The 245,751-nt window shown below is 42.1% G+C and overlaps 1 protein-coding gene and 1 pseudogene across 6 annotated transcripts; both read right to left on the reverse strand.

Moving 5' to 3' along the window:
- Window positions 1–50,421: 50,421 nt before the first annotated feature.
- LOC142385914 (WD repeat-containing protein on Y chromosome-like) lies at window positions 50,422–53,618 on the reverse strand (annotated as a pseudogene).
- Window positions 53,619–102,906: 49,288 nt separating this feature from the next.
- On the reverse strand, window positions 102,907–205,359 carry dock4b (dedicator of cytokinesis 4b). 6 transcript variants are annotated; one of them, XM_075471393.1, is made up of 53 exons: window positions 204,958–205,359; window positions 173,722–173,805; window positions 170,375–170,415; window positions 169,654–169,709; window positions 169,465–169,561; window positions 168,894–169,042; window positions 167,140–167,224; window positions 162,109–162,260; window positions 156,541–156,622; window positions 156,361–156,421; window positions 156,122–156,254; window positions 155,308–155,396; window positions 149,202–149,327; window positions 146,530–146,654; window positions 145,970–146,132; window positions 144,841–144,947; window positions 143,598–143,751; window positions 142,114–142,211; window positions 141,851–141,934; window positions 141,186–141,286; window positions 140,362–140,443; window positions 139,695–139,865; window positions 138,475–138,667; window positions 137,946–138,082; window positions 135,797–135,931; window positions 135,185–135,283; window positions 134,757–134,851; window positions 134,408–134,483; window positions 134,073–134,173; window positions 133,930–133,988; window positions 133,161–133,309; window positions 130,446–130,531; window positions 129,302–129,328; window positions 128,850–128,945; window positions 128,703–128,763; window positions 127,379–127,472; window positions 127,090–127,238; window positions 125,784–125,870; window positions 125,560–125,664; window positions 125,143–125,284; window positions 122,510–122,676; window positions 120,307–120,397; window positions 118,031–118,203; window positions 115,491–115,574; window positions 115,255–115,374; window positions 114,895–115,016; window positions 113,913–114,024; window positions 113,147–113,228; window positions 112,062–112,171; window positions 110,170–110,242; window positions 107,811–107,927; window positions 107,120–107,181; window positions 102,907–104,631 (listed from the first exon to the last, which is right to left on the reverse strand). In XM_075471393.1, exons 1-53 carry the CDS (start codon window positions 204,992–204,994, stop codon window positions 104,176–104,178), a joined length of 5,937 nt encoding a protein of 1,978 aa, XP_075327508.1. In that variant the 5' UTR covers window positions 204,995–205,359; the 3' UTR covers window positions 102,907–104,175. The 6 variants fall into 6 exon arrangements, with proteins under 6 accessions (XP_075327508.1, XP_075327507.1, XP_075327513.1 ...); XM_075471392.1 differs by having other exon boundaries at window positions 107,120–107,184; XM_075471398.1 differs by lacking the exon at window positions 129,302–129,328.
- Window positions 205,360–245,751: the final 40,392 nt, after the last annotated feature.

Raw genomic sequence — 245,751 nt, forward strand, 5'->3', positions numbered from 1 at the left:
TGGGACACTATTCGTTCCAGTCAGCATATGACCTCATTAAAATGAGCGGGCACTGAAAGCTGCAGTAGATTGTGAGGTGGCAGTATTTTTGTTTCATCTATGCCAGTTGCTCTTCTATTTTTACCTCAGTGGCGCACGCATATATGCAAAGACATGCACAGACTCGTGTACGGATGAATGCACGGACATGTAAGGAAAGAAAGTTCGGGATAAGCAGATCGATAGAAGAAATTTGCACTGTGTGTCCAGAAATGGATAAAAAGAATAGAGAGGAAGCGCAACGGATAACACTCTATATCATGTCGGATCCAGTTTGCTGTCAGTGCTTTGTTCCTGTGGGGAGCAATTTGCTTGTTTTCCTCCAGGCCCCAGCAGCGGTGGCATAGCCGACACCTCTGCTACCCCCCAAACTGAAGAGGCCTCTGCTGGGGAAATCACCTCTTGGTTTGCCCTCTCTACTCTTAGATCCTTCATCTCCTGCGTGGTAACCTCTGAAAGCACCTGCCGTGCAGCCATTACCGAGGCGCTAGGGTTTTAAGCAGGGGAAGATGGATCTGGAGCCTGTCCCCAGCCAAAGCTCCACACATCCCTCCTCTGTATTCCACACCATTAGTTGTCTAGCTGCCCGCCTCGCCATCCTGCCTTCTCTTTCTCCCTCACTGCTTTCTTCCTGCTTTTGTTTTTGTTAGCCACTACAGTACATGGCTGTAAAAAGATATAAATATCTGGAGGCTGGAGCCACATCCAATAAAGCAAACTGATGTGAAAGGCTGTGACAGCCGATCACACTATTTGAGGTGTGTGAAGGCAATTTATTCGCTCAGTTATGGTTGGTAAGGCCTCAGAGCGGTCTAGTGGAAACAGAAGATAAATTGACAAAAGGCATCGCGTTAGAGGAAATGGTTATCATTTCGTAGATTTGAATGGTCGTCCCTTGACCGAACCCATATTTTCAACAAGTTACGATGTATGACCGCAGTACTCTGAGCGGGTGTTATTGTTGTTCACCTGCTCGGTGGTAGTCGGTGCCAAATGAGTGCGAAACTCTCTCAAACTGACTTCTGACATTGGCTAAAGCTATGTAGTTGCTAATATTATCAGACGGACTGCTAACGCATAAACAAACTGCTAATTGTGTGAAACCTGAATGAAATGAGCATTTTGCCACGTGCTTTGATGTGCCATGTGGAGCTTTGTTTGTTGCACTCAGCGGGTGGTCCGAAACGAGCCTGAAAGGGAGCCGTTGCTCCACATCCACATCATAACTTGAAACCTCTCCGTCTTTTATCTCCTGGCCCCCACAAAACAGACGCTCTCTGTGTGTGCTCAAAGTGCAAAACATCAAAACACGTGTCTAAAGGCCGACTTCGGCGGAGTTCTTCTCAGGAATCTTTAAAAAACTCAAATGACTGAGAATTGCATGCTGCGGTTGTGCTTTTCACATATTTCTCAGTCACCACACAGAGAAGCTGCAGGTTGTGGATAACAATAGCGAATGTCAACACATTCATCATCGAGGCTTGAAGACACCTGGGTTTATTAATTTGTTTGGGGGTGGATACATGGTTTCTCAGACTGTGAAATGGCTAGCACTGAGCCTATAAATGAGTGACTGGCATCAGTGTTTCAATTGCTCATATCTCAATCCACACTGGCTTCTTTCCAACCTCACACGACAGGTTATGTCTCTGCTGGACACTGTTAGAATTTAAATTATTCATAAGCAGACCTTTGGGGATTATAATTGCCAAGATCATTCGGGTGCTCACACAGAGAGCAAATCAATAAAACTAGATAACCAATCATGCAAAAAAGATCTGCGGTTTGTCTTGCAGACTTCTGCTGATTGAGCTTTGCTCGTATGCTGCTGTTAATCGCAAATTAAAGATCTATTTCCTTCTTTGTGCAGGTCTTTCCTGGTAAATCGGCAGGCAAAACTTTGACTCCCTGGTGGCATCAATCACTGAATTCCAAAAAAAAATATTTTACAGAGTTTGCACCATATGAAAGATGCCCTTGACTCTCAGAAATAGGGCTACAGTACGAGTCCTTTTTTGTCCCCTGAGGTACAATCTATACTAATGTACCCCCTAGGGTTAATTATTGGACCTAAAGGTACATATATGTACCTTTTTGAGGGTCCAAAAGGTACATATAAGTACTCAAGTGTTTTTTTCTACATGCTGGGGTCTGTGTTAGGCCACCAGAGGTACAAGATTGGTCTCTGTAAGGTACAAACCATGAGGGTACAAAACTATGCCGTCTGAGGGTACTGCCCCAGTGACAAGCCATCATACCCCTAAAGGTGCAATCTGTACTTTATTTTCTGAGAGTGTTCACACCGACCCAACAAAGTTGTAAGCTAAATGTCATAAAAGCGTGTGCTTTCAGATTGAATGTCGGCGTCTTGGAATCATTTTAATGATCACTAGTGTCTGAAGCAGTGTCCACACAGGTCAATGTGGCTCTGGGGCTTCTTCCACTGCAACAATTTCAACCCATTCCGCTTAGAAACACAACAGCGAGCCTTGAAAAGGAAAGATTTTGAACCCCACAAGTAAGCCAAAAATCTTTAAAAAGTTGTATCCTCCTTTAGCTGAGTGGAAAAAGGTTTAAATGTGACTTTACGTACAGACCCGCTGATCGGCCTCAAAGCTGCAGACAAAAACACTAATGAAGAAAGTCAGGGGGACGCTGTAAGCACAGCAGTGTTAATTAACCTGACAGACACCTTCCAGTGTGTCTCACAGGCGGATTCAAGGCAAGGCCCTCTGATCTGAGGTGTGTTGCTCTCCTCTTTCTCATTTTGTGGTCCGACGGTCCAAAGCACCCCCACCCTTCCCTTTGTCATCCCCTCACGTTCTCTAAATATTGCTTCTGCCTCTGTGTCCTGTACTATTCCATTCATCTGTCACTCAGCAAAGCCCCACTTTCTTTCTGTGTCACCCACACACACCGTTCCATTTGAGAGGACACCGCTCAGTCCCAATCCCAGCAGCGCTGCCCCCAAAAAGAAGCCGTCCTCCGTCGGAGTCACGGAAGATGCGAGAGATGCGCGGGCGACGCTCAAAACACTGGGAAAAAAATCAAAGTCTTACCGAGTATATTTGTCTCATTTCTAGTCAAAATATCTCATTACACTTAATAGAAGACACAACTGCCTAACAAGCACAATTTCAGCCAAATGCAAGTTTAAGACGAGACTGAGAGAAATCAATTAGATTCATAAAGTTATATTTACACTGGAAAAACAAGATGTTTTCAAGCCTTTGTCATTTAAGATATTCCAGATGTATTGTATTAAAACAAGTCCCTATATCTGGCTGAAATAGTACTTGTTAGGCAGTTGTGTCTTATATTAAGTGTAATGAGATACTCAATGAGACAAATATACTTGGTAAGATTTAGATTTTTTCCAGTGTAGAGACTTGTTTAAAGACAATACATCTGGAATAAAAATATGAAAAAGTCTTGAAAACAAATTGTTTTGAGTCACATATCATATGAAACAAGCTTTTTCTGACATTTGAAGAGGTTTTTAAGCTAATTTCAAGATCACTTTATCTCAAAAGTCCCAAATATCACATTTTATTTCAAGAAATCTTAACAAGCCGATTTTCACTAGTTCCATTGGCAGATTTTTTTTGCTTATTTCAAGCAAAAACGTCTCACATTTGTTGTTTTTTTTTACTTATTTTTGGAGGGGCATTTTTTCCAGTGAAGTGACAAAAAGCAGCAGATGAAACATCAGCACTTTGGGCCACGCCGGAGCCATTTCTGAGCACACCAGAGGAAAACCTACAGCTAAACAACATGGAAGGACTGTAAAGAGAAGCTGTCGACACCTTAATTCAACATGATTTATGCACACGTTTCCCAGAACATGCAAGGGACACTGAATATTCAGTTTGAAATCAACATCTGTTCCCTAAATTTTTTACTGTGCATATTGTGAGAATCTCCCCCTAACACAGTATCACTGAGGAAAAGCTCACTTCAGCTTTGGTATCAAATTCCTCTTGGGGCATGGGGGCAATGAGCGAGTAGTAATTGGGTTTGATTTAATGCAATAATGTATCCAACACAGCTGTCGTGTTAAACAAGCTTGAGCATACAAGTGCTATCTAGTTACCTCTGGCGAGAATGTGTGAATCTAAAATTGACTGTTTTATTTTTTCCACCCCAATTAGAAGCTCGGGAATTAATCGTTACTTTAAATTCTAATTTATGAGCCTCCAATGCATCCAGATGCGTAGAAGACGAGCCACGTTTGCAAAAGGTCACCACGAAAGCGAGCTTCCCTCCGAATACGATGAAGAGTGCTTGATGTATCTAACAAGACACTAAAAGAGTCTGAACACTATACAGATCGCTGGGGAGGATAGGGTAAATAAAACACGTCTTGTGTTTTATTTAAGATTTCAAACTGTACTCTGATTGTTCAAGTCTTTAAGAAGTTTGGTGAGCTCATTTGGGAATTCTGGCAACAATTCCCTCTCCTTTATGTAGGGCATCCCCTTGATTAATTGTTTAATCGTTTACAAGAAAATTCAACATTTTATATCTAAAAGAAAAAAAAAAAACACAGCACACAGGAGATTTATGATTAGAGCAAATATGGAGCAGATTGTCAGCCGGAATCACATCATCCTTGGTCATCCAGAACCATTAAGAAGTCAAAACCCATCTGTGTGTCTCCCCTGTGAGCTGCCATGTTAAAGAATACATGTCTTCTACGCTGAGCGCTGCCGTGTTGACACAGATGCTGGCATCAGATGGAGGAAAAAAAGGAGAAAAGTGAAAGCACCCAGCTAAGCAAACCTCTTTCATCTTACTTGACTTTATATTTTCTCTTAGATACATAGAAAGCAAAAAATAGACACAAACACAAAAGTCTGTTGCGCAGTTTCATACCTGCTCAACCTTGTAAATCAATTCACGAAACGGAATTTAATTTTCATATTTCTCGCTTCGGTCAGGTGCCCCAAAGCACAAACAGTTCCAATCTCACTCACAAAACAGGTGCATAAATCATGAAGTGACCTTTTTGTGTTGGACCATGAGGGAGACATGCAGTACAGCAGCCATGTCCCGTGGCGTAACTTTGCAGCGTGTCTGTACAAACGCTTGTTTGTGTGAACCGGAGCGCGGGGTGCATTTGTAAAGTCTCTGCATGAAAGATCTGAGAAGCAACGAAGCAAGAAGGTTTTTAATGATGGATAAAATATGGAATTCTTTCAGGCTACCACATCTTTTAAAATGCTGCTTCGCTCAAAGTCAACCTGATTCTAAAATTCTCCAAAAGCCCAATAGCTCAGGGTTTAATTTAGGCTGTAAAAACACATAGAAAGTCTTCTTATTCAGTGTTTTATGGCCTCCATTAAGTACTGCAGCAGTGGCTGCTGTTGGCTAGCCTCACGAACTCCTCTCACTTGTGGCTCATTTTTCACTTGAACTCCTGCCCGACGAGTATTTGCCACCAAAACATAACAGTGACTTTTAGCCGCAGAGGCAACTGCCATCAAAATTACAAATGATAGCTACATTTAGTATGTGTATCAAATGCATTCATTCATATTCTGCATGTTTTCTTATCATCTGATGTAGGAATTAGACCCACTTTACTCCTTTAATCATTGTTGCCTTTTGTTTTTATTTTAACTTGCAATAACATCTAAAGTCCAATCATGACAGTATCCTGAACAGTACTGTAGTCTTCAGTAAAGTAGTACTGTAGTCTTCAGTAAAGTTTAACTTCATATATATATATATATATATATATATAGAAGCCCAGAGCGGCCGTAGTACGTATAAACCTTTTTTGGATGGTTTTCTTGAGATAACGAGTTAATTTACCGATGGTTTTCAAGGCCACTTTTTCTCCCCAGTCCCCAGAAAAAGTGGCCTCGAAAACCATCGGTAAATTCACTCGTTATCTTGAGAAAACCATCAAAAAAAGTTTATACGTACCATGGCCGCTCTGGGCTTCCGTATAAATATATATATATATATATATGTAAGCGCAGCTTATCTTGTTCATATTTTGTGTTGGATATTGTGAGCCGTGTCTTAATAATAATAATCAAGAAATAAACAGACTCTTGGGAGACGCAAGGAAGAAATCCAGGATGTATTTAAGTGGCGTGTGTGGCCCGTGTGAGCCTTTTGAAACCAGGCGGCCATTTTAGGTGAGTTGGCCTGTATGGCTTTTTTTTTGCTGGCATTTTTAGTGACTGTAGGACTGTTTAGGTGAGTTTATCTGCTGAATCTGCTGGTGTGTCTTGTCCTGCCTCCACCTCTGGCACCCTCTATACTTTCATCACCCCCTACCCGAACCAGGGTTTGTATCCCTGCCCCGTTATGACTGGTGTAAAGTTGGTGAGAGGCTGGGGTAGCTTGTGGTTGTGGAAAACAAAATTGGTTGTTGTGGTGTGAGGAGCAGTGTTGGCTGGCTTTAGGGGGGTGACTTTGGGACGCCAGTGATCACCGTCTAGCCTCCTGGAGGTGTCGTGGGCCCAACTAGACGGAACACTGATGAAAGGAGGTTCCCACCTGATGACCCCAATGACATGTTGGTCAGCACTGCTCACTGATCTATATTATAGGGACAATGGGGATCAGGAGGTTATTTATTAGGTACTGAGCCAGTATTTGAAGGTTAATTGGAATTATTCACAGAGTCTGGTGTTTTCTTGTGTTTACGTTGAATGCTGCGGCCCTTGGTTGGTTGGTTGGTTGGTTGTTCATGAACTGTGCCTCTAGCCTTTGTGTTGTTTGTATTTTATTTTGAAAATAAAATCCAAATTCAAGTAGAATAATAGGGTCAACAGAGTCTAATCTGTTCAAAGAATGAAAACAAATCTTTATATTCAAATGATGCACATTCACTCATTGACATGTATAGTTCTGTCTCTCCAATTCATGATGATGACTCACAATGTCAACAGTTAAACTAACTTCTAGATAGCATATTTACACTTAAACTTCTGCACTTTTCCCTCAGGAAGCGCTGTGTTTACCCCCTCCCCCACACCCCAAGTCCTTTTCACACTGACGCAGATTCACAACTCTCTTCATCATCTGTCCAATCACTTCATTAAAAGCCTTTGAAAAATCAAGAGTTGAAGACAATGCAGCACAATCAAAGTGACAGGTTGAAGTAAGAAGAGAGCCACGGAGCACAGACAACACAACGATGGAAGTAACTCATTCCCGCCTGCTGATTATGTAAATACCACTAGATCCAATCTCAAAACACCATTAATCATGTCCGTATGGTTCGACTGTGTGTTGTTTCAATTTCCTTGTGAGGAGCCTCATTTGAGAAGCAAAGCTAATCAATTGTGTCTCATTATCATGGCACAGATCTATGTCTGTGGCACTGTACACTGAACACATATTGACAAAAGATTGGTGCTTTAACAATTAAGGGCTTAGGGAGCACATCAGGAGTCTGGAATACCACTGTGCTTATCGACTGCATGTGTCACTGCCATAAATACTTCAGGTTTTATCAAGCAAGAGCTAATTATCGATGGGATTCAGGTTTGTTTGCGTGCTAACACGCTCAAACTGTTCAACTTTCTGCTTCAGTGAGTAAACATGGTAGCATTAGCACCAAACGGATTTGTGAGGCTGGATATCAGTAGCTCAGATCAATAGATTTTGTAATAACCCAAAGCAAGTAAAAAGGTACCGGAGCGTTAACAAGCTACAGACCAGTGTTTGATGTGTTGGGAGACAGGTAGTCGCTGATTTCTACCACACAGGGGATGTTAGATACCTCATATGCACTTTCTTACATTGTTTAGGGCTCCAGCTTGAAAGTTAGCTGCCAAATACGCTTATAGTTGTACACAGGATTGGAATCTGTTGACCCAATAACTGAGCTTGATGTTGCTTGTCATTTTGAAATTAAAGAAACATAATTTCCCCCGAACACAATCCTCCAAAAGCTCACTTTTGTATACTTGTATGTTCGAGACATAAATCACCAAAGCAATGACTTAAACTGGCTGCTTAAATTAGTCAAGGAACAGCATGTTGCACCAATACTAATGAGACTTTCACCTCTTGCTTTTGCTTGATTTTAATTATAAATTGCTGTGCAGCATGCTTTTAATCACGGTTTCAATGGAAAGCACAAATGAATTGTGTACATCTTGCAGCTTTTGCCCCTTTGAAACAATCCTGGGAACTGGAATAATAAAGAATCAATGGAGCAACATATTGGATGTAGATGTTCATCAATATTGTAACCAAGGAACAGGCTGACTGCTTATGAATTCATGTCACAGCAAAAGAAAGCCATTTTCTTTTTGCATTTGTGTGTGTACAAGTATGCGGGTGTGCAAAAATCTATCACAGCTCCAATCAAAAGGCTTATTTTATGGGATGAATTACAATCTTTTTAGTGCATTTGGGAGACTTTTGATTATAAGGAAAAAAATGTTGGAAGCTTTGGAAAAATATACTGGCTTTAAAAAGAGTCCAAAAGACTGCAGTGCACAGGAAAAAAATCAAAGTCTTACCAAGTATATTTGTCTAATTTCTAGTCCAAATATCTCATTACACTTAATATAAGACACAACTGCCTAACAAGTACTATTTCAGCCAGATATAGGGACTTGTTTTAATACAATACATCTTGAATATCTTGTCTTGAAAACAAATTGTTTTGAGTCACATATCACATGAAACAAGCTTTTTTTTTACATTTGAAGAGGTTTTTAAGCTAATATCAAGATCACTTTTATCTCAAAAGTCCTAAATATCACATCTTATTTCAAGAAATCTTGACAAGCTGATTTTCTCTAGTTCCATTGGCAGATTTTGTTTTGCTTATTTCAAGCAAAAACGTCTTTTATTTGCTGTTTTTTTTTACTTATTTTTGGAGGGGCATTTTTTCCAGTGTGGTGGCTAAGTGAGTTTAGCTCCAGTCGCTTTCTGCCCAGCATCTCCTGTAAGGACAGGCAGTCCCATGTTTGAATTAACATGATATCCCCTTTGGATTGCCTTCTATGAAAATTACATGAGAGGCAAAGATGAGGAGACACACTAATTTAAAAGCCAAGTGGAAAAAAGCAATTGGTGACACTGATGGAAGAAGCTGGAGCGGAGGGCAGAGAACAGACTACAGGAGAAGGCTTCCTTTGAAAAACATGCAGCTTGTGGGAGGAGATACATCTTTGTAGTGTGTATTCATATTTAAACTTGTGTATAAACAGGAAAGGCCTGTGCTTATCAAGGTGAGCTGCCCCCTGCTCCACGTTTCTCCGCTCATACAGACCGTGACAGATCACATTAGTGGATGTCTGCTGCCTTTCATTTCACACTAGAAACTGTGCAGCGATTGGATTTTGTGCAATTTAGAGTCAGGATGTGGTCAGACGGCGAGACAGTAGGAAAGTGTGAAACAGCGCAGTTCGTACTGCATGAATATGTGATCTGACAGGCGGAAAGGAAGAAATGTTCTTGTGTTTCTATGTGTGAGACGGGGTGCACGCTTTTAGGATGCAACTGTGCATGCACTTAACTCATAGGCATATTATCATAGTCCTGCTGGTGACAAGGTGTTTGTTGCCCACAGCTGCAGGAGCGTGCGGCATGATGGGAGCTGGATGACAAACGGTGGGCAACCAAGTGTCAGCAGTCAGTCATATCAGCGTGCAGGCAAAAGCTACGGTCCAATCCGATTCCTCCGAGCAGGGGGGGAACATTTACTTTCACAGCATCCCAACCAGCCCTACAGGAACCTGTCGGCAAAGGTTTTGGGAGCGCGGTGATACAAATGGTTGAGCCGCCAGCAGGAAAACTGTCAGTCATGCTTAAGAGCCGCTTTCACACATGTGACGAGCTCCGTTTGAATTGCTGTGGACATTCCGCTGCAGTGATATGATGACATATGACATCCTCGAGATAAAATGATGGGCTTCATTGGTACCACCAGAAAATAAGCGACACCACACAAATTACACGGTGGGAAAATACTACACCCGAGGTGCAAGTGGGACACACATGTGGGAGAGACTCAAACCGAACATGGATCCTGGGTACGATGCAAACTTCATTTATGTGTTTATCCATTTATTTCATTATCTTTTAGATACATGCATGCATGCATGTTGGAATAAATCTAATTGTGGCGACTCCTGTGGTTGCTGGGAGAATATACGACTTGATTTTTGACCTCCGCAAGGATTTTCGTTATTTACTTTTAATTTTTTGGGCTTAAAGGGATATACCACCCCCAGGCCAAATTAAGTGTATCCCCGCATTCCCGAGACATAAATAAGTGTGTGGGAGCGTTTTCCTGGCGACCCAGGCATTGTCCAAATCTCACAGCACTGACCACTGCTTGGTTGCGCGTAATACATACATGCTAGCGTCGCCAATCGAAATATTTCGCCCAACGTGAATTAATTTACTTGATTTACCTTCTAATTACTGTGTGAGTGGTGTACTTTCACATCGAGTGCAAATGACTGTGTAAATAAACACAGAAGGTTTGGTTTTGCTCATGTCGGTTTGGGAACTAGTTTCCAGTGCGGAAAACACAGCCGAAGCACACTCCCCTGGCTGCTTCACGCTGGTCTGTTTGAGGGGGGGGGGGGGGGGGGATTCCCAAAGACGTAGCGGGGAGTGTGCTTCGGCTGTGTTTTCCGCACTGGAAACTAGTTCCCAAACCGACATGAGCAAACCAAACCTTCCGTGTAGATTTACACAGTCATTGCACTTGATGTGAAAGTACACCACTCACACAGTAATTAGAAGGTAAATCAAGTAAATTAATTCACATTGGGCGAAATATTTCGAGTGGCGACGCTGGCGACGCTAGCATGTATGTATTACGCGCAACCAAGCAGTGGTCAGTGCTGTGAGACTCGGACAATGCCTGGGTCGCCAGGAAAACGCTCCCACACACTTATTTATGTCTCGGGAATGTGGGGATACACTTAATTTGGCCTGGGGGTGGCATATCCCTTTAATTGCGAGTTTTATGTCTCATTTAACATGGTGTAATTGCCTAATTATGGTCCCATTTAGAGAAAAACGTTGATAAAGGTGGTTTTCATGTTACTTTGTGATTGAAGAGCAGCTCCATCGTGTAACTTCCTGTTTCCAACTTGGCAAAACGCTGAACTCGACCCTGAGAACGCAGTGAGTGATGTCATGCAGTCTGCTCTGCAGCGGTTAGTGTCCACTAAATGTCCTGGACATTTTGAATGGGCCGTACTGATTGGATAATGAAGTACAGGTGATCGTGATCTTCCTGCCATCTGTGGTCGCAGCTGTCGAGCGGTTAAATTCTGCACTTTATTATGCTGTTACTACCTATGAGCAGGGGCCAAGTTACTGTACTATTGACATGAAATGTCTCACGAGTCCCATTTTCCTCCGAGTACGGATTAAGATTATTCCTGGAACTGTTCTGAAATGCTTATCCGGATCGGAGATTTTGTTCCTCTCTCTTTTTTTAAAAGGGCTTTTTAAAATCAAAATGTAATACCGACATATTTTTAGTGCGTGCTTTATTAAGTCACGTAAACCAGACAAAAAGATGAAAGCCAGCAACCATATCAGCTGTCCAACACGCTGTAAAGGTTGTGGTCTGCATGTTTGCTGATGTGCTTGTAATCCCGTTTCATGCTTTCCTGAAAAAGAGTCACTCCGCCATCCTGAGGCACGACAATCCCACCTACAGGAGTATAACACAACCCCCACAACAGCAGCATGACTGATGCATTCATGCATTCTCTCATCATATTTACCCCTCAGTATCCTCGGTGCAGAGTACTCCACATTTTACAGAGAGTGCTTCAAAAACCATCAACAACACTGGTGCAATATTTGAAGTGTGTGGGCAGCTCAACTGCTGCACTAACATTTTTCTTCATATGGCAGCGTGATGACAAACCTCCATCCAGGATGTGAGGAAATGACAATAATCTAGTTTCGGGAGTGTGTGGCACGGTTTTGGACAATCAACTTACTTCTTCCTCTGTGGGCTTAAATACTCGAGAGGAGCGAGCAGGGAGGAGTTCACTGACACCCACACCTTCCCATCGGGCTGAAATCACGAGATAAATGGCCACCTGGTAGTCATCCCTTAGCTCATGATGAGTGGGGCTTTCAGCACCACTTGATAGCCCCAAAATGTACAGCGGAGAGGTTAGCCTTCAGAAAGAGGCGCAGTGATTGAGGAGATATCAACGCCAGTTTGAGGTGACGTTCTTTCTTACTGTGCATGATGCACGCTGTTACTCAGGAAGAGAGAAAGATGGAAAATAAATAAATAAATAAATAAATCAGGAGATGGATGTCGGGTGAGATAAAGAAGGAGAGAGAAAAAGAAAGCCGTACTGCTGCAAATTGTCCTCTGGCCAGCCCTGACAAAAATAGATGATTTTTATTAAGAGCCTTGGCTTTGTATCTTCCATCTCATATATCTCTCCTAACAGAGGAAGGCCATCTTTGTACCGGTCATAAAAAAAGAGTGTCTCACTCCTCTTATTTTGAGAGTAGAGAGTGGAGAGTGGGGGGGGGGGAGGTTGTTCTGTCTGTGGTTCTAAATGGCGAGGGAAAAAAATAGAAAACATCAAGCCTTTTTGTTGCCTTAGAAAGATAAAAGGTCGACGATTACTCGCCGAGGTATACAGATAAAGAACTAGAACACAAATAATTACAGAAATGCTGCAGCTTATCTCTGCTATTTTCCTCAAATTATCGAGCGCATGTGTGGTGAATGTTTTTCCTGTGGCAGCCGCTGACTGACATGTGGGAGCGAGCATCACGAGGAGGAAAAACTGTCGACTCGGTGCCCTATGGACACAAAGACCGTTTCTCTTTTCCTTTCCATCCAAACAAAAATTGATCGGGTACATCTGTCCCCTTCAGGAGGAACCCATTATTTTTATGATAGTTATCAGATCTCAGTCTTTCAGCTCCTGCCAACTCTGGATTGTATTTGTCCCACCTTGTACAAAAGAGGATGGTCTGGTTATCATCAGCCAACTCTGTCAGGAGTCTAGATTATGATGATGATGCTGATGACAGGAGACTAAACTGGCATGGACACAAACTTCTGTAACCTCAGGCCTCCGTGCGTTCCATCGTGGTTCAGCAACTAAAGAAATATATATGGTGTGCTAAGAACTGAAAGGCAGGGGTTAAAAACTGTCTCCTCGTGATGGTTAAATGCATTTGGAATTGACGTAATATAAAAAAAAAAAACTATATTTAGTGGCAGCCCACACAAATGTCACACTGATCAAATCAAATCACTGACACTGTCAGTACCACAGCTCAAGAGTTACAGTAATGTAATGCATTAGATATTTACTGTCATGATGGAAAAATACGTCTTTTTTCGTGTGCGTTGACAGGTTTTCATTGAATGTGTGCAGTTTAAAAAGGAAACCAAACAACGTCAGTGACGGGAAAAGAGGAACATGCATCCTCTACACCAGAGATACTCATTGCGCGGCTCCTCAAGCTCTAATTGGCGGCTCGCACTCGCATAGTAGCTTATAACAATATGGTAACAATAACAATACATTTTTTCAAATAACACACATACTGCACAGTATTAAGTATTTTAATTAAGTTTGCGTTTTTGTAGTATTAAGTATTTTTATTAAGTATTAATTAAGGCTTAATGGTGTTTCCTAAAGGGGGAACTGTTAAACCTGGCAACACAGCCCGCTTAAACCACCTCACACCTGACCGCAGTGCACGCTAGCTCCTTTAGCCAGCGCGAGATGCAGGCACAATGGATCGGTTTTTAATTAAAGGGCAAAAACCAGCACAAAAACCATGCTCATCCTGAATGTCTCACTATGATTACAACAACAAACTACAAATACAACATGAAGAAAGTCAAGGACATGCATGCCAGCTTCCACTCATCCCAGTATTAAGGTAAATGTGGTCTGAAATGAAAATGTATTGGCTGTGTTGTTTCTTTTTTTGTGGGATGTTTTATATGTAGAAATGCATATTTGCAAAAAGGGACTTTAGTATGTTGTCGTAAAAGTGGCTCTTCCCTTGATTTTGCTGCCAATGTGGCTCTTGTGAAGAAAATAGTGAGTATCACTGTTCTAAACAATCATAAACTACCTCGTTCAGTCTTGCCGAGAGACAAAACTTGTGCAGAGTTCACCATTTTCTTATCTTCCAGTGGAGAATCTAAGCTCTGGGTGGCTGTGATCCCTTACCCCCACCCGCTACATCTCCCCACTATCAGGGGAGTCTTCGGGCTCAGCTTCCCTTTGTGCTGCATGCTCTTCCGTGTCCCTGTGTCGGTCCACATAAACCGCCATCGAACAAGATAGCCTACTGCTGCGCTCAGTGGAAGTCCTGTGGGACTGCCATCAGAGAAGGAACAAGGGACAGGTTGGGTCTTGCTTTTGATCAATACTGTGCTCTCTCCCCTGCTGCTCTGTCACTCACCTTCATTTCGGAGAAAACAACAGAACAGATAGCAGAGCCTGGATTTGTTGCGTCCAATGATGGATGATGGGCGATAGCGTCGCCTTGGTAACTGTTCTGTCGTGTGCAAAGACCATAAGGGTTTCCGGTATGAGCCATTCTGACTGTAAGCCTGAATGTCTAGTCTTTTATTGGCAGACAGAAAACCACAGAAAATATTCTCCAGCTGCTCAAAAGGGAAATCAGTTACATTCTGAAGCCATGTACAATGTATACTGTCAACACATGACCTCATCTTTGGTCATTTGTTGAGGTCATGAAGGTCCTTTGTTCCCACAGCCATAAGGCTTTTTAACAGTGACTGCTGAGTTCTTCTCATATTGATTGATTGATTTTTTTCTTTTATTTATTTATTTTCTTTTATTTGTTTGTTTTTATTTATTTATTATTATTTTTTAATTTAATCATTTATTATTATTATTATTATTATTATTATTATTATTATTTAGTAGTAGTATTTTTTATCAGAATTGGTATTATTATTGTTGTTGTTAATATACAATCATTGTAAATATTAATAATTTTTTGAGCTACTTGACTAATTTGAATTTCCCCCATTGGGGGATGAATAAAGTATTTTTCTATTCTATTTCTATTCTATCTGCAAATAAAAAAGCTAAATCAATGAGAAGGTGATGCTTTAGTGCACAGTGATACACATTTTATGCTGTTTCCAACCTTGACTTACAAAAAAAAAGATTGAATAAATAAATAATCTCATATACTGTAGGTATATATATATATATTTCAAAAGGGCTGCCAAAAAGGTAAATATTTAGGTAACAAGAGTCTATTCTGGCCATGTGAGCAACAGAGGAAACACACACTGTGGATATTAAAGCAGAGATATAAAATGACCTCCTGTATGCCGCTCTGGCTTTCTTTGTTCTAGAGTCTGCTGGGCGAATATAAAGACTGCACATGCACAAGACAAAACGTCAAACAACCATACATCTACAGCAAATCAAAACGGACGAGCCAAAGCAGAACATTTAGGCTCCCGTGGCTCTCCCTGCCTCTGAGAAATCAGTCACCGCCAACTACGGTAACACTTGAGGGACTGCCTGCTGTCAGTTTGAGATGAGCACTCAAGAGTTTCTACCGCAGGTTCTGTGTGTTCTGGCCCGCTGTAAGCAAAACGAGCTTTTAGCTGCCAGCCAATCAGGCAGAAACATGAAGAGCAGAATAGCCTGTTAGGAACTGACAAAAAAAAGAAAAGAAAAGAAAGGAAAACTCAGCCCCCTGAGCAGGAGGGCTCCAAGATGGAAAATCTGGAAAGAACGCTGAACGTGTCCTCAAAGATGTGTGAATCATGGTCTTCTTGTAGTCTTTGTGTTGAACCAGGAAATTAAGATGAATGGCATCGTTGTATGGTGAGCAGCTTCTTTAATAACTCACGTGGCCATAAATGATTCATGGTGTCCACATCTAAAGGAGCAGCATTTCCAGCCAGCTTTGAGGTGAATGATGTAAACCAAGCTAACGAGTTACAATAAAACTAAACCCAAATTCATCTGGTGATGGCGAGTGAGAATAGCATAAGTGATCCAAATATGTGAGTTGTTGCCAGATGGCATAGAGCTATCTGGAGTCTTTACTGCATCTTTTATGGAAAATGTTGAGTTATGAAGTTACGAGTAAAACCAGGTTAAAAAAAAAACAAATAGACTGCTTTTCTCTACAAGAGTCACGAATGCTGACGTCATACCTAAAATCCCCTCAGAGTTGCCAGCTTCAGGCACTGCCAATGCATGGCAACTTGCCTTTGCGACAAACTCAAAGTCAGTTCTGCTTAGAGATTGGAGCAATTTCATCGTGATTAGGAAATCAGTCATGCAAGAATCGAGCTACTTTGCATGTTAAAGAGGAGTACGTGACTGTGCGCCGAATTTCATGCAAATATTTTGATAAATTTCAAAGATTCACTTCAGAAACAAATCTGAAGATATGTGTCAATGCATCTGACTAAAAAGCTAAAAGAGGAAAATGTTCCATGTTAGAAGCTTTAGCTTTTAGCTTTCACCAGAAGTTGTAAATAACTGGATCTGGAGATTTTGATGTGTTCGGATGGTTTTGTTTTTCACCACATCTGGCTTGTCAGCATAGATGCAATGTGATATTATCATGGTAAAGATAAGCTTGCGTAGCACACCAGCCTGGGAAAACTCTGCCTCTTATATCTTCCGACTCCCTATTTGCTTATACTGTAAATTATATATACATATATTTAGTTGAGGATGAAACAAAGTAGAGAACATGCATTTAACATTCTTTTAGTTGATCTTTTGCATACTCTCGAACTCACATCCACTTCTAATCAGCAATCGGATGTTTATGAAATCTTAAAGCAGTGAAAAACGACTCAAACCCTGAAGGAATAAGTGAAGCATCTTAAATAACCATTGAAGAACATTCACATTCACAATCATTTCATATTTCCCAGAACTGTACTGAATGCGAGCTCAAGACAAAGTCCTCTCCGGCAATTTCATGTCTTCAATCAGGACCTTTCAAATTAATTAACTAAGATGAAAAAAAGAAACCCAAACAATGGCGACAGAGGCAGAGGCTGGAACCCCTGTTGTTTTTAATAAGAGCCAAGTTGTACAGAACTTATCCGTAATGAAGGCAAAGGAACGAGCGTCTGTTCCCTTTGTGATGTGCATGAAAACAGATTGCATACTTCCACGAACAAAAGTCTGGCTCATAATTAATGCCCCAAATGTACAACCTTCTTTTCTCCCCTTCCTCTTTCATGACGGTTGAAACGCTCAACAGAAATATTGGTAATGAGCTATAAATGGCGGATAAGACCAAAAAAAAACAAAAAAACAGTAAGTGACATGGTCAGTCAACGGCGCCAGGTAAAAGCCTCCAGGACCAATTATTGTGCCACTACCCTCACAGCGAGACACACATACAAAGGAAGCGAGGAGCACATCCTCAGAGTAGATTTGGGGGGGTTTTAGTTTCTTTGTGCCGCTGTGTGGCCAAAGTGCCAGAAGCACAGTTTCTGCAGGCACTGTGCTGTGCTCAGATCTGGTTTGAACAGGCATTACGGAGCCAAATGGCCACCCAAAATATCTTCAAACCTCCAACCGACAGTGGGCTCCATGATAAGGGTTTCAGTGCAGAGAGAATATTTATATTCCCTAATTAGGCTCCAACTGATGAATTCACATTGTGTGGATTGCTGGTAATTTCCCGCTGCGTTACAGTTCATACAGTGTTCTTCTAAAAACTCCTAATGGTGTGTTCCCTCTGAGGATTATATGACCCCCCCCCCCCCCCCCACCCCCTCCCTGTCTTCAAGGACAGCAGGGAATAAGACAAAGTGTGGCACAAAAATAAGACAGAAACAATGATGGCATGAAAAACCAAAGGGTAAAAAAAAATGGGCTCAGAGGGAGAAAAAATTAAAAACGTGGAGTTGACAGAAGTTGAAAGGAGGGATTAGAAGAGAACAGAGGAGAACAAATGAATTCCACACTGCCCATTATACCAGCTGCAATGTGGTGTAGTGCCACTAGCCAAATGCCCTATTTATTCCAGGCATAATTACACAGCTACGAGGTCCTGCTAATGCCAAGTGTGAGGTTAAGTCGATAGGTGACCCAGATTTAAAGCAGCTGTGTCCCCTAATGGCAGCTGCAGTCAAAGAGCTCTGCCTGGATTCCAATAACCCATCGCATCTGTCATAATAAAAATTTAGCTGGCAATGTGTGCTGCCCACGCTCCACCCCTCTCTCCACCTGTTATGCTCCCTTTCTTCACCCACTCTCCGACTCTCACTTTGTCCCCTACGCTCTTATGTGGACGCTGTGGTCTGGCAGTAATACTTCATGCCACTGGGCTTATATTGATTCAAGAGCAGTGTCAATTGATTGAATTACACGTTGCATATAAAATACCCCGCCAACAAATTATTATGCTGTGAGCAACATCAGCCAGTGAGACTTGGGTTATCTTGCTTAACAATCCTTTTAAGCACGAAGCTTTTAGTGCTTTTGACCACATTCCAGAAAGACTGCATCCTCGACTCTGGTCTGTTGTTCTTTCTCTCACCAACTGTTCGGTCTTTTCCCCGTCTGCCGTCCCACCAAAGGTTTTCTGTTGCTGATTATTGGTCACTGCTGCATGCAGATAAAAGACACCTAGATTCCCTAGATCTTTGGGACATACATAGATAAAAACAGAGAAAAAGATGTGCAAACCATCCAAACACGATATCTTATTTAATTTAGCTGAAATCGTTTGGACTTTGTGCACTTCTTTTGACTTTCATGCCACCGAGATGTTTTCTAAATTGGTTGGAAACTGACAGCTGAACACCTGTTAAGTCGTGTAGCGCCAACAAATCCCTTCAATGACAGAACTTCCTCACATTAATTATAACAACAGTAAAAATCAGTAACACCATTGGGTATAAAAAGAGCAACACTGGAAAAAATGCCCTTCCAAAAATAAGTAAGAAAAACAACAAATACAAGAGGTTTTTGCTTGAAATAAGCAAAAAAATCTGCCAATGGAACTAGTGAAAATCGGCTTGTCAAGATTTCTTGAAATAAAATGTGATATTTAGGACTTTTTAGTTAAAAGTGATCTTGAAATTAGCTTAAAAACCTCTTCAAATGTAAAAAAAAAAAAAGCTTGTTTCACATGATATGTGACTCAAAACAATTTGTTTTCAAGACTTTTTCATTTAACAAGATATTCCAGATGTATTGTATTAAAACAAGTCCCTATATCTGGCTGAAATGGTACTTGTTAGGCAGTTGTGTCTTATATTAAGTGTAATGAGATATTTTGACTAGAAACTGATTAACTCTAAAATGTTGAGAACCACAAATGTTTTATCATAGGATTGGAAAAGGGCTAAAGTAGATACAGCAGTAGTGTTTAATGGAGTATTATTGCATATTAGAAGGTCACAGCTAGGGGCAATTATGCAAGAAAAAGCAGGCCGAGTCTGACGCAATTGCCTTATCAACTGCAGTTGGGGCAGAGATAGTTAAGGAACTTTTGATGGCAAATATCACAAACGTTACCTGAATAGCCAAAGATGGCCCACAGTGATCTTTCTCATGCATATTTCCCAACACCGACTTCAGCCCCGAGGTGATCGCTGTGCAATCTATCAGCATGTTTCAGACAGAAGACAAAGAAATGTGACATTTGTGCTGGTGATTTTCATTTCTGCATAATGAGTTGGCCTCTCTCTTTTCATTTGAATATTCTGTGAAGGCTGTCTCTTCAGGGCTACAGAAAGGGGAGGATGAGAAATGTGCAAGAAAATAATTTGTCACTCAGCATCCCTTTGAAGCTGTCTTTTGTTCTATTATACGAATCCATTGGATTGCATCTGGATCTTTTGACTGATATTTCAACACCTCAAATTACTGACAGTTGTAATAAAACAATGATCGATAAATGAATCTCGATCTAGTTGAAATAAATTAAACTGAATTTCTACCTGACTTGCTTTGAATCAATTATATTCCCAGAGAAGCCTTTACACTGAATTAATCAAGTGTTGCGTATTTAACTGAGAATAAATGCTCAGTTTTGCTTTAAAGCTTTTTTATTTCCAGAAAATGACTATCCAGCTTTACAAATAAATAGGCTGAAATCATTTCTAATACTTAGAGATGTATTATCAAGTGAGTTAATTAAACTTTGCACATTATGAGCTATCATTGTTCCTTGTTATTTTCATATCAGCACTGGCGCTGATGCCGCACTTGGGTGCATTTGTGGTGAAAATGATGAAAACATCATTTAATAAGATGCTATATGATCTGCACAATTATTTTCTTTTTGCAGGCAAAATGTCACAAAGGTCTGTTGTGACTAATTTATGATTTTGCAGTTTTTGTACACTCCTGATAATAAAGGTCAAGCTTGTTTTCTGCACCATCCAACTCCTATAAACGGGCAGAAGTGTGCAACTGGTTGGTAGCAGGTTCAGAGGGATGGAGGATCACTCTTCATGCAGGTAACAGTGACCTAAAATTACATTCAACCTCTTGTCGTGAGTATAACCGCACATGGAGTCTAAAAATGTTAATGATTAAGCTACACTTTTAACCCTAACCAAGTGATGGCCAAGTTTTGTTGTAGTGTTTTTACCTGTAACCAAGGCAACCAGCACAAATGACTGCCATTAAGGTAAAGTACATTGTAAAAAGAGTTCATTCTCAGGTTAGAAATCTCGGGGTAATATTGGACTCAGAGCTGAACTTTAACAGCCACATTAAATCAATAACATCAGCAGCTTTTTACCATCTAAAAAACATGGCCAGAATCAAAGGAATAGTGTCTAAACCAGACTTGGAAAGACTGATCCATGTGTTTGTCTCCAGCAGGTTAGACTGCTGTAACGGCCTGCTCACTGGGCTCTAAACGGGCTGTAAGACATCTGCAGTACATCCAGAACGCTGCTGCTCGAGTCCTGACCAGAACCAGGAAATACGATCATATTAGTCCAGTGCTCAGGTCTCTGCACTGGCTTCCTGTCACTCAGAGAATAAACTTTAAAACAGCTCTGCTCGCGTACAAGTCTCTTCATGGTCCAGCACCAATGTACATCTCTGACATGCACTGGAAAAAATGCCCCTCCAAAAATAAGTAAAAAAACAACAAATACGAGACGTTTTTGCTTGAAATAAGCAAAAAAATCTGCCAATGGAACTTGTGAAAATCAGCTTGTCAACATTTCTTGAAATAAAATGTGACATTTAGGACTTTTGAGAATAAAGTGATCTTGAAATTAGCTTAAAAACTTTTTCAAATGTCAAAAAAAGCTTGTTTCATATGAAATGTGACTCAAAAAAATTTGTTTTTCAAAGATAATCAAGATGTTGTCTTCAAACAACTCCCTATATCTGGCTGAAATAGTACTTTTTAGGCAGTTGTGTCTTATATGAAGTGTAATGAGATATTTTGACAGCGTGTGTGGTTGTTTGTCTCGTTTGTCTCTGTGTGGCCCTGTGATGGACTGGCGGCCTGTCCAGGGTGTACCCTGCCTCTCGCCCATTGACCGCTGGGATAGGCTCCAGCCCCCCCGCGACCCGACCGACGGATTCAGCGGTGTAGAAAATGGATGGATGGATGAGATATTTTGACTAGAAATGAGACAAATATACTTGGTAAGACTTTGATATAATATTTAATATTTTGTCGCGCATTAACGCAGGTATTGTTTTTGTTTGTTTGTTTGGTTTTTTTTGGGGGGGGCTTTTGTGCCTTTAATGGATAGGGAAGTTGAGAGAGACAGGAAGCAGGGGGCAGAGAGAGGGGGAACGACATGCAGCACAGGGCCGTCCGATGCAGGACTTGAACCGGGGCCAGCTGCAGCGAGGACTATAGCCTCTGTACATGTGACGCCTGCTCAACCCACTATGCCACAGACCACCCCTGTTTTATTATTTATGTTATTATTGTAAAAGTCTGTTGCTCACAGGCTTTTATTTTGTAAAAGTCTGTTGCTCACAGGCTTTTATTTTGTAAAAGTCTGCTGCTGTCTGCTGTGGAACCGGAAAAGAAAGTAATCGGCGGATCCACCAAACATGGAGAAGGGTACGGAACTTTTACTCGGCCATTTTCATGTTAAAGTTCTTCCAGACGGCGGAGTCGACAGAACCAAAGTCATCTGTAAACACTGCCAAGTTGAATTGTCTTCTCAGCGTAGTAGTTCCAGTCTAAAATATCACTTAAAGGCAAAACACACAACTGATAGCAGCAAGTCATTCAAGGAAACAGACAGTGGAGCGAGGCTTCTACATAAAAACTACAGAAAGATGCTGATGTTAAAAGTGTGTTTGCACAACAAATGTTATGGCACTTTCATTCATATGGCAGCACATTTAAAATAAAACTAAATGCTAAAAGCTGTACACTACTTTTGAATTCATTTGTGGATTTTGCGTACAAATACGATTAATTAGATTAAACATTTTTATCGTTGCCCAGCCCTAGTCGTATTTAATGACTTCTTTGGTTGTGATTGGGGGACATTTAATTAGAATATCAGTGTTGTTATTACAGAATGTTCCAAAAGCTTGAAATGCAAAAATTAAAGAGTTAACTCATGTTTAATTCTTGCTTTTAAGTGATTACCATAGGAGCGTATTATTTTTACTGGCGACCAACTCAGCAGTGCCTGGCAGAGGAAACTGCCCCAGAGTGCTTTGTGAGCGTCACCGGGAGAGCTGATTTGTTAATGCTCCATCCTGCCCAGCAGCACTTAGCCCAGGTTGCCCATTAATTGTCATGGCAACTGACGCCTTTGTTCATCTCTGTCAGGCTGCGATGCAAAGTCATCTCTGGCTAATGGTGCAAATGCTGCAATGGTAAGAAAGCCCGCTGTGACTGAGGAGGGCTGACAGTAAATCTTTGGCCAAACTCTTTGCATCCTTCTGTAACTGCAATCACCGCACAGGCAGCATTTAACCTGGAAAATGAGCAACTGACGGCGGAGACCGAAGGAGCAACGTGAAGTGGATGACCCTTATTCATGAGATATTTTCTGTCTCTCACAAAATGGTGCAAGTGGAAAGCCTTTGATGCCAGCACAGCTGTTTAGTATTTAAATGTGAATCTCTGAGTCACGTGTGTATGTGAGCACATTTATTTTTCCTCAATTTGTTGTTTTTATCGACCTACAAGCAGTGCACGACTTCATGCTGAATGTGTTGCCAGATGTAGAGAAGTTGATTTAGGAATGAATATAAAAAAAAAACAAAAAAAAACGCACAAAACAACAATCTGTCTGTGAAAAGTGAGGATAATTTCTCAAGTCACTGTCAGTTCTCTTGCAGGGAAGAAATTGTTGTTTGTGCCCATTATAAAAAACTTTGGGCCCTCACTAAAGGAGTCAGGGAATCAGGGCTTGTCAAGCTTGACAGCAAATCTTTACTAAAAGCATACAGCAGGAATCCTTTTGTCCCTGGAAAAATGCTAACATTATACTGTTCGCATGAGTAATGGCGGCTGGTTTCAGGGCTCGTGCCACTCTTTGGCAACTGTTTTTAATATTAATTTAATCAAAGTTACAGCACACCTAATTGCAGCACATTGAATGATAAATAGGGCTGTGTAGTCTCTTAGAAACACAGGTTAATTGCACTGCCAGATTCAAGTGTTGACTTTGCTTTAAAGCGGGGCTTCTGCTGACTAATGCCAGCCTAAATACCTCAGGAAACATTTAGTTTACTCCCAATTAAAGCTAACCGCAACAATTCATACACTGTTGTAGTGTCAGGTTAGGATTCCTTCATATCAAAAGTTAAAAAGAAAAACACTTGCACTCAGAAGCAAGACACTTCACCCTTCTCATCTCTCTCTGTCTATTCAGCAAGTGAGGAGGGGGGGCGACAATAAATCAAATTCCCCTTTCCTGCCGTAGTGCAGCACAGGTCCAGGAGGACAGTGTTCACTTCCTTACATTAATCTTTTAATGGACTCTCTTCGCTTCTCTCTGGCAGCTGCACTTCCCCCGACAGGTCAGCAACGATTGCCGGGGTCATTAGTCCTCCGATTGGCCGAAAGATAAGATCAGCAACAATGGGGACGATGTGTGGGAGAGACAAGCGCTGAGCTGGCTACACCACCCCGGGTTAAAGGGGAGAGTCGACTTCACAAGGTCACTCCAACAGAGATGGAGAGACAACCACAGACACCAAAGCAGCGACTGGCACTTTCTGGGGTGATGTTCTGGTGTTGAAATGTAAATAAGTGGGCAATCAACACTGTATTCGTGCAGTTACATTCATCTCTGGTGTAGGAAAAGCATCAAATTAGCCAGATCGCTTCATCTCGGGTGATTTGATACTGACCACTGCTCTCATGAAATATTTAAAGCTATGAAAATAACTGGTGGGATTTCAAGCCTTTCGTTTTTTGTTTTTTTTGGTCAGACTGCTTAAGATTTTGGTCGTTTTAAAACCCGAGACAGCTGTAGCAGATCAAGGTTGACTTTGAAAAATAGGAACGAGTTCTGTGATCACAGTGCATAAGATTGGAAAGAGTCAGATATTCTCCTAATGAGCCCAGAGGAGGAGATTTCTTTAGACAAAAGGACGAGACCAGAGGAAGGAGCTTTCTGTCCGTCTTCTGATGCAGTTTTCATTTACAAGATCAAATTAAGGACACGCAGAAAAGTCCTTTTAGTACAGCTGAGCTGGGATTGATAGGTTGATAGTGGGCAAATGCATTTCTTAATCTACACCGGGTTGTAAGGGTAAATGGGTAAATGTGGCCCAATACTCACAACAAGTCCCGTGAGAGATTATAACAATTGCCATTTCAGAAATGAATTCAGTGACCTACAGTAATGTGAAATTCATTTGCACAGCATTTGCCTGGAGGCGCTGGTGCGCGCGCGCCTGTGTGTGTTGTCACCACTAAAGCAGTTGGAATAAATGCATTAAGAGCTCGACAAAGGGACACATGACAGCCAAAGAGAATGTCAGGATGATATTTGGCTCTGATGTCAAAGACTGTCAGCAAATGAAACGGCTGAGATAACGATCCTGCTCTCATTTTCACAACGCTGCTTTTTTTTTTTTTTTTTCATTCTTTGGATAAAAGTATCATTTTGAGATACTTTTCTGTTGCCTTATACTTCCACTTTGCACGTTTTTAAGTGAACAGTTAAATCCGGTTCATGTGGTTTATTTTTAGATAGAATCAACAACACCAACAATTGGAACTGTGCAGCTCTAATTTCTTCCAAATGCTGACTGTGTCTAATCAAGGCCGGAAGGATTTTAAGCCATTTCTTGCCTCCAGGCTGGGGGAGAGGCAACATGCAACGTAACCAAACAAAGTGTTTTTACACCAGATAACGTTTATGAAGATAGATCAGAGGAAACCTATGATGTTCCTTCTTTTATTAAGTAAATATAATCAAATTAGCCTATGTTTTGCTAAACAGCCACCCCACAAAGATGCACAAATATACAAAATAAGATCTTGCAAGTCAAATTAAGTAAGGAGTGTGGGCTGTTAGCGCCAACAGCCGTCTCTCACGTTATTATTTTAGAAGAGATAGAAACACTTGGACTGATTGGTTCTAGGAATAAATGATTTCTAATTAGTCTGAGTGCTTCAGAGGGAATGTTTTCGAAGAAGAAGACTCACCAAATGGCTGCACACAAAAATAAAACAAAGCCAGAAAACAGAGATGTGTTCCGTTTCTTCGGATAGTGAGAAGCATAAAGATTAGGAAAGACGAGAGGGAAGATGGGTGGGTGATATGGTACGTGTGGCCTCCTTAAACTGCAGTATCGGTTCTTCTTGTGGTCGAATGAATAAACCATGAACTGTTGCACTTAAAAATCAAAAGCGTGGGATCCGAATGTTTGAAAATGTTAAGGTTAGAAGTTGCATCATCTGGTGATCATTCAGCTTACATGTACCAAGTGATTATCATTAGGAACAACACTGCATTGCAGTCTTCGCTGGGTTGCCGACGAACCCTAAAGTGACGTAGAGTTGTTGTAGCGTTGGAAGAAGACGGTGACTCAGCTGGAACTGCTGGAAATAAGGGGATAAACGGTTACGCTCGCCATTCCAGACCTTGCAAATGGCAGTAAGTTAACATTCACGATTGCTGGCAATCCAGGCGTTTTGGTGTCATTTCAGCTGGCCGTGCACGTTCACGTTTTGATATTCTGGTATGCAACTTCATCTGCCCCTCCAAAATAAGTAAAAAAACTACAAATAAAAGACGTTTTTGCTTGAAATAAGCAAAATAATCTGCCAATGGAACTAGTGAAAATCGGCTTGTCAAGATTTCTTGAAATAAGATGTGATATTTAGGACTTTTGAGATAAAAGTGATCTTGAAATTAGCTTAAAAACCTTTTCAAATGTAAAAAAAAAGCTTGTTTCATATGATATGTGACTCAAAACGATTAGTTTCCAAGACTTTTTCATTTAACAAGATATTCCAGATGTATTGTATTAAAACAAGTCTCTATATCTGGCTGAAATGGTACTTGTTAGGCAGTTGTGTCTTATATTAAGTATAATGAGATATTTTGACTAGAAATGAGACAAATATACTTGGTAAGACTTTGATTTTTTACAGTGCACTGCAGTCTTTTGGACTCTTTTTAAAGCCAGTATATTTTTCCAAAGCTTCCAACATTTTTTCTCCAGTGTAATATGCTTGTGGGCTAAGCACACCGCTGGCATTAGGCTTGTAGTCCTGGTCAACACAGATAAACTACAGCTTAAGGATCCTCGTGCAGTAGAACATTAACTTTCTCATGTAACTATGATGACCCAGGAATATAAAAAAAAAAAAAAAAAAGGGGAAAAGCTCCGGTGGGGCAAAAGGTTAACTGAGAAAAACTGTGACTGTGACCGTATGTAGTTCGCTGCAGTGTACGTCAAACTCACTCACTCATTCCAGACAGCATTATGTGACTGTAAATGTCACTGCTTCGAGAAATAAAATAAATAAATGTGTTCAAACTTAGCTTCATTTGGCATTTAAGCGGCCTTCAGGGAACACTTCAGCCTGGGACAAAACAACACACCACTGCAGGGTCAGACTTAAGCCCTGCAGTTGTTGTTTGGACCGGCATCAATATGCAAGGCAACTCGGGACATAAACAAGGCCAAACTGCGGCTCTGATCATGAGGGATTTCTCCCAGTTGTGCCCACTCTGATGACAAACGTTTATATGCTGGATGCAAAGTTTGCAGCTTGTGAAATAAGCTATCACTTCATACATTAAGTTAAACTCTGGTGATTAAAAGCCACTCGGACGGTGGAAAAAGCCCCGAATCAGAAAATGAAGAAATGTCTTCCCAACACAAAAACAATGATAATCTGGTCAAGAGATGTATCCATCACATAACCTTGTTTCATCATCAATCTAAATGATTTCCCTGGCTAATCTTGCAGAGCAGCTACAACATGTGTTCTTATATAAGCGTTTCATCAACCTCTGCCTGTAATGTGTACAAACTACACCCAGTGTGCCCATTGTGCATGCAGCATTTTACATAAGGATGATGAGCAACATCTGTATTATGTTCATACTTTTCATTCATGATTGACTTGTTTTATTAGCTAAGCTTCATTATTGTGGAGGTTGCATACAATTATGACTGTATGATGAACAGAATTCTATCCATTACAGAGCACAATGTCTCACAGAACAGCTTTTACTTTGAGTGTGATGACTTCGATGAAGGACAGCTAGTGCAAAATGGCACACTGGAATATAAAAGACCTCAGTAAATGATTTAAGCATTCAGTTAGTTTACTGAATGGAAAATAAAATATTTAGTCCTCATGAAAAGGAAAGGGATTGATTTGAATCATACTGACTTTGCACTTTCAGGGGAAGTTTTTTTTCTTTTTTTTTTTAAGCCTGGACCTTATTTCTGGCATAAAATACGTTCATCTACTTCACAGTTTGGTGAAAGTCGAACCATATTTAGATCACTGGAGATCGGCGTATATCCATATAACGGGAGAGAACAGGGCAGAGACAATACAGCCTCTAAATAAGGCATTATCTGTCTTTATTTCAGCAATACTTTAAGACCAATGAATGAATGAGCGCGTACTATTGCACTGTTAGCTCAGAGCTGCCGTGTTGTTGTTATCGAGGGCTTATAGGAAGCTTTCTACACATGCATCTAGTGGGATGACATCATCGACACGCTGCAGCACAGCTCATTCACTCCGGTAAGGACGTCCATCGTACTCAAAGTCGTCGTCCACGTCGTCAAAATCTGATCCTGCCATGTTGCACAAAATTAGCAGCAGCAAACTCCGTGTGAAGTTAGCCGACCGTCACAGAGTGCGGTGTGAATGAGCTGCAGCGGTGCGCGTTGATGACATCATCCCAGTAGACACGAGTGTAGAAAGCCCCCATAAGCCCCCAATGACAACAACACGGCAGCTCTGAACTAACAATCTTAAATGTCTTAAAGTATTGGTGAAATAAAGACAGATAATGCCTTATTTATGTCGTGACGGGGTGGGTTGGTAGGACACGGATGCGGACTCAAGAGGTGTAAGGCAAAAAAGACTGGGTTTTTATTCACAAAAACAAAGTTAAACAAAAGGCACGGCTGAGCCGGATGACAAAAAAACTTAACTGTGGGACAAAAGACATAAACATGGCTATGACTAACGAAAACAAAAGACTTGGCATGATACATGAAAAACCCTTAACTTGGGTATGAGGCGTCGTGGCATGAGGGGTGAAAATCAGGGAAAAAGGATTTCACAAAATGACAGGGGAGCCTGGAAACTAAATGGGGAACTGGGAGTGATTGGTGACTGAGTGCAGCTGGGGACAATAACAAACAGGTGACGTGAGTGAAACTAATGAGCAAACAGAAACTGTGGGGAAGGAAATGGCAAACTACATGAACCTAAAACCTAAAATTAAAAACATGGGTGTGACAATTTAGAGGCTGTACTGTCTCTGCCCTGTTCTCTCCCATTATATGGAAATACGCAGATCTTCAGTGATCTAAATATCATCCGAAGGATGCCGACTTTCACCAAACTGTCTGTAGATTAGTGAGTAGGTTAACGTATTTAATGCCAGAATTGCGAACTTTCCCTTTAATTGTCTGGAGTAGGACAGGACCTGCATATCCAAGGACTTTAGTTTCTTGCTCAGCTGGCTTCCTGTAACAAGCTTAAAATCCAGCCCTGTGCATGAAAGAAAGCTCGACCACTCCAAACTTAAAGTGCCATACGCCAACAGTTTGGTTTAAGAAACATTCAAATGTCCCAACTGTGTTCACCTGCAGGATGTTCAGCACGACTCCTTCAGAACTGCATGAATTAAAGGGGCCGAGGCAGAAAAGCTTTCTCTGCTCTGGTCCTGTGGGACAAAGTGTACAAAGCTGCCTCAGGAAGCCCAGCCTGTGTTTCCCAAGAAAGGTTTCATGACACATCAAAGCGAGTGAGGGAGGTTTATTTATCTTGTAAACACATGCGCATTACTAATTACACAGCATATCACCTTAAAAGTATTCCGCCTCCATCAAAGTCACGACTGTTCGATAGACAACGATTTTTGCTCTTTTCTTCTTTTCTCTCGCCAGGATGGGATTAAAAGCTGGTTATCGTTCAATTCCCTTAATGTCGCTTCTCTCTCCCCGTTGCCGTTTCATGCTAATTAAATTTCTTCCTGTATTGGCTGGCTGACAGGTAACATTATAAAGCGTGACCTTCTTTACATTATTATGCTTGTGACAGCTCAGAATCTTTGCCTGTGGGGGAAACTGTGGGGTGGGCAGGACAGTCCCAGACTTCCAACTCACTAGATGCACTTGTCAAGTTGTGTCTAATCAAACTTTGTCAAGCAGATTCAGATGTACTCACTGTGCTCTAAATTAAGTTGACCAAAAACTCAACTTCTCCTATCATTGTATGCATTGATATTATATATATATAAACAGCATTATGGGATACGGAATCATGACATTACAAAAGGAATAAAAACTTCTGCACCCTTGGCTCTGGATTTGTACAGCAGCCTCTCTTTCCTCTGCTTAGTCAGTGAGGATTCTCTCTCTAGCTTCTGTGTGTTTGTGTACAAGAACAATGTCTGAGGATAAGCAAGTGCTGTGTTCAATTGCCCGTTCACTGAGCTCAGCAGGGTGTGAGGGGCCCTTCTGGCCAGCAGGCACAACACTGCCTAGTTGTCTGGCTTCATGGCTTCAAATCCTCAAAAGAACACTTCATTATTCATAGGTGCAACGTTCAACATTAGGTTGTTATGCAACATTATACGTGACATTTTTGTTGAATTGTCACATGCATCACAGGAAATATGATTACTGTATAAAACTATGTAGAACTTGGAAAGACAGCTCAATAGGATTCATGAAGAGAACAAACAAAAGCACAAAATGGGTAGAACAATAGGACAAAGTGACATTTTTGAAGCAATGAAAACCCATCTTTGTACTGATTGCAGCACCAGTGGGGGTGTTTTCCAAACCCTGACACAAATTATGTGTGTTTTAGGTCAGGCTCCATCTCTCTAGATTTATACAGACTCCTGTTAATGAGGGTATTCAAGCTGTGAGAACTGTTCAGAAAACACACAATAATGGATCGTCCTGAGACACACAAGCGAGCATAGCTTCCTGAGGATGTCCTGCGGGTTACCTGATACTTTTACTGGCTTCAACATGGAAAAAAATACTCTTTTTCTAGGTCTAACATTGGGCCTTTACTGCTAAAATGCTGCAGTTTCATTACAGTTTAGGTTCCGGGCTTTTATATTCAACATTTTCCATAATGTTCTGCTTCTTTCATAGAATATTGGACAATTTTAAACACTGTTTAATCTGATTCCTAATGGTGGCAAAAAAGGATGCGAGGAGAAAAACAATACAAGAAATGAAAAGGCATGCTCAACCACAATAGCTTTTAAAAATATTACCATCACTGTGCAAAGACTCTACACTTTAAAACAGAAAAACAAACTAAACTGTTTGTCTGAGAACAGCATCCTAAAAGCTGGGATAAAAGCTGATTTTTCAGCCTCTGATGAAACCATAAATATTAAATAATCACTTGAATCTTTCTAAAAGCAGGTCAAATAATGCCGGTGGTTGCTGGCAACGTTCTCTTGGTCTGGATTCTCCCAATCTTGATGATGTTATGCATCTTAGATGATCAAACTCATTGTAGTTGCATAACTCACTCAACTCTGTCATAGCATGGTCATCCTCCCACGTTTTACTACTTCTGACATGTTCCCTTTGTCATATATTCAAACCATATTTCAATGCAAACCTTTGTTATACATCTTTGCGTTTCTTTCAGTGATATTTAGGCCATGAGTGATGTGAATACAAATATTTTCTCTCAGCTTTTATCTATATTTTGAACAGTGACGCATCTGTTTGGGAGGCAGGAGGTTAACCGAGTTATTCATCTTTTTTGCTTTTTGTAATAATGCCCGGGATGTGCATCAGATGTTCATGAAGTGGAACGACTGGCCTTAAGGAATAGGCCTGCAAAAAACCTCAGAGAGGCTTCTGCTGCCTCTGAAGGTCTGAACTCAAGCAAACTAACAGGCTCCACCAGAGCATTCTTCATTGTACCTGCTTAGTCTGTGTGGCTGCACAATCGATAGATGGAATATAAAAAGAGAAGAATTAGAGAAAAGCTGAAAGGGATGACAGAAGAAGCAGAAGTAGGGAGGCTGGCAAACATTCTGACTCGCAACTTGGCCAGAATTGTTTTTCTATAAACCATTTGTGCCTCTGAACACATTAGCAACACAATGTGCCAAATGCCTCCGTCAGCCTCTCTGTGCTGGCAGATAAATGCGGCTGAAACTATGACATTTTCTTTGTGATTAAATGCAAATGATTTCTCAAACTCCGCTCCGTTTTTGAAAATGATGATGTTCTTAAACAATTAGTCAGGCATTTTTTTATCATCACAATGACACACGGAAAAGATTCTACTTGTTCTTTTCTGAAAGATCACTCGACCGAAATGTAAATGAATCATCTCCAAACTAAAATCTTCGGGTTCGACTCAGAACAATAACTTTTGGTGACACTGACCGTATTTCTGCGCTTCATTAAATTGGGAAATGCTCCAAATGCTTCGTGCAGTTCGGTTTATGAGTGATTTTGAAGGAGCTCCTGTCCTACAGCAGCCAATAAAGCACTCAACCCATTTATGGGATAATTCCCAATGACAAAAAAATTTAAAAGAAGAAAAGAGAGGCAAAGTAAGTTCACCTTGGCAACCAACAAAGTAACTCAGGTTTCTCAGGATGTAAGAAATAAACAAGCCAAAAAGCCACTTTAGTACTTCTTGAAAGTCTCCCGATTCTGCTCAGATTCAAATGAAACTCAAAGTGTGTCGTAGCAACAAACCGCAAGAGACACTTTCTGCAGCCTCCTGCAGTCATCCAACATTAGAGTTCTATTCTAATTATCATCTGATGTCCCACTGGTTCTGTCTTTGGCTAAAAGAAACAGCCACAGAAGAGAAATCCACGTATGTCTGTTGACGATGGCAAAATATGTTTGCTTGTTCTTCACTTCCTCATGCCGTCCGGCACGACTTTCAAAGTAATGTTTTCAGTGGAACAATGGTTCGTGTGTCCGGCGCATTTAGCTCAGAGGGTCTTTTAAAGGGTTATTTTTAATATTCTAACCATAACCATCTTTGTCCTGAATAACTTAACCAGGTTAGATGGGGACTGCACGGTGGTGTGGTGTTTAGCACTGCACCTCAGAGAAAGACGGTTTCTGGTTCTAATCCCGACTATGTGGAGTTTGCATGTTCTTTCTGGGTACTCCAGCCTCCTCACACCGACCAAAAACATGCATGTTAGGTCAACTGGTGACTATCGACATTTTTTTTTTTATTATTTTAAATTTTTTTAATTCTTATTTTTATTTATTTGTTTATTTAGTCATTTATTATTATAATCAGTTAGTAGTAGTATTTTTACTAGAATTGGTATTATTGTTAATTTTTGAATTTCCCCCATTGGGGGATAAATAAAGTATTTTTCTATTCTATTCTATTCTGAATTGTCCCTAGGAGTGAGTGAGCATCCATGATGGCCTGGCGACCTGTTCAGGGTGAACCCCGCCTCTCGCCCAATGACGGCTGGGATAGGCTCCAGCACCCCCTCAGCAACCCTAAATTGGATTAAGCGGGTATAGAAAATGGATGGGTGACGTGTCACAGAGCACCAGTGCATACTGAGGAAGGTTATGAAGATATATAGAAAATATTGGTGTGTTCTGGCGTCCAGACATGCAGATTCACTTAGGAACCAATAGAGCAACTGAATTGTTAAATCTCCTTGCCTAAAGGCTCATCCTGCACGTGGATGTTTATAATTTATGCAATGAAATGTGACTTTAGGCATCTGGCCATCATAAAACCACATCCAACACCATCCTAGTGGGTCATATAGCTACCTTATGTCTTGTAATAGCTAATCAATGAATTGTGGCAGCTTGCTTACGGGCTGCATTATCTTGCCAGAACTGCATTACTTTGCAGAGCGCCTGTTCAGATGCATTTTCACATTTAGAAAATGGAACAAAAGATTCACATCAGATCTATTTATATGATCTAGGTTGCTGTGTTATGTTCACTTACAGATTCAGAGTCATTATAGGAGCTTCAGTTGCTTTTACTCAGTCATTTCACCGTTAGTTATATATAAATTGGTACTAGGATAAGACAACTAATATCAGCCATCTACTGTTAAATTAATTGCCTTCACCGTGTTAAAACCAGCTTTACAGGTGAATACCATCATCACTGGAGAGAGAGAAAGTCATTTTATATTCCTGGACACCATAGGTACACTGGAAAAAAATGCCACTCCAAAAATAAGTAAACAAATACGAGACGTTTTTGCTTGAAATAAGCAAAATAAATCTGCCAATGGAACTAGTGAAAATCGGTTTGTCAAGATTTCTTGAAATAAGATGTGATATTTAGGATTTGTGAGTTAAAATAAATCTTGAAATTAGCTTAAAAACCTCTTCAAATGTCAAAAAAAGCTTGTTTCATATGATATGTGACTCAAAACTATTTGTTTTCAAAACTTTTTCATTTAACAAGATATTCCAGATGTATTGTCTTCAAACAAGTCCCTATATCTGGCTGAAATAAGTACTTGTTAGGCAGTTGTGTCTTATATTAAGTGTAATGAGATATTTTGACAAGAAATGAGACAAATATACTTGGTAAGACTTTGATTTTTTCCAGTGTAAGAATAACTCAGCTAAAAGAACCTGATGTCTCCGCCTCCTAATTGTATTCTATGGACTCTTGGTGAGGAAAAATTTAAACATGCTTTATTTTAGATGAAATCAAGATGGAAAAAAACCAGAAAAACACTCTGATGAAGATTAAGTTGACTTTTCAGTGCTACAAACTTACAAATGTGGACATTTTTGCCGACTGATGATGCTTTCTCTGATGCAGAGGAAGGCGTGAACATGAAGAAACGCAAGCATGGAAACATAGGACTTGTTTGTTTCCAGAAACGTTGATTAAAATGTGAAAGGAGTGTGACGACTGAACTGAAACCACAGTTCAGTTTTCTTGTCTAAATATCAGCAGAGGTGGGAAGAGCACATTGTGAGGCTGTCTGCTCACGGCTCAGCCCCTCTGGAGAGTTGTGCATTTAAAGGACGAGCAGGCTGGGACTCTGTTTTTGTTGTTGATTTGATCTTTCCCACTGCGATGCCTGGTAACCCCAACAGATTTGGCATTCCCTCGTACCCCTCTGTAAACTTCCAAGCTTGGCATGGTGTTTGTTAATTAAACAAGATGGGCAACACGAGCTTGAAAATTGAGTGCTGAGCATAGGAATGCTGCAGGATTCTCATTGCACCCTTTCCTCTGGGAGCCACTGCAGTTAAGTAAACAACATTTAGTTTGCAAGTGGGTGTGTATGTGTCAGGAAGATAAGGTGTACAGCCCCTAAACTTCAAGAAACAGCTCTTGTAAGTGTCCCGGTTCTTTGAAATCAAACCCTGGGTGAGATTTTCAGGTCCATTCACACAGCCTGGTAAACACACTGAGCGTTACATGGTTCGCTGTAGATAAACATAATACTTCCAGACATACCATGCAGGTCTTTCCCCTTTTATTCGACAGTCAATTGTCATTTATGAGCACTTCAGCTGACCTCGTAAACATATAGACCAAACTCACGCCCTCCCTCTCATGAACATTCTGCTATGCACTAAAACCCATGAAAAATTTCAACCTTCGGGGAATTACTATTAATAGTTGACTCCAACCTCACACTAACCTCCCCGTGCAAATCATGCAACACATTGCTTCGTGTTTGCTGTTTTTCTCTCCTCTTGCCTCCAAGTATCTTCAGGATATTGGCAGTAAACTGCTGAAACACAACCCCCCTCCTCCTCCTCCTCTGTTGATATCCTGCTGCCTCCCTTACACCTCCGTCCATCTGTCTTTCTCCCCCCGCGTCTCTTACCCATTTCCCCGCGCTCCCTCTTGTGTCCTGTCCAACACCCGTCCTTCTGCCTGACTGTTCTCTGGCCAAGACATTGTGCAGAATGTGGCACCCGCCTCACCACTTTCCCCTTAATGCCACAGGCAACACCTTACCCTTCTGGTCCATCTTCAGTCTGGGCAGTTTCCTGGACTCTCTGCTGGGAGTGTCTCTAACTCTGATTGCAGTGTGAAATGTTCTCACCCTGCATCGTCTCCCACCTTGTTCAGGTTCTGCATCTCCCTGTACGTTCCTTCTGTGGGCCTTTTCTCTCTGGCTTTCACACCATATCATTCTGCCAAGTGTGGACAGAGCCTTCAAATATCCTACAAGGATGTTGTATTAGGTTATTCCATGAAAGTTCAGATCAGGGATGTCCAAAGTCAGTCCTCGATGGCCGCTGTCCTGCAGGTTTTAGGCGTTTCCCTGCTTCAACACACCCGATTCAGATCAATGCATCATTAGCAGGCTTGTGCAGAACTTAAAAATATTATTAAGAGATCCATTTCATCTGAATCAGGTGTGTTGAAGCAGGGACATACCTAAAACCTGCAGGACAGCGGCCCTCGAGGACCGACTTTGGACATCCCTAGTCTAGATTAACTCAATGCAAACATCCACTCGTGGGTGACGCCACACAACATGCACCCAAAAGCGACTGCTGACAATGGCAATAATCACCTACACTAATCCATTTAGAGTCTTTGTCTTTCATGCCAGCATGAAAGAGGGATTGAGTGGGATTGCGTTGGCTTTCCTCAATGTGATAAATTCGCTGCGGAGCAGGAAAGATGCGTCAAAGTCAGCTTCAGAAACCATGTTAAACAAAGCTAATCTGGCTCGGGATTGTTCCGTCACAAGGGAACATAAACCAAGAAGTAAACACAATAATGCTGCAAAACTTTTGGCCTGACATGATCCTTTAGTGCTGAACCAGTGTGACTCCAAATATGATGAAAAGACGGACATCTATAATTATACAAAAGATGGCAGCGACATCTCAAAAGTGGGATTGGTGCAAGAAAAGGCTGAAAAATTAAGTTGTGCTTGAAAGAAACAGCTGGAAGAACAAATTCCAATCAATTTGCTGTAATTGGTAACATGATTAGGTTGAAAAAGATAGCATCTTAAAGAGATGGAGCCTCTCAGAGGTTCAGCAATATCACCCGGCACATTCACACCTGGTAAATGTTTCTAGTTAAATTCTCTGAATTTAAATAATGTTTAAAAGAGGCAGGGCCAATGTTCTGAGCTTCAGAAAGAACAACACTAATCACTGCTTTGCACTTCTAGTCTTAAAGTCTGTGTAAAGCAGGTATTAAATATGTGTTCTGAAAAGGTTTTGTCAACCACAAATATAAGTTTTCTTCACATGAACCTCGATGTAAAGAAGGCTCAACTGGCTGAATCTGAGCTCTAGCTTCATATAAAAGTCGTTGGAGGAAATTTATAAGTGTGTCTTGGACTAAATGTCGGTTCCTTTTCAAGAAGCCAATTCTCTTTGCATCTGGATGTTGACATTTTCAGAATTTGTGAATTCACATTGAGTTCCACAAACTGAAGAGAAAATGTGCTGTTTTTCCCCTTTAATATTCAATGTGGTCAAACTAAACTACTAATTTTAAAGCATCGGATATGCAGTTAGCCACTGTGTGCATGTGTGTGTACTTCTGAAATGAGTTCTATAAAGACAAGATAGTTCTTTTACTGTCCTATTTTCTGAATCTTTTAAAAAAGGAGGATAGGAGCAAAGTTAATCCACTATTATGAGCATCATTACTAAGATGGCCCAAGCAAAAAAACAAACAAACATTCATATCAGATGGCATAGAAAAGAGAAAAGTATAGAAATTTGAGTAACTTTTCCCCCTTTTTCCTTATCCTTAAGAACTCATGCATCACACGAATGCTACACTAAATCTGTACATTCATAAACAACTTGATGACACTAGGCTTAAGCAACAGCTATGCACTACATTTACTTATAAATAAATATTGATCATCTACCATGCGTTTCTTCTCATGGTCTTGAACAACAGAATGCTACACCTGCATTGTCCTCTGATAAAGGGAGAGTTAGGTTAAGCCTTGGACTTGTGGTCATTCCATCACAAGACCAACACAGAAACAACCACATTCCCAGTTAACCCGACATGCATGTTGTTGGACTGTGGAAGGAAGCCAGAATACACACACACACATAAAACATATAGACATAAAGCATGCAAATCGTGCACAGAAATGCCCCGGCAACATCTCAACAACCAGTGACAACCATTTTGCCCACTGCGCCATCCCAACAAAATGGTCGAACAACAGAAGTACTCTGCGTCGCCACTTCAGTATAGGTAAGATTGGCGGCAGTAAAAAGTGTCTTATTTCTTAATTGATATTTTATACCTGTTGCTTTTATTTGGTCTTATTGTCCAACATTTTTAATCCCGGGGGTTCTTCCTACTCGGTCTGCAAGGTCGTTGGCATGGTATCTTTGTCTTTGGGACTAGGGGTCTTGCACTGCAACCCTACGGCTATGTTGTGGACCCTGGAGTGTCCTGATCTGGGGTTTCCAGTGGCGGCGGCCTCTGTAGTCAGGGGTGGAGGCTCCTGGCGTGGACGGATCCCCAAGATATCGTTTCCTCACAGCAGTGTCAGGCTAGATGTTCACTTTCATATTATTATTCAGTTGAAGAGACAGAAACTAGAGGTTAAATGGGATGGGGGCGTGTTCATGAGTGCATGTGAGCGAGAGATTAGAATGATCGGGCCTGCTTTTTCACATTTGTTAGGTTAATCATTTGAGTGTGTAAAAACCTGTGTTTTTAATGTGTTAAAATTGTTTTTATGTAAAGAACTTTGTGTTACTTTTTGTATGAAAAGGTGCTTTAAACTGAAAATCAGCCCCAACTGTAAGCACTTTTAAATCCAGGTTAAAAACATTTCTCTTTCGGTGTGCTTATGGTTGAGTTTATATTTTTCTTTTTCCCCTTTTCTTTTTCCGCTTTTAACCGTTTTAATTTTTATTCCATTTTTTTTCTCTTTGAATTGCTTGTTTTTATGCTGCTTTATGCTGTTCTTTTAAATGCCTTGTCTTTATGTAAAGCACATTGAGTTGCCTGTGGTATGAAATGCGCTGTATAAATAAAGATGCCTTGCCTCGCCTTTATAAATAAATAAATAGAATTGAGTTGAAATTGAATTAGATCTCATTGTCAAGCTTGTGTGTCAATGCCCCAATAAAATCAGGGTTTCAGCATAATGCATGTCACCATTTTATGTTTGAAGTAATCGGAGCTCGATTGTTCTCTGAAGGTAAATGCAATTCAGGCGGGCGGTGGCGTTATGCTGATCTGTCAGCATGATCATTACCCTTCGAACCCAAACACACTCAGCCGTTGACCCTCTTATTCAAACGGTTTGTTGTTTGAACAGATTATATGACTCACACCCTTTCAAGAGGTTTGGGGCCACTGGGAAACCCTCTAATAATCATGTGGTTACAGTTGTGCTGGTAAGCAGTGCCCCGCACACATGCAAATACAACGGCATGAGCATCTCTTTGATCCGACCTGTTACCATAGCAACCACATGAAAATGACCAATAAGTCCAGTCGTTAATGAAGCCCTCTTAAGGGTATTATGACTGCAAATATCAGCGAGCGTTGGTCACCGCTGCTTTTTCAGATTCAGAGGAGACAAAACTCTGAACATTATACACCCGTGTTGTAAAAATCCTAAAAAGGGAGCACTGAATAATGAATTCTTGAATACGAGTACATTTTACACACAGCAAAATAGTCATAAATCTTATGATACTGTCATCGCTGCAATACAGAAGGAAAAAAAAGAGAGAAAGTGATGAAAAGAACACCACAATAGCAGTTCTTCCTGTCAAGATGAGCCCAACAGCAGGCTGGAGAGGTCTCAGAGATGGGCTAGCAGCAGGGTCTCCACCTCCCTCCTGCATTAATCACTGTAAAGATAATTTTAGATAGGACACCACAGGTCGAGGCTTTATACTGGCAGAGCTGAAGGTGAGGGCTACAGGGCCATGATGATGGAAGTTGGAGGGAAAGGAGGAGAGGGAGATAGGATTTTCCCCCCAAAGTACCTGCAAGGTGAGTGATGAGAATTGGGGCCAACACAGTTTAAAGGGTCGGGGGTCGTATTGCTCGCAGCAGGTCGGGCGTGTGGACACAAACGGGGGAAGAATCATACATTTTTTTTGTTCACTTTCCTCTGAAAGAAGCACTCTTGCTGTGCTCCGTAATTTCAAATATCTCAAGAGCTCGGCACTTTGTGGAAGAAGTGAGCCATTAAATGCTTTTAATCACAGAAAGCAGAAGGCAAATTCATCTGCCTCTTGGAAAAGACAGAAAAACAAAAAGGGAACTTGGCTTTAGATGCAGGCTATGAGTACTTGTCAGAGCGCTCTGATTGTTCATTGTGTGACAAGCCAAAAAAAAAAAAAAAAATGCTATTAGCTATATTTTACGATAACAAATCAAATGAACACTTGAAAGTAAATGGAGTTGTGGCATCATGTGAAAATCCCAAAGGCTGTTATGTGCCAGATTTGCGGTTCAACTCAACTCTCCAGAGCATAAAACAGGCTGTTAGTAGATCTTTTTTTGGTCTTCTGACCTACAGTTTTACACTTCTGGTTCACTAAAGTAAATACTAGCTTTGCATTTGACTGGTGGACACAAACAACCGCAAATGAAAGGTAGCGTTTGCTGTCTGTTGAAAAGCACGAATGCTGCATCCGATCTTTGAGGGTTTAAAACATCAAAAAATTAAAGACGTATCAACTGAATTAGAAAAAGCGCTAAAAGGCCTGTGCACTATGAAGATGAAACAACTCAGATCTTTTGGGGATGGACCGCATTTGACTGTGTACCAGGGGAAGCAGCAGCCTACACAGTAATTCTGACAATTGTGGAAAGAATTGTACAAAGACACTAAATTAAAAGAGAGAGGAGCTGAAGCATTGGTGTTGCTTTCCTTCACTGGAGGCAGCTTTTGGGCAGTAAGGAACTGAATGCAGAATTTGCAACCTTTCCTCTGGACCGGCGAGTCAAAAAAAGGCCTGCATTGTTAACAGTGTGTCACTGATGGCAGGAGAACACGGGCCTGTAGAAACGTTGTGCCACTGAACAGATCAGTGTGTGGATGTAAAACCATTTTCTCCAGCTACATTCAGACCAAACCGAAATCATCGTCTGTGGTCCACAGAAACAAAGAGAAAGTGTTATCAGTCACCTTGAGACTCTCTCTCTAAAACCTAATAATCAGGTTAGAAATCTCGGGGTCATATTGGACTCAGAGCTGAACTTTAACAGCCACATTAAATCAGTAACATCGGCAGCTTTTTACCATCTAAAAAACATGGCCAGAATCAAAGGAATAGTGTCTAAACCAGACTTGGAAAGACTGATCCATGCGTTTGTCTCCAGCAGGTTAGACTACTGTAACGGCCTGCTCACTGGGCTCTAAACGGGCTGTAAGACAGCTGCAGTACATCCAGAACGCTGCTGCTCGAGTCCTGACTACACTGGGAAAAAAATGCCCCTCCAAAAATAAGTAAAAAAAACAACAAATACAAGACGTTTTTGCTTGAAATAAGCAAAAAAAATCTGCCAATGGAACTAGTGAAAATCGGCCTGTCAAGATTTCTTGAAAAATAAAATGTGATATTTAGGACTTTTGAGTTAAAAGTGATCTTGAAATTAGCTTAAAAATCTCTTCAAATGAAAAAAAAAGCTTGTTTCATGTGAAATATGACTCAAAAGAAGATGTTTTCAAGACTTTTTCACTTAACAAGATATTCCAGATGTATTGTATTAAAACAAGTCCCTATATCTGGCTGAAATGGTACTTGTTAGGCAATTGTGTCTTATATTAAGTGTAATGAGATACTCAATTAAACAAATATACTTGGTATGATTTAGATTTTTTCCAGTGTAGAACCAGGAAATAAGACCATATTCGTCCAGTGCTCAGGTCTCTGCACTGGCTTCCTGTTGCTCAGAAAATAGACTTTAAAACAGCTCTGCTTGTGTACAAGTCTCTTCATGGTCTAGCGTCAAAGTACATCTCTGACATGTTAGAGCCACATGAACCCACTGAGGCTCTGAGAACCTCAGGGAGGGGTCTCCTGCTGGGGCCCAGAGTCAGGACGACACAAGCTGAGGCTGCGTTTCAGTTTTATGCTCCTAACATCTGGAACAGTCTTCCAGAATGGCAATAGAATGACCATAGAAACACTTTTACAATATATGTGGGTATGAGAGATTCAGAAGGCGAGACTCAGCTAATCTTTTGTTTTGACACAATGTATTTTATGTACTTGTGGCTCTGTTTTGACAGATGGTCAATTAACACTGATTGGTTACCAAGTCCCACTGAAAAAAATAACATCAAAATTAAAGACTGGACAGTCTGTAGTACACACAGAGAAATGGGGTGATCATTTCTGTACTCAAAAGGTACATTAAACCGAAAAGTCCCCTGTAAGGTACAGAAATGGTCCTTGAGGTAATAACTGTGGACCTTTGTTTCATTTTAAAGGTACAAATTCATGGCTGATAGCTAAAGGTACAGATGTGTACTTCTCGCAAACTTAAGGTACAATCAAATGGTGCAGCAACTCAGTGCTCACAAAATCTCAATTTAAATATAGTTGTATTGTTAGTAATTGGATTATTTTGTAAATAATTATGATTACAATGAATTGAATTACAATTGGCTTAAATTGGACTTTATTATTTAAGCGCCTTGAGATGACATTTGTTGTATTTGGCGCTTTATAAATAAAAATGAATTGAAATTGAATAAGGAAACAGTAACTTGTTACTAATCGATACTGAAAAAAGTAGCACCGTTAGTAACGCCGTTTATTTATAACGCCGTTATTCCATCACTGTTCAAATGCCAAGAGGCTGTCACCCTCCTGCCGTTACTTCAACGAACCAACAGAGGTCGGTGTTCTAGAATCCAATGCATTAGAAGTTCAGACGGCGGATATGTCCACCACTTCTCCTTTATCGAGCTTGTCCACAGATGAGCTAATTAAAAAAAGAAAACTGAAGCTGGAATACAAATTAATGAAGAGGAGGCAAGGAAATTTAAAGGGGTGTAACATTCCTGCTCACACTACTGTAGGTAATTAACTTTAACTAGCCTGATTCAGGCAATGTACGTTAATGTGAGCTAACTGCTAACATTAACTGCCATTTCTCGTTATTCCAGAGTGATTTTAGTCAAGTGACTGTCAATGTTTGGCACTTTTATCCTTCGAAGTCTTTGCTAAGTAATGTTGCAGGGTTGCTGGCTGCCATTTACGTAAATGTTCTACATTAATCAGGCTTTTTTTAAGCAAGGTGGACGACGCAACGTCCACGAGTTGTTAGCTAGCTAACTACTCGGTTTGGTGTGTGTTCGCTTCGTTTCAGGATTCTAGACTCCATGCAAAATTTGACATTTTGTACTGGATGTTCGTTGATATTACTCCGCCACCGCTAAGAAAATAGTGCGAGCATGAACGAGCTGCCAAATAAAACACGACAGAAGCAACTTTTCGCAACGAAATTTGATATGGATTACCAGTGCACACCAGCAACCACTCCGGTGAGTTGATTATTTTGAAAATGGACCTTTATTGTGCTTTTACAGACCTTTTTGTACATACGCATGACTTGCCGTTCTGAAGCAGGTTGAGAAGAATCAAAATTAGGCAAATACCGGAGACAGCGGTAAACATCAAAAAAGTGGTGAGGGGGGTTCTAAAACATTGCAGACGACTCAGAAAAGAGGCTTAATGTTGAAAATACCGGAGTTCCCCTTTAAAAGATCTTTCGGAGTGGCACGAAATGTCAATAGGGTTAAGGGTTAAAGCTTACTTGAATGATATACAGAAAGCTAATAATGTCTTCTTATATGTATCCTACAGTTTTTTGACAAAGTTGACCGAATCCATCCTTCAACACAACTTCTGTCAGGGAGGATTTCGCCACCGTTTTGCCAAATCTACTGAAACTTGCTGAGGGAAAAATCTCCCCTAGCAAAACAGTACACTGATGCAAGGCAGGATGCCCTAGTTGAAGATTTACCAAGTAGCAAAAGTCACATTATTAAGTAGGTGAATTTGAAAAATGTATGTGATTGTGAAAGCAGAATTTTTCTGCATTGCAGGAATTGACTTTAGGGCTGGGCTGATCCTCTTACCATCCATCTTCAGAGAAAAGATCGAACACTGCATCACTGTGAGACAGGTAGGCATCTGAGTCGCCTTTAAATACTGACTGGTAGACCTCAAACATGCATGAGTATTTAAAGATTTATTGGATTCAGGAATTAACTGACTCTTCCGATAACTGATCGGCTCGATTTAATCCATAGCTTTTATTTAAATTTTTTAGATGTCTTCAGCTGGTATTAGTATTTTGTTTGTTTGCTTTTTAAATTGGTGAGATGGAAAGAATACAGGGTAAGTGTACCCATAAAATCCTCCTGCTTACAGGGAATGTCCAATGTAAATTTGATGGATTTAGCCAGATAACAATATGGCCAACTGTGATTGGACACTCATTTGAGGCCTTTACAGAATAACTGATTCATGAAATTTTTAATATGTATATTAAACCGTTACAAATAATGAAAGTGGCACAGACTTAAATGGACTTTTCACCTTTCACTTTTTACACACTATCTTACAATGTATTGGTTTTTTTGTCCGTCATATGCAAAAATCAAGAAATTATTCTCCTAATTTTACAGAAGGGATATGTACTCGCCAAAGAAATTACTTCAAATACATTAAATAAAACAACCTTAATCTGAAGCACTGCAAATCATCAAATTTCAAACTTGAGGAGTAGTTGCATCTTGTAATTGCTTTTCTTACATGGTTTTCTATGTAGGGGGACCCTGCTACAGCTCATCCAACCATCCAACTGACTGACAAGGACTGGAAAATGGCAATCACAGCAAGAGAGCTCAGTGTGGTTAAGGTAGATGGAGTAGATGTGTGCCAGTGTGCAGGCCTTTATCGAGCCTTCATAACAGCCTTCAGTACATATCGTTTTCAACATTGCATACCCACCGCACCAGAGAAACACACTCACCTTCCTCCAGAGGGGTGTTGTTGGTATTGTGGAAGTGGGAGACGAGCCCCTGCCAGTGACAGTACTTCGAGTGATTAATTGTCTGAGCTCGATCATTAGGGGTGGGCGATATGGAAAAAATGTTGTATCACGATTTTTTTGCATAAAATCACGATTTCGATTTTTTATCACAATCTTCCATCCAAAAAAAAAACAAAACAAAAAAAAAAACAATTACAGTAGAGTTAAGTCGACATGCTGAACCACAGAAGAGCTAAGGAGTAAAAGAAAGAATTTGGCAATCAACACATTGTAATTCAACTGTAACCCAATTCAAGATGAAAAATAATGATCTAATTGATGACATCTGACACAGTGAGAGTGAAGCAACCGGAAATAGAAAAACGAACCACTGATGACGACTTGACTCCACCTCATGATGCCATTTAGCAACAGATGAGCAACGCTGCATGTTCATTTACTGCAGCCACAGTCACGCACTGCCATCACCAGAGCGCCCTAAAGGAATACTTTTCAACTGTGTAATGTTTGTCACGGTCGCGGTGCATCCCTTTTCTCTTGCACCGTAGTTGGCTTACGAGCTAGCCGCTAGTTTTACAGCTAGCTGCTAGCGGTTTCCTCATCCGACCCGAGAGTGCTGCTGCTGGCCGTGAGTTTCTGCCGTGCGCCGCTATGGATGTGCTGTGGATTCTGCCACTGCTGCTGTTCCCATTCCTGATGTGGACCAGCAGCAGTGGGTTAGGGTAGAAGAAAACCCGAACCAATTCCAAATTACAGAGGTGGATTTCCTCTTCTTCCCCAGCTCGTCGGCTTGGCTTTCAGCCATGGCTGTCCATGCGTTTTCTAAGTTTTTACAAACACAACATGGAAGCGTGTAAAAAAGTGTCACGACGCACAGTTCGCAATGATTGGTCGGTTAGGTTAAGGACGCCCTACGTCTGCCGCATCGGCGGGAACCAGCATTAAAAAAAAATAAAATCATTGCGCTGATTGGCAAAGGCGATCTATACGGTTTCTCTAATTTGGTAGATCGCCTGCGATTCTCCACTCTTCCTCGCCAGTCACGATTTTATATCGCCAGATCGCGCACCCCTATCGATCATCATGCCTCAACTGTACCAGTGTCCAAAGTGCACTCGAAGGACAGGTACTCTCATGAAGTTCATTCAACATGTTGGACTTGTTCATGCACACGAGCCAAATTTTAGTATCACCTGTGGTGTGGGTGATTGTCAGTCAACTTTTTCAAGATTCCATTCTTTTAGAAAACATGTGTATAGGAAGCACAGATGCTTTGTATTTAGGCCTTATGGGAAGAATGACGGTACTGGTGAAGAATCCACAGTACACCAACAGCATGAACCTGGATCAGCAAAATTCAGAGACTGGTCTAAGTGCTTCTGATCTGCAAACTGTTAATCCAAATATAGATAAACTATTACAGGATTTCAGAGATAACCTGTATGCCATTGTTCTTAAACGCAGAGAGAAAAACCTTCTACATTTGTCAGTCCAACAAGACATTACTGATGATGTCAAATTTCTCTTTTGCTTTTTCAAAGAAAACTATGATTCGTTTTTTTCTTGAAAAAAGTGTTTTTTGACATTTCAAAGTGCCCTGAACTGCAGCAAGTTTTGCACTCGTCTGATTCCTTGATAAAGCTTATGAGGTGGTTCACTCGCCACACATGATTAAAGAGCACTGCAAGGCCAAGATGGACTATACAGAACCTGTACCCGAAAATAACAGGGTCAAAGATGAAGAGCTTCTTACTGACTATGAAGATGGGCTTCACTTTAAGGAACATTTGTTTTTCAGAGACCATCCAGATGCTTTAAGGCTTAATTTCTATGAAGATGAATTTGAGATAGTTCTCTTGGAGCCTAAAGGGTTAACTAAGTATAAGTTGTGTGCATTTTACTACACTGTTGGAAATTTGAGTGGAAAGTACCGATCTCAGATTAAAAAAGCAGGTACAAAAATGTACTAATTTTAACGGTACAGAGCTCGTACCATGATAGGATACCACTGGAGCGACAAAGCATTTCAAATCAAATTTATTTATATAGCACATTTCGTGTACAAAACAATACAAAGTGCTTTACATAAAATAAAAGCGTTACAGCAGGGAGTGGAAGAAGCATTAAAAACACATAAAATAATATAAAGAGAAATAAATAGAATAATTTAAATTAATTTACAGACAAGCAACCATCTAGATAAGTTCAAAGATAGCGTGCAGATTTCATGCATAGACACATGAGAAAAGAAATGTCTTTAACCTGGATTTAAAAATGTCTCCATTTGATGAAAGTTTAATCTCCACTGGCAGTTTGTTCCACTTGTTTGCAGCATAACAGCTAAATGCTGCTTCTCCATGTTTAGTCTGGACTCTGGACTGGACCAGCTGACCTGAGTCCTTGGATCTAAGAGCTCTGCTAGGTTTATATTCTCTGAACATATCACAGATGTATTTTAGGCCTAAACCGATTTGTAAACCATCAGCAGGCTTTTAAAATCTATTCTGTGACTGACTGGAAGCCAGAGTAAAGATTTTAAAACTGGTGTGATGTGTTCAGTTCTCTTAGTCCGGGTTAAAACTCCAGCAGCAGCGTTCAGGATGAGCTGCAGATGTTTAATGCTCTTTTTGGGAAGTCCAGTTAAAAGACCATTACAGTAATGGAGTCTACTGGAGATGAATGCATGGATGAGTTTCTCCTGGTCTTTTTGAGAGAGGAAACCTTTAATTTTGTTGATGTTCCTGAGATGGTAAAAAGCTGCCTTGGTGACAGCTTTGATGTGGCTGCTGAAAGTCAGATCTGAGTCTATCAACACTCCGAGGTTACCAACTTGGTCAGTGATTGTAAGGTCCCGAGTCTCAAGATATTTACCAACGCTGACCCTCTTCTCTTTGCTCCCAGACAGAATGATCTCAGTTTTGTCTTCATTTAATTGTAGAAAATTCTCTCTCATCCAGGTGTTTACTTCCTCCAAACACTGACACAGTACGTCTGCTGGGCTGCAGTCGTCTGGTGACAGACGCATAAAGTTGCGTATCGTCTGCATAACTGTGATAATTGATGTTAAAGTTCTGTAATATCTGACCCAAGGGGAGCATATACAAGTTAAACAGAAGAGGTCCAAGAATTGACCCCTGGGGGACTCCACAAGTCATGGCCACTCGCTCAGATTCATAGCTGCCAATAGTAACAAAATAACTCCGGCCTTCTAAGTAGGACCTGAACCAGTTAAGGACCGCTCCAGAAAGTCCAAACCAGTCATCGAGCTACCGATGACGTGCAAACTATCGGACACAGGTCATGTGGTGGGTGGGTCCAATCCGTCCCCCATGTATATGCTTAACTAGATCCAATTTGGCCTAGTTGCGTTCTAAAGACTCCATTTTTCATCTTTCTGGAAAAAGTCGTAATCATGTGACACCTAAAGTTCCGTAGGCCTTGTTGAAATGCAACTGCTGGCTACCCATATGCCCTTTTTAGGACAACACACTGCGAACATGATGTCGAGGGTGAGTACACAGGTAGACTGCCTGAACACAGCCATAATAAAAAGAAAATTGTTTACTGTGCACTGTACTTAAAAAGTATTTATTTCATGTGACATTTAAAAGAAATAGTACATAGTCAGGCTCAAACCACAAGTAAAATAGATTAAAAAAAAATTAATTTACTGATACAATGAAGCAATTCTGGGGCACATAATTGAAGCCTGGCAGCTATACCTTGTTTTATGCAGCAGTTGGGTAACTGCTGGAGGACATGCAGCACTCAACACCACCAACGTTATTTTTGTGAACTTCAGCTCAACACAAGCGAGACTGTTTTTACATTCATAGAAAACCGTAATACTTGTGAGCGAGGAAGCAGATGTGGAGAGCCTCAGTAATTTAAAAAATAAAACTAATTTCTCCTTCTTCTCCTCTTGCATTGGGATGATTTAAATGTCTCATTTCAATAAGAAAAGTCTCTTCCTCCCAATATAAACTGGTGCAACAAAGAAAAAGACAATCTTGTTTTTGTACATTTGAAAGTGCAAGTGGACCATCTTAGTCAACGCCTTGTGCCAGAAGAAAATACTTGAAACTAATGTCTATGTTTAGTTTGAACACAGAGATGAGGTTTGATTATGCCAAAAAAGATTAAGAAGAATCCATTTATTAAGTTTTAGGTGGCATGCGCAGCCTTCTTATACATTGACTTTCTCAAAGGGTGCAGCTTCTTCAGTTGTTACCTTGTACTATTAACTATAGAACACAATTAACTCTTTCAGATTTCGATCTTGAATTTAGTTATGAATTTAGCAGGTTTGAGACCAAGTAATACAGATTTGTAAATCAGTGCATTTATGTTCATAGGATTTTATATGAAAATACATGCATGGTTTAATTGTGCTATCTGTGGGTCGTATTACAATTGAAGAAAAAATTAAAAATAAGAGCAATGTTTTACTGACAAAAATGAATATATGCTTTAGTTTTAAATGATTCGTTCTTACTTTACATTACGGTCATTTTGCAGACGCTTTTATCCAAAGCGAGTTACACTAAGTCTTTTGCCAAAGCGACTTTTGCCTACCGATGTGTGTTTAACATTGGTAGGCAAAAGAACATCAGGTCACAAGAAATCATAAGTGCATTTCCTTCCAAAACCAAACAGCTAAGAGTATAACTAGTGCCAGAGTAAGTGCAATAAGTTAGGTGCCTAGACAAATGGGGAAAAAAGACCATTTAGAAAACAAATAAGTGCGTAGGAAGTTGGGATTCTTGTAAGTAAATTAAGTGCTTCAGATAATACCTAGTTGAATTAAGACAAAAACATGAAAAAACATTTAAAGTTAAACAAGCAATTTATTGAGTTCACAACTATGTGTGAATTGTCTTATGCAGAATACAACACTTTCTAAAAATCGGCGCATAAATGTGTAAAACCTGCTTCACACGTACAAGTGAAAATCAAAAGATTTCCACGTTTATGTGTGTAAAAGCTTTACGTGTTTTTTGCACATATGACTTTAACATAAATAGAAAATACCTCACCCCTCCCAAGAAGCAAATGTTTTTCTTTCAGATCAAATATGAGATCCAAGAGAAATACCTTCACATGTCTGTACACACTTGTAAAAAAAGTACATCACAATTTATATATTTCTACGGATTTATTGAAGATTAGAGTGTCAAATTTTCATTTGATTTGTTTGTTTTAGTTGTTGTCGTCGTTGTTGTTTGTTCGTCCGATGTTGTTTTATATTGTGTTTCTTTGTATGTTTTGTTTTTGTTGGAAGGAAAGACTTGGTTGGGAAAAATAATAAAAATACATTGTCATGAGAAGACAGACATGAATGAGCCTCTGTCTCCATTAACTGTATATTAATTACTCCCCCAACTGTTTGTCTTCCTCGCCATGCTTGTCTCATTTCAGTGCACTCTTTACTGGCCGACTCGGACCTGAGAGACGCGGGTTCTTTGGTGGATGTGGTTTGAATTGGGTCTGGTTTTGCTGCAAATGATCGGCGATATGTGGCAAATGTATTTGCTTGGTTGTCTTCTCAGGCCCCTGTTTCATTGTGCTGTTCTTTTTGAGTGCATTTTTTTTTTTTAATCAATCTATAGTTGTCTATGGGCTGCGGAGTCAGAAGTGTCAGTGGTTTGAACGCGATCTGTTTTTGCTGCATGCAGGCTGTGATGGGTGGTAATTGTCTATCCTCAGTTGTCTTCCCAGGTTTTTGTTCCACAGCTTTACGGAGTCTGATCAAACGAGATGCAAATCTAGTCAAACCTGAGGGACAAGGAGTCAGAGGCGGACGTGGGCTGAACTGGGTTGGTGTTTGCTGCAAATCTTTGATGGATGGTAAAAGTGCATGTCTGGTTATGTTCTCAGGCCTTTTTTGTACTGTTCTGTTCTGTCTCAGGGCACTTTTTATGGATCCAGTTGAGTCTGTGGGGTCAGAGGTGGACGTGGTTTGAATTGGGTCTGTGTGATGGGCAGCTGATCTCTGATGGGTGGTAAATGTATATCTTTTGTTTTCTCAGACCTCTGGTTGACTGGGTTTTTGTTTCTGAGCAAACCATTTGCAGGTCTTGAGACTGGGGGATGCGGGATGGGTGGTAAACGTGCATGCTGGATTGTGTTCCCAGGCCTCTGTTCTACTGCGCTGTTATTTTTGAGTGATGGCAACCGTATGTTTCCTGATGATTGCTTAGAACACCTGGTGGCATGCAGAGGTTGTGTTGGAGATACTTTATCGATGATCCCGGTCTGTGACAAGTGTTGGGCCTTACTGATAGGGATCTGGAGGCACTCTTCATTGTCCTTTAGTTGTCGAGTGCAATCTTCCCTTCCTGTAACCATCAGACTTTCTATGAGTTCAGCTTCTTCTATATATCTATATATATCTACTAATCTGTTGAGTAATTTCATTCAGTCTACTAAATTCAGGCACATGGTTATATGGATGGGGCTCCGTGGGGTCATATGGTATTGTGTCTACGTAATGTCTAAAGAAGGGATCTCTTCCAAGCACTACTCGAATATCAGTATCACAAGGAATATCAGTAGATGTTTTTGGAAAGGTTTCTTCCTTTGGGGCGTCGACTTGTTCTTCCTGTTCCTTGTCAATGTTCTCCCTTATTTGACCTTGTGTAGTATTGGACCCCCATTGATCTTTCCCGAAAAGGCCAACAAACTGACCAGTATTTGTCCATTGCTTAATATTCTTCTGCCCTGTAGTGACTACGTTTTCACAAGCATTATCACAAGCAACACAGACCAGCTCAGAACGGCAAGCCTGCCAAGACGCCAACATTGGACGTGATTGCAGTGACACACGCCATGTTTCAAATAGCCCAGTATCTGCTTCTGTTTTGTAGCCAAAGTTTTGAATATCCCACACACAAATCCTTCCAGTACTGTCACCAGTCACAAGTGTCTTCTCCGATTCATCAGTTATCATGTAGGTAATAATTGCATTGCTTACCACCACCTTAAACTTTCCTATTTGTCCTCCTTTAGCGTTAACTGACCAGGCACCGATGTAACCATCTGCTGAGATTAGCAGTGTGGCTGTTTCAATACCAACCTTCCTGGTCTTCAAAGATACAACAAAGGGGCGTACATTCTCATCATTCGTCTCCTCTGTAGGATTAGACTGATCCAGTCTTTTGACTTCCTTTTTAGTTTGCATCACACCTGAGTGACCTTTATACCTCAATGCCAGGCATGTTCGGGGGCTCTCTCTGATTTTTAGATAGTAAAGAGCATGTAAAGACAATGTATCCCAGATTACAACATTTCCCTCATTAGATGCAGTAATCAAAGTTTCCTTGTGGAGTTCCATGGAGCAAATATCATTCAATAAGTGGTGCTCCAAAAATATGTTTTCTTCTCCTTCAATGTCCAGCCTAAAGATGGTCTTGCATTTCTTTGCTGAAACAAATATTTTGCTGTCTCTACAGATAATCTGGGTCACATCTTTTGGCATTTCAACAGGGATGGAATTGAGCTCCTCCCTGTTACTGAAGTTCCATAGTTTCACTTTCCCATCGTGAGACATTGTGATGACTTGACGTTGGGCTTGATCGAAGGCAATAGCAGTGTGCCCAACAGACTTTTCTGGAGTGACTCTAAACTGCATTGCTGCCTTTCCTGTAAGAACATCCCACACAGTCACAATACCACTCATGCAAACAGAGACAATCTGCTTGTAAATGTTGTGGTATAGCACACTGCACACAGGCAAGTAGTGGGATGTTAAAGAATTATGAAAATCATTTGTTCCTCTCCCTAGACATTTGGCTATATCCGAGTTAGCCAGGAACAACTCGTTGTTGTGTATGTTGTAACATACAGTGGAAATTGGGGCCTCTTTCATGCCCTCAGGAAAAATGCTCTGCCGGCAGGTCCAGTCACCGTCGGACCATATACGTACATTTTTAATCAGTAGATATACTGACAAAGACTTTCTCTGTTAGATTATAAACTATATTTGTGATGGCTGTTTTATGTCCTTTTATTATCTCTTCGCATGATGATGTTTTGTGAAGGAACCACACCCGCAGAAGGCCATTTTTGCCACCAGTCATTATAAAATGTGACCAAGGGGAATATTCAGCACAGGTAAAGAACTTGTCATTGCCCCTGCATTCAAATACTTTTTTAGAGATTTTGGGTCTGACAGACTTAGGGTATGTGCTTAAAGTAACAACGGCCATGGATTTAGATGATTCACCACAGATGATGAATGATTCCATACAAGGAAAGTATTGCAAATTGCTGAATGTTTCAGGAAAAATTGGAATCCTGAAACAAAATCTTTGGAAACAGTCTTTAGGAGGGATGAAGTGTATGCAACTGGATAGTGCCCCAGGGTTTTTTTCTCAAACATGTTTTTGCAAAAGTGCCCATTTTCACATACATCGTAGGAAATGAACACGGATAAAAATCCTTCTGAATCTCCAAAGGAAAACATACCTTTTTTCTCACTGTGGCTGTAGTTAATGGTTTGGATTCTTTTGTCTTCATCCACAATTAAGCAGAATGAAATTCTCAATAATTGTGGGATTTTGTTACATTCATAGAATAGCAGTCAGATGTTGCGACAGCCAGCTTCTCAATTTCTTTGATGTACACTACATCATTAACGTTTATTTTCTTTTTGTGATGAAAAGGAGGAGTTTCTTCGTCTCTCTCGAACAAGGGAAACGTGCATGACATCTTAAAGTCATCAGGCCAGTACTTCAGCACACCATCTGTACTGATGGAGAGGTACAGACACTATTGGTAAGGCCGGAGTTGTGATGAATCCTTTGCTCCGTCTTTTGGATCCAATCCAGAGCCTCTGCATTACTTGTTTTATGCATAGGAAAATTTAACAGCTCCCCAATGTCCAAAGTTTCATCGCAGTTTGTGTCGATCTTCATGTGTAGCACACGCAGCTCTTCTTCATCTACTTTACTGTAAAGTTCCTCCATTGCCATAGATAATTTGTCAATTTAAAGGCCGTCATATTTTCCGAATACCTCGAGGATTGCTGGAACATCATCAGCATTGAACATTTTTTGTGATTCTTCCAGTTCACTGCCGGCTTTACCACTAGGGTCATTCTTCATGTTAATGAGTTTGTCCAAGTCCAAGTCCAGGTCTTCTTCTGAAGAGTTTTCTCCGGGATATGCCATGTTTCCACTATTGTATGTTCAAGCACCGTAAGATTGTTAGAAATTAGTGCAAGTGAAATAAGTTTGTAATGCTATATACGAGGGAATCTTAAATTTCAGCTAATAATATACTAGTAAAAGTAACTTCTGGTGAAGTCATCAGACTCCTTTGTGACCTTATTTTGTTCTATTTACACATTTGGATTAAGCTTTGAAATTTAAGCAGTTTGCAAGAGTCCAGGAGTGGGCAATTTTAGCAATCCCATTGCCAAAATTAGTCTTAAAATTGAAAATAAAACACTGTCAGGAAACACTTAAATATGGTGGTCTTCGATTTTTAAAGTAATTAGCTAGGAATTACAAAATAATAAGTATCCATCCATTTTCTGCCAATTATCTGGGACAGGATTGAGCAAAGATCTGAGCAAAGATACTCAGATCTTCCTCTTCCCAGCTACCTCGTGGTATTTTTGATCAAGGTGAGAAACGATATCCGCCTGAACAGACGCAGACAAAGTCTGTGGCTGTGTTCGAAACCGCAAACTATATACTGAATACTCATCGATCAGACAGTATGCAGAGCGTTTACCCACAATGCGCTACTAAAGCTAGCCGCAGTGAGCAACGCACTTCCGGTTATTTTCACAAAATAAAATACCTGTTGCCTTTTATCATAGGGAAAGCCATTACGATACAATTGGTGCTTTTGTTTTGAAAACAGGAAGTGAACCTACACTCATTGTAGCTAGCTTGAAACTGCCGTTTTGACAGGAAATGACGATCGGCGACGTCACGTTACGTTGCATCTTGGGTAGTTTGAGTATGAGTAGTAACCTCATGATGCATACCCAACATTTCGGAAAATCTAGTATGCATTCGGGAAAAAAGTCAGTATGAGTAGTAGGAGAAGTATGCGGTTTCGAACGCAGCCTCAGTCTTAGTTCTGCTGGACCGGAGTGCTGCCTTTGACACAGTTGACCATGCAATCTTATTACAAAGGTTAGAAGACTGGGTGGGAATCTCTGGTAGTTTAATCTCCTATCTTGAGGACAGAAAATATTTTGTTGAAATTGGTAACTGCGTCTCAGACCAAATGGCTATGACCTGTGGGGTTCCCCAGGGGTCAATCCTGGGCCCCCTATTGTTCAATCTCTACATGCTTCTACTGGGCCAGCTAATACTCAGCTACAATGTGTCCTACCACAACTATGCAGATGACACTCAAATCTACATGTCACTGATGGCAGGAGAACACGGGCCTGTAGATACATTGTGTCACTGAACAGATCAGTGTGTGGATGCAAAACAATTTTCTTCAGCAAAACTGAAATCACTGTCTGTGGTCCACAGAAACAAAGAGAAAGTGTTATCAGTCACCTTGAGACTCTCTCTCTAAAACCTAATAATCAGGTTAGAAATCTCGGGGTACATTACATTACGGTCATTTTGCAGACGCTTTTATCCAAAGCGACTTACAATAAGTGTGTTCAACATCGGTAGGCAAAAGAACTTCAGGTCACAAGAAATCATAAGTGCATTTCCTTCCAAAACCAAATTGCTAAGAGCATAACTAGTGCTAGAGTTAGTGCGATAAGTCAGGTACCTAGACAAATGGGAAGACAATTTAGGAAACAAATAAGTGCGTAAGGAGCTAGGACCAAACAGGTGATGTCATAAGAGGGCGGATCAGGGTAGTGTTTCCTGAAGAGATGGGTTTGCAGCCTGCGGCGAAAGATGGGCAGCGACTCAGCTGTCCTGACATCAGTTGGGAGATCGTTCCACCATCGGGGTGCCAGAACAGAGAAAAGCCGTGACCGTGTCGATCGTGCGCAGGGACCCCTGAGTGACGGGGCAGCCAGGCGCCTGGAGGCCGCAGAGCTAAGTGGTCGGGCGGGGGTGTAGGGCTTGACCATAGCCTAGAGGTATGAAGGAGCTGTTCCTTCCACTGCCCTGTAGGGGTAATATTAGACAGCCACATTAAATCAGTAACATCAGCAGCTTTTTACCATCTAAAAAACATTGCCAGAATCAAAGGAATAGTGTCTCAACCAGACTTAGAGAGACTAATCCATGCATTTGTCTCCAGCAGGTTAGACTACTGTAACGGCCTGCTCACTGGGCTCTAAACGGGCTGTAAGACAGCTGCAGTACATCCACAATGCTGCTGCTCGAGTCCTGACGAGAACCAGGAAATACGACCATATTAGTCCAGTGCTCAGGTCTCTGCACTGGCTTCCTGTCGCTCAGAGAATAGACTTTAAAACAGCTCTGCTTGTGTACAAGTCTCTTCATGGTGTAGCACCAAAGTACATCTCTGACATGTTAGAGCCACATGAACCCACTGAGGCTCTGAGAACCTCAGGGAGGGGTCTCCTGCTGGGGCCCAGAGTCAGGACTAAACAAGCTGAGGCTGCGTTTCAGTTTTATGCCCCTAAAATCTGGAACAGTCTTCCAGAAGATGTGAGACAGGCCTCAACTCTGACAATGTTTAAATCCAGGCTGAAAACAGTTCTATTTAGCTGTGCATATGACACCTGGAGGGTTTTATCTGCACTCTTTGCTTTTAATGTAATTAATTGATGATTATTTTTATGTTTTATGGAATGATTTTATTTGCCTTTTTGTGATTTTATGTGGCTGTGAAGCACTTGGAATCGTGCTCTACAAATAAACTTTCCTTGCCTTAACAATATGGATTCAGTTTATGTTGTACATTTACATTTGTACATTTTTGTTTGGTATGTGTGAACTACCAAAAAAAACAAGCGGCTGTGTTTGTGCTAAAAAAAAAAAAAAAAAAAAAAAAAAAAAGCTAATCCAAGAGTACAAAAACTATACATATACATTGTCTGATAAAATCCACCTTTAATGTGTAAAACGGTTTGTACGATCAGGTTAAGTTCATAGTTGAGCTGTTTGGAATAACAAGCATCAAGTGCATTTGCTTATCAACTTAAGAAGACTGCGCCCTGGTAAATGTCTAAATAGAGTTCATTTCATGCTTTCCACGTATGTGCAAGCCTTCTGTGTCAATTATTCCAATGTAGCAATTAGAAGAAAATAATAGCTGAAGTGGAAATGTAATCAATTCTTTAGCACTTTGCTTTGACGTGTGTCTGAGAATAAAAGTGAAAAAACTAGAGGAAAGCACATCAAGTCTTAAAAAACAATCATCAGTTCTAGTTATTTCAAAGGCTCCTGCATTGATCTGTTTACTTGAACCTGTAGGGCAAACACACATGCATGCACACAGACACACATGCACCAAGTCATATTTTATAACATTAACCCTCTTAGGTCCGTGGTTCAGATCGCATGACGTCATTACGCCTCAGACCCCAGAGGGTTCATGAAAACCCTCCACCCCAGTGCAGGGAGAGAACAACAAGCTCTGCATAATAACCATCCCTCATCAGTGTTCACTCCGTCATAACTCTGTTTACCACTCGCACTCGATTCGCACTTCTAGGAAGGAGGAGCTTATAAAGCAGAGCGAGGCGAGCGCAACAAGGCTCCCTCGGGAGCTTGCAGCACGGTAAAACCATTATGGGGAAATAGGCTTGTGCATTTCAGGGGCCAAGAGGGGGCATGCTTAAGTAAAGAATCTCCACAATTCCCTTCCATAGCAGAGGTGCATTCCTGGGGCACTCTGAAGCCTCAAACAATGTTCCATGCACACAAAACACAGATAAACTCGCACTTCTGTATGAACTCAGACAGCCTACTGCCACCACTGATCGTTCCCCAAAATACACGCTCAGGTGTTTTACAGCCAGTACCTCCATTTATTTAGCTCCCCCTTTAATTTACTGTCTGATATTCTGTTTATGGAGTGAGCGTACCCGTTTGGGAAAGACATTTTCATCATTCACCGCTATTCCAGGTTCCGAAAGCGCTCCCGTGAGAATATTTAACTGGCACCACTGTGCCATTCTTGCTTGCAAACTGCATAATTTAAGACTTATTGCCATCGAGGTTTGTTGTATTTCCAAATGAGACTTAAGATTGAATAATTTATACAGACGTCTCAACAGCCTTTTACAAAAGCAAATCAAAATACATGCAACCAAGATCAAAACAGTCACTTTTTTCTGCTCACTGGCAGCAATCTGTGGCACAAAATGAACCAAATTAGGGCTCCTTTACAGATTACTATGCTATGGAAACCACATGCATCACACATTTATTCTGACATGATGATCTGTAATAACAGAGTCATGATCTGCTGGGAGTAATGAGGCGCTGTGAGGGCAGCCACAGTTCGCCAAGTTCATTACTAAATAACCCGCTGATATGCAAACTAAATTCTAGTTAAAACATAAGGTGCATTTACTACGATTTTCTATCCAAACATAGTCAGTACACTGAATATTTCATACTCTACTCACTGAATATTACGCGTGCCACAGACCACATCTAGGCCAATCGAGGCGATTAACAGATATACTGTTTACCAGCAGAGGATCTTAAATGTTTAACCAACTGCTTCCTATGGAAAGTGTTAGAAATGAAGAGACAATGCAGCACAATGCTCTAACATATCATACATCTATTCAGCGTGGGATTACGCATTTAAAGGGAGCAACTGTTTGCTGCATGGAGTAGATAAAACCGATTCACTGATCTTCGTTAGAGCACTTTTTCCTCTTTCCCAAATGAGTTGTAGTAGTAAAACGTACGGAGGAGATGCACAGAGTCAAGGACACAGATTTCAGCCGGAGTTTTCCTCCTACATCTGCACCGGTGCCTGGAGGGAGAACTTTCAGCGGGGCTTCATTTGAACCCAGGACATTTTTCTTTGTCAGAAGAAAGGAGGCCTATTTTTATCCTTCCCTCTTGCTCAATGAAACCGCAGGGAGTTTAGCACTTCTTCCTTGATCAAGGCTGGGTGGTGGATTTTAAAGGGATTCCTGTGCTGTTCCGCAGAAACCTCATACCAGTGTCAGGGTTGCAGAGTGGTGCTCCGTGTGCTTTTTAGATACTAAACCAGCTCCGTCAGCTGCTTCCGTCTCTTTACAGAGACTATTGTTTTGTCTTTATCAAAGCACACCCGTCTTCATAGTTTTATTCTTATTCTTTATGTCTTTGACATGTGAATTAAACAATATTTCCAAACACAAACGCAGACTATATTCCTTCATGGCTTACAGAAAGAAGCGATGCAACTCATGATCGACAGAAGTTTAAAAAACCTTTTATAAACACTAATTTGGGAAAATACTTCCTGGCTAAAGAGCCTATTCTCTGAGCCCTAATATGGCGTCTCTGTATCTCTGCAACGCTGTATTCTGAATTCACAAAGGGCTCGGTTCACTTTCGTAACCCCCTTCAGTGTTTCTCTATTCTGTTTTCACTCATCCCTCATCTCTCACGGTTCTCCTTAAGCTCCAGGGTATATTGTTCTTCGAGACTGGAATCATCCTGGAGATTTAGAACTTGGTGGATTAAAAGAGGCATGGCTGTCCCTGGTGGCTCTTCCCTTTTTGTACAGCAGACCCAAAAATACAGATTCAAAACCACCCGAGAATAAAAGAAACAATCCATCATACAGGCTAAAAAAAAAAAACACTTGCGGACAGTTGAAATAATAGTGACTCTTAATATTGTGTGTCAATGTCTGGAAGCACAAAGTTTCTGTAGTCACCAGCAGCTCTTGGCATTTTGAGCAATACTTGTATGCACCCCAGAGGATATACTGCAACCCACAACTAAATCCCATGAGAATAAAACTGGAATTTAATCCTTTAATTCAACACTATCTTCACTACTGGGATAGAAAAACTTTTTCCAGCTATGACTTCCATTGGACCATTAAAATGGAATATTGCAGGTTGCCTCTCAGCATATAAGCAAAGAATTATAATAATAAAAAAGGAAAATGATGGTACATTTCCCCCTTCTCTATAGAAACAATGTGAACTGCATTCAAAGAAGGTTTTAACGAGACAAATCTGTGCCAGAATGGAAGATGTCAAGGTCACAAGCAAGAATTTCTCTGCAATACACGTCATCTTATGCTTCATTTTAACATGTGATGTCAGGAATATAACAGCCCAGAATTACTCCTCACGCCTTCAAACGTGGTCTTTTTGAGGAGGGTTTGGAAAGTATTTGGCCTCAGATGGTTTGTTTAGCAAACACCCAACAATTATTTTCCTTCTAATATAATAACTTTTTATGAGATTTCGCTCCACACCCAAGCTCTTGCCAACTCCAGTCTGTGGCAGATACTCAAACAGTTGCACACATTCACACCTACAGGCTGCTTAGAGAAAGTCATGTCCCGTCTCCTGCAACTAAGCAGCTTTTCTGTAGCAGTCAGGGATTAAGCACTCTGCTTAAGGCCATTCCAACATATGATTTCTTTGGTTATTACTCAGTGAGCAGAGAGCGCATTAGTCATTTACTTTACTGACTGCTCTGAGAATTTGAACTGGCAACCCTCCAGGATCCTGCTAATTTATATAGGCTGTACTTACCACTCAGCAGTACACAAAGAGAGCTATAAGATGGGGTGGGAAAAAGGTTAAACTTTAGACATGTTTGCAGCCTAGCTTCAGGGCTGCCAATGTTAGTCTCTCTTCCAAATGTTTGATCAGCCAGATGGTGAAATATTTTGATCCATTATGGCTTTTCCCCCCACAACTGTAGGACTGGATTATTGGATTCAGGATCGGGATCTTGATGGAATTCATCTTGCCACGCCTCGAGCTACATCTTTGAGGCCAGAGAAACTATTGTCGGACCAATTAGAGTCGTCTGCCTAACCCCTAAAGAGGCTGACGGGTTGAAGCTAGCCCGTGATGGATGCTGATGGATTATGTTCACTTTAATCAATATTTTGGCTTCTTGACCGGGGCTTCTGCACACCCAAAAGAACAAGCCGAGCTGTAGACTCGTGTTCTGATGCCTGACCAGAAACACAAGACAAAGTGACCCACTTAGGGCTCTAAACATTTTGTCAGGAGGCAAACGCATGCTTCAGTCTCTTTTACTCTGTAGAAAATTCGGCTTTGGCAGATATCGGAAGAGACTGTGCTCTTCACAACAACACACACAAGCAAACAATTTCAGACATCATCACACACTATGAGGCCTACACAAATGGGCAAATAAACATGGGTGAAACCAACTTGAAGTGGCAGATACTGCGCCGCGGGAAATGCAAGCACTGTACGGAGGGGACGATGTCATAAAAACAGCATGAGGGGAAGTATGAATTCAGGGAGTTGAACCTTTGAATATACACACTGACATCGCCATGCTGATGCCTCCTGCTGATGCACAGCCACAGCAAACAAGGAAAAAAAAAAACGACAAAGGAACAGAAAGCAGTATAAAACTTAGTTTGGAGCAGCATGGGAAAGAGTAACACACGTCTTTGGAAGCCCTCAGCCGGATGGATGCATGGCAGCTTGAGGCCCGGTGATCCATCTTCCACTGTCGAGGTTTATAAATACCTGAGACCTGACAGGAGAGGACGGCTCCCAGACACAGACTACGCCCATGTACGACAAAACACACATGCGAACAGAATACCAACAAACTCATCCGATCTCACACGCACGCATGCACGGAAAAACATCTGCACTAAAAGACTCTTATTCTAAGACCACGTGCTTTGAGATGTTTTTCAGAAGAGACACAGTTCAGTCATGGCAGAATGACTGATCAATCTTAATAAAAGAATCTTGGTTGAAAAACAGAGGCTTTTCCTCCTTCTCCACGGGGCAGCTGTTAAATTACTTCATCTTTATTCTCCAGCAGCTGCACTCCAGAATCATATCCGCTCTCATTTGTTGTTTTAAATGCATCTGTGAGTCACTGGGCTTATCGTATGATGCCATTGTGACATGATCGGCCGATCTAAAGATCTAGAACACGTTGAAGAGAAATAACACCCACCGCGCACCTAAATTTTTGCTCTCAAAGTGTCAAAGCAGTGACCTAGTTGTCACATCACTTTCATTGCTCCTGTCAATGTGATGGAGCTTGTGTGTCCTCAGAAGTGTGAGTATGAGGGTTAGCCTTCAAACACTTTAAAATCGCTCACTTATCAAACTCCATGATCTATTCTACAGCAAGAAATTTCACAACTGTAAAATGCAAACGGACTTCCTAAACACAAACAATCACTGTAACATGTTGATCTTCCAGAGAAACTTTTTTCCACATATGAAATCAGTCTTTAAGCCGCATTTTAGGACATAAGGCGTCAGATTCACCTACGCAGAGCAACAAAAGGCACGTAGCCATTTTAGTTTTCATGTGATCAAATAAACCTCACAGCCATGCAATAACCGAGATCAACTCCACACCGTTAGTTATTAGTTTGTATTAGCTGTTATTTGTGCCACGCTTTCCAAGGACTGGGAAAAGATTTTCAAGAACACCAACTGAAAGACACTGCCTTCTTTCACACTGCAAAAATACAGTTACCTTCAGGAAGAGGGGGATGTGAACAGCCTACGTGCCATCACAGGGGGTGTGTAATGGAGGTGTGTGTGTGGGTGAGGGCTGGTGGGTTGCCATTACTGAGCTGTGCAGCGAGTCGATGGCCAGGGGCCCTCGTGTCACATCTGTTTAGAACTGGTTTGTTCACCTTGTCCCCCTTCCTCCATTTGGCCAGCGTGCTAAAATCCACATCTCTCAATATCACACTGTGCCCTCCACTTCAACTGGAGCTCTTTGGTTGCTCTTTCCATCCATTATCATTTCATTCTGCTACTTCTTGGACGGGCTGTGAAGTTGCTGCCATTTATGTTTTTTTTTTTTTGTTTGTTTTTTTTTTACACAAAGTGATCCAGATTTTACGCCTTTGCTCGCACTCTTTGCTCTTTTAAGCTATATGAAATTCAGCCTGATGGTTTATTTGAGTAATTTTGCCACCAGGAACACAAATGGCATGAAAACAAGGTGTAAAGACCATTAAAGTTGGTCTTTTGAACACTGAAATACTCCTCTATTCCATATTCCACCATCTTTGGGCAGTGGTCAGTTTTCTTTGTGCATTTCATTCATCCCTCCATCACATTTGCACAGGAAACATACCTGCTCGTCTGTAGATGGGTAGATAAACCTATTTGACCACGATAAATCACAGTTCAGTTCCAGACTTGTGTTTCTGAGGCTGCTTTGTGTAAGTTAACCTTTTAAACCCCTCTGACTGAAGTGTGAGGCACCTGCAGCAGCACTTTAATCAAACTTGGTTACAAAACTGCTTATTTCTTCTTACCACTTGAATACCACTCAATATCAAATATGAGGCCTTGGGTCCTCCTAAGGAATCAAATTCACACATTTCAGGTGAAATAAAGAAGAAATGAAAGACAAAATGATATATAATGCTTAACATTTAGGAGTTTTGAAGCCTGACACACTGCAGGGATTGAACACAGACCAATACATTACAAATATGTGCAATAACAAAATAATCAAGGCTTCCAACTACCTTTTAATCTGTTACACTCCTTATTATTCTCCTTATAAATATTAGATGACAGTTATGGGGGCAGATCTCCAACAAATGCTTTCCTTTTGTCTCCATTTGTACAGAGCATCAATATCCACAAGCCATACAGAAACACCTCAAGGCGTGTTATTTACATGTTGACAGCCGTGCTGAATCACAGATTAACCTTCTGATAACCGGTCATATCTTACCCCGACCACCAAAAAAAAAAAAAAAAAGCACACAAACGGATTTAAAATCTTTGGATCAAGGTCCTGGATCTAAATCAACCGATTCACTGAGAGACACAGACATGGTGCTTTGTTTCAGGGTGAGATGAAACCAGCAGTCTGTGCACACAGGTTCTCTCACACTAAATAAACAATAAACCTTGAAGTGATTGATGTATGTCCCGGCGAGTCGGAGGAGGGGAAGAATGGCAGAAAAGAGAAAGAGAGAGGAAGATGTTCGAGGGTAAAACATGCATGTAAGCGAGCACACACGTGTTTAATTTTACACGTTAAAGCCTTGTTTGTAATGAGACTCATAATGCCTGCTGCAGGAAGGAGGGGGCAGACTTTACTGAGCTTAAGTGAGGGCTAAGCTCTCACCCCTCCAATGGCCAATATAATTTCTGCAATCAGATCAGGAATTACTCAAAATGGCTTCAATTGCTGGAAAGTCTCTCTCCATACATTAAAAAAAACATGGCTGCACAGAGCTTTGAAGGGTCCCCTGCTCAGTGATGACTGTATTCAGGTATTTTATTTCTCCTCAAAGGCACCAAGAGATGGCAGCTACTCAGATAAAATGGCATGAAATGTGAATTGTATCCATTTCCTGTCATTATGGTCGAAAATACCCACTTACTGAGTATACATCAGATGTCATGACTGACATATGAGCCAACAAGAATAATAACAGGAGCTACAAGGTACTAATAGGACGGCTTCATTCATCTCTGATGGAGTCACACTTTTAGCCGTGGCCCCAATAAATCTTTAAGTCAGATACATTTTCACCATCCAGCAAATGCAATGAGAGATGATGATTATAGCATGAAAAACAGACTTAACATAGCACTTCAAACTCTTTTCTCTGGTCGTGTTGATGCTCATTTCTCAAACAGGCATTTTTTTCTGGCTTAACATTGTTACCCACAAAATGATTAAGCTTTTCCACAAGTTCAACGAGGAAGATCTATTCCTTCTTGTCCACCCTCGTTCTCTGAAGTTTAGGCTTTTCATCCCACTTTGATTTATTTTCCATGCCGCCAAGCTCCCCTCATTCTTAGTTCTTTTGTCACATCTCTGGTCCAATGGTCTTCTCGGACGCTATTTTTCAAGCCAATCAGTCAGATCGGGGATTCTTTAAAACTCTCCTCTGTGCCGTCACTCTCACTCCAGGCTATCTTTTATCTTTCACTTCCTCCCTTCCACCAGAAGCCCCTCATCTCTGCTCATCCCCCATCAGCATTTGGATTCTGGGGGATTCTATCCTATCCCCCCTGCTCCATTCATGTTAGCATTTTACCGAGATGATTCACTGGAAACTCTTTCAAATCCAAGAATAATTGTTGCTTTACATCTTGAATAGCTTGTTCCTAATGATGTGCCTCCTTACCTTACAAGCAAAGCTGGCTGAGAACTGCAAGGACTGAGGTCACGCTAAACTCGTGCTAAAGTTTTAGAACAGATTACTAAGAATAATAATAATAATAATTAATTAAATACAGCTGTGTTCTTCTGTTGTGAGTATATCACAGATGTCACCATCTAAAGATGGATTTTTTTGTGCAATAATGTGTCACTGCAACCCTTCCTCCCGTTCTGTCCGGACATCAGGAGACACTTTACTGTTGCTTGCTAATTATAGAAGTGATGTGGCACTTACTCAACAGTCCCTCTCGAGTTTATCTGACATTAATGAGCTTTCAGAAACCAGTCTTCCAATCTTATTGTGCCATCTCGCCAACTGAAAGGAGAATCAACTTAAGATACTTTTTAATATCCAGATGTTCTGTTCGTCAACGATTTGAAAAACCCTGAACCTACACTGGAAAAAACGCCCCTCCAAAAATAAGTAAAAAAAAACAACAAATACAAGACGTTTTTGCTTGAAATAAGCAACAAAAATCTGCCAATGGAACTAGTGAAAATCGGCTTGTCAAGATTTCTTGAAATAAAATGTGATATTTAGGACTTTTGAGTTAAAAGTGATCTTGAAATTAGCTTAAAAACCTCTTCAAATAAAAAAAAGAAGCTTGTTTCATGTGAAATAAGACTTTTTCACTTAACAAGATATTCAAGATGTATTGTCTCCAAACAAGTCCCTATATCTTGCTGAAATGGTACTTGTTAGGCAGTTGTGTCTTATATCAAGTGTAATGAGATACTCAATGAGAAAAATATACTTGGTAAAATTTTGATTTTTTCCAGTGTATCCTTCATTCAACACAGATAGCCTGTCCAAATCTTTACTGCCCAATAATAACAGAGTGGTATTCAGTTGCTCCTTCTATGTTAAAGGCGAGCGAGCTGTGTCAGCGGATCAAATATCCATTTAACCTTTTATTGAGCTTGCACAGCAGGGGAACATAGAGCTACCTTCACTAGTTTCAGTGCATTGGCTTTTCACTGGTCCCCAATGACGAACTCTGTGCAATATGCAGCTCTTTAAGAGAGGAACTCTACGCTTGGACTTGGTAAAAGCTAAGACATAAAAGTGAGTAGCTTTAACACTTCGAGTGCATATGAATTCGAGTAGCTGCGTCATTAATAATTCATTTTCTGCTGCAGCACAAACAAACAGGATTTAACATATTAGTCATTCAACCCCTAATTTTGACCAGTAAAATTACAAACCCTTGATAAGAAGCTATAACGGATCTTTACGAGGCTCGGTGTGCAGAGGTATCTGAGATCTAAACCACAGCAAGTGCAGACGGTAGCAGAGGACGGTAAACAGCTGAAAGTTGTAAGAGGCAGGCGTATCATAGAAAGTTCAGTTTGACTGTTAGCTTTAATGGCTGATCTTCTGTACCATCATCCATCTCAATGTGCAGTAAGTGACAAAACCAGTAGAAGGTTAAAATTGAATATGGCGGTGCATAGCTACGCCCCGTACAGTGTGACGCTTCCTAACCTGTGTGGCAGAGCTGCATCTGCAGGCAGTCTGGATGCGTGTGTGTCTATAGGTACGTGTGTGTGTGTGTGTGTGTGTGTGTGTGTGTTTCTTCATGTGTGGCAAACACACCTGACAGATGAGAAAGGCCCGGGGCCCATCGGGGACCAATTTCCCCAGTCTGTTCGGAAGGCTTGTTCATTACCACGAGCGGGAGGGAACAATACTCCACAGCTCGCCAACTTCATTTGCTGCCATTTCCTCTCATTCCCCGTCTCACTCCTCCAGAAACGCAGTGCGCCACGGCGACTTCCCACAGTGCACCACGCCATACGCCTGTGAAGCCGAGATTGGCTGCATTGGGCTGTTTCAAGGTTCCAAAGCTGTCGCTGCTGCCTGGAAAGCTTTCCGTCTCTCCCTCTATTTTTCATCTGTCATGTTTCTGAGAGGGAAAATAAAACCAGACAGCTTGCTTTTGGCTTCCCTCCTCCTCTCCATGGCATAACATGTGGGGTAGGAGTACCAGCAAAGGTAACCTATGTGCATTGGGATGGGTTGTTAAAAAGTTGAAAACAAACAATGGGCCTCATGCAAGAACCGTTCGTACGCACAGATTTGTTCTCAAGTCTCAAGTTCTCAAGTGATTTAAGAGAATTTGCGTTTTCTTTCAGGTACAAACAGAATTTACGAGTGATCCAGAGCTGGCGTAGGAGTTTCATAAAATAGTCCGCTGTTGTTCCAATCAAGTTTGCTTGACTAATGGATTGTACATTTATTTACTTTGAAGCAAACATAAATAAATATATACATTATACCCCATAATGATGCTGATATTTTTCTGTTAGACTTAAATCATGCACTAATAGAAGGTTAATTTGGGAAGCGTAACCAGCTGACTTGCTACTTTTGGATGCCTTAGCGCGTCAGGCTCTTGGAAGAGAGCGTGTGCTCCGAGACGTGTAGATACCCATGTGGAGACAGACGAATGGCTGACATCGTGATTTAGATTGCCAAGGACTGTTCTGCTGCAAATATGCAGCTTGCTAGAGCCACAACTCCAGAGAGAAACACGCCGATCAAACCCAATTCCACCACACGTCCAGGTCCTCACCACCCTTGGATTTTTGATAAAAAAATTTTAAAAGCCATTTTAATATTAAATTCATATTGTTCTTTTTTTCAGTGACATTACGAACTACAGACATGGAATTAACAGCACTCCTAATTGCTTCCCATTTCTTGGCTTTAGCAGGTCCCGTAATTCCACTGCTGCTGACACCGCTAAAAAAAAAAAAAAAATAAATAATTAAATAATTAAAAAAAAAAAAAAAATTTCCTTTCTGGATCTCTGAAAGCAGAACTTCAGTCTCAGAGCCCGTAAAGTTGTTCTTTTTGCGCCTTGATGCCGTTTTCAAGACTCAAAACTCAACATTTTCTGCCACAGGAGCGAGGAAGCACAGCCTTATATGGTATAATTTTGGGCGTGGAGTGTGCAAATTTACTATCCTCGTGCACGTGCCCCTTAAATACACACTTTTTTCGAAGTTAAGAGTGTTTGTTGAATCTGACGTGGCGTGTTCGTACGAGACCTTCGTACGAAAAAAGTGAGAGATATTTAGAATAAAAATACGGCCCAATGATTCGCCTCAAACAAACTCTTGAAATGACGCCCGAGGTTGGAAGCGGGACAACCTGCAGTAAAGCGGAAAAAAAAATGTCATTCCTGTACCTAATATAAGACAGCGAATGTACAGTAAGGATAGTATATCACACCAACGCACGCGGCGTGTGATGGATCTACATGGAAAATGAGATCCCATTTCACATTTCTTGCAACACTTATTTTTAGCTTGCAGGAATACAGACAAAATAGAACCATCAGAAGGAAATTGATCCTTCGCATGAATCCGTTTTACAAGCAGCTCACAGATGAATGTGCTCACAGCAGCATGCCGAATAAATCAGGTTTGTAATGGCCCCAACTGCAGGCATGACAAAGAGTCTAAGAGAGGCACCGAATCCCATATGAACTGATGGAGTGACCTGTGGCAGGGTGTGTGTTCCCCTTTCTTTTGGAGCCGGCTGCATTTTTCTTGAAACGAAGAGTGTTCAGAAACTGAGGCATTTCTCTGTGGAACCAAACGTTTCCTTGAACTATTTGCTTTCATGTGTGAATATGAATGATGTCTGGGAATTAGACTCTGCACTAGAAACAAACATGTTTGAAATTGAAATGCTGAATGAGGAACGTCTCTCCACAGACGCCGAGAAATAAAAAATAAAAAAGGATTGAAGACAAACAAACATCACCTTTGTTTGTTGAAACCGTTTTTGTGACAGAAATAAGACCGACTACCACATGCTTATAAAATATTTCACATCATTTTTGTACACGTTTGACCTTTTATTCAAACATATGTAAATATTAGCTTAAATAGAAGTAATCCATATTGGCAGTTGGAAAAGCTCGTGTACAGTTTTGAGCAGAATATCGGTGGATGTCAACAATCCAGACAAGACTTATTTTCACCATTCGGCCAAATTACTGTCATTGTGTTGAATGGCAGATATGGGGAGCTAATACACATCAGGAGAATTAGTATGCCCCTGAAGTGCTCTGTGCACTTTGTCAGGAGAGGTGATGTAAGGAGGAATAAATCTTGCAGCCTCTGCCTGACCCGGGGCTCAGCTTCCCCCACACAGCGACACACTGCCCCCTCTGGGTCGGCCCTGCCAGGAAGCATTTTTTCTCCCCAAAGTGATTTATCTCGACTGCAATGATCTGGGAGCCGAGCAAACCTCAGTTCTTTATGGAAAAGTTTGTTTTATAGCGAGGTGTGGGATCTTCCTATGACAAACCGATTCAGTTTGGTTGTGTATGAATAATTAATCTGATCTAAATGAAGCCTGAATCTCAACCGGGGTGGGGGTGAAAAAAAAGCAATAAGGCAGCGATTCTAAGTGCAGTTTGGATTTAATCTGCCTTTAACACCTTCATGGCATTATTGTTTGATTATTCATCATTTTCTGTATTGTACATGGTAAAAAGCTGTGATCTATTCATTTGATGACGTTTGTGTTTTCATTCTATGTTATCAGTCATAACCAATCACACATAGGTCCATTGCCAGTTGTGTCAGTCAACTATTCGGAGTGCGACCTTTGGTACTGAAAGAGTAATTAAAGGGGAACTCCGGGGCATTTGAAGCGCATTTCCATTGCTAGAGGTTGTCAAATACTGATAGTAGGACACAGAGCGGTGCAAATCTGCACTCCCTGTGTGGAGATCGCGCTGTTCGCTCAGCCTGTCATGCGAGGCTAATACGTGGTGGCTAAGGGGCAAGCGCTAACCCTTCCACGTAAAACAACAACTTGCACACTGCAGAAACGTCACACCACTTTATAAACCATCCGACAATAAAGTCACAAGCCTTACCATCAAAACCATATGCATGGTTCTCACAATACTGGCATGGGGACGTTACAAAACAACTTTATAAACAGCATGTAACTCACCGGGTAGTTGTAGGCTCGCGCATGTGAAAGCCCAAAAGAGTCGATGGAGAATAATCCCATATACAAAACAATTATAGTCTCTAGAAAAACTGCGTTCAAGTATTTAAAACATTACAACAATGCATGCCCAGTAATATTGTTGTAATGTTTTAAATACTTGAACCCAGTTTTTCTTGAGAAGATAATTGTTTTGTATATGGGATTATCGTCCATCGACTCTTTTGGGCTTTCACATGCGCGAGCGTACAACCAGTCGGTGAGTTACATGCTGTTTATAAAGTTGTTTTGTAACGTCCCCATGCCAGTAATGTGAGAACCATGCATTTGGTTTTGATGGTAAGGCTTGTGACTTTATTGTCGGATGGTTTATAAAGTGGTGTGACGTTTCTGCAGTGTGCAAGTTGTTGTTTTACGTGGAAGGGTTAGCAGTTGCCCCTTAGCCACCACGTATTAGCCTCGCATGACAGGGTTTGCGAACAGTGCGATCTCCACACAGGGAGCGCAGATTTGCACCTGTCTGTGTCCTACTATCAGTATTTGACAACCTCTAGCAATGGAAACGCGCTTCAAATGCCCCGGAGTTCCCCTTTAAGTGGTCGGTCACAAGTGGGGATGGGGCCGTAGGAGAGTTTTCCCCAAGAATAAGAACATGAGTTACAAAAGTACTACGAACAGTGGACAATTTTAATGGTAATGTTAAAGGTTTAAATGATTGTTGAATTCAGTATCATTTGAGGTGATTTGGTACATATATATTCCTTTTTTTTTTGCAGTATTTTCATTTATTCAATATCTTCCATTTTACCTAGAATTATTAGAATACTTTATTGTTAATCATGTGTGATGATTTTTTTTAGATTAGATTATTTCTTTATTAAATCACTGATAAGTGATTTCAGGGGGGATTATGTGGGAGAGCAGAACCTTGACACATTGTCCAAATTCCACATTGTGCCTTGTTGTTGTCCGAATCATGCATATTGTTTGAGGTTAGGTTGAGCTCTGTCTAGATAATGGCGAAAACGAGGCGCCAGCCTCGGACAGCAGGTGCAGAAGAGAGATTGGGTTTGGGCCACGTACGCATTGAAAGATTCAGAAGGGTATAAAAGATTGTCACAAACTGAGGTCAAAGGGAATTTCTGTGCATTCTGAAATGTAAACGTCTCTGTGACGGTCTGTTCAATAAATTCCGACTCATTTTTCTCCACAACATTCTTTCAGTTTAAAGAAAATTAAATGGCTAAAATACCTATTGCACATCGGCACATATCAAAGTAATGTAGATTATGTTATGTGCACTCAAAAGTCTGTTGGATGCAAATGAGATGTTTAAGAGTTCTTCAATTATCCATCTTGCTCCATGCATCTACACGCCAAAATGTGGACAAAAGGTATTCTCTATGGAGCTTTATGGCGCTTTTTCATTCAAGCAGAACTGATATGAATGATAACTGAATGATAGAATATGGATGCCCGCTACAGCCGACCAATCAGAGCAGACTGGGCTCTCCTGGAGGGGCTGGCCGAACTAAACTCTGCTTTAAATGCAACTAGCGAGCGGTTTAATGGTGACTTTAATATCTGTAAAATAACAATAATGGAAGGGCAAAGAAAGCTGGATACAGATAGCTTTTAGTTACCTTTTAGTGTTGATAAAAACTTCACACCACACATGATCAGATGAACAGTGCCTGTCACCTTTTACCAGCGTCTTGATTTTTCATTAACGTGTCATTAACGGTTTTTAACTTTAACCTGGGATTTCTTCCTTGACATTAAACCCTTATCGAACTCATCCTGCATCAATCAATAGTGGCATTTGAGTGTTCAGACATCACCTCCAAGCGTTAGATCTGGGGGGGGGGGGGAAGCATCATCTGCATGCATACTGCCTACCAAAGATCAAAATGTTAACAAGCTACTGCCGACTGTTAGAGTTTGGGGATTCCCTCTTTAACATAATAAAGAGGAAAAAGGGAGGATCAGTGAAAAGGGTAACTGAGGAGACTACTTGTATTACTTCTGGAACTCTTGTCACAGCTGTTCTAACAAATAATGAATGTATGGAGGGAGAATAAAAACCCACAAAAGGTTAGCATAGTTAGAAAATCTGTGTTTGACAATGTGAAATTTATTCATAAAGTGCTCTCAGAACTTGAGGTTTCTTTGCCACTAAGTGCTTCGCAGAGAACAAAGGTCATGAATATTAAGCGGAAAAGATGTCTCAAAACAAGGATGAACAAGAGTTATATAAATGTTGAGTTATGGTTCCAGCAGTGTGAGGGTGAATCTCTGAGTGGCTCCAGTACGTCAACAGAAGGCAAAGCTGATGTACGATTAACACGATGACACCACCTGGTTAGGCTTAGGAATCTTTCCAAGCTCCATCTTTGTTCCAAAAGATGGAAAGTAGAAAGATCAAGGTTGGCACGGAGAAAGCTAGAATTAAAAAGAGGAAAGCTCTGGAAACAGACGCATCTAAATATGCAACTTTTTCACTAAAACCAGCTCGCGGTTTGTAATGTCAAATGAGGACGATGAAACGGATGAGGCTGCCTGCAAACCCCCGTTCAAGTTAACGTGACGTTATATCATTTAAATGATAGCATGATGCGACGCCACATAACTGGAAAACTTTGTCTTGTAGCCCCTCAGAGTCAGAAGATGCAGCACCGAGCAGCAGCCATGAGCCCACAGGTCCAGAGTGGGCAGGTGGGATTGAGTGAATATTATTAGAATGAATATAATGAAAAGTATGGTGTAGATCTGCTCTATATGAAAAGTGCCCTGAGATGCTTGATGATTCAGCGCTACATTAATGAAACTGACCTGAATTGATCAGAAGGCTTTGTAAAAAAGGGAGATTTGTGCTGAGAATTATGATTTAGTGTCAGAAGCAGAGCCAGTAGCCAGTAGTGATGAGGGTGTGAACAAGCAAGCATTAGTTCCAATATAACCACTTTCTATGCCCAAACGATAGTAGTGACCTGTTATATTTTTTAATCATTAAAAGTAAAATAGTAAATACACAAAGTCCACAATTGAAAGAGAATAAGATAAAAGTAATATGAAATAAACCTGCATAATTTGAAAATATCTTAATTGATTAAGTCAAAATGTGTTTTCCATATCAAATGTCAGGTTATAATTACATGATTTTATTAATAGGTTGTGATCTAAAGTGGGCCGGAGTGAGGCATGAAGCTCCAGGGCTGAAAATGGAAAATGAGTCCCACCCTGCTATGGGCAGAAGATTTGGTGGCGACTGAACTAATGAGATCACGGATACCAGCAGCTGAAATGAGTTTCCTTCAGAGGGCGGCTGGGCTCAGCCTTATGGATGGGGTATGGGGCTCAACCATCAGCCTTCTGAAGGGAGCTTCGGGAAGAGTTACTGCTCCTCTGCATAGAAATGAGTCAGCTGAGGTGGTTCGGGATGTGAGGAGGAGATTATTTGGGCCCCGGGGTAGACCCAGAACAAAGAAACAGAACCAGAAGAAAGTAATCCCCTCTGGCCTGGGAACACCTCAGGACCCTGAGGGAGGAGCTGGACCTGTTGCCTCGGCGACCCGAGCAAAAGATAAAGGATGGATGCAAACAGTATGATATAGATCTTTTGAATTAATTTACTTTATTGTATAATAATAATAATAATAATAATACACAATTTATAAATAACTGCAGCTGTGTTTAAGCTAATGTAAGATAGGCTTTAAGCTAATTAAGAAAACTGCCAAAATATCAAAATCCATCTAAAATATGTCATGTTCATGACTAATTAGATAGATAGTGTCTACATCCACTCATGGCTGTCATGGTCTATGGGTTCTGTAATGCTCTTCTCTTACTTTTATTCCCCCTTTTAAAAGACTTGAGGTTCAATCTCCTCACCAAGTCCTTGTTTACTAAATGCCACACCTGCTTTGCTGTCGTCATTATTCCCTGAAGTAATGTTTGCACCTGCTCCTCATCTCATTTCCAAAAATCTGCATACCGGCAATTCCTCCACTCGATCTCCATTTGCGTCTTAATCCCTCCCACAAGAGATCCGAGGCAAGGTGACAGGTGTTCAGCAACACCACACATCCTTGCTTCAGAGCCTCAAATTTAGACAGACCTCAACTAAATATGACGACTGCATCATCTAACGTCTGACGGTTCAGTGGAGCCTTAAATCTGTTTGGGACTAAGTAGAAATCTACTTCTGAATTCATTTGAAAGTGTAGGATTAGCATGCGGGTCCTCTGTGAAAAGCATGCACCCTTATACCACAGGCGCCTAAAACTCTCCCTTCCACTCATTCTGCTTGGTCATGCTGCCACTTAACGAACAGATTGCGGTCGAGCAGTCCGCCGCCTCAGCAGAGAGGAGCAGCACCAGGGACGCACAGGCTCGCACACAAAGTAATTAGAGTTCGTTCAAAGGTTGCTACATTTTTTCGCTGGAGGCTTTTTTGCTAAGAAGGTGCTGAAATTTTTTTGTGTCTTGATTGCATTAGGTACAGAGGGACAGATGTACCCTGTGTGTGAAACAGGAGGGGATCCAAGTGGTGCACATAGCTTTAAAAAGCACTTTCTTCTTTGATTTAAAAAGGAAAACAGACTTATAATGCACTGGGAAAAATGTCCCTCCAAAAATAAGTAAAAAAAACAACAAATATGAGACGTTTTTTGCTTGAAATAAGCAAAAAAATCTGCCAATGGAACTAGTGAAAATCGGCTTGTCAAGATTTCTTGAAATAAGATGTGATATTTGGGACTTTTGAGATAAAAGTGATCTTGAAATTAGCTTAAAAACCTCTTCAAATGAAAAAAAAAAAGCTAATTTCATGTGAAATATGACTCAAAACAAGACTTTTTCACTTAAGATATTCCAGATGTATTAAAACATCTCAATGAGATAAATATACTTGGTAAGATTTAGATTTTTTTTTTGGCTACATTGGTCCACATTAAAAATGGTTTTCCTGTTCACTGCAGTCAGTCCAGAAATTAGAGCTCGGTTCGATTGCGCTTTATTGTCAGACTTCATTTTCACCGTCTCTTAGATTCTCCAGCCGCTGGAATGTTTTTAATCTCGCGAGGAGAACAGAGTACAGAGCAGTTTAGCAGCATTATTTTCCTAAAACTCTTTGAATCCTGTTAATCTCAACTGGTGTGGGAGTCAAAGGCTGGAAGCGTGGCAGGCTTGTTTTTTTTTTTGCACAAATTGCTCTTTTTTTGGCCACAAAATTCAACAAATCATCACTTTCCACTCAAGCACGAAGGGTTTTGGACAGCCTAAAAGAGTGCACCGGATGTTACAAATGGGTGTTAAGATATCCGTCCTACATGAGCACGTCCTGACTTAACCTCATTTATAAATATTGGATTTTGCGGTGCAGAGGGCTGTGTGGACATTCTCTTTTTGGAATAAGAAGAAAAGGGTTCACTGGATGCACGCTCCTGGGATCAGATCAACTCGGATGGATATCATTCATTTGAACTACAAAGGCAGGAAGGTACACAGGCATGGTCTTGTTTGGATAATGATAACAGGCCCGCGGGTCACCTGGGCAGGCCAAATATAAACAGCTATGATCCAGGATTTCAGTCTTGTTAGTTTTCAGCTGCCATGCAAACGCGATCCTAATATCAATGAAAAATAAACAAAGATGTGAGCTTTGGTTTTGTGCCACTTCAAAGTGTAACACAACCATGTGAATCCAAACAGCATATGAAAATGACTGCATTCTGTCAGCCTGTCATCCGTCCGTCCTTTCATTCCTTGGCTCGGCTCACTTTGAATGCAGTCCCGGCTGAACCAGCCCTGGCTCTAAGTATGTCAGCCTCAGGACCCTGTTTGTGGATGAGTGGAAGTCAGGGCGCATGCGCCAGTTGGACGTTTGTCCTACCTGGCACAGTGCATACGATCCCTGAGGATGTTTGTGTGTGACAGTATGCGTGTGCACTACCATCACTCCAGATGTCTCTCCACATCCATCCGTTCTGATGACTGAACAGCAGCTCTCACCGGACTGCTGAAGCTCCACGCAAACACACACACACTTCAAACAATGCTACTTAGGACTCGGGCCAAATCACCCTTCTTACAAGTGGGAGCCAAATTATCTGACTCGGAACAAGACTGGGCAGAAGGCTCGTTTTTTGGGAAATCAAATGAGTCCAAAGACACTGATGCAGGCGGGAAAATGTATGCTTTCACAACAACAGTCAGTGAGGTTACATGGCAATGAAAGGATCAGATGATTGGCTAAATTACAATAAGATTGAGTTATTAAGTGCATGTAGACACCTTAATCTGAGAAGAAATTGGGTAGAATCGAGTTTAAGACCCTGAGATAACTGGGTTGAAAGTCACTCTAAACCTGTTTGCAGACGCTGAAGCTCGTGGTGAATTAGACTTTGCGTTCTGCGCATGCTCCAGATGTTTTCCCGGGGTCGTGACCCGGAAGTCAAAGGAGACGATATTCCTGTTGTTGTCGCCGTCAGAAAGAAACAAACAACGCGATGGAGAATGCTCCGTTGGGCATCGAGTTTGTGCAACAAGCAGCTCATCACAGAGCAAATGTAGAGGGACGTAGCTTCATCTGGCTCTGCGTTCTCCATCTTTCTCCAATGCCTGAGTTTGTTGTTGTTGTTGTTGGTGAAGAGGTCAACAGGAAGTGGCTCTATTAGCAACAGCTGGAATGGGTACAGCGCCACCTATCATACCGGGGTATGACACGCTTTGTGCCTCTGATCCCATTCATTCACCGCCATATATCCAAGGAGAATTACCCTTGCTCAACTCATTCTTATTGTAATTTAGCCAATAATCTGATCCTTTCAGAGCCATGGAACCACACTGAGTATAACTAATCTATTGTATTCATGCATCAACTTACATACCATATATGTTCAATATAATGTAATAGTGTGTTAATCATGTTAAAATAAAAGTAGGATTTTACTGTAAAAGACTGCAACTAATGACGATTTTAATTCAGGAATGATGTGATTATTTTCTCTACTTAACAAACTAACTGGTGTTTTAAGCACTCCTACAAACCAGAGCCTGAAAGCGGTGAATTAAAAGAAGAATCATTGTGAACCAGTCAATGTTTGTTTAAAAGAAGCAACTTTCAAACTACAAAATAATTCAAAATCAATTTTTATAATATACATTTCTTTTGGGTGGGTTAGTTAATTAATAGCACTCCAAAAGTGTGTCGTATTATTCTGCAATTATTCCAATTTTGAAATGAATTTTTGCATACAATCGCTGACCTGACGTCGTGTATGAGTATAAAGTGTCATTGTGGCAAGATTACCCGTATCCAAGGAAACCAGCTGCCTCCAATTAGATACTCCTATATATATAGGCCTATACAGAGCTATAGAGTAATACACCATCTTTTTACACCACTCTGGGCCTATATAGCATGAGACTCCGCCAATCAGGTTAAAACTCTAAACAAATGGACTGACAAAATTATTGGTAAATACATTACATTGATACATTTTCAACAGCATTTCCTCAGCTTATACATCCCACAATTAAAACATCCAGAACTACTAATTTCCATCTTTCTCAGCATTTGTATTACATCTTAATTTAATCACACGCATTATCCAACCAGAGCCGAGAACACACACACACGACTTCCTATAAAAGAGTTGCCATTGAGACCGATTCCTTTTAAAACCGGAGCACAAGATGGCCTCCTCGAGGAAAGCAAATTTTCCTTTCAGTGAGAATCAACATCTTGAATTAAAGAAAAAAGGGAAAAAAAGGAAAACTGAAAGAGTGTTTTTGTTTAAAGTTGGTTAAAGACGGATCTCACACGGATGGAAGCTTTTTAAACATTAATGGAGAACCAGACTTCTCCGTCACACAGGTTTGTGAACAAATGTAGAATTATTGCCAGCTGTACAGCGCACCACTTCACATTCAATGATCATTTGAATCTCTAAAAGTCCAATTGAGGATTTTGAAATGCGGGATTGTGTCAGCCTTGAAGTATAACACAGGAACCCAAAAATAGTAACAAAGCAAACGGTCTGTGCACTGGAAAAAAAAAAATCAAAGTCTTACCAAGTATTTTTGTCTCATTTCTCGTCGAAATATCTCATTACACTTAATATAAGACACAACTGCCTAACAAGTACCATTTCAGCCAGATATAGGGACTTGTTTTAATACAATACATCTGGAATATCTTGTTAAGTGAAAAAGTCTTGAAAACAAATTGTTTTGAGTCACATATCATATGAAACAAGCTTTTTTTTTTAGATTTGAAGAGGTTTTTAAGCTAATTTCAAGATCACTTTTATCTCAAAAGTTCTAAATATCACATCTTATTTCAAGAAATCTTGACAAGCCGATTTTCACTAGTTCCATTGGCAGATTTATTTGCTTATTTCAAGCAAAAAGGTCTTGTATTTGTTGTTTTTTTTAGTTGTTTTTGGAGGGGCTTTTTTTCCAGTGTGTGCAACAATGCAGACAAGTGAAATGAGGAATAAAACATCTCAGGTGCTCAGCAAATCTAACAGAATTGGGCAATAATGTGCAGTCAGGAAGACCAATTCTGTACGAATCTTCTGAAACTAATTACGAGATCAGAATGCTTTACTCCAACAGAGCTGCTACACGGCCGTTATTTTCAAAGGAAAGTCTAAGATAAAAGCAGATCTAATTGCTCTCTGGTAGTGGCTTTCAAGTTTCCAGATGAAAATTCAATCTAAGCAATATAACACCTGAAAAACCTCCTTCAGCAAATAAACCTGTGCATGATGTAAATGCTTTCTGTGAAAACGTCTTGGAGGAAACGGGGCACTGGAAGAAGTTCACTGCATTCATACCCAGCTGCTCCTCAAGTAGCTGCGAAGGTGTGAAGGTGACAAACTGCTACTTAGTTTCACTCGCAAACATGCACACAACCGCTCACGTACACACAGATGTGTGAACTTGTGGCTTCCCAGACCATTTAGATTTTTCTCGTAGCGGAAGTGTTGACAAAGAGCTACAAGGGTGGGATTGGCAGCGAGTTAATTAACAGCAATGTTTTCAGCTCCCTGAAGGGAAACAACACCTGTAGGCGAGAGACTGGGTGTGTGAATTCGACCTGACACATACAAAGCTGGAGAAATCTCACCCATATTGAATATGCATCAAAGTGCCACATGGTGCAAATAACACCAAGTGTCAACTAATTCTCCGTATGCATTACTTCACGCTGGAAAAAACCGCGGAGCCACATCATTTATAAAACCATTCACACTTTCTGAACTCCATTTTAATGGATCTGCACCATCAGTCTTTGCCGCGAGCACATCAATGTTTTTGGGCTTTAATGTATTAATTTATTGTTGACGTTAAAGAAATGGTGTCCTAGAGGTAAACCGATTGCTGCAGACTTTGCTTATGACATTGATGGTAACTAGCTCCACAACAGCTGCACTGGCAGCATATTTGCCCAGAAACTACATTAAAACGGTCATCCATCACCAGAAACCAATTTAAAGTCCATGAAGGTTTTCTACTCTGTACAAATCAAACTCACTCCGCTATCAATTCTTACGACTTTTTTTTTTTTTTTTTTTTCAACATTTCCATCAAATGACCTGCAATTTTTTTTTTTTATCTTTTCAAAATCTGCCTTACAGTTTACTACAGTGGGTTCAATAATTGATTTGGTTTTAAAAAGAGCCTCTTCTGTTCTGTGTCCTGAAAAGAGCAAACAAGCTGCTTTTGATGGTGTGCTGGGGCCCTGCCTGGAGCCTGAATACAGCCACTTATCTGCTAAAATTTCTCAAAGCACGAGCAACAAGATGTCAGTTTGAAACAGGCTGAAATAATCATGCTGCACTGGGAGCTTTTAAAAAGGCATTTAAGACCTAATTACAGAGTAAAATCAACTTGATGGCTGATTTTGTGCAGTGAATGGGGCAGAGAAGAATGGAATAACTCATTCTTGGATTTTATTGTGAGGAGCGCCGTTTATCCGTCCCTTTTACCAGCAAAGAGAGGGAAACATGACAGGACGCTTGGTTTCAAAGTAATCAGGCCCTTTTGATGCAAATAACCGTTTCATTCTTTAAAGATTTCTGTTCCTGCAAAATACTCCAAAACATCAGAAAAATGTATTATTTATATGTCATTTATTTCTAATGTTTTGTCATTTTGTCTTTCTTTTGCATCAAATGCAAGAAAGTATCACAAATCATCACACAAGTGGGGTTTAAATACATGCAGTGGTACCTGAAAATCACTCTGCCCACAGTGATATCTGGCACACTGCGATGCTAACTGCTCACCACATGATCTCGATACAAAGACGAATTCCATCCTATTTTTACCTCTAAATTGCTCGCAGGCCTTATGAAAAAAAAAAACGAGAGAGTCAGAGATGAGACAGGTTGTGAATAAAAGAAGGGAAATCTTAATTTTTGCACTCCGCATGGGGAGTGGTACGATATGGCTTTCATTTCTCTGCCGCAATTAAATTTGAGAGCGGAAATGGCAACAAGCATCTAAATGCCTGCTGGTAGCAACGTGGCTGGTAGACAAAGGCACTGCTGGGGCCCTGCAAACAGCGTGTTGCTCTTAGCGGCGCTATGATGCCCTCGCTCACTAACGGGCATAATAAATCAACTGCCGGAAGAGCGGTGGGGAGAAAGGGGTTGGTGGGCGGGCACTGATGTGAGCTTTTTAAGCAGGATTGAGTTGGTTTAGAGAAGTGGAGGAGTAAAAATGTAGAAAATCAGAGCGAAAGAAAAGAGGGCTTTAAAAAAAAAAAGTACCAAATTCTTGCTTTGGTTCCTTCTTTCTTTGTATCCCCATGCTTTGCACACAACATACTCCCTCCAGAACAGCTTTTAGCTCATTGCCTTGGCAATGTCCAAAAGATATTTGTGTAAGAAAGCTGTGAGAAGCTGCCTTTAATGTCATCCCCATGCAATATAAATCAGCCTTGTTCTATCTGAACAAGCGCATTTATATTTAGGAGGTCGGTTTGCTCCCATGATTAAGCACTGAGCACAGCAATTAACATTTTAAAGGTTAGCATCTCTGCAGAGAAACATGCGTGTTTGTCCCTTGCACAGCACATATGGCAGTATTCTATTCCGTATTCTGATGCCAGTGTTTACTGCATATCTTAGGAGTTTGACACAGTTAGGATGGAACACATGCTTATGGTTCAAGTATAATCCCTAAGAGAGAGAAAAGTAAGATTATGAGAAAATGATGAAAAACTGAGTAACATGCTACAAGAAGGCGGTGTTACTGCTGCGTTTCAACGTAGGTAGGGAGCGAAAAATAAAAAATAAAAGCAGACTTCAACCAAGAAACGTCTGAAATGGGTCTAACAATGAAAGAAAAGAAGCAGGCGAAGTGACAGATTTGACTCCGATTGCATGCAATTGCCCCAAAACAACAAAAGAAATACAAGAAAATAAAAACCAAGAGCTCTGCAAATTATGCAGCGTGTTGAGGCTCATGCAAATTCTTTGTCAGGTTAGAAGCAACACAATTAGCCTCTGCTGATTCCTGTCACACCAGCCCTGAGTAACGCAGGTGGACTGTGCAGAAGCTGATGTGCCTTCTCATGTGTGTGTGTGTGAGAAAAAGAGACCCGGGGAAGAAAGCATCTTTTGTTCTCTTCAAGGCAGACTATTCCCATATGATGCCACCTCGCCCTGCTGCGCATGTTGCAGAACCTGCTCAGATGGTTGCAGAGACTACTTTTCCCCCTGCGAATTCCCTTTGATGCACCTGCGACTCTGCGTTAACACGTGAGACCAAAATGAATTTAAAAAAGCACTCAACTTGTCCAGAGGACAAAATAAATCATAGATAAATAGGCTCTTCACTGAGCCATGCATATATTCACAAGATTTGTCACATGCACTGAAGTACAATTAATGTCTCTGAAGCATAAACAGAGACTCGGCCATGAAATACCAGAAGAGCCTCACGGGCGCTATAAAGCAGCAGTTAGTTGTCACACACAAATACAGACGTACACGCCCACTTCCATTTGTCAGAAGCGAGCGCACGCACATGCAAACAATCAGGAGAACACTTCGATCACATGGAGCTGCTGCACACACACACCTGAGCTGCCAGTGCAGCCAGCTCCAGGGGATCATTTCACTTCCCCACAGCACCAGCACGGCTCCAAATGGAAGACAGGGCGCTTTCTTTTATGGGCCTGCCAAGAGATGTCATTGTACTATCAGTAACAATTGGACCCCTCAAACTGTCTCACATTATGTTTTATTGTGGCGCGACTGCCAATGTTTGAGTGCATTACCTCCATCCCTTGCTGTTGAAAACATCAAGAGCAGAGCGGTACATAAAAGAACATTTAATTTGTCAAGGGGAGGCGTGCAGCCGATGGCTGATGCTACACACACACACACACACAACCTCCATGAGCATCAGGTACAGGAAGAGTGAAATATCAGTGTAATTACACAAAAGATTTAGTTTTTGTTTGCACATTCATTTCCAGCATTCATTACACTTCTATACACGGCTCAGAGTCTGCCAGCACGCTGTCCAGTTCCATTTCCACTAAGTGATCATTCTGACACACGACTATCCTTCTGGGAAGCTGATACAGAAAAAGGTTTGACCATCTTTTCCACCTAACCACAAAGCATCAGATCAGTGGTGCGCTAATCTCGTTGCCATTTAGATCTAATTGATTTCCATAGGAAGGCCTCGTGGCCACAGAGCTTCTTCAAACCAGTCTTCATAGCCTCTGGCCTTATTGGACGGCAGCTTAAGGCCATGCTGGTGTTTATATGGAGGGTAATTGGCTTAGGGTGATACTAAGTAGCATCCCTTCAACTAAATTCAGTTACTCTGATCCATTCCAAGGACTCACCGATCTCCATTACTGACACCGAGCACAGGAAGCCAAAGTTTTATTTCAACTCGAGAAATACTTCTTGATTCAGATCCATAAACAGAAGATTAAAATCAGTGAGTCATATGGCATTTGTTTTTTTTACATTTTACTGTATCCACTCGTCGCTGAATGTTTGCAAACAGCTGCAAAACTGAAGAAAGTTCAGGCATTTCCATTCTACCTGACAGAGAAAGAAAATTATTTATTCCCAGCAAGACATTACTAAAGAAGCAACAACAAAACACAACTAATGCCTCGTATTGTGAAGGCCTTTGGAGGGACAAAAGGGACAGAACAACAAAGAAAGTGCATGCTAAGACCGCGACAGGCAGGCGCAGGAGGAAGAAAGATGAATAAGCTTAACTGTCTTACAGTGAAGCCATGGCAACAGTGATAATGGCTGGAATGAAAACTGCAATTATTTTGTGTCGATGGAACAGCAGAGGCAAAAGAATTGAGAGAGACGGAGAAATCCTCGGCAGTCTAAGCAAATAAGTGACATTAATAAACTCAAAACTACACTATCCATCATAAACTGTCAAGCCTTTTCATATGCCTCGGCAAACAATATGCTCGTGTTCATCCACACCACTGTTTCTGCGCGTCAATGTGAAGACGGATAAGATAAAGAGTGCAGGGATGCAGGTTGTAGAGGTGGAAGAATCAGACAAAAGTATACGTAAACAGCCAGGCATAAAGAGCTGAAAGGTCCTCCAGTCTTACTGGGAAGCTCGCTGTACTGTAAATATGTCCCTCTTGGTGGGAATCAGTGTAAAAGGCAGCTAGCAGCTGGTGCTTAGCGGGGTCCTGCTGGCCCAAGCCAACAGCCGCCCCGGCTCACTGATGAAGACAGATGGATTGGGCCACAGCCCCAACGCAGGAAACACACCCCCGAGTCGGCAGATTAGAGCCAAGCTTCCAATGAAGCCCCGATAGCCCACAGAGGGAGAGACGGCAGACTGGGAAGAGAAGCAATGCTTGGTACGCAGGCGTCTCTTCACGTGAACTTTTGAACCAAGGAATGATCTGGAATAAGGTCAGCTGAATGTTAATGGCTGAGTGAAACGGTGCACTGAGGAATGGCAAAGGGCAGAGACTAAACAAAAAGATCTTTAGCATGGTGGGCAAATAAGCACAAAGCCATGTTATTTACACAGTAAAATAACAGATGACCTATCGGTGGAAAGGTGATATCATGCCCTTTTTTTTTTTCCACAGCTCAAAATCCCACAGATTGTTCATTTCACCTCATCTGCGATACGTCCGATTCTAACCCCATGACTCAAGTTTTGTAGCTTTAAATTCAAGTAAGCTGCAGCTAAAAACAAGACTTTTAACCCTGAAAGGTTAGGGGTCAAACAGAACCGTCCAAAGCCCTGAAACAAACCAGGAAGTAGCTACCAATAAACGACAACAATGACAAAAACTATGGATTCAGCGCAACAAAAGAAGAGCAAGAGAGCTTGGAAACATAGTACAAAGACAATGTGAGGAGGCGCAAAGGAAACACGACTACATAAAGGAGGGTAGGCTATATTCATAGAGCACAGGTGTAAAGCCATCGACTGAAAGGACACAGCTGGGAAAAGCAATGGCAAGAAGCAAAACCGAAATAAGAGTCACAGTCAGATGGATGTGCATTAGATGCAACAAAGATATGCCAGTGAGAGCACTTCATGGAGAACTTGGCTGCGTCAGTTCATGTAAGCACAGAGGAGCAAAGCAAAGAGATTTGAATATCAGCCAGACACCATGCAACAGCTCAATATATAACAAGCTGTTAAGTGGAGAGAAGACAGTATCGTTAAATTCACAGTAATTAAGTGTGTCTTTAGTTCCCGTATCACACATGTAATTATATGCTGATCCAGTTATAAGTTGACAGAACTAAATATAGGCGTGTATGCACTCAGATCCCGACGCTGAAGCCATGCCAACAGGTGGTTTGGGATGCTTGGGACCACATTTTCACAACACTGAATTAAAACTTCTTCTCCGTCGGTACCTGCCTGCACACCTTCGGGGACAGAGCCTTCAGCGTGGCGGCCCCCCACCCTCTGGAACTCTCGCCCTCCAGTTATCCGTCACGCCCCAACTCCAGACGCTTTTAAATCTGCCCTTAAGACCAACCTTTTCACTGTGGCCTTTAATCAATTAGCTGTTCACTCAACCCTTGTAAAGCGACCTTTGGTTCCCTGAAAGCCACTATATAAATTCAAGCTGTTATTATCAGAAAGTTTCCTTCCTTGTTTTGTTTAGAATTAAAGATGTAAAAAGGAGTCGCCTTATAGGGGCTTTGGCCCGAACATTTAGGGCATTTCTATGCATCATAGAACTCAACATGGAACATAGAGGCCTCTGTAGGAATATATTATGTATTGCAAGGTAAACACAACCCATGGATATGATAGAGGCTGTAAAGTTATTGTTGTTGCGTGCTTTCAGCTTTTTTCCCCTCAGAGTTGCTCAGAATGAAAGCTAAAGAGTTTAAAAACTCTGGTTAGTGTGTCTTAAGGCAGCAGAGGTGTGTTGGCGGAGCTTTCTTCTCTCATATCATCAGTTAAATACATACATTTATTGAAATGTGTCACTGAGGTCACTGAATGCTTTCGACTTAATGTCCCGTTTGCTGCTCAGCTGACTGAAGTAGGTCGCACATTTATTCCCACAAAGAGCAGGAAACTAAGAACCGATTACAAACGTTTACTTAAGATGCATGCGAGGACGCATTTGCAATCCAAGGTGTAAAGTATATACAAGGACTTAGAAAAGTCCACTTGGGATCAGCTCACCCCGGATGCATATTAACACCAGGTCTGAGGAAGGCCTGAGATGCTCCAAGTGTGTGATGGCTCCCAGCTGCAAGTCCTGCAAGTAACACTACAATGTGGTGAATATTTTAAACATTGGCAGAGCTTAGACATGGTGCACACGGTGATAGGCGCAGTGGTGGAGCGTGAGGCAGCTGCTCATTTAGAATTTAAGAGTAGGCATCTGTTTGTGAGCCAGAGCTTATCCAGTTTTGATGTCACAGCCGGCATTTCTCCATAGATCTTTCTGCTTTATGAAGGAGGGAAACAAGTTTTCTTTCATGATTTGTTTCTCCAGTTTTTTTTTAATGCCTGTAGGATACGCAAAGAGGATCATTATGCTCTCCATTAAATGCATGCGGTTGGTAAATAATACCATCCATAATGTGTAATTTAAGCCATTAAACTTAGTAATTTAGCCTTTATCTGAGTGACTTCTAACTGAGAATGGAGTAGTCTGAACTGAGACCGATTGTGCATGAGATAACAGCATCAGACAACGATATTGAAAGGCTGCATAAGCCCGTTTGAGTTTAAACAACTGGGCGCCGATTCTGTAGGCAAGCATCAGAGACCTGAATTTTATTTGGCCATGAGTAGCAAGTGGAATTCAACGAGTCATGGAGTGACATGTCTTTTCTGGTTGGTCAAACATCAGACGTGCCACTGAGTTCTGGATAATCTGAAGGGATTTCACCGGTAATGCTGGGAAGCCTGCTATAACAGCATTGCAGCAGATGAGCCAAGAGAAACATGGCGTGCACCAGAGGATGTGCAACACACTGAGTCTGATTTTTTCTTATTTAGTGAAGTGCAAAGAGACTTGACTAAAAGACTAACGCAGTATGGTTGGACATGAACAACCATTCTGGTATCTAGCATCCTTTGAGACAGTTGTGGAGGTGATCTTTGTGGATATTGTGTTGAATTAGTGTTTGAGGATTCAGATAAAAGGAAGTTTTGCTTCATCCATTTAATTATTTCACAAAGACAAGCTGAGATTCAGGCTAAAAGTGAGGTCATCCGGTGTGAATGAGGAAAACAGTTGTGCATCATCTGCATAGCAGCGACATGGGGAGCCACCAATGCAACGAGAGGGGTCCCAGTACTGAATATTGAGGCAGTGGAACATGGACATTTGTCCTTCCCATGACACCTTGAAAGAACACCCAGTGTAGTATTCAACCCAAACGTGTGTCATGTCTGAGGTGCCATAATTACTAATTGGTGGACTCACAAAGCCACAAAAATGGCTCTACCGTGGGCTCATGCAAGGTAAAAACCATGCCACCGGCAACAAGAGTGCAACTCCCATGCTTAAGACATAATGATTCAAGGTATGTTCAGGAAAAATACAATTTGTTTTGTCTAAACATTCACTTTGCTGAGCTGATGTGTTCATAAGAGTTTATGATATAAGTAGCTTTAATTGCTGGAACTGCCTCTGGTTCTTTCACATTAAACACTCTTGATTACAGCTGGCTTCACTGGCACCACTGTTGTGTCAACAACTACGCACCGCCTGCTGATGATGCAGTTTGTCAGACTAAAACATCTTGCCAACGTGACATGCATCCTTACAAAAAAAAAAAAAAGGAATAATTTCACTAACAAACTGCACGTTTTTTATTCTTTGAGAAAGTATGACACTATGTAGACGCCAGTGAACCATTAGATGGCTAAACCGAGTGAAATGTATAAAAAATAAGGTATTAACTAAAAACAAGAACTGCATATTTAGTTTTCACATATTCAGACATCTTTTGAAGCGCAGAAATTGGAGAGATTCCCAAAAAGGTGCACTGAGAATAAACAGAGTGACACCAGGCCAGGGAGAATAGCTTTCTGATGCTCTGTGTGCTAAAGTTGGCTTTCGCACACCTCTGAATGATTTAGGGTGATGAGAGGATAATTAAGACGGCGGCACATTCACAGATGGCTCTATCACACAGCGCGAGAGAGAGAAATTTGACGCGTTATGTGCATATTATATACTGGATACCAGACCTACCGGGGTGTAAAGTCGTTATCGATGCTTTAACACATACACTGATGTGACAAAGAAAGTTAACGGTTAAGTTAAGTTACGGTCTAAAAAGTTGGCGAACAAAACTTCAGATGAGCAGCAATGAATGACACCACACAGCGTCCCTGCTGATATAAAACTGAGCCTAATTACAGAAGCATTGTGTTTAAAAACCAATAAGACTTCATGATTAAAATCACTTCTAGAACTTGAAGTCATTGTTTCTTAGCAAAACATTCGATCAATCCAACATCGTCGTGGAGCAACTTGGGCCCCCTCTTCTTTACAGTGTTGCTGCAGTCCAGTGAGGTTTACTGCTCCCTTAAAGAGGAAGTTTTTTTTTTTTTTTTTTTTAACCCATTTTATTTCTGGCATAAAATACGTTCATCTACTCATCGATAACAGTTTGGTGAAAGTCGGCATCCTTCGGAAGATATTTAGGTCACTAGAAATCCGCGTATATCCATATAACGGGAGCGAACAGGGCACAGACAATACAGCCTCTAAGTAAGGCATTATCTGTCTTTATTTCAATACTTTAAGACCAATGAATGAATGAACACATACTATTGCACTGTTAGCTCAGAGCTGCTGTGTTGTTGTTATTGGGGGCTATCAGGGGGTTTATTGGGGCCTTCTACCATGGATGTATTATAAATGGATATGGCGCCGCTTCTCAGCTGGCACGCAGATTTTTCCCAGTGGCCACTCGTGGTATTGCAACAAAAAAAAAAATCCCCTGTGGCCCAAAAAGCGTGGACTTTTTATCCATCAAAAAGTTTTGTAACGCCCAGAAAAGCCCCAGAAAAGTCTCTTTTCCCAGCGTGACGTCACAGCTGTGCACGTCCTCATCGCCCCGGGGCATGATGGGAGGCCCCAAAGCATCATGGGGGGTGACTCTACTGCGCATGCTCTATGGGCCGCATAACGAGGAAGTAAAGTCAGAAACTTTTTCGGCGAATGCGCCAGGTGAGCAACTCCATTGAAATCAACGGCGGCCATTTTGTAGTCCGTTATCCAGTTAATATAATACATATATGGTTTCTACACACGTTTCTACTGGGATGACGTCAATGACGCTCGCTGCTGCAGAAATAAGGTCCAGGTTTAAAAAAAAAAAACTTCCCCTTTTAGGTCCTGCCACAGCATTTCGATCAGGTTGAGGATCTGAAATCCGATTGGACCACAGCAACACCTCCATTCTTTTCTTTTTCAGACTAATAATAATAATAGATAATGTCACGCTGTAATATGTCATTTATCATTTGCCGTTTATCCGAGGTTGTATTACCAAAGTTTACAACCTCAGAAGGAGCAGATCATTTGTTTTGTCCCGATATTTGAAAATCTGAGGGTGTACCTTTTTTTTCACATGGCGGCATAAAGTCCTCTTTCAGAGAATGAGTGCCTGATGGTTTGGGTTACAATGAGAATTATACAAACAACAAATCTTGTTTGATTGCTTAACAATCTTTGCTTCTTAATCCACTGATAAGTTTCCTTTGCAACTAAATTCTTTAATTCTTTTTCCATCATCACCATCTGGGACTCATCTCCCTGGCAACCAAAACAGAAGGAGAAGCTTGTTGATGCTTTTGGGGGAAGATGTAAAATTGGAAGCACAGTTTTGTGCAATGCTCATTTCACACAATCTCTGGGACACTTTGCTGTATGTACGCAACATGGTAGGCATTTTTAACACAATAAGGGCTTAGTCATAACAGAATATCACAAAACCCAAAGTAGACGTGAACAATGAAGTCAGTAGAAATCATTTGGAACAAATGCTATTAACTGAAACTAGCCAACAACAGCAAGTATGCATATAAGATGTACTCCTCACAGCTTAGTCAGCTCATCTTTATACACATTACTGCATCTTCTAAATTGCAACGTCTAACTGACAACATGAAATGTGTCGTCTTCTGCTTACAGTGGTGGAAACAAAATTAAAAATGGCAGCGAATGAACAGTCTCCTGGAACTACACGGAACAAATGAGTCTGCAAATTATGTTCGCTTGCATTTTCTCCGCTGCTTTCACTCTGCCTTCTTTTAGTTTTGCTCCATCCAAGTAGGATGAAAAAAAAATAAAACTAATTGAAGAGAGAAACCTCAGAGAGCAGATGAGAAAACAGTATCCACAATTCAAGCCACATACAATTTGATGACATGACCAGAAAAATCAATAGGAATTCACTGTGAGAAACCCCCTCAGAGCTTCGCTGGCAGAACAAAAGTACAATTCGGTGCTGTCGAGCTGAAGCGGTAATAGCCCAGTCAAGTCTTTCTCCTGGAGGAATCAAACCATGCATGCTCCAGCAGTGTATCATCCTTCTCATGGAATCACTTATACGAGCTCTGCATCCAGAATTTACAATTTGAGGAAAGACGAAAACAAAAGTGTCAAATTAAAAGTTTGCAGAAACTAGGCTCTTACTTTTATTTTGGCTTTATGGCCGCCTCTCACTGTCACTACTTCCAAACCCCGAGATGGTTTGTAACTCTACAGCAGAGGACGTAATAGGGACAGAGCTTCAAAATCTCACCTGACCTTATGTTTATTCATGTGTGTAGGAGAAGCAGGAGAGACCTCTTTACAGCTGAAGTAGCCAGGCAGAACTAAGGCGATCACCCAAGAGACGGGAGACAGAGCGCCTAACATTTAATTTAATACACACCCCATGGAGAATGAGAACGGGTGACAGCCAGAGGTTAGATAAGGCCAGAAGAGTACCTTTTAACATCGCTGGCCTGATGCACGTCTTGATGCAGCCGCTCTGCGGTCCTGCTGCGTTGACTGAAGAACCGCGAGGACCGAGAACCTCAGTAAAAAGGGTCGCCATCTGCTGACCTTTGGAGGATGAGTCACTGCAACAGAAAGCGGCATATGATCATGAGATAAGGAAAAAAAAGGGTCTCAAAAAGGCACAAAGAGCGAGTTTAAAGTTTTAGAAGTAGTGAAAATCATTTAAAAAGGGCTTTGAAATGCTTTTTTTAGACTCCACAGACAAACTGAAAAGGCTCAGCTTCCAATAAAGGCTCCATGCTTTAAAGAATAAATGTTAATGTGACTGTGTCTTTATAATTTTGATCCACACCATCATTGTATTTATACATTTACACAAATATACTTTAATTTCTTTGACACTCAACTATTGCCTGACAGCTCTGGCATCCATTTAAATGTAACTGTAGGGTTGCACAAAGTAAATCAAAGGCTTCTCGATAAAAAACACAAATTATCCTTTTTAGTTACTCAAAATAAGACAGCTCTGTATCACGGCTTTCTTTAAAAAGACTTCAGGCAGAGACAGCGAAGGGAGGGCTTCCAGTGAAAGTTGGATATCACAAAGCTTTAAAGATAATATTATGCCTAATTAAACTGTGCTTTGGCTACATCATGTCGATTAAAAAGCCCAACTCACATCAGTATTTCAACCAGAAACACACATCATCCCAGGTACAATGAGCCGACACAGCTGGAGACCATCAAAGTTTCAGTGTTGGAATAAATTTGAGCCTTTTGTCTCAAACGCCAAAGGCATCAATGCTTGAAGTCCGTACCGCCCATTGCAGGAAAGCATGTGGGTTTCAAAGTCATGACTGTATGGCTCTAAAAGAAGTATACAACTGTTCAGTTATCTGTGCTAAGTGCTCCAACACACCCCCACACCATCACGAATGCCGACTTCTGATCCGTGCACTTAAAACAAGTCTGATGATACCTCCAAGACTCTGCGTCTGAGCTCCAACCCGGAGAAAGTAGCAGCACTTCTAGGCTTTTTTCCAAACTTTGTGACGTTAAAACTCTACACAGAGTTCCTCAGCATAATTTATGACTTGGTTTTTATGCAGAGCCCACTTCTTCCATCTCACACTCAACTATTAGACCCTTCCATAGTTTGCATAAGATGCATCGCTGCCATCAAATTAATTATATTTTCAAATTAAACATTTCTCACAATAATACGGTGTTTCTGGAGTCATTTCAATTGAATGCAGGGTTGAAAGAATTTGCAAACCATTGGATCTCAGCTTGGAAACCAGGTTGAAAAACAGATTGAGGCCATGATAAACTAGTAAGATATTCTGTAGAGCTATATATATATATGTGTGTGTGTGTGACTTTGAATTTCAATTTATGGAGCTGCTACAAAGGTTTTCAGATTGATCAAAAACTGGCTTTTAGAAATCCTAGTTCAAGCAACTTAACCTCTGAGCTTCAAAGGTCGTGAGCTTAAACTCTTCGGGGCTTTGTCTGGTTTCAGGCATGCTGATTATTCCAGTTTATTCGACAGATCAAATACAGTAAATTTGAAGACTTTAATCCATCAGTGAGAGAAAAAGGAAAAAAAAAGAGGAAAGAAATAAAAGCGCTGCAGGACTGTGAGAAAGATGGGAAAAGAGAAGAATAAAACAATGTTTTATTGCTGCAATTTCAACTAAAATAGGCCTTAGCTAATCTAATGTGCAACAAAGCAATCTCACAGCAAAGAGTGATGGGATCCAAACTTGTGGCCCAGTGGTTTTACACTGAGGCATAAGGTTTTACACTCCGGCAGCTTCTACTTTTCCATTTTGTGTCACCACTTCGCCTTTCCTGCTTATAACTTGGAAATCATTTCAAAGAAACTTCTGGAGGGACGTTGCATTTCCTCGAATGAACCTGGAGGAAAGACAGGTGAGGAGTGTTGGTGGAGCAGCCAAGACCACGTATGCATAGACAGATCAGGTCAGCAACTGTGACACGCTGCATCTTTTCCAGCATTGCTGACCATTAGGTCTCCGGAGCAAGGATGTCTCACTTTACTGAATGCCAATTACCTAAGCTCCTCACTCCTCATGTCTCCTTTGCTCACATATCTGGTGTGAGTGTGACTCAGGGAGAAGAATCAAGAAATGATTGAGAGGAGAAATGGTTAATCTGCTGCATCGTGTTCCAAAAGAAACGGGGAATATGGACCAAAGAGTAATCCACCAGCTGAAAACAAACACGTTTAATTTATCAACCAATTTAAACTTTTTACTTCCAGTGTAAGTATAAAAAGAAATCTATTACATCGTCTTCACTGACCAACTTCATTGCATTTAGAAAATATAAATAAATTTTGAATTTGCTGACATCAAAACGTTAAAAAATTAATAAGCACCAACTCCCGATGAAACGATAAACTACATTAATCTGCACGCATGAGCGGTGAGACATCCGGATGTAACCTGGATGACAAACATTTGCAGTTTAACCCTCACGTCCTTTAGGTGTGAGAAAGGATCGTGCTTTGGTCTGAAATGCATTGTTTTAGTGAGAAAAAGTGTCATTTAAAATTCTCCATAAAATTTACCCTGCTAATTTAAATCAAATTTAAAAGAAACATAAATACTAATTGCAGTTTCTGTGATGGCCTTCCAGAAACTGTGACGCATCTATTTTGGCTCCGCCCCTTTCACACGAAGGTTTCTGATGGAGTTTAGCAGGTTTATTAATGACCATATTTTAAGGAACTTTTCCTGGGAAAAGGTTTTTATTGTTTGTTGTTTTATTTCAGAAAGGATGTGTAGCCCTCCCACTCAACTCTAATTTGTGAGAGTTGTCATGAAATACCCCTTTACACCTGTTACACTTTAAGCATGGGAGGTGAGTTGAAGGGAGTCTACTAAATATGAAATTTGCTACGCGTCTACTTTACCTAAAGGATACAACTCTGCCTAGGCTGCAGAGAGGCCTGGTTAGCTATAAAATCAGCTATCTTGTTGTATGAGCTTACAAACTCCCATGCATACATTTAACACACCATAGCCCTACCATAACCACATTTAACAGATAAACATTTCAACTCCAATTGCAACACATGAAATGTTTATTAAACACACAAAAAAATGGACATTGACCCTTTGAGTCACAAAAATAAAATAATACCCGGGGTTTGCAAAACTCAGTTATGGTACCATGGTGTTGGCGCGCATGTTGGAGCTCATTTGAATCCTCAAGAGAAGTACTTACAGATCCTTGGAATATCAGAATAGCTTGGTTTCAGTCACGCGGTATTAAGGGGGCGCGGTTTTCAGATGGTTGTCAGGAAGTAAATATGGCGACTACGTCTATGGAGGAAACCGTTCCAGAGAGTCCGTATTGTAGAGATTTAAAGCCAGTTTCTAGAATACGATACAAACAATTAGTGAGTAAATATGTTGGGCTGGAACCGTACCTCATGAAGATGAGTGAATTTTCTGGAGAATATAAGGATTTGCTGACCTGGAAACGATCTGGGCTCATACCATACAAAGCTGCGTCGACGTCACTTCCTTGATCTGGGAGCTTCAAAATAAGATGAGGGTTGATCTACTACTGTAGACAAAGTATATGCTATATTCTACATGATTTTTTATGTTGTAGAGTTGTGAATTTGTTTTATCAATGAAGAAATTGAGCAGCCTTGCTTTGTTGTCTACAGTAGCAGATCAACCCTCATCTTACATTGAAGCTCCCAGATCAAGGAAGTGACGTCGACGCAGCTTTAGCAGCAGAGAAGCTATCAGGCTTGTGTTGATAATAATAAACTCCTGGACTATGTACAAACTTCCAAATGCATCGTTTTGTGAGTACAGACCATATTTGTACTACTGTAGAAGTTTGGTGTCATGGCATGTGATTTTAGTGTGGTAATTTTGGAGATACTGCCAGGTTCCATTAGCGCTTGTACTAAGCTATTCGGGATAACTCAGTAACTCAGCTGATGTTCAGCCAATATCGAAAAAACTTCGGGTGGGCTACTTGGCTGGATATCACGGTTCAAATGACCCTAGGGTGAATCTACTCCGAACTATCACTTTAACCACTGAAAATGGTGTCCGCTGTCTTTAACACAATTCCGTCCTTAAACAGCTCCAAACACGGCTTGGCTTACTCTTACTGGTTTTGTACCCGATACCACAAAACTAAATTTTAGTTTCATTATAAATAACAATTTAAAACATTTTCAAAACTTACAACTAGCTCTTACGTTGTTGTTTTTACTTTTACTTCCCAAATAAAATACAACACATACATTTCTCCTCATTAAAGGTGGGGTATGAGATCTTGGAAAAACAGTTCCTGCAGGCTATATTTTTGAAAATACACAACCTTGCCTCTCCCTTCAGCCCACCCCTCGAAACCACGCCTTCAAAACACATGAACGAATCACGAGTCTGTGAACGCGCAGGGGGGAGGGGGGAGGGGGGAGGGGGGCTGACGGTTGATTGGCGTGTCAGAATCCAATAGAAGTAACTCTCATCATTACTTCTATTGGTCAGACATTTCCTCTTGCTACACCCTCTACAATGGACTAAAAGATCATTTTTTTTACCAAACATTCTATTTTAGTGGGTGCAATGGGGTCGTGAGGAGGTTTTCAGACAATATGATTGAAAAAATGCTCCAGAAAACATCTCATACCCCACCTTTAAGGGTAAGGTAATTTTATTTGGTCATTATAATACATAACAAAATATAAACATGAATCGATTTCTTTGATTATGTAATGACCAAAAGGTTCTAGGCTGAAGTAAAAAGAAACTTATTGTGCCTAGCCCTATTACACACGTTATATATGATTCCAAGAAAACAAGACTAGCAAACACAACTGCAGCCGATATTTTACAACTTTACAGAAAACATCTGAACATGACAGATGATTGAAAGCTAAATAATGTCCATCAATCATACTATAGTTTTATAATTTTCAATTAATAATGATTTATACCTTTTTTTTTTAAATTTTCTACTGTTTTAGAACTTTTTAAGTTCTCATTTAGCTTATTCCACACACTAACACCTTGAACAGAAATACAAAACCTTTTTTTATTCGTTCTAGTTTAAATCTTTTTTAATATACCTGTTCCTCTAAGTTTATACTGACTCTCTCGCTGCTCAAAGAGCTCAGGAAAGAACATAGGAAATCACACTATCTTCCCAAATAAAATACAACACATACATTTCTCCACGTTAATGGTAACTAATTTCACAACAGCAGTAATGAACATTCTTACCAGAGCACTACAGATGCTAAATGTTGTTGTTTTTGATATAATAAACTTGCTTATTCTTTTTGCTAAATGTTATATTCATAAATGGAAATTTACTAATAAAATGCCATATTTCCCCCATTTTATTAAAGATATAGAACTATATTTTAAATCAATAACAGACTCTACTAATGAAAAGGCTCTAAGGACAATTTCTATATGTACATCTTTGCATGTTTTCATCTAACACCCCTGGTTGTTTGTTTGTTTACATAACTGTCATGTTATATTGTATACTTCATTCGTTTGTTTGTTGTATACTTAGTTCTGTTTAAATAAAGTATTAAAAAATAAACAAACAAAAACATTGCTTTAGTGAGCTGCTTTCTATGTAAACAGGTTCGGGGTTTGAATCTCCTGGTTGGAAATTCAGTGTAAAATGTTATAGCTGGAATGTTTTATACGTCAGGTCATTAACTCAAAGAGTGAACTCTGCATATTTAGAAAAACATTGCACAAATAAGCTGGGATGTATATAGCACGTGTCTTCCAAGAAAACAATCTCACACACACACCTTCCTGATCTTTTTGGCTTGTACTCTTCTTCGGTATTCAAAGCACTCGAACTTCCCATTCAGCTGAGGCAACAGTCCCCCTGTGAGGACATCGCAAATCAAAAAAAATTTAACTTCACACATCTTGCCATTAAAAACATCCCGGAGTATTTGAAGTTGCCAGGTGAAAATCCCCCGTAAGCTGCAGCAGAACACAACAGAGCAGATGCAGGAGTGGTGCACAGAGATAAAACACGCCATCTATTCTTGTGCGATTCTCTTTGAAACTTCCCTTCCCTATGAGATGGAGGCTCTTTGCTCCCTGCAGAGCTACTCCAGCTTCCTGTCTCCCCAGAGAGATTTGCAGAGCGAGACAAACACCTTGAGTTTCTCCGCGGCTGTGTGTTCTCCTAAATTTGCTGCAGGCAACTTTAAATTGATACCTTGCACTGCCTTTCCCCTTGATAATTATACATCGTCAACCATGAATGCTGTAAATGGGAAAATGTTTAGTGCCTGTGTAATAAACTGTGGCAGAAAATAAAACTCATGCTGGATGTAATGAAGGCTGCATCTTTTAGAGATGTGCCGAACATGTTTTGACATTACAGGGAGCGTGGCAGGTTCAGAATATTTACATGCTTTAACGGCCCAAAGGCTTCCAGCTTCGTCTCCTTTTGTTGTGAGGAAGCCGTCTGTGCCGAGGGATGGGAAGCAAGAACCGGTTCCCAGTAGTTCGATTCCGTGGAACCGTTAATCCGCCTGCCTAACGATTAGGGGTGGGACGATATGCTTTGGTCACGATTCGATTGTATCACGATTCTTGATAATTGCGATTCTACAAGTATTACGATTTGATATAAATCAGTAATTGCAATTTTCTTCCTCCTTAAAAAAAAAAAAAGTTGAATCGTACACTTCTAGAATGAATGTCGTTCCCATAAACGATGCACATCAGTCTGTGTCCAGCAGCTGACATTTATTTCAACTGAGACAAAAAGAGGCATTTTTTAAAGTTTATAAAATGCCTCAAGTATGCATTTAAGTTTAATGTCCACACAGCACAAATGTGGGCTAGTTTTAACATAACTTAATGTAATGAAGTGATGAAGTTTTTCTGGATACGGATATGAGGTAATATAATCAATTTGGGGGAGAAAAATCGATTTTTAAAATCATCCCATAAAAAAAAAGAAAAAAAAAAAAACGCGATATGTACATGAATCGTTTTTTTTGCCCACCCCTCCTAAAGATCCTGTTTATAGGTTCTGCAAACGTCTGATGCATTTGCACGATGACGTCACGTGCGCGCTTCGTATTTTGGCTCAGAATATTTCCAACTTGGCGTCGAGGCAGAAACGTTCCAAAGTTTGGTTATATTTCACCAAAAAAGACAAAACTAGGGCCAGCTGCAACATGTGCAGAGCTGTGATCACAAAGGGGGAAACACCTCCAACATGCTGAAACATCTGACCACACAGCATGCAGTTACTCTGCACGAACGTAAAGTCTTTGACTCGCTGCTAAGCGATGGCGGCGACTCTCGCGGGGGAGCTTGTGGCACAGCGTCTTCCGTCTCAAAAGGCTGTCCGTCTGATTGGTATGAGATACTCGATTTAGTATCTCATAATTATGAGATAGTATTTCTAAATTTATTTTTATTAAAGGTAGGGTAGGAGATCCTGGATTTTGAGTCCAGCGAAGCTGCATTTTGAAAATACACCGGTAAAAAGTCCCAACCCTTTTCTTCACTTTCCCCCCTGAAGGCACGCCTCTAGAGTACATGAACGCGCACGAAGGTGCATGAGCGCTGTTCTGACAGCAAGCATCGATCGTTGCCGTATTTAGTATATGCTAACTATACGTTTAATAATGCTAGGTGCTAGCCAAGCTGGCTCTTGTTTAGCTTTCTGCCAAGCTTCTGGACGTTCACGGAGCAGGGTACGCGCACAGGGGGAAGGAGGAGCAGATTGCAGTTTGATAGACGGCATCAGTATCCAATCATTGTGAACGGTCCGTTCAGTATGATTGGATACCGTTTTTCCTAGATTGTACGTTCTAGAGGCCACTAAAACTTTTCATATTTGTGTCAAAACTTTTAATTAATTCGTTGCAATGAGGGTGTGAAGAGTATTTCAAGCAATATGTAAAAAAATGTTCCAGAAAAAGATCCCCTACCCCGCCTTTAAGTGGCGGAAACGGGAGTAGTACTAGCCGCATCAGGGGGGGATTTAGAAGTGGGTATACGTAATGCTGACTGACAAATAAGTAGGTATACCCGCGTATACCCTGGACTACACCATTGCCTGTAGCTAACCTTTTCATGGAGGCACGGAAAAGTAAAATGACTAGAGGCGAAAAATAGATAAAACGTTGGTGCATACTTGAAATTAAAGTGTTACTGCAACCAAAGCTATTTGTACTACATATAATTGGATGAGAATCGATAAGAGAACCAATAAGAAACCGAATCGATATAGATAATGGAGCCGGAATAGCTCAATTCTTAATTCCCATCCCTATCTGTGCCAATGCAACACTGTCCTTTAACCAAGAAGAACTTTGTCTGCAGCCTCACCAAACCCAAAGCAGACTGACGAACCAGGGGAGGTTTGGAACCAGCAACAGCTGTAGCAGCTTTTCTGAATAGTGGAGGTATGTATGCCCCATTGCTCCAGCATGTGCCCTCTGTTGCAAGGAGACAGGCCGATTATCTGGAAATTCACTCCCGACATGATAATTGCTGTCAAATTACAGCCAACCACAAACAATTATGACGAGTGCCGATAGGTGAAGTGTGTTGATCTCAGTCAAGAGAGATTTGCAATTGTTCAAGGTCCCTCGGTCAAGCAGCACAATTCCATCAACAAACAACCGTTGTGCTGATTATACAGCGAGAGCCAGTTCAACTGTGGTGGTGGGATAATTTGATGTTTTGTGATGAACACGGCACTCGCCGCCTTGTGTGCAATTCCTCTACGGCCTCTGAACCATGAGTGCCAGGTATAGTTTTCCACTGGCTTTAACACTTTGTGTGGCAGCCGATGTGCGAAAGGAAAACAAACCTATTTAGAGATTCTAAGACTTTGCTTAATGGAAAAGCACCAATTGCAAGGATTCATTTAACTCAACGAGCCACAGGTGTTTCTACATAAATGGTGTACATTTCAGTTAATTAAGAGCAAACTTGTCATTTTAAGTCTGTTACCAAGTTTTCTTTTAACCCAAAAGCACATCTTTTCTTGGAACTCACAAACATCACTGGCCTGGTTTCCATTCGGCAGCAAAGCAAATCTAAAGAAATCTTTTGAAAAACTGCAACAAAGAAACGCGAATCAGTCTCTAAAGATTTCTTTTAAATGAGTAAACTGGGCTGCGTAGTGTTGCCAGCGGGTGACTGTACGAGCTATGTTTCTAGTGGTTGTAATTCATTTAAAGAAGTAGTTGTCCGAGCCAGAAACTAACCTTAAAGAGGTAAGCAAAACAATGATGGCAGTGGACATGGAGCTCTTCCTCAAAATTACTTTCATCTTTGGGATTATCTGCGATATATAAAATCTTACCTGTGGAAACAACAGTCAGTAATGTTAGTTTGTTGGGTTATTAGCTTATATTTGGATAAAAATATAGAGATGGAGAAAGGAAAATGAAGAAAAGAAGAGATGGACCTTATAAGAGAAATAGGAATTGTCCTGCTGAGTGCACTTGGCAACACTCTATTACTCCAGAAAGTTATAAATACACTGTGAAATGTATAGATTTTAATCTTAATTTTATTTTACCAGGTAAAATCAATAGAGAACAGCTTCTCATTTACAATGATGACCTGGCAAGAGGCCCCAGCAGACAAAAACAGATAAAAAGAAACAGTGCACGTGAATCCAACCGATAATGAGAGACAATGAAGTTAAAAAACTGCATAAATAACTACTAGAATATATGGAGAGAGAGAGCAGAATGGAGTCAGTCAACACGTACAACAGTCAACAAGGGAATGTAGTTTCTGTTTGAACATGTGGAGTGATGGGAAAGCTGAAGGTTGTGGGGAATTTTGATGGGATTTACAATCATTTGCTGCAGCAAAACGAAAAGGAATTCTGGCCGAATACAGAGCGGGCTTTTGGAATAGATAGAGTAATGACATCACTGGACCTCAGGTGGTGGTTATTATCGGGAAAGGTGCAAGAGGTTGGAGAGGTATTGAGGTGTTTTCCCGAGAAGAGTCTTATAGATAAATAGAAAAGGAGGGAGGGCCAGCCTATCGGTTTATATAGATCACAATGATGGGGGGGGGGGGGGGGGCATTTTATAGATGACATCACCATAATCAAACATGTTTGGCAGAGTGTGTGAATGAAGCCTTTTTACGGTAAGGCACCCCAATCTGGCCTTAACTTTGGCCCGCAGGTTATTGAGTTATATGCAGGACCTTGATAAAGATGCGTTTCCATCTTAAAACCGAGAAGATATGTCAACAACTTGCTGTAAACATGTTTAACGTTTGGTTATGTGGAGTAGAGATGGGCTGAAATATGATTTTAGAGGCTGGTTTTAACCAACAAAACTCTATCCTGAAGTTAGAAGTCCCCCCAAACTGCATCTTCATCTTACCCCTTATATATGGATATGTGGTCTATAGCCCTATAAGAAGGTACTTCTCCGAGTTCATGAATGAGTCTTACTGTACATGATAAGCTTGTATATGCAGACCAAGACAATTGTTCACCACCATGTTAGCAAACCTGGCTGCACCCTAGATGCTATCCATGCTGGCAGATATCCTCAGGACATAAAGCATTAACATTAAGGGCAAACTCCCCATTTGGCTTTTCCAAAAGATCAATGCAGTGCTTTCACGGAGCTAAAGGCAAAGTGTCATCATCATTTTTGCAACAGAGTAAATAATTGATCTTACCTGATCAATAGCTCAGTCTTTACAGTATCGAGGAAATTCCCAAACACCAGCAGGTCCACCAGGGCACAGGAGAAAGTCTTTGGCATCTTAAAATAGTCCTTCTTAAACGCAGCGACTTGGAAAACTTTCAAATCGTGTCAGCTCAAGCAGGGGTATGGCAATTTAATAATGTCACTGAGACATATTCGTAGATGCAAAAAGCAATTAAATGGGTCTGAAGTACATGTGGCTGGGTTGGCTTCAGGGTCCCAGAACTGCTGGTTCTGCTCAGGTCGTTAAAGTGATCAGCAGCACCTGCGCTGCTCCTCTCAGTTCTCAGCAGAAGGAACCCTCTTTGGATAATTTACCTCAATCTATGGTTTGATATTGTTTGTGTTTACTCATTTCAGCTACTTCACCTTCATTTGTTTTTTTAAAAAAAAAAAGATAAAAGAATAAATAAGACTCAATTTCCCTCATTATAAAATGTCAATGCCTCAAAATGCTCAATTATATTACAGCTGAAGTTGAAAAAGAAAAGGCTCGGGATCTCTGTGCCAACCCGAAGTCTTCAGAACATCCGCATCTCTCAGATCACGGAGCAGAACTCGAGATCCTTTTTTATACACCCAGACTTCCTCTTGTGGCACAAGTGTGTCGTTTGTTAGGACATGTCTACGTAAATTAAGTCGAAAAAATTGGCTTATTTTGGCAAAGGTGAGCAGAAAATGCCGTTTCCATGGCAGCGTTTATTCAGAGTGAGGTCTTAATTGGGTTAGAATCGGCCGTGTGAACATACCCAGTGAAAGTGGTGCTAAAAGTGCACGGTTTATCATCCCAAACCCAAACTAGTCCCACCAGAAGGATCGATTAATACTGCAATAAACACACGACCCCCCCGCTGGCTGGATGTGAGCAGAGGGTGCGAATCAGTGAATCAGTCTGTGTTTTATAGGGCAATTTATTGAACTTGTAAATCAGTTAGAGGTCATTATGCATGACTTTTAGTTTTTTCTACACTCACAAAACAATAAAAGTTGGAACATTTATAATAATAATTTGCTGCTTCAACATTACATTCAAAGCTGTAAATTGTTATAGCTACATTTGTTAAAAACACAGTATTTACATTAATTGTAATACACAAATTTCATATTTGGCATACTTACATGGATCTCATCATATAATTTACAGAGTTCTCAAGTACTGATTAATGTGAATATTTAATCTCAAAAATTCACAACAAATCAAAAGAAAAAAAAAAAAGAGGAAATTAAACATACAAATAATACTAAAGCTACCCCGCCCCCACCCCCAGAAGGATGCTGCAGAGTTGAAATGTTGCGTATTTTATGCTAAAAAAATTCCCCGTTTCACAAATCAGTGTGAAATCTGCCCGCCGCAGAACATCATCCCCACTGCAGCGATGCAACGCGACGCGGCTGAACTGAGCAGCTATTTAAAGTGCAGTCGTCTCACGTCCATCTTTTTAATTAAACAGAAAAGCAAATCTCAACTGCTCAAATATTTGACGAGGATTTGTTTGTTAGGGATCTCTCCAGCGGGAATATCAGTCCACTTGTTTTTTAAGGTCACTGCTGACAGTGAAACTCAGCTCCAATTACTATCTCTCTCTTTTTTTTATTTTTTTATTTGTCAAACGAGAGGTTCATAACAACAGTTCTGGTCAAAAATGCAAATGAGAGGATCTTGTTTGTGCTTGTCTAAAGTTACAGTCGAGTTGAGATTAATTTGGATTCCTGTTTAAAACAAGAAGAAAAAGGACATTGTTCACTTTCCTTTGGCACAATGATTGCTAACCCCCCCCCCCCCCCCCCCCGCCAAAAAAGAAAAGATCTGTTGTCACGCACATGTCATGCAGGTGGAGCAGGGTGTGTTCACATAAACAGCGATGGCCAACGTTCAGTTTTGGTCCAAACTCGTGACTTCATTGTCAAAGGGGGCAAATTTGGATGATTTGTCAGTCCCGACATAAAACTGACCAAATGCGATCACGTATCAGGCACAAATGCAGGTATTACAGCAACGTTTAATTGAATTATATGATGTCAGTATCAGTTTTAATTAGGGATGCACCGATACAAGTACTTATCTTTTAGTACTTGCCGATACCGAGTACCGATATGAGTACTAATCAACTTCAGTTCATACAATTAAACACGTTTTATTATCTTCAGGCGTATATAACCCAAATACAGCCGCACCGTGTGGGTTTTTTAGGTGTTTTATCAACCTGCTTGAGTTAAAGCTGCTATATTTTGTCCCTCCTCTTGACAGATTATAAACTGGAGACTGCTTTAGTTTTGTCACCATCATTCACTTCCAAATACGTCACACGTAAGCGCGAACACTTTGCAGGAAAATGAAGCTCCCGTCACACTGGTATCGGTTCTGTAGCATCGGAACACTTTAATGAATACCGAGTACACGCTCATGGCACCGGTATACTGGTATCGGTGCATCCCTAGTTTTAATTCAGATTTTTCTCTTTTTTTGTACCAATGCTCGTGAGGACAACAATGAGAACACACCCCTATTTTCTACACTTCACTGAAATGCATACTTGAGGCCTCTAGCACCTTTTTTTTTAGCCGTGCAGTATACAAATATACTGAGTTGTTTTAAAAAAAAAAACTAAAAAAACGTGCAAGACTCACAGATAAAAGACTCTGTTTCCAATACTTAAGGCAAAAAAACAATTCTTATATATACCAATATACATATATTTGAGAATATTACTTCTATCAAAAGGTTTTTTTGTTCTTTTTTCCTAGAGCGTTCTGGTAAACATATGCTATGACTCACCACGGTGACTTATTGTATCTGCTAGAGCTAAAAGTGCGGAATGACCGAGTCACAGTCGATACAAAAAGGAGATTTTCTTTATCATGTAGTTTTATCTTTTTTTTGACTGTCTGATCATTTATAGGCCTGTGTCTTTTCATTGGAGTGTAAAACAGGAATGCCAAAACTCAAGATCACAAAAAAAGTGAGTGCCGAGTAGAAAAGTGCAAAATACGCCAGTGTGTTTTTACTCCGCCTCCTTCCACGACGGGCCCCTTAAACCGGCACCTATAGCTGGGACACCTTCCTGGGCAGGGGCCTCGGCCTGGGAACCCGAGGGTCGGCGGTGCCATCCAGCTTCATGCTGCCTGTGCGGAGCTGGTGAGGCTTGGGCGGCAGGGCTGGGGGGTCCGTCTGAGGGGGGATGGAGAGGCTGTGGGGCAGCGGCACAGGCCTGCGGGGGTTGTTTCTCTCGTACACGCTGTAGGGAGGCGGGGTCTTGTTCTCTCGACGGATCGGCTCGTCCGAGCTGCTGGAGATGGAGTTTGGCAAGGTGGCGGGCGGGGGCAGAGTGTGGGGGGGGTGGTCCCCGGCGGGCAGCTCGGTGCCCGAGGCTTCCGACACGCTGCAGCGGCTGAGGGAGGAGATGCCGCTGCTGTAGCTGCCGGACAGGACGGGGGAGTTGGACACCAGGCTGGTGGACTGGCACTCGGTGGGTGAAGGGGTGAAGGGCGGCACTGTGGTCTGTGGACAGAGAACAAGGTTTTTATTTAGCTGTTCATGAACAAAACAACACAACTCAAGGTGTATCCTTAACCCTCCTGTCTTGTGGGTCAAAAGTGACCCACTACCATGTTTAGCTGTAGAAAAAATACCTTAAACTATCTTTTTCCAACTTGAAATTTTATGACTTTTCCTAAAGGGAAGTCTAATTTTTTATTTGTGTTTATGTTTCCATGTGGGCTGTACACCACTAGGGTACAAAGATTGTCTTATGGGTCATTTTTGACCCGTGAATTATAAAAATATTTAAACACCAGTAAAAAGTTCACTGTTTTTTCCCCTTTCAATATAATTAATTCAGAAGTAATTACTTCACATTTATATAATAGCAATTATAAACCTTTATTATGTAAAAGAAAACTGAGAAAACAAGAAAACTGTTGGTCCAACTGACAGTTGGTTTGTGGTAAAAAATAAAAAAAGTGTAATCCTGAAAACTGGTGATTGTCTTTTTGTATTGTGTAACAAAAAATACATGAAAAATAAATAAAAAATGTATTGAATTGAGTTGAATAAATAAATAACAGGTGGTTTCATCATACAAAATAGATTTTGGATTTAAAATTCAATTAAGTTGTTTATTTTGGGGCTTTGGTAGGGCGGCTCATTTTTTGCCCCGTAGGACAAAGGGGAGTAAACACAATGTTAAGGGTTAAACTCTAACAGGATATTCCAGCTCTTTCCTTTTACTGGCTGCACGTACTGGGAAATCAACGGATAGATTTATCATTAATTAAAACGGCGTCCCTTGAGGGGTTTCTACTTTTTGTCTAATTTTTTCAGATTGCTCAAATCGAAGCATTTCAGAGGCCTGAGGCGACAGCTTCAAAAACAATTATTCCCAAGAGACGAACGACTAAAAACCGGAGAAAGGTGGAAAGAGCTTTGCTTTACATAACAAAAAAGGCAGATTAGTTAGCCTCTTATGCTAACAATGTGACCATATTGTGTCCGTCTACTATCTGGTGTTTGCAGCCCTAATAAACAACTTTAAAGGAGTGAAAAGAGAGACGGCCAGGTTTCTCCTCCCCATTAATGGGCCTTGTGCACCGAGATGAAAAAATACAATAAGCTGCCCCCCCCGACCACAAAAGTCCGAGCCCGGCTCAAAATGTTTTTCTAAGCAATTACCCCGCGCTGTCATTGTATCTGCTAAAACTTAATTGGATGTGGTGGAGTTTGGAGTTGATCAGCGAGGCTGCGTCGCTCATGCTACAGGGAGCACGCACAAAGAGAGCTAATCATTCCACAAGCACAACTGGAGAAACCTTTTCACATCAGGGCTGAACACGGTGGAAATCTATACGTCTAACGGGACGCTGATGGCGAGTAATTCAGACTCCTGACTTTTCAAAAAGGAGAAGCTAAGAGTCGTCCACTGGCTGCATGTTTCTCCCCTTTTCTGCAGGTTCGCTGCCGCTCTGGGCTTTGTGGTCTTGTAATGTTCCCCCGGCTGCACTGACTGAGTGTTCGGCATGTGTGCGTTCATGTGCCAGATAATGGGGCCCTGCTGGAAGTCTGCGGAGGCTCGTCTCTGGCTGTGCGCTGATGGGCAGCTCGGTGCTTCGCTCCAGGCCTCCTCTATTGCCACAGCAACACACACACGAATCAAATCTGACTGACAGAGCACGCTGAGTCCCGAGCTGTCAATCACATCTCTCTTTCCGTTTGGCGAGCAGACGACGCACCCACACAGCCGCGCTCCAGGTAGCTGTCACACGTGAGAGGACATCACACCTGCATCAGAGCGCGGCGCTCTGCAGCACCGTTGTTTACAGAAAGCCCACAAAGAAGATCGCAGCCAGCAGGAGACGAGCCTGCGTCAGACGTGCTGAAAAACAACTTTTCACCCTCATTAAGAGCTCTCTCAGCGCCTACTTAACCTTTCCGGGGCCTCCTCTACTTTTCGCCGACTGCTTTTCACTAATAAGAGGCTCATTAACGATAAATCAGAGCTTAGAGACAAAGTGAGAATAATCAGTTTATCTGTGGACGGACGCAGGAAAACATTTTGAGGTCAGAGATATTAAACACTTAATTCAGCTCTTCAGTTGATGGATGCTGAAGTGCAGCACATGGTGGTCTCATCCCATTAATAGCAAAGGAAAGAAAGCATAAGAAGCTCGTGGAGTCTTTGTGGTTTAAATGCATAAACAATCAGAGAAGCATCAGGTTTAGCAGATTTTCAGCAAACAGGTGTCACCCTCCCAGAGCCTGGTGCATACTCAGCTAAGACGATGGATGTCTTCTGGCCTGTCCCATTTCGGAGCCTCCTTGGGACGGCTGTGACTAAAAAGCAGTAAATGACCTGCAAAGAGCTTCACTGAACGGTAAGGCATAGCTCCTCGCTCTCACGGATGATGCAGAATAGGAGATGTTAGCAGGAGAGGACGGGGGAGATGAGGATGCATCAACTGTTGAGCTGCATGAATGAGCAGAGAGAACAAACCTTTTGTGGCGATCTGGACGTGGGGACCGGAGACTGCGACCTCATGCTTTTACCTGAGGAGCCTGCTGACGGAGAGAGAGAGAGAGAGAGGACAAATTCAAATCAGAGGAATGTTTTCCTCGGCTCACCAAGATGACACAGCATGAGTCACGCAAACATAAACACACAAAGCAGAGAGGGGCAGTTGCTGCAAGCATCAATGAATCAAAGGAGCGCCGATGTTCTGCAGGTCCTTGGTCTGCTCTAAGCTGTTTCTGCACCCAACAGCTGCTCCTGCACTGATGGAGAAAGAGAAACAAAACTCCATCTGCTGACGGTGCTGCTGGGCAGCGCGCTAGCTCGGAAAACATTGGGGAATATGTCACGTCTGTTGCATCTGTAAATAAGTGAACAAATTACACACAGTTTGAGTCGATGGTGGTGAAAACATGTTGAGATGGAATGACAAGCATTTCTCAAGGGGGCTCAACTAAAAAGGGGGGAAAAAATAAAAATTCCACAGAGATTTCCAGAAGACATTTCATAGCAAGAAGCATCAGTATTTCAGGTCAGTTAGTACAGCAAAAGGAAAAGAAAAAGGCAGGAGGCCGCAGGAGGGAAACGAGTCGGTGAGAGCACCAGGTGTCAAAAGTCAGACTGGAAAATTAGTAGCATTCTTCAGCGGAGGAGTCGCTGCGATCGGCCACTTTACCTGAGTACGGTGGCCTAGGAGGTACAGGTGGGCCTAGAAATTTGCCGACAGAGTCAGAGAAGTGTGGCGCGCCCTCTTTGACGCTGTCTAGGCTCCAGCTACTGGGAGTGGGTCTCACTTTACAGCACACAGAAACACCACAGGTCACGTCACGGGTTTGCACGGGACAACATGAGAACACATGCAAACACAGTGGAAACATGCACATTTCCTATGGATGGCGTCACGGCTGATGATGCAGTGAGCAGAACCACGTCACCGTCAGTTATTAAAGAGCAAAGAAAGCCAAAACTGATCTCATAAAAAACACTTCTTAAGAAAAAAATCCATTTCTTTAAATACCTTTCACTTTTTGCAGCTTACTCAGAAGGGTCATAATCAATAATAGAGAAAAATATATATATTTTTGAAGTTTTCAGGAGCTTAAAGCATTGTGCATTCTAAAAGGCAGGTTCAAAATAGCTACTCGTTTCATTCTTTCAGGTATTTTGTAAAAATAATAATAAATGTGAATCCACCGTGTACTTCTATGTAACATTTAGTTTGGAAGGCTTCATTGCCTCATTGGAGAGCCGGTCGCCGTCACGATAAATCCATATTTTAAGTAGGTCACCTGGTATTGTCTGTTAAATGCAGCTTTCTTTTTCTTAGTGGTCATAGGCTCTTCTTCCGTCTCCTCACGGGGCCTTTTCCCCTTTGCAAAGAAACTTTTTACTCATTTTGCTAGCTTGTGGGTTTAATATTAGCGTTAATGTATCACGTGACCGAGACGAGCATCTTGACACGTGTCAAGAGTGAGTCATAGACGGATGTAACGGAGAGAATTCGTTTATTTTTCAAAATAAAACATTGTTCAGAATCTGATAATAAATAAAACTGAAATAATACAAGTTATTTATTCTTTCTGTGCGGCCCGGTAGCAAACGACCCACGGACCGGTGTTTGGGGACCGCTGATTTAGACTACAAAATGTGGCAGAAAGTCCAGGTAGTGGTTGGCCCTGTACCACACAGCACCTCCAAAAGGTACATTTGGGCATGTGAACCTAAATTTTCACAAGTCACATTTTAATCCAGGAAACCTCACGTTTTAGTCTAATGAAACATCTATTTTTAAAATTTTCACACTTAAAAGCTAATCTTTTGATGCTTTATGCAGATATTCTTTGGCACAAAAGGTATAAAATCAGAGATACATTCAGTACTTTTCTCTCTTCTTTTATTTAGGCTGGACATAGATCTTACTCAATCAGGCGTTTAGCACTGAAGTAGCTACTTGTAGTCCCGCAGCAACTTCAGATACAGACGTCTCTGGGAAAATGAAAGGAATCAGACACAATGGCTGACAGCACCATCTGCGTGATTGCTCAGGTCTTTATTTATAAGCCCCCGATAGCCTCTGGATTCAACAGGCTCGAGCGGGCTCCATCTTATTGTTTTAAAGTGGGAGTTATATCCTAACAACACTGCTCGACGCTATAATTAGAGGTTCAGAAAATGACACTTGTTTGATAACAGATTTGGCGTAAATTCTAGCGCCTCCTGCACAAAAAGGGCCTCGCCACCATATTGTGGCAGTTTACTGGATGCATCCCTCGCTGCATTATTTACAGATCACACTTGAAGCACATGGAAAGGTGTGTGTTTACGTGTGACTCACGAGGAAACTATCGCATCCATTGTCATCACTCTGTATTTCAAGGTGTCTACTCTGTTATCCTCCCTAATTATTCCTGAAGCAAAAGCGTGTGATCCCTGACGGTTTGTTTGTCTCTCTGCTGGCGAGAAATACGTGGAAACCGCAGATGAAACTCGATGGTGGGGTAAAGCGTGAGCTCGGTTCGGGATGATTTTCTTTTAAATTGCAAAAACGGAGAGCGGCACTGGGCTGGGAGAAGATGCAAACCGTTCCACACGACAGCAGTAACAGGCAGAAAAGCGCACGCTCTGTAGTTTCTAAAAGTTCCGGGAGATGCTATGAAACTTTAGAGGTCCGACGGTGACACAGGGAGAGCCTTCTGCTCTGTTATTACCCTTTTCAGAGGAGGGGATGTGCACGCATTTTTTTTATCTGAATCCCGAGGAGCTCCCTGCTGCAGCTGTGTGAGAACAGCTGCCGCCAGTCGATATGTGGCCAAACTGTCACAAACTGCACAACCTCACTGATGATCTACACCCCGGTCAGCACTGTGAGCATCTGAGGAAATCAAATATGTCGTCTGTCTTTGGGGACTATGATCAATGCGCACAGTTGCAGGACTAAAATGGAGAAATGGTTCAGAAAAACGATAGATACTCCCAGGGAGGCTCAGAGTGTATATTTCTAGTGTTTGTGAGTGAGCTGAGTGGACAGTTTTTACCTTTATCTGGTGCTGAGAGGTTGGGGTCGCTCCTCGGTAAAGTGGTGTCACCTATCTGATGAGCAGGAGCTCTCTGCACAAAGAGGAAATGGAGCAAATTACTCTTGAGTACACGCTGCAAGGAAACCTTCATTTGAAATGCACCATAAGTAAGTCGCTTTAAACACACAGAAAGCGGTGAAAATAAACACCCCGGAGCAACATATTCAGAGAGAGCAGCAACACCTGCATCAATGCGTCCTGATTACACAACCTGATGCGTTCAGTGTTTCTAATAATAAAGAGATGATAGCTGCTGTTAAGCCTTTGCTTCCTCTGCAGAAATCAACCTGGGCTGAGGGCTAAAAAAAAGCAGGTGAACTGGCAGCAGCCGGAAAAAAAGCATCACCTTTCTGTTGGTGTGGACGGAGCATGAGATTGTGCAACATGCTGCCCTTCAGCGAGGAAAAAAACCCTGCAGTTTCTTCTTGTTATTAAAATAAAGACAGCACAGCTCGGCCCCAACAGAAGGATTTCCAGCGGGTCTTTTGTCTCTCAGGACGAAGTCACCCATTGATGCGTAGTTTCAGAGGTGACCCTGTTTTCTGCCCCGCTATGCGTCTTATAGACCCCCTTCCTTTTGTTGGCACACAACCAGTCACCTGGACAACAACTAGAGCTCCACCAAAGCTAAAATAACGATAATAATGTGAGAAAATCAGGCTGTTAGTCATTCGTTATCCTCTTTAAGGTTAAATAAATAGTGCGATGCAGCCAGGTGAATCCATCCTTTTATAATATGTAACGTTACAATGCCGGAGGAGTTGAGAGTGGAGACGACAATGTGACAATCCAACGGTTTCAGCGCCGGGTTGACGCTACACAGGAGAAGAAAAAGCTCTCCTATTTAATCCAAAACCGACCCCGAATTCAGAAGCGAAGTGAGTCAAGCCGCAGCTTATTAGATCTGGTTTCTCAACAGTGTAATCCTGAGCTTTTGCCCGCTGTTATTGGCGCATGACACAGGATTTCAACCCTGGTGACTGGATGCCTCTTCCCCGAAACACGCCATGTGCTTTATGGCGGATCTCTTACCTAATATCTTTTGTCTCTATAGTCTTTTAATTCAAAAAGAAAAAAGAAAAAGCTTATTCTTCACATAATTCATGAGCTATAGTAGGGTACGGGCCACATATTTAACCCTCTGGGTTTTTATGTCCATTGAAGCCATGGAAACGTTCCAGCTTTGAGTCACCTCACATTATCTCTGGATAAAACGAATGGGCCTTTTACTTCCTGAGCCAATGGTGCTTAGACCGTTTTCCTGCAACTCTATTACCATCCGTCTGGGTACGGTGGTGTGTAAAAGCTTGGAAACCACTGGTCAAAATGACAGTTACTCTGAATACCTATGAGGCTAAGTATCAAACATTTATGCAATCTTTATTTGCAGTTTCAAAATGGGTGCTTTCTGTGTGTGCATGCACTGTGGTGATTACGTTTAGGTCAAAGAGCTGTGAAGGCCAAGTAAAAACCTTCAGCTCAGTTTGAATGTTCGCCTGCTGAGGTTAGCCGATGGTTTATCACATAACTCCCACCAGCCCATCGTCCATGCTAACTAGTTAAGGGCTGAGACCTTCATAAAGTCCCTTTAATAATGCTCTAAAACCAAAACAGTGCGCTCCACTTGCAAAAAAATGTTGAAAAGCAAGTTTCATCCTGATGCCTTTAAGAAATCAGTTCATTTTGGACTAATTTAGCTGCTCTCTGCAGCAGAGATTTGACCAGAGGTGTTCATCCACCGCTCTCTCTGCATAGAGAATATGCATTTGGCTTCATGCTTGCTACCCTGAACACATTCACATGAATGTTTAAATCCATTTTGCAGAGGTCTCACGTGCACGTGCGCTCACCTGTGCGGGGTCGAGGGGGTTGGGGAAGATGGCGCTGACGGGCCTCTCACGTGGAGACAGACATGCATTTTCTCTGGAATGCTTGTGTTTCTCTGCCATCTGAGGCGAGCCTGCAATGAACAGCGTGAGAAGTTAGAGCTTCGGCACACACACAAAGGACCAAGCAGGAGCAAGGTGTAAGGCTATTACCCACAAATACTGGCAATCAAGGAAAGGCCAATCTCTCTTTCTCCCTCCAAGCCTTTCAGCCTCACTAGCTCTACAACATGATAAATGGCCCACCCTCCCTCTCTCCCTCCCGCTAACCTCGCTCCCGCGCCGCTGTTGTTACGCTGGACAATCACAACAGGGACATGAGCTACACCTCGACACGGTTACATATGTAACACACGGAGAGAAATAAACACCCCCCGCCCCCCCGCCAGGTCTTTATTTTCACAGCACTTCCCTTCTGTGTGGATCTCCATCCATTAGCAAACGTGAAAACACTCAGAAGGCCATCATGTGAATATGAGATACCAATCGCTGGCTCCCGTTCAGATAACACCACAGTGGTGATAATTCTTTGCACGCTTTATGGGTAGACAGAGGGCGCTTTTATAAGGGCGCCGCCCGCTGTCAGCAGCTTGCCAGAGGGGAGTGTATATGCTTCCATAAACGTCTTCATATATTACACACTTTTTATGACGGGGATCAGACACAGTTAAGACATTTGAACACATAGAGATAAGAAGGCATTATACATTCAGACCGATCTGTGGAGGAAGCTTGAATGAGGAGCCTGGACAGGGGATGGCATTAAGGGATGCTTGGCCCAGCTGTAATAACCTCCTGCTCTCTCTTGCTCTGCTAAGCATTTTCACCGGCTCCACGTTCCTTCCAGCAGCCGATTTATTTGTTTATTTTCCATCCGCGCGTGTTTTGCATTCTCTTTGCAGTCAACCCTCTCCTCTTTCACCCCATCTGCATCCTCGCAGGTGTATCCCAGCAGCAGCCTGTCCAGCCGGACCTCTGTCTGCTGCCTCCATACGAGTCGCCTGGGAGTGAAATATGGGCGTAGAAGTCTGTAAAACAAGTGGCCTCACCTCTGGCACTGGAGGGAGCTGAGCTGGTGACGTTGGGCGAGGCAGAGTGGTTGGAGCTGAGGCTCGAGGTAGACGGACTGGGCTGTAGGTCGAACAAAACTTCAATCAATGCAACAGTTCAGGTTCAATTCTAAACAACCAATAAACTCAGTTTACTAAAAACATTTAGTCTGAATCTGCTGGTACCGAAGCTACGGATGTTCTTCTATAACTGAGGATAAAAAAGGACAAGATGAAAACACGCATCCTTAACCGGATGCCCCCATCTGATGGTCAGTAAACTGTGCATAATCTGAAGGATGAAACCCTTTGATGTTCAGAACTCATTTAATAACAAGCCCCAGTCAGATTCCTGACAGCAGCCCTTTTTCCTCTCCTGTTTTCCTCTCTTTCACTAAAACTCCCGGCCTGCCAGGTGCGGCAGACCGCTTGCCAGAGGTTGTCGGCAGCTCTCCGAGTTGGCCAAATCTAGTTTAGATTAGATTCAGATGGGCTCCCTGGTCGGCCCACGCAGAGGACCGTGTCCTTATTTGATATAATCATGACAATTTGCTTGGCCGGACAAAAGCTCCGAACAAGAAAGAGAGGAAGATGGAGGGAATGGGGTCAAAGGGGAGGAGAAATGAGGGTGGAATAGAGTGAGGGTGGATTAAAAAGTATTGCGAGTCAAATCTGTGGGGAGCAGGAGGGCAAATGTTAGGATGTGGACTCGATCTACTAACCTGTAAGAGGATGCCTCTATGTGTGCATTACAGAGAGGGATTACCTGCATGTTGAAGACTTCATCCGAGCTCTCCGACTGCCCGGTGATGTTACTGACTTCGTTTGAGGCTTGAGATGACAGAGAGGACGAGGAGTAACGGTTCACTGCAGGGTAGCTGTGGGAGCTAAGGGTGTCGGAGAGATGGAGAGGTGGTTAAGGCCCTATTCTGTCCAAGGTAACAAAGTTGTTTTGCAATGTTTTCGTCAGCTTTGAAAGATTTCCACTCACCGAAAATCCGGCGCGAGCAGCGGCGCGGCCAATGAAAAGGCAGATAAGCAGGAAACAAAAAACAAACAGAGGCAGGAGATGTCAGATTAGCAGAGAGTAGTTGATGCACCAACCACGGCATTTCATCAAGCTCCCCAAAGGCAAAAGCACATCTCCCGTGGCTTTGCTTTTCAAATTACAGAGCAGAAAAAAGAAAAAAATCAAAACGTGAAATGTCGCGGAGAGATTGAAGTGATGTGCATGTCCCCAACTTTCTGCGCCCTGTGGGATCAGACTGTGGAAGCAGAATGTCGCAGGTAGATGGGGTGGAAGGGTCACTGAGCACATCAAAACACGCGCACACAGTCTACCTGCTGGCACGACAGCAGCCACACAGAAGTGTCCCTGTGGGTGCCAGACATCCCCACCTATTATAAGCCGACACTGAGCCACATCGATAGAGGACTAAAGGAGAAAGATAGAAAGGGCACAGTGGGGGGCCCTTGACGTGTGGTGGAGACACAAGAAGTAAAACAAAAAAGAAAAAAGATGGGAGGGAGGGACTCAAAGGGGGGCAAAGGTCCGCCTAAGGGCAGACGATATGAAGGAGGAGTCTTAAACATTCCTTTTTTGGGAGATTTATCCATCTGCCCGGTGATAAATACAGTAAGTACTTGACATTTCATTAAAGCTAAAGAAAGACAGAGACTCACACATAAATAATGGACAGAAATGTAATAAAAAAGGGCCAAAATTTGTTGGAAAAAAATGTTATCACCTCCGCCTAGCGACCCCTCTGCCGCCGTCCGGGCTGATGATGCTGGGCACCGAGTTCCGGCACGTTCGTGGACTTCCGTTGGTGAAGTGCACCGGGCTGGCTCGCACATAAGCCGGAAACTCCTGGGGTTTCACATTAAGAAAGGCAAAGTGCACATTATTAAATGCTTCTTTGAAGCAGCATGAGGTATGTAAATAAAACACAGAGTATGCAGATGAAGGAAATTCGTTTAATGAAGGGTAAGCTTTCCCATTTAGAGGTCATTTCGTCTGAAGTCTAAACACAGCGGTTGCTTTCTGTCGTCAAATTCAGCGTACGACTGCTTTAATCTCCATCACAGCCTCTGAGCCTGTGGCCTACCTGTATGCCCAGGCTGGATTTCATGAGATGAAACTGGTCCACCAGCTTCTTGTGGAGAGGTCTCATGTCTTGGGGAACAAACTTCTCGTGCACAGTGAGGCCATACTCCAGTATGTGTGCCTGCAAGATTTGAAAGCCATCTTATTGTTCCATTCCTTTTTTCATCTGTGCAAATTGACACATGTTTGCTCATCGGTTCCTGCCTTCTTCGGCTAAAATAATCTCTCACTTCTGACCTGTTCAAACATGAGTTCTCTGAGTCGTCCGATCTTGTCGCCGTCCTCGGGGTGATTCATAATGTAGTCCTTCACGAAAAAGGCCTGTATGGGGACGAAATGCAGAACCTCCGTTAAGCAAACGCAGAGCAGACTTTTTATTTGAGGGGCTGCTTCAAAATACATAGATGAGCTAAGATTCAACTCAAATGGAATATCATACTCCTGTCTAGGTTTTTGAGTTGTTCAGGAACCAGATTAAAAGCACGAGAAACGAGAAACTTTGACAAATGGATCAAAAAGACTTATTTTGCTTTGATCAGACTTCAAAATCTCTTTCTGCATCACCTTCAATCAGGTTTCTGCCTCATGTTAAAGACTGGAAAAAATCCTATTTATTGATTATAGCTCGCAGAATGGGCCTCGCACTCACTCTCTCAGACATTAGCACCAAAGAAGCGACTCGAAAGAGAAGCATAAGACGCTTTGAACGACTGTAACCGCTTTCTGTGGCGTCCATACATTAAATGCCTGGTGCTCGCTGTTTACGGAGGCATCAACAGATTAGAGACAATCCTTTTCAGTCTGCATTAGAGTACACAAAAGAGGAGAGGGGATGAACGGATGAAAAAGCCCAGCTTGCAATCCGCTCTCAGATCTACCTCAGAAGGGAAAAATAAAACAAAAAAAAAAGAATGAGACTGAGAGGTAAGCGGGGTTGTTTACAAAAAGCACAGCACAGGTCCTCTCTCAAGGACACAGCTGTCTATTTCCAAAGAGCCAGACAGAAAGAAATGATGCTCAAGGCTGCTTATAACAAGCACACACACAGAAATCCCTCGTCGAATGCAACTATGGCTTTAAGACGATGAACACTCAAGGTGCTCCACCATTCCACACATCCACAGATGGCAATCTTTATCAAGGTAGCCAATTAGTATGCGCCGTACATGACAGCGTGTTCCTCCCTTATTAAACTGTGCATCACAGATGGGTCATAAATTTCAAAATATTTTACTGCATAAACATTATCACACTCTTTATAGACAAATGTAAGAGAGCTAAGATTGTAATTCTTCATTTCAGCTGGAAACTCCATTCGAGAGCCCCCGGAAAAAAAGGCAGCAAAACGATCAATAATCTTCTACGCATGATGGAAATTTCTCGTCCGACTGCGGCGAGCGAGCCAGACTCCGCCGCCGAGTGGCTCGGTTAATCATTAGCAAAGTCCAATTAGAGAGGGAACGCTGATGGGAGGGGAAAATAAATCAGACAGCATCCCCCCCCCCCAAGGGTTTCAACTCAAACTGGAGCGATAAATCTGAATATTAATAATGACAATTTCTCCCTCATTTGTAGCCGAGCCTGCGCAGCTGTCAATCGGCATTTCGGAGGAAAATTAATAGATTTATAGGCGCGGCTGGAGGGGTACCGCTCGACACATCCTGCAAAGAAAAATAAGTGTTGACGCGTCTGCCGCATAAAAAAAAGACCCACATGTGTCCGGCTCTTGCAGAAATAATCAAAACACATGTCACTTTCCATTGTGTATAATACGAGAATCCGAATTACAAATAATAAAGACCAGTTGGTGGTCTCTTTTACCCGGAGAAATGTCATTTATATGCATAGAAATATATGCAGGGCTGCAAGGATAGAGCTGTGTGTGCTCAGGAAGCTGAGACTCCTTCCATATGCTGCCTTCTCTCTAACAGTGCGAGAGCAGCAAAGGGTGGGAGGCACTTCACTGACCCTTGCCTTTAGAGCTATATCAGTATCCTATAAACCTTAATAGGCCCCTTCTACACTGAGGTGTGCTCGTCTCACACAAGCACACACGCACAATATATGCACCAAAACACAAGCACGTGGATCCACAACAGGAGCATGCACGCTCACAGCAGTTGCTATGCGACACAGAGTAGAGTCCAGTCAGTTTTGTGGAGGCTAAAAAACGAGTTTCTTGAGTAGATTTTGAGTTGTTTTTGCATTTTTTTCATTGGAATTGGAGAGCAATGCAATCTAAAGGCTGCATTTGAGGAAGCCGAAGCAGATGCAAATGCCAGCTGTGAGTGAGATTGACCATGTTTTAGTTTCCCCTGCCAACCTGTGTCAGTGCTTTCCCACTTCAGTGTATAACACCGCCTGAACACTCCCACCTCATTCAACTAGCTGTTTGTTGCCATCCGTTCCTCTCCACTCCTTTCTCATCCCTCTTTTTGTAATGTTTTTGCCACGACCCTGCTTTCTCTTTACATCCATCACTCTATCCACTGACCGAAAGCCCCATTCCATCCACCCATTCCTACGTCACCAATCTATCTTGTTTTTTTCCTGCTTCCACCCCCTTTTTGCTCTGCACTCATTTATAAACCCGACCAACCCTGCGCCCATCCATCCAGCTGTTCGTCTGCTCCCCTTCTTCGACAAAATCCCCCCTTTCCATACGTCCCTCCGCTTCATACATTCCACCTTCATACATCATTAAGCGATCCATACATCACTGCTTCTTACTGCCTCTAAAAACCCTCCAACCTCATCCTCCATCGGGCCAGTCCTACCTCTTGGTAGCGGGCCAGCCCCCCGTTGACGGCGGCGTCGATGACCCCGTTGAGGCACATGGTGAGGGGGTTGATGTTCTGCATCTGCCGGCTCTGACACTGGGTGATCAATGTGCGTAATTGCAGGTTCTTGTTTTCGATTACCTCGATGGCGTTCTCCAGCGGGCTCACCTCTACCTGTGAACAGGGAGGTTGGAGAAACAGTTTTTTTTTACTTTATGGCTTTTTCTGGCCGAATGTGGCTCTAAAGGGAACTCTCTGCAGTCAGAATGATGAGGTGTCTCAGTTTTAGCTTGAAGGTTAGACATTAAGAAAGAGACTGTGGTAAAAGTGCTCCAATAAAAAATGTTTCTGAGGTACATTACGGTGATAAAGTGAAGAAAGCAGCAGTTTGGACCTTATTAGGATATTTCACCTTGTAAAGTTTCCCTGAAAGGTTTTCAGACCTGGTCCGAGGGCAAACAACGGTGTTGAAATAATAAAAAATAAAACTATAAACACAAATCTGTCATATTATTTGTCACCTTTTAGGCAAATGTGGTGAATCTTTGGGCATCAGCTTCTTTACACATGCAAACACATCGTTTTTTTCACTAAACAAGCTAAAAATCCGCTAACTTTAGCCGCTAACTGCTCCACTGAGTGAGGCAGGCGGGTGGGAACTTTGTTGCCTTAAGAGTTCAAGCATTTTGATTCTACAGAGAAGAACCAAAGACTGTTACCACACAAAACTAGTGGGGACATAAAGCTTCAAACATGTCTAAAACAGAAGAGATTAGAGGGATTTTGGTCTTTATATTAATGTTGGATCAGTCAAATGAAGCCTGATCTGGAGTTTTAACTATTTTCATGTACTTTTGTTGCGATGGAGTAGGGCTGGGTCATATCACATCATATCACGATATTTTTTCCCGATATATATCGGGTCCATAACTTTTAGCATCCCTTATTTTCCACTCTGCTTATTGGCAGCAGGTCTTTTGCAGTACAATAATCTGCATTTGTAATATCAGATTTTTTGTCACGCGGCGCTGGATAAAGCAGACTCTGTGGTCTTCTGCTGCTGCTGCTGCACAGTTGTTGTTATCGGGGGAAGATTAGCACTTGTTCCGGGCTGTTTTTGTAAAAGTGAGCATTCTCCGTGCTCAAACGGGCGGAGCCGCTTCAGGTGATGAAACAGATTAGTAGTATTTCCTGTCTTTGTCGGAACATTTGCTCCACATAATTTGCAGTGCTGCTCTGTTTGGTGTCGGACTTAAAAAAAAAACAAAATAGCTCTATACCACCAAACTTTTCGGGCCCTTCTTATCAAACAATGTCATACCTTACGCCTTGGGCTGTTTGTTCCGAGGGAGCACTTATTTTCTTTCTTTATACGGCTGCAGCAGCACAAACAAACACGCCACGACTGGCTGCTGGCACGGCTCTAATCCAGCCACGGGATTGGTTCAGCGTGGCGCTACTCACGTTGTCATTGGCTGTTCGTATTGTCTGTCAAAAGATGGACGAATGTAATCTATGGAAAAGTATATCGACCATGTTTCATGTATCGTTATATCGATAACGAAAAATAAATCGTTATCGTTTTATCCCCCAGCCCTACGATGGAGCATCAAAACAATAAAGACTCAAATCTGTGGTTCTTAGAGCCCAAGAAGTGCACGATTATTATCTTTTAGTTTGACTCAGTAAGTGAATAAAACAACTTTTGCTTCATTGTGCACATTCTTCTTCCCTCACTTTCTTCATTTCCGACACAAAGCTTTATTCTTTGGCCTGTTTTTTTTTACATTTAATACGCCATTGCGCCGCCTAAGCACCGTATGGTTACAGCGCCTTTGCATTCCACAATTTCACACCAGGCTCGGCAGCTGTGAATGGAGGAATGTGCGTTTAGCACTCGGAGGAGAAACACGGCGTTATGGTTTGCATCTAAAATCCGCCCACTCCTTTCAGAGATCTGAATGCGACGATCGGAGACAATAAGCTTTTTAGAGGATTTACGTTTAACTCAGTGTGTGAAACACAATGATAATTCCAGGCCACAAACAAATCCAAATTCAAACTCAAACAATTGGACACGTTGACAATCAAAACAAAACAATTTGATTTTTTTTAGCACGACACTCGATCTAGCCAATGGAAGAAATTATATTCCCCAAAACTGAAGGCCAGAGGACATTATTGTTCAATGTAATGACTTGGATCAATACTAAAGTGCTGGCTGGCAGTACTGCGCTGACTGTGGGTTGTTTTCATGTCTCTGTGGTTCACACTCACCAGCTCTCTTTTTTCCACTTCAAACCAGCGGGAGATGCCCGGGAGACTCTGGACCAGAGTCAGGGTTGTCCTCTCCACCCACAGGCTCTGCAAAAACCCACAATCCTTCCATGAGAATTAGCCAATCGCAGAAGACACTTTAAACACGGAAAAAAAAAAGAAAATCGATAGCTCCTCATGCCTAATGCACACATGCACTCCATCTCTGGCACACAATTTCATTACGGACACATAGTTTATAGGAACCGTGATATGAGCACACATCCTCCCAAACACCCACTTTTAGGCGTAGGTCAGGTGTCAGGTCTTATATCTTCTATCATCATTCATGTTCCACCACTTATGCTGTCAGCCAGCATGCTTGTCAATACGCCAACGTCTCACAAGGTCACTCCGACAGGGCGTAAACTATGGAAACTCTAACATTTACTGGAGGCTATTACCATAATAGTCACCCTACAGTGGAGCACATATAATATAGTTTACACTGTGTTGTAAACATGTCAAGAAGCAAGAGGGATCGAGAGTTGTTACATGCGTTTGTTTTTTACTGCGACTATTCAAAGAAAGTCACTTTAAACTTCGAAACTTTGGAGATATGATGTTATATTTTGTCTCTTTTACGCCCATATTGTGATACGTAGCTTTGCAGTCAGGTTTTGTATCAAATTAATTTCGTTTTTTTTGAGAAGAGCTGATATCAGGCCACTTGGGCTGACCAATCAGTGCAGACTTTGGGGAAGAGATGCCCTTCTCCAACTTGATCTGCATGTTAAAGGTAAATAGCCTCATATTATCTGTGTTACAGCAGTGTTTTTGAAGAAAAAACCGAACCGGGTAACTGTTTCTGTTCATTGAGGCTTTTGCTTTGAATGGAGTGAATCATGTAGCGATGCTTTGCTAGCCTCGCTAGCAGCTGGCAGCTGGGAATTGTTCAGCTGTCTGAGCGGCAGCTTAGACAATAGCCAATCAGATCACCGGGCTGACATTGAGACCGATGGTCGTTACAATTCCTGAACATTTGCCCCCGCTCAATGGTCTAAGCTCAACTCTTGCAACTGACTCTTAACCTACTCGCTATAATAAATGTTGATCTTTTAAAAACAAAGGTTGATCTACTTTAAGCTAATTACGTTAGCAAGCTAATTACTTCTAAGTCTAAATGTTGAAAAATGTAAATCATCGCAACACATCTTAATTTTATTCCAATTACAGCTTTTTCCCCCCCTATAATCTGAAATCAGCCAGATGTTCATCAGGACGTTGTTGCTGGGGTCTCTGCAATCACACGTGAGGATCGAGGCGCAGATACAGGACAGCTTAATTCAATTTAAGCCAAGTTTAGAGCCCAGTGTCTTGCTCTAGGACACTCCAACAGAGCAGATGGGGGCTGATATGCAGGATCGATCCAGTGTCCTCACGCTGAAGAAGGGTCTTCCGACTCACTACACAACCCTGCTGCCCTTTATTGATTTTATGCTTTTAAAAGCCAAGAAAACGCACCTGAACACAACTTGAAAAAAAAGCATGTATCAAGACCAGGAAGTTGAAACCAAGTCTTGACCTTTCTAACAACCTTTTTATTTTCTGTAGATAGAAAACTTTGCACCCTCTTTACTGCTTTATTAAGAAGGATAACAAAACATACTGACTGCTGTGCACCGTGCAAAAGTTTATCCTGCACAATATTCCCAACTGACGAGCAGAGATAGCCCGGCATGGTGGAAATGCGATATGATGATTAAATTTGGCCAAATAACCTTGATGGAAGAGTTATGAGAAGTGTGTGTGTGTGTGTGTGTGTGTAATAAAATGGAATATTTATGAGAATAATATTGGGCTCTGTGTACTGGGTGAGCGTGCTCAGCTGTGTGACTTCATTTGTGCTAAGCTTTACGTGGCTCTGACTAGCGCCTGGGTTTCTGTGTATAATTACTGATACTGGAGTCATGATGAATAAAACATGCACTATACACAGACTAATACCTGAGCTGCGTTGCAAACTATCGCTACCGGCACAGCTCATGATGGATGAAGAAGACAGAGAAGGAGGTAAATGAGGCAGTTTCGCATCAATCTCCAGTGAAAAATGCTAATAAAAATCCTATAAAATGGTAACTTTTTGCATATTCTCATTCTTTTTTGCTAACATCTCAATCCGAAATGACAAATGATATTTTTTTTCTTATTTGGTCTGACCTTGAACTCGTTCTCCTTGTCTTTGGTGCCCTTGTGAAAGGGCCGGTCGTATCTGAACCTCCAGATGTGATTAAACTTGTAGAAGCTCTTGATGTTGTCAGGCACCCCGTCCCGCTGCAGCACGTCCTGACTCTCCGGGATGGGAGTCACGGCGTAGATCTGCAGGTCTGAGATCACAGCAGGTGAAGGAAAGTTGCAAAGAGAGCCTCGAGGGGGAAAAAAACTGCAGCCTGCAACGGCCAGAAACGTTTCAATGACCTGGAAGAAAACGGAGGACGTGTTGACATGGCAGATGACGAGGGCGCACGCCAGCTGCAGTTTATACAGGATGGCTGAGTGCAGGCACGTCCGGGGGGGGGGGGGGGGGGGGGGGGGTGGGTGTAGCACCTGCCCCTTTGGCCTTTCTGCCCAAAGTGCCCTTTTGTCAAAAGTTTTTTTTTTTGTAAGTGTGAAAGTCTGTCTGTGGGGCCCAAAATAATAAATAAAACTAAATAATAATAATTTAGATCTACCCTCGTTGGTCACATGATCCACATGGACGTGCCCTCACGTGCCCAGACGACGTGCCCTGCAGCTAAGCATCTGAGTCTGATTCTGAACACACTCTCAGAAGTTATAGCCGCTAATTAACCACACACAGCGTGCTGAAAAAAGTATGTCTGTATGTGTGGCTTCTTTTTGTTTCTATACGTTTCTTTTGTTATGAGCAAAGTGCATCAGAGATGTTTAATTTAACGGTCAGTGAGTTCGTGTTTTTCCTACATGTATGTTTCTAGAGGCAATGAGGCACAGGCCACAGTGCAGTTTTAGTGAAATAACCTACATGCTTATTCACATCATTTTGGACTATATTAGTATAAATACAACATCAGTGACAATAAGAGGAATTTGAATTGTGATTTTATCAACCTCTGATTTAAACAAATCAGTACTTGTTTATAACATTTGTATACACACAAATTAAATAGAATACGCATAAATATATAACTTTTATGACCTTGCTATAAGTTATTCCTACGTCCTAAATGAATGCACAGCTTAAATTACGGCTTTGTGGATATAGGCTGTACCTCCACAACTCCTTTATTTCTGTCCCCCCATTAATGTTCCCCTTTCAGTTTACAAATGAGCAACTTGTTCCGTTCAGTTCAGACAGTCAGCCTCTCAGCACAGACTCTCCTACAAACAATCAGCAGCCTGGCAGGTCACAGGGAGCCATTTTTAATGTTACATGTCTTTGCATCTTGTCATGATCACATAACACTTGTTTAATCAGCTACCATCTCTCCCATTCTCCTTTTAGTGTCTACTCTCTCAGATCAATACAGCCCACATACAGCGATATCATCATCAGCAGCCTCCCCCCCACCAGAAGCTGTTCGATGTACCCTATCAGGTAAATATGGACTATAGATGTAGACTACTTTTGCCCCCTAACAATGATATGGTATGTTGTGATTCCATGTTACATTCTTTATGAATATGGGTTGCTACAGTTCAATTAGTTGTATTGTAAGGTATGTTTCTGTATGGTGTTTCAAATTCCATGTGCCCCCTGTTGACTTTGAGCACCTGCCCCTCCAAAGGTCTCTGCACGGCCCTGGCTGAGTGTTATTTACATCCACATGGAGACAGCTCTGACTGAGAAAAAGCACAGAAGACATCAGAGAGAGAACAGCTCGCACACACGAATAATATGTGTGCATGAGTGTTTGTGATGAGGATACACGAGTGGGTGAGCAATTAGAGACCTTATTAATTGGTGTTATGAGAGAATAACACCAAAATATGCACCTAATTCAACACTGCATGCGCATATATATCATATGCACACATTTTGACAAACAGTGAAAAGACTTTGTTTAGTCTCTTTCTTTGTTGGTACAGCTCTATTCTCCTTTTTTCAGCCACTGTTGTTGTACCCCTATGTAGGCATGTGAATGATTAACAAAGCCCACATATTGTATGAATTAATTTGAACACAGCACAGGAAGTAAGAGAGGCTTCATAGTGCGAGGCAGTGATTTGATTTATACACAGTGAGCGGGTTTCAGAACACACAAATAAAAAAATAAATGTGTGTGAGAATCACTTTTATAGCCACACATTCCGTATACGTTGGACTATATATCACAAGGCAAATGATTGCATCATTAACCTACTTAAAGCCTTGATTAGTCGAATTAAATGAGAATAATGCCTTTGATGTTCGTTTCCACCGTCTAAATTGGGAGAATATTAGCTGCAGCTGCAGATGAAAATCCTGAAAAAGCACGCCGGCTATTTTCCTGTTAACAACAAAAAATATGAAGCCGGACATAATTTGCACGCAGTCGGTGTGTTTAAAAGTAATCGTCCCCACTGAGAAACTGGCCCTCAGCCCTCGTGTTGAAGCACACGCAGAGCTATGACTGCAGTCTGAATGATACTGTATCCTGCATGCGACCCACAGTGCAGCGCCACTCTGCGCCTCTGTGTAAATTAACCTTTGATTGTGGTGAGCAAGAGATTGCAGAAGAAAAACAGTCATCACAGACAGCCATGTATACCATGAGCATGCTGAGTGCATATACGCATGTGTATGGTGCTGTCAGTTGTCATTTGTGTGGATGGATTCCATGCAGGAAGGATACATTGCGCATCTGCCTGGTATATGGTCTGATCCGGCTGGTTGACGTGCTGCATGGCGATGGCGTGGGGGAACTCGTTGAGCATCCGCTGCTGGAAAGCCTCGAGCCTCTCGTAGTCATGGCCGCGGCACACAAACTCCTTGTTCTGCAGCGGAAGGGAGCAAAGGGAGCAGTGTGGGGTAATTTTGACATCTAGTGGCCGCGGGGTGCAACTGCAGCCCCGTTTGCAAACTCCACCAAGGACAGACAGTGTGTGTTACATCATTAAATAGCACTGAATAAGGGAGATGCTGAATGTCACCTTACACTGGAGGAGTCTTATGTAAGTGAAGTCAATTCTTCCTGCAGGTCTCTTTCTTTCTTGAACATGGGAGAAGTGCTAGCCTATTCATTAGAGAGGGAATGTGGAGATTTCTTTACCCGTAAGAAGAAAGGAAACTTTTTTCCGTAGAATCCGACTCTGAAGAATTCAGGTTCTAATCTTTGCTGATCCATAATCTTGTCATAAAGAGAAGCTTCCATCATCTGGCAAAGAAAATCACAGTCAGTGCTGTACATCAACCCACAGTGTGTAAACAAAAGGTACGAACAATGATTGAGTAGGTCATTAAACAACCCCACAGTCCTCTCCTCCAGGAGCTTACCCTCATTTTGCTTAAGTTCCTGTAGTCGTAGTAAGACTCATACTGGTCTGCCAGCTCCCTGCAAAGGATGATGCCATTCTCCCAACACTGAGGACGCAGATAAATACAAATAAACAACATATCAGCAAAAGGCTTGGCAAGAACCTCCTCGAGATTCGAGTCCTGCTACACCACATGCCTTCCACTCGATGGCAATAGCGAGTCAACAAAATCAGAAGTCAAACACGGCCTCTCTTTACGCAGATACTGCACACGCAGCAGCCAAGCTGTCTTGCTAATTAAATGAAAAGCTTTCCTTTCCCGCTGCCGTCCTATCCCCTGGCGGCGGCGCTGGCAGATGGCATAGCCGGTGAACGTGAAGGAAAATTGGACAATGAGTAACGAGGGGAGCGATTCTAATGATTCCGCAGAGCAACATTATTTCATCTGGGATGGTGTTTCTAATCTATTTTTTAAGTTTATACACTTTCTATAACGCCACAGCCTCAAGAGTGCAGAACAATGCCAAAGATAGTCAAGATGAGGAGGTAAAACTTAAAAAGTGCCGCACAGAAAGTAGATCTTATACCACGCTGCATCCTGAATCAACGGAGCTGCGTTCGAGCTTCTCGTCTCGGTGCTGACTGCTTGCCAAAAGCGGCACTAATCGACGCATGTCACGCTTCAGCTGCCAGTCCTGACATGATCATCATCTCTCACAAGATTTCTGTCAGGAATAGTGGGGAATACTGTTGACTAATGTAAACCTTAAATGAGTTGCATCCACTGCAAATTGCCTGATTAAACCGAGGAGGCATTCATGCCATCAGCTGCCGCTCACAACAGGGAAGAAATTAACTGCTTAAAGCTGGGCTCATCAGAAGGGATTTCACTTCATGGAACAAGCAGGGAAACTCCTGTGCCGTCAGTCTTCTTCCATCCTGGCGCATCTGCATTTCAGCTGGCATTAGCATGCATGCAATGTGTTCAAATCTTTGTTTTCATGGCTAAAAAGGTATTTATCCCGCAAAATCCGTACATAGAAGACATGTGCCCTGTTAGCTTGGAATATAGTTGTAATAAAACCGAACATACCGTTGCTTCACTCTGGGATTGTGCATTAACGGGCGTTTAGCAGTGTTAAGTCTGCCGTTTCTCCAGACAGAGCTTATTTAATTGGATTGTTTTGACCCAGCTGAGTGCAACAAAAGTGCAGGAGAAAAAAAAACGCTTTCATGTTTTTTTTCTGTTATGCAAGTCAACAATAAAATGCAAATGTAGCGAAAGGAAGACTGTGGAGAGAAAACAGCGGTATATTCCAGCTCACCTTGCCCCTGTCAAAGTTCTGGATGATAGTGAGATGCAAATACTCTTTTCTTTGCCACTCGCTCTGCATGGGATAGTTGAGGAACTCCCTGAGCGGCCTATCTGACCACTCCAATAACTCATCATAGAGCAGCAGGGTGTAAGACGCCTCTGTGAGACACAGAAACACACACAGGAAAACAGTAAAGAGGTCGTTCTTATCTAGAAACAGCAGTTGGTACGTTTTAAAGAAAAATGTGAACAATAGCCACACACAGCAAGTCAACAACAATTCTGTCCTGTGGGCGTACCTGTGTAGTTTTGAGCTTTCAAGTGCAGGTCGTACAGTTTGTGAATGTAGCGGATGTACATTTCCTCTTTGTTCAATTCTGTTTTGTAGAAGTTCTGGCAGTGGCAGCGGGCGGTTCGGCCAAGTAAGAAAGTCACAGGAGAAAGGAGGCAGGGAGATTACGGCAATTACCTTTATGAGCTTAGCAATGTCAACGAGCGCAGAAGTTAAAAGTGTTCTTTAGCCGTGACATAACAACACATTTGCACTTCTCTTCCAGCTGCCCACGTATCCACGTGCAGATGTCTGTAGTTACATAATTTAAAGCTCTTAGCACGCATTTATGTTTCCGTTCCACTGAGCAGGAAGAACCATTACATATCCCACAAAATCCTTAAAACTATTACATTTCAGAAATACAAGGAGCACTCAGCTGATGAAATAAATCCATAAAGACAGCGTTTTCAGAAATAAAAAGGTATAAAGGCTTGTCAGAGAACTGTTCGAGTCAACGGAGAACTATTGATCCTTTTAAAAGGTCACATTTTTTCTCACAATAGTTGATTGTATTAGTGTCCCAAATGTGTTTTTTTTGCAATCATTAATCTAATAAAGTCTAGTATAGTAGATATTCAAAGGAATAGTTTGACATTTCAGGGGTAATACTTTGTCTTCCTCTGCCGACCACTTACAAGGCGCCATTTCAAGTCTTTACGCTCTGTTAGCTCATTTATGCTAAGCTAAGCTAAACTAAACAAACTAGCAGTTTCTAGTGACATATTTAGATGTTCAACATGATGGATATGAGAGCAGTACCCATCTCATCAAATTTTCAATAGCAAAAGGCAAACAAGTGTCTGTATTTTCTATTAAACACTTTTTTTTTGTCCAAACTACTCACATCCAACAAGCTAGTGAGTGAAAACAAGCCCTTTGGGCACAAGCAGTGAGTCTCCATAACGGCGTCTCTCTTGCTTGAGATTTTGTGAGAGTCCAGACTCCTTGCAAGCTAAATATCTCGCCCAAATAAAAAATATGTACGGTTTTCTGACAACATGCTCTTTGCTTTTCTTAACAAACCTTCACCCAATTCACCTTAAACTTGGTAGTCATTGCAATTGAATGATAAAATTTAACTTTCCACTGGAAAATGTAATGTAAAATGTAACTTTCCTCAAGAGAATACCTACATGTGAAGCATTTTTCCGTTTTAGTTTGCTTTGGAGTCATTGAGAGGACATAAAATAAGATCAATTCTAGCTACAGGACAAGGTACGTGACTGAGTTTCAAAGAACTGACTTTGTAAAATCCTCTAAAAAACACACACAGAGCAACTGTTACTCACCAGTAAACTGACAGTGCATCCAATCTTTTTGCCATCCACCTCCCCCAGCTTCATACAATCCCTAAAAAAGATGCATAAAACATAGAGAAATAGATAAAACGATAAGGAAAGGATTGAAAAAAAGGGAGGGATAGACCTGTCTCTCACCTGTAGTCCAGCAACCTCTCCATAAGGCGAGTGACAGTCGCAATCAGAGAGATCCCACTCTCCCTCCAGGTCTCTCTCTCAATCTTCTTCAGCAGGCTGCAAAGATAAATGAAGAAGGACAGAACAAGACAGAGAGATGTGAAGACAAGGGGAGACAGAGGTGAGATAGAGAATGAGAAAAGAAACGGTAATGGAGGAGACAACTTGGAACAGAAAAGCAGGCAAAACAAAGAGGAAATCAATCTCAGTCATGCCACTGTCACCTATGCTTTTTGGCCTGCTGGAGTTCAAGAAAATGACCAAAAGATTCACAATTACAGTGGCACTGATATGCCACCTACTTAGATTTTTAGAGCCGATTGGTTAAGTTAACGTAAGGTGGACAAACACACGGTTGTTCCCCGTTTCCCCTCACACAGACGACACAGAGAACAAACAGGAGAGCATCTTACCTAGGGTACGGACCAAACAGAGGAATTCTACTCCAGGCGGGAAGCATAGGCGGAATAAATTAATATTAACATGATTAAAATCAGCACACACTCACACGTTAGTCTAGGGGTTAGTGGAGTTAGTCAGCAGGAAACTAAAGAAAAGTATGCTGAAATAAAGGGAAATTAAATAAACTGTTCATTCATAAAATAACAGACACTTACAGTGCAGACTAGATGACTTAATAATCATCGTCTCCAATGCATAATTACGTTACACAGCACAATACAGATTAGGTATAATATTATTTCAATTGAATGCAGCGATGATGAGCTACTCTGTAATGTCTCACATGTAAAAAATGGTGGGAAAAAGAATGATTCGCTATGTAAAGACAAGTGGACAATTAAAGCAGACGCCTCTGTAAGTATTATCAAGATCACACTTTGATTTGCAGCTGTGTGTAGAAGAGAGACGCACTATGAAAACGAACAAATGAGTCTGAAATATGACCTCATTTAAGTTCAAACGCTGGCAGCCCACAATGAAAGGCAACATTAAAGAAATGAACAAGGGCTGCGAAATAAAATTAAATAAAATCAGGGATTCACACACACACACACACACACACGGGCGCATGCAGTAACACGAATGTAGAAACACAAGGACAGAATGAGGAGGTGTGAGTGAGGATGATGAAAGTGACTGAATATCCACCACTTACCTCTCATTAGGTTACTCAATATGAACTTACTATGCATTTCCAACAATAATAAAAAAAATTGTACATTTGAAAGCCATTTTTCCTCATTAACTGCTCGCTCTGAAAGGATCCTGATCCATCTATCCCCTTTGTCGATGCAAAATCAAGGTAAAAGCACAAATCTTTTACACCCACTTGCAGGTATAATAAAGCGTTTACAGGGACGAGCGACCTGTGAATCTCAGCCCACGCAGTAATTACCCTGCGAGGCCCTGCGTGGGTCGCATCATTTAGGTCAGAAGACTCGATAAACAGCCACTGCAACTGTCTGGCTCTGCTGGTATCCTGAACTCACCTCTGCAAAGCAATTACAGGAGGCCCCGTGGGCTTCGAGGGCTAAATTATTGAACACGCTTTTGAGAGCACCCAACTGTTGTTTACTGATTCTTTGAATAACTCACATGCTGTTGAAGAGTTCCCTGTATGTCTCGTCTCCCTTGCCGTCAGACATCAGGCTGTCCAGCTTGTCAATCAGCTTGGCCTCCACCTGCAAGGAGAAAGCATTTAAAAGTGTTTTTTAATTGACTTTTTATTCGTTTTTACTCAGTAACATACACATATGTGCCAGTTGGGCACAACAACATAACATGACTTGACGAAGGGAGGATTGTGCACTAAGTAAAACGGCAGAATCAACATAAGCACATCATACATAGAAATATAAGGATACTTCTCAAAAATAGGGAAAAAAATTTACGGAGTGTCTATTTGCACCCCTGGTACAAATAGCCTTGGCCACACAGCTGAGCTATTCACACCCCGTGACGTAACACCAAAATAAAAGCTGCTGGCATGGCGGACAACCGTTTTTTCATCATCAGAAAGTGAAGAATACTGCTAGGTTTCGGCACTAATATCTGTTCCAATTAAAAACTAGATGCAAACGTTGTGTTTTATTTTCATAATCGATGTTCAGTGAACACATTACAACCGTCAGTTTGTTAGTTTTTAGAAATTTCGCGATCATGACGTTCAGCCATATTAACTATAAAGTTACCTGCACACCACAGATATGTTATTGGATCAACTAGCGTAGTGGTAAGCGATTTGGGTGAAGATGCAGGAGTCTCGGGTTCAATTCTTGCCCGATGCGTTTTGGAAGTGATAGTGCGCATACCAACGTCTCTGCAGAGAAGCCGCGCAATTTGAAAAACAATTCAGTTCTCAAACGGAAGTTTTGATTGCAACAATTAGCTAGTGCACCAGGGTGTAAATAGCACACTTTGCTATAAATAGCATACATTATTCTGAATGTCTATTAGCACCCCTGGTACAATAACCTTACACTATTCACACCACTGATCTATAAAGAAGGTTCTTTATAGATCAGTGATTCTTCACACCCCGTGAATTACCACCAAAAACACCTTGCTCGTGAGCGCAAAGGCCATTGCGGACATTCGTTTTTTCTTCATCAGAAAGCGAAGAATTCTGATGGCACTAATATCTTTTTAAATTGAAATATAGATGTCTTTCTTAACTCTTAGCTGAGGACATCTCTGGCCTAATGGATAGCGACGTAATCCTCCATACGGGAGACAGTGGTTCAACTAGCTATCATTTCCTGCTAAATCACCTCTCCCATTTTTCGTTATGATTATTAGCTATAAAACCAAAGCAACCATGAAAAAAAACTTTATCTGCCATTTCAGTTTATTTTTTCATAATCATCCTTGGGTTCAATTTGAATGCGAGTAGTAGATCGAGATAACTTATGCCCTGTTGCTTGAAGCATATACCTTTGCCCTCCGGCATTGGTATCCCTTTATTGATCACCTCACGTTTGGATAGAAAGTCCATATTTTGAGAAATGTTTCCATTTTTGCGATCAAGATCAAATATGTGTAGAGGAAGAGAGGCATTTTTTTTTAAATTTAGGTGCACGAGTGCTCCTGGAAAAAAAGTTAGTGTAGAGCCCTGGTCAGAGGCATTTTGGCGCCGGTTTTGGAGAGGCTAAACTATTTGAAGTTACCCCGGTGCATACACTTCTAATTGCACCGGGGTACAAATAGCATACACTTCTAATTGCACCAGACGGGGTATCAATAGAACACATTGCTGAGTGCACCGGGGTACGAATAGCATTCACTTCTATTTGCACCAGGGTACAATCAGCATACAGTGCTAATTGTACCAGGGGTGCAAATAGCCTTACCCAAAAATTTAAAATAAAATCTTAATAGAGGGTTTGAGCTAGATCTATATCGATCTATATGAAATCAGGTCTTATAGTTGACACGTAGCTGAGCCATTTCTCTTTAAAAATATCAGTTTGTTTCTTAATTTCAATGTAATTCTCTCCATAAAATATATATTATAAATGACTTCAATCCACTCATTTATTATTGGTTTTTCTAGTCAGAGCCTTTTTACACCCTTCTAACAACACTCTCAAAAGGTATTTGTCTCGCTTCGTGTCTTCAAGTCCATCCAGATCACAAAGGTACATAACTTTGAAGTTTAGAAACATTTTCCTTTTAAAAACAGTCTCCAGGACTGGGGTGGATTAACTCCACCTAAGCACAATCCGATCGAGCTGAATTTCACTGGCTTTCTACAGAACTAAAGGCAGAAACATTCATGGGCACTAAAAGCACGCCACAGGGTTGTTCGGGAGGATTCCCGTTCCCTGGGAACGTCCGTGGGTTCAAGGACAGTCGCTGCCTGCAAAGGATGATTAATATTTCATTCATGGTTTTATTCATTTTGCCCATTTTGCCCCTGAAAAAACGATTTATACACGATATATATATTCACTTACTCTCTGTGTGCATTATGCAAATATAAACCGAATATGTTTAACTAATAAAATAACAGAAAACTGAGTCAGTGTCCACTTATTTCAGCACGTATTGTATTTCATTTCAGATTTTTACCCGTTAAGACCTTTGGCGTCGTATGGGTTCTCCTTTTCTTTTGTCATCTGCATTCAATACAGTTCAAATTTTAAACTCAAAACATGTGACAAGTAGCTGAACTGTCACTCATTAGTTTAGCAGCTTTGCTCGCCCACTAGCAGAGCTAAGTGATACCGTCTCCGTTGATTCCAATTTGGTTTATTTAACTGATAAACAAGAGTTTAAGGAGGTGAATGAATGGATCCAACAGCAGCTCACCTGCTTAAAATTGCCGCTGCGTCTCTGCTCCCAGTCCATCATGTCATGGAAGATAGGGATCATGACATTCCTTAAATCAGGTTGAGGCACCAGGGTCACCTCCAGGAAGGGCCCAATCATGGCTGGAATGAAGTTGAGCTTATGTTCCCCTGGAGGTGAGACACAGTTTGACACCGAGGTCAGACTCTCATCTTATTCCCGAACACGGCAGAATGTTCATGTCAGAGGCAATTTGGACAACTCTCCGAAGCAGACCTCCTTTTGTGAAATCCGCCGGGCTAAATCAGCTGAACTCAAACCTTTCTCCAATCTGGTTGAAGAACAGTGGAGTTTTGCAGTCGAATTGACATCAAAAAAACTAAATGAAGCGACTTCAAGGGGTACGTCAAATCGCCCAAAAATACACTTAAATGCAGCTGTTATTAAAAAACCACCGACATGGAACCATCAAAGGCTCGAGGAAGAACAAAGGCAATCACACAAAGCAGACTTGAAGCATAAATCTAGTCGCCATGGAGACGAATAGTTTTGGTTATTAAAAAAGCTCAAGTTCAAAGAAAAAAAAAAAAAAAAAGAGTTCCTTGTTTGCTTTTTGTTTCCCACAAACTTCAAGAACTTCGCCGTTGAATCTGAAGAGCAACAATTATCAACAGACACGTGAATGTAGGTCATTCTTTTAAAGATATCTGTGCAGGACCACTGCAGGAAGCCCGATAGAACAAAGTGCAACAATCCGCCTGAAACACACACACTGAGGCCATCACCTCACCTAAATTCTGCCACATGCTGAAGATCTCACAGCCCATCATCACCCTCATGTCTCCATACCTGCGTGAAATAATATCACAGTTATCAATGTTTCCCCACCGCAAGGCAAATACTGAGCGTCTATGGCAGACAAGCAACACTTACTTTTCCAGAATCTTCTTCCTCTTGGAGGGAGAGAAGGACTCCAGCTGAAGACAAGGCTGGTTGATAAATATTACGGACAGATAGAAATACGAATCCCACACCTGAAAATGAAGAGAACAGCACCTTGTCAATGTGCAGAAACTTGCTGTCAAACTCAAGTTTTCAGGATTCAGGAGGATAAATTTGGCGTTCTTGGATTCATTCTTGGATACTTAATATGTGTGCTTTAGTAGCATGTTGGCATCTGAACAAATCACTGATAAATGTCTCTATAAGTACAAATCTTCCTGTGAATAAGTGGAAAAATAAGGCTGCGTCAGTTCTCAGATTCCCACCTTGTAGTCAAACTTGTCACCGAGGAAGTTCTTCCTCAACGCATCGGAAAGGTAGAGGACGGTTGTGATAATGACACTGACGGAACAAGAAGGACACAGAAGAGATAAATGCATCACCGTGAGTTGGATCCAATATAAACTCTAGGTAGCCTGTAGTAATGTATAGACTAAGAAGTGCTTTCTGAGTGAGTGAATGAGTGAAAGACCACTTTGAGGGGTCAGCTTGACTAGAAAACACGATATAACTGCAGCCCATTTACTGTTTGAATGTCAAACTGATGTTGCAGACTAAGTTTCCTTCTTATTTTCAACTGATTTCTTTGTTTATCTCTGTGGCGAGTCGTCGTACTTGTTTGTGACCAGTCGCATGACAGCCCAGTCTTTAGGAAACATCTCTGGTCTTATTAGGATCCTGAAGACCGTGAAGATGTGAAGGAGGAAGTCCTGCAACAGAAACACACGAACAATAGGCAGTTAAGGCGAAATGTGGACCATCTGATGACGTCATCACGCTTTAAGCAGCCTTTTCATGTTCGGTCTGGGTGTGTGTCTCTCTCCATGGTGCTGAAATATTGGACTCAAGCTTAGTTAATCTCTACAATACCTCATTCATTTTTTTCATTTTAATCTAATTAATTAGTACTTGTTTTCACATTTTCTGCCTTAATTGATATATTTTTATGTGTTTCAACACTATTCCATTAAATAAATCAAGGGAAGCTTTGCGAATGCTAAACAGATGTGGGAGAAGGACAGAGATGGATATGGCAGCCTCACCCTCAGGTCGTCTTTGCTGCTGAAAGCCTGCAGCAGCTGCTGGTAGTGCCTGTCACTCATCTGTCGCAGGAGCGCCAACAGACATGCCACAAACTCTCCCTGACGGCACAAAACACAAAGCGAGAGAAAGAGAAGGCCGTTTGAATGTAGTTTATGAAGGATTATCTTCTGAGTTTTTAACCACTTACACAGAAATGACACGAGTATAAGGAATGGCGGATTATTCACTTGCCTCTTCCTCTCACTGCAGCTTGATTTAATCGTTAAAAACATCTGTCTGCTTTTGTTTGCCTTGTGCTTCATTTGTTAAAGCGAGCCCTTTGTATCTCCTGCTTTTTTTCAATGTGCAAAACATAAACACGCAAATGGGAACCAGACCGAGCTGCGGCTCGGAAGTCTATTACAGATGGAAAAAAAAAACATCCAATTATGTTTGTGTTTCCATCATCATGATCTCATTATTAACCAACTTCATAATCATTGCCATTAATATCAATAATGTGAGAGGAATCAAAGCTAAATAAACTCCCTAATTAGTCTTTCATAAGATCCAGAACTATTTTGAGTCGCACACACAGATACAGACTGATGCACAGGATTACAATCACATACAGTGACATCCTGGAACTGCAGTCTCATGGCAGGTCCGGCGGGCTGGGGCCGGTTGCTAATTTCCAGGATGGTCCTCAGTAAAACTCCCAGCAGGCTTTCCACAATTAGCTCCACTTCCTCAGAGACGGCAGGCTCCTACACAACAGAGAAAACACAAAACTTGGAACTGAATTGCAAGCGGCGGTAATAAAAGTTTCAGCATTCAGTCAAGAAGAAACCCTTTGATACTTCATTTCATTCAACCTCAGATCCGAGTCTGAAGCTGCTGCCTTGTCCTTCTTTTTTTTAATCTAGTTTAAATTAGTCTTGAACCGGAAAGGGAACTACGTTTCGGGTCATCGCGGTACGTTCTGAAACTACGAAGGAACTGAGAAAGGAAAAGGATAAAAGAAGGCGGAAAACAAAAGCTAAAGAGTCGACTAAAGATGAAAAGCAGCTCAAAGAGAGTGAGGGAAAAACTGTGCGTGTGCAAATGTGCGTCCATCTCCCTGTAGTCTCTCAGACAGGTCTTGGAAGGAGTGATAATAAGAAGGAGTCTCACTGGCACATTGGCTACCACTGCTGTCACCTCCCTTTAAACACGCTGCCACTCTGTGCTTGCTGTGTGTTTTCCACCAGCAGCCCGTCTGGCAGCAAACAGTCCGAGCCAGAAAACGTCAGCTGCGACTCAAAGTCACCTGGACCGTTCCAACTGCCGAACCGATGGGTCTCATGAGTGAACTGCACACCTGCCAGTGTCCTGGTTACCAAAGACTAATTGACGATATGCAGGAAAGCAATCTGCTGGTGTAAGGTTTAGCCAAGAAAACCGGTGAGACTCATTTCTGCATCTTTAGCCGCTTTCGGACAGAGCCGTTATAAGAACGGTCCTCCTCGAATTCCGTTCTGATAGCTGCCCTTCCCCAGGGGAACCGTTTCAGTTTGCATTCCCACATGAGTCGGATCTGATGGGGACTGATGCGGGACTGATGCACACAGAGAGAGTCAGGAGACGAAGGATGGAGGACAGGCCATACTTCTTGGTTTCATGAAGGAAGGAGAGCAGAGCGCCGCAGACAAAGGAGACCACGTGGAGGTTTAACTTATTAAACACGCCAAGGTTGTGTCCGTGTCGTATGAGGAAACATTTCAGCCGTGACAACATGACAAGCGGCGGAGCTACTAACCACCAAACACCTCCGTCAGATGTGTTCCTATGGAAACCAGAACAGACCCAGCTGAGGAGAAGGAGCTGAAATGGTTCCAGGAACTGAGGGCCGTGGTCCAGAGTTCCTGTATGTGCGAATGCGGGAAAAAACGGCCCCGTTCCTTAACCCTTGTGCGGTCTTAACATTCTGTTTACTCCCTTTGTCCTACGGGGCAAAAATGACCCGCCCTACCAAAGCCCCAAAATAAAGCAACTTAATTGAATTTTATATCCAAAATCTATTTTGTATGATGAAACCTGTTATTTATCTATTCAACTCAATTCAACACATCTTTTATCATGTATTTTTTGTTACACAATACAAAAAGACAATCACCAGTTTTCAGGATTACACTTTTTTTTTTTTTTTTTTTTAACCACAAACCAACTGTCAGTTGGACCAACAGTTTTCTTGTTTTCAGTTTTCTTTTACATAATAAAGGTTTATTATTGCTATTATATAAATGTGAAGTAATTACTTCTGAATTAATTATATTGAAAGGGAAAAAACTGAACTTTTTTCTGGTGTTTAAATGTTTTTATAATTCACGGCTCAAAAATGACCCATAAGACAATCTTTGTACCCTAGTGGTGTACAGCCCACATGGAAACATAAACAAAAATAACGTGTGACTTTTTCTAATGATGGGGTCCCTTTAGGAAAAGTCATAACATTTCAAGTTGGAAAAAGATAGTTTAAGGTATTTTTTCTACAGCTAAACATGGTAGTGGGTCACTTTTGACCCACAAGACAACAGGAGGGTTAAAAGATTATAGGAACTGCCAAAGGTTCCTACAGTGCGAATGCAGCTTTTGACACTCTACAAAGTTAGAATGGTCGGAATTCTAACAGACAGCCTTGGAAATAGAAGCCTGAATCCAGGACACATGAAATGACCCATTTCTCGAAGGATGGGCAGCTCGTACAGTACGATGGCTCCCGGTTGCCAGTGTAATACTCACCACGGGGCTGCTTTCCTCCTTCTTTACGAGCGAGAGCATGCTGGTGAGGATGCGGGCACACATGACCAGGTCTCTCTGCTCCTGCATGTGGGTCTGGAGGACCCGGAGCACCACGGGCAGCAGGATGCATCGCGACTCTGCAACACAAAGGAGTCCTCAGACATTAACAGAAGTGCTTTCTGGCTTCGCCGCCACACTTAATTAACATCACTAATGTAACTCTTGTGTAACGTTAATGTGGTCGGCATGAGGGATGTTTTTCTTGCTACTCGTAGCCTCCGGGAGCATGTGGGAAATGAAACACTGACATAGTAATTTGAATAATTGTAAAGCCATTATTAAGAGCAATTTTATGGATTTGCATTCACTGAAGGGTTCCAGTTAGCTAAGATGTGCCATTAAATGTCCCCACATGGGGAGCACACAATCAAGCAGCAAACTACAGGACAGAAGAAGCTTCATCTTCTGCATTTTGTGCATGAAGTTACCGGTTCCGTGTTTGTGTGCACGTACCAATCCGAGTTTTTACCTGGGTTAATGTACAGCTGGCTTTCCACTGTCTTGGTAATGCACTGCAGCTTGACGGCCTCCAGGGGACTGTCGGGGTGGACAGCTGTGGGAAGGCTGGCCAGTGTCTCCCTGATGAAACCGGCCACCTCGCGCACTGTGAAGATCTTCAGCAGCTCGCCATAGATTGCCGGGAACGTCCGCAGGAACACCGCCTGGACGGAGAGAGGGCAAATTCAGTCAAATGGGGGCTTAATCGAACAGATACCATCTGTTATGGTCAAAGACATTTAGATCTTCGACACATGGAAGGCAAAATGAAGATGATGGAGCTCCAGAGTGGAGTTTTTCCTCCTTTTAAGTATTTTCAGAAAGAACAAAAACTGGTTCAGATATTAAAGGTTGTTTGTACGAACAGACACTATAGATACAATTTCAAAATGCTACCAAACACAGTGCACTTATTGCTCTATATATCACAGCACAAAACAACTCTGTCATGTTAATTATACGACCGTCAGGCCAAATTCCCTGTGTTGATGAATTGTGTAATTATATAGCTTTGTGCAGCGCATGTCAATGTGCTGCATGCGAGGTCTTAACTGGGATTAACAGTAGCCTGCCCTGAATCCTCCCACAGCTATTGTTATGTTGAGGATACAGATTAATCCAGATCAGAAGTCAGTGGGGGAATGAAACGGAGCTTTTCAGACCAGCATGGACAGGGCACAGCTGGAATATCTAATGATAGTGTCTCCAGCAGCCTCGCTGTGATTCTAACAGGATTACTTCAACTGTTTCAATAACTCTTTCCGACAGGCTGTTAACTGCAGCCGAGTGTTATACCAGTTCAAAAAGATAGAAAAACACACACAGACGGTGTTTGCTGACGCTACGACACAACCGCACAAGCATCTGTTTCCCGGTGTGTAATTAGGATTATCTTTGGCATCTTTAGCTTGTTTGTTTTGGTCTCGTTTGAAATCAGTGAAGGCGGCCGCCCCGCCGTGCAGACCTCCCACCGGAAAAAGGAAAAGCTGTCACAGAAATTCCTCCTCCGTCTCCGGAGCCTCCGGCAGCGTGAAATTCAATTACAGCCAATTTCTCCCCCATCACAACTGCATTAACGGTTCCTCCAGAAAGAAAACACACAACCACGGAGAGGCCCACGTTTACGCCCCAGACGGAGACGAGCGCCGCTGATGAGGGGTTTCAGGACGTGATTTCTCCGCCCACACACACCTGCGTCTGTGCGACGGGGCTGATGCCTTTGTTCTCCTGCGAGAGGAAGAAGCGGATGGACATGAAGAGCTCGTGGATGCAGACTCTGAACTCCTCCTCGTTCTGGCCTCCTGTGGCCAATGAGAAGAGCCGGCGAGACTGGATGATGTACTTGAAGATGTACTCGCTTGCCTGGAGGACAGAAAGAAGAGTGATTTAGTAGCACGCAAGTTAATGGGAGAGCTGGTCTGTTTTGAATAAAAAGCACTACAGGAGACAGTTAGATTGAAATATACTCGAGCTTAACTGAGTATAAAGCCAGAACCTTAAATGTTAAAGAATCGGCCGCTCTTTAAGTGACTTGTGAATGGAAACTGCAAACACGTCCGCAGAGTCTGCATTATTTATTAATCGCTGCGTGACAGACCAGCGTTTAATTCTGCTGCAGAATGTTTCTGCATTTATTACTGGAATGAAGTGATGAGGGTTCCCATCACCAGAGGCAGAGTGTTTCCACTGATTAAAACTGCATGTGGTATTATAGATGGAGGACGGGTGTGTCCCCTCACTTCTGGAGGGGAGATGAGTTCGCAGGAGTGAAACTAGCTTGTGTTTCTGGGCGGTATATTGGCGTATGTGTGTAAATTTAACAAAAAAAACAAAAAAAAACAAAGCTACGACTGCTCACCTTGAGCACCTGCTGGATGTGATCCTGATGCTCTGCATCAACGATGCGGTCCACGTACCACTTCAGTACTTTGATCAGGTCCCTGGAGCAGACACAGACACACATGCACAGCATCAACACCTCGAGCTGCATCACCTCCACGTAAGCGGACAAAAATACAGTCGATGAGGCAATACTGCGTTTTAAAATGCAACCCTCCTTCCCAGGATGGGCTCATCAAGTTCAGATGAAAACTATTAAACTTATTTCATCAACAGAGCTGAACTAAATGCTGCAGGTGAGGGCAAAGATCTCGGGGAATTCCAACAATGATGAATGACGAGCGCAATGTGAAGTCTTGTTTCACCTTTTTACTGCTTTCGGTTTTTCGCCGCATTTTAAATTGAAGTGAGAGGTTAAAGATATCTTCCCGATGAAGACGGTGAAAACAAATTAGAAGATTTATGTGTCATCTTATTAAAACGAGACACTAAAACAGTGTAAAACAGGTGGAGGTGGCAGCAGAGAGAGAAAAGATGAAGAATAAGAAGAAGACAGCACTTTTATCTTCACAGGTATAGAAGTGTGAAGAAGACAGCCAGCATGAACAGCATGTTGTGAATATATGTATTAGTGTGAATATGTTACGGATGGGAGGAAAAATGAGACCGTTTGTGTTCTCTTTTCCTCCACCAGGGGGAGCCATAAGCATACCATTGATTCCTTTAACTAACCTCCTTTAACAAGCCTGCTCATGCCATACCTTATCAAAACACAATATGTGGGCAAGGCCTCCGTACTCCATGCTGGAGAAATAAATAGATAAAGGGAGAAACTTTACACACCTGTAGGACAAAGCTCCAGCAAAGTGGCTCTCGATGTATGTGTCCATGACCGGCTTGAAGTGTTGGAATTTACTGTCCTGGAGGAGGTTGATGATATGAACCTAGAAATAAACAGAAAAGACGTATTTATTCTCAACGTGAAAGCTCAGCTCCTTAAAATACAGTTCTGGCCTTAAGGAGCTTTTCAGCTGTAAAATTAATCTAATTTCCCCACTGTGTGACACTCAGTATCAGCTTGTTTCAGCTTTCATTAATGATCTGAATGCTGAGTGGCATCCTGTCTGTCACATGTACAGATTTTTTTTAAGCTTATCTGAGTTTTTTTTTTTTTCTGGTCTGCAAACCGTTGGACACAGAGAACTGAATTAGTTCAAACCACAGAGGAAAAGTCCACTTGTCCAGTTACTTGGATTGATCTTGCAGCCACAAAAGCAAACTTGATAAGAGCGTGTGCTCAACAGAGGAGAAAGTGTGCCTGTGTATCAGGCCGATGTGGAGACAGACAGAAGTGGAGACACAAAGAAAGAGGAGAGAGGGAAAAAAGATCGATCTCAGTGCAGCATGACCGGGACGGGACTGGTTCAGCAAGCTGTGAAGCGTTACATCACTCGATCCTCCGGCACAATCAGACAGCAGTCGCCATATGGGCTAAAAAACGTTCTTACCAGTGAATCAAACACCTTGAGCCCATATCTCTGGGAGCTTTCATCCAAAATACCAAAGAGGGTGTCCAAGGTGTCTTGGAGAAACTTGTAAAAAGAGCAGAACAAAAGGGAGTTAGCGGCAGAGCTTCAGTATTTGGACAAAACCCATTTTCTGAACCTTTCAGAGTCCAAATACACAAGGACTGAAATCAAATGAGAAACACAAAAAAGTTCTCAGAGAAGCACAAACGAATCAAGGCAGAGAATCTGATTGCGGGGCCTACTTTCACAATCTCTGAGCCATCGATCTCTTTCAGCTTTGAGAGGCTGTCGTTGATCCTTTCAGGGTGCGCTCGCCACTTCAGCAGGTCCAACATATCACCTGGAGGAAGACAGCGAGAAGAAGAAGCTTAAAGAAAAGCACCGAAGTGACTCGCAGGAGCAGAAAACTGCAGCTCACATCTCAACAGAGAGCAAAATGCAGCTCGCATCACAAAGCAAACTCAATTACAGCCCCAGAATGCCACAGAATCCAAACAAATAACGACATTTTCGAGTGCTGTGGGATAAGAGAGATAGAAAGCCATTTTCCTAAGCCCAAATCCCCAGACAAACACATGAATAAAACATAAGCCGCAAGTAAAAAGTCTCTTAGTAGTCTCTTCAATTTGTCTGTGCGGAGACATTACTGTTTGTTTGTCTAAAAGCATGTCTCTAATACATCTATTTTCTGTTAAAAGCTCAGAAGTACATCCAGAATCAATTCAAGATGACAATGCACATTATAATGCAACTGCTGCCCATGTTTGACAGAGTGTAAACCAAACCAATCCCATTCTGCTCGCAGGCTGTGGAAAATCTGCAGGTAAATTGACTTCGATATTTCTCAACAGTAAGGAATGAAGTGCAGGTGTCATCCCCTGTTCTTAAACCTCACTGAAGTTAAACATTAAGTCGTACCTACCGCTTGGTCAACAGGCCCAACAGGCGCGTTAAATCCCTGTACACACAAGTACTTATTTCCTCTGGCGAGAGTTTAGAAGCACAGAGAAATAGATGCAACACGATCTTACAACCTGAGCCAAATGAGCAAAAGAGGCCGACGTAGTCTGGAGGATAGCTGCACTGACTTGATAGTTAAAGGATGCAGGTTTAAGACCAATATCTGGGAATTACACCTTAATTATTCAGGAGTCCTACAAGCTGTAAGGATGGCACAAAAGCAGTAGAGACACATAAAAGGAAAAAGTTGCAAAAACTGGTACCCTCCCTGCAGGTTTCCATCACCACCCATCTGAGCTGCGGCTGATTAGAACCGTAGATTGAAAATTGACTGCTGAGTCATTTGATCTGGGACTGAGTGCCGATTGTCCCTTTTTGCCAAAGAGAACAAAAGCCAGATGTTACTGAGTTTTTAATGGGTTTTTGCCCAGAGAGAACGGATCTTCAATGCAGATTCTTTCTCCATTTTAGGAGAGATTGTGCTGCTTTCTGTGTGATCCTGGGAGGTGGAATAAGGCCAACTGAACTTCTCTGTCTTGGTTCTTGAAGACGTTTTTTCCTCTCATGCAAAAGGCTCATTCGGTTCTAAGCTCGTTGGTGGGGAGTATCGGCTTATAACGTGTTTAGATGGTTTAGAAGTGAAGAAGCCTTTTGGATGAGAGGTGAAACGTCTTAAGCTCTTCGGATTACCGGGACCTGGATGATACTTTCTGTGTGGCCGCCAATGGGCAAGAGGCCAGGATGTTAAAGCCTGGGTCTGCTTTACCATTTTGCGTGAGCTTGGTGGAGCAGAGGAAGCTGGTGATCCAGAAAGACTCCTTCGGGCCTTTCAGCGTCTGATTGTTGGACGGGAGATTGGCCTTGGAGAACGGCAGCTTCAGATAACGCAAACAGTCAGCCAGGTTGGTGTTCTCCTCACACTAAAGAGCACGGAAAGAAGAGTAAGAAGAAGAATGAATAAAATCAATCGAATGCCAAAACCTTGTTCTGAGATGAATATTCGTACAGAAGCCAATTATGAAATGTTTGTGGGGACTGAGCAGCCTTGATACCCTGCACAGCTGAGGCTGCCTGAGATCCAAACCTACCACACAGTTTGGACTGATTCTTGAGAGTCTATTTCGGGTCTGAGGAGAAACTAGGCCATGCCAGCTTCATTGAGCTCGTCAGCAACTCTCCATCTGGCATTACAATGGGCCTTCACCCCCTTAACGACGGGGACAGACTCATCTAAGAAAGTTGTCGGGCACAGGTTTGGCCACCGACAGGAAAACAATTAAAACTGGAGTTTTTGTTTGCATACGCTGCTGAAATCCCTCCCAGCCAATGAAATGTATGATTGCCCATTTTTCTGTTTTCCACAAAGCTGGAGGTTTACGTACACACCCTTCGCCTGCAGCTGAGGAAAAGCAAGTAGTCTGCAATTATTCTGAATTGCACACTGGCCTGTGCTGCAGTAGACTGAGGATAATGGTCACTTTATTTACTGACTTTCTTAATGCATCAAACCCTGAATTTGGGGAAAGATGGGTCTTTTTGAAATGTCAGAGATGCAGATATTGGACATTTTAGCTGGCGACACGCAGACTGGCTCTCACTCATGGTCAAATTCAACCTCAGAATGTTGCATAAGAGGGCATTAGTCATTGGCCCGGCAGCTTATAATAGAGCGATGCGAGCTGTTTGTCAGCCAGTGGCACTAAACAGTATGATAAGATGGACGAGTGCATTTTTGCTATTTAGAGAGAATGATTCACATAATCATATAGAGGGTGTAATCCCCTTTAAAGTATCCATGGCAACACCTGTGCAATTCAAAACAGCGAGTGGGTTCAGTTAGGAGAATCTCAAAGCTGCAATTTACGAATTAACGGAATAAACTTGGAGCTGATCTCTGCAGTGCAGTCAGAACACTACATGTGCAAAAAAAAATCCTGCCAAGGGCACCATCCATCTGATTTCACGTTGCTCGTGCAAAGTCCTGCTAGCGAGGGGCGTTGGGTTCTTACCTTATGGATAATGAGCTCATGGGTGCCATCTGGCAGAGTCCTGCCATCCTCCTGCATCAGAGGAACAAAGGAGTAGCCAAACAGTTTCCTCTCTCCTTTGTCTTTAGCTGTCAAACAACAACACACGGACCTGATACTGAGTCCAAAATTTAAAGAAAAAAACACAGGCTGCAAGCAAACAAACAGCAAAAAGTAATACATTTTAAGGAAGAACAGCTCTCCTTTAGGCTTATGCGTGAATAGCACCGCTGATTTCTTCTGCTGGATCTTAAAAACACAATTACTTCAACTTGTTGCTGCTAAAGGTCGTTCTACGAGCTGCTTAATCATGGGGTGTGTGGGGTGTGCAAACACTGACCCCCGAGGAGGCCCGAAATCACAAAACCTCTCAACAAACATCCAGAGATAAGGAAGGATTCCACTGCTACTGTTGACATTCCCTTTAGTACCGTTAAAGCAACACCATAGTTCCCATAACAAATTAACAAACGCAAGATAACATTTAAAAACAAATCCAGAGAAATATGAACTTGGTCTTAATTGAAAATGAGCTAATCATGTTTCAGCAGGAAGTTTGCCCGAGAGGTCGGGAGCTTTCGTGCTCGTTATATATCGCCTCTTCAGTTTGGTGTCACCACAGGTCTAAATTGGACCCTTAACAGGGCCACTTCCTGCAGTAATAAGGCTACTATACCTACTGCACACAGCTGCACAGCCTCCTGGCTGGGCCATAATAATATCAGCCTGTTATGAGAGAAGAGACTCTGCTTTCTCCCTGCAGCCCAGATAAAAAAGGCTAAGAGTGAGAGCGACATTTTGCTCACCATTAAAGGTCTGCTTCATTTGGAATTATGAAGCTGGACAAAATAGAGTAATTATGAAAATGGCTGTACAAGCTCACACTGCATTTGGGCCTACATTTCCTAATGCTAGAGGAGTGGCTTCCAGACAAAAAGGGACAAAACCAGCTCATAAAATTCATTTCATTCAGTGCAGCTCCAGGGGTTATCGGTTATGTGCAGAAAGACTTCCCTGGTCAATCAAACGCAGATACAATGCGGCGCCTGTTGGAGCCATCTTAGCTTTTCCAAGACACATACAGGTTTTCCCACATCCCATTCTCACTCACTGGAGCAATGTCGAAACTCAAAGCGGACGTGAGATCCTCGAAACATGTCGACCGGGATGGGCAGCTTGATCTGCTCCGCCCAGCGGGGACTGTTGTTGTGGTAAAGCACCAAGGAGTGGTACTCGTCCCCACCTGGCTCACCCGAGCCAGCCGCCACGTGACTCTGAGAGACGGACAGAGGAGGTGGAAGAGTGGAGGGAAAAATAAAGAACAACACATAAAGAGAGGAAGGTCACGGCGAGCAAATATGTCAGAGAGAAAGGAACCGAAAGGAGCGTAAACATCTGCACCCAACAAAGCGAGGAAGACGAGGTTTCCGTGTGAGCTTATATGTGTTGGGGGGTTGCGTGCCATGTGGTGGCAGCAGCAGTGGCAGCAGGGTTATATTTGACTCTATTTTCTCTCCAAGGCCACGGCAGAGCAGGAAACCACAGAGGCAGACTGTCACATTGCTGAACCAGAAACGGGCAACACACAGGAGAGGCGCTTAGCCCTCATCTGGGTCAGCCATGTTTAAATGAAGCGCCTCAACACGAGAATCACGAAGAATGCGAGTTTACCTTGAGGATCTGTCCGTCAATATCCAGCACGTAGACGGTGATCTCGACGTTCCGAGCCACGCTCTTCCCACCCTTCTCGAACTCTCCCTTCTCCAGTGTGATGTAAAGGTCATTCCTCATCTCTCCTGCAGAAACAGCAAAGGAAAAAGGCAACAAGGCTTCGATTATGCATGTGAGCAAGCATTATTAATGAGCACTCTGCAGATTTCCTCTCCGTGTAATTCTTCGCGGCAGGTGTGGACGTAATTTGCATGAGACATATTAAATGATTTTACTTCGTGCCGACATGAAAACGAGCCCAAAGCGATGACATTTGAGCGTGGCTGCGAGCGGATTTAGCGAGACCAAAGTCGGTTTTTAATAAACAAGAAAAAGTCACAGCGAGGACATTTGTACGTGTCACACCAGGCCTCTAATGAGGCTCTGACAAGGAGGAGGAAAGGTCAAAAGAAACCACAATGGAGAGAAAGGCTGAGGACCTTTTTTTGCTTGTGATCCGGAAAACAAAGATAAACAAGTAAAGATATTTACTTGTTTACTCATTACATCGTGACATTAAAAGATTAAAAGCATAAATACTATGGTGATTCGATCACAGATTAAAGCATTGCTGAATTAAAATGACAAAAAACACCAAGAATAAAGCTGAATTAGTCATTTTTCTGTTCGTATCTTGATAACATCGTATTTTGATTAAATTATTAGTTTCTTCGGGGTTTTCTTTTCTTAATGCTTGCAGCTGAATGTACATTTATCTCTCTCTGAAGGTGAAGTTAAAACAGTGCAACGCATGCTGGGTAACAAACAGGAATAGCTTTTTCTCATAAAACCTCAAAGTGTGCGCACATCATATATCTGTCAGCATCTATTTTCTGCTGCTAACAACAGAAACGGCTACTGAACCTCTTTTACACACAAACGTACAAAAAGAGCAGCTTCTTAATGAAACCGGATGAGGCAGGGAAGCTGGACAGAGAGAAAAACGTGCAACCGTACACGCTCAAGATACAAATCTGGAATAGGAGTCCGTGAGGAAGGAGGAGAGACGGTTTGCTTTGCCCAAGGGGAGAATTACAAAAGCAGAAAGAGTGAGAGCACTCAGCGTTAAGGGTTTGCAGCCAGACAAAGATAAAGAAAGAGACGGTGAACATAAATCTGTGTTAGTGAGGCGCTGGGGGGATTGGGAGGGGGGGCAGTCTGTGGTTCTTCTTTATCTGAGCAGCCAGACAGCATTCCTGTCTCATGTAAAAGAACACCTCTCTATGTGAATGAAATGAGCTCTCGTAAATGAGTGAGAAACCTTATTAAAACAGCATTTTTCCTCACTGCTGTTTCTCCTGCATATGTAAATATGAGCGTGTACATGTTTAGTCCCCTGCTTCATCTTACATTCGAGCGGATGTGCATTTGTTTCCTTGACAACAAGGCTCCATCCAGCTGAGCCTGAGGCGCTTCGCAGGGGTTTGCGTCATGCAGACAGGAGGCTATCAGACGGCTGCCTGTCTTCGGGAAGCCTAAATATTACATCTTTCCGAAGGGGCTTTAAGGTGGAATTAAAAGTCTTCTCAACTTGTGCACGAGGTAGATATGAGTGACTTTAAAGGGCAGGCCGACTTGTACAGTAGAAAATAGAACAGAACAGACATCAGAAACTTTATGGCCTCAAAAGTTGTCATCTGAAATGTCAAACTATAAATACCGACATTGATCGTTTCACTGTGCTTCCCGGCTCATTTTATGATCCTTCCTTTCACACCTGCTGCCTGCCCAATCCTTTTAAAGAACCCGAGGTCCTGAAGAAGTGTAAGTTCTCATCAGCAGCGGTAAAATTGGGTAGAAGTAGCAGGCAGTGGCTCAGCAGTTAGCACCCCTACGTAGCAAAAAGAAGGTCCCAATTTGTCTTTTTCTTGCCTTTCTATGTCAAGCTCGACTTCCCTGCAGGGAGCTGCCTCTTTGCAGATGGTCTCATTTTCTCTCACATTCCAAAATAATGATGATTGTGACTGTTTTTAATCCATCTCTCTGCTTTTACCTGACCTGGTGCAGGGCGTGTGCGACATCTACCTCGATGCGTGCTGACCGCAGGGCCTTTGGGCCCACAACACAACAAGTATTTCAGGAGGCAAACGGACGGAAATTATTAATCAGGCCCTAATTTATGACCCGAAAAAGCTCCTACGGCACAAACCAGAATGAAAACGTCCAAACGCAACAATTCTGCAAGTGATGGCCAAGTGATCCCTGGAAGTACAATAAGTGCACACGTCAGCAAAGCAGAAGAAGAATATGTTGAATATGCTGAAGTGGTTAGAGGATTAATTGAGTGATAAATAAGCCGTGTTGCTACAAGAGTGGCTTGTTAAATGTACTATGTAATGACATCTTCCATAATGTGTCATTTCCTGTTGAACCAGGCTCTTGGGGCAGTAAATAACACAGGGACTTTAATTGTAAACAAATGGACCATTGGTTGAGGAAGAAAAGAAGTCATTTGATAGATAATGGGGCCTCGTAATAATTTTTTTAACCTACAAATTATGAAAGTAGCTCGTTATCCGTTTGCTTTTGCGTATTAAAAAAAACTTCTGGATGATTAAAAAAGACTTGTAGAAGCTAATTTATTGATTTAAGGACAGCAGGGTGGTGGAAAGAAATCGGGTGTGGCGTCCCACCTGGCATGATGACGTCGGAGAAGCCCAGCTTCCTGGTGATAGACACGCCCCGGGTGAAGAGGACCATGTACTCCCGCCTCAGCTGCTCTATGTCCCCGTGCAGGAGCTGGAGAGCCACCGCCAGGCCTAGAATAGTAGAAAAACACCAACTTTCACAACCTGAAATGTCATATTCATACACAGCTATTACATGGCAATGATTCTTCTACAGTACAGCATAGCAACTTGATAAACAATCACGTAGTTTCAGGTTTCATTCCAGCTGCTCGGGCTGGAAAAACCAGACAGTTGAAGTTATATTTGCCAAAAAAGAGCATTTACTGTATGGAAAGGAAGCTGACACATACATGGGTGAAAAAATAAAGGAATGCAAGCAGCCTGTGAGTCATCACCAGCTCTTTTTATTGGGAGGAAAACCTACATCAAGGCAGCCGTCTCGAATGGATATCCTTATGCAATAACTTCAAATGTCAGCGGAGCTAAATTAAAGCACCGGCTCGTAATAAGAGCTCAAAACGCATCTCCTTGATGTCTCTGAGTGTGTGAGTGTGTGCCTGTCCGTGTTAACGGTGAGACGGGGCGGTTATATAAACAGCTACATGTCTTATAACTGTCGATGATGATTACTGCTGCGCTTCTGTTTTTGGGAGAAGTTGAGAGGCAGGAGTGAAATGTTTCATTAGCTGTGAGAGGTTTCAGTCACTGAGAGTCAACAAGGAGACGTGACTCGCTTGCAGACCAGCAATCTGCAGAAGAAGACACACAGAGCGGTCCGAAGTAGAGAAGCTGAGGTAAAAAGAGTTCAATCTAACTAAATGTTTTGTCTGTCAATCAATCTGTTGCATGAAAGCCATCTGAGTGGCTTTTATGGCTACTGGGGACGTGTCGATAATGATGAGGAGTAGATTCTTCAGAGCAACATGGAGCTAAAAGGCAGGAGCTGCACAGCTGACACAAAAAGCTCCTCAAGTGGCCTCTTGAGGTTGTTTTCGCATTGAAATTAGATTACATTAAAATTCTGCATGATCGTGGGAACAGATGCTTTTGATGACGGATCGGTTTCCTGGTAGATGTGCATCTCATCCTCTGGTCTCTCCTCGGATCCTTGGTGCATCTTGGTGCACCGTTTTTTTTTTTTGTGGCAACAACTAAGCACAGAATGGGGGCGTTCCACAGTTGCTTTAAGTCGAAGTGAGACCCTGAATGTGGGAGAAGCCTTTGGCATTAATTACACAACCAGTTTCATTTACTATTCTGCTTTGTGGACGTAGCTAAGGTTGATAAAGAGAATAAAAAACTCAGCCCACCCAAACTGCCTCTTCACCAACTTAAAAAAGAATAAACTCAACAACAAAACAGAGTGAGCTGTCGCAGCCTACGCCTGCATCTGGAGGCGGGAGCTGGATTACCTGAGCTGGCTCATCCACAAGCACGATTCTTATGAAATCGCTCACATGTAAACAGAGTTACCATGTCAACCCATCAACACTTTCTTTTGGCTGTTAAAGTCAATTGAGCCCAAAAAGCAGCAGTACACGGGTATGAAAGACCTCTCTACACTCGCTTCGTAACAAAACGCAGCCTGTGTGTTTGTATATTTAGGGCAGAGTATTCGTCTCTCCCCTGCTAATTATTTCTGGAACTTCTGGCTCACAGTCGAGTCAGTTAGAAGAACCGCACAGTGAGACGGCTTCAGATACTTCAGGCACACGCTAAGTGTCATAAACTGTGGCCCCTAAATGCCGCATAGAGCTCCGTAACGCCTACGTGGGTGTTTCACAGGGACAAACTACAAAGTAGGACAAACTACAAAGCAGACACGGGTCTGTGTGGTAATGAAGAACTGCAGACCACTCTGTGGGGGGATCATGCAGGCACTGGGGTAACAAGTTCTCCTACTAAGACTCTGTGGGCTTGTTTTCCAGTTGGACAAATAAAACCGTTTCAATGACAACAAAGCAGACATCTTTAGAGCTCCGAGCACTTTCCATGGCTTTAACTTCCTTTAACGTCTGCACACTGTCCTCTGCTTTTGTTCCACTCCGAGTACCAGCTTCTTCTTCTCCTGTTTCTTCTGGGTCAAAGCTCGATGTGGAGCACGCTCAGAGCATCCGAGCTACTCCGGGACCAATTAAATGTACTCCGTACACGCAAGAGAAGCTTCGCCACCAGATGCAACATCTGTGCCAGTAACAAAAAGATGCATCTACCTGTTAAAGAGCTTGAATCGAAGCCTTTTACTGTAAGTTGTACACATTTCGATTAACAGCTAGAGTGAAAGCTGAGTTGAAATAATTCCACACCTACCGAAGCACTCAGCACCATTGTTGTGGCAGTTCCTGTTACAGCAGGTGTCACACGGTGCCCATTTTGCCACGATGAGACACACACACAAACACAAGCTTTGCTCTCACAGCTGGTAAACACTTTTGTTGCAGTTTAACTTAAGTGTCATCCACTCTGTAATGCTTCTCTCCAGCAGAATAATTGACTTTTGGGAAGAACTGCCTTTTGAGATGAGCACGTAGCCGCTAAAAATACGCCGCCAGTGATGTTGAGCGCGGCTCCTCCAGATGTAAAAATAAAGACATGGATATCTAAGAAATTAAACTGCTTCTCTTCAAAAAATGCTACAGCCCAATGTATTGAATGTATGTCTCCATCGTGTATATAAGGAATCGATATCAGGCTGCGGTGATGATGTCTCCAGAGCTTTTAGTGCAACAGCAGGGATGCGAGTAAAGGAGACACTTGTAATTATAAGGACATTAAAGAGCACAATCCCTGCAAAATGAAACCGTTGAAGCTGATAAATGTGTAACTGATTCATATGTGTGATTGAAACTTAATATCCAGAGCCCATTATGGTAAAAACTGAGAGAAATACCTCTGCTTTGTGGGGGAAAAAAGTATTTTTTCTTTGATTTTATGAGATAAAAGTCAAATTCAATGAAGTGGCGTAAGATGTAAATTTGAACCAAACGCAGTGGAAGGATTCCACCCAGCATAGAGTGACCGAAGATCCGCAGCTCCCCTCTTATGGACTTTGAAAGGGAAAGCACCGGAGAAAATCAGATCAATGTCTTCAGCTGACAGCTACTCAATAGCGAACATCTAACTGTTTGTGATAAACTGCAAACTGCAGCCGGAGAGGCGAGTAAACCTCTTACAATAATTCACTTATCGTGTGTTTATTATGTGAGAGTGTCCACTTTGCCACCGCACAAAAAGCCTGCCAGAAGCGCTTACATGACGGACACATTTTCAAAAAACATCTTCTGCCAGTGATGTCGTTTTTTTTAAACAATGAGTGTGGATAATTGCTTTTGACTGCAAAATCTTAAAAGATGAGAGCGTCACTGTTAGCCAGCGGGCATCAAACACGGCTAAGAAGCACAGACAGTATCTGCGCCGGCATCTGCCAAACGTTTCGGAAGTTCAACAACACAGCGCATTGTCTTTGTGCGTTATCTCCCATAAATCTGATCCCACGAGTCTGGCTGTGTGCTATCCACGGTGATATGGACAGTCAGGAGCAAATAAAGCTGGTTTCCATCCCCATTAAGATTTAGCTGGAGTTCAATGTGAGATAAGGGAGAAAATGAGAAAGGGGTTGCCTAATAAACCTATTTTTCTGACAATTCTTCAGCTTTATCTGGGATTAATTCGTGCTTTTGTCGTGCTTATCTGAAAATGCAAAGCTCTCTGCCTCTCCACCCATTATACGGGGTGTTATGAACCCACGTGGCGTGGAAGGCGCAGCTCAGATAATGCAGACTGCGTCTAATGGCTTCGTGTTGTACGGCTTAATCACAGCATCGCTCCATGCTCGTGCTTGTTCTCGATAATTTAAAATCCCAGACACGCATGACTTCTCCTCGAGTAATTATTGGTCCTCTGAGGCCAGGTGGAAGGAGGAGCCATCTCAGTGGATCATTCTCAGAGATTCTCGACACTCTCGCTGTCTTTAGAGTGTTTCTGCTCAGAAAACCAAGGCGTGCGGCAAGTTTGCAGCAACATTTCTGCAACAAACGAGCTTTAATTCCAACATATTCCAAACTGCTTCTGGTTGTCCACAGTTGTTTGTGCATTTCAGCCCTTGAGGCACACTGATGCACAACAGTCAACACTGATAAATGAATGACCTCTCACTTCTCAAACTGTGCCCGCTGCAGTGTAAGTTCACTCAGCTGCATCTAAATCATACAACAGGACAGAGGCCGATGTTTTTTAAATGTAAAGCCAGTAAAAAGTGCCTCCAAGTATTCAGAAAGGCTTCATTGTGTTACTTCTGAGTGTAGAACTAAAAACTAACACTATGCATTTAATATATTAAGAATAAAAGTTTTAGACAGCTGTGTCATCAAAACGACACCCTGTTTCAGTTCTAAGATGTTATGCATCAGGACATCTGAGCTTTCCTTCCCTTCTTTTCCATTTTGTCCTGATGAGTAAAACCTTGTAAAGTAAAGAGGACACGCTTTTCTTTGCAGGAGGGGTTGTGTTGCTCAGCTCTTCTCATTAAATCAGACTAAACGTTTTTACTTTTCGCATGATTTTGTGCCGTGTGCTTCAGCAGAGTGGCAGTCATCTGGGAGACAGTATTTTGATATATTAATAGGATCGGCGGTGCCATCTGTAAATGTCACGTCCTAAACACAGCAGCAACTCAATCACTCTCCTACTTAAGTGCGTCACGATAGAGACTCCATTAACTGTCGCCGTCCTGGTCAGTTTAAAACACACTGGACCTCATCTAGGTCGTTTCTTTTTCACATTCACACCAACAGACTGAGACACAGCTTCTTCCCCAGAGCTGTAAAATCCATCACCCCATACCCCCACACATCCACCCCTACACCCCCACCCATAGACTGATTATTATAAACCTCTGAAGACAGACTCACACTGCACTGCACTTTTATTTTACTTATTTGACTCACTTATGGTGCAATATGTCCAATACAGTCATACAACAACCGGATTGCACTGTAACTTCTTACTTTTTACTTTAACTTTTTACTATTTTTATTCTCTTGTATATTATTTAGATATCTTTTTATATCTTTTGTGTATCCAAAGCCAAGAGCTCCTGAACTAAATTTCATTATGCCTGCATAGTGACAATAAAGATTCTTGATTCTTGATTCTGTGATGGGCAAGCTATGTTTTCCCCCTTGGATTATGGGTTACAATCTGCCGTCTAACTGCCTTTGTAACAGAAACATTTCACACATTTCTGATTAAAATCTCTCTGCTTCGTCTGAAGCACTGGTTTGTCTGTTTTCCTGGGGACACTTGTGCAAGAAGTCGACTCTGTGACTTCTGCTTACTCCTCTAACTGTGTTTCCACTCTTTAGACGGCCTCCTATCCCCCGTTTCATGTTTGCAATCTAATTTTTCAATCCCACAAGCTCTTCTTTTTCTCATGGATGATGAATCATGCAGAAATATTACTTCAACATGACTTGGATGACTTCTGCTGGTCAAACTTCCTGCTTACAGGTCTCAGGAAGTACCCTAACTGTCAAGGTTCTTCAGTTTTGAAAGCTGAAACACATTTAATCATTCATATCTCGTTCTTTAGTGCAGAGAAACATGGATCTGAGTGCGGCGTGAACACTGGATTTTTCTTTGACGTCTGAGGAACTGAATGTTCTGATCTTCCACCAACCTGTTGCCAGGGGAAACTGCTGATACGGCTGTTCAGCATGATGTGAAGGCAGCTATTTATACAAGCCTTCTAAATGCATATGCAACAGCACGTTTCCTGCAGCCGTAAACATGAGAGAAGCGACCTCTTCCCCTAAAGAGGAACTTCAACGCTGCAGAAAGCGTACTGACCGGAAACGGACCGTCACATGGGCAGACGCTGGTGTGGAACTGAGCTGCTGAGTTTGTCAGCGGCGCATAGGAGTTGTGAAAGAAATGTACCCGAGATTTCTTCAGACTGCTTTTTATGACTGCTTTGAAAGTTGTTCCCTGATAACAACTGCGTAAAACAAAGCGAAAAAAAGGGGAACCAACGATCCAATTAAAAATGAATGAGACCAAATGCACGATGGGAACACGCTCAGTGTCAAAAACAAGAAGAAGTGGCTCTTACCAGTGTTGGATCCAGACAAGTTGTACCTGGAGTTGGCCTTTTTGATGATGTTCTCGTGGATTTGGTGCCATTCGCTCTCTGTGTTGCACCTGAGGCAGAAAGAAAAAGAAGATTGCGGCTAAACAGATGAAGAAGGACGGTCGAGGTTAATGCTGCATCTGCAGACATTTAAACCAAAACCGCTGAACTCTCCATCTCCCAGCGTGCTTTCTTATTCAAATGTAATGCGCATGATGGACTGAACCTCATTAAAAACAAGAATTAGCATTTATCGACTGCTGAAGCATATTCAGGATGTTTCCCAGATGACATGTAAGCTTAAAAATGTAGGCTTTATTTAGGCACTAATCCAATTGAAACCATTTTTCTTGTCCTTTATGTATGTAAAAAAATAATGTGGCTACCTTTATTTGTGAGTTTCATTTGTCCAGAGGGTACAAAGTCCCGCTCCTACTCAACAAAAGCCTTTTCTAACCATCAGGGGATCATCAGAGTGGACTAAATTGGAGCTCAGAAAATGTCACTGCATCTGCTGAAGTCAATAAGGCGCCGAGCCTCTGAAGCACTTTGTTGAGAAATTCCGGCCGGGATGTATTAAAAACTGAGCTCACAGAAAAACTAAAGGTGTTGCTTATTTCACCAAACACTCAGCAGCGGCTCATCTTAATGTAAAAAAAACAACCTAATCGTGTTACTTTCACAGTTTTAGATGTGATGGTGTTGTTTAAACTCACATTTGAGGGCAGGATAGCATCGCTTCGGTATTTTAAAGAAGGATTCAGCTGTGGAATGATGATTCTTTACAGGGACTTACGCATAAACCTTGAGCAGGTGGTCATCCTTGGAGTCAGCAGTGAGGAGATCAGCAATGCTGACAACAGCACAGCCAAACGGCCGCTTGTACTGCACGCTGCACAGATTCTTCTTCTCTCCTGCTCCCATCCTCCCTGCACACACACACAAGTACTCCCAGTAAGAACAGTGCTATCGTTAAAGAGTAAAAAAAAACATGTGATGCTCAAGAGAATCAGCAAGAAAAATCTCAACCCCCACCTATTCTTATGATGTGCACCACAATGTAGACGTCTTTCCGTAGATCACTGCTTCCCAAATCCTGAGGCACAATACGGCAGAAATTACTTCAGCACAAATGCACTGATGCAGCTTTCAGTTTACAGCTTCAAATGGTTAGTTGTCAGTCTATTTAAATGCAAAGTCATGTTCAGTACTCACTACAAAGAGCGTGCATTGTCTTTCTGTCTTCTCCGGCGACTTGGGCAATCCGCTCTTATTCAGCCTGACAAAGAACCTTTCACTGTAGAGAGAAGAGAGGGAGAGGGAGCACATACAGAGATGAATGAGGTCGGGAGCGACGGCTCGGTGTCAGACCAAAGTAAACAACTGCGTCCCGAGTCACTGCTAACAGGGACAGAGGAGTCCGAGACTGGAAGCAATGTCAGAGGTGTCAAGGGCTGTCAGTGGCCGTTGGAGGAATCACTTCAGAGTTCAGACTGCACACTTTCGAAGCGGTCTGAAATCTTAAAACAGAATATAAGGCAGGGGTAAGACGGGCAGAGCTGGAACATCTGAAAACAGCTCCATTCGGGTGACTTGGAAACAGTGATGGGTTCAACCGTAAAGCTGCTGGTCGTAAAACTTTAGCTGTGACAGAAATGGATTGAGGATAAAAATGACAAAGTGCTGGTAAATACTGTGCTCGGTTTCTGATATATAAAGTAAAATGCAAGCAAAGAGCAACTGTGTGTGTGTGTGTGTGTGTGTGTGTGCGCAACTGCTTTGTTGGTGAACATGAAAAAGAGAAATTCAGTCACTCATGAGCTGTTCTGTCTTGGCCAAACTTTAGGAATGATCCTAGAGGCTTGCTGTACCTTTTCATTTCATTTCAAATAGCACATTCATGTACAAAACAATTCAAAGTGCTTTACCTAAAATAAAAGCATTGCAGCAGGGAGTGTAAGAAGCATTAAAAATACATAAAAGAATTTAGAGAGAAACAAATAAAATAATTTAAATGAATTTAAAAACAAGCAACAGTCCAGATAAGTTCAAAGATAGCGTGCAGATTTCATGCATAGACACATGAGAAAAGAAATGTTTTTAACCTGGATTTAAAAATGTTTCCATTTGGTGAAAGTTTAATCTCCACTGGCAGTTTGTTCCACTTGTTTGCAGCATAACAGCTAAATGCTGCTTCTCCATGTTTAGTCTGGATTAAATTTGGAGGTAACTCTCATTTTTCTCGGTAGAAATGTTCAAGCTCAGATAAGTTGGATATCTAAAACGAAGAAAATCCCCACAGCATGATGCTGCCATCACCATGTTTGACTGTAGGAAGGGAAATATCAAGGTGACACTTTCAATGCTGCAGATGTTTCTCTGTGTTCTTCTCCAGATCCATGCCTACGGCTCAGCTCTCACACCGACAGCTGCTCACCTTTCCGAATTACATCTGATGAATTTCATTTCAATGGCAGAAGCATCTCATGGACAGATAACAGAAGCAGGATGAACCAAAGCTCAACTGTGAGAGTCGTAAAATGTGGTCGGAATACTTTGAATTTAAATGTCTTTCTTACGGTGGACACACTGGTGCAGAGTAGCTCAATAAAGTCAAATCAACGGTTTGCCCTCCACTCCCTTTCACAGAAAGTCAAATGAGCAGAAAAACAGAAAGGACAAATCCGTATCGCCTTCCCACTCTCTTTGTACTCCGTCCTCTCTCCGTGCATCGCATGTTCGGAGCGAGGCGGCAGAGGCGTCCTGCTGGGCCCTTCTCGTCCTGGCTGGCGAGCCGAGGGCTAATCCAGTTAGGTGACTTTCACAGTCGACAGATAGGCAGACAGAAAACCCTGTAATGCAACAATGAGCCAAGTTCCAAGCGCTACTAGCTGTGTGAGCTACATTCGGCCCATTTCACAGGAGCAGAACGCACTTTAACAGATCCAGTATAACGCTGTTGAACGCTGCACGCATCTATAAAAGATTAGGATGTTTTTTAATGGTCTGAGCTGTAAAAAAAAACCCAAATACAGGCTCAATAGCTGTTAGTTGATGTAAATAAGAGGCTGCTAAGTGCAGCGTAATTCAGTGTTTTGTATATGTAGGGCAGTGGGTGCCCATGTCTGAATTAATTAGGTTCTTAATCATTAATTAAACAAATTCTTATGACTTTTCATACGTGTATTCCTCCAGTGAAGGTTTCCTTTCATCAACTGCAGAGGAATGAACCGGCTTGATTTAAAGGCTGTTGTTCCTCATTAGCGGCTCCCGCTAACTTTCCACGCCATTTATCCAACCGTATTTAGACAGATTCCTCTGCATCAGACACGAGACTTTGCACACGCCTTCCTCAAACCCTAATTAGTGCTCCATTGTTGAAACCCCAACTGCTAATTAACAGCAACTCCTGCATGCACAGGCGCACCAGCCTCTGCTGCTTTAAAGCTCCCTCCCCAGCCGCACAGCTGCAGCGTGTTGATCACCACGGCCAAGGGGACCCACGTCCCCACGCGGGACCTTATCAGCCTCCATCACCGCTCGTATTAACATAACATGAATGGCCGAATTTCCCTCCCCTCTGGGCCCCCACGGAGCTCGCTATTCACACTCCTGATATCGATGATTGCATTAGGAACCATAAGCTCCCCGATGAGGAAGTGACATGTTGAATGTCGGATAAATGAACTGCCACGGATGCTGCCTGCCACCCTAACCAACACTAAAGGCTGATTCATACTCGGCGCAACCTCGCTCATACTAGCTGGTCGCAAATGGCGCAAACGGTCACGTGTCCCAAAATTCCGCCACGCCCCCCTTCGCAAGCTAGAAAATCCTCGCGCGGCGCAAGGGCGCGCACACAACTTTTTTTCTGACTTCGCGCGCGCTCAACCGGAAACAGCTGACCATGAAAAAGAAAAAATGAACACTGCAGAGACCGCGGTGACCGAGAGGATGCGCCTCTACAAACATCTGTACGACACGTCTATGAAGTTACACTGGGACAACGTTTGACAAAGTTCGTCTTGTTGCAAAGGACGAACATTCCACCTTCTCTTCTGTTTTTGCCGCAGCCGCTTAGCTCTGAGATACACAGTTCTACACCCAGAGTAAATTCATTCCTCATCAGATGTGCCAGCCTCTGCTGACGTGACACCACAGGTGGCATTGTGTATGCTTTCTTCATATGCTTTTCAGCTTGTTTCCTCAACAGTGACGCTCCCTGGTCTGGAGAGAACTACAAATGTGACGCATACTCGGCGCAAACTGCGCTTATGAGCTGAAGGGACTGTGAAGGGGCTGGCGCTTTCAATGACGTCATTAATGGTTCTCGAGCCAGAACAGTTGCGCGTTTGCGCCGAGTATGAATCAGCCTTAAATCCTACCTGAAGCCCACATGGAATGATTATAAATAAACAGAAGCACAATCAGTTCACTGTGGCGGCCTTTCAGCGTGGAAATGGTTGTGTCCATGTCCACAGTAAGACACCGTGTGTGTGGCTGTGTGTCCTGCAGAAGAGCCTGACAAGGACTCTGTACTGAACACAAAGAAGCTGCCATGGTGCACAGAGGCTGCTCGTGTTGGCATGGTACTGAGGCGACGGGTCAGACCCCCATCTGGTCTCACACACACACACACACACACATCCACCAGAACCAGCAGCACAGAGTGCAGCAGCGACGTGGCTTTCTGCCAGGCAGATCGTGTAAATGTGTGTGTCTCCATGTTTATGCATGTGACCAGACAGTGAGAGACAACATTGGCGAGCTGCCACTGCGAGATTTTCCACAAAGACAACTGATGCAAACACATACACACACACACAAAATCGAATCATTAAAGCACAGTTCTTAGAGCCTTTTGACTGCCTTTACTCCCAAAAAATGACAGAAAAAAAACTAGTATCAGCTCATTTAGGCACAATAAGAAAGAAAATAGAGCTTTATCTGTTTTTTTCTTTTTGGATCAAAATGCTTGCTGAATGTTTCTCAAGCTGTTGTTCAGTGTCACGTATTTCAGCAGAACTAGAGCCGTGGCAGCAAGCATGCTGTTCCACTGCAGTTGCATAACTGAATAAGAAGTGCAATTACCCGTTCCTGGCTAAGATGCTCAGTGTTTCAAAGTAGCGCGGAGATGGAGAGAGAACTGAAGACATGGGCAGATTAAGAAAAAAAGGAAACACGTAATGACAAGGTGGAGAAAGAGAAAGATAAATTACTTATTTAAATACTGCAGCTTTATATCACACAATGACAAATTGGTTTTTTGAGCGTTGTGGTACTGTGCAAGAGTCTTGAGTTGTCCCTCATTTCACTCCATTTTGCTTCCAAGAAGCCTTATAATCTTTTAAAGTGCTCTTGAGCAATGGTTCTCCAGGCTTGCAGAAGTTTTTCTTTGGACACTTATTTTTAGTCCAGCCCTTGTACCTGAACATTTTCAGAGAAATGTGTCAAGTATAAGCTGCTTAACACTGACCAAGGAGTTATTCAAGCACGAAAAGGCACAAAGTCAAGAGTTGAGCTCGTGTTGTAGCTGTAACCAATTTTAAATGGAATCTTTCAGCACTTTTTTAGCCGCATGTCACGATGCCACCATAAGTGAAAAAAAATGGCAATTTTCACCCAAAAAACTATCTACAGCAGATGAAAAGCATCTGAAAGTGAAAACTGGGAAAATAAATCCAGCAAAGACCTGACACAGGAGCTGAGAGATGCATCTTGACCTTCAGCTGATCCATCTGCTGTTGGCCCAAGCCTCATCAGAAATGGTCTCCATGGAAGGGTGGCTGTCAGGAAGCCGTTCTTAAGGAAGGGAAACGGGGAGAAAAGGCTGAGCTGTGCCAAAGGACACAAGAAGTGGGCTGAAAATCAGTGGCAGCAGGTCTGATGGAGGGATGAATCCTCCCCAGAGCCCGGACCTCAACATTACTGAAGCAGTGTGGGATCATGTTGGCAGAGAACGGAACAAAAGGCAGCCCACATCCAAAGAAGAGCTTTGGGATGTCCTTCAAGAAGCCTGGAGAACTATTCCTGAAGACTCCTTAAATAAGGTGGTCATCAGGGTCGGCCCAAGACTTTTGGACAGCACTGAATTTTACACAACAGTCATGAGAATCATATCCACTTCCCAGCCAACACGCCAGTAATGTCGATGAATAATCAATTTGGTTACCACGGAAACAGAATTGGAGTTACAGTAAGCTGTACAAATCAATAAAACAACAGGTTCCATCAATGACACGTGCATTATTCTGCTGTGCTACTGCACAGCAGAATAATGCGGGAGATCCTGCTGCGGATCTCCCGCTTTGAACTATGAAACCAGGGAGCTTAAACACAGTCTCGTGCTTGGGTGACACCCCCGTCAGAAGGATGTGGTGTTTGCTGGTGTGTGAGCGGACGTTCAGGATGCATGTGCAGACGCAGTGGGTGGGACGCAGTTTTTTATGAGGAAACAGCGCGACGTTGCCCACACTTAAAGCACACTTTAACATCCTGCTTTGCTTAATGCATCGTCATGAATAGAAGTCGAGCCGACATCAGAATGGAAGTGATTACAGCAGAATTACACCCAAAGGATATGGCATGCAAATGCAAACATACAAAACACATATTTTACTTAATAATAGCAAACAGGATACACCTGTAATCTTAAAATACTGTTGTTTGGTCTGAAAACGTGCCCACGGTCATGAAATCATGCCCTAAAAATTAAAAAAATATGCAGATTTCGTGAGAGAACTTGTTAAATCAGGAGGAGGTTGCTTCCTCTGAGGTTTCTACCTGAGTGGCCGGTTCTCCCGTCCATCGTAGATGTGAAAGAAGACTTCCAGCTCCTCCCCCAGGTTGGCACTCATCAGACTTTTCACGTGCACGAACAAGTGATGGGTGCTCGCAGGTGCGGTCGTCTCCTTCTTACGATGCCGATGCTCCATCTGCAGCACAGATAGCAGCAATAACACGTTTTTAACTGCGACTCTTTGTTGATAAATCTTTATGTGACATGATCAAACAAATACAGCTGCGTTTGAAGTATGCATAAGTGTGTATTATTGCCTCTTTACTCGGAGAAACACATTTAACATATTATCTCACTTGCGATAGAGGCAACAAGCTTGTTAACCATTTTTCTTCGATAAAGATTTTTTTTTGGCTGCATAAGCTGAGGAACAGGAACTCAAGCAGATTATAACGGTCACATATCAGTGTGGTCATCCACTGACGAAGCTATATGAGGTCAGCGTAAATGAAAAAGGTCATTGAGGCCTCACAGAGCATTGCATTGCATTGTAAATACCAACCAGATCAACATGTACGTTACGGCTCTGTTTACAGCGTGAGAGGGACAATCTAATCTACGGCTGTGAATATCCAAAAATGCAAAACACACACACAAACAGCGCCAGATGGTCGGGAAAGCCATTGCCAAATTTTGCCTGGTATTAGCTGCCATGGTAAAACACATTACAGGGGGGTGGGGGGTGGGGGGGTGGGGGAAAAGGCTGGGGATGAAGGTGAAAGTTGAATGAGAGGACGAATTCTGCATTGAAACGTGAATATATTTGACAGGGATGCCAACTCTCGAGCATTTGATCGGTTTCACACGCTCTCACGCTGAAATACACATCAATTTTCATGACTTTTTTGCAAAGGTTAAAAAGGGTTCTGAATATATCTGACAGCTGAGTTTATCTGTGATCTGTCTGTTGAGCCTGAAAGAAGCCACGCGTGAACGATAGGTTATGCCCGCACAGTGGCACAAAAAGTGGGTTTGTACTATCTGCGGCGCATAGGGGCGCCAAAGCGATGAGGGTAAAAATAATTTCGAGAAGGCATTGTCTTTATTTAACAGCTTTTGTGCATATGTAAATAAAATGATCAATAACAGAGGCACGTAACAGCAGCAGGAGACCACAGCGGGAGCCGCTCCTGTCAGCTAACAACAGGAAACTCCACTGGCAGTTTGTTGCACTTGTTTGCAGCATTAAGAGAGGAGGATGGATTTAGTCTAAAAATAAATAATCAGGAACTCTTGTGAGTATTATATATTACATATAAATATTAAATTATAAATATAAATGATGATTCGCTCTTAATGTGAGGGGTACAAACGTTCAATATGGGTCGAGCCAGAGCTACGAGTATTCCTCGATTTTAAACTCCAATTCTGGGGAATTTCAAACAGGGAATCTAACCCAATTGCGCCTTTATAAAATATCAATCTTGGATTTTCTAATTCCACTTTTAGTGGCCAAAACATTTAGATTCAAACTAGCAGTTAAATAATGCATTTTAAATTGAAGTAAAAATGATCTGGAAAAGTCTGGAAGCAGGCGATAAAGGCACTGATGTTGTGCTCGAACCCACTTAAGAATGCTCTGTTAAACAATAGACAATTTTGCTTTAATGAACAATCAAAGGCAACATAACATTACAGTTCATTGGTCAGAAATCAACAAAGCAGAAATTACATGCTTTAGAAAACCCATTGATGTACTATAAATACAAAAATGAAATAACCACTGACATGCACATTGGACTTAAGAATGCCCCAAAATGCCACCACCAGTCATTTTAAAGCGACAATAGCTGTCAAAATGATGTGTTTTGTTTTTGTTTTGTCGTGATTTCTCTGTCTGACTCAGAACCCCGAAATAACCCGAGCATTGTTGGAATGATCCAACAACAAGGCGCAGCGTCTCTAACAGATCAGTGACTCCACACAAAACAGGGCTGAGCTCCTGGTTTTGACGTAAAATGACTAGGTCTGGGGCAGGCCTAATTTATGCTGTGGGATTTTATGATGAAGTTATTTTCAGCCTGTCGGTTAAGCTGCCCGCCGGGAACAGTGTGTGGTTATATGGCAGCTTCAGCATGACTAGACACAAAGGATCGAATGAAGGCTTGGCATCCCTACTGGCAGCACGTGATGCTACAGACAACCAGAGGAGCCCGAGGCTTGCTGAACACTCAGGGAACGTGTCTGTCCTCTTGTTTATTGAGATTTTTTTTTTCTAAACACCGTGTGGTGCACCGAGTAGACCGACTGTTGCACCACACGCTTATAATAGGAGAGATGGGTCAAGCTTGGGCCAAAGAGAGGCTTTCTCGTCTTTTCATATTCTTCCATCGCTCACTTCTACATTACCATTTAAGCCTACTTTCATCCCCACTTTTAAGCTTGTGGGAGATGGAGATTCTGCAGAAGGCGGAAGATGCATGTGAGCATTTGGGAACACGAGTGTATCTCTTCAGCGAAGCCGAAGAGGAAATTTCACAACCACATGATCAGGGCCAGGGCCTGGCTCATCCATCACAGTCGTGCGATCCACCACAGTTAATGAATTAATCGCAGAGGGATCTGAACTCTGCTCGAGATCCGGACTGAGCTCAGTCTCCCAGGGAAAAAAACAACAGGAAGTTTAAAGTTCACCTGTTCTGATGATGCAAAATCCTGCCCCATCTGAGCAGGCTTGGCATGCGACTGAGGAACCAATTAAGGATTTGATAAAGGTAAACCTAAACTGTCTTCTTTAAGAGGTCAAAGCATATTAATCTAAGCACCTAAAAGCCACAAATACATTAAACTCTTGTTACCAAAAAATCATCTTGGAGTTTCCTTAACCCTTGTGCGGTCTTAACTTTCTGTTTACTCCCCTTTGTCCTATGGATCAAAAATGACCCGCCCTACCAAAGCCCCAAAATAAAGCAACTTAATTGAATTTTATATCCAAAATCTATTTTGTATGATGAAACCACCTGTTATTTATCTATTCAACTCAATTCAATACATTTTTTATCATGTATTTTATGTATAATAAAGGTTTATTATTGCTATTATATAAATGTGAAGTAATTACTTCTGGTGTTTAAATGTTTTTATAATTCACGAGTCAAAAATGACCCATAAGACAATCTTTGTACCCTAGTGGTGTACAGCCCACATGGAAACATAAACAAAACTTTTTCTAATGATGGGGTCCCTTTAGGAAAAGTCATAAAATTTCAAGTTTGGAAAAAGATAGTTTAAGGTATTTTTTCTACAGCTAAACATGGTAGTGGCTCACTTTTGACCCACAAGACAACAGGAGGGTTAAAGCAAACATAAGAAACATGTCTGTTATTTAAACAGCTTAAAGCACAAATGCAGGATTAGGTGCCAATGATGTGGAAAAGCATAGGTGCACTGCATCATTCGCTGTCTTCTGACTTGACAGATGACATAATTTGCTGGCACAATGCAGCAGCAAGGCCACATTTTCCCATTATCCACTGCACACAGAGACACACAGTCACTAGGTAATCCCCATCTCAATTTAATTACACCACAGCAGCAGCGCAGGACAAAACAGACAAAGAAGCTCCTCTCATAACTAAAGATATCACAGGATAATATTCATGTCATCCAGGCTCATTTGCATAGTGCGTCACCGCGTGTTGTTGTGAGTGGAAAGCCGCGAGGAATGCCTGTCTCCCCGCGTTGCCCTGCTACAGGAGAGCGGCCGTCATTTTCTCATTTCGTACGCCATTTAACCGAGGTGGGCTTTCATCCTGCTTCGCCTGCTTTTGTTTTGACAAACAAAAACAGAAACACATGGATTAAGAGCCTCAATTACCCCTCTGAAGGGAAAGCCGACGCTGCATGTGAGTGTGCGCGATATAATCCCCCCCCACCACCCCTGCCCCCCTTCTTTATCAGGGCAGAGAAGTGGTTGCCAGGGTAACAGCGGCGGGGAGATGGGGAAAGCGGGAAGGACGGAAACAGTAGGGAAAGGAAGGAGACAAACATGGAAACAGATGGAAGGAGGGGGGGGGGGGGGTCACTTCAGTCCATCAGTGATGCTGCATGTGAAGACAAAGACTTTGAGTATCAGACACCTCGTTTATTTTGACAACCGATGCTCCCAAGGTCAATTTTGTCTCTCAATCCTAACATAAAGCAAATGAGGGGACGTCCTTAAAGTTCTCAGTTACAGCTGAAATCTATTTCAATTTAATCAACTGCGGCTGTCACGTGTCAAAGAGCTCAAAAAATGAAGAGGGAACTTAGCTTTGCCACTGAAATGCTCCTCTACAGTAGCCTGAGAATCCTACAATTCATTCATCACTTTCCACTCAGCTTCTGATTATACTGTGGAAAAAGCAGCTATCAGGGAATGCTGTGGTCTGCCACTTCATAGGATCAACCCTGAGAGACCCTTCAAAGCCTGTTGACGAGGACGGACAGCTTTCCACATAATCGAGTGAAAAAGGAGTCACTGGATCTTCCTGCTGCGTGTAACCGGGTGAAGAAGAATGTGTTGTACACAGGAGTTTATACACAGGCTTTATATCAATACACCAATTTTTTCACCTCCTCTGAGCATAAAAACTTCCCCGGAGCAGCAGAAGCCAGCTGCAGCTTTCAGTGTGACTTACAATTTTAATACTTTTATCAGAATGACACAGTAAATGGAAGAAATATCCCTTTATATTGCTGTATCATTCGCAAAATATGCTAAAATATGCAGAGCACTGCAATCTCTGCTCTACATGAATCCACTTTAAAATGTGGGTTTATACATATTTTTCATAAGCATGGTTTTGGCATCAATTAATATAAATATACACCCTGAAATAGAAAGGCTGGCACCTGTGAAGGCACCTGTTTACTCTGAAGTGCATTCCCAGCCAAGCGTAGCATTTAGCATCTTAAAAAGGGCCATTTCAGAGGAGCAGGAACCTGCTAAACTCAGGCATGAGCCCATCTCATTACCTGCACCGTAAATGAGGTGCTGGTTTAAGAACAGAGCAAAGAATCGCAAGGCAGCTCACCAGTCTGTACAGCTCTGTGGCGCTGATCTCATCGGGGTCCACCATGCTAAACTCTCGCCTGGGCACCAGGTCCAAGCCGAGTTGTCTGAAACACAGAACCACATGAGACAAATGATCCACAAATGACAGAATAGTGAGAGTCTGTGGCAGAACTGAGCACTGACAACAAAGAGAGCAAACTGCACTGCTGCCCTCTTCATCTTTTGTCCAGCAGATACTCCTATCCATTTATTTTCTTCTCCATCTTTCAACCACAGGGCTCCACCGAAAATGAGCCACTAGAAAGTGTCATCAAGTGAAAGAGTCACAGAGAGCAAAGCAAGTGATTCTCAAACCAGCTCCTCACTGGAAAGAGAGTGAAGGGCAAGTAGGGTGAGAATGTGACAAGTTTTTTATCTTTTCATTTCACCCCAGCGGCCGTGGAGTGATAGAAGGTGAGAAAGTAGCAGGAAAAAGGCAGAGAAGAAGCAATCAGGGGGAAGTTAGAGAGCTGCCAAGTTCTTTAAGGAAGAAACTGAGCCAGAAATCTGAGATGAGACCTTTTCATTTCTTTGCTTTAAAGATGAGTTCATGTTAGAAAGAACAGGGACATTTACGGGACATCGGATGGTTGATGCTTGGACGGAATATTCCAACTTCCTGTCAGGAAAATATAACTCAAAACTCTCTGCTGGTTAATCCTCAGAGTGAACATCAGGCTGAATCTAATCTAAATATTTTGCAGGAGACGTTCCGTCCGTTATCGTCCATTAACTTGGTTTTAAATGTGTGAGCAGAGTCTGAAAACAGTCAAATAAACTCGGACATCCTTTTTACCTAAAGAAGGAAAGTCATTTTCATTCAAATTCAAGGTAATGTGCCTTATATGACTTTATCTTTAGTGACACATTTTCCATTAGATGACACTTTTGCACGCGAAGGCTGTTTCATGCACGTAATCCTCACACAGACTTTTTGATAATCCAGCAAAGATTAGCTGTGTTTAAACTATCTTTTCATATAAGCTCTGATAGAGAAATGGTCAGGCAGTGAAGTCCCTGCTTTATGATGTTGGAGCAACATGATGGTGCAAATACACGTAGGTATAAAGCCATGGAAGATATGCTGTTCTGGAGAAAGTTACTGCACCCTCAGAGATTCCCAACACAAGCAACCAAGTGAATTTAATTCTTAGTTCTTAATTCTTCTTCTTTCACCACACTGCTGGGTTCCTTGTAGACCATTCTTGTTTCCTTGAGAGTTCGGTTGCCTCTGGGGAAACTGGCAAAAAGCAGGCAACATGGAAACACGAGCCCTGCAGCTTGTTTCTGGAGTTCAGATTTTGTGATATTGGATTTGTAATGACTGCACCAGAAGCAAAGCCTCAGAAAGCTGCTGGTTCACAACAGCTGATGCACGGAAAATATGCTGAAATGAAGTTCTTTGGATGAATTGTCTGAAGTAAAGTTTCATATTTGCGGTTAATCACCAGGGAGACGATCAATCCCAATATGTTGTTAGAGGTAGAAGAAAAGTGATGAATTATCAGTCAGTGGAACTGGGGATATCGGTACTGATATCGAAGAACATTCCAGATGAAACTGGCCGTTTGTTACCATAATTGTTTTTCTGTATCGGTATCGGCCGATCCTAAACCTCAGATATCGGTATCGGAGGGGAAAAAGTGGAACAGCTTATATGGAGAAACAAAACAAGTGTACTTAAGAACAAACGCCTGGTAAGACATATCCAACATCTGCACTTCTTCTACTCACTCATTGCCCCAGTCCAGTCGGGCTGTGATGTGCTGCTTGACGTCCTTCATACGGTCATGAGTGAGGTGGCCCACCAGCACCTGCCTCCTCAGGTCCAGGATTTCATTCATCACGTGCCAAAGCCGGTGGAACAAATCCCCCTCGTTCTTCTGCAGGAGGTGAAAATGACGAGAGGGGAAAAAGTGGACGATGAAAATGTAAAGATGCATCAACACTGTCACAATATGGGAACGGTAAGTGTTAGAGAATCACAGAGACATTGGGGAAGGAAGAGGGTGACCCAGAGGCGGCTGCAGACAGAAGGGCTTCAAATGGATTGGCACAAATTAGCTTCAGGGTCCTGCTGCTTTTTGCTAAAAATGTACGGTCTTCGATCTGCTGCTATTCATCAGTTCCATTTAATCAGCAGCCCAGGTGGCTTAATGGGCCACAAACAGAGCCAATACAACAAGTTGAGTGGCTGCAAAAGAGGTTTGACTGTGTTTCAATTACCGGGCGCTAAATAAACTCCCTGCGTGAGGAACATAAAAGGCAGTGGAATTTAAATCAATGCAAAGTGTGTGCTTCTCACCACGTAAAGCTGTTTCCACATGGCGCCCCATTCTCTCAGCGTCGACGTCATCTCCGTGATGACCGAGTCTTCGACGGGGATGACCGTCTCGAATTGCCTACAAACACATGCACACACGCTTGAGAACTAAAACATAACTTAAGCCTAAACCACAGGAGTGGAAACAGAAAACAAAGTGACAGCACTCACCCTTTGTTCTTGACATGGGCATTCTTCACGTGGATAAAGCTGGATGGGAAAATCCCCTTTGGACGGAAGATAAACAGCTTAATGAGAACGCTTCCTGAGTCGTTAGCATTTTACTGTTTTTTCGGTGTGAAAATGATGCAAATAATCGATACAGAGCTAAAGGTACTTTGTGGGTTAAAAGAGGCAGATTGGAAGAAAAGGGGAACAGGCAAAGATAAAAGCCAGCAGCCATGGGATTCAGTCGGCAAATTAAGATATTAAAAAAAGTGTGCTTGTGTGCACTGTTTGGCGCTATTAACCTGCAAGTTGCTCCCAGTTTACCAGGAAACATCAAAGCAGAACGTACGTCGAAGTGTGTGCGGATGAATGCACACAGAGCACTTATCTCTTCACTTGGATTATATATGTCATTCTACAGCACAACAGCTTATAACATCCACATGCATTAGCTCAGCTCGGGCTCTTTTTCTCCGTTGTGCAGTGGGTTTTTCATGTGTCAGATGTGGAGCTTAATTACGAGCAATGATTTAATCTAATTTAATTGGTTGGTTTGGAGCGAAATGTGTCACATTTGTAAAAGCTTTCATGAGCCTCAGTTTTACTCGGGCTAGTTTTTAAGACAATGCGAGTATAAGTTAACCTTTTCAAGCAGCAGACTCTTCAACATGTAGTAGCAGAAGATGCACAGGTGTATATGCTGTAAGAAGAAAAGTTTGCTCACCTTAACATTCGGATTCTTTAGGATGAATCCCCGGAACCACCCTGCAGAGACACAGCACCAGTTCAGTTTCCTGCATGTCACATTGAGGACTAGGCATTTAGCATTTTTTGGAAGACAGAAAGCAAAAGAAGAATCGGGTAGAAGATGCACGAGTGTGAGTCTTTGTGTTTCAAAATACACCCAATCTGTTAACAGCAGCACCCACAAAGAGTTTGATGAGAAATCCAGCAGAATTTCAGATTTATTCCAGCTTGGCATCATGTTAAAAGCTGACTTGAACACTTCCAGGTGAATCACTTCTGATCTGTAAGCATCTTAGAGCCGACTGGTGCTGATTTGGTTTGAATTTTTATCACAAAGCAGCTCTCATTAGCGCTGTGGTTGCTTTTAACGAGCTGCGAATGCACAGCAGAGTGAGGGGAAGCAACCTGCCACAAACAAGGCCACAAACGGAACTCATCCGAAAACACATGTGGCTCAGGCAGTGACAAAACAATAGGGGTAAAATAACAACACATCGTAGCGTGTTCCAATCTGTCCTTTGGCCAGATAGGCGCAACGCTTTTGCAAATCCAGACACTGACAGAAACAAAAGCGTTTACATTTGCTGAAGCTTTGGGCTGACACTCTTTCCCAAACTGACTATTTAAGCTCATTCCACTGTTGCAGCCACCATTAAGTCCCTCCAGATAAGAGCATTAGCTAAATAGCTCAAATGTAAATGTATTGGATTATTCTAATCACTGTTGGGTTACACCATAGCATCAATGACTTAGGTAGCATTTTCTCTGTGATCTGTTTTGGGCATGCACGGTCAGAATAGCATTGAGTAATTTGTCTTGGTCTGCACTGTGGAACACATGCTCAGTATTTCCACAGATGACTCATTTTTTCAGTGGCACGTATACAACACTGATGGCTCTCTACAAAGGAAGAAATACATCTGCAAAAGGACAATAGGGAGTGAAATCTGATCAGTGAACGATTCTAAACCACGACTACACTGCCAGGAGATATTCAAAGATTGGAAGGTAGCACACTTGACTTAACTGACCGAATGTTGCCTGTTCGGTCGCATGTTCTGTCTAAATTAATTCCTAGACTTGGGAGCTATTTAAAACCACAGGTTATATATTGCAGAGACAGCCTAATGCATTCACTGCCTGCAGTAGTTAAGCAAACTTTATTGAAAAGTCAGACGTTACAATTAGTGAAAACACAGAACATTAATGTAATACAATACAATGCCAGGGGGGTCACATTATACAAAACAGTGATAAATTAGTTCAGAAAAATGTTGTATAAAGTGCACAGCTCTCACGTTTGTGACATGTTTGTTTGTTTCTGTTTATCTGGCGATGTTGTCCTTCCGGTTCAAAAGACGGACCACCAGTCCAATCAGAGACGATTCATGTCAAATCACACTGTCCCTTTTTTTCCCCCAGAAAATTATGTAAGTGTATTGAATCGCATCGAATCATATTGAATCACATCGAATCATATTGAATCACATCGAATCATATTGAATCGTATCGAATCGCATCGAATCGCATCGAATCATATCGAATCGTATCGAATCGTAGGCTGAATATCGTGTATCGTATCGAATCGAATCGTATCGAATCATTTCGAATTGTATCATATCGTATCGAATCATATCGAATCGAATCATATCGAATCGTATCATATCGAATCGTATCATATCATATCGAATCATATCGAATCGTATCATATCGTATCGAATCATATCGAATCGAATCATATCGAATCGTATCATATCGAATCGTATCGAATCGTAGGCTGAATATCGTGTATCATATCGCATCGAATCGAATCGAATCGTATCATATCGAATCGTATCGTATCATATCGTATCGAATCATATCATATCGAATCGTATCGAATCGTAGGCTGAATATCGTGAGATTAGTGTATCGCTACAGCGCTAACCGTAACAGGCGCAGCTGTCGGCAGGTGGCAGCACGCAGTGATACTAAGGGAGAGAAAATAGGGCCAAGCGATTGTGAGGTCTGACTTTTTCCTGCGATTTGCATCACGATTTTGTGATGCAAATGTATTACTCTTTTGAACGCATATTGTTTTGAGAAGTAAAACGCTTTATTTTTTAAACCCCAGCCAACTAGCCGGACTGCTTTCGTCAACGCCAAAACGAGGCTGGAACTCGGCTCACAGGACGCAGCAGGGGGTAAGAAGATGTTCATAAACGATATTGCTAATATGGGATGTCATACAGCTTCATGTCAAAAGAGGCGAACTATCCCTTTAAGGCAGGAGCCACATGACAGCAAAATTACGTTCACTCTCTGAGCTCCTGTGTTTTGAAGTGTCAGTAGCATCAACACGAAGCAAAGCCATTAGTCCGTCTCCTCTGCTGTCAGCAGCCTGACTCTCAGCCTTTTCACTGCTGGCCGGATTTTGATTCAGTTCCTCCCTCCTGAGTCTCGCATTCAGCTGGCTGTGCTATTGTCTACTTCCTCTGGGTCTTTAACCACAATATCACATCCCTCCGAATGGCGACCACTCGCTCGCTGCCTGTCTCTGAGAATGTGTGTGTGTGTGTATTTGTTTCTCCCTAAAGGAAGTGAGGCAAGAAGTCCGGAAGACTGAACTTTGTGTGTATTCCTGCTTGCTTATTTATGTTGAGGTGCAAAGAAGAGCGTGGCTCCGCTGTGAAATAGTCTGACACTGTTCTCAAACTTAAAAACAGCCCCCGTGCAGAAAGAGAAGGCAGCGAGAAAGAAAGCGACTAAAACCATATGAATGTGCGTTGGGAGACGGAGAGAAGAGGAGGGTAACAACAAGCAAGTGGAGGAGAAAAACAGACTGAGTGTGGGCAGGAGGCTGGGAGCAGCCTGTGCTGCAGGAAAAAGCATCAAATAATCATTTCCACAGGCACTCAACACAAACAAGACGCTCATCGTTTCGTGCACACATCGCACTGTATCGATGTCTCTCATGGAGATATGACAGAGGTGAAGTTGCAGCCAGGTGACGTAACCGAGGTGAACTTTCAGTACGAGAAACGCACGGTCAGGGAAGCATTTGCATGTGTTTGTGGAAGCCAAATGACTTATCTGATAAGAGCGCATTAACACATTCTACCAAATATTTATTTCATCGGCGTTTTTTAACAGAATATACGCCACTGCACCTATTAATATGTCCGCTTTATGAAAAGCAGATGTGACCTGCATGCGCTCACTCCACTACTCAAGCGAAGGCAAATGATTTCCTCACATGTACCGTTCTGTTTCGTTTCTATTTTCATTTCCTCAGAGACGGCAGCTAATTGTACGCTAACGTGAATCGTGTTGTGTGCAGCGTACCTTCACATTTCTCCAGAATCTGCACCGTGTCTCCAATTTCGAGTGGGAGGCCATGCTGGACGGTCCCCCGGAAACTGGCCAGCACTGCAACGAAAGAGGCACAAGCCATTCGCATGAGATTATCTAATGTTTGAGACTGGTTGTGCACAGTTGGAAACATAAAATGAGGACGAAAATACATGAGGCTCATGATGCATTTTGCATGATGAGACAGCAGAAGGAGAAGCCTGAACAGGTCGTGGAATAAAATCTCTACTAACACTTCTTCCTTAAACCCCTAAAACCTTCATATACTGACATCTTAGAGTAAGAATGCAATACGCCGGTGGAGGCAAGATATCCTTTCTGGTCAAGGCAAAACCTTCAATTGGCAGTAAGGCAAGGCGTCTTTATTTATATAGCGCATTTCATACCACAGGTATGAAATGTGCTTTACATAAAGACAAGGCATTTAACAGAACAGCAAAAAGCAGCATAAAAACAAGCAATTTAAAGAGAATAAAAAAATAGAATAAAAAGTCAAACACACAGTTAAAAGCAATCAAAGAAGAGGGGAAAAAAAAAAAATATATATATATATATATATAAAACAATTAAGAGGTTTTATAGCATTGTGCTTTAAAATTATTTAAAGGAACTTAACCATAAGCCCACCAAAAGAGAAATGTTTTTAACCTGGATTTAAAAGTGCTTACAGTTGGGGCTGATTTCAGTTCTGCTGGTAGTTTGGGCTCCACTATCTGACCTGAGTCAGCAGATCTCAGAGCTCTGCTGGGTTTATACTCTACCAGCATGTCATTCATGTATTCTGGACCTAAACCGTTCTGTGATTTGTAGACGAGTAGCAGAACTTTAAAATCTATTCTGTATCTGACCGGGAGCCGATGTAAAGACATGAGAACTGGGGTGATGTGATGTGATCTCTTTGTTCTGGTTAAAACTCAGGCTGCAGCTGTTTGAGACTCTTTTGGGGGAGTCCAGTCAGAAGACCGTTACAGTAGTCCAGTCTGTTGGAGATGAAAGTATGAATCAGCTTCTCCTCAGTAAGTGTGTGTAGAACTAATACAGGACATCGCTGATTTTTATTCTCTTTCACAGAAACGTGACCAAACCAGGTAAGGTGGGAGGAAGCTGACTTGCTGGCTGCAACCACAAGATGAATTTACCCCACGCTTTCAAAGCCTGCACGTCCACACAGATACCGCAGCACACCCGACGTTCATGAAAATGCAGAAATGCAAACACGCAATCCATCAACGCATAAGCCGGACAAATGTCCACAAACGCTCTCACTGCAACTACACAGGCAGCAAATTCATACAAGACCCCCATTCAAACAGCAGTGTATACGAGCCCACATGGACTCACACAGATACCCATTCACACATGGACGCACACATGCAAAGGAAGTGGGATTCAGTTTGAAACGTGCAACCAGAGTCCCCGCTATGCAGAAGGGATCCTGCAACGGCCAAAAAATGATCCACTGTACCTGAATGCAAAGTCCAAGACGGAATCTGCCTCGCTGGAGGGGGGATTATAGCTAATCCGGGACAATTTAAAAGAGAAAGAACTGGGTGTACGCAGAGACCTGCAGGGCAGAGACACAGTAGTGAAGTGTCACGGATGTCTGGTCACAACGTCAGTGAACCCAGTGCCAGTTAACACCTTTACAAACTGCATTTTCAGATGCCTAACTGAGGGTATTCAGAGAGGCATGAGGTGTATTGCAGCAGTAACATTTTATTTTTGCAATAGTTCTCGATCTCTTAAATTAAGTATAGCCTAAATATATCACTAGTTTGTAGTTTTTCCTCTCTCTCTGGTGTTTTCACCTTAAGGATTCAGCAAAAATCACACGTTTTTTCACTTTCTCATGTTGACAATCGATCGACTGCAGGGATGAAATCACCACTCGTCTCTAACTCGTGGAAGTGTCTGCGCGTCGGTGTCCTTTGCATTTGACAGTGAAGCTCCCCAGTTATCCCTCAATCTGCAAAACGCTATCTTTACGAGGGATTTGTCACACGTACACATCTGACTTTGTAATTCGGTCAGAGAGCAGCCGAGCGCACACGCCGACATCCAGAGAAGTTTGATACTTTTTTGTAATTCATTGACAGTCGAGTCACTCCCACATTCACAAAGAAACTAATCGCAGCGAACACATTCACACTCAGTGTGCCCAATGCATGAATTACCCAACTTATTGCCTCAACTGCATTGAGCTAAATTATTCAGTTTCAAGTCTGTGCTTTCTCTTTTTCCTGCTGTGAAATGGAAGCTTTAGCGCCTGTCGATCCATGAGCCAGCTGCTGTCTGTCCGATTATCTCCGGCCGCCTGTCATCCATCTAACTGTCTGTCTGTGGGCCGTGTGGTCTGGCTGACCAACAAATGATGCACCGAGGACACGGGAAAGGTGTTGACTCTCCAGAGAACTGATTTGTTGTTGTTTTGTCCCATTCGCTGGGATCGGGAGATGTGCATTATCTCGCCAGAAAATGAAAACAGCGAGTACAAAGGGGGAGAAGAATACCATTCATGGCTGTTTGACCACACAGCTGCCGCAAAGCACAGAAACAGGCACAGCAGCGGAAAAAAAAACATTCTTCTAAACTGACAAACACACACAAACACAGCACGTCCGAGTGGAGGCCACTGAAGCATGATCACCACGATGCAGAAACTGGGCAGAAGCAGACCTGCTGATGCTAATATATGTTAGGAACACATAAACACCGTCCGTCCGTTACACCTTTTAGAACCAGTCTCCAGATGGCCCAGTCCGACCAGCATTTCGGCCACTAAAAGGCAACGCTCAAACACAATTTAATTCTATGTGACACTGGTGCACCGGGCGATGGTGAGGGCAGGGCTATTCTTGGCCAGAACATAAACACTGAATAAAATTGGCAGCCCGGAGGAGCCATGTGCACACGGATAAACAAACTGTAACACGCTGCCGGTCGTCTCGAACGAAAACAAGAGAGGGGTTGGAGCCACGAATTACAAACAAGGGAAATGGCACCAGATATAGAAACTGAAATCAAATTTCTGGTGCAGAGGGCCAATGGAGCCATGCAGGGCCCAGAACGTGGCTTTAGAAATCTTAGCTCATGTGGAAATGATAATCTCCGAATGCTAAAAAGCTTCTTCTTCTAAATAATAACTTCAAAATGAAATCACACACACTAGTGCTTTACACGTCTATAAAAATGTTTTGAGGGTTGATTTAGAATCCAGTCCAACTGTAAATACTGCCTTTTATCTTAAGTTATCTTAAGGTTAGGCCATTTATTCTGCTTCTGGTTAATGGCACCTCTGAACAGAGTCAGTTTAGTCTAGTTTAGTATCAGTTTAGTATCAGTTTAGCATCAGTTTAGTATCAGTTTAGTCTAGTTTAGTGTCAGTTTAGTATCAGTTTAGTATCAGTTTAGTATCAGAGCCTCTTAATGTAAAAGTAGAGGTCCGCATAAGCCCATTTGTCCGGTAATCAATCAATGGTGCCACAGCTGATCAAGGGCCCATATAGAGGGAGTACAATAAGCTGCAGGGGAGCACATTCACAGACAAGATAATTATTTGATAATTAATTATTAAGAGTCACTGGTAGCTGAATCAGTGCGATACATAATCACTCCTTGCAGCCTTGACCCAGAAATCGGACGGACAAAGCCGCACTGATTGCAAATAATCTCCTCATTAAGTGACAGGGGCCGTGGCGCGCGTGACCGTGAAGTCAGAGGTCGCATTTCGATCAGTTTAATACTGGTGTTAATCCAACAGGATTAAAAGTATCTGTTTTGCCGGTTTGCACGTGCAGTCTGCTTAGCAAGTCGGGATCCCTGCATAAAAGCCTGCTGGCTCAGATTAAGTTTACATGTGTTTCAGGCTGCCACTTGGAGTCGAGGCCTGTCAAACGTTCGGTTCGCCCGTCGCCTCGTCTAAGCTGCTTAGAAGAAGAAACGCCGCCACGAGCTCTGAGCAACAGGAACGCCAGCACTCCACTTGAAAACAGGCCGAGCTTGTTAAAAAGCTCCATGCTTTTCTGTGCAGAGAAAAACACAAGGAAAGCAGGATTTCTGTCACACAACCCAAAGTGTTTACCAGCATTATGCAAAAAAAAATAAATCACTCAGAGCACTCCTTAATGTGCTTTTTAACCCAATTAGCCTGACCCTTTCTTCTCTCTGACTGATCCGACAACAATTAACACACACGATCCACTCCCACATGTTAATTACACAGCATTTATATCATTAATATGCTCTTTTGACAGAACAAAAACTGGTGGCACTCAACCGTCCTTCACTGCTGCCAAATGCAAGGTGCATGATTTAATTTGTGTGTGGGACTATATCTGTGTAGATAAATATCTGTAGGGCTGTGTGATGATACAACAGATAAGGTTCGTGGGTTGATTCTGAACGAGGAAAGAGGAGTAAATCCCCAATGAAGAAGCGATGCTCTTTCTCTTCCAGCCCTGAGACGTTTAAGAGGTGAAGGTTTAAAATCAAAATGTCTCGAATACAGAACTGAAAATTACCAACAGCAATAAACAATCTTTCCTTCCTCGTGCGGCAGATTCCGCGGCAGGCATGCGCATAAACTATCCAAAAGCACAACACAGTCCAAACTCCATTTTGCCAAACCAAAAGTGTCTTTTATTCCAGCAATGTGACAAAGAATTCCAACTCAGACCAAAACTAGCTCAGTTATGTTCCGTCGAAGCCAAGTCTATACACACTGGGTTCCTACTTAGAGGCTTCAGCCATCTCTCTTTCTGTGCGGTCAAGTAAAGAGGCTCCTAATGTCTCCGCTTCATCCCAAAACGCTCCGCACATGCATGACATACGGGGAGCGAAAGACTGACTGTGGTTAACAGCACGCAGGGACTTACTCAGGGATTTTAGAGAAGGAAAAACCAAAAAAAAGAAGAATTCATGCCTTCTGTATCAGAGGCACACTTGCACAAACCCACATCAGTGTGAAAGAGCTGAAGAAGTATCTGACAGCGTCTGCATGAGCGGGAGGCAGATTAAGTCGGTATGAGTGCATCAGCGAAAAAAAGTGATTCTGGAGTGCTGGAAAGCGGCATTATGCATTTCAAAGAAGGCGCAACCTGTAGAGGCTGGCGGGAGAGGACAAGGGAGCAGGCAGGCGTTTCAAAGCAGCAAGAGGGCCTTGAATAGGACTCAACTGGGCAGATGCAGAGAAAAACACACATGCACAGATGCAGAGGTCTGATAGGTGGCCCAGACAAAAACCAGGGCAGAGGAATCACCCAGGAGGAACGGCTCTCATTTAGCCCTCTCCATAGCCGGCCGCCAGTTTCCTCCCGCTGCCTTTGTGCGCCGAGAGATAGCGACCCAAGCACCATCACAAAACCGCTGGCGAGCAACAATGAGGCGTCACTCAATCACACCCTGCGAGAGCAGAGGCTTTCAAAGCCGAGCCGTCTGAGGAATGCTATTACGCTTTCTGAAATGGCTGCATGACAAAAAAAAAGTGCAGCTCAGGGCTGGATAACGTTTCAAGACTGTTAGAAGTAGAAAATCCTCCGACTAACAAATGCTTGAAAATACACACAAGCCAAGTGGGGTGAAACATGCAGCTTTTTATGAAAGAGAGAAGGTGAGGGTGCACCTGAGTGGAGTCTGTGAGGATGCAAAAATCATCGAATTCGCTCCGAATAGAAAAAGAAGAACTTGTTGTGTAACGGCATGGCCAGCTAAGGTGATGCCAGCCCCCCCCCCCCCAGGTCATTAGGAGCAGGAGAACAACTAAAGCGTCTGTCCTGTTTGCTTGAGCGGGGAAAATCATAAATAACTCAGATTTGGCAGAAATATAGGTCAGTGCACTAAACCCCTCACCTCCAACCCAGACATTAATCTGACTGTGTTTATGTGTTTATTTGTGTATGTGTCGGTTGCTTTGGAGCTAGATAAGTGCATACATTAGATAACCAACTGATGCAAATAGTTGAGCTATAATCCTCCTTAGAATAAGGAGTTCTTCTGTATCTGAATTAATCTGTAGCTTTTACCGTCTTCTGCACGATTTATCATCAGATTGTGAATCACTGTGATGTTCAAATAATTTGTGAATATTTTAGCTGGTCTCTTCTGTACCCTGGGATCGCAGCCGGTGAGGTGCGCCGTAACATAAGGCGTCCTTCCTGTGACTGCGTTGAATGGCAGCTACGCCAAAAACAAACCAGGTTGGATTCTACTGGGAGAAGAGCTGGTGCCAGGGCACGCGTGTCCCGTGGTGCAGCCACAGATCTGAACTTTTACATGTCTGCAAACAAACACTTCAGGATGCAAACAAGAGCAAATTGTATTGTAGAGTTGTATTAAAGCCCATGTTACCCATGTACGCACAACATTTGTTCCTGTTGTCGTCCCAGTGGCTCCGTATTTGAGCTTTAGCCACTAAATTCTGTTGTTTTCTGCTGAGGTGTGGCCTCTAAATATTCTCTTTTTGGAGTTAGGGTCTCAGTCTCTAACTGCAGATCTTCTATAATACAACATGATGTTCACAGTGGGAATTTCTGTGCTTTATAAAGCAGGGTATGCTTTAAAGGGGAGATATTAGGGAAACAATCCTTTTTTCTGTACTTGTGAACACATATTTTCTCTGAAATAGGTCTGCAGCTAATGATTATTTCACTAATCGAGAAATCTATTGATTAATCAATCAATTAATTGAGTAGTAGGATATTAATTAATTTTTTAAAAAGAAAAAAAGACAGGTGTCTTAATATGAACCGTTTATTGGTTTAATATTCAGAAAATGCAACAAATTTAAGTACTAATCTGCATTTAAGTAACAGAATAAAACCAAGAAGTGCATGTAAGTGCCATTAAAAACACTTCTGGTGACATTTCAATGGAAATTATCCACTATTTGTCCAACACAATAAACACAAGTTGAAAAAGTGGCCTTCTGTTCTCTGCATCGGTGGGACGGATGTGGAGACGGTACCAGCATGGGGGTACCTGGGTGTCACACTGGACAATAAACTGGGCTGGTCCACTAAGACGGAGGCCATCTATAAGAAGGGCCTGAGAAACAAGATGCTGCAGATGTTTTATCAGTCTGTAGTGGTGAGCACCATCTTCTTCACCCTGGGGTGCGGGCATCAAGGCAAAGGACGCCTGCAGACTGAACACACTCATCAGGAAAGCAGAGTCTGCTGCTGGCTCTAAGCTTGTAACCCTGGAGGAGGCGGTGGAGGACAGGATGCTGGCAAAACTGCTGGCAATCATGGACACCCCCCCCCCCCCCGTCCAAAAAACACTGAAACTAAAGAGCAGCTTCAGCAACAGACTCATTCCACCCGCTGCTCTAAGGAACGATACAGTCTGCAATCAGACTTCATAACTCCTCTACCTCTGTCAGAGCCACTATTGCAGAGCTGGACTAAATCTATCTGTCACCTTCTGCACTCTGTAACTCAAATACTGGAGCACTTCATACCACATGTGATATGTGCTAATATTCAAATATACCGGGCTACTATGACGACCTAATTTCCCTTTGGGGACGAATAAAGTCATCTATCTATCTATCTATCTATCTATCTATCTATCTATCTATCTATCTATGCATCTATCCTTCTTTCTATCTATCCATCTTTCTATCTATCTATCTATCTATCTATCTATCTATCTATCTATCTATCTATCTATCTATCTATCTATCTATCTGTCTGTCTGTCTGTCTATCTATCTATCTATCTATCTATCTATCTATCTATCTATCTATCTATCTATCTATCCGTCTGTCTGTCTATCTATCTATCTATCTATCTATCTATCTATCTATCTATCTATCTATCTATCTATCTATCTATCTATCCATCTTTCTATCTATCTATCTATCTATCTATCTATCTATCTATCTATCTGTCTATCTATCCGTCTGTCTATCTATCTATCTATCTATCTATCTATCTATCTATCTATCTATCTATCTATCCATCTTTCTATCTATCTATCTATCTATCTATCTATCTATCTGTCTATCTATCCGTCTGTCTATCTATCTATCTATCCATCTATCTATCTATCCATCTTTCTATCTATCTATCTATCTATCTATCTATCCATCCATCCATCTATCTATCTATCCATCTATCTAACGTCCTTCTCAGCTAACGAGCCGACTGATTTCCATTAAAATGCTAACGTGAAATGTTCCCATGAGTTTGTTCCGCTCAGAGGACTCGACATGTGAACCGGCTGCTTTCTGCTGGGATGACGTAGCATTAATGTGGTGCAATTGTGGTAAGATGATTTGGTTTTACAATGAAAACACTGTACAGTATTGCCTCTTTTTTTAATCTTTGTATCTCAGAAGTGGGAAGTTGAAACTCTTTTTTGCTTTGAGATTGCAATTGAATCTCATTGTTCGTTGTATAGTTCCCCGAAGTGAAAATAAAAATTAAACATTTGCTAATAATGCTCTTCCCAACAATGAAACCTTACTTCTAATCAGCATTGCTCTTTCAGCAGCTGGAAGTTAGAATTTATGACTTCCCGTTTGTCATTGAACGCACCACCAGTGCAGAGCTTCTGAGTAAGAAGTAGACAGCGGCTGACATGAGCAGGGAGAGTGTAGTCGGCAGGTAAAGTTCAATAACGCACAAAACTCTCCCAAAGGTCACAGGAACTGGAGCTAGATGTCTGAAGGATTGTCAGTACAGCTGAGATAATGAGCCCAAGGAAGGTAAAAGTGAACATGAGCACAGCTATGATCTATTCTGTCTGTTTCTCTCAACATCCTACACGTGCATCCATGAAGCTGCAGCTTCAGATACTGTCGACTGCAGCTCAAACCAACACCACTGCGCACAACCTCCCACCATGCGGGTAGAAAAGAAGAAAATGCTCCAATAAATTAGCAGAGACCATGGAAATGAGGGTTGTGGGTGTTGTTAATGGGGAAGTAATGGAAGCAAAAGATTTAAGAAGAAGAAGACACTGTGGGGAATGACGAAGGAGGGTCGTCCCAGGGGCAGATTTGGATACGTCTGCTGCAGCTCCACCTAACAGATGGAAGAATGAGCAACATCTGCGTTGTCTCGCTCAGGTGTGGCCGTTAAAAGCGGGAGTGGCACATGAAACCTACCGTCCGCTTCTTTCTGACTCAACTGCAACCTCTCGACTTCCTCTCCCTCCCCGCCCTCTTTCAGGGAAGAGGAGGTGTGACTGACCTCTATCTGCATTTCAGGCACTCTTGAATCTAATTACAACAAATTATTCACTTGTGCTGCAGTGGTACACACGCCCACGTGCACACACACACACGACGTGCACATACAAGGCTGGCAGGAAATCAGCAGAGGGAACAGAAAAGTATGCAGCCTCAACAAAACACACGGCAGAGTGTGACCTTTGTGAACCTGTTCATCTATTTCAGCCCAAACAGATTAATATAATGCATTGTACTATCAAACAGCATCACCTCCAACTAACACGGCCTCAGTGAAAAGACCTCAACAACGACCTCTCCGAAAAAGGAAAAAGATAACACACAAACAGGTTTTTATTGCTTCAGGGTATAGCAATGAAAACAGCCGTCTGGCAACTATTGAGGATGATGAAACAAATCCAGCATCGATGTCTGCAACCGGCTTTGCTGCTGGGCCAAACATAAATGCAACTGTAGGTGTGGCATTTATTAAAGAAAGAGAGGCGCTGCCCTGATGGTGAAGCAAAATCAATTTTATTTGGTGTGCAGAATCCCCCAGAAGGTGCAATGTAGCCTACAGCCTCAAGCCAGGGGATGTAGACAGTGGTGGGATCTGTGTGGAGAGAGTTTGGGTAAAACCAGACGGAGACAAAGACGGAGGGAGAGAATGCGAAGGATGCATATTGACAAATAAAGCAATGGATAGGGGAAAAAAGACAGGAGAGATGTGGGAATGGGTAGGAACTGAAAGATGGAAGGTGAGTGGATGACAAAAACAAGAAGCGATAAGTAGTTTTGAGTCCCTGAACATGCTGACCGTGGGGCCAATGAGAAGAGCTGGGGACTAAAGCAAGTTCGAATCAATCACAGAGAAGAGAAATAATGGGAGATGGCTGTGGGACACGGAGAAAAAATAATATGATGTTTAAAAAATGAAAAGAAAAGAAAAATCTCCGGCAGTGTCGGTCCTCCTGCTAATTCCAATGTGCCTCACCCTGCTGGAGGTAGAGACACAGCTTCTTTGTGCTAAAAACGCAAAGCTGTTTATCGTGTTGACAGCCTCAGTTACATAATGTAGACTAAATTTAATCACAAAGGGAACTTGATGATAATAAAAGGCACAAATTGTCAAAGTATGACACGAAGGGAACAAAGAGGGAGAAAGCTTGTAATTTTAAGATAACAGCGGAGGGCAGTTACATATGAGGAACATTGTTTGGCTGTAAAAGGATCCTCTGAGCCAAGTTTCACATACAGATGGGTAAGATTCAGATTCAGCGTGTTCTAATAAACTCTCACCTCCTTTAGTCTAACCTCCAGACAGGTGTGGGCGATCTAATGATCTCATTTCCTGGATATGACGATCAGCTTTTGAGATGACTCCTCCAGATCTCGCTAACTAATTGAGAAGCAGTGGGTTGTCTTTGTCCGCATCAACTCCCCAGAAGCATCCATCTAAAATTTTATGTGGCCATAAAATTAGCTTTAGGCAGAAGTCAAATTCATCTAACGTATAATCAACACACGGCTGCTCCATTCACAGTCAAAGAATAGCAGGATTTTTGATGCTTGGAACTCATACATACGTGACTTCTGCATCAATATGTTGGCGCGTAAAGGTTGTGATTTCAGATTAGAAAGATCAGACAACTTTTCCAGGTGTTTTGATTTCAGAAATTACTTCAAACAAGCATCTGAGATGATGCAAATGCCCCTCCACCACCAGCGTTTACTTAATGCATTAAAACAGCTCTTTAAAATGCTCATCTTCGTTATTCATACCCTACAGAGGAGTGCACAAAAACACCAACTTTCATGCCTCTTTTAATTGATAATTGGGCCTTGAATCATCCTTAAAGTGAGATTTCACATGGCTGGAAAAGTGCCCACTGTGTGAAGTTCAGTGCACGTAAATGGTTATCATTTGTACACTCAGCGTGCAATAGAACATTAATATGCTGCTATCACACCATTTGATTGTCTGGTGTCCTACTGGACAGATGGTGCTTATCTGTTCATTAGAAAACATTTCGTGTTGTTCCACATACATATATTATCTCAGCATGCGCACGTTTATGAAACTGTACAACAAAAGGAGGCCGTATTGGCGTAAACAATCCAATCCGCGTGCAACATTAGTGCTGTAAGCGGAGATTTTCCTTTGCTTTCTAGACTGTTGCACAACTGGAAGTCCAGGAGCAAGTCACACTTTAATTATTCCGTGCAGGCTCAGCCTGTTTTGAACGCTGATTGGTTGTTAAGGCAACATGCCGCCACAACATTACCACCAGCGCTCTAAATTGTAGGGTAGGAGCTATGACAGAAAAGTCCACAGATGTCTAATGAACTTCTAGCAGTTTGATAAGTGCACGCAGGCACAATTCCTCACTGCAGAGGGAGATATTCCCACATTTCCAGGCACAAAAAAGTCCCACTCGAATTGATGCAGTGGACAGATGATGCACCAAAAGGATAATAATGATAATATAATAACACAGGACTGTCAATGAGCTGGAACTACGATGGTGAGGGCAGAGAGGAAATGAAAACAGGTGTAACGGCATAATTTCTGTGAAAAACCACAGGGTTACGTTTTAAACACACACATTTTCCAGAATCTGTCTGGCACCTACATGTGTCTGCAAAGTGTATTCACTCAAAAGGCCGTGCTAACCAAAGTGCCCAAAGGCAGGAGGGTTGCAGCAATTATGGTTAAAGGTGAGATTAAAAGATAGCACGAGGGGTTCGACTGCCAGCGGAAGGGCTGGGATAAATGGGTTAATATTGACTTCAACCTCTCATTACAGCACCAATCACGAGTCTTCCATTAGTGATAAGGCGAAACAAAAATGTCCTTTTAAAGCACAATTAAATTGCCCAAAAGTGCGACAGCTAAATGCTAAGCTTCTTAGAGGATGTAGCAACTGGAGAGCAAAAAAGAGAAAGACGACGTGAGAAGGGGGGAAAGATGGCAATATTCACAACAGAGCTGAAGCTAATTATAGAGTTGGAGACAATTGAAACTATTTGTGTTACTAGTTCAAATGTCTACCCAGCAGCTGAGAGTCTCTTTTAGCCCAAAGAAGAAAACAAAAGAAGCACTGCAAACAGAGAAAAGCCCACTGGACCAGAATCCAAAGTGGTGCATAGTTGCTTCAAATCTGGGCCGAGCAGCCTTCACGCAGCTCTCTCCCCAAGAAAATGAAACAAAGGGCTCAGTGACAAGCAGAGACAGAGCGACTGTATAAGAGAAAAGAGTGAACTGAAGCGAGGTTCGTGTCAGTGGGGAGTGCAGAAAAAGCACAAGACTACAGCGTTGGTTATCTGGGGGCGGCCTGGCGCCGGCTCGGACATCAGATGTGCGCTCAGACTCACCGTGTGAGGTCGAGACTCAGGAAGAAGTGGCACGACGCTTTCATGCGTGAATAAAGCACTTGCGGAAAGAAATAACATGCGCACTGCCAGCCGGTCATCGCCTCGCAGCACAGTCAGGGCGATTGAAGACACATCACAAGAAGTGGCACACATACACGTTTTCTGCCCCACTCAAGGACACAGATGGCAGGTGCTACAGGAATACAAGCCACCGCAGCGTACCTTAGTATCAGCCAAGCCAGTCAGCCTGCCCTCTTGTCACTGCTTGTCAATAAGAACCGTTCTGTGGCTCTGAATATGTCAGATTCTCTTAATGTGGTGAAAAGAGCAGCTCAGATAGAATCTTAGAGGGAATCCTGTGAAGCAGGTCATCAAGTAATCAAACACAGACCAGGGCTGTGCTTGAAACCGCATACTTCTCCTACTACTCATACTAACTTTTTGAGTTAGTAAGCGAGTTTGAGTAAGCGAGAAGTTCCCGGATGCATACTAGATTGGCCGAAATGTTGGGTATGCACAGTGTTGCCAAAAAAAAAAATCACAAGAAGTCGCTATTGGCTCTCAGAAAAGTCGCTAGAAGTCGCTAGATTGCGTCATGACGTCATAAGTGACGTAACCACGCCCAAATTATATATTTTCGCTCCTACCCGAGCCGAAATCAGCCGGCCTGAAGCTGATTTCAGCTCTAAACTCTGTAAACTTTAGCAACATTTGAAACTTTTCAGGCCAGAAAGTAGTCGTTTAGATCCCCAACGTGTTAAAAACCTGCCAAAATACCGGCTATTTACAATTTTGTTCCGATGAATTCGGCGCTACTAAAGCTAGCCGCAGTGAGCAACGCACTTCCGGTTATTTTGACAAAATAAAATACCCGTTGCCTTTTATCATAGGGAAAGCCATTACGATAAAAAGGTGATTTTGTTTTGAGAACAGGAAGTGAACCTACCCTCGTTGTAGCTAGCTTGAAACTGCCGTTTTGACAGGAAATGACGGTATGCCGGGTTGCCGCCGTCCTGCAGTGCTTCTGTCTCGGCTTGTATGGTGTCGCGGGGCAACTGATTTGTCACTCACAAAACAAGTTAAATTGTCGCTAGATTCAGCCAGATTGAGCCCGAAAGTCGCTAAGTCGCTAGATTATTTTTTTTGTCGCCAGAGATGGCCAAAAGTCGCTAAATCTAGCGACAAAGTCGCTAAATTATCAACACTGGGTATGCCTCATGAAGTTACTGCTCATACTCAAACTACCCAAGATGCAATGTAAAGTGACGTCGCCGATCGTCATTTCCTGTCAAAACGGCAGTTTCAAGCTAGCTACAACGAGGGTAGGTTCACTTCCTGTTTTCAAAACAAAAGCACCAATTGTATCCTAATGGCTTTCCCTATGATAAAAGGCAACGGCTATTTTGTTTTGTGAAAATAACCAGAAGTGCATTAGCTCACTACGCCTAGCTTTAGTAGCGCCGAATTCGTGGAACAAAATTGTAAATAGCCGGTATTTTGTCAGGTTTTCAACACGTTGGGGATCTAAACGACTACTTTCTCGCCTGAAAATATTTCAAATGTTGCTAAAGTTCACCGAGTTTAGAGCTTAAGCGAAATCAGCTTCAGGCCGGCTGATTTCGGCTCGGGCAGGAGCGAAATGCATTCTGGGTAAACGCTCTGAATACTGTCTGATCGATGAGTATGCAGTATGCAAGTATGTAGTATGTGGAATGTATTATGTAGTATGTAGTATGTAGTATGTAGTATGTAGTATGTAGCTCTTTTCTCCCTCTACACATCATCTCTTGGTTCTGTCATCCACTCCCATAACTTTTCCTACCACTGCTATGCAGACAACACCCAGCTGATTCTGTATTTTCCCCCTTCTGACACCCAAGTGGAAGCACGCATTGCTGCGTGCCTGGCAGACATCTCGGGGTGGATGTCGATGCACCACCTTAAGCTCAACCTGGACAAGACTGAGCTGGTGTTTCTCCCAGGGAAGGGCTGCCCGTTCCGAGATCTGGCCATCACCATGGATAACTCCGTGGTGACATCAACCCGGACCGCGAGGAATCTGGGTGTGACCCTGGACGACCAACTGTCGTTCTCGCCAAACATCGCATCAGTGACCCGTTCCTGCCGATTCCTCCTCTACAACATCTGGAGGATTCGCCCCTTCATCACCGACAAGGCAGCACAGGTGCTCATCCAGGCTCTTGTCATCTCCTGCCTGGACTACTGCAACTCCCTCCTTGCTTCTGCCATCTGACCTTTGGAGCTTGTTCAGAAAGCTGCTGCTCATCTGGTGTTCAACCTCCCCAAGTTCTCCCACACCACTCCCCTTCTCTGCTCTCTACACTGGCTCCCTGTAGCTGCTCGCATCCAGTTTAAGACTCTGGTGCTAGCCTACATGGCAGTGGAAGGAACAGCTTCTTCATACCTCCAGGCTATGGTCAAGCCCTACACCCCCGCCCGACCACTTCGCTCTGCGGCCACCAGGCGCCTGGCTGCCCCGTCACTCAGGGGTCCCTGCGCACGATCGACACGGTCACGGCTTTTCTCTGTTCTGGCACCCCGATGGTGGAACGATCTCCCGACTGATATCAGGACAGCTGAGTCGCTGCCCATCTTTCGCTGCAGGCTGAAAACCCACCTCTTCAGTAAACACTATCCTGATCCGCCCTCTTAGGACATCACCTGCTCCGTCCTAGTTCCTTACGCACTTATTTGTTTCCTAAATTGTCTTTGTTTTCTAAATTGTCTTCCCATTTGTCTAGGTACCTGACTGATCGCACTTACTCTAGCACTAGTTTTGCTCTTAGCAGTTTGGTTTTAGAAGAAAATGCACTTATGATTTCTTGTGACCTGAAGTACTTTTGCCTACCGATGTTGAACACACTTAATGTAAGTCGCTTTGGTTAAAAGCGTCTGCAAAATGACCGTAACGTAACGTAACGTATGTAGTATGTAGTATGTAGTATGCAATTTCGAACACAGCCCAGGTGCAGGTCGCTAAGTGGAAGGATGTTAGATGGATGGATAGTTTTAATGACAGAGAGATGAGTCCTCCTGCATGAAAAAGGGGATTTTATGAGGAACAACAAGGAGGTTAATCTGAATAAAGTTTTTCATTAGCCTAAGTGGCTAAGAGTCTTAGCTTACAGTGTGATTTGGACAACAAAGAACAGTTTCCACTCCTGAAGGCCTCCAAACGTAGAGGTATTCTACAGTGTGCACCACTGACTATCACAGGCAGTGAGCAACGCGGAGTTCGAAGGCTCTGCCACGAGACCCTCCGAGTTCAGCAGGGCAGAAAGAGCAGAGGCAGCCATTTGAGGTGAAGACCATAATGGAGCCGAACTAACAATGACAAGACAGCGGCAGCAGCGAGGCACGACTGAACCAAGAAATACGGCAAGTGCGGAATCTGTCATCCAACCCAAGCCCGGGAGTAAAAATAAATCATCTTCATGTGATGTGCATTCTGCTTTCCATGAGCCACAATATAAGCAAGAAGAATGATACTGGCACTGCTTCTCATTCTTTCCAACGAAGAGAGGCTCGCACTGAAAACTGAAAAACGAGGGTTGGATTCCACGGCTAGTTGGCATGCCAGTCATCCCGACATCTGCTGTATTACGGATGGATCAATAACGGATGCCTCACTCACACAAATAGACACACCGATTTAAAAAGATGTTACATCCTGTGGGACGAATGAGACAGATGCTCTACAAACCCGTGACAAAATCTATTAAACTCTTTAAAACTTCCCTCTCACAGAGTGAGAGGGTTAAACATCAGTTTAAGGCAAATTGTTGGCAGTACAATGTCAGACGGGCTTTTGTAGGAAATGCATTTCCTTCCTCTTAAGTGCTTTAGTCACCTCGCATTGGGCACATGGTTTCAGGAAATGTGGGCCTCAGTTTTCCTGACTCCTCACATTTGCCTTCATGTGCATCCAGAGTCGACCTAAACGGGAGAAAATTAGCTCCTAAAAGTGGAGGGCTTCTGAACCGTTAGAATGAACTGCCCTGTCCAGATCTGTGATACGTGTCGGTGAATGTATGGCCTGTGTACGTATGTTTGTGTGTGCACGTGGTCGCACATTCCAGCGGGACTAAGGGGTTCAGCTGTCATCGGGACTATTTTCCTGTGCGCTGCATGCCATCGGTGGATCAAGGAGGATTACTCCTGGGGTCGTGGAACTACTGGGCTCGAATAGACAGGGGGGGGGGGGGGGGGGGGGGGGAAGAAAAGAGAAGAAAAAGGGACAGAACCACCGCGGTTTGGACGGCCGCCTTTCAGGAATGAAACGCAGGCGAAAGGGGGGAGCAGATGGGAGTGCGCCTGTCAAAGCAAACCACGTAGGAAGCCGCACGGCCAAGAGCTGCACCGGTTGAAAGACAGAGAAGGGAAGAGTTAGAGAGGCATCATAATAATTAACCAATCCTCAACTGTCACAAACAAGTTTAAAAAGTAGGAGCAACTGGGGCCAAATTCAGATGCAGCAGGAGGACAGAGGAAGTCTGAGCGTGAGGGTGTCAAACTGATGGCCTGCGCTCGGTCCACACAGACAGAATCAATAAAGTGGAGTAAGAAAGTTGGAAAGGGGGGGGGTTGTCCCAGTTTCCTGATATAGGTCAACAGCACATGTGTGCACCCTCTAAAGCGGAGTGTAATTAAACATAACCAGTTAAAAAGTCGGCAGGAGCTCAGAAGTTGAAGGGAGAGGAGGGATGAGAGAGCAGGGAGGGACGAAGCAGCAGTGATTAATTCCATCTATGTTTTTCTCCTCCCACAGTTGCAGGGGAACACCATTACACAAGCAGAAAGGTAGCCTCATTCACGTACCTCTCCGACGCCTGGCGCTCCCAGAGGGGGAGAAAGTGTGCAGATTCTAATGAGCTACAAAGAGACTTTAAGGCAGAAGAATAGATGGAGACACACCGGGATGCTGCTCTGCTGTGAGGAGGAACTCCATGTAGACCAACAGCTGACAGCAATTCAACCGTTCTCTCTGCCTCTCCAGGTCACCCATATCCTCTTCTCCCTCTCCCTTTATCATCTTCTCACTTCCTCTTGCCTGGAACTTGGCAAAAAGTCCAGCAAAGGAGAAATGAGGGCCATTGCAACAGCCTACAAATATCACATATTACCCGAGCAAAAGGGCATCAGTCAGGTGGTGATGACAACTGTCGATAGCTACCAGTTTCCTGTCACCCTGACCTTGGGAATGCATTGAATGAATCAGACATCGACATATCGTGGGAACAATGTTCTGTCATCGATACAAGAGCTGTTAGCACAAGCTGCAAACTTGTGAAACTGAAAATGTTGCAGCTCCAGCCCTGGCGGCACCTGTTTTGTGTTATCTCACAGTGAGATCTAAGCATGGCTTCTGTCTCTTATTGTTGCTTGTGAGTTTCAGATGAACAACAGACTCTGATAGAAGAGTAAAAAAAAAAAAGGCTGTGGGATCATATCACAGAAGAATTCCACTCAAGGCAAACGATCTACAACCCCTGACAGCAGCCAAAGCCTGTCACAGATCACTTCCAGCCAGACGCTGTCCCACCACAAAGAACCACGACCAATTGAATGATTGTGCTTAATGGACATATGATTGAAGGTTAGGCTGGAGGTTGGGAGGTTGGGGGGTTGGGGGGTTGGGGGTGGGTGCAAATCCCAGCGATGCAGAAGGGATTTGTGTACAGGATGCTCTCCGGTTCCAAATGGGGACACAAGTTGTTTGTTTGTCTCAGATTAAAGAATAGAATATAAGATTGCTTGGCATGGTTTAGAAATTCTCAGTATTGAGTCTAAACGTGCAAAAAATTTAGATTTGGATGAGTTTGTTAAGAGATTTGCTGCACAGCACAGCAATCGTCGCATACAGCTTCTGTAAATTTTATACTGTATAGCAATCAGTTGATATACATGTTTTGTTATTGTTATTGTTAATGGGGGGAAAACATTTCTGCTGCTACAATAATCCCAAGGGAAACACTGTTTTAATGTACTAAAAAGTGGAATGCTCATGTATGTAGACCAAATATTGAATTTATTACACTTGGGTGTTGAAAAAACTGTTGTATATGGGCTCATATAAAGTACAAAGTAAGATGGGCTTCCTAAAAAAATTGCCACCCTACAATATTTGCCTGCCACCCCTCTGCCACCCCATGTATAAATCTCTACAATCGCCACTGTTGGCATCATCTCTGAAGCTGCACATAGTCCATGTTTAAATGCGTCCACCATCACAGCTCTATTCACTGCTACCCAGTCTGGGATCCGAGAGGTGGTGATGGGGAGGTTACTGGTGCATTAGGACAGCCTGTGCAAAGAGGATTATGGCTGCGGTCCAGATGAGGGTCCAGGGGGAGCTTACGGCTGACGCATCACCACTGATGATGTCTGGAAACATTCCCCCACCAATCGATGGCATGGCACAAGCCCATTCAATCACCACCACCACCACAATCACCTCTGACCTAAATACAAGCTGCAGATGTGTTGCAAAATGTCAACCCCCCTCTACCTGTAGATATCTAACCGATGGATTGATTAAAAAAATGCTGGATATGAGCTAAATCACAAAAGTGTCAGCTGATTCAGCCATGCAACCACAAGCCGAAACATTATGGCTTCAGCAGCATCCACAGCCTGAACATATAGCATAGATGTGTGCAGTCACACATGCTCCATTTGTGCATCAGTATTTTTAGCCCTCCCAGAGTCATTATGTCAGCACGGCACAGCAGACGGCCCGGGTTGGTCTGAGCGAAGTGAGAAAAAGACAGGAAGGAAGACATTGTTCAGTTCTGCTTAAACATGGGCATCCGCTCAGGCGTGCAATCCACTCACGTGTATCCTGGCCGAGAGGAATGTGCTTTGCTCCTCAATACTCGAATTAAGTTTATTTCTGAGGGCGATGGACTGCTTCTCTGCTGTAGATGTGCAGCGGCGGTGGGATTCATGTTTCCCAAACACGAGACACAACTCACTGGTCTTAAGATATCCTTCACGCCACTCTTTCATGTTAAAACTAATGAAAGAACATGAAAGCATCTTTCTTCAAAAAGCTCAAAGTGCTCCAAGACAGGAAGATGATACCAGGGCCCTGTGATGACCACCGAAGACAAAATGGTACCACTGGGAGGTCATTAGGCTGTAGATAAATAGACGGGATGAAACCTGATCCAAGAGGAGATTTCCACTATTGATCCGTTAACAGGAGAGATTACACTGTAGGAAAATACTTCTTGAATGTCTGGGATGCTATTTTAAATCAAAACGTCCTTGGGAGCGAAACAGAAAAAGCTTGCAGCATTCACCTGACTGACAAAACTATGTTTTTAGCGATACGCATGCATGAATGTGGCCAGTCTCTAACAGGCAGCCCAGCTTTTGTACCATTTCCAGGCTAGCATCTGTATATTTTAACAGAGGAACACTTTCAACATAAATTGCTCGTTGGCAAAAATAGCCAGGGGCCTCATAAAGGTAGAAAAGCATCCACTGGCAGTGAAGCTGCTATAGGGCCACAGTTTGTGCACATTTCCAGTATAGACAAACAATAACTCCTGCCTCCTGTCAACTCCTCTGATGTGCAGAACCAGCTGTCTGAGGTGTCCATCCGCCCTCATCACCCAGCCCAAGTGTTCTTACTCCACGCACAAAGGCTTCCACAGTGGGGGTTTTCCTTTGCATTTCCCCTCTTGCACTCGCACAAAGGGGATCCATTTCAGCTGCTTTTAGCAGCACCACTTTCCACTTATAGTTCTTCACACTCCCTCCCCTGAGGCTTTAACTGGAGGGAGGGAAATAAAGGCGCCAGGTGGATGTTTGGAGAAAGGTTAGGCTTGTGGCAAACAGGGGGCACTTCAAGTTAATCCCACCACAGCTGGAAGGGGGAGCTTTTTTTGGGAAGCTTGTCTGGAGGTAAGGAAACTGATACCAGTGCCCGGGGCGTGCCCGATTCCTGGTTCAACTCCAGCGAGTCGTGGGTCAGCGCGCTAATCATGGTAAACATAAAACATATAAGCAAAAATAAGCCTCTCTTCTTTTCTGAGAAAATCAACACAACCGTGTCTGTGGCTGAGCTTATTCACTAATCCCCGAATCAAACAAAGGCATAATGACTGAAAGAAGGAGGAAACAAGATCCTGCATAACCTGTTAATTAGTGAGCTTTAGATGTTCTGCACCATTGGACCGAGCCAGGTAAGTGAACTGCCCTTGTTTCTAGCAATTACATCAATCTTCTCATTTGATTCACAATAAAAGATTAATTAAGTGCATTCCCCAAAATGTCGCTCTATTCCTAACTCCTACAGGTGTTTAAACATCCACCTCCTACTAATTTATGTGCTTTAAGGTTACGTCTACTTGTCTTATTTTCTCCAAAAGAGTCAGATGTGAGTATTCCATAAAAGGTCCAGCTGTTACTTTAACATGAAATCACACTGAATACCAACTGCAACTCTCTGCCGCTCCTTCTTAACCACTTCCTCCCTGAAAATCACTTAACTCTGCTCAAGTCTGCTTGTGTTTATTATAAGAATGCAACGAAATGCATATTTCACAGGTTGCCCACAATCAGATTTAAAATGCGGCCCAGTATCGCGCTTAATTTGGGTTGCAACTAAGAGAGCCCCAAGGCTCCTCGGTTTGGCTTCACAGTTGTGAACGATTGCTGAATTTGAGGATGTTTTTCTTTGTGGAAGAGACTTAAGGGGTTAAATACCAGGAGAAGAAAACCCTAGCCTTCTGAATCAACAGAAGAAATCCTCTGTGCAACTTCCAAAAAAAGAACACAAACAAAGCAAATCAGCCCTACAATGCGCCACAGTGCCAACCTTTGGAGTTGCTGGGAGAATGCTGAAAAGGCCCCATTCAGTCAACTATGAGAGGGAAGAAGGAGGAAGATTGTTGGTCTTCTCCCATCAGACAAAACCAAACTTCAAATGATCCCGTGGCTCAGATGTTATGCGTTCGTATCCATTTTTATTAATTCAAGGAAAACACTTTCCTGCTTTCCTCTTAAGAGAGTAAACATTTCAACCAGCAACGCTGCCTGGAGAGGGTTGAAAAAAGGAGATGGAAGACGCGAAATGGGTCGCAGTTGGAGGTTTAGTCAACCTGATTAATTAAACTGAGAACACCCACACAACTAATTTAGAAATTCATAAGAATCCCTCAACTGGGGAGAGCCAGACAGTTTCCAAGTAATCAGAACTTGGAGCTCTGTCACCGATATTGGAAAGAATCTCATTACGAAGTTGAAACTTCATGGTCCTCTTGGCTTGTAAGTCTAAACGAAGAAGAAAAAAAAAGCATCCCAAGCTAATTCAAAACGATATTCATCCCATCTCCTCTCCAGAAAAAAGTTGCTTCAATCAGCTGCATTTAGAGAAAGGAAAATCAATTGCAATCAGCCTGAACCCACGAGTCTCCTAAACTGGCTGAGGAAAGCAGTCATCACCAGAGGCGAGCAATGAAACACCCTTCAAAAAGTTAACCTGACATCAAACTGGCTTTTCTGTCTGCGTGCACAGCGAGGAAGTAAGGGGAGCTGACGGAGGAGTGGGGTGGAGGACAGGCAGCGAGCCAGCATATCACACGCAGAGGAGACTGAGAACCATCGTTTCAACGGCAAAGTGAGAGCCGGAAACACGTCGCTCGCATGCACAAACCTCAAAGGGGATAAAGAGCAAAGGTAGAGGCCAAACAGACACCGGCTCAACCGCAGCGGAGGTGCACACACACACACACACACACACAGCGAGCAGGTAATAAGACAGCTCACAGCAGCCAAGGTCAGAGGGAAATCAGCCAAGCAGCAGCTGATCCTCCCACTGTGATCTTTACAGAGACACAGCGAGAGTGACGGAGATGTGAAAAACAGGCCAAGAGAAGGGTCTGAACCCATCAATTCCACCACTAATATGACATACCTGCAGTGTGGATGTGCACAGAACAGTATTTACAGATTTTGATGGTCAATGCTGAGACTAAAGCATGCTTTGATGTAATTAACTGTACACTCATCATAAGAGGGGACAAAACAGAGGAGATAACTCATTCCTCTGTTGTATAAGCAACAGTGTCATATGCCTCAATGATAAAACAGATACCAAGGACACACACTTAACTGGACCTGAACCAAACCCAGGGAAACATGAGCGCACCATCTGTCCACCTGCTCACACATTCCAGTAAAATAGAGAGGAGAAGGATTTCTCAGTCTTTGCCTCGACTTTTAACAGTTTAATGTAAGTCTCACGTGCCCCAAGATCCATGATTCCAAGGTTCAACCCAAAATATCTAAGCTCTATTATATCATTAAGTTCTAAAATTAACTGACTGATCCAGCATGACTGGTCCCAGATTACAGACTGATTGTTGGAACATGCTTGAAAATTTTGCTGAAGCGCTGATTATCCAGTGAAACCTTCATCGCAAGATGGAAAACTTCCTCCTCTCAGCCAGCCACTGAAAAGCTCGCATGGTTGGGTGGATCCACTTAAACTAAACAGCTTAGGTCCACTTTCTAATCTTGTTTCGATTGAATGAACCCATTCCAGGGTGGTAGGTTTGACATTGTGAATATGTTGCCCTGCGAATAAATCCCACAAATATCTTGTAGGATGGAGGAATTTGGAGAATGAACAAATCAATCCGTGGATGCTTTGGTTTGGCAGCTACAGCTGTTTCAGTGTCTGCAGATTTTAATCAAAACGACCATAATTCCTCTGCTTTGCTTCTCCTTTCTGCTGCCCAACAAATTGATGTTCTTATTAGGGCCGGGCAAGTTAACTCGTTATTATCATGTTAACACATTAATTATTTAACACCAATAAATATTTTATCGCGCATTAACGCATGTTTTATTTTTCTATATATATAAAAAATCAATTTTAGCGCTTTTGTGCCTTTAATGGATAGGAAAGTTCAGAGAGACAGGAAGCAGGGGCAGAGAGAGGGGGAGCAACACGCAGCACAGGGCCGTCCGATGTGGGACTAGAACCGGGGCCAGCTGCAGCGAGGACTATAGCCTCTTGTACTTGGGGCGCCTGCTCAACCCACTACGCCACAGACCAACCCTGTTTTATTATTTATTTTATTATTGTAAAAGTCTGTTGCTCACAGGCTTTTATTTTGTAAAAGTCTGCTGCTGTCTGCTGTGGAACAGGAAAAGAAAGTAATCGGCGGATCCACCAAACATGGAGAAGGGTACGGAACTTTTACTCGGCCATTTTCATTTGAAAGTTCTTCCAGACGGCGGAGTCGACAGAACCAAAGTCATCTGTAAACACTGCCAAGTTGAATTGTCTTCTCAGCGTAGTAGTTCCAGTCTAAAATATCACTTAAAGGCAAAACACACAACTGATAGCAGCAAGTCGTTCAAGGAAACAGACAGTGGAGCGAGGCTTCTACATAAAAACTACAGAAAGATGCTGATGTTAAAAGTGTGTTTGCACAACAAATGTTATGGCACTTTCATTCATATGGCAGCACATTTAAAATTAAAATAAATACTAAAAGCTATACACTACTTTTGGATTCATTTTTGGATTTTGCGTATAAATGCGATTAATCGTGATTAATCAGGGAAATCATGTGATTAATTAGATTAAAAATTTTAATCTTTGCTCAGACCTAGTTCTTATCTCAATTAACCATCAAAATGAATGTGTTGTTATTACAACTGTGGATAGCAAGACAGACTGTATTTTACATTGGAGAGAATAAAGACATGTTATCCATCCATCCCCATTTGAAAAGAAAAAGCCACCCACCAGACTCTTTAGATACCTATTAAGAAATCCACGGCTGACTAGTTTCAGTTGCTAAGCGAGACGATCACTGTTCTGCGAGGAGCTTAAGCAAACAGCCCAACGATGTTTGTGGCTGCTGCTGTGCTTAAAGCTCTGTACTATCGCTCTCACTGAATGACTTAACGATCTGGATCAAACAAAGCCAAATGCAGTTGATTTGGAGCCGAGTATGTGGCACAACGAAGCTCGGATGTCTACAGCAGGAGAGGCTCTACTCCAAAGCCAGAGGGGTGTTTGTGGTGCTCAGTCATCTTCAGATGTGCAGTCCATAGAGGCTGCTGCGAGCACACAGGCATGCACACAGGCATGCACACAGATTCACATCATCAGAGGCATGTGGGGATACTGGGGACAGGTGAGTATGGATTGGGAGCAGTGAGAGGGGGAGAAAATGATGCATGTGGAAGAGAAACAATGGTGGAACAGACAGAAAGAAGTGGGCTGCTGAGAGACAGAAACTAAACGAGTGAGTTCGAGGCAGATAATAAGATAAGGGTCATCACCGAGTGACTCGCTGTCTGTGGAATCGTCTCGCTCGACAAGAATGGAGGAAACGGACAAAAAGAGGGCGAACAACAGGAAGACAAAAGCATTTTGGTTTAATTAAGGCACAAAGCAGCAGAAATGGAGAGTCAGATGAAGGCAGTAAAGTTTGGGCACCGCCGCTCGATGAACGCCCAGCCAAGGTCGAGCGGTGGCGTCACCGGCTTTCAGTCTGGGAGCCTTTCGCCTCCCTTCCTCTGTCTCTGTCTCTCTTATCCTGACGTTTGCTCGGCTGATAACTCCTAACGGTGTCCTAAGTGACCCGAGCTGGACGGTGAAGCTTTTAAGAGGAGCTGAACAAACTCAGCGTGTGAGGCTTGAACACTTTGACATGTTAATAAATGTCTCATTGAGCCACAATACACACAACGGGTATACAAATAGAAAATCACATTGTGGTGCACAGTAAGTGCTTTTAATTTTAAATAATGGTCTGTTGCTTGGTCTACCTATTTTTATTCCATGATGTGTGATCACAAGGAGGTTTCATGCCTGTTATTTTTGTCTCACATCAACTTAAAGATTTGAAAAGCCTGTAAAAAGGGCCTAAAAATGTGAAACTGTTCCATCGAAAACAAAATACGGTGCCTTTGAATGGCAGGAGCATCTGCAAACCCCTTCATTTTTGTGTCCACACTGCAGCAAGTTGATAAAGCTACTTTTTTACGGGTCTTTCCCAGCATGGGGATAAAGTCTGTGAGGCTGCTGGATGATAACTGAATATAACTGACTGGTCCAGGCCACATCAGTGCACAGTAACTGGTTTAATGTACAAATGCAACATCAGAAGCTACCATTATTACATTGTTAAGGGGGGGAACAAGGATGAAAACTTGGTAAAAAGTTGGTCAAACTACACAAAACTCAGAGAAATGCAGAGAAAATAAAGCCCAGGGTTATGATGACAGCGTGATTTTCACTTTGCTGTCAATAAAAAGCACAGGACTGAGCTTTGTTAGGTATCAAAAACACCCAACAACTTATTAGGCTTTGTTTGTAATGATTTTATTTGTAATGAACATAATAAATGATATTCCAGATCAAAACAAAGAGCTGGACCAAATCTTTTCTGTTCTTCATTTTGACTGTGAAAAGTCACTCCAGAAGCCCCAGAGTAATTTAAGAGACAGACCACCCCAACGATTAGCTCTTCACATTATTAAATCATGCTTCCTTAAGCAAGTTGTGACACATTATTATCCATTAATAATACATTCATGGAATAAGATTTAAACTCAACAGACCATCATATCTGCTCTTTATTGCCACATTAATAATTAAGTGAGCACATTGCTTTTAGAAACTTGAGGGTGGGCAGAGGTAGCGATCACTAAAGGGAGGTTTATGGGTGTAGGAAAGCTTTGGGGTCACTCTGACGCTGTGGGTCACACAAATCAATGATCACTTCCTTTATGGTCAATACTTGCAAGCTCGTATCGCAGCCGCAGGCCACAGATTACTGATGCCAGTGCTGGCAATCAGTTTCCTGCCATGAAAGAGCATACAGACAAGTGTCTCTTGATGCATAAACATCTCTTCTCACCTGCCAGTCACAGTTATTGTCAGCAGCGGACGCCCTTCGTTTATGAAAATGGCATGTCAGTCATTTTTCCCCCCGTCAGCCCACACAGACGAAAACCAAACACACACACACACACACACACATGCAGCAAACCCATCAGTTAAGCTGCTGAATTCCTAATAAGATATATTCCATTAACCTCTCGCACACAGGAATCGTGGACTGATATCAAGCAGGGGAAACTGCAGAAATGCTCCCGATCAGGCCTGCTTCTCAGCTCAGAGTATTTCAGAACAGTGATGCTAACCAAAGGAAAACAGCTCTAATACATTTAATAGTCATTTTACTTTCATAAAGCTTGATTATATTTGCAAGTATTTGCATTTTAAATAACTTCAAGGTGTCTGTCATTACAGCCCATTAGCACAGCATCTGTTCATAAATAAAAATGTGAATACGTTTCTTAAAAATTCATCGTTAGGTTGGTTTTATTTTCCGACATTTTAAAAGACCCAGCGGTGAACTGGTCAGTAGCTAAACTAATCCAGGGCCTGCACCTGCACGGGATATTATTGTCAGCAGGCAGACCAATAATTCATGTCAGGCCATATTGAAATAAAAGCCATTAAAGTTACCATATGCACTGTGGTTAACTGGTAACCACTCAACCATCCATCTCTGAGAAGAAGCTCCATGCCCCTCACAGTGAGCGTGCACCGCTGCCAGATGTGGAGGGGCAGTTACGGCGTATTGGTTTGTCTGTGTCACCCCAGCCAGTGTGATTCACTGGAACATCCCACAGTGAGTTAGTTGCACAAAGAATTAAAGGACGTCCATCCACTTCCTGTGTTGGGTGTTGCTGAATAGGAGCAGACAGACAATGATTTTCAAGCTTTATTTCTTCTAAATGAGGGCTTCGTAATAAATGGAGCACGATTTCATTGAATAATAAACTAACCAGCAAGGCCATTTCTTCACATCGGAATCCATGTTTGTACCACGGTGGCTATTGTTGTCACGGTGAATCAGCGATGAGTAAACGCACACTGATCCCGTCATATGTCACATGTCCATGTAGATTTATTTAACCCTTCCAGCTCGCATGTAGCAGAGGGTCGCATGGCTATCTTTCTGTTCTTCTATATCGTGTTGCTTCATGCACGAGTGAGCCTCTGACAGTCTCCTTCTGTACTGAGTGATGGTCTTCGACGACTCAACGTGTAGATTTGTGTGCAGCTCGACAGAAAAAAAGGGCTCCATCTTCTCTGATGGAGACGAAGCAATTACAAGCTGGTAGGCTTCGCCTGGCCACGCCCCCTCCCCCCACCACCGCTCGTGCATCGCCCTGGGGCTTGCTGCATTAAGAAATCATGGCTATAATGGTGGAATGGGCCTCAGGGCCCCTTCCAAAACAACCTGCTAATCCCCCGTGGAGTAGGGGATAAGGGTGGGGGGGGGGTGTTGAATTTAAGGGTAACAGGGCAAGGCGGCCGCCCCGACAATGAGTCCACCCCTGACACGCGCCAGCACCCTCACCAACCCCCCCCCAGCATCCCATCAACCACAGCGACATCCTCCCAAGGGGACCGACCATGTCAGCCATGGGAGAACAGGAAAGCCCCAGGCCCAATGTTTGCCCTCCATCTCGTTCAAGGCCCCCGAACAGAAGCATCGAGTCAGACCGCTGTGCCACTCTGCCTCTATCTGATGCTGCTCGCCTCTTTTTCCACAGCAGAAAGAGGGAGGGCTGCACTGCAAATCAAGCCTTTTCAATCAAACACTGGCAAAGAAGTCAACTTGCACCCAAACAGATCCGAAGCAGCTCGTTAAAATAGTTTAATTACTTGTCTAAATCGTGAGGAGCAATGACACGCTTGATTGGTTGTATCAACGGGCCGTAATGAGGAGAAAGGCTTCGGCCTGTCTAACATCTACCCTCCATAAACACGACACAACTCAGCCTCAAGTGTTTTCTGCAGCCAGTCAACGAGTCAAAGCACGTTTGTCTTCTGTGGCGTTTGGGACAGATTATCCACAGAGCACTGAACAGACATCTTTGGGTATGTCCATCATTGTAGTCAGTATTTTAATCCATCATCGAGAGCTCATGTCTCTTCCTTTCTTTTTCAACGCCGACCATCTCCTTCTTGGTTCAGTCAGCTTTTTGGTCTGAATCCCAGCTACGTTTGTTTCTAAGTCAGATGATAACGTCATCTCATTAATCTTCCAACCTTCTTGTTTGAGCTTAAGAACCAGTAATCATTCCACTGGTGGGCTAATGGGCGTCGTAATACCAACTCGCCGAGAGTCCATTCATATTTCATGAGTGGCACTGGCTCCCGTCGTCCCTGGGCCCCTGTTCTGCTCTTAAGGCGAATCTACATCAAACACCGCAACCTTCCAATTAGAGAGAAAGATGTTCTCATCTCATCCCGATTTTAGCCTGACATCAAATGCTTCTGCAAGGATTCAGGGAGTCCCAAACCCTCTTAATGACCCGTCCTCCCTGTCAAAAGGGGATAAATAGTTCGCTGAAAGCACCTGGAGGAGATTCCATTTAAAATGACTGACGCAGAGACTTGTTTGCTCCAGTATTTAGAGATCACACCGATTCTACAGCAAGGATAGTCTTAAAAGGGACTATGGTGGAGAGAGAAAACAGATGTTGACTCAACCTGGGTGCAAATTACGGTATTAGCTCAGGTTGCAGAGAGATTCCGGGTTGGGAACGAGGCTATGATGTCACAAGGATGTTTTTCTGTGCCAATCAATCGAAGGATTTGAAAACCAGCTCATCTGATGACGCTGAAGTCTTCAAAATCATTGGCTGCTGTACAAACACCTTTCTAATATCAGAATGAAGCTAGGTTTCCCCAAAGAATTAGCCAAAAACTGGCTGTCCTACATCCATATTTAGTCCGTGCCATAGCTGACCAAGTGTAAAAGAAGGCTAACCTTCGATTTATTTTCTCTCCAACCATCCCCAAGCTGTTCACCCTGCCTTCAAATGTGACACAAACAGAAATATTTTGTCTTTTGATGTGGTGAGGCAACATCATACAAACTTCCGGACCCTTAGGATACTCCTCGAAAGTCTGTACTGATTCGTTTGATCCAAAAAGAATGAATGAAATCCTCCAGGCCAATCGCCCTGCTGAAGCTCAAGTCTTCAGCTCCCCATCCGATCTTTTTCTCCCCCTATTTGTGCATATGCGTGCACATATGCGTGGACAATGTGAGCAGAATGTCAAAACAGGAACACAGCCTCCTTCCTCAAAAAGACACGGAACCAAGGAAGAAGTGTGCCGCTGCCAACACATGTCTTAAAGAATAAATCACAGCCAATTAAAAGGGTCTTATTGTTGTTATTGTGGAGGGGGGAAAAAAGGATAAAGAACCTAAATCCCATTAACTGGGCTCCCTGTAGCAATGTGGGAACAATGGCGAGTATTTAGCTTTCAAAATAAATGTGCTTCTCTTATCCAACCAAGTGAACTTTGACAGCGGGGTATGGGTTTAAGAAGCTAAGTGAAATAAAGCTATTTGCTCCTATTAAAACATGGACACGACAGGCTCTAAAGGACTGGATTACACTGTAATGCAATGTGACTTTGGTCAGAAGATGAGCACTTATATGGACGAGGAAGGGAAACAGACACAAGGGGAAAATTTTGTAAAGCAGTCAAATGACCAGACCACAGAGCAGGGAGTGTGTGGTTCGTTGAACTGGTTTCACAGCACTGTGGCGAGGTTTGCCAGGTGAATTTTTGGGCATTTGGCAGCATTTATAGCTTTTAAAATGCAACTACAGAGTTTACATAGAAGGGAGGGGGGGATCACGAGGTCATAAAATGGAACTATGAGGGGTTTATAAGTTTTTAAAGGCACTTCCTAACACCTAAAAATCACGATTGGTTTTCATCGAGACTGCGTGTAGGGGCCACAGCATCACACATGGAGCATACGGTATCTCAGGGGAATGATATTATGAGATACTTAAGCCTCCTCTCTGCGGCTCCATCTCAATGAGCCCCATTTTATAAGACGGGCAGAGAGGAAATTCCAGCCACGCCAACAGGACATGAGTCCGTGTGGCTTTTCTCGCAACATTTGGCTCTGGTTGCGTTGTTTGTCTCACTTGAGCGTTTGATCCTGAACCCCCGACTGTCTGGAACAATGCGCTGTAGGATGCAGATATTTCCAGGACCTCTGCAGGTCCAGGGCGATCTCACACTCAGATACAACAGGGTGAATAGAGATTACTTTGTTTTAAATAGTCTTCTTTTTTCCGTAGATATGCGTCTATTTCGAAGAAACGGCTGCTGTTTGGCAAGAAACAAATAACAAAATAACAACAATACGAGGCTGAGATGCAGCGACGGACTGTGCCGAGCTGCTTTCCCCCCGTTCACACAAGCAGAAAACACAGCTCTCTGGGTTGTAACGTGGCAATGCAAAGGGATGAAAGGGCAAACACACACACACGCACAAATAAAAGAGAATTGAAAAAATAATAAAAAATGTAGCTGTGGCAACTGGGAAACTGGAGGAGGTCAGAGCGCCGATCCCCGAGCTGTGCAATGTGGCACTCAGCTGAGATCCAAGCTCCCATCACGGGCTGTTTGGAGGAGCGTTGATGCTGCCTCTCCAATAAAAACAATCAATCACACACCTCCACCCGCACAATAACGCACAATAACGCACATGCCCCGCAGCTGGAAGCGGAGCGCAGCAGTTTCCCAAACAACAAAAAGGCAATAAACTTACCGACGCCGTATTTTTCTTTTTCTGTAGGTATCCACATGGTCGCGATCGGCGCATTTAAGTGATCAGCAGCGAAATGCAGGATTTGGGGTCTGGGTAACGCATTCTATTGGTGTGCTTTCCTCCGGTCCGTAGTAGGAGTCATTGTTTAGGTTAAAGAAGGAGAAAGCGTCGCTGCTGCTGCTGCTGGTAGTGGTACGGAGACGTGCTGCCTCTACGATCTGTGGGAAATACGAAAACAAAGAGGGTAGGCTTTGGAGAGCCCAGATTCAAATGCGTAAAACCGCTCACTCTGTGACGGGAGAGACCAGAATGAAAGCTGAGCGATGTTTTATTTGATTAAGCCTATTTTCACCGTTTAGTTTTCAGTCCAAAATCCGTCAAAAACATTGAATAACAACTTGGTTAAATTGGCGGAAACCTGTTTCCATCCCTTGGAAAACCCCCGAGTTGTGTAAAATGCCAAAATAGACGAGTTATACGTTACAAATGATGAGATATCATGTAGTTATTGGGTATGAAGTCATAAGACAGTGTCACAGATCGATAGGCTGCGCAGTGATGTATGACAAAAGCAACAACGTTTATAACAGCTTCACACGTACGTAATGTCTATTCATAGCACCTTGTAGGTGTAAAGACATATCACAGTTCCCAAATGTAGGCTACAGTAAAAAGTCATACATTCATACATTAGTGCCTGCTTCTCTTGCTTTGTAAAGATATTTACAAATATCACTGACATACAAATAGCTCCAGCAGTATCAGTCTTTTTCTGAGAGATCATTCATTTCAGGAAACCGCAATCTTTTTGCATTTAACATGCAACGCTGAGTTGCATAAACTAATGGCAAACTAACGGACAGCTATGTATAAGTTCATGTTTTATTGATGGAGAACTATAATTAGTCATTCGCCCTTTAAAGGGATCCTTATACACCCAAAATGCCCTTTCTCAGACTGAGGATTCAGCAACATGTCCAGTTTTATCATGTAATATCACGGTTAATTGAACATGCAAGAAGCAGAGGTGCATCAACATTAGGAATCCCTGAGTGGTACTTGAATGCAGCGCCATCACACAACACATTTATAAACTGGAGCAATGCATTATGGGACTTGTAGTCGCACGCAACGAAGGTCCCTTTATCCCGTGCCTCTTGGCACATTTGGGGTGTTTATTGCTCGTTTTGGGGTCTTTTTGGTTAACTCCAGGTTAAAATATTGAAATTTTATAACATTTGTGATATTTTCTAGAGCCACAAACCAAAGACTAAATAAAAAAAGACATCCAATTACTGATTTGCATTAAGCTACAGCCAGGGAGGCATGTTCCGGGCCTATTTTGTCAGGGTACTGCTGTAGAACATGACCTTGGAACAGTGGAGAGTCTTTTTGGCCAGAAGCCTTCTTGTGGGACAGCTAGTGTATGAAAAATACATGAGGCTCTGGGAGGAGGCAGCGGAAAACACAGCGAAAATGAAAGATTTCAACACGCAGGGAGAGTTTGTGCATGCCTGAATCTGTTTTTCAGTGAGCGCACATGCAGCAAACATCTCACTTTTCATATAAGCTGTCTGCTCTTCATATATTCATGCTACAAATCATTTTTTCCCTCTGTACTCACGCTCACCACCACCTGCCTCGCTGGTGCAGCCGCGTTGTATTCGAGTACAAAGGACTTTTGCTCACTTCTCATTCTGCAAACGGCACATTAGAAGGCTTTGAAGTGTCAAAGGTGACTCTTTTCTCTCTGTCTCATCACCAGCTTGCATGTCCACTTACCCATCCAGCTTTGTAGTTTATATGGTGAATTATGAATGGATGTGCCATGAAAAAGCAAGCAACCCGAGGGATGCTGCTGGATTTGCAGGTTAAAGTGTGTAACACGCACTCAGGGCACCACCGTCCATACATCACCATCTAGTTTTTTCTTCTTTTTCTTCATATTAGCTCAACAGTAGGTTGCACTGCTTCATCCTCATCCTGTGATATACTCGGAGCGGTATGGGGTTGCAGGTATAGTTGAGGTGTGGAGGACTGATGGAATGCTCCACTCCACATATGAATAAATCATGAACCAGAGAGTAAAGTAAGACAGAAACCCCACGGATGCACCCCAGAGAGGACAGGCGATTGGAGCCAGTCTGCACTTTTGTTCTACATAGAGAAAGCAGGACTTTCTCCCACATCAGCGGGTCAGCTTGAGCTTCCTTCACACTTAATGTTATGATAAAGGGGAGGAGATGGGAATGTGCCTAAGAAAGCCTAAAAACATTAGAGATGAGACAAGATGATGATCTGATGGCAGAGGTAAATCCAGATATAAATGACGATTCTTACTTCCACTATGAGGCTGTTTTCCATTTACATCATACAGCAACCATTGGTCCATTTGAAATACATATTAGGATTTAATGTAACTGAAACAGCTCATTGGGTTAATCATGTTTATTTTTAATAAGGAAACACTCAGTGGGGTTCCATGGCACTGAAAGGATCAGATAATAGCTAAATTACAATAAGAACGAGTTGAGCAAGGGTAATTATCCTTGGATATATGGCGGTGAATGAATGGGATCAGAGGCACAAAGAGTGTCATACCCCGGTATGATAGGTGGCGCTGTACCCATTCCAGCTGTTGCTAATAGAGCCACTTCCTGTTGACCCCTTCACCACCAACAACAACAACAAACTCAGGCATTCGAGAAAATGGCGAATGAAGAGCAAGATGAAGGTACGTCCCTCTACATTTCGTTTGCGATGACCCGCATTCTCCTTCGCGTTGTTTGTTTCTTTCCGACGGCGACAACAACAGGAATATCGTCTCCTTTGACATCCGGTTCCCGATCCCGGGAAAAAATCTCAAGCATGCGCAGAACGCAAAGTCTAATTCACCACGTGCTTCATCCGTCTACATGCACGTTTGTTTTGACTTTCAACCGAGTTATCTCGGGGTCTTAATCCGATCGCGACTAACTTGATTCGATCCAATTTATAGTCAGATTAAGGTGTCTACATGCACTAAATAACTCAGTCTTATTGTAATTTAGCCAATTATCTGATCCTTTCAGTGCCATGTAACCCCACTGACTGAGTTAATCTTGCCTATATGTAAATATAGTCCCTTTGGTGTCTAATGTTAACGTGTAGGGTGCCAGGTAGTTTCCTGCAAGCTTATCAGTTCCGATTTTAGTGAAAATTGGTTGTGAAATGTTGCCTCTATATAATTGTATCATGTACAATCCTACAGCTGCACTCCAAAAAACATTGTTTTAAAAAGTTTAAGTTCACCAGCGGCCTATTATTCGCTGGATTTTATTGAAATTTTGCTCCCAACACCCACAAAAACCCCGAGGTCGACAGTTGATTTTCATAAATGGAACAGATTGTATTCTGTGTGATACAGTCGCCCGGTTTCACTAGAAATGGGTACGTTTGTCCAGTTGTCCAAAATGCAGACGGTAAATTGTGTTTTTTAAACCATAACCTTAATAATAATAATCGTATAAAGTGGCATCACATGTGTAACATCACAGCCAGTAACTATAACTAACTGAATAAAGGAGAAATATGACACTTAACCATGTGACTTTCGGATAAGATTCACCTTCAGCATTCATACATTGATGACATTTGATGATTCCAACCAAGTTCAGTGAAAAACTTTGATCTGTGAGGCTTAGAGCTGAATGATGACATTGAGCATTAAGCCCCAGAAAAAAGAAAAAAAAGTGAAGCTTTGGGATTTTTGCAAAGTCGGAAGAACTTGATCAAAGTTTTCTCATGAATCCAGCACATGAACTGAGGGGGTTGGGTGAGGTGGCGCACAGTAACCCAGCTGTAAGTCCACATGCTGGCAAAGAGTGACGAAGTAACACATACAGGGCTGAGCATTGGGAAAAGAAAGAGTGAGAGGGATCAGAGGTGGCATATCTGCTTACTGACCACACTGTGAGAGGATTATCCTGTCGGACCAAGGGCATGTTGAGTCACCCAGCTTTCTGTTCAGGTGCTATATGTCTTTTCTCCTTTCCTTCATCCTCTTTCGCTTTGTTCCCTCCCAGCGACCTTTAATTTCCTCATCTTCGCCCTGAACTTCATGAGGGAAACCCGTATGTTTCTTGCAGGGCATTGCAGGATAACAGAGTCGGCCGTTGTCACAGAAAGTTCTACCAGTCCAGATGGGCCGTTAAGATGGCTGAGCATTTCCTCCACTCGTCACCAAGTATATTTGTGTCATTTCTAGTCAAATTATCTCATTACACTTAATATAAGACACAACTGCCTAACAAGTTCTATTTCAGCCAGATATAGGGACTTGTTTGAAGACAATACATCTGGAATATCCTGTTAAGTGAAAAAGTCTTGAAAACAAATTGTTTTGAGTAACATATCATATGAAACAAGCTTTTTTTTTTTTTTTACATTTAAAGAGGTTTTTAAGCTAATTTCAAGATCACTTTTAACTCAAAAGTCCTAAATATCACATCTTATTTCAAGAAATCTTAACAAGCCGATTTTCACTAGTTCCATTGGCAGATTTTTTTTGCTTATTTCAAGCAAAAACGTCTTTTATTTGTTGCTTTTTTACTTGTTTTTGAAGGGGCATTTTTTCCAGTGTGTAACATCTGTGAAACTTAAAGCATCGTAGTTAGAGGAGGAGACAGAATAGAAATATGTGCTGCTTTAGACTTCATAGCTTTTGGAAGTTGCAGCACATGAAGGAGAGTAAAGAGAAAAAGATGCCTCTTATTTCTTGCTTGTCAACCAAACACGACATGCTGGCTTGTAGCATCCAAAAGTGGAACAGCGTACAGTAAGGCAGATTTACTTTGCCGGGCGAATGGTGCGAAAATGACACCGGCTTATCTCGAGGGACCACTGCCTATCAGCTCCTCTCAGCACTTCTCAGCTTTGATTTAATTCACACCAGGAAGTGAGGGTCAGATGAGAGAGGGGGGGTGAACATATGCCTCCCTCAGCTCACACACAGCAGGCCATATCCTCACCTCCAGTAGAAACAGGCCTCTAAATATAGCCATGAAAATAGGCTGCGCCTTACGTGGAAAAACAAGCCTCGCTGTACATTCGAGCATGTGAAGACTGGATTTTACAACCGAATACCTCCGATGAAGAATCTTCATGTAGAAGAGGTGACCTTAATTGCTTCCCATTTACACTCTTTAAATCTTGTACTGTTATAATACGCTCATAAAAGCCCAAGAATTACATAAACATGTGAATTATGCACACACACATCGCACCAATAAGCTATTATTAGATGCATTTCACACATAAATGTGGAAAAATATTCTAAATCTTCTGAAACAGCCAATGAAGATATTTTATTTCCATAGAAATGGAAATAAATCTGCGTCTTATTTCTTACCTGGGCCTCTTCAAATCTAGGCTAAAAACCTACTTATTTAGGATTGTTTTAATACCCAGTAGTATGATGACACTTTTATCTTGTTTTATCTTCTTCAATTTTGTTGTATTTTATTGCTTTCACTGTTCTTTTATTGTTTTTATTTGTTTTTTACTTATTCTTCTCTTTATTTATTACCTGCTGTAAAGCACTTTGGTACATCGTAAGGATTGTCTGTAAAGGGCTGTATAAATAAAATACATTTACATTTGAATAGAAGCATTAAAAACAGTCAAATGAAAAAAAGAACCTTGAGGTTTATACAGAGGATAAGAAAGCAAGACTGACAATGTGCCTCCTTTCAGATACTTTTATTACCTGCATGCATACCAAGAGACTTTAGACGAGTCAGCGGTGGATCCGACTGAGTTTTCACAGCTGAACTTACTGCTACTGATCAGTGTGCTGGTGATAAAATGTGACCATCAAACCCTCTTGTTTGAGCATGGCTACCTGTGGCTCCAAACAGACTGAGACGCCATCCGCCGAATACAAAACTCAAAGCCTGAAAACGGCAGTTGACAAGCCGATGGGTGACATCCTGGTGTCTCAGTCCTACTCATATACAGTCTATGCATGAAACTCGTGCCTTCACTTTGCTGACCTCCTGCTGGCCATCAGATAGGATGCAGATTCAATGCTTTGTTTTTTTAAATTGTGGGCTGCATGTGCATTTTTAATGGTATTTATGTCATGTTTCATGGAAAAGGATGGCTTGCCCTCTCCAGGTAGGGGGAGAGAACCGACCCAGGTGGAGGAGTTTTTGGATAGATTATGTCCTGGGGGGGACAGGGGTATCTGGGCTTCTCTACTCTCCATATTACCACCACGACCCCATGTGCGGTTAAAGGGATAGTTCGCCTCTTTTGACATGAAGCTGGATGACATCCCATATTAGCAATATCATTTATGAACATCTTCTTACCCCCTGCTGCGTCCTGTGAGCCGAGTTCCAGCCTCGTTTTGGTGTTGATGAAGGTAGTCCGGCTAGTTGGCTGGGGTTTAAAAAATAAAGTGTCTTGCTTCTCAAAACAATATGAGTTCAAAAGAGTGATACATTTGCATCACAAAATCGTTGTGCAGGAAAAAGTCAGACCTCACAATCGCTTGGTGCTATTTTCTCTCCCTTCGTATCACTACAGGCTTTGTAGACCGAGCAGTAAACACCGTAACAGGCGCGGCTGTCGGCAGGCGACAGCACGCAGTGATATGAAGGGAGAGAAAATAGCACCAAGCGATTGTGAGGTCTGACTTTTTCTGGATGAACAATTTTGTGATGCAAATATATTACTCTTTTGAACACATATTATTTTGAGAAGCAAAACGCTTTATTTTTTAAACCCCAGCCAACTAGCCGGACTACCTTCATCAACACCAAAACGAGGCTGGAACTCTGCTCACAGGACGCAGCAGGGGGTAAGAAGATGTTCATAAATGATGTTGCTAATATGGGATGTCATACAGCTTCATGTCAAAAGAGGCGAACTGTCCCTTTAAGAGGATGAATGGATGGATATGATATGTCACTAAATACCACCTTTGCCTCTCTGCCAGCCTGGGACGACGAGCAGAATATGCCTATCACTTTTGAGTCCCCCTATTTGTTGACATCTGTGTGAATGCTTACCAATTTTAAAATGACAATTGTTGGCTGTTTTATGTATCAGATATAGATTTCTGTCCTTGGGACCATAATTAAGTTCAGAAAGCGTTATCACCTCTGAGATATTCAGCTGGGATGTTGGACTGGCCAGCAGTTGCCATATCCTATCATTCATATCATTATGAATACATATCATTCTTTATCTTAACAGCATGAATGATAAAGCTGCTCCTTCGTGGAGGGCCTTCACTTCAAACTGTGACTCAGCTGAATATAAAAATAGCTTTCTCCTTTCCATCAATGCAGAACGCACCACAGAAGATTTCTCCTTGTTTTGAAATGCAAAAATTGCACACAGTCACAGCTGATGAATTCCAATCTGCACAGAAAAAAGGATCCTGCTCCCTGCAAGTGTTCACCGTGGTGATGAGATGTTCCTCCCATTTTCCACATCCAATCAGGTTTAACTGCTTCTCTCAAAACATTTACGATCAAAAAGCTCATGAGGCCCAGCGGACGAGCACGATACAATTATTTCTCATATTTTGGTAATCGTTCTTCCCAGCAGCTTTTCAGCTTCGAAATGAAGGATCTTTGAGGCACGTGGAATCTAATGTGGTTTCCAGAGAGGAACAAGTTGTGTACAAAAAAATTAGATGAGTCCTAACCTCATCAATGATTTTTATTTCAAACTGAAGCTGTTCTTTGACTGTAAGTGCGCCTGCAGTCCAGGATGATTCAGGTATTGTGGTTTGAGTCGTGACTACACTGGAAAAAATCAAAGTCTTACCAAGTATATTTGTCTCATTTCTAGTCAAAATATCTCACTACACTTAATATCAGACTCAACTGCCTAACAAGTACTATTTCAGCCAGATATAGGGACTTGTTTGAAGACAATACATCTGGAATATCTTGTTAAATGAAAAAGTCTTGAAAACTAATTATTTTGAGTCAGATTTCACATGAAACAAGCTTTTTTGACATTTGGAGAGGTTTATAAGCTAATTTCAAGATCACTTTTATCTCAAATGTCCCAAATATCAAATCTTATTTCAAGAAATCTTGACGAGCCGATTTTCACTAGTTCCATTGGCAGATTTTTTTGCTTATTTCAAGCAAAAACGTCTTTTATTTTGTTGTTTTTTTACTTATTTTTGGAGGGGCATTTTTTCCAGTGTAGATGTTGGAAAATGCCACTAGAAACTATACAACTGATTTAATTATGACTAGAATAATTACAATAAGGTTATTATTTGAAAAGCTTAATCTTTTTCTTATATGTTATCCTAAAGGAGTGTTCGTAGTGCCAAAAAAATAATGAATAAGAATAAAGACATAAAGAGCGCAGCGATGGCTTTGAGCATCCTGTGATATTAAACTGGACACAACCATAGACACACTTTTCTTCATGGATATCAATACAACTTGAAACACCCCCCCAAAGAAGGCACAACATGTCCTCAGGTTACAGTTCTTGGTTCATGGAAACAGCAGGGCATTAATTGCTGTGTTTTTATGACCACCATGTTCTGCAGGGCCCCCACATCCCTCATGCTGTTGCACATCGAGGGTGCAATATTACAGTATACAGCCACCTGGACCCCTACACCCACGAGCGACAGCGTTACCGTGTCTGGGAACACGCACACATGTGCATACACACACATTCATATTGGACAGATGGCTGTCATAAATGGCTGTATCTTTTAGCAGGTTGAAAGCACTGCTTGGCAGTGTGTCCGTTTCACACACCCACCAATCAACATGTGGCATACATCACATGTCATCTCATTGACACACACACACAAGCAGTGGTTTTGGCTAAACAGAAAATAATTTGATGCTAAAAACATCTGTTTGGAACTTCAAAGTCAGTGTGTGTCCAATTGTGTCCTGACTATTCAGCTATTCCTGTCAGAAGTGCCATTGTTTTATTAATCTTTTTACAGATTGCTTTGAAATGAAAAGTGCACCATGCATGAATGGAAGTCTTAACTGGTTTATTGATAGCAGCTAAGAGGAGAGGTTAGCTCACCACTTCTGTAAAGCATTGACTGCACAGGCACTTAATTCAAAAGCATACGAGTTCATCATTCAGGAAAAATTAAAAGTAGTTTTGGTGTTATTTGACAGGAGCAGCTGGGTAAAAACTAGAATGATTCAGGGTGAACTCAAAGTTCATGAAACTGTTCCAGACTTTAAATCAGCTTCTCAAAAACATTAATCCCCTCCCAGGCAAAAAGTCTGCTTTTAGAGGCTGGAGGGGTTTGGTGGAAGACTTTCAAGTGAAATAGTGATGAAACATTTGGGATGGACACAAATCTTTCACTTTTTTTTTTCATTCCATGCAGCACGACTTCCAAAGTAGTGTCTCTCGGTGGGACATCGGGTTCATCCGTCCATGTTCTGCCACATTACAGGTTCTGTTTCAAAGCAGCTGGGAGGTTTTCCAAACCACAACCAAGTCGTTTTTAATGCCTAACCTGAACCATGTAGTTACGGCAAGCTAAATGCTAAATGTAACTTAAAACGTTAGCAGTTGGGCTGTGAAATCAAACTAATTTTTTTGGCTTGAAATCCTTTCCCCAACCAAGCTGACCTTCGAAATGAGATGCAATAGTCCTTTTGTTACTATGTGAGATGGCGAATGGCTTCCAGAAAACCCAGCTGTTTATTCAGAGTGCAAAAATGTATTAACAAAAACTACATAACTTACAGTTAACTTGTTAAACTAAACATAACTGAACTCAAACAAGCCAAAAATAAGCTACAAGGTCATTAGCCTCTTAAATACCCTCAGGATCCTCGTTATAAAATGGCTTCCTTGGACTCTTCCACCTGGAAAGGTAAGTCAGTTCTCTGCAGGTTTACACAGTACAATGAATTTCTCTGATATACCTTACGTAAACTGGCGTATACACAGTATTTCAGCCCTCAAACAAAAATAATAGAAAAACAATTTCGATAACTAAACGAAACCAAATATCTTCCACTTGGTCTCCTCCAGTGATGTCACAAATTAAGTCAAAAGCTATAAATACAGAAAGTAATTCTGTGCTTCTTCCGTTTGACCCTGGAACACACGGTGAGTACACAAAACTAAGTAAGTAAACAGTTTTAAACAATAAAGAGAGTCTTGATTGTATTTTAGCTAAAACCAAACAGAAAGCACAACCCAAAGAAACCCGGGATAGTTTGTGTCGACTGACCACTGACTGATATGTAGCTAAAATGATTAAATCAAAGCAAACAAATACGGTTAACAGACTGTTTAAGTATGTTGCGTTTGGTGATGAATGGTGTCACTCACCCACTCTGTGTTCAGTAGCATGAAAAAATGAAAGTAATCGGTTTCAAACCATGAGAAGTTGTTTGAAACCGACACGTACTCAACACACAACTGAAACCTTCCACTGAAATACAATAGAATGCAGAAATGTCACTGCATTGAACGCTCACTTTTGCCCGGGTGGAAACAAAAGCGCCCCAAAATCCACCATTTTTCTATTTACCAACAGAAGCAGAACTCTCTGTTCAGCACATTAAACAGCATGTCAATATTCCCTGTTTAGCAGTGCACCCACATATAATCTTGAGCTCCTCTGCACACTAATCTGTGTCTCTCACAGAAATCACAGGCTGATAATGGCCTGAGCAGCTCCAGGCTAAGTGCTGTTTGCTCTTTTCTGGTTGGTGTTAAACAATTCTAACAGTCGGTTGGTCTGTGGGTGTCGATGCGAGGAGCAGTCTGTGCTGTACCAAGCGTAGCTGCAACACCTACATCTTCTAAGCCTCATAAAGAGGTGGTGCGTGAGATTCTCTAGCTGAGGTGAGCTGATAATTTCTGCTTTTCTCACGCATTTTAACCACAGTGCATAAAAATGTCGCAAGAGGTGTGATTACCCTGGCTGCATGTTTACATGGTCTAATAACATAAAAGCATGCTGACATGTTAAACTGCAGCCTCTGTGCATTGACATTCAGTGGTATCAGCACGATGAGCCATGATAACATTATGTAATTGAGAACATTTAGTTATAAATAAGTACTTAGGTTATCTTTGGGGGGGAAAGCATTACTGCAGGAAGCACGACTTTCTATCCAAAAGCAAATCAAGCAGAGCTGAGAGAAAGATTATAAAATATTCACCTCTCACTCTGCTTAGAGAGATTATTCCATGTGCGATCACAGTAAATATGTACAGTATGTAGTGTGAAAAACCCAATGTGAGAAAATGCTTGCAAATCGATGTGTTAGTACCAGCAATCAGATCCTGGAAGATAGTTAATTTTACTTTATATATTTGTAGTTCCAGACTGGTGCTGAACGAGTGGCATTGGGTGTCTTTCTTAGAATAGAATAGAATAGAAAAATACTTTATTCTTTATATAAAATACTTTATTTATAGTACTTTATTGTATCTTTGAATCCTCTTCAGATTGTTCCATTTAAACACTGCTTTTTTGGGGGGGGTATTTGAATGTGGAAGCATCTAAAGTCCAAGTTATGCCAAAGATTAGACCTTAATTCCAAACAAGTTACAAAAGGGACACTAAGATGCAGAGTAAGGGAAACAATAGAGAGAAAGGAGGAGGAAGTAAAACAGAGAAATGTGAGATCACGGACTGTGGATGTGCTCGGAGCCCCAGGGGGGGTTTCAGGAAGGCAATATTATTGGTTTCAGTGAGTCATGGCTGCAGAAATGACTCTAACACCGATCTACCCGGACTAACTGTACAGACAGACAAAGACTGCAGACAGGAAGGTGAAAGTAAAGGAGGAATCCTGAATGTGTCACAGAGAAGGGACATTTCTGAATCCAGGAAGTGGGCTGTACGTTTCTAACCATGTTGTCTACCAAAAGGCGATGATGCATGTGCCATCATTAGCTAAGTCGTTGCCTGAGCTACGAAAACAACACCACAATCCATTTCTAATCTCCATTTAGGGATCTTAAAAGTATTACTTGAGTAAATTAATAAACTGTGCTTTCTTACGTTGCTAATCTCTGCTTTTATTCAAGGGAAATTTGATGGAGAGATAACCTGAGGTCAGTGGCTCAGTTAATTAAATTTAGGTGGTAATCAAGATCTTACATTTCCGTCATTATCCTAATATTGTTATTATGCTGAGCTCATATGCCAGAGCAGTCCGACTGTCTGTTAGATCAAGAAAATAAAAGATAACTGGTAAATAATTGTGGCAGAGGCGATATGCTTATGGTATAATTGGTGTAAAGCAACTTTTAGACACTTTATTAGCGACTAAGAGCAAAACAGATTTGAAAGAAACTGCAAAAATCAAGAGATTGTGTAAAAGAGAGCGTGGAGTTGATTACGATAGAGCGGCTTTGGCTCGTCAGCAAAACCAGAGACAGGAAGACTGATCTGGAAAGATAAGGCAACAGCATTACAAATCACAACAGGATATAAAGCAGCGGAGATTTACAGCGGAGCAGCGCACAATAAAGCATACCATCTCACATACATATATCATTAGCCAGTCTTTGTGTTGGATAGTCATAAATTATAAAGCGACACAAAGAGAAACAATGACTTTAACCCACCGTACAGCATGTGGTTTTCTTGTTTCAGAGGGCTTTATTCTCCACATGTGGCAACAAGTCAAACAAAAACAATGTAAATTCGTTTAACTGGTGATTTCCAACCCTGTTAATGCCTTATGATTGTTAAGATTCATAAAAGAGTTGGTGCACGTGGTTTTCCTTTGCAACAGGAAAGAAGAGGAGGTTGAAAACCCAAATAACGGGTGTGTTGGTCTGTTTGAGTGCAGTTGCATTAACCCACAGATCAAAGCAGGTAGAGGGAAGGCCTGCGCCTCCTGGCTCAGCAGGAGATGCACTGGGCTCTGCTCTGATAACAGCCTGACAGCGAGGTGAAGGGTTCTGTGAACTGTGGCTCCTCTCAGCGCTGCAGAGAGCAGTGCAGTTCAGAGATATCAACACGAATGCAACTGCAACACACACACAGACACAGCCAGGGACTATCTCAAGCATACAGAGACGTAATAACACAGGATGGATGAGGTAGAGGTGAAATCAGGAAAAAAGACTTCATGGAGAGGAGGCGAGAATGAGATATGGACACCAACAGAAATACAGCTCCATTCTGCCCTACAAATGTCAGGGCTGGATATGAGGTCTGCCTCTGCTTCCCTGCTTCAAATCCCCCTGATTTGATTTGACGCCCTTAAACCTTGACTGTCAGCTGTCTTTGGCAACCAGAGCATGCACGGCCTGTCTTTAAAGCTTCATATTTCCAATTTGTCTGCTGCAGCAAGACAAATATATACTGGTGAAGGCTGTTAGTGTCTGACTGAGGTATCGGAGGGGATGAGTGATGGGGGAACATGCAGGAAAAGTGTACAGTGGGAAGGAAGCAGTGGCTCTGTTCCCATGATCATGATTTAGCACCTCCTGCGGTGCATGTTAAAGCCACACAAACCGATCAAACCTTTTGTTCTCACCTTCGCGTATCCTGTAATAAAGAAAGTTAACAGATGCGTCCTTTATTCCGCATGAACAGCATTGTTCAATAAGAAGGGCTTCGATTTATTTCTGTGCATGGGTGTTTGCACAGCCTGTGCAAATGTGGATGACAGTCCAACCTTTAATTGAGGAGATGGAATTCTTTCTCTTGCCATCACTGCCATTATTAGACCTTCATTTTTCACTCAAACACAATTGCTTCCTTCTCCCACTATCTCCCTCACTCATCTGTAGCCTGACAGACAGAACAGATTCCCAGAGGATGCTCCTTTCTCTTCTAACTGCCACAAACGATGGCATAACCTTTAAAAGCCCTTTGGTTTGGTTTCATACAGTCGGTCTACTTCTAAACAATCCAGCTATCATGATTGCAGCAATTTGTCAGTCAATGCTCCGTCCACTTTATTATGAACCAAAGATAACATGCGGCACTCCAAAATGAACACCAAATCAATAGTAATGCTATCCGGTGCCAGGGAATGATAGCTTAGTAAAAATGATTCATGTGAATAAGACTTTAATGTAATGTTTAATCCTTTCAGTGGGTAATAGAAGCTATTTAAAGTACAATGCTTGCAATTTTAAGAAGGCACATACAGCGTTAAATGGTATGTCATCAGCCCTGTTGCCATGGTGAACCTGCCATTTTACCCTTTCACAAATACCTTACAATCTTTTGGAGAATTCATTGCGTTTGATGTTGATTCGTCTCAGAATCATTTCCACGCACAGTGGCGTCCAAAGTTCGTCGGTAAACATATCGAATATATTCTGTGACGTGTTTCTTTGGACTCGTTTAGCTTGTAGAAGGTAACCGGGTCATTGAGAAGTAATCTGCTCTCAATAGCAAAGAAAAGTGCTTTAAACTGTAAAAACCACTGATGACCTTTAGCTTCTGGTCCCACAACATCTCACTTTTCAAAAAGTCTCCACTTTTCTCATTAAATAAGAAGATCCCTATTTAAAAATAAATAAAATCAATCAGGCGATGGATGAACAGGTCAGAACGTTTGCTCACCAATGAGTCACACACTTATTGGAAAAACAGTCTGAATTTTGAACATTCAGGCCCACAGGGAACTCGTTGTCATGGTTTTTGGATGTCATTTGACCCACATGCAAGGATTCTCTCAGGAGGTGTAAGATGGTAAATAAAGTTTATTATACAAAGAAGGTATAAAGAGTCTTTGTCCAGGGCTGCTGGTGATGAGGTTGGAGTTATTTGGGCTCTGCAGTGGGAAGTGAAAAAGGTGAGTTCCAGAATGTTTAGCCAGGAAGATTTTGTGAAAGGACGACTTACAGGTGGTGAAATGGAAGTCCGCCAGGGAGAGGTGAGCGGAAGCCAGGGGCTTGGGTCCAAGGGAGGTTTCAGGTGAGTTCCAGAGAGTCTGAGAATCCTTGGGGAAATCCAGAGGGAGTTTGAAGTGGGTGTGAGTTGGAGGACAGACAGGGTTTGCAGGTTTGTTCACAGGGAGGAGCAGGTTACACCAGCCGTGGAAATGGCTCCAAGAATCCAGTGGAAGTTAATGAAGACACGAGATTACTGAGGAGCTTGTGATGACTGGGATCAGAACACAACAGGGAGGTAACCTTAATGAAAAACACAGAGGGTTAAGTCTGCAAAGTTAACTTCAATAGATAAGTCTGGTTTAACCAGGAAAACACAGGGAGCGGCTCAGAGTACCATGTATGGCTAACACTCAGGCGCTGAAGGACTGGCAACCCGCTCCTCTTATCCTGCTGCTGATGACTCTTGATGAGAATCAGATGTGAGCAATAATCTCCAGATCGTCCTCCGGGTAGGCTCCAGAACAGAAACCCAAACCCCAGCTTCCTAACACCCGTTCCTGGTGTTTTTCTTTCTTTTAGGCCATTTTTTACCCTTAATACATTTGAATAAACATATTTTGCCATCAAACTTGAACATATAATCCCTGTTTTCAGTCCAGTAGCTTCGAAAGGAGTGAAATGTCTGTCAAAAATGTTAAAAAAAAAGGCCTTATAGGTCAAATATGAGCAAAAAAATGAAGCAGCTACATTGTTTACTTCTCGCCTCAAATCTTTGCAGAAACTGAGTTTTGGAGAAAAGTTAAGGTGAAATCTTACATTTAAAATGTACAACATGTCCACATTGCATAATGATTTGTGAGGAAAATGAAGGGATGATCTGGTGAATTCAGCTAATAACAACAAACTTTAGTCTGCTAGTGTCACTGCAAAAAGCCAGCTTTCAAAAACAAGATAAAAAAGTACAAAAAGTAGGTGTATTTTGCTTAAAAATAGCAAAATTATCTGCCAATGGAACAATAAAATGTGGCTTGTCAAGATTTTTCAAAACATGTAAAAATATCTAATCTCAATTAACCCACAAATACCTTAGAATTAGTGTATTTTAACTAATAACAAGTACATTTTTCTTGATTCTAATTAAATACACGTGGCCTATTTTCTCAATATATTGAAAAATATTCTTGAATTAAGTAAATGCTAGAGCCATTATCTTGACATAGTGGTATGCATTAGGCCTTATATTTCTTGAAACCAGCTTGGAAACTGTTGATATTCTAGCTTCAAGCATGTACTTACTCAAAACAGGTCATAACATCTCAGTAACAAGCTGTAATATCTTATTTAGATAATTAAGGACAGAAACACTTAAAACAAGTGAAACAGTCTAACATAAAAACTGCTTACTGAGAAGAACTATCTTATCGGACAAAAAATAAGCATATATCCCTTTGATCTAAGATATTTCTTTTTACTTAGATTTCACTTTTTGCAGTCTGGTAGCACCATTGACTGGAAGCTGGGTTTGTGCCCTGCATGTTAGCCCTGTACTATACACAGAATGTCACTGCGTACAACATGTTAGCAAAAGTTCAATCAGAAGAACCCTGATTTACACACACTCTACACTAAACGATGTAAGTGGTGTGTTTGAAAGACATTTAGCCTTCTCTGGAGGGTTGAAGGGAGCTAAGGTCAGTTGTAGGAGCTCGGTACAGACTGACAGCGCTTTGAGGCATCACATTTGGTGATTCGCCTTCGTGCTGGAGCCGCATACGGTGAGTCTACATGAAGGCTGCTGATTCTGTGAAGGTATCTGACATCCAGGCCTGCATCATTCCCCCCTGTAGCCTCAGGCGTTGCCATGGTGCTTTTGAAGGTACATGGCTGTTAGCAGCTCAGGTACATGTGCAAATGCACACACAGAAATATTGTCTATATAACTTTGATCTTTGTGCTGGCTGCATACATTACCGGGGTGGAATTGTGGTAAAAACCACCTTGGGGGCGGAGAAATCTGGAAAATTATGAATTCTTCGGTAAGTCTCTGGAGAGTGGGAAGGCTTTTTTATACATGAGGCAGTTCGGGGGGGGTGGATTGGATTGGATGTGAATAAAAAAAAATGTCTACATTAAAAACAGAAACGTAAATAATTCCAATTTTTTTTGTAAATAAATGTTTTATAAGGGTAGACACACGTAATCTGACAGATTTTCCAGTTCTGTGTCGACAAAACACAAGCACTTATATCCAGCAGGGAAATGGAGGGGGTCTTCAAGTAGGCAAACACACACGGGATAAAACACATGCAGGAAAACAGCCATGCAGCTGCTTCAGCTGGAGGTAACACTCCCTCGTGCGCTGGCTGTGTTGAAGTCACACTCAATGCAATAAGTGGGGGAAGGAAAACGCACCGAGGAGAGACGAAAACTGTGAGAGGCAGCACAGCAGATTTAGGGATATAAATAAAGACAGAAACAGATTGTGCATGTCGACACAGACGCAAACAAGGAGGGGTGAAAACAGATGTACACATAACTAAGCTTTCTGCAGGGCAGCCAGGACTGCTTTATGGAGTTCCCTTCAAGTGATGGCAGCCAGACAGCCAGCCGAGTGTTCAGGTGGGAACGGCCAGATATCTTGTAAAAATATAAGAATCTGTTGTATATCCTGAAGACAATATGAGAAAAACAGAAGTGTATTTTGATCACATGGTGGGGATATTGAGTTTTTTGCTGAGGTGGGTGAAGAGTCAGCTGCAGTCGAGAGCCGTCAGTCCGTTCTCAGAAGTCTGAAGCAGCTCATATTTAGGAAGAAAACAACTATATTGTGGACTCCCAACACCTCAACACCTCTGCAGCAGATTAACCCCTCTACCTGAGAACTGCTGTGTTGAAAGGCCATGTGGCAACATGGCTGGCGTTGTGCAGAAATCCACAACATAGCGTTCATTCAAATTGCTATGAGATGTTTTAGATTGCAAAAAATGGACCTCCTGAGTAGCTTTTAACTTAGCTCACATGCCAGCAGATGTGTTCAGAGTCTGCCGATAATTGTTTTTTTAAATATGCATGTATTTAAATATGCATTTTATTTTGTTTTATTTTATTTTATTTTATTTTATTTTATTTTATTTTATTTTATTTATTTTTTTTATTTATTTTTTTTATTTTTTTACTTGTCTGTATGCTGCAACTGCAAAGTAATTTCCCAGCTGGGATGAATAAAGTACTTCTATTCTATTCTATTCTATTCTATTCTATTCTATGTATCTATGTGTCTATGGTATTCTACACAGTGGAATTTACATTTCGATGATCCATTCAGGCTCTTCTGGAAAATGATATGGTAGAAAAATCTGAGCAGCGCACTAGCAGCACTGCAGGGAAATAATAAATGTTTGATGCAATCAATGAAGAGATGGTTACCGGGCAACAAGCCCTCCAACAAGAAAAATGACCTGATAACCTCTTAAATACGACCTAAAAGGTCAGGTCTAAACGAGGGAATTATGACAGCGCTTTCAACCATGAAACACGAGTTCAACCTCTGACATGACGAATGCGTTTTTTTTTACGACTGACGATGACACTTCCTGGTTGGATTTAGCCAATAGCGTCCCTTGGTTAGGGTTAGAATTCCAAACTAAGGTCAGGGCTATAAGGCCGTCATGGTTTGGCATCGCTGAGTCTTCACCACTTCACGATTATTAATAGATTTTGATAACTGCTGCACATAATTAAACTCATATTCCACATCTTGCGTGTGCAGTTATCTCTAAAGCCCCTCGTCTTCACCTGAGTGTCCCAAAGAAAAAGGAACTTTAAAGGTCTTTATCAACATATTTGTAATGCAAAGACCAGAGTTGGTTTTGGGTTGATACTCAAAGTATTTGTGCGTGTTGTTGTGATGTAGTAGCTGTGGGCAGCAGCGTTGTTGGGGGTGGTTTTGGAAGTCTGGGGCCCAGGTTTCCTGCATCTGCCCACGGCCTTGATGATCTGCTCTACAATAGCTCTAAATTGTTTTTCCCCAGATGCTCATTCACAACCATCTTCCACCATGGGTAAGAGTACTGCAGAGAGAGGGGAAAGAACATAGTAAAGCAGGGAGCCATAATGTGGGTGGAATAATCACATGTTTTGGATATTTTCATTGGACAATAGTTTGTGTTTTTATGTTAATTAAACTAATAAAAATGATTTGTGTTGGGTCCCATTTGAGTTTTGCTGATTCAGGCTGAATCTTTCTATACAACTAAATGTGACTTGTAATGACAAATTACAAAGGAATTCATCACCTTTAAGAAAACCTGGGAAAATATAATTGAACATGTTATATCGTTGTCTTTCAAGGATTTTTCCAATTCTCTGCTGTTCTTGCTTTGTTTCTGTCTGCCTGAATTACAGAGTGCCCACTGGCCTGGCAGCTCCAGAGGGCACACAGTGATAATAATTCAGTCGATCTGCGCTCTGGACCGCCACACAGGCTCATTTGAATATTGCCCACAGCCATTACTACATCTCTCTGTCTCTATCATTATCCCTATCTCTCCCCCGTTTGACTCACTTGACCTCCCGATCCCTCCTCCCGTGTCTGTTTCAACGTTTCTTCTCGCCCCGTCTCTCATTTGCACATTCATCACATCACTCCTTCATCTTCAAATAATAAATCGATCTCACTTCTTTCATCTCTCACACCCAGCTCTCGTGCCCGTTTACAGTGTTTACAGCATCGGTTCGCCCAATCCTCAGAGCTCGGGGTCGGGATGCCAGGAAGCTGAGATTTACTTATCTTTGTTTCTCGCCGCTGGCAATGATGTGAGAGTTAAGACAGGGCACAGCAAGGGCTGCGTCAGTTTAAATCAGTAGCTGTGCCATCAAGATTCTTGGATCAGCGTACAGGCTGAATACTGGATGAGCGAGCGCAGAGTGACATGTATAATACATGTCTAGTGGTGTAGTCTAGTATCTTTTGTACACTTTGCAAGTCCTCCAGGGCTCTGCTGTTTTCATGCCATCCATCAGTATGTTTGGAGCAATACTGTACTTAAATGTTCAAAGACTGTATATATAAATACATATATATATATATATATATATATATATATATATATATGTTTATGTCTCAGCCTGCAAGCTGGAGGGTGTAGGGTGCTATAGTGTGAGGCAAGTGCCCTTTAGTCTGATTACTTTAGGCAGGCTGCTGTGAATTTACAGCTTGTCTCTACAGTGTGGACTGCTCCCACTTATCATTTCCCCACAAAAAGGCAGACTTCACTGCGTGTCTTTATAACAAAGGGAAAAAGGAGGACCTGTGGCTTACTGCAAAGCTGTGCAAGCAATACAGGTTCTTACTCTTACAGCACTCCCAAGAAATCAAGAAATCTGTGTGAGTACGGCGGTCCTCCCCCATAATACGCTGCACTGTGATGCTGGTTCCCAACGGAAGATATAGTGGTGCTGATGGAACACTGTTTTTTGTGTCTTTAGGTACTTTGTAGAATTTTTTGAGGGTGTCATTTGCTAGCAGAACAGGTTATGATAGTCCCAGTGACATTGCTATCTTTGAAATCATGGTTAAACTTGCTATTTGCACATGTGACTGCCTGTGTGTAAAGCTTGATTTATGGTGAAATGTCACCCAATCCAGACCATGGAAAATTTTTGAAAATAATTGAAAACTTGGTAGTTATGATCAGAACTGAAGTGGAATAAAAGATTTATGGGGAAAAAAAGTGGGAAAAAATATTAATATATGATGTTTTTGGTCGTTTTTAAAAAAGGTTTTTTTTTTTAAATCAGACATAGCAAAAAAATTAAAAATCCCTAAAAATCAATGTTGTTGCTGATCATTGACATATCCCAGACCATAATTATCCCCGCTCAACAATTCCACTTTGGATTCTATATATTGAAAATATAGCTATTTTTGCGGGGGTTTTTTTGTTTTTTTTTATACAGAAATTGGCGTTTACATCATATAAACCAGCATTTAAAGGGTTAAATTTTTTAAAATAATTGAAAACTTGGTAGTTATGATCACTACTGAAGTGGAATAAAAGATCTATGAAAAAAAAAGCGGAAAAAAATATTAACATATGTTGTTTTTAAGTTGTTTTAAAAGGGGACAAAAATATCCCCTTTCAGAAATTAAGTTTAAAATCAGGTATGCGGGTTAACCAACGTGTAAACTACAGAGATTATACTGCATGCAGTCGTCCAACATGCTTGCCAACAGTGTATACCCCTCGGTAATGATGCTGATTGGCTTAAAGTCGGCTTGGAGATGATCATGGCAGCCCAGTTCCACCAGAATAATACTGATTTACTGAATTAATACTGAGTAGTTCCATAATTCAGGCTTCAAAACTGTGAGATGACAATGTTTTTTAGGCAAAAGTACGAGTATTTTTTCCAACCCTTACCGTGTACATTCATTCTATGCTAACACTGGAAAAAATCAAAGTCTTACCAAGTATATTTGTCTCATTTCTAGTCAAAATATCTCATGACACTTAATATAAGACACAACTGCCTAACAAGTACCATATTTCAGCCAGATATAGGGACTTGTTTGAAGACAATACATCTGGAATATCTTATCAAATGAAAAAGTCTTGGTAAACAAATTGTTTTGAGTCGGATTTTTTGACATTTGAAGAGGTTTTTAAGCTAATTTCAAGATGACTTTTGTCTCAAAAGTCCTAAATATCACATCTTATTTCAAGAAATCTTGACAAGCTGATTTTCACTAGTTCCATTGGGAGATTTATTTGCTTATTTCAAGCAAAAACATCTTGTATCTGTTGTTTTTTTTACTTAACTTTGGATATTTTTTCCAGTGAACCACTTACTTTTAACTCCTAACTGTCACCATTAGCAAGTGGGAGCAATGCTGGAAAACAGGAAATGGACTGTGGAAGACTTGTAAAGGACAGGATCTCAACCGACAATCTCTTGCTTGAAGGTCGGAGACTTGAGGGATTTTTTTTGCCCTTGTCAAGGGCAGCAACTGTCAACATCATCATATCGCTGACGAGTGACAGGAGCTGTATCACAGCAGAGAAGAGGCAGAACATACATATTGTGGGATATCTGAGACTATACTGCGCAGGGCACACATCTTGCTCTGTGCCATAATACGTGGCAATGCCATACATTTAGTATTCATTACCAGTGGCTGTTCATGTCATTCCCTGATTGGACTTTCCCAATATGCTGTTTGTTTTAATCTGGAATGAGTAATGTTTATCTGAGTGCACTGCTGGTGTACATCTGCAGAGGTTATGCAGGGACTGAACGAGAGAGCAAGTGAGCGGAGGAATTGGAGCGTGGATGTAACCTGGGAGCCATAGGCTAATCTTCTCCAGCTGCTGCCCGCTCACTCCTCATTTCTCTTGTTTGTTTTGTCCCTCCTCCCTACCCATTTCGCCCCTTTTATTCCCATTCTACATCTGTACTATGAGCTTCTGTAAAGCTGCAGGTAAACCTGGATCAGTGTACCCAGGGGCTGTGTTTATTCGAGGTTTCAGGCATGTGGAGGAGAGAAGAATCTCCCCGCAGCAGGTTCACCGGATTTTCTCCTGGATGCACGGCATGCTACCCTGCAGCGCACAGAGGGTGTTGACCTACACAAAAGAAAACATCAGCCAGGATGAAAGATAGTGTCTCCATATGGGATTATAAAAAAGAAGCGTTTGTAGATAGGAAAACTTTCGATTACTCCATTTTGAATGGGTACCTCTTAATACTCACTCTGGGTCAATTTTGTTTTCCGAGATGTAATAAAGAGAAGAAGTCGTCTCGTTCTTCCTTCTCAAACTCATCCCTCAGGTTACATAAGATTACACTTCCCCTCTCTTTGAGAATAGATGGCTGCCAGGCAACCCCGAAAAAAACTCCCTGCAACCTTTATTTGGTCGACACATCCGTTCACACGTGCGTGCACACAGTCAAATATTCCCGTCCTCACCTGCTCTCTTCTGTGTCTCCACCTCCAAGGTGTGTGAGGTTGCACTGCTTTGTTATAATGTCTTTATATATGTCAATGGCAATGCCAAAAGGAGAAGTCTGAAATGAGAACTGAAACTTCTCTGGACACCAGATGACAGTGTGGAGTTTCCCAACTTACTTCCTGGACAAAGGCCTGCCAGTGGAACTTGGACCCGTGTCGAAGCGTCGTCTCTTTGAATACTATTTGAAGTCTCGACACTTTGAAGCCATCTTTTCTTGTCTCTGCCAACATTTGTGTAGACAGAGTAGAGTCAGCTTCTCAACACATATGTGGTCTATATAGATTTTGTATTTAGTTGCTGCAGACTTGTGATGTGTGGAATTGTGATGAGAAAATGAGTGACGATGGGCAGGAAAAACTAAAAAAAAAAATAAAATATTGTGCAACATCATGTTGCTGAATGTGCAGACTGTGCATGAAGCTTTGAGGCCCCAGCGTCTGATCTGATACGTCAGCCATTGTGAATCCCTCAGTATCAACAAACAGAATGCAGCTGATGAATTCCAATTGTGTTTTATGGCATTTTAATTTTGCATCTATTCAAATATGGAGGCCTTACGCCACCTTAAGTGAATATTTATTCAACATAACTGTTCTTATTTAGGGAAAAACACGTTAAATTTTGGTATCATCCTTTCCTAAAACAGCTTTCTAAGCCCCATCTCAAACAAACTGCAGACAGGCAACTCATTTGACAGCAGCGGCTTACTCCTTACGGCCGTGACATATGCACTGTTGTGGTAAATTATTTTCATGATCAGACTTGTGAACGACAGCATTAGCCAGCGTGAGAGAGGCTTTTAAGTTACCCAGGGTTACCATGTGACCCAGTGAACTACTAATTGTCTTGTTGGTGCAGCAGCCTTTGTTATTCGATCACTCCTGTGTCTGATTGAAGATTAGTGGCATCCAAACTTCAATCCAAAATCTCTGATGCACTTACACAAACATGTGGCGTGAAGATCAGACTTTGATAGATCCCTCCTCTTGAAACACAAAGAGGGCATCACTTACACACGAGTGAAAACAACTGAATTCACCTTCAAATTAACTGCGGATCCTACAGATTCACACCGTTTTCATCCTAACTGATATGTAACACCCCTATCACTCTTTAAAGAGTCTGTATTTTCTTTGATGCTAACACGGAGAAATGAATGCTCTCTTCAGAATATCTTGTAAGAAATATAATCTCTACGTAACCAAAGCAGTGAGGATGGTTTGCAGGTTTGATCAAACCTGCTAAATCCTGTCTTTTTGTGCTATTTCCCCACCAAAAAAACAAATCTAGATGTGTCTTTTTTTCCATCTTTCAAGGAGCAGCAGTAGCACGTGGGTCGATCAACAGATATTTGAGTTTTAGTGCTCCTTAGAATCTGACATGGCAGACGTTTTAGTGAGTGTACGCACATGTGTTTGGAAAGAAAGGATGAAAAAGATAGACAGGTACAGAGGGAATTATACATAACAATTAGGCTTAGTCATCCAGTGTGTCAAACCAAAGATATTTCCCAATAGATATGCCTATTTTAATAGCCTTTGGGCATCCCGTATCCTTTTGATGGGTTTCAGTTCAGTGTAAAAGGCAGCTGCCTGTACAGACACACAGGATCCAGCATCATTCACGGCTGTCGGCAGAATGTGTTTTTAAATGAAAGAGGTTACATTTTATAGTCATATATCTCTTATTGTCTCCACTGAATTGTTAACACTCGTAATTTAAGTAAGAGCTGGCATGAAACTGATTGACACGGTAAAGCTAAAAGTCATCAAAGTCCAAACGATGGGGTCAGTTAGCACCTTTGGATTGTTGCACTAAGTCTTTATTGCAGGATGTCTGAGCTTATTTCAAGCAATAACCAGCCAACCTTTTCCGCACACTCTCACACATTGAAGAAATGGACAATAAAGAGGAAATTCCCATAATAGGAGAGGGGCTTTTCTGAGGAAATGGAGTTGAACAAGCTGTCTAGTAGCTGATTGCGTTCTTTGCCTGGGGCTTTTGAGCTATCTGTTCGTGGAAACCTGCTAAAATGGACCTCACGTTCACACAGCCGTTCTTTTCTTTAACTTGGCCAAAGGAACAATTTATTAATTTAATGTATTTGAGTAGCTGTGTTTACGACAGGTGAAAATATGCCTGGATGATCACGATGAAGGGAACAGACTCACCAAAATTGCAGAATCAGGCTTACGTTTGTCGATTAGCTGCAAATGTGAAGGCAGGCAAGGGAGCAAGTAGTAATAATTAAATATATGGAGATGCCTGATTGGATGATTGGGTACAGGTTTCACAAAAATGGATGTCAGGAAGTAAGACACACCCGGATGAATGGGAGTACCTCACTTTTTCAAATACAGCCCACAGCAAAAACACAAAATGATGACATCAGTGTATCACAACCTTGGGTGGAAAATGGCAGCAACCTGAAGAGCAGGTAGGAGGTAATTGTGGGGGTACCATTAACCCCTATGCTGCAACCAGCCATTTAATGTGTTTTTAATCTACAAAATCAGATAGCCACATGATAATGACATTACCTTATCATCTATCTGTGTGTGCGTATGTGTACTCCTTAATGGATTTGATTGTTCAGGACTGAGATAAGCCTTGTGTGGAGTACTAAATGCTTTCATGCAGATTACTCTTCACATTCGGTATTAAAACTGTAGCTTTTTTGGCGGGCTGGCAGAAATAACGCTGCTGACTGGCGGTCGCAGCAGACCCAATCTAATTTGATTCACCAGTTTGCCATTAAATGACTAACTTGTAAACAAACATTCAAATATGGACTGTGACACACCGGCTCTGCTCTGCGTGTGATAAGGTTTGAAGTTAGGATGAAAAGCCACAGCATGCCATTCAGGATTTTCTTTTTAAATCTTGACCTTCCACTGAAGCGTGTCCTATTCTCTATTCTCTTTTAGTCTCTTTGATCAATTAAAATCCAATTTATGGATTCTGGTAAGGGTGCGGCACACCTCAGCAAAGAACACAACAAAGCCCTTTGCTTCTGTCTCGCTGGAGCCTCGTTTAAAGGTTAATGGATTGAGAATCAAGTTGCTAAACATGAGCCAGTAAGACAAATGTACGCGAGGAATAAGAGGTAATTACGATGACAGAAGCATAGCCTCACTGTCGAGGCAAGCTGTCTGATGAAGTGTTAAATCCCCTCAAAACAAGAAAATGAGGGAATAATATGGGCTTCAGTCTGCATCTGTAATCAGGAGCTGGATGCACCACTTTTATCTCTATCAACCACAAGGTGGGTTCTATTACCGAACCAGGCTGGATATCTGATGACATATACACATTTGAACTATCAATGTTTCACACAGGTCATATTCAGTTAAGTATTTGTATTTGTAAACCAGACACGCACACTGACAACTGGGGCCCCACAGACCTAGTGTTTTCTGTCAGTTATACAGGAAACTGATGTAAAACCAGTGGTGACGAGCGGCCCGCTGCCAGGCCTGCTTGAGTCTCCTACGTATGGGTGATCAAAACAGCACATGGACACACTGCGAAGACGACTTCCAACTGACAAACAAGATAAGATTGTGTGGGGTGTGTTTAGTTAGCCTTTTGCTTTTTGTCGTCACTGCTGCCCTTCTCTTCTGTGCTACGGTTCTGCACAGAACAGCCAATCAGACTGACCTTCCTTACTGACTGATGCAAGGCAAGTTCAACATGTCCAATCAGCCATTTTACTTGACAAACTACCTTTTGAGTCAGCTGTGCAGACGTTTCCCATGTGTGGGCATAAAGAACTCTACAGTATATTAAAGCAGTGTGGAAAGCAGTGATTTTCTTTCATATAACAGGCAACATGTTCTTTTGCCACTCATCTTTGTCTCATAAGTTGTTTTTTTTTCTGAAGGGAGATGGATCCAGCCTTTGCTTCGTCAGAGCGCTCAGTCCACGGTTACAAATACTTGGGCTGCAGAACTACAGACGAACTCTGTGTGATGTCACGGACTGTTGAGGGTGGAGAAAGTGACGTCACGGACAATGCGGAGGGACTCCTTAACCATAACGAAGTTTACATCACAGATGCTGAAAAAGCTGATGCGTAAGACCATGAATTGGCTTTATTCAAGTGTGATTCTCCACAGCTCATTTTGATACGACACAATCAATGGGTGAAAGCTTTTGCATGTGTATTACTAAAGTTGTCTGTGTTTTTGTGTAATGCCCCTTTAAGACATGGTAAATCAAATATCATATGATTTCTCCATTACAACTGAACTACTGTAGCACTAAAATTTCGAATGTAAAACAATGTAATCAACAATTCAATTACAGTTTAAGTAAATAAAGGTGTGTCTACAGACAGTGTATATAGGTGCAAAAGTATATATAGATATCTAGGTGTATATATATTTATATACATATGCTTCTGCGTACATAGTGTGTATATATGACTCTTTTATATCTTACTATTTTATCTTATTTAATTTTGTTTTTATTCAGTGCACAAGCTTATGTAGAGCACCCACAATTCGTTTGTACCCTGGTGTGCAATGACAATAAAGTCTATTCTAATGCAAGAACAGGAAATGGAGGGTAAATTGAACTCATAAAAGAGAGAAAAAAGGAAGAAGCAAAGGGTTCCAGACCAAAGATCCCTGCTTAACTCTCCTCCCTCTGCAGGAGGATGAATCCAGTTAGCCTCACCACATTGCCGCAGGCTGTGTCATTTATTAATTATTTAGATAAAGAAGCACTGCACAAGAAATTAATATTTGGACATTTTCTGTCATGCTTTTTTAAACCCTGCTCTCTGTGCATTTGAAAGCGTTTTGTATTCCTGTGGCATTAGCTTGGTGAGGGCTTGTGCCCACTGACGCAACACGCCAGGCATGCTGAGTGAGGCTGGACTGGGCAGCTCTGTTCTTCTCTTACTCCTACACTGGGTTTCTGGCAGGTGGCTTCTTTCTTCTTCCTCTTAAAACTCCTTTGCCTTTCCTAAGCCATTTCCAGGTTCCTTCAAAATGTCATCTGCTCCTCTCATTACTCAATATCACAGCAGAGCACTATTTTTCAGGACCGCTTATTTGATATTTGCAGCACTCGCTCCGGCACATTGAACATTTAAAGCAACACACAGCTCAGCGGTGAACAACATTTCCTTATTCAATAAATTATTTCTCATGAAAACAGCTCAGAGAATTCCACTTCCAATATTGCAAGTGATAGCAGAGACGGTGTTCTTTGAATTTTAAGCAGTATGGCTCCCCCTAGTGTCAAAGTGAGTTAAGTCTGAACGTATTAACCTGGTAAATAGGTTTAGTATTCCAGAGAGCCATACCTTTAGGGGTGTCAGTTCTAATCAAGGAATGCAGGATGACAGTTTCACTTTAATCATTAGTACAGCTCACCTGCTTTTTAGGTCAAATGCAATTAAGCGGGACTATTTGAAAGACTTTTGTGATCCAATTTAGCTTCCATGCCCAAACTGTGGGGTTTGAAGGAGATTATTTAGTGTTTCTGATTAGACTTCACACTCTTTTCACACACTGTCACCATGCCTTAACATTTAACACACCCCAGCGTCGCTCGCAGGCTAATCAATCATGCAAGCTTGATGCTGGAAATAGAAATAGAACCGCAGCTCCGTCCTTAGCCTGCAGAAGTTAAAGGCATCCAGTGGATCGTCTTGAGAGTAAGAAGTGTCGGCTCGAATACTCAAGACGGCAGATGATTCCATTTCATTACAAATACAGTGTTGATTGATGTGTTTTGGGAGAGTTAGAAAGGTAGGCTCTGTTTACTCTTTGAGTCTGTTACTGTGATCACATCGAGCTTTCAAAATCTCTGCTTCTAAAATGATAGATCAAAGATATTTTTAGTGTTCCAGTCCGAAATTATGACCTTTCAGTTATTTTCAAGATGTCAAAAGATAAGAAATGTTATTAATGTCATCGTTATCGTGTGCAGGAGTGGATGTGTTTGGGAAGCAGTTCTGGAAACCTTCCAAAAGTCTGAGGTGAGGTGCCTGAAAACTACAAGTCATGCTTTGAGTTCTCCAAGTTACAGAACAGTCTGGTGTGTTTTCAGGTTTGAGCTGACAGTCGGACCGTGGGAATGGCAACATGGAGACTGCATCTGTGCGTTTTCCACTTGTGTAATAAAGAGCTATTTTTGTCCCGTCAAGAACACAGAGTGACTGAGATGATAAGAGCCAGTATCTAAACTAACTCACAGAAGGAACAAATGTACATGCGTGAAAAGGCCGAGCTGCTACTGATCATTACAGAACTTTTTTATTTGCTGCACCTGCAATAAAAGTGGCTGGTTTGTGAAGCCAGATTGAATCCATTTGTAATCCCTTTGGTCCGACACGCCAGCAGCTAAAGAAGAAGACACCACAAAACACCAGAGTTGTGTGCTCTGCTGGAATGATTATGGAAGTATGAGATCTTTAAGATAAGATGGAGCTTAAAGATGAGGATTTTCCAGTTAAATATGCACCAAACCTGTTTACCTGCATCACTTTTGCAGCCTTCTGTTGGGGCAGCAGCACAGTCAGTAATGCAAATGACAAACTTATAATGAAGGCTGGACACTGCTTTGGAGCCGCTGGAACTGATCGACCAAAGGATGCCGCACAAGCTTCCCAACATAACAGACAACATTGTAAAGCCTTTACGCAACATATTGATCAGACAAAAGTGTGTTTAGGAGAAGAATTTCTTCGGCTTTGCTGAGGTATGGACCAACACAAGAGGTATTCCTATGGTGATTCGTAACATAACGTCTGTTTCTTGTGTCTTAATTATTCTCTTTGCTCAATAATATTTACAGTGGCAATATAATCCCCCTCCTTCCTAAATATGAAAATGAATAACCAGAGACATGATGTTTGTTCACTATATTTTTCAAGGAAATAATGAAAAAATGCAGATTAAAAACTATAAATTCCAACTGGTCATCTACTTCTAAAGCTCGATCATTTGCCTTGTTTAAATGACATTTCTTGTAAGAGTCTTGCTTTCCAAGATTCAGGATCACTCACTTCAGGATTCAACTTTAAAAGAAGACCTTTAGAGATTTATCAACCAAACATTTCTCCAACTGTCTTAACACACAGGCAGTTGGAGGCAGTTCTGAGGACACCCAAAAGAGAGATGGAAGAGAGAGTTCATTCTCCTTTAAGAGAAACAACGCCTGCTATCTTCATCTGTGGATTCATTTCAAATCTCAAATGTCTTGGCTACATGGTTTTCATGCTGCTAGATATCTTCGAGGATGGTTAACACATAATGTTCCACCAAATGTTGCGTAGTGATACTGAATCATATAAATCAACCTGACAGCATAAAAATCCTCAATCTCTGCAGAATCAGCAACTGAGGGTTTGAGTGACATCCTGATGAGGTGGCCATACACTAAGTCATCAAATTTCCCTCAGGAAATAGCCCAGTGGCTGAAATCATCAACCTAATATTGGAAAATGTTAAAACTCTCAAGCCTGTGCACTTTTTCTGTGGATGATTAAGCAGCCATCAGAACAAATCATTTACATTGAGAAAGTATCAGGCACACTCACAGATACGGAAGTTATCGTCCCCAGAAAACCCTCTGGTGTTACCCTCTCATTAAAGTCATTTGTCACAAATTAATGAATACAGTAAACTCAGAGGTATTAGTGGCAATTATCAGTGCAGTTCAGTTCAGTTCAGAGCTTTATTGTCCCTCCGGGGGAAATATAATTTGCAGTGGCAGTGCAACTAACACAACAACGATAAATAGACAAACACTGACATAGAACAATGTTGCAGAGTACAGCAACATTTATCAAACTTTATTTGAACAATCCTAAACGAAGTAAGAATATAAGTATCAGAGAGTATAAATTGTATTAAAGATGCCACAAGAACAGTGCATTTAAGGATTGACTGCACGTGGAACAAAGGAAAATTTCTGCCCATTTGTTCGTGCCCCAGGTAGCTTATATCTCCGTCCAGACGGCAGAGAAATGAATTCCTCCAACGATGTGTAATCAGGGCTAGACAGGATGGGCCGAGCCTTCTGTAGGACTCGTCTGTCAAAGATCTCTGAGAGAGAGAGAGCTGCTGCTGCATGCCAATTATCTTATTGGCACCTCTCACAATTTTGAGCAGACAATTTTTGTTTTTAACCGACAGATTTCCATGAAATGAGATTAAGCAAAAAGTTAAAACTGACTCAGTAAAAGATCAGTAAAACAAAACCATTAATTCAACATTGAAAGATTTTAGTCTGCGCAGACAGTATAATCCCTGCAGGCCCCTTTTTGCAGATTGTTGCGTTATTTAGGTCATGTGTCAAGTTTTTATCAAATATTGTCCCCAAATATTTGTATGAATCCCCAATCTCCACTGCTGTACCCTTAATAATGGTTGGGTAAACTGTATGTGGTGTTTTCCTAAAGTCAATGAGCATGTCCTTAGTTTTTTGAATATTTAACTTGAGGAAATGGCAATCACACCACTTCACAAAGTCAGTCGTAACTGGCCCATGGTCAACCAAGACAAGAAATGCCTGTCAGTGTGGTGACTCCTGCAGTCATTTGTATATAAAATAAACCTGTGGTGAACCTGTAGAAGTCATCGTCTTTCGGGATAAGACACTATTTACCCAGACTGACTGAGGCCTACTGATTAAAAAGTCTGTGAGCCATTTCACCATTCCAAGATCGAGACTAAAAAAGGACACTAATTTATGGTATAAGATGAGTGGCTGAATTGTATCAAAAGCAAATAAAAGTCTAACATGGGTTTTCTTACCCTCAAGATGCTTGTAAATAAAGTTAAATAGAGTGGAGGTAGCATCCTCCACTCCTCTAGTTGGCCGATGAGCAAATTGCATGGAATCAAGCAACTCCAGTACTTCGTTCATGAGAAATTCCTCAATCAGTCGCTCAAAACTCTTCATAACCAATGAAGTGAGAGCTACTGGTCTAAAATCACTCAGCTCTTTAGGTGATGCCCTCTTGGCCACAGGTACTATGATGGACTCCTTCCACAGTAAGGGGACCTTCCCCTGAGTAAGAGATTAATTAAATATATCACTGAAAACATCACAGTTATGATGGGAACTTAAATGATATCACAAAGCTTGATGGACACAATTTGACTGAAGACAATGGAACTTCTGATCAAAGCATTTCTATGAATTACATTTATTAACTTTCTACAGATAAAAAAAATGACGATTCACCATACTGGTTCCTGGGAAAATTGATCTGGAGATGCAAGCCTATCTTGGAGGAGTGTTGACAGATTCTTCTGATCGCTTCCCAGGATTCAGGAGTGCTCTCCACAAGACATTGATCAGGCCAATTCAACTTTGGCAGTCGTGAAAGCAGACCTTGGAGCTTCAATACCTAAAAGTTTCTCCACTTTTCTTCAATTCGATTCAATAATACATAACTAATCCCCAAAGGGAAATGATCATGCTGAAGTAATGATTAAACATGACTGACAGACGTTTCGAAAGTCTATGTGCAGCAGAGAGAGGTGTTATAGAAATCTAGAGATCACCATGAATACAGTGAGGTGTTTGTTTTGTAGCTTGGCCACAACTTAGCGAACTCTCTCAGGAGACAACGTGGACAGAAACTCACAGCCAACGGTTCAACATCTGGGCTGCAGAGATGCTACCCATCAGGACTCATCTATTTTATCCACCAGTCAGCTCACACTTGACTGGATGGGAGTCCTCTGAAGACTCGTCACCTTCTCATTGAAGTCGTGTGTTCCAACCTGGCGATAACTTCTGAACAATATGACAAATTAAGAGTACATCACTTAAGTTTATGTCTAAATATTATTTATGCCTTGTTTGCAAGGTTTGCCAAGAGATAACCTATCATTTTTTAAATGAGATAGCAAAGAATATTTGACCAAAATACAACCCACATCTGCATTTTGTTTAGGTCCCTGTTTGGCCATGACTTGGCAGTGTTGAAATTCTACCACATAATCACCAGATATGGCCCACATCTGACTTTTATTTACGGTCCACATCTGCCGTTTTTGTCTTTTGATATACACAAAGCTGCCGCTGTGTCTCTGCTGGAGTCTCAGTGAGGGGAGAGGTCAGGGTAGTGACTGTGCCAAATGAGGTGGCAGTCAGATTTGCAACAACAACCAGAGACGGACTAATTGATTGCTGCCCCTGGAGTGCATGGTGTTTCTGGCTGGACCACGGCCAAGTGGCAGCAGTGGCACTTCCTGAATATAGGATGTGAGTTACTACAGTATGAAATCAACTGGGCCTGAGAACATAACCAAACAAGTCACAGTGCATTTAAAACATAAAAAGGTGTGTTGACTTCTTTATATTGTCTGGAATAAAGAAAGTGAGGATCCAGCAGGACCCACAGATTCGGGAGTTTCAACATTTTCCATAATGATGTCGATGATTTCAGCTGCTGCCCTATTTGCTGAGGGAGAGGGGCTGATGGGTAAACTGTTCGCACTTTCCTGAGTGAAACTCAGATTTTGACCATTTCATCAGGATGTTGCTAATACCCTCAGTTAGTGAATCCTCAGAAATGAATGGTCTTTTGCTGTCAAATGATTGAAGGTTTTTAGTTTTACCTATAACTATGCATTGTCTGGAACATTTGGTGTTAAGTGTCACTAAGCATCCTCTCAGACATCTGGCAGCATGAACAGTCATGTGGCCAAGACGTGTGATATTAGACACGAGGCCACTGACGAAAATAGCAGGCTTTGGGAGTAAAATTGTTATTTCAGTTGCTTTGGTTAAGAGAGAATTAACTCTCTCTTCTATCTCTTCCTCAGTCAGTTCGGCGCCTCCATAGCTGTCTTGAGGGGCATTAAGACAGGTGGAGAAACTTTTGGTCAAGGATTCTCCAAGGTCAACTTTTACAGCTGTCAAAGTTGAATCCGCCTGATCCATGTTTTTTGGAGTGCGCTCCTGAATCTTGGGAAGCCAGAATCTTAAGAGAACTGTTGACACAGTCTGTACAATGTCTGTTAACATTGCTGCAAGAATGGCTTGCATTTCAAAATCAATTTTGCCAGCAACCAGCGAGGCCCACTGGGCTGCTGTGACTTTTTCCAGATGTCTTTTCACAATTGGAAGGAGATTTTCTTCTGTAATTGTGAATGTGTTCATCTGGATTCTGGTGACTTTCATTTTGTAGATCTTTCTTCTTCACTTTCGGTACACTGAAAAAAAAAAACGTTTTCCTTGGTGTGTCTGTTCAAGAAGTTTGAAATCTAGTAATCCAGTCATTGTTCTCTAACCTCTATATAAAGCAAACTCAATGCGATGTTACATCGCATTGAGTTTTATTTGTATAGTACCTTTAAAAACTGGGTTTACAAAGTGCTTTGACAGACAACAAAACAACAGATGGTTAAACAGGAAAACAGAAAATCACATAAAAGCAAGTCTATAAAAACGGGTTTTAAGATTTAAGAAGTGATTTAAAAAATGTTGCTGAATCTACAAGCTTCATCTCCTCGGGAAGGTCATTCCAAAGTCGAGGGGCTCTGATGGAGAAGGCGCGATCACCTGAAGTTTAAAACTCGACCTTGGAACAGCCAGGAGTCCCCGCCACGAGGATCTAAGGCCACGTCTGTTAAAACCAGTGGGAAGCCTCGCAGCTGCATTCTGGACCAGATGGAGACGGGAAAGTGATTTTTGGTTTATGCCAGAGTGAATCACAGGAATCAAGTCGTGAGAATATGAATGATTGAAAGACTGTCTCCAGGACGGAATGTGGCGGAGATTTCTAGCACTGGACTTGACATTTGAGGCGAGGGGACCGAGGGCATTTTTGATGGGAATGATGGAACTGGGTGGAGTAAACAGTGCTCCAATAAATCTAAAACACAATCGTCATGTGTCAGAATGTATTTGATGCAGAACAATAAACAGAGGAGTCGGGGAGCCAAAGTCTCAAAAATGGGTTGAACCTGACATGGTCTGACATACTTTTTATTTGTGTTTTTTTATGTTCACTTTGAGCCTAAGAAGCGATAATCAGAGGGTTTGCTCTGTCGGAGACATTGCGGAAAAAAATTGTGGCCATTTTAGTGTTGTCAAGGATGGTGGGTTGAGGGTGAAGGGATGACACGGATGCGGACTTCAAAAGTAAAGGTTGGTTTATTATACAAAAACAAAGTAACAAACAAAAAGCGCGGCTAAGCCGGATTCAAAAAACCAAACTGTGACAAAATAAGGAACTAAATATGGCATGGATAAATAAATAAATACTTAACTTTGCTATAACGTGGAACGTGGAAAGCAAGGCAGGCAGGTCAGGTAGGGTAAGGAATCATGGGTAAGAATCTCACAAGGAACACAAAGGACTGAGAACTTAAATAGGGAGTGAGCGTGATTGGGACAAGGTGCACCTGGAGGGGAATAAACAGGTGCAGAGTGAACTAATTAACAGGGTGCAGGGAAAACTCTGTTTACATTAATTCATTTCACCATTTCTTCGTATCTGCGTCTTGCAAACTATTTACATTTACACACAAAGTTGCTGTCCTCTCAATAAAAGCCTAACTGTTTACTCTGAAACGGGGATCGTCTGATTCGCTAGTCACATGACTAATCAGCCATCACATTACATGATCGCCCTTGCATCTGGAGCATGCGCAACTGCTTAGAAAACACGACCTACAGGTGCATATTGCCTTACACACATGACGAATGATGAGAGAGACACTTGGACAGGAAAGTCCAAAGGCATTTGCAGTTTTCCGTAGTCTCCCTTCATCACTCAAGTAGTATAAGGTGCAAGCAACCTTGGTAAAAACGTCGATGGGCCGTCTCATTCTTGTTGTTTTCTTTTCCAGCTGTGGACGTAGTCGCTCGGACAGATTTATCAGGGCTGCTCTGGACATTCGAAAGTTCCAGTATTTTAATGTAAATGGACAGTGCATCCGCGATAGAAACGATATAGAAACAGATTAGTATAAATGGCACTTAAGGCTGTGTTCGAAACCGCCTACTACATACTACATACTTGAAAACGGCATACTCATCTATCAGACAGTATGCAGAGCGTTTACACACAGTGCACTTCACTCCTGCCCGAGCCGAAATCAGCCGGCCTGAAAAGCTGATTTCGCTTAAGCTCTAAACTCTGTAAATATATAACTTTAGCAACATTTTCAGGCGAGAAAGTAGTCGTTTAGACCCCCAAGGTGTTGACAATCTGACAAAATACCGGCTATTTACGATTTTGTTCCCACGAATTCGGCGCTACTAAAGCTAGCCGCAGTGAGCAACGCACTTCCAGTTATGCCATCTTGACTGCATCCTGTTCGCACATGCGCGTAATTTGCACGGGGGTTACGGGGGTCATGACCCCCTCAAAAATCTGATCCAGCTAATATAACCCCCCCCAATATCATCAAATCAAATCATCAAAAAATATCATAAAATTCGTCACGTTACGTTGCATCTTGGGTAGTTTGAGTGTGACAAGTAACCTCATGATGAATACTCAACATTTCGGCGAATCTAGTATGCATCTAGTATACATCCGGGAACTTAAAAAAGTATGACTAGTAGGAATAGTAGGAGAAGTAGGCGGTTTCGAACACAGCCTGAGACATGAACCGAAAACTAAACATGGATTGAAACTCAAAAACGTGACCTAAAACATGAAACTAAAAACAAGAGTCCATGGGCGTGACAAGTGTATGTACCCTTCATTTTTCGATAGAAAATGTTGGAAAATTACAATTTTCCACAAATCCTCAGTGGGTTGGGTAAGCTGTCAATAAATGCACTCCAGATGCACAGAACACATGTGGAGACAACATCCAATGAAATTATAACTCTTAAAATACGTTTCTACGTGATTTTGGCTCAATTTAATGCAAAGAAATCAGGCATTGTTTCACCTATCTTAGGGTCAAAGTGAACATAAAAAACACAAATAAACAGTATGGCAGACCATGTCAGGTTCAACCCTTTTCATTGAGCTTTTGAGACTTTGGCTCCCTGACTAAAACACAGATGTTTGCGTTTATTCAGGCTTTCATTGAAAATCTTCCATCGCTTCAAGGAGCCACATTCACTTCTATGGATTTCTAACATTTCGAATCGAATTCAAACATACGGATGTGCAGTGAGATTAAGCAGGAGCAAACGTTTCAGTTTAAAGGTTAAGGATTTATTTGAGATGTACGCTGGATGAGGCCAACATGACAGCCTCCTGTGTCAAAGAAAACCAAAACGTTTTACTTTGCGTCCATCAGTCTGTCCGTTCAAAAGCATGTGTGTTAGCGGTCGTGTATCTGTTAGTCTCTAAATATGATACAGATATTTGTCTTTATGACTCTTCAGGGATGTGAGTATATGTGTGTTTCTGTATCAGAGCAATGGAGTTGGTATCATTTGAGATTGCTTACATATGTGTAAATCCATGTGTGCTATATGGTAGCTGAGGTTTATATTCCAGATGATTCATGTCAGCATCACATCTACCTGTGTGAGCTGTTTGACTTTAGGTCAAAGCTCTCCATTTTGTGGGAAATCTGTATCTCCGGCTGTCCCAGTTTTTGCACCGTAACAACAACGAGGCTTTGCTGCTCACATCGATGTGTCATTTGTGTTACTGTGGAAATTAGAGCGAGTTTTAAAAGCTGTCTCTTCAGCTTTTGCAACAAAATCCTCCTCCTTGTTTGTATTGCCTGTTGGGCAGTTGGAAGGTACTCCTGTGATTTAAGGCTTCTAGTTCAAAAAGTAAAGTTGTGATGGCTATGAAAGTCACGTCATGAGTAAGAGGACAAATTTTCCAAAGAATTGATAGTAAAATTATGTCTGTAGGTTAAAGGTTTGTGTTACACAGTGACAGGTTTCTGTACTGGGCCACTGTCAGTTGGAGCCTCCACTTTACACACGAATATTCCGTCTCATTGGAATGCATTATAAACTCAGCACGGTCGTTATGTAACTATGGAGACCGAACCACAGCTGGGCACAAAGAAACAGGTACAAACTGTAGCGGTGGGACACTTTTCAACCACGCGCACTCTTGAAACTCTAATGTCCTGAGCAGAAACCATGAAAATTATTTTTTGAGCGCCGAAAGGTACAGATTAGCGAGCTGATGTGTTCATTTTGTCAATCGAGTGAAAGAAGTGGAAACGGGAGGGGTTCAAAAACATGTGATGTTTCTGCAATTATAACTATAAAGAGAACTTGAGGCAAAAAATAGTACTATAATATACACTGCAAATAAATCTACACAGAAACTAATCAAGTCAAGTTTATCTGTATTGCATATTTTATGTTTAAAACAATTCAAAGTGCTTTACATAGAATAAAAGCATTATAGCGGGCAGTGGAAGAAGCATTAAGAATACGTCAAAGAATATAAAGAGAAAGAAATAAAATAATTAAAATGTGTCACGCCCATGGACTTATGTTTTTAGTTTCACGTTTTAAGATACGTTTTTGTAAAACATGCACATGAATTGTATTTAAAGCTGAAGATGTTCTGTCTAAATGGTAAATATTATGGACACTGAGGCGGGGAAGAAAAATAAGAATTCAAACAGTTATTATATGTTGATGCCTTTTATTGCATTTGTTGGCAAGATATATGTATATACACACACAGACAAATCTCAATATATTGACCATAATGGACAACATTGCACACCCTCTTCATAACAGTGACATCAATAATTATAAAGTCACTTTACACTTTTACACTTTTCAAACATTTTATTTTTTTTGCACCACACTTGCAGTTACTTGTAGCATTTTAATATTTTAGTATTATCTTCGTTGTCCCAGCTGTTCTTTGTTGTTGCTGTTTGTTTGCACTGAAAACTTCTCGAGAAACGTTATTTCATTGCACTGGGGGGGGTTGGGGGGGTTGGGGGCAGCAAGACGATGACGACGTCTATGCGCTACACCGAAGCTTGTAGAGTGTTAATCCAACATGACAGCGGACACAACGTTACCGTTCGATGCAGACTTAGAAAGTGTTTCGGAGTAGATTCACCCTAGGGTCATTTGAACCGTGACATCCAGCCAAGTAGCCCACCTGAAGTTTTTCCGATATTGGCTGAACATCAGCTGAGTTACTGAGTTATCCCGAATAGCTTAGTACAAGCGCTAACGGACCCTGGCAGTATCTCCAAAATTACCACACTAAAATCACATGCCATGACACCAAACTTCTACAGTAGTACAAATATGGTCTGTACTCACCAAACGATGCATTTGGAAGTTTGTACATAGTCCAGGAGTTTATTATTATCATCAACACAAGCCTGATAGCTTTTCTGCTGCAAAAGCTACGTCGACGTCACTTCAGAGAGCTGGGAGCTTCAAAGTAAGATGAGGGTTGAGCTACTACTGTAGACAACAAAGCAAGGCTGCTCAATTTCTCCATTATTAAAATAAATTCACAACTCTACAACATAAAAATTCATGTAGAATATAGCATATAGGCCTACTTTGTTGTCAATTTAAGTAGCTTAGAGCGCAAGTTTACTTTTATTTTCCATTTTTTTCTTCTTCCTCGTCGAATTTCTGTCGTTATCTGGTATAAGTGATACAATTGGCTATAAATCGCGCGCAAAGCAGCATGGGAAATACCTGACGTCATTTGATAGACATTCGTAGCGCCCAAAAAACGGCTCTAGGCATTCGTAAACCACGCCTCAAATACGAGAAAATGCACACCTAGTTCCCAGACCACCATCTCATCGAGATTGTGGACGCGTCAGCCAGGCTACTGTGTACTGTGTATATGGCTGGAATGACAATAAACCCTCTTGAATCTTGAATCTTGAATCAAACAGCTAAATGTGTTCAGAAAAAGCCTTTTTAGGCTTTGCTGTCATATGGGCTGGTACAGGAGGTGTTCCTACCCACATTAATAGTTTTGTATAATAATTATTCTGTTTTACCTGTCAGGGTCTGTCTTGTCTGTTCATTGTTTATTTTTGTTAGTCTTGTCAGTTTCCTGTTTTATTTTTTCCTCACTTCCTGTTGTGCGTTACTTTAGGTTTCTTGACTTCCGCTGTGTGTGATTGCCCATTGTTTTCACCTGTGTCCTGTTTATTTATACCTTTTCTCCCCAGTGTGTCTTCGTCAGATTGTCTGCGTATTTGGTGTAGCTTTCCGGCGATTTATTCCCTCGTGATATATACATTCCTGGTTATTTCGACTTTTGCCTTGTTCTCTGGATATCCCTTTTTACCTTTTTGCCTAGCGATTTTGTACCTTTGCCTTTACGGACTGCCTTCACGTGTACCGCCTTGGAATAAACTCCCTTACTTCTACCTCGTCTGCCTCTGGTCTGCTCTGTGGGTCCACTGTCTGCCTGATCCTGACACTACCCAAAACATTTACCATGACTTTTTATTTTTATCTATTTGTTTCATTTATTTATTTATCCAATTATCATAATTATTGTTAGTAGTATTATTGTTGTTGTCTAATATACAGTCATTTTAATATTTATCATTTTTGAGCATCTTGACTAATTTGAATTTCCCCCATTGTGGGATGAATAAAATTTTTTCTATTCTATTCTATTCTATTGAATGCCGTCTCAGGCGTTCTAAATCAACTGTTTGCATGACTATTTACTCTATGATAGTACATTCCACCCAGGATTCCTTTATGTTTGATGTTCACATCTTACAGTTCTTCCTTTAAGAACACCCAAAACACCTGACGCTTTTCTGAAAAGCTCCTCTAATTGCAGAAAAAAACCTTCCCATCATGGTTTTCTTTTTTGGGGGTTTCATATATAAGTGGTATTGAAGGGATGAAATTAGAACTTTATCAAATGCACTGTCTGAAGCCATGGCTGCACTCACCACACTTTCTGCAGAGCCAAATGTTCTGCACAGGTCTTTAAACACAACCTTGGTGATATTGTGAAGATTTTCCTCGTTCATGAGGATATAATTTCTTTCCACTTTAGTCATCACCAGGT

The sequence above is a fragment of the Odontesthes bonariensis genome, chromosome 8 (genome assembly GCF_027942865.1).
Source record: "Odontesthes bonariensis isolate fOdoBon6 chromosome 8, fOdoBon6.hap1, whole genome shotgun sequence".
Lineage (NCBI taxonomy): Eukaryota > Metazoa > Chordata > Actinopteri > Atheriniformes > Atherinopsidae > Odontesthes > Odontesthes bonariensis.

Coding starts and splice junctions, on each gene's coding strand:
- dock4b (XM_075471392.1), bottom strand. CDS start 204,994: ATGTGGATACCTACAGAAAAAGAAAAATACGGCGTCG. Junction 139,866..140,361: donor ACATCCAGCAGGTGCTCAAG/GTGAGCAGTCGT, acceptor TCTGTCCTCCAG/GCAAGCGAGTACATCTTCAA. Junction 114,025..114,894: donor AGAGGGGTCGCTAGGCGGAG/GTGATAACATTT, acceptor TAGCTCCCACAG/CTACCCTGCAGTGAACCGTT.